The sequence below is a fragment of the Mobula birostris genome, chromosome 11 (genome assembly GCF_030028105.1).
Source record: "Mobula birostris isolate sMobBir1 chromosome 11, sMobBir1.hap1, whole genome shotgun sequence".
Taxonomy (NCBI): Eukaryota; Metazoa; Chordata; class Chondrichthyes; order Myliobatiformes; family Myliobatidae; genus Mobula; species Mobula birostris.
The window spans coordinates 62,342,412-62,630,769 of NC_092380.1; the positions used below are offsets into that span (position 1 = coordinate 62,342,412).

Sequence of the window (288,358 nt, forward strand, 5' to 3'; positions counted from 1 at the left end):
AGTAACTGTTCCTGAACCTGGTGGTGCGAGTCCTGAGGCTCTTGTACCTTCTACCTGATGGCAGCAGCAAAAAAAGAGCATGGTGTGGATGGTGAGGATCTTTGACGATGGACTCAACACCAGAAACAAAGAATACTTCTGCCCTGCCTTTGACACTTCTAGTCAGTGGATTGTTGGGTTACTTCAACAAGCCACTGGATCTCACTACCCCAACTCATACATGATGAACAGGCCTGCACCCTAGCTGAAATCAGTATCTTCACAACAGGAGGAAACAAAGTTTGCATTTGGCATATATAACAGCTCTTTTGAAATATATCGGTCTGTTTTAAACCTTGGGAAGTACTTTATACAAAGGCAGTGAATCTCAAACACATACCTAGTGTGTAAACTGAGCACTTAAGCATTTTAATTCAGAAACTTTGACAACTTTTCTCACCCCAGATTTTTAAAAAATGGGAATGTACTATTTGCAATTAGTTCAAGTAAACATGATATGGTATTACATCAGATTTCAGGATTTTGATCCCAGTAACAGACTATTTACTTCTCTGTCAATTTTCAAAGCAAAGTAAAAGGCACAATTTCAAAACAAGCACACACAATAAATCAAATGGCTCTTTCACAGCAGCAATGCAAGAGGGAAGGTAGGATCACTGCTCGTTGGAATCAGCACAGAGTAGTTTGGTGCTGATTTACTAGCTTCATTACGCCTGGTGAGACAACAGGAAACGATCACATCGTTCCAACATGACCTGGATGAGGGCTCTGTAACAGAAAAACAGGCAGAAATGATACAAAGCCAGTAATCACAATTTTCATTTTTAATTTATCTTTTCCCAGGGCTGCGTACTGATTGTATTGTATTGTCCATTTGCTGTGGAAGCCCAATCTTGTCCTTACCCAGCATCACAGACTCCCTCCTGCACCACTTCTTGAGGCACACAATTTCTGTGCTTGCTTGCATATGTTGAAGGGGGTAATCTGGAGTCGTTGCATGCTGTCAAAGGTCATTGTCAACTCACGGCGACCCTGTGGATAGTGTAGTTGTCCACAGGGTTTTCATGGCAAGGTATGGAAGTATCTTTCTTCTGTGAAGATACTGTTGCTGCCCAGGTTGGGACCCAGCCGGATTCAAACACAGGACCATCCATCTCGAAGTCACTACACCACTAGTTGCCCCAGATCTGGAGTTACTACCTTTTAAAGTCATGTTTTATTTCCTTTCATAACTCCATCTTCTAGTTGGAGTTGATTCTAATGTAGAAAAACACTGCCTATCACCTCAAAGTAGTAAAACAGGTACCATACTTTTCAGAGTTCGAAGTGACCAAAGGTTCAATCAAAGAAAGAGTTAAACGGAGAAGTTATGTGTGCCGTTGGCGCAGCGCTGAGCTCAGGCTATCAAAAGTAGAACAGAGGCAATGGAAGAAAATGGAAAGAGCAGATGAATACAATCTCAGAGGCGTGGTGGAAGCATGCAATGTATTGTTAAGACTGTTATTATGATGCATCATGATTAATACATATTAAGATTATGATGATTATAAAAGCTAGAAGTTAGGATTTTAGATTTAATTAAAAGCCAAAGAAATATGCTCTTGTGAAGTTTGGGATAATTTGCAAGGACAAAGAATGGAGGTCATCTTTAAAGGCAACAAGTATTTGGGACAAAGGCTTAAATACTGTTATCAGCAACAGCCAAGAAGGAAGGAAGCAATCGATGAGCTTTCACATATCTGTAATTCACGGAAGATGCATCCAAACCAAGGGGAAGAGAAAAAATCAGTGCTGTGAATGGAGATGCAGAGGGGCTGAAAATAATAATCCAATTTTCTTAGCGTTCATGAGTATGAAGTCTTATCTGGTTTCCAATGTTGTAATCTTGACAAGTGCAACATGTCAAAAAGGAAATAAAGCACGGTAGACATAATCCTAGGCAAGAAGTACAATGTGTCTGACAAATACAAATCCTGTCTCTTCAGATAACATCACCAATCAGCAGCATGTAGGTAATGAAGAGCAGCCTACCATGGATTCTTGGGCAGCCAGGAAACTTGTAGTATGTGTCTGGATTACTAACTGGCTATCTCCTATAGAAGCTCAACACGACTTCCTTCCATTCTATAATTCTTGGAGATGCATTGGGTGCACCGAGAGTCAAACTACTCAATAGCAATACAGCTGTGGATCACGCAGGAGAGGTGGTGACAGTACTGGTCAATGTAATCACCTTAAATGCCATAGTGAATTCAGGATGCAATAAAAAGATCTAAACTGACGGAGCCTGTGATTTGCAATTTGGAGATCGTTTGGGTGTTTCAGTGCTCTGCAGTCTCAGAGGGGATTCTGGGAGGCAGAGACAATGTGCAGGAACCTCGTGGCGAGAAGGCTGTGAGCTGATGTTAGACTCCATTTAGCTGACTTAAGCTTCCATTATTCTTGATTAAAGCAACGAGGGAGATTAAAACATCGGCTGCCTGCTTTTTTATCGCTGGGGAATCGCTCTACTGCTGGAGTGGTGTGACTGCCTTTTTATCACTAGTGAGATCGCTCTGCTTTGGCGAGGGGAGACTGCCTCTTTATCACTAGTGAGATCGCTCTGCTATGGCGAGAGGAGACTGCCTTATCATCCCTAGTGAGATTGCTCTGCTATGGCAAGGGGAGACTGCCTTTTTATTGTTGGTGCGATCACTCTGCTACGGCAAGGTAAAAAGTCGCCCAGGTTTTCTGCGTTTTGGATGTGGACTTCTTTTTCCAGTCATGGTTTTTTTGTATTGTGTTTTTTGCCCAACCTTTCTCATTTTTTTTTGTGTGCAAAGGAGGAGGATTTAGGTGTCGCTCTGCCTGTTCCAATTTTGTTCATTTTTTTTGTGTGGGTAGAATGGATTTGGGGGTTGATAATTTGTGCTGCAGTTCTATTCTTTCTTAGTTTCCTGGCTATCTGAAGAAGAATTTCGGAGTTGTATACTTTGATAATAAATGAACCGTTGAAACTTTAAAATGTCCTCAAGTGTTCAATAATAAAATCTTTTTGAAGAACAATAGAAATTATTGAATAAAAACAACAGGTATTATACTATAGGCCAAATAGCAGGAAGGATATTGAGCAGCAAATCTAGAAGGAGATATGCAGAAGTAATGGGAAACTTATTCAAATATATAATGAAATAAGCAACATCAAAGAGCAAACAGAGTTTTTGAAGTGTGTTTGGCAGACGTTTCTTGATCTGTACATTTTTAGGTCAATGAGGAAAATGACATTCCTTGAGTGGTTCTGGTAAATGAGCTGAACTAAGTGATGTAATTCTAGTGGAACATTGTGATTATAATATTATAAGGATTAGAATATAGCAAAGGTCAATACAGTAAAGGGCACCCAGAACTGGGATCAATATCTCATTGTGGCCAGGCTTGTGTTTTATAAATATTTCGTTCAAGAGTTTTATGTGCACAGTTTGTAAAAAGTGAGAATGGTGGCTGACACAGTAATTAAAAACCAAACCAGTGTTTAAAAGTGGAGGCATGCAGTGCAAATACAAGGAAATCATGATGAATATTTATGAAACATAAGCTTGGCCACAACATGTTATTAGGGTACTTTAGTTATGTGGATAAAGTGGAAGAGCTGGGATTGATAAGAGGATAAAAATTACATAATGTTAACCAAATTAATTTTTGTTCAAACCAAATGGGGAAAAGGATTCTGGCCAGTGATGTGTTTGTTCACTTGGTGAGCAAGAAATGTGTAATCTTCTGCTCTGTGTGGTTTAGTACCATGGTAAGTGCCTTAATCCATCAGAATAAGATAGATAATACTTTATAAACAAGTTCATGTACACTTTCTCTCACCTCTGTCTTTTCTCTGCAATCTTTAAAATGTCACAAATCCTGAAAAATCTCTGGGACATATTTCCATGGAGACCACTGTCTTGTAGCACAGCGAGTGCCTGGTCTGGACCAAGCTCCTTCGCAAGGAGAAGGGCCACGTTCTCCAGAGTCATGCAGTTTGACCAATCACAATCATCACTGGTGACAGCATCTCCATTCTGCAAAGCAGCACAGGTAGCATCATGGTGATTCCGAGCCAGCTCCAGAACAAATTTCCACTCCTCTAGGGTCTGAGGCATCATACCTAAACAAAAGAGCCATGATGATTACGTTTTCCCCGAACCAGTTCAGTTGGATAAAAGTGTAAGAAATACGTACATTCATTTTGTCCATCCTATGTCAAACATAACAATACAATGAGGACTGCATTAGCTGATTCACAGAGAGTGAAGTCTGTACAATAGGAACACATTTTTTCAAAACAATATAACAGGGATAGACTTGATCATATTGGGTTACTCCGGGCAAGGCACTGAGAACAGACTCAGGCACAAAGTCATAAACACAAGAAATTCTGCAGATGCTGGAAATCCAAAGCAACACACACAAAGTTCTGGAGGAGCTCAGCAGGTCAGGCAGCATTTATGGAACAAACAGTCAATGCCTCGGGCTGAGAGCCTTCCTCAGGACTGGAAAGGAAGGGGGGAGACGCCGTAATAAAAAGATGGATGAGGGGAAGGAGGTGTCCCGAAGAGACTAACAGAACAGGACAACATGGAAATATTTTGCAACACACACAAAATGCTGGAGGGACTCAGCAGGCCAGGCAGCATCTAGGGAAAGAGTAAAAGTCGATGTTTCGGGCTGAAGCCCTTTGGCAGGACTCTTGTTTGTGAATGGAAATATTTACCCTTGCCTGTGATACTCAGAAGGGAACTACACTAATAGTCTTAGCAAGATGGAGTAGCCACATTTTAATTGTTCACATTTAGCTCCTCTCTACCCTAATCATTTGAATAGAGCTCCAAAATGAAATCTGAGAATATTACTTAAATAACAAAAGAGGAAGTTATGTGCAAGTTGAATTGCCTCAGGAAAAGTCTGCTTGGATGTACCAAACTTCAAAAGAAATGTCAACTTAATTGACAGACAATGAAATACAAACCATTCTGTGCATCAAGTAGGCTTATATCATCTAGGTGAACGATGACAGTGAAAGCTTCAGTTCTGCGCTCCAGCTGTAGGCACAGTGACAGATAACCAGGCCAGAACCTGAGAGCACAAAGAAGTAGCATGTTAAAGCACAAGTCACTACTCTAGCCAAAAAATACACCACCAAGTTCATAAGTGGCTTACAGATCCCATTCTCCCTCCATTAACTCTCATACTTGAGTTTCCTAACTTTGCCACTTCACTGAGCCTTCCTTCTCCACCTTTCTCAATAAGTGGGCTCATTACCATAGTTGTCATGTGACCGCACCTCTTTGGTCCTCCCAGCACTGGCATGCTCCTATAGTCACTGTAAGATTTGCTAAAAGCTTCTTCATTCTTCGGGAACTGCAAATCATTTAAAATGATTATACAAATTCCACATTCAATCTCTCACTATCAGTTTTGGTGACATCTCAATCATCTCTTTTCACAGGAAGTAGATTTATTTTCCAGATTGTTTGCTGCTGCTAATGGCGCTGATCCTTTTGGTGGTCCAATTTCACAGGCGCAAACCCCTTTTCAGTCCTTCAGTTGCCCTTCATGGGTGAAGGAACAATGGTGGGAGGCGCTTCAAAAGTTGGAATATCTTATCTAATTCTTACCCAAGTGTACTCCCAAAGGATGATACCAAAAGCTTACTAAAATAAAAAAGTGAATCATATTTATGTCTTCCTCTCTAATTCAGGGCATTCAGATCAATTCTAGCCCTCAAAATGCTGAGATAGAACAACCCAGCCACTGTAACAGGAGTGTTCTGATCTTTATCAATGGTACTCACTACACAACTGTCAGAACTGCCACCATTGTTTCTTCTAAGCTGCTCAGTTGTGCAGCCATGCAGTTAACTGAAACGCTCCCAGCACATAGCCTTTGTTGCCATGCATATTCCTTTATATAAAGTTAATATAATTTTGAAATTATGCCAATATAATTTTGAGATCATGCCAATATAATTTTTAAATCTAATAATACTAATAATTACTCTCTGCACCCTGTGGCACATCGGGTGGTAACCTTTGCGTTTCTTTAGCATTTGTCTGTTATTTACAAGGCTGAGGTGCTAGCTCGACGCTCAACCCAGCATGGATGGAAAGCGTGCAAGGAGCCAGCCCGATTCAAACTGGGACCATTCGTCTCAAAGTCTGGTGCGGGTGCAGATGCCTCTGCGCCACCTGCTGGCTAAGCTTGAGATCTATGTTAATATAACTGAAATACACAGTAACTAATGTGTTAATGAACATAATCCATAAATTTTCTAAATAATAAATATATCACAATTTTTACTTTGAAACATCTTATAGCTTCAACACATTTATATTGTCAGTGCTTCAAGTTACAACAGTTTCAAATTGTAACAATAAACACAGAATGGAGGTTGCTAGCTCATTGTTAATAAACTGACAACCTGTTGAGTGCTCACACCATCTAAGTTTAAAAGTTTACGAAACTTGAAAGATTTTCTTTGTTGTACTGCATTTCATTATACCCTTTAATTAATAAATAAAATCAAAAGTATGTAAGTTTTCAATTTTCATTCTAAATATTCATAGTATGCATATTACAACAAAAACATTTAAAACGCCGTGCAGTTTTCAGACCGTGTAAAAATTTCCTACTCAGAGCAATGGTCGGTCCGCGCAGCTGTTAAAAAGAAAAAAAGAGGGAATGCTGATGTTAAGCAAATTTTTGAACCATTGAGAACAGAGACATAGCAGTTAAGTACAAGAGGAAGGACTCTGGTTGACTTACCCGTGAGATCTACAAACATTCAACATGTTTTCCTTTGTGGTAAGATCTCCTGGCAGCTGAATAAAGTAGTTGATCAGTTGAGCATAGCCCCAGGTGAATCGATGACAGTGAGGCCTGAGAGGCACAACAAAGGCATGTACTTAAGTGAAAGCCCTTCTGTTGGATTTGCCTTCCTGTTCTACAGCCCTTAAAAACCGTGAGCACAGTCCCAAGTCCAGGGGTTTGAGAACACTAATATTAAGGGACATTGAGCACAGTTGGGTTTGCCGTTATTTAGATGAGACAATAAAATAACACTCAAAAAAAATTTTTTTTTTTTTACAAAGCCCCTGAGCACAGGTTCAAAGATGGGCTATACACAAAATACTGGAGGAACTCTGAAGTTGAGGCAACATCTACATAGGGAAATAAACAATCAATGTTTCGTGTCAAAACCCATTTGTCCAGATTCAAGCATCTGTCATTTCATACAACTCCAAAGATGAGCAACATTCTAACCAAACATCTCAAAAAGCAACACGCACAAAATGCTGTTGGAACGCAGCGGGCCAGGCAGCATCTATGGAAAAGAGTAAACAGTCGGAGTTTCAGCCCGAGATCTTTCTTTGGCACGTCCTGCAGAAAAGACTCGGCCCAAAACATCGACTGTTTTGTTTTTTCCCATTAATGCTGCCTGGTCTGCTGAGTTCCTCCAGCATTTTGAGTGTGTGTGTTGCTAGGAGCATTTCTATTCCATCAAAATAAAAAACAAATCACTTCATACTTCCATTGGATCTAGATTTCTGAACACAACCACAGATTTCGGAAAACATTGCATATGGTCAGATATTTTCAGATGCTAAGTAGATGCCACACTTTGTAAGACAATTAACTCCCTTTGTAACCTGCGCACACTGTACTGTAGGGAACCATAAGTCACTTGCTGTTAGAGAAGGCAAAGAGAGCTTGAAAAATATGTCTCCTTACCTGGGATTTTCATCAGCATCTGTGGTGTCAGATATCTGAGGTGCATCATGAGACACTGCAAGTTGCAGCCAATCCATTTTTCTACATTTTGGCTGAAGAATAGTCTCTAACAGACCCAGTCTGTTCACAGAAACAGAAAAATCTGAAAATAGGAATAGAACTAGGCCAAACAACCCCTCAACTTGCTCTGTAATTCAACATGATCAGGATCTGTCCCAGGATTCCTCTCCTCTTCTATCCTCTCCAATTTCCCACAGCTCTCAACTCCATGACCTTTCAAAGATTATTACCTTCCTCTTAAAATATCCCCAATGATCCATCCGCCATAAAGATAGAGAATTCCAGATATTCCATAGAAACAGAATGCAAAAGCTTGAGATCAAGGTGGTCTAATTCTTTGAAAAGATCCTTCCATTCACAAGACTTCTGTAATGGATGAAATGCCAGCCTTGCAATATTTCTCTGAAAAATTTTCTAACCCATAGGTGTAGCAATCAAGTTTGACATTCCTGTCACCTTTTAAGTACTTATCCATTTCCAATTTGAATGCCACGTCTGAAAATGCCTTGACCACCTACCCTTATAAAAGTAATAACGAGGTGTTGTGTTCATGTCCTTTAATTCTTCACCTTTTGAGAATGGGAGCAGTTTCTCTGTATAAACTGTTTGTGGGGTTTAAGATCCTCTAAAAGGTTTTCTCTCAAGCTTTAATGCTCAAAGAATAACTCCAGCTTTTCCGGTCTATCCATATTGGTCAGCCCAGTAGAGCCTTTATCTACAGTTCCATAATCCTGACCTCTGATTCTCTCTGTATGGAAGCGTTATGCTCTCCCCGTGACTGCATAGGTTCTCCTGCGTGTTCTTGTTTACTCCCACTTCCCAATGACACATGGGTTTTGGTCTCCATACAATGTCTGTAGAAATGTGGTGAGAATAAAATTGAATAGAATTACTGAAAATGGGCGCATGATGGTCAGCATTGACTCAATGGACTGAACGACTCTATAACCAGGTCAGTCATCTCAGGAGTAATTCTAATCTATCTGGCACCCTCCCTAAGGTCTTCCCATCTTTCCTAATGTGTGTGTCCAGGACTGTACACAATATTCCAGTTATTTAGTATTATCTAAAGAAATCAGAAGCTACAGGAAATACATCCAAGTACTTGCCTACATTGCATATGTAGATGTTTCTCCATTTAACTAACAAGGTGGCTACAGCTAAAATGGAATATCAATTCCTTGGACCAGGCTATATAAAGAATGTATCTATTTGGATCATAGATAATGATCTTTGCCAATCTTTAACAGTGACATTTTGCACACCATATTTTTGTAAATGTTCTTTGTATGTTATGCTGAGCTTTATATGCAAATAATCAATAGAACAATTAAAGACTTTTATTATATCTAAAATATAGGAGATCTGAGAGCACACAAAAAAAATGAGCAGAGGCCTCGGAAAGCTGATGATTGACTTTAGCAGGAATCCTGAATCTGAGCACTTTGATCTTAGATGCAGATATCAGATTAGTAATCTTCCAATGTACATACTAAGGCTAACATTGATCAAACACCAACCTTTGGTCCTCTGGCTTGGATTTAACCAGGTTGTCAATGTATGCCAAGAAGTGACATGGTTGATCATAACACAACTCCTTTATATCAGATGGAAGAATGTAGGGGTGGAACTGGACAAGAGACCTCAGTGCAAGTTCACCAAATTTCTCGGACATCCTGAAGAAGTAACAAACATGAATAATGAGGAAGGGCAACCATCAATTATATTTTAAAGATTGGCTTTCACTGAGGTCTACATGTTCTGGACCTCTATGCTACTATAACAGAAGTAAGGATTTCACAAAAAGGTCAAACCAAATCCAGGAGCAGTCCAAATCGTGCAAAGCTGGAGGGCAGAAAATATTTTGTATTTGACTCCCTCAGCTTTAAACCTGCTGTAGGTTGTGCAGCTAGCATAACTTATTCGATTAGTTTTAAATAATTTTAAATGTGTCTTATCATCAGACATTTCGAAAACAGCAAGAAAAACCTTATATAGATAAGCCTGTTGCTCATCTAATCTTAAAACTAGTCGCTTCTTGTGGCCAGTCAGCCTCAAGGAAAGGTTGCCACAGCGAGATCTGCAGGACAGGGCAACCATGAGTAACCGGCAAGAGGAAATTGTAAGGCCATGTATTTCAGCCATTACATCACAAAACATCACAACAAACGCACCAACAGCAAACTCATTTTCCAGTTGTAAAATATCAATCGTACTAAATCTTTTCCTTTTAACAGCTTCCCTTCCTATAAGGAAACCAGTTCTGAATAGGACTGATTTGCATTCATGCCTTGAAAAACAAAATGAATGAAGGCACAAATCACTCTTAATTAATATTCCATTGGTCTGAACAGTCAAAAATTCAACAGAATAGGAAGCCTAATAAAAACAAAGATTACAAACAATGGAACAATTGGGAATTGTAATGTAGGGACACCTTAATGCAGGCCAATCTAAGCTAATGCTTGCACAATATAAGATGAGTTAAACTAGAAAAATGTTCTCAAATTGCACCAAAAATTATTAAATGCAAATGTGGACAGACTTACCTTGCTGCATGTGCCAGCAGTAAAGAACTTCTTAATACCTTTTCATCATTGAGTAACCTCAGTACTTTTCGCAGGTCTCCATCATTAATGGCACTTGTGATTGGGTCTGACTGTGTTATTTCTGAAATATTAATAAAACAAAACTTTATCACAGCTCCAGTTAAATAGCATTTGTCTCTACTTCACAGTTAGAGCTGGTTCCTTTGTCAGCATCCAATACCAGGTTCAAACCCGTTCCCTGCATTACCTACAAGTAATACTGAGCCAACCCCAGTATGAACAATTTCAGTTCCAGCCCTCATCACGGATCACTCTGATTATGAATGCCATGGAGTTTCACATTGCTTTCACCAGGTCTCACTTCAAGGCCTCCTTCTGCCAACACTACAGTTGCAATGCCAGTACACTACCTACCACATTATAGCCTTGTCTGCCTGCACTGCACTTTGTAACTGTAACACTATCCTGCATTCTGTTATTGTTTTCCCATGTCCTACCTCAATGCACTGTTGGAATGAAATTGTATGTATGAATGGCATGCAAAACAAAGCTTTTCACTGTACCTCAGTACATGTGACATAATAAACTAATTTACCAATTTCCCCAGCCTACATAATAATGTTAACAGTAATTTAATACTCCAAGCTCCAAAACTGAACAACTCACAAACATACTTCCAGCAACGTTTGAATCAGGATCTTATAAGCCTGTGGAATTCAACTGCTTGTTGGATAAGCTTGTTCAGATTGACCCTGATATCTTCAGCTAAAAATACTTTTTCAGTGAAATTAATGTAGAGATTTAAGGCAGCAAGATCTTAGATTGTCACTAAATTCAGAATGAACCAGTTCAGTAGTCTGCAAGTGAAGGATCAATGCTTTACGTTTTAGCAATAATGAGAAGAGTTAAATGTGAAATCAGAATAAATTATTGATTTAATCTCTTCTCTTACAGTTCGTGACTGAGGAAGGATGAAACTGGATGGCAGGCAAACAGGGAGAAACATCTACAGAACAGAGAGGTCAAAGTGTGTACAAAGTAAATGAATGCAATTACCTTTCAGCCCCAGGATGAAAGTTTGCCACACCAGTGGAGTGGCCCAGTTACAAACTGTAATGCAGTGCTTCACTCGCACCAGGTCTAGCAGGAAGAAGTAATTGCGCAGGTACAGGCAGGCTTGAGTTTCAGTCTCATCTCCAGGTAATTCTGTTTCAGTGTTGATGTCCTCAGTCACAGTTTGAAATATTCTCAGCTCAAAGCACAAGGTAGCCAGTTCCATCATGTCCTTGAAAAGATCTGCTGGTATGCTGCAGAAAGGCACCGTCACAAAAGGCACAGCAGACAAGTCCGCTGAAGCCTGCATTTCGTCGTTCACCAAGTCTTCCGAGGATCGCTGTTCCACCATTTCTTCTTCATAGTTTCGGACTGACTCTTCCTCCAGCTCTTGAAGGATAGAAGATGATAAATCCTTCTGTTCATGGTGTTCAGTTGAGTCCACTTCTTGCTCTCCAAGGCAAGGAAGAGAAGTTGACTGTTCTACCTCGTTAGGACAGAGTACTGAAGATCCCTTCTCTTCTTCCTCTTGATCTGGTGTCTCAGGTTTTTTTTCACCCTCTGCCTGGCTGAATGTTTCTAACCTCTCCTTATTCTCCTGATGGACGAGTGCTTCTGGCATCTCCATCTCTCGATGGCTACATGCATCATATTTCTCTTGATGATTAACTGATGGAGCTTCATTCAGCTCATCGTCTTGATCACCGTATGCTATTGACTCTTCCGAGGTGGGAGTGTCATTCACAGTTTGAGTTATCACCTTGAATTGAAATATTTTTTGCAAATGAGGAAGCCAGCATCGCACTGTTTTCTTCAGAAGTGTCGTCTCAAACAAAATAAGGGGATCTTGTAATTTAATTCTGAAATTTAAAAAATCATAAACTAGTCCGAAGTTATCTATAGTAGCTCCAATCATGGGTAGAGATATCACTCAATCAAGTAGATATACATAAATTCAATCATATTTTAAACATTTACTAGATTCAGATTAAAATATATTCAAACAGTTTAGTGCTAATCAATTTATGATAAAAAGAACTAAGTGGTTTATGGTAATTTAACTGATTCTTAGATGGAACTGTGATATGATGTGTTACTCGCACAATATCTTTGAGTTCGAGTTCAGAAAAGAGAATTAACAAATTGACAATTTCAGTAATATGAGAGATAAAACAAAATCAAAATTTGGAAGATAAAATTAGAATTGAACAACAAAGACATGTGTGGACAATACAAAGACAGAAATGTTGCCTTTGGTAGGGCAGGTTAATAATTAAGGGGTGTAGAATGAAGATGGCTAGCAGAAGAAACAAAATTAACACAAGGAAAATGTTTCGTAGACAGCAAGAGGTTGAGTTCTAAATTGAATTGTCAGCAGTGGTCATAAAGGAAAATTAAATTGTAACATTCAGTGGAAGCTATATAAGTATCTGAAAATAAGTAGTTTTTAGTGCAATGGGAAATGGGGGTGAGGTGCATGGCGAATAGATGGATTGTTCTTTTTTAGAGCTGATACAGACCCAAAAGATGACTGACTGCTCCTCTAAAGGCAACCATTCTGTAATACTATGAACAGACAAAATGAAAGCAGTAGTAGTTCCCATACCAGAACACTATCTTTACTTCCCTTGGTCCCTCCAATGAGCAAGTGTGCTAAGCACAAAGCTGAGCTTACTTGAACAAGTTATCAACCATAGACTATTTTCCGGTAGATCAGGACTTTCTGAGATGGTGACCTTGGTATTTTACATCTAGCATTGTGCCATGAGATGGATTTTAGTAATAATATGTATAACATTTGGGGAAGGGTGATCATAAAGTGACAGAATTTCACACTATATTTGAAAGCAATGTGGTTTTCATTCTGAAACAAAGGGCTAAAATTAAACAGCATGCTGCAGTTATGTCAGGTAAGTTATCTATGAGATTGAGAAATTAGGAGGAAATAACAACAGATGACAAGAATAAAAAGATCACAGTCATCAACTAATATAAATTTCCATGATACATGTAAGAACCACTGGAAGGACTGTATTAGTTTAAATGCTCACATTTCTGCCAAAAGAGAAGTCAGTGTGATAGCTGGGAAGATCTTCAAAATTAGCAAGGATGAGCAAGAAATTGAAAAGGAAAAGCACTTTCCTCTAGTTTTCCGTGAAGAAAAACAAATATAAACTATGAATGCAAAATCTTTTCCAGGTATGTTAGTAGATTAACAAAAGTAAATGCGAATCTCTTAGCAACACAAGAGATAGGATGTATTTTGTTTGTTTTCACAATAAAAAATAACAACTACTGGAAATGACAAAGAATCAAACATCTAATAGGAGTGATCTTTTATAATATTTCATCTCAAGGTATTCTTGAATACAGACTAAAACAATATAATAACCTCAGTGTAATAACCTTTATATGATTGCAGCAAGATTCCCTTGTCTTGTTTTTTTTAAACCTCATGAAAAAAGGGATTACCATACCATTTACCTTCCTAACTTTTGGCTTTGGCTGCAGTTTGTGATTCATGTCCAACCCAATGCCATCATTGACTAGCATCATCCATTTCAATGTTCTGATTTTCATTCACCCTATCAGTATGTGTAACTTCATATTTGCCTACAACATACTGAAAATCTTTTTTTTTTATCATGTGATCAGGTATTCTTTGATGTCATTTTAAGTTCTGCACATGGTTTACTTCTATACTGAGCATTGCATTGTTAACCTCTAATTAAACCATTGATGTGGATTTTAAGCAGCCAAGATCCAAGCATACATTTCTGTAGTATTCCAGTAATTACATGATGTCGTTCTAAAATCACACATTTATTCCTACTCTTCAATTCGTATTAGTTCTGCCAGAACTTGAGTAACAACGTCTCATGTTTTTGAAAACTAAAATATACCACACCACCTGTAGCCATATATTCTCTGTGAATACTTCATAGGATTTGTTAAACATTAAACTATTCTTACAATAGTAATGACAGTGACAAATTACATTGTGATTTTTGAAGCAACACACATAAAAGTTGCTGGTGAACGCAGCAGGCCAGGCAGCATCTCTAGGAAGAGGTGCAGTCGATGTTTCAGGCCGAAACCCTTCGTCAGGGTCTTGGCCTGAAACGTTGACTGCACCTCTTCCTAGAGATGCTGCCTGGCCTGCTGCATTCACCAGCAACTTTTATGTGTGTTGCTTGAATTTCCAGCATCTGCAGAATTCCTGTCGTTCGTGATTTTTCAAGTTCTTTTCAACTTTTTTCTCCTTTTTCTTGGATAGCCAGGTTAAATTCCAAGCAACCGGAACAACTATATAATCAATTCATAGAAACCAATGCAGCAAACTCTTTTAAAACTATAGATCTGTGGGCCATTCAGTCTGGGCTATTTTTCACACCCTAGTCCCATTAATTTTCCCATTAGTCAGCTGATTTTAGCAATGCAAAATCCATATCAAAGATGATTTATAGAGAAATGGGGAGTGAGATGTATATGCCCATTAATCTGTCTTTAACGTGTAGTACTGTGCCCAGATGACAAGTAACCCATTCGTCATTTCTCCTTATACTAATAGTGATTATGGCATATTGAGAGGAAAGCATCCTTGTTCACACTCACAGAGCTTCTGCTGTTGCCTGTTGTAGATCCTTCAGTTTGTCCTCCTCCTGCGAAATGTTATCAATGTTCATTCTGTGCAAATTGGACAGCAAGTCTTGATATAATAACAACACAGCACCATTTTAAGAGAGATTTAACTTTTGTACCTTTGGTCTTGCTCTGATCTTCCACCTCTATTTATTTTTAGCTTCCTTCAACACTTATTATTCAGCTGAATCCCTTTTGCCCCAAGTACTTTTATAATAAACCTTTGTCTTCTATACTTTTGCTAAGAGCTAGGGCTCTGGGATACAGGGGATCAAGGATGTCACTAGAGAAGATTTGATTGATACAGTAGATGACAAGGCCTCGTATCTGACTGGGAAGACAGCAAGGTTACTACTTGCTACAATGCATACCTGCAGAGATCAAACATCTGCAGCTTTGACATGCAGTCTGGGTTACATTGGCTGATTAGAATTAATGCATGATATGGAGAGGGATAAAGGAAATCATTCATAGTTCCTGATAGGCGCTATGGTCACGAAACAGGGTTCTGTGAAGAAATGGCCCGAAATATTCTCCAACAAGGGATCAGCATCTTCAGAGGAGCAAAAATAAAATGAAAGGGGGAAGGATAAAAATCCTGAGATACCAGTATTGGTATCCCATGCTTACAAGATCAAGACTCAGTAATAATAACACCTTTGCTACCAAATTACCAAATGATCAGAGGAGGAAAAGGCAACTTTTTTGTAATCAACAGAAGCAAAAACACATTGGGAACACTCAACAAATTAAGCAACATTCGTGGAGAGAAAGTCAACATTTCAGGACATCAGAAAAGATGCAGACTAAAACTCCCAAAGTTACAATTACTTAAAAATTAACTCTTGCCATTCATGTTCTTTTCTCTTCATTACAAAGTAGAATATACTAGTTCTTAAAAAATTTTTCCAGGTTCTAAATCTGAAACACCTATACTGACACTTTTTTTTCTTCTCCCAATAAATGCTGTTTGACCTTCTGGTTATTTCCAAGGCTTCCTGTTTAAGTTTTGGATTTCGAACATTAGCAATTTTTTGCTTCAATTACATGAGGAGATATGATGAATCGTTCATGAAAAAATTATATTTTCTTACTTGTGCTCAAGGTAAGGTGAATTAGCTACTGTAGTAAGCTGATTCTCACACTGTGGATCGATAGTTTTCATTTCTGGTTTGAATCGGTAGTCAGAATTGGGATGAAGTGTGCCAATTGTTTCTTTTGTTTTTCTGACAAAACTGGTCACACTGTAAAACAAATCAGAGTTTGAGATGCAAACATAAAAGGCACCGTTTCTGTAGGGATGTAGATGATTTCATAAGATTTGAGGCATTTACTCCCCAGCCCGTCAACAAAGAATGCTCCTCAATAGGCATATAAGGTGAGCATCCAATGAAAATGGTTGCCTACACTAATGACCTATTCCAACAGGAAAACGTTCACATTCCCTGCAGACACAAAGTCTCACGTTCCAATATTTAATAACGCACAGAGCAGCCTATCGGAAAAGTAGAAGAGCTTGTACTTTGACAGGAAGCACAATGTGGGAGCTTTCATAAATAAAATCAGTATATGGATTCAAGTGAAGAAAGAACTAGTCTCAACCTGATCCAACATCAAATATTTCCTTTCTATGACCCACAACCCTTTTTGGAAAACTGTTATCACACTTGCAGTAAAGAAACAACCCCTACCATTTGAGTTACAATTTATGGTTCTCAACCTTGACTGTTTTTAGAAATTATTTTTCAATTCGCAGGCATTGTGTGCGTGTGCATGTGTGTCACTGATGATGTCTTTTTCGTGGCTTTTTACGAGAGAGAGAGAGAGAGACTGTGTGGCGCGCCACTCCTCACACAGATATTTTCACAGTATTTTCCCTTTTTTTATTTTACGAGTTGAGTTGTGATCTTGACACTCAACCCAGCACGGATGGAAAGCGTACTCGGGAGCGGACCCGACTGGTTTCGAACCTGGGAACCTCTGCTCCCGGGTCTGGCACCGAGGTCATTGTGCCACCAGCCGGCCCAGCAAGCATTGTTGATGTTCACTGCCCCATCCCCAATAACCAACAAGGTTATGGTGAACTACCTTCTCGAGTGGCTGCAGCACTTCTAGTGAAGGAACTCTCACCAGACCATTGGGTAGGGAGTTCCAGGAGTTAAGTCCAGTGATGACGAAGGAACAGTGATGTATCTCTGAGTCAGGATGCCATGTGGCTTGCAGGGCAACCACCAATGTTTATGTTCTGTTATGTCAGCACCCTTGATATTAAAGTAAGAGTTCATATGTCTTCCATCTTGCACGATGGAAGGACTGTTTCAAATTGAAAGGCTTTGTCAAAGTAGATTTGGTGAGCCATTGCATTGAACTCCACAGATGGTATATCCAAAGTATGGAGGGAATGAATGCTTAAAGTTTAAAATTCAAAGTTCAAGGTAAATGTATTATTAAAGTATGTATATGTCACCATATACAACCCTGAGATTCATTTTGTTGTGGATGGCGGATGGAATGTCAAACAAGTAGGCTGGTTTGTTCTGGATGGCTCTGTGCTTCTTGAATGCTGTTAGGGCTGTGTTCATCAAAGCCTCTGGAGAAAGTTCCATAACACTCCTGGTTTCTACCTTGTAGATTCTCCAGACTTTGCGATGTCATACAGCTCAACAGCTAGCCTCATTTGATATTCTTGTCATTGTGTCTCTCTGAAAGTTGATGGTAGGGGATTTGGTGATGGCAATTCCACTGAATGTTAAGGGTAGATAACTACATTCTCTTGTTGGAACAGGTCATTCCCCAGAACTTTATGGTGCAAATATCACTTGCTAATTATCAGCATGTGCACGAGTATTGATTGTCTTTCCTGCATACAGGCTTAGGCTGCTATATTTGCCGAAGCATCGTTAATGGAATCTAATATTCTGCAATCATCAGTGACTTGATGAAGAAATTATCCCTAAGGAACTCCTGCACTGATTTCCTGGGGCTAGCATGATTGCATTTCAATAACCATAGCTATCTTCCTCTGTGCAATGTATGCTACAACCATTTAAGTGTTTCCTCTTTGATTGATTTGAGTTTTAGCAGGATACTACCTACTGACTACAGTCAAACGCTACTTTGATGTCAAGAGCAATTACTCTTATCTCAACTTTGCTCTGAAACTGTATTTGGACCGAAGCGGTGATGAAGTCTTAAAGCCAAGTGGTCCAGGTGAAACCCAAACTTATCCTTGATAAAATTATTAGCAAAGAAATGGAGGGAAAGTACTGTCAATGGCACCTTTCAACACGTTGATAATGATTTGAAGAAGACAAATTAAACTGTAATCAGCTGGTTTAATTTGTTCTGTTTGTGAACAAATCAATTTTACAGAGATCAGACCATTCATTTGTCACTAATACAGACTGAGTACCTTTATCCACAATTCCAAACTCTGAAAAGCTCTAAAATCCAAAAATTTTTTTAAGCGCTGACATGACATCACAAATGGAAAATTCCTCGAGGCATCGGTAAGATTGGCAGGTGATGCCCAAGTCTCTGCACGTAACAGACAGTGCTGAGAAGCCACCGCACATATGTAATCAACAGAAGTTAATGAAAAATAGAAAATTGCTGCACAAGAGAGAAATGAAGATCTCAATCATATAGTGAAAGAATGCATTTATCAGTGTCGGATTGAACATATGCCGCTTAACAGTATGCTGATCATGAAATAAGCAAAGATCTATCACAACGAACTGAAAATTGAAGGTAATTGTGAATATTCAGCAGATTGGTTGCAGAAATTTAAGTAAAAGTATGGTATTATTTTTTAAAAAGAGTCTAAAAATTTTAAAGATAAAAAGTCTATTGATCATGAAGCATCGATAAGTTTACAAAGATCGTTACTGATGAAAATCTAGCACCAGAGCAAGTCTCCAAAGCTGATTGTTTTTATACCTTATATAAAAACTTAAAAAAGGTAAAATACAAATACAGTGTACTGTAACCTTTTGATCAAAACACAGTATCGCAGGTGGAGACTGAAAACCTGCTGTTGATTTTTGTGATGTAGCTGACAATTCAGAGCACCTTGTGGATGCCCAGGTTTGAGCTGGCAAATCTCAGTTGAACATCACTCTTCACAACTTCCGCCACCTTCAACTGGATCCTGTCATCAAAACATCTTTAACTAACCCCTACTCTCTGCTTTCCACAGGGATTGCACACTCCATGATTCCCTTGTCCATTACACCCTCCCTTGATCTCCCTCACCTACATTCTGGGCCCCAAACAGTTCTTCCAGGTGAAGCAATACTTCACCTGTGAGCTGGTTGGGGTCATCTTCTGTATCTAATGCTCCTGGTGTGGCCTCCTCTGCATCGGTGTGATCTGACATAAATTGTGCTCTGTTGAGCAGTTTTGCACAATCTGCAACAAGCAGAATTTCCCAGTGACCAACCATTTTAATTCCAATCCTCTTTCCCATTCTGTCAGTCCATGGCCTCCCCTGCTACCAAGATGAGGCCATTCATCTTGAAGGAGCTCCACATCATATTCCAGCTGGGTAGCCTCCAACCTGATGGCACGAATATTGATCTCTCTATCTTCTGCAAATGAGGCAGCTTTAGCTCTCATGTCACAGAGCCAGTGTGCCAGCAATATCCTTCCAGATTCAAACAGTGGTGCTGCTACCAAATTATTCTTGGAGATGGACACTGAAGACCTCCAATCACAATACATTGCATGCCTTTGCTACTTTCTGCACTTCTTCCAAGTATAATTCGTTGGATTAGGGAAGATGGTAAGCAATAACCATAAGGAGTTTGCTTGCCAATTTTTAACTCAATGCCATACAACCCCCAGGGCTCCTTTCTCCTGCCTGAGCATCACACTGATGAGCCTGATTCACTGGACCATACTCTTTGGCCGGCCGGTGGTGTAATGGCATCTGCACCAGACTTCAAGGCAAGTGGTCCCGGGTTCGAGTCCAGGTGGCTCCTTGCTTGCTTTCCATCTGTGCTGGGTTGAGCATCAAGCTAGCAACTCGGCCTCATAAAAGATAGACAAATGCCAAAGAAATGGCAAGTTTTCCACCCGATGCGCCACAAGGAGCGGAAAGGAACAACAAGCAGATCATACTCAGGAGGAAGAGTATAACATGCTTGTTAGACCACCTGCCTCTGAGACGTTTGTCCCAACTTAGACACTAGCTCTCAAATCTTCATGAAGAAGACTGCACAATCAACTGGTTGGGAGCAACTTTGTGCCTAGGGTGATGCCACATATTCTAGCTGGCATCATACTCTTCTTATTTTTTTTGAAATAATGTGGTTGTAATATAATCTAGAGGCTTGCCAGGTCATTTCAGAGGGCGGTTAACAGTTTGTGGATCTGGTGTTACATGCAAGACACACCTGGTAAAGATGGCAGGTCTTTTCAGTTACATTAACATGTAGTAGTTGCCTGGTTATGTGGCAGTTATATTATCCAGTTCTAAATTTAACTGAATTTAAATTCAGCAGCTGCCCTGATGGAATAAGAATGCACATCAGCTAAATTAACTATTGTGCAATTACTGTGTTCAAGAAGCACCCTCAACCTTCTGTCAGCATGACTAAAGATATTGTTCTGGGTTTACGTCTCCAGTCAATTAACATGTCCATCTCTCAAAGTCTCTCCAAGTATTTTTCATCCAATGGAAGACACAAAGTATTACATGCAGAAATCATTTGGTTTCAGCATGGGAATATGGTGGAAATAAAGGAAGAAAAAACAGGTTCAGGAGTGAGTCATTTGGCCCTTTGAGATGCTCAACTACTCAGTACAATTGTGGCTGATTGACTATATTAATATTATGTTCCCATCAACTCCCCACCTCCTGTGATGCCTTTTGATTCTAGAAATACATCTTCTAAAGATAAAATTCTTTGATTTGGCCTCCATCTCCTTTAGTAGATACAGAATTTTACAAGTTCACCATCTCTGGGAGAAGAAACTTCTTTTCTCAGACCTAAATATATTATCCAATATCCTGAGACTACGAACCCTCATTCAAGACCCCACCTCAACAAGGAAAATATCACCTCTTGCATCAGTCACCTAGCTCTGTCAGAATTTTGCACAGTTCAATGAGATCCACTCATTCTTCCCAACCCTAGAAAGTACAGGCTAGTCAACACAATCTCTCCTCACACAAGTGTCCTGCCATGCCTCACATTAATCTGACAAACCTTCATTATGCTCCCTCAATATCCTTTCTTGTGTAGGGAGATCAAAGTAGCACACAATACTCCAGATCTGGTCTTATCAAACCTATGTATAAATGTAGCAAGACTTAGTTCATCACGTCACCAAACCTTTTGCAACATAAGTCAACGTACTAGGCCTTTCAAAATTCCTGATACACCTCATTCACTTACCTACTCTCCCTTGTCTATCTCCTGTCAGGCACTGACCAAACAGAAGATCAAAGGACAACAATTGCACAGAGAATGAACAACATCTATCTGGTCAATTTGCAGGATTTTGTAACTATGATCTTGTGGATTAAAATAGGCAGTGTCCCAGTATACCCTACCCTTGGCCCAAACCAAGAAGATTATGAGAACCCAACAAAAAGTGTCATATCTACAAAATAAAAGGAACAAACAGTTATATTCTCTAAAGGGAAGCATGCAACCTAATAGAATCTGGTCCATGGAATATTTAAAAAATATAAATAATTTAAAATGTAAAGTAATAAATATGAAATACAAATGAAATGCTGTGAATACAAATTATGACATTGTTTCCCCCTCTTCTTCTGGAGAAAAGTTCCACAGGCACCAATGAACTTTATTTATTCTTCTGACGTGAAACGAGGCAGTGAATGCAATTGGACCATCTGACCAGGAGAATTTACTGTACAGGGCAATGTTGTAATTAAACAAAATCACATCCTTCACAGTGGTAGTCACTAGCTTAAGTTTTCTCTTGCTAGTTCAGTCACACTAAAACAAAATACCCTAAACTGCAAACCACCCACCTCAATGGGAACAAATTCAGATTCAATCCCAAGAAACCATGGTCCCATGATTTTTATATATATATAAGACTTTTGCACTTTTGCACAGTACTTACTGTATTGGTCAATGTGGAGCAGAGAGCAAGTCTGTAAGTCTGGCAAAAGCAAAGGATGTTGGGAATGACGAGATTGGAGCACCATGGAAAGGGTGTGGGACAGATGGCAGAGGAGTGCCAGGAGTTTGGGCGGGGGGGGGGGTATTGGTGTGGGTGCAGACACATCTAGCATTGAGACCAGGCAAGGTCATATGATTCCAAATAATTGATTTATTGTTCATTACAGAATGCTTCTCTGGAGCTTCTGGCTCCTTCCCCTCGTTCCCAACTATGATTCCCCTCTCCATGTCCCCTTCCTACTCTCAGTCCACAATAGAGACCCATATCAGAATCAGGTTTTTCATCACTCACATACCATTATTTTTTTTGCGGCAGCAGTACAGTGCAATACATGAAATTACTACAGTATTGTGCAAAAGTCTTAGGCACCATAACTATATATGTGTGCCTAAGACCTTTGCATGTTTGCATATATATATATTTGTCTCAAGTTAACATCTGCACTGCTATGGATTCCATAATAATCACTGAGGTTACCTTTCCTTCACAGCCTGTAAAGTGACTCGTGATGCTGTGGAACGGAATGACAATGGAAGATGAAATGGAATCAGTGTCTCGCTCCGATCACCGTCAATGTTCAGGAAAGAATGGGACACATTGTCTGACAAATGGAAACAAAAAGAACATCAATGGGCAACAGAACAGAGAATGAACACCTTCTACCAGGGCAGTCTGCAGAAATTTATTTTGCTATCTTTTGAAAGGGCACCTTTGTGCATCCTTTGTGTTGCTTTATGCAGGTCTATAACCTAAATGAATTAATGTGAGGACAGTTCCCCACCAAGAACCCACCTTTAGTAGAGAATCCAACACAAAACATAACATATTCTGTCCTAAATATGTACTGTATTGTTAAGATGGAATTGGTGTCAATAATTCATTGCAGTGTACTCTTCTGCTGAAATGACCAAGTATCTGACAGTCTGTGGAAAATTTCTCAATTACACTGATGGCACTGAAGCAAATTGAGCAGAAATCCTGCAAGGCACAGATTTAGTTGCATTTTAATCCCCCTTCCTGGTGCAACATCCATCCTTACCCTGCTCTCCTTGCTCCTCCTCCTGTCCCAAAGCAAATTCCTTCAGCCTCTCCTCTTCAGACAGGTGGCTGTGCAATGAACTGGAGTCTTCATCAGACTGACTGCCTCGACGACTAATCACACGATAAATACCAGAATCCAAGACATTAAAACTTTCCTGAGAGAAAGAGGAAATCAAAACTAAAAATCTGAGAAGTTAATGGTGAAGCTCTGGGGCAAAGCCTTTGCTGGAGAAAGTAGCCCACAAGTGATGATGATGTTGCATCAAAAAGCTCACATCAACATTTGGAGAACATGTTCTCTTTCTGCACCAAACGCCCTGCAACATTATACAGGGAGAGGCAACTGACAAATTCATGGCATCCAGCAGCAAGCAGAAATAGTGGACAGTGGCAGGAAGACAGAGATCTGTCGGAGGGGTACGGTGAAGCTGACAGAGAGAAAAACATTTGCACCCTGCTGTAGATGGGTGGGTTAATAAATTTACAGATGATATCATGATTGGTAGAGTTGAGGATAGTGCAGAAGACTGGCAAACAATACAGCATGATAGAGAACAGTTGCAGATATCAGCTGAGAAATGGCAGGTGGAGCTTAACCCAGCTAAGTGTGAGGTATTGCACCTTGGTAGGGCAGATGCAAGGAGACAGTACACTGTTAAGGGCAAGACCCCTAACAGTGCTGGTTAGCAGAGAGCCCTTGGGGTCCAAGTTCATAGCTCCATGAAACTGGCTACACAGGTTGATAAGGTGGTTAAGAAGGCTCACAGAATGCTTGCCTTTATTAGCTGAGGCACTGAGTTCAAAAGTCAGGAGGTTATGTTGCAACTTTATAAAACTCTGTTTAGGCCACATCTGGAGTATTACATACAGTTCTGGTCACCCCACTACAGGAAGGATGTTGAGGCTTTGGAGAGGGTGCAGAAGAGGTTTACCAGGATGCTTGTTTCGAGGGCACGTGCTATCATGAGAAACTGGATAAACTTGGGTTGTTTTCTCTGGAGTGGCGGAGGCTGAGGGGAGATCAGATAGAAGTGTACAAGAGTATGAGAGGCACAGATAGAGTGGACAGAGAGTATCTGTTTCCCAGGGTTGAAATGTCTAATATCAGAGGGCATGCATTGAAGGTGAGAGGGGGTAGGTTCAAGGGGGATTTTTTAAAACTCAGAGTGTGGATGCCTGGAATGTATTGCCTGGTCAGGTGGTAGAGGCAAATACATTAGAAGTGTTTTAAGAAATGTTTGAATAGGCTCATGGATTTAAGGAATATGGAGGAATATAGACACGGTGTAGGTAGGAGGAATTAGTGTTTGGGTGCTTTTGATTTGCTTTTTAGCTGATTCAGCACAACACTGTGGGCCAAGTGGCCTCTTCTTGTGCTGTACCTTTGGTGCACGCGAATTCCTTGGGCACTAATGCATCATTCCATCAATCATTCTGCATGGCAAACACAGACAATGAGTTTAGTGCTAACATCTCTTGGAAAGGCTACTTTCCAATGCCAGCAGGCAGCTAAGTTATTAACATCAATTGTTCTGGAGAGAGGACAATCTCTCAAAAAAATTATTAACCTAGTAACAAGTTGGGTGTTCATTTACCTGTTAAGCCAATTCTAAAAATGAAATTTTGTTAAAAAGAGCATCAAGATTAACATGGTCCATTCCTTTCTGTGTGGAGCCACACCACTGTCACTCCAGCTCATGGAACCTAGCGCCCACAACCTCAACAGACAACCTGCACGAACATTTTGCTCGTATGCAAGATCATGATCATCACAAAGAACATACGTGAGAAGAAAAGCTGCTCCTACGACTGCTACAGGCTGAGTCAAAGGGCTCCAGCTTTAGCAAGATCTCCTCTAAGCGGGCAATAATGTGGCTCTGGGTGGCTGAATCCAGCTGTGTCTTCAGATGTTCTAATCTATCCACGGGCAACAGTTTACGGGTCTGAGGAAACAAACACCAACAATAAGGTCAATTGGCACAAGGTGAAATGGCTCGTACTTAAAACAGGATCTCCACTTTTTATTCACTTTCCCTGCTGGGTCTATTTCTTGTTTAACTTTCAAAGTAATTCTATCCACGTAACTGCGAGCACATGCTCACTTTACATACATTACACGTTCCTTCCTGCTTTGGATTCTGGATTCTGAGTGAGCTTTGTAAAATAGATGCCATGAGGATATCTCGTCTCATGGGTGAAATTTAGAACTTGATTTATAATTTCACATCAAGATGTCACCCACTTGAAACTTGGAAGAGATTAAATGCCTTTTCTTATCAAGTCATAAGTCTAAGGAATTCTCATGAATACTTCCAGAATTGGAATACACTGATGGGAAATGCTGATGTATGAAATGAAGCCAGTGTTAAATGGCAAGGCAGAGTGTGGGAGTTTGGGTGAGGAATTGCAGGATGAAGCATCGGATGTGGATGGGGAGTGGTGATGTAATTACAAGGGCTACTATTTTAACAGTTCTCTGGGAGGTAAGGTAACTCCAAAATGGAGTAAAGTGGAGGGACCTGCAATGTTCACACAGGAAGCGGCTAATACAAAACTCCCACATTAGAACAGAAATCACTGGAGCTCCGAAAAACAAATCTTGTATATGGTAAGTAATCCTCAACAACACATCAATCTGGCAATATTTCAAAGACTTTTACATTTCTCATTGATAAAACTCTCACTTAAATCAGAAAGTTGTGGATTTGATCTCAATTCAGAGACTGCAACGTCGCTGCAGTTTAGTAAAACAAATAAACCGATGGATGCTGGAATCTGGAACAAAATGCTGGAAAATTCAGACGGTCAGGCAGGATCTATGGAAAGGGGAACAGGTTAACATTTCAGATCCAAGACCGTTTAACTGTACAGTACTGAGAAAGAGAGAAAACAACAGTCTCAGTAATAAATGTGAAAGAAAGCAACCGGTGGACATTGTGTTTGCTCATCTATAACTACTGATGAGACTCAAAGCCAGGAGACAGAACTAAGCCGAAACGTGAAATCAAGCTTTATTCAGTAAAACCATGCAACTACAAAAATCACAAAGCACAACTATTTCAATGGATTACTCAAGAACATTCAAGACATTGATGGGAACAACGGCCAATTAGTGAAATTCAGCCTGGGATTGGTTGTCAGCTGACCATCAGGTGTTGGTTATTTTGGCTCACCATAATAGTGGAACAAAGGGGATGTCAGCAGTCAGATGCACTGATGGACAGCCACTGAACAGACAGGTAAGATCCTACGCTTGTGTAGTGTGTTGCAGATTTGGTGACGTCTGGGTGATGTGGTGGCTTGTTGGTGATGTTGAGAGGTCTGGGTAACGTCAAGAGCTCTGTCCGACTGGAGTACATCAAACACACAAATGAAAACGGGGAGAGTAATGGCATGTACAAATGACAAGTCCAGATGTAAACAGAAAGATTAAGTTTTATCTGGAGAATGCAATATTGAGCACTACAGGCTACATGTGCCAGACTCTTTTTTAAAAAGATGAAAGAAAATTTGAGCTTACATTTTTGTAATAGTGCAGGATGCCACTGAGAGGTTAGAGTGGAAGTGAGCGCAAAGGTGGTCAGCTTGCCTTCAGCATTCCAGGATCTTGTGGCTCTGGAGACGGGTGGACCAAAGGCCAGTGTTTCTGCAGGAAATTGGTGTGTCATGGGAGACGGAAGAACTCTGGCTGTGTGCCCAGGGACCCGAGTTCTTTAGGCACAGAGCTCGTAAAAAGCGACGCAATGGACTTTTAACATCGTTGATCAGCGAGTTGTTTGTTATGTCTCCCCTCTCGCTGTGAAACAGAGACACTTCTTTCTCCCTTACTAGGGAGAGAGAGAGAGAGAGCCTGTGGTATGTTGAATATTGGGTGAACGAGTAGTCTTTGGGGTACTGCAAGTCTGTGTCTTTGCTGATGCTTTGCTGCACACGAGTACTTGGCGGTGGGCGCCGATGCTTTTTTTTTGCTGGTGGGGGAGGGTGGATTGTTGCTTTGCTGCTGCTTATGTGTGGGTGGGGGGAGCTGGGGGAGGCTTTGGGGTTTTAACATTTAACTGTCGTTCATTGTTTGGGGGCACTCCTCTGTTTTCGCAGATGGTTTCAAAGAAAAAGCATTTCAGGATGTATATTGTATACATTTCTCTGACATTAAATGTACCTATTGAAAGCTTTGAATCTCCCCAATCTACATTTGGTTTCTCCAATGTAGAGGAAATCAAACTGCAAACACTGAACACAGCAGACAAAATTGAAAAGGTAAGTGAATTGCTACTTCACCTGGAATGACTATTTGGGTCCCTGGAATGGAGGAAGGGAAGAGAAGGGGTGAATGGACAGATGTTCCATCTGCTCTAACTGCAAGGGAAGATCCCATGAATGGGGGTGGAAGAGCTATGACGCAAGGAATCCACAGAACACGCAGAAAGCAAAGGGAAGAGGAGGGTGATACTGGTGTTGGGATCATGTTGGAGCTGGCGGAAATAGTGAAGGATTATAGACTCAGTGGCCACTTTATTAGATACACCTGTTCGTTAATGCTAATATTTAATCAGCCAATCATGTGGCAGCAACACAATGCATTAAAGCATGCAGACATGGTCAAGTAGTTTAGTTGTTATTCAGAACAAATATCAGAATGAGGAAGAAATGTGATCTAAATGATTTTGACCATTGAATGATTTCTGGTGCCAGACAGGGTGGTTTGAGTACGTCAGAAACTTTTGATCTCCTGTGATTTCCATGCCAGGAGATTTACAGATAACGGTGCAATAAACAAAAAATATTCAGTGAATAGCAGCTCTGTGGGCAAAAACACCTTGATGATAAGAGGTCAGACTAGCTCAAGCTGACAGGAAGGTGACATTAACTCAAATAACCATGCTTTACAATACTGGTGTGCAGAGGAGCATCTCTGAACACACAGCACATCAAACATCGATGTGAAGTGTACATTGAATGAGAAAGCAAGTACTAGGGAACTCTTTATTCTGGCTGGGGTAAGGGTTGAGAACAATCATTTTGAAATAGAGGAAATGTGGGTGATTATTCACAATGGCAGGGGGAAGCCATATTTCTAGAAGAAGGATGATGTTCTTCTGGCTAAGATCTTCCAATATTTCTGGTTTTGTTGCTACAGTGTAATATTGTGGAGTGTGTTACTGTCAAAATTGCCATTTTTCAATTGACGTTAAACTTGGCGTCCAGTCAAGTCAGTGTCCAAGCAATATATTGTATATCTCCCAATAAACGTAAAAATAACTCATCATATTATGATGGCTGAGAGTTATATGCTTCATGCAACAATAAACAAACTTTGGAATCACTTCATTCGTTGGAGGGACCATTGGGATGTCCTGATACTGATGTGAAAGTCTCTGTACACCTTTAAGAGGCCAAGATTGGTGATCTGACAGCGTACACTCACCCTGCTCAGGATAATGGAATGCTGGAAGAGGCAGCAGACTTGTGCAGCCAGGGTCCAGATGTCCAGCCGAAGGAGACGCTCAATACACCTCTCCGCTGACAGTAGGCATAGGTGAGTTATCCGCCCGTCACCGTGGAGACACAACAGTTTGTTTTTGAAGATGGTCACATTCTGAACATCTTAAGAGTGAAGACAAATCACAGATGAAAGGGAGACTGTAGCTCAGGAAACTGTTGAGCCTTCCAAAATAATGTTTTTAGGAGTAGTGATTACACCCTGCCTGCTAACTTGTACACTTGTGTTTCCTGAGAATATGACAATGTGCCCACAACCTTCATATAGTGTAGTGCCAAAACATGCTTGATTTTCCCATAGCTCTCACTATGCCCAAAATAATCTAGCAGGCATGCATGGGTCCCGTTAGCTGAAGCTCCCAGTCGTCAATAGTACTTAAATCTTACCCAGAATTTCCAGGGACCTTACACTGGCAATCCTCTAACAGTACTTAAAAGAAGGAAAGCTGGGACCAGTGCTTTACCTTCCATCAATGCAGTCAATTAAAACCTGAACTCATGTCTCAAGAATCCTCAGAGCTAGTAGTTGTCTCCCTGTACAAGTGAATGGTACCTCTCAAGACACAAGGAGAGGATAAGATGCATGCTAACAATTCATTAAAGGGCTGCAAAAAGAAAGCACCAGAACACTAAATGAAAGCGCCAGGTAACCAAACACAATATCGTACCTTTTAGCTCGCTCCAGATAAGCACCTGAACACACTGTGGAATAAAAACGTAAATCCCCCGGTCTGTCCAGCTTACAACATAATTCTCACTGTTGGAGGGGAAAAAAGAAACTCCAGTTGTTGAGGTTTGTCTAATAACTATTGACAGGTCTTGGCTACATTGGGGTGACACAGTAACGTAGTTGTGAGCACAACGCTCTACAGTACAGGTTCATTTCCCTCCGCTGCCTGTAAGGACCTTGTATGTTCTCCCCGTGATTATGTAGGTTTCCTCCAGGTGCCCCGGTTTCCTCCACCGTCCAAAGACATACCGGCTAGTAGGTTAATTAGTCATGGTAACTTGTCCTGTAATTAGGCTAACATTAATTTGGGCAGCGTGGCTTAAGGGCCGAAAAGGCCTATTCTGTACTGTATCACAATACACAAATAAATAAATAATATTCTATTCTCTAATACTCACCTCAAGCACAAGAGTCTGGGAAAAGAGATAGATTGCGGAGAACAGGATGTCTGTTTGTATTGTAGCTCAGATCTGAAAAGGAAAGGAATACCTTTTTGAATGTACCAAACTGCAAAGAAAAAAATAACAAGGACAGAAAACATAAAAAGCACCAAACAACAACACAAACAACAGGAATTCTGCAGATGCTGGAAATTCAAGCAACACACATCAAAGTGCAGCATCTCTAGGAAGAGGTACAGTCGACGTTTCAGGCCAAGACCAAGTCCCACGTACTTTGATATAGAGAGCATCCCCTCTAGGGATTCACCAAAATTGTTTTTGAAGCACCTCCAATGCTTGGGTTGGGTCAGCCATTTTTGGTTGGCCATATTCAGGAATCTACGTTGATCACAGCTAAACTGACTATTGTCATCCGTGCACACACTTCACATTGTCCATTACTGTTGAATCTATTTCAAATATGTATTTCAGGGCAGGTGGAAAACTGAAAGAAGCAGACTGTATAAATCACTTTCAACACAAACATAAGCAATATACTCTGTGTCTGTGGCTAGGAAGAGCCCATTGTTGTTCAGTCGTTAAGTCAAGTCTGACTCTTTGTGACCTCATGGCAAGGTATGGAAGTAGGTTGCCAGGCCTATCTTCATGCAAATACTGCTGCTGCCCAGGTTGGGGCCCGGCTGGGTTTGAACTCAAGTCTGAAGTCCAGTGCTGATGTCACTACATCAGCAGCCGGCCCAAGAAATGCTCAGCAAATGTTAAATGTTTAGATTTCATTCAGCACCTGATGCCACATTACACAGAAAAATTACCCACGAAGTGAGAGTCAACCTTGAGAGTGTAACTGAAATTACCGTGAAGAATGCATATAAAGATATCACAGACCCACTAAGGCCCTTGAGGTCAGTTTTGAATTCATCATTGCAATAATAATTAAATGATTAGAAGTGGGAACAGATAGAAAAACAGTGTGAAATATTTTATATTACAAGACCAGCACCATCCTGAGGTAAACAGCTGAGTGAAACCAAACAATACTTGGTTTTATTCAACTGTTGGGATTTGTGAGATCGGGAGCCAGGAATGTCAGGATAAAAGTAATCAGCAAATTTGATTTTGTTTTATATTAAGACCTCCAGCTTGCATTTTCATTCTGTACAAAAGCAACTCAAATTTATCCACAATACAATAAATAAAATCCCAAGGAACCGTCTGAGTTAGGGGCTGGACCAGTAAGTGCCATAAATCTTGTAACAGAAACAAAGGCAAGATGGCTAGACAGTACAAGAGTAATGAACGCCTGGTAAACAAGTCAGACAGGATCTATAGGGAAAAGCAGAGCAACACACACAAAATGCTGTAGGAACTCAGCAGATCAGGCAGGATCTATGGAAATGAATAAACAGTTGACATTTCGTGCCAAGACTCCTTCATTAGGGACTGGAAAGGCAGGGAGAAGATGGCAGAATAAAAGGGTGGGGAACAGGGAGGAGGATAGCTGGAAGGAGATAGGTGAAGCCAAGTAGGTAGGAAAGGTAAAGGGCTGGAGAGGAAGGAATCTGATAGGAGAGGAGAGTCGACCATGGGAGAAAGAGAAGAAGGAGGGGCATGGTGGGGGTGGGGGGAAGAAGAGGTGACAGGCAGGTTAGGAGAAGAGGTAAGATAGAAGAGGAGGGGAGAGGAAGGGAATTTTTTTTCCACCAGAAGGAATAATTGACATTCATGCCATCAGGTTGGAAGCTATCCAGATGAAATATGAGGTGTTACTCCTCCACCCTGAGGGTTGCCTCATCTTGGCACAAGAGGAGGCCATGGACCGACATGTTGGAACTGGGAATCGTAATTAAGATGTTTGGTCAGTGGGAAGTTCGGCTTTTGACAGATGGAGTGGAGGTGCTCAACAAAGAGGTCCCCCAGTTGATGACAGGTCTCACCAATGTGGAGGAGGTCACATTGGGAGCACCAGATACAATAGATGACCCCATCAGATTCACAGGTGAAGTGTTGCCTCACCTGGAAGGACTGTTTGTGGCTCCAAATGGAGGTGAATGGATAGGTGTAGGTCTTTGGCTGCTTGTAGGAATAAGTGCCAGAAGGGCTCTATCACTGCTAAGAGGGCAGGAGGATGGGATGAGTGTGAATATTCAGGAAATGGAGGAGATGCAAGTGAGGGCTACATCAATGGTGGAGGAAGAGAAACCCCGTTCTTTGAAGGAGGAGGACATCTCTTATGTCCTGAAGAGGAAAACCTCATCCTGGGCACAGATGCAATGGAGGCAAAGGAACTGAGAAAAGGGAATACTATTTTTACAGGAGTCAGGGTAGGAAGAGATATCGTCAAGATAACAGAATCAGTTGATTTATAAAAGGTGTCAGTCAACAGTTTGTCTCAGAGATGGAGACAGAGAGATCAAGAAAGGGGAAGGTGGTGTCAGAAATGGACTAAATAAATTTAAGGTCAGGGTGGAAATTAGAGGCAAAGTTGATGAAATTGACAAGCTCAGTATGGGCGTATGAAACAGCACCAATGCAGTCATCAACAAAAGGGTTGGGGACCATTACCAGGGAAGGCTTGGAACAAGGACTGTTCTACATAGCCAGCAAAGAGGCAGGCTTAGCCGTGGCCCATGCAGGAGCCTGTTATTACCCTTCAAGTCTGGAGAAAGTGGAAAGAACCGAAGGAAAAATTGTTGAGGGTGAGGACCAGTTCTGCCAGACAGAGGAGGGTGGTGGTAGAGAAGAAAGAAAAACAGGGATAGCTTTTCAAGGTGATGGTAGCTTCATCAGTCTGATGCAAGAAAATCAATTTGAAACACTAATTATGTTTTTCTCTGCAGTGATGCTGCATGGCCAGCTGAGTACTCACAGTATTTTCAGCTTCCAGTATTTGCAGCAATTTGATTTTGGAAATGACGAATAGTAAAAGGTTACAGGACAGACAGCTGAGAAAGCTGGCAGATAGTTCAAAAGACATTTGGGGCAACAAATCAGAATTATAAAACACACATTATAAAAATTGACTGGTAAGAAGCATTTGCTTGGTCTCAATAGTTGTGATTTGTGCACCATTTTGCTGTGGTTTTACAAAGGATACTGAGATAGGTGACCAAAGGATGTGAAAACTTCAAACTAATTTGACAAAGCCCTTTCTTTTGTTACCTGACTTTTGTTTTGGAAAATTTAATGCTATTAATGAAAGAGGGAGAAAATTGGTAACTATGCTTATGAATCTGTTCAGTTTAATGTTAATTTTAGAGGAGTGACTGAAATCTCTCAACCATCAGACTATGAGTGAATGGCCACATGGACGGATATCAGCTGGAATGAATGATGCAGCATGGATTTGCAAAATGTGTTACCAATAACTTAAGTTGAATTTTAAAGGCAATTACTATCATGGTGGAACAACTAGGGGCGGCTCTAATGGAACTCTTTAAGGCATTTGATAAGGGTTTGCACAAGATATATGCAAATCAAAAAATTAGAGCTAATCTTGCAATAGTTGGTATTGGATTGGGAGATAAGAGATTGAGTAGAAAAAGAAGAGATTCACTGATTAGCAAAATGAGACAAACTGCTCTCCCCCAGGACTAGAATTACAAATTTTCACAACAAAAAAATTGATGTGGGTGAAGGAACAGAGTTTTATGTAAACATTACACCGTCCAAAGAAAAATATGGCTTGGATCAACGTAGTGACTTAAAGTAATACAGGCAGACTAACTAAAAGGATAAAATACTGGTGGAAGTAGAAAAATTAAGGATAATCTTCTTGAGATTCGGCACAGACAAATTGGAATGGAAAAGGCCAAGAGAAGGTTTAGTAAGTGAATTAGAATTCAAAAATATGAAAAGGCAACGCTTCTATTAAACTTCTGTTTGATTGTACTGTATCAGTATTCAATTCTGGACACCAATGATCAGAAAACATATTTGCTATGAAATCGAGAATAAAAGTTCACAAATTTAATACCACACTTATATCAAAATGGATGCGTTACTTCCCCACTGGGCAAGCAGTAGTGAAAATCTGAACCTCACTTCTCCAAAAATCTAGGGATTCTGAATTAAGATCTTCACAACTGCGAACCGCAGCTTTTGTAAGACACATCCATCAAAGAGCAATAAGCAAGTAGTGGTAAATAAAGTTGGGGGGGGGGGGGGAATCATCAGCTTTAGAGTGCCACCATTTGGTGGTGCTGCCTCACATCCGATCCTGATCTCCTCTGCTGTTTGTGTGGAGGTTGCAAGTTCTCCTTCTGAACATACGGGTTTCTGCAGGTGACCTGTTTTTTTTTCAAAATCAAAATACAGACTAATCGTTGGATTATTTAACCACTGTAAATTGACTCTCGTGGGGGTGAACTATAGGAGGGAAATTAATGGGGATATGAGAGAGAACGGGTTACAAGAAAATAAGCAGGGATTGTTCTGAGAGATGGCATAGCCTGAATAGTCTCCTTTTAGGTTTATGAAAATATTGGGCTGAGAAACGACAGCGAAGGAAGAGGCATGTCAGACAAATACCTAACAGAGACGATGGGAAGTGGAGGTGTACCCAACAGCTGTTTGAACTGGTGCGTGCTCAGCACCTCCCCTTCGAAGTTCACTTCCCACATCCGTGAACCAGGACGTGCACAGAAGATGAGTGGGGTTCCAATAGTCTTTGCGCCTGGCAAGAAACAGGCTCCAAATTCTCCATCTCGCTCCTTGTTTCCAATTTTCCAGAACTTCTCTCTGTTATCCAAAAAGTATTTGTGGATTAAATTCAATTACATCCAACTCTTCATTGCTCATGCCTTCAACACTGATTGTAATTATAACCTGTTACAACCACTCAACTTAAATTTTTAATGTACTGATACACTATCACTCATACTCCTGTCTATTCAGAACTATTTTTGGTGCCTTGTTTTCCTTAACTTTATTTCTATTAGAGTAACAGTTGTTCCATTTTAAGTCTTTTTACTTTACAGCTTTTCCACTTGAAGGCCAGCTTCCATGAAAGAATACTGGAATTATCAGCATGCTGCACCCAGAAGTTAGATACTGACTCTGAATAGAAATGTGAAGTTCTGATCTTCACATTCTGATTCACAATACAAGAAAGCTGACCAGTTCAGTGGTTTATCTGACAACACAAATTGTCCAAAATAGTAAGTAACTCCACAATGCAGAATACCCAAAGTTCAATGAAACTATATAAAACATTAGTTAAATACATAAACAGGTTTGGTTAGAAATTATGCACATAAGGGAGGCTCCAGATTCAATCCTGGTCAATGATCTCAACCTCTAAAGGTAACACAACCTTGTCATGGTTTGGATCAATGACCCGGAGAGCAGTGTTGGCTTTATGCTTTGGCTCTCAGTAGGGTCACCCCTGCCAAAAAGGTCAAAGGGTAGAGGCCAGACTAAGAGTGGTCCACCAAGGGTTCAGCTCAGGGCTAACAACACTGACTGGCAAAACAAAACTGAACACTACCTCACTTTTTTCATATATATTATTTCTGTTTTTTGCCCGATTTTTAATCTATTCAATATACATATACTGTAATTTATTTATTCTTTTCTTCCATATTATGCATTGCATTGAACTGCTGCTGCTAAGTTAGCAAATTTCATGACACATGCCAGCGACAATAAACCTGATTCTGATTCAGAAACAGCAATGAAGAATCCTTCTACATCTGAGTGTGACGGTATTCCTGAGTCTCCATCTGGGACTTGCGTGACTGACAGTAGTGAAAACCCAGAGGAAGGGTACTGACGTGATGAAGGAAACCCTGAACACCGCCAGAGATGGAAGACCTTCATTGCTGCCCTAAATGCCAGCGGTGTAACGGGCAGTAACACACACACTATGACTTTGCCAAGGTTAGTTACTGGGAAAGCCACAAATACCATCACTTTCTATACCATCAGCCACGTATTTGGGATAACTCTTAAAGAACATAACTAATTGAGAAAATAGCAGGATTCATTTGGACACTATGCTGCTTAATTGGGGCAGAATACTGCTACAGAACAGTTTCTAATGAGTGTCAGTTGCATGCACTTGCCCAGCCATTAGACACCACATCATGCTTGGCGCGAACAGTTTTTAAATAGTTTCATTTGCATGCGTGTGCTCAAAACACGGTCATATTTGTCACTGGTAGTTGACAAAGTTTAAGCAGTAAGACAATTCAGAGTAACAGACACAAACTGCTGCAGGAACTCAGCAGGCTAGGCAGCATCTGTGGAAAAGAGTAAGTTAATGTTGACACGAGGAAATCTGCAGATGCTGGAAATTCAAGCAACACACACACACACACACACACAAAATGCTGGTGGAATGCAGCAGGCCAGGCAGCATCTATAGGAAGAGGTACAGTTGATATTTTGGGCTGGGACCCTTCGTCAGGACTAACTGAAAGAAGAGATAGTAAGAGATTTGAAAGTAGGAGGAGGAGGGGAAGATCCAAAATGATAGGAGAAGACAGGAGGGGGAAGGATGGATCTAAGAGCTGGAAAGTTGACTGGCAAAAGATATACCAGACTGGAAAAGGGAGAGGTTCATGGGATGGGAAGCCTGGGGAGAAAGAGAAGCGGGGAGGGGAGCCCACAGAGTGGAGACCAGGCAAGAAGTTATAGTGAGAAGGGGGGGGGGGGAGGGGAGGGGAGAGAGGGAGAGAGGGATTAAATAAATAAATAAGGGCTGGGGTGTGAAGGGGAGGAGGGGCATTAACAGAAGTTAGGGAAGTCAATATAACAGTCAGTGTTTCAGACCGAGACCCTTCATCAGGACCGGAAAGGAAGGGAAGAAGTCAGAGTAAGAGGGTGTTATCGCCAGCTACCTTGTAGTTCTTCCTCCCCTCCTCCACCTTCTCACTCTGACTTCTGCCCTTCAGAAAGGACCTGACTCACAGTACAAACATGACTAAAATCACAAAGGCCAATAATCAAGGTCCCATTGTAAGTGGAATTCTAGCAAATACCTCTCTGTGTCGCATAGATAGCAACGAGTGAGGGAGGAGATCAGCAACCTGCCCTCCAGGTAGTCAAGCTGCACCACTCGCGAGTCCACTGTTGTGATCACCTGAACTGGAAACATCACAAATGCCGCAGCCTAATTTAGAATAAGACAGCAATTGTTGAAGTGGATTTGAATGGTCCCAGCAGCAGCAATCTGTCCAATCCAACACTTCCCACCCTCAGACATGAGAAAACATGCAGATGCTGGAAATCCAAGCAACACACACAAATTGCTGGAGGAACTCAGCAGGCCAGGCAGCATCTACGGATAAGAGTATAGTTGATATTTCGGGCTGAGACCCTTCATTAGGACTCACTGTGTCATATCTCAAAACTCCTTTTTGCTGACTTTTGCCAGTTCTAATGAAATTATCAACCTGAAACACTGACACTATGCTATCTAATCTCCTGTGTATTTCCTGCACTTTCTATTTGATTTCAAATTCCCTGTTTCTGAAGTATTTTCCTTTCAGAGTCCATACTTTAGACAAGTACATTCTCACACCTCTGAAGTATAACTCCATTTACTACAAATAACATTCTAAATATAACTTAAATTACCAAAGAAATTCCTTATCACATCTATAGTCGCTCTGAATCATAAAACTATATTATTAGGAGATAGCAAGAGGAAGGTTTGGCCCATTCAAGGACAACAGTAGCATTTACATATGGAGCCAGTAGAGGTAGGCAAAGTCCTTAAGGAGAATTTTGCACCAGCATTCACCAAAAAGAAGAGAATCACATGGACAATGATGAGTTTAGGAGGACTGTTGATACTTTAGGCCATCTTGACATGATACTTTAGGCCATCTTGACATTAAGTGTTGTGTGAATTGTGAAAAATTAAGATGGATTAGTTCTCAGGACCCAATAGGAGCTCATCTCCAAGGTATCGAGCAAAATAAGGGAAGATAACGCTGGGGCTTTGACAGAGATATTTGTATCCTATTTTCCACAGAGGAGGTCTCAGAAGACTGGGATATAGCCGAAAAGCATCCTTTTCTTTAAGGAGGACAACAGTGACAAACCAGGTAATCATGGGAGAGTGAGGATCACATCAGCATAGGGAAATTGTTGGACAATATTCTTCAGGTCAAGATTGACACACATTTGGAACTTATTAGGGTAGATTATGTCTCGCAGATTTGAGTTTTTTGAGGAAATAATGAAAAATGCCGATCAAGGTTGGCCCATGGATATTGTCTGCATGGCCTTCGGAAAAGCCTCGTTATAGGAAGCCCCAGATTGAGACATAAAGTAAACTGAATACAAAAACAGTGGAACGGTGTTTCCCTGGAAATTTGGGAATAATGGTGTTCTGCAAGAATCAGTGCTGAGAATTCTTGTTTGTGATAATATATAAATTATCTGGGTATAAATGTACGTAGTCAGAATAGAATGTTTGGAGGCAACATGAGAATTGTTGGAGTTATGGATAGTGAAGACGTTTATCAACTTATACAAGAGGAAACTGATCAGTTGGAAATTTGGGTGAAGAAATGACGAATGGACAACTGTGAGGTGTACATTGGGAAGTCAAATGCAAGCAGAAAGTATACACTAAATAGTAGGACCCTCTGGAGCATTGGCGTAGAGAGAGATATTGAAGTACAAGTCCATAGCCTCCCAGAAGTGCCAACACAAGGGAGCAGGATGGCAATGAAGCTGTATGGCATGTTTGCTATCATCAATTGTGGCACTCAGTATAAAAGTTGGCAAGCCATATTACAGCTGTTTAAAACTTTGATTAGGGCACATTTGGATATTGTGTCACTATTCTATAGGAAAGATAAAGGATGAAGCTTTGAAGAAGGTGCAGAAGATGTTGCCTGGATTGGAGTGCATAAGCTACAAGGAAAGGTTGGACAAACTGATTGTTTTCACTGTGGCATCAAAAGCTGAGGGGCAATCTGATAGTTTATAAAGTGATGAGAGGCGTAGATGGGATCTTTTTCCCAGAATGGAAATAGAGGTCAAATACCAGAGGGCGTAAGCTTAAAGGGGATATGTGATGCAAGTGTTTTATTTTTTGCAGAGAATCGTTAAGTGTTTACAGTGTCAGAGATGTTATCATCAGATACTGTATGAGAGCATTGTTTAAGAAGTATTTAGACAGACAGGGAGTAGAGGGAGACAGAGCAAATGGAGGCAGTTATGATTTCTTGGATTGGTATCATGACCAGAGCATGCACAGTGGGCTGGAACACCTGTTCCCCGTGCTGTACCCTTCTATGTTCTATAATAACTTCTACATGACAGCTTATACTTTAACTCATTTTTTCCAGGTTTTCTTACCCTCTTAATGATACAACTTAAACCTGCCACTCCTACATCCTTGTTTACCTGCCATTTTTTCCATTTATGTTTATATCCTTCACTAAGTGCAATAGCTCTTTAAGGAGGAGGTTTTCAAAGTAAAAGTGGGACATAACATGAGTGGAAGATAGCAGCAGTGAAAGTTTGCTTAACATTTTTTTTAAAGCCCTTGCAAATTCAATGGCCACAGTCCTTTTCAAACACATAAATAAACTTGTTTATTTGTTAAGCAACATCCCATTTTATGACTCAATCCAGCTTGACCCTTATGATTATTCCAACCCAATAAAACACTAACCTTGCCCCTTCAAGATTGCACGTTCCCACTGCTGTCAAATTGCAGACCAACAATTTTTTATTTCCCTTTTTCTCCCTAAAGCACCAATTCCTTGCTTCTTACTCTTCTATATGCAATAACATACTTAAATGGCCATAATTCAGCAAATCATAATAATAACTCATGATGTGTTCTTCAAAATATGGGTATTACACAGCAACTTCTTACACATGCAGTTATCAATAGAAAACTTTAAAAATAATCAGAACAGAGATCTAAGCTGACCTCACCTCCCTAAATCTCCTGCTCGTTTTCCATATTTTATAAAACATAAAAAGCCCTTTGGCCCATCAATGCTATGTTGTCTCACAGAGCAATTCCATTCCTCCACTGCTTTCCTGGTAACCAAATCTCTCACAGATATTCACTGAAATCCGTGCCACCCACCAATTCCACCATCAGCCACCTGTACTAAGTGTAATCTCCCAGAAGCAATTACCATAGCAACTAGCATGTTTTTGGAACTTTGGAGAAAATTACAGAATACCCAGAGAAAAATCCACGTGACTACAGACAGCATCAGAAATCAGGATAGACCAAGGGTTACTGCACTGTACTGCCACTGCTCTGAAGCTCACTGAGGCGAGCTAACAGCACGCCAGAAACGAACTCAGTCATCAACTAGCTTGTGTTAGAGTGAGTTTTTGGGTAGATAATTCATTTACACTTAAATGACTTTGGTCACCAGTATTCTGTTTGACAAAGTACTGTGGATTGAGTTCACAACAATGCATTTCCTAAAAGCTGTGAATACAGAAATACTAGCCCAGACATTGCGCATGGAAGTGTGAAGTTTACAGGTAGTTTCGAAGACAGCCTTATCTATACTTTATAAACGTAAAATGTCCTCTATGTTAGCATGTAAAATACCAAATAAATGTATTGTGAATTTGACTTGCACTCCCAAAGGCTGTGAGTACCAACCCAGACATGCGGGTGTCAGGAGGAAAGGACGAAGTCAGAAGGTGCAATGTTTTGTATATAGCTTCAAAAGAAAATATTGTCTATACTTTGTAAATAGGAATTGTCCTTTATGTTTAGCAAATAAATATTGAGCCCACATTGGGCCAGCAGCCCTTTCCACCTAAAGCGTCTCCATCCATATGATACCTGCTGTACCTTGTTGTGTCAAATAAAGAAGCTGCTTTGTATCTCCCAGTGGCTCTGTCTCTCCGGTGATTTCATCCACGCCACAACAGCTTGTACACTGAATCAAATCATGAGTTTACCATCAAGAGTGGTTTAGAAACTTTTCACTGTGGGATTGGAGCAGGGGGCAGGGATTCAAGTTTTTGGATCATTGGGACCTCTTTTGGCACAGGCGTGACCTGTACAAAAAGGACGGGTTACACTTGAATCCTAGGGGGACCAATATCCTGGCAGGGAAATTAGCGAGGGCTACTGAGGTGACTTTAAACTAGAATGGTTGGGGGGTGGGAATCAAATTAAAGAGGCTAGGCGTGAGGAGGTTAGTTCACAACAGGGGGATGGGAACCAGTGCAGAGAGACAGAGGGGTGTAAAGTGAGGGTAGAAGCAAAAAGTACTAAGGAGAAAAGTAAAAGTAGCAGGCCGACAAATCCAGGGCAAGCATTAAAAAGGGCCACTTTTCAACATAATTGTATAAGGGCTAAGAGAGTTGTAAAAGAGCGCCTGAAGGCTTTGTGTGTCAATGCAAGGAGCATTCGTAATAAGGTGGATGAATTGAAAGTGCAGATTGTTATTAATGATTATGATATAATTGGGATCACAGAGACATGGCTCCAGGGTGACCAAGGATGGGAGCTCAACGTTCAGGGATATTCAATATTCAGGAGGGATAGACATGAAGGAAGAGGAGGTGGGGTGGTGTTGCTGGTTAAAGAAGAGATTAACGCAATAGAAAGGAAGGACATAAGCCGGGAAGATGTGGAATCGATATGGGTAGAGCTGCGTAACACTAAGGGGCAGAAGACGCTGGTGGGAGTTGTGTACAGGCCACCTAACAGTAGTAGTGAGGTTGGAGATGGTATTAAACAGGAAATTAGAAATGTGTGCAGTAAAGGAACAGCAGTTATAATGGGTGACTTCAATCTACATGTAGATTGGGTGAACCAAATTGGCAAAGGTGCTGAGGAAGAGAATTTCTTGGAATGTATGCGGGATGGTTTTTTGAACCAACATGTCGAGGAACCAACTAGAGAGCAGGCTATTCTGGACTGGGTTTTGAGCAATGAGGAAGGGTTAATTAGCGATCTTGTCGTGAGAGGCCCCTTGGGTAAGAGTGACCATAATATGGTGGAATTCTTCATTAAGATGGAGAGTGACATAGTTAATTCAGAAACAAAGGTTCTGAACTTAAAGAGGGGTAACTTTGAAGGTATGAGATGTGAATTAGCTAAGATAGACTGGCAAATGAGACTTAAAGGATTGACGGTGGATATGCAATGGCAAGCATTTAAAGGTTGCATGGATGAACTACAACAATTGTTCATCCCAGTTTGGTAAAAGAATAAATCAAGGAAGGTAGTGCACCAGTGGCTGACAAGAGAAATTAGGGATAGTATCAATTCCAAAGAAGAAGCATACAAATTAGCCAGAGAAAGTGGCTCACCTGAGGACTGGGAGAAATTCAGAGTTCAGCAGAGGAGGACAAAGGGCTTAATTAGGAAGGGGAAAACAGATTATGAGAGAAAACTGGCAGGGAACATAAAAACTGACTGTAAAAGCTTTTATAGATATGTAAAAAGGAAAAGACTGGTAAAGACAAATGTAGGTCCCCTACAGACAGAAACAGGTGAATTGATTATGGGGAGCAAGGACATGGCAGACCAATTGAATAATTACTTTGGTTCTGTCTTCACTAAGGAAGACATAAATAATCTTCCAGAAATAGTAGGGGACAAGGGTCCAGTGAGATGGAGGAACTGAGCGAAATACATGTTAGTAGGGAAGTGGTGTTAGGTAAATTGAAGGGATTGAAGGCAGATAAATCCCCAGGGCCAGATGGTCTGCATCCTAGAGTGCTTAAGGAAGTAGCCCAAGAAACAGTGGATGCATTAGTGATAATTTTTCAAAACTCGTTAGATTCTGGACTAGTTCCTGAGGATTGGAGGGTGGCTAATGTAACCCCACTTTTTAAAAAAGGAGGGAGAGAGAAACCGGGGAATTATAGACCGGTTAGCCTAACGTCGGTCGTGGGGAAACTACTGGAGTCAGTTATCAAAGATGTGATAACAGCACATTTGGAAAGCGGTGAAATCATCGGACAAAGTCAGCATGGATTTGTGAAAGGAAAATCATGTCTGACGAATCTCATAGAATTTTTTGAGGATGTAACTAGTAGAGTGGATAGGGGAGAACCAGTGGATGTGGTATATTTGGATTTTCAAAAGGCTTTTGACAAGGTCCCACACAGGAGATTAGTGTGCAAACTTAAACCACCCGGTATTGGGGGTAAGGTATTGATGTGGATGGAGAATTGGTTGGCAGACAGGAAGCAAAGAGTGGGAATAAACAGGACCTTTTCAGAATGGCAGGCGGCGACTAATGGGGTACCGCAAGGCTCAGTGCTGGGACCCCAGTTGTTTACAATATGTATTAATGACTTGGATGAGGGAATTAAATGCAGCATCTCTAAGTTTGCGGATGACACGAAGCTGGGTGGCAGTGTTAGCTGTGAGGAGGATGCTAGGAGGATGCAGAGTGACTTGGATAGGTTGGGTGAGTGGGCAAATTCATGGCAGATGCAATTTAATGTGGATAAATGTGAAGTTATCCACTTTGGTGGCAAAAATAGGAAAACAGATTATTATCTGAATGGTGGCCGATTAGGAAAAGGGGAGGTGCAACGAGACCTGGGTGTCATTATACACCAGTCATTGAAAGTGGGCATGCAGGTACAGCAGGCGGTGAAAAAGGCAAATGGTATGCTGGCATTTATAGCGAGAGGATTCGAGTACAGGAGCAGGGAGGTACTACTGCAGTTGTACAAGGCCTTGGTGAGACCACACCTGGAGTATTGTGTGCAGTTTTGGTCCCCTAATCTGAGGAAAGACATCCTTGCCATAGAGGGAGTACAAAGAAGGTTCACCAGATTGATTCCTGGGATGGCAGGACTTTCATATGAAGAAAGACTGGATGAACTGGGCTTGTACTCGTTGGAATTTAGAAGATTGAGGGGGGATCTGATTGAAATGTATAAAATCCTAAAGGGATTGGACAGGCTAGATGCAGGAAGATTGTTCCCGATGTTGGGGAAGTCCAGAACGAGGGGTCACAGTTTGAGGATAAAGGGGAAGCCTTTTAGGACCGAGATTAGGAAAAACTTCTTCACACAGAGAGTGGTGAATCTGTGGAATTCTCTGCCACAGGAAACAGTTGAGGCCAGTTCATTGGCTATATTTAAGAGGGAGTTAGATATGGCCCTTGTGGCTACGGGGATCAGGGGGTATGGAGGGAAGGCTGGGGCGGGGTTCTGAGTTGGATAATCAGCCATGATCATAATAAATGGCGGTGCAGGCTCGAAGGGCCGAATGGCCTACTCCTGCACCTATTTTCTATGTTTCTATGTTTTCTATGTTGTGTGAGATGTACACAGTGGATGCCATTACACATTAATTGGTTCATTGCTGGGAAAAAATAAAAGAATGCAAACCTTTCCCTGTTTTGAGGAATTAACCTTCAGGACAGAAACTTTTCCCAGATTGTCTCCTACAAAGATCCTGAGAGCAGTTGTATCCCAGCAGAGGGCAGTAACCTGTCTTCCTTTGTGCTCCGATGACATGCAAATTCTTTCAGGTTTTCCACGCCGTTCCTGGTGCAGCTCCCATACAATCACATGACCTTGGCTGAAAGAGAAAACAAACCAACAATTGGAAGACTGTGTCATCTATGGGGTTATTTCGTAGCGACCTACAACAAATCACCCTTTATCCAGATAACCTGTTTCTGAAGTAGGTTTGTAATAACAGAACAATTCAGCCATGATGTTGTGCGGACCATTTAACCTAATCTAAGATCAATCTAACCCTTCCTGCCTAATAATCCTCCATTTTTTCTTTCATCCATGTGTCTATCTAAGTTTCTTAAATGCCCGTACCACCAAATCTGGTAAGGCGTTCCATCCACCCACCACTCTCCGTGTAAAGAAGTTACCTACGACATCCCTCCGATTCTTTCCTCCAATCACCTTAAAACTATGCCTCCTTATATTAGCCATTTCTGCCCTCAGATAAAGTCTCTGGCTATCCTCTCGATCTATGCCTCTGATCATCTTGTACACCTCTATCAAGCCACCTCTCATCCTCCTTCAATCCAAAGAGGAAAGCCCTAGTTCACCCAACCCATCTTCATAAGGCATGCCCTCCAGTTCAGGCAGCTTCTTGGTAAATTCCCTCTGTACCCTCTCTAAAGACTCCACATCTTTCCTATAGAGGTGGCCAGAACTGAACACAGTAGTTCTAGTGTCGTCTAAGCCAGGGTTTTACAAAGATACAATATTAACTTGCAGCTCTTGAACTCTATTCCCTGTCTAATGAAGTCCAATACATCTCATGCCTTCTTAGCAAACTTATCAACTTGCGCAGCAACTTTGAGGGATCAATGGACATGGACCCCAAGAGGTCCCTGTTCCTCCACACTGATAAGAATCCTACCATTAACCCTGCATCTTATCTTCAAATTTGACCTTCTAAAGTGATTCACTTCACACTTTTCCGGGTTGGACTCCATCTGCCACTTCTAAGCCCAGATCTGCATCCTATCAATGTCCTGTTGTAACCTATGATAATTCTCTTCACTATCCACAAAACCACTAATCTGCAAACTTAATAACTCATCTTTCCACTTCCTCATCCGAGTCATTTATATATATATAAAAAAAAATCACAAAGAGCAGGGGTCTCAGAACAGCACTGGTCACCGATCTCCAGCCAGAGTACTCTCCATCTGCTACCACCCACTACCTTCAACAGGCAAGCTAACTTGGTACCCACATAACCAAGTTTCACTGGATCCAATGCCTCCTGACTTTCTGAATGAGCCTATCATAAGGAAATTATCAAATGTCTTATTAAAGTTCATTTACACCATATCTACTGCTCCAGGCTCATCACTATGCTTTGTCACATCCTCAATCAGGCTGGTGAGGCATGACCCGTCCCTCACTAAGTCTTGAACACCATTCCTAATCAGTCTATGCTTCTCCAAATACTCATAAATCCTGTCTCAAAGAATCCTCTCCAATAATTTGCTGAGTGCTGAAGTTAAGACTTACCGGTCTATAATCCCAGGGTTATCCCTACTCCTTTTCTTGAACAAAGGAATAACATTTGACCCCCTCCAATCACCTGGCATTAATCTTGTAGCCAGTGAGGACACAGAGATCATTGCCAAGGGCATAGCAATCTGTTCCCTTGCTTCCCAGAGTAACCTGGGATATATGCTGTCTGGCCCCGGGGTCTTATCTATCCTATTGCTTTTCAAAAGTAGTAGCACATCCTCTTCTCAATACCATGCAACAATTACAAATGCATTGTGCAGCCCTTTAAGACTTGGCTCTTCACTCACTGTGTAGTGTGGATCGTTGAGTACATGCATTCTGTTTGCTGGGCCCTGCCTTACTCTCTCTGCTATGAGAGGCACATTACCTAATTACAAACGTTTGTATAAGGACTCTGATTTTCAAAGATGTTTTCTGCTGGTCTCTTTTGAGACAGACAAATCTCAATAAAGCAGATGTGTACTCGCTGCTTGAAAATCAAACAAAACTGCAGAGGCTGGAAAGCTAAGTTTATATTACAATTGAATAAGCTCACAGCCAAACAGTCGAGTTATGACACAGGGAAAGCAAGTTGCTTGAAATTATTGAATTTGCCACAAGTCCTGAAGGCTGTAAGTTTCCAGAAGAAAGATGAGCTGCCTAGCAGTAAAATACCTACTCCTTGCCTAGTTTCTTCTCAATGTTGTTCAGTAAATAGGGGTGACACCAAGCTTTGAGCTGCCTCTTACTTCAATTCTTCATCATGTTCCCCAGTCTGACTAACTTCTTTAAGGCCTCTTGATGTGTCAATGAGTCCCAATGCAGCTTGAAGAACAGTGCTTCCTCTTTTGTACCATCACGTTGTAACCAATGGAACTCAATAGCAAATAATTTCAGATAACTTGCTTTCTGTATGTCAGATTTGACAAGTTTTCTTGTAAGGTAATCCATTTCTTTCCATCTCAAGTCTTGTACAAATTGCTGCCCATTTCCAACATTTTCATTTTGATTTTATTTCTCTGTAATATCTTTCCATGACCCTTTGACATGGCTGCATCTTGGAGTACTATGAACAGTTTTGGATTCTTCAGTCAAGGGAAGATACTATATGTACTGTAGTTCAAAGAAGGTTCACCTGGATGACCCTAAGAGATTATCTTACGAGGAAAGATTGAACAGATTTTGCCTATGCTCAATGGAGATTAGAAGACTGGGTGGTGCTCTTATTGAAACATACAAGATTAAATACTGGGAAGACATTTCCCCACGGGGAAGAAATTAGAACTGAATGACATATTCTTAGCCCATTTAAGACATTTAAGAATACCCATTTATGACTGAGCAAAGAAAAATATCTTCCTTCAAGGGGTTATTAGACTCTGAAATTCCATGATATGGAGGTTGAATCCTTAAATATATTCAAGGCTAAGATGCATAGATTTTTAATCAATAAAAGAATCAAGGGCAGTGGGGAGAGCAGAGAAAGTGAACATAGGAAAGCCTGGAACTGCTACAATTGTACTCAATGGCAGAGCAGGCTCCTATGACTGAACAGCCTATTCCTGTTTCTATTTCTTTTTGCATACAATATTACGCACATACACTAGTTTAAATAGCAAATAAAGACTTTGCATGACCATGGGAGACAGTAATGGTGAAAAAGCAGCAGTGCTGAACTGACTAACTTTATCAGAGCTGAATGAAATATTGTACAGTACAGGAAAAGGCTCTTTGACCTATAATGTCTGTGCCGACCAGGATTCCAAACTAACCACATATGCTTGCACACGGCCTATATCCCCTTGTTCCCTGTCTATTCACGTGCCTGTCTGAATCATTGCTATCATTTCTGCTTTCCTCACTTCCCCTGACAGCGCATTCAAGGTACCTACTACTCTATGTGTAAATCGAAACTAGCCTTATAAATCTCCTTTGAACCCCGCCCCCCCCACCCCATCTTAAGGCTATAGCCGCAGCATTTGACACTGGGAAAATGACTCCGATTATCTACCCTATCTACACCTCATACTATAATTTTGTATACTGTATTTCTATAAGGTCACTACTTCAGCCTCTGACACTCCAGAGAAACAACCCAAGTTTGTCCCTTTCCCTATAACGAAACATTTCAATCCACAATTTATTGTGGTACGAGTTTCTTTAACTATCATAAGAGATAAGCAGTTAAAATTTAGCTTTGTGCTGAAGTAAAAAAAAATCTTACTTGGTACATCATTGAATGATGGATTAAAAAAATCAACATTTTTCAATCCATCTCGCATGCATTTGTTATTTAAATGCTACACTCTTATTCAAGAAATCAGATAGGGAGGAGCCTAACATCAGTTGTAGGAAAACTGAAAAAAATCATGAAGAAGAAAATTAATTCCCACGTTAAGAGTTGGGCAGCCAGTGTGTCACGGTCATATCGCACAGAACAGGCACTTCAGCTCCCTCACCAATTCCATTTACTCAGCGTACTAGTACGAATGCCGTAAGACCATCTGCCTCCAACTTCTCTTCATGCAGTATGTTCCAGACTTCAATTGCCCTCTGTGTGAACCCCTTCAAACCTTCATCATCACACCTCAAACCCAAGCCCTCTTGTTTTAGACCTCTCACCATGGGAAAACAACTTTTACTATCCACCCAACCTCAAAATCTTATAAAGTAAGTTAACCCTTCATAGTCTCCTCCATTCCGGGGAGAACAAATCCGAACTATTCAGTGTTTCCTTAAGCTCATAAATCTGTGGGAAGTGCACCCAGCTTCTGCTCATCTGACAAGATCAAGGAGCTGGAGCTGGAGCTGGAGATACTCAGAGCCGGCCAGGAGGGTACAAACTTCACAGATGAGACTTTTACTGAAGTGGTCACACCCAGAGAGCAGGCGTCAGATAACATATAGGTGACCACCAGGAGAAGTAAGGGGAGTAAACAGTCAGCGCAGGGTTCCCCTCAGCAACAGAAATACCTTTTTGGAGTGGGGAGGAAATGACAGGATACAGCAGCAGCAGCCAGACCAGTAGCACTGTGGCTGGTTTTGAGGCTCGGCAAGGAAAGGTAAAGTCAGGCAGAGTGATAATGATACTACTACTACGTCGACTCAGGCCTAGAGGGCTGGCGTCGGGCAAAATGATAGACAATGATGATAAGGTGATATGATAGAGGAGACTCAATGGAAACAGGAGATTCTGCACCATAAAAGAGATGCCAGGATTGTGCGTTGTCTCCCAGGTGCTAGGGTCCAGGATCTGTCAGAGCGGTTGCAGAAGGTTCTCAAGAGGGAAGGTGAGCAGTGGTGCACATTACCAGTAACGGGAGGTAGAAAAGGAGAAGAGGTCCTACGCAGTGAGTATCGGGAAGAGGCTGAACAGCAGAGCCTGCACGGTAGTAATTTCTGGATTACTCCCAGTACCATGTGCTGGTCACGACAGGAAAAGGACAATACCACACAACAGTAAGTGGCGAAGGAACAAGGGCAGGGGGCACGATTTCAGATTTCTACATTATTGGGATCTCTTCTAGGGAAGGTATGACTTGCACAAAAAGGACGGATTACACCTGAACCCGACGGGAGAACCAATATCTTTACAGGCAGGTTTGCTAAAGCCGAGTCAAGTCGCTTTTATTGTCATTTCAACCATAACTGCTGGTACAGTACACAGTAAAAACAAAACAACTTTCCTCCAGAACCATGGTGCTACATGAAACAACACAAAACTACACTAGACTAGGTGAAACAACACAAAACTACATTAGACTTCAGACCTACACGGGACTACATAAAGTGCACAAAACAGTGCAAGACAGTACAATAATTAATAAACAAGACAATAGGCACAGTAAAGGACAAATTACAATATAATAATTAATGATGTAAATGTAAACAATGTTTTAGCAGGAATTGAGAAAGAAATGAGCAAAAATTTGCAAAGGGAATGGAGTGATGTAAAGATGTTGGGGAGAGTTTAAGATAATTTGGCAGAAGGATTAGAGTTGGAATGATAGGGCCGAGGACGGGGCAGTTGGTATACAAGTAGATGCAGTGTGTAGTGATTCTGCGAGGAAGAACAGGCAGGTGATAATGCAGTCGGTGGGATGAGTTGAAGTGTAAAGGAGGATAAATACAGGACTGAAAGTGTTATAGTTGAATGCACACAGTATGCAGAATAAGGTAGATGATCTTGTAGCACAGTTAGATAGGCAGATACAACGTTGTGGGCATCACTGAGTCATGGTTGAAAGAAGGTCATACTTGGGAACTAGGATACACATTTTATCAAAAGAACAGGCAAACAGCGGAGGGGATGGGGTGGCTCTGTTGATAAAAAAAAATGATTTCAAATCCTTAGAAAGAGGTGACATAGGATCGGAAGATGTAGAATCCTTGGGGTAGAGTTAAGAAACTGCACGGAGGACAAGATTCTGGTGGGAACTGTATACAGACCGCCAAACAGTAGCCAGGATATGGCATATAAATTACAATGGAAGAATGAAAAGGCATGAAAAAAGGGCAATGTCATGATAGTCATGGGGGATTTCAATATGGTGGTGGATTGGGAAAATTAAGAGAGGGAATTTGTAGAATGCCTACAAGATTGGTTTTTAGAGCAGCTTGTGATTGAGCCCACTAGGGGAAAGCCAATTCTGGATTGGGTGATGTGGAATGAATCAGACTTGATTTGGCAGCTTAAGGTAAAGGAACCCTCAGGATAGAGTGGTCATAAGATTATAGAATTCATCATGCAGTTTGAGAAGAAGATAAAGTCAGATGTATCAGTTTAAAGTGGAGAGCAGAGATAGGGGGCACTAGCAGGGATGATGACAGAACAGCAGTGGCTGGAGTCTCTGGGTATAATCTGGAACACACAGGATAGATATATCTCAAGGGTGAAAAGGTATTCTAAAGGGAGGATGAGGGAACCATGACTGACAAGGGAGGTCAAAACTGGCATAAAAAGAAAACAAAAAGAGGGCATATAATATTGGAAAAAATAGTGGGAAGTTGGAGGATTGGAAAGTGTTTAAAAAGCAATAGAAAGCAACTAAAAAGCCGTAAGGAGAGAAAAGATGAAATGTTAAGGTAAGCTGGACAATAATATAGAAGAGTATACTGAAAGTTAATTCGGATGTATAAAGAGCAAAAGAGAGGCAACAGTGGATATCAGACTACTAGAAAATGACACTGAAGAAATAATAATGGGAACTTAAGTATTTTGCATCAGTCTTCACTGTGGAAGATGCTAGTAGTATACCAGAAATTCAAGTGTCAGGGGGCAGAAGTGAGGGCAGTTGCTATTATTGAGGAGAAGGTGCTTGGGAAGCTGAAAGGTCTGAAGGTAGATAAGTCACCTGGACCAGATGGACAACATCTCAGCATTCTGAATGAGGTAGCTGAAGAGATTGTAGAGGCATTACTTGTGATCTTTCAGGAAGCACTGAATTCTGGAATGGTTCTGGGGAACTGGAAAATTACAAATGTCACTCCTCTATTTAAGAAGGGAGGGAGCTAAAAACAGGAAACTATAGGCCAGTAAACTGCATCCGTAAAGCAAACAGCATTATGAAGGACCCCACGCACCCCTCATACAAACTCTTCTCCCTCCTGCCATCTGGCAAAAGGCACCGAAGCATTCCGGCTCTATGTAACAGTTTCTTCCCCCAAGCCATCAGACTCCTCAATACCCAGAGCCTGGACTGACAGCAACCTACTGCCCTCTACTGTGCCTATTGTCTTGTTTATTATTTATTGTAATGCCTGCATTGTTTTGTGCACTTTATGCAGTTCAGGGTAGGTCTGTAGTCTAGTGTAGTTTTTGTGTTGTTTTAAGTAGTTCAGTGTAGATTTTGTATTGCTCATGTAGCACCATGGTCCTGAAAAACGTTGTCTCGTTTTTACTGTGTACTGTACCAGCAGTTATGGTCAAAATGACAATAAAAAGTGACTTGACTTATCCAGTGGTTGGTAAGATGTTGGAGTCCATTATTAAGGATAAGGTTTCAGAGTACTAGAAGGATGAGAGGGGATCTGATTGAAACATACAAGATTATTAAGGGATTGGACACACTAGAGGCAGTAAACATGTTCCCGATGTTGGGGGAGTCCAGATCCAGAGGCCACAGTTTAAGAATAAGGGATAGGCCATTTAGAACGGAGTTGAGGAAAAACTTTTTCACCCAGAGAGTCGTGGATCTGTGGAATGCTCTGCCTCAGAAGGCAGTGGAGGCCAATTCTCTGGATGCTTTCAAGAAAGAGTTAGATAGAGCTCTTAAAGATAGTGCAGTCAAGGGATATGGGGAGAAGGCAAGAACGGGGTACTGATTGTGGATGATCAGCCATGATCACAGTGAATGGTGGTGCTGGCTCAAAGGGCCGAATGGCCTACTCCTGCACCTATTGTCTATTGACATGATAAAATAGGCTGAAGTCAGCATGGCCTCCTTAAGGGGAAATCTTGCCTAACAAATCTGTTGGAATTCTTTGAGGAAATAACAGGCAAGATAGACAAAGCAGAGTTACTGCATGCTGTTTACTTGGATTTTCAGAAGACCTTTGATAAGGTGCTACATATGAGATTGCTTAACAAAATAAGAGCCCATGGTATTACAGGAAAGATACTAGCATGGATAGACAATTGGCTGACTGGCAGGAGGCAAGTGTGGGAATAAAAGAGCTTCTTTTCATGTTATATTTGTCAATGATGGTTGGTTGTTCGTCCATCGTTGACGTCGATGAGGACCTCGACACCATTATGATTTAAGTGAGGGAGAGTTGCGCGTCAGCCTCACTCTCTCTTCCCAATATCATTTGTCAATGATATTGATGATGGAATTGATGGCTTTGTGACCAAGTTTGCAAAGTATAAAGATAGGCAGATGGACAAGTAGTGTTGAGTGCTTGCAGGGAGTCTGCAAAAGGGCTTAGATTGGGAAAATGGGCAAAGAAATGGCAGATGGAATATAGTGTAGGGAAGTGTATGGTCATGCACTTTGGTGCAAAGGGTGAAGGCGTAGACTAGTTTCTAAATGGGGAGAAAATTCAAAAATCAGAGGTGCAAAGGGACTTGGGAGTCCTTTTGCAGGATTCTCTGAAGGTTACCTTGCCAGTTGAGTCAGTGGTAAGGAAAGCAAATGCAATGTTAGCACTCATTTCAAGAGGGCTAGAATATAAGACCAAGGATATAACACTGAGGCTTTATAAGGCTTTGGTCAGATGGCACTTGGGGTATTTGAACCTCTTATCTAAAAGGTGTGATGGAATGGTAGAGGGTCCAGAGGGGGTTTCACGAATATGGTTCTAGGAATGAAAGGGTTAATGTAGGAGGATTGTTTGATGGCTCTGGGCCTGTACTCACTGGAATTTGGAAGAGTGAGGGGGAATCTTATTGAAACCTATCGAATATTGAAAGGCCTAGTGGATGTGGAGAGGGTGTTTCCCTCAGGGGTGAGTCTGCCACCCAGAGGGCACAACCTCAGAATAGAGGGGTGTCCACTGACAAGAGCGATAAGTAGGAACTTCTTTACCCAGGGGGTAATGAATCTATGGAGTTCATTGCCACGGATGGTTGTGGAGGCCAAGTCACTGAGCATACTTAAAGCAAAGGTTGACAGGTTCTTGATTAGTCAGGGTGTGAAAGGTTACGGAGAGAAGGCAGGAGAATAGAGTTGAGAGGGAAAGTAAATCAGCCATAATGGAATAGTGAAGCAGACTGGAAGGGCTGAATGGCCTCACTCTGCTCCAATGTCTTATGGTATGTAATTCCATCTAAGGCAACGTCCTGGGCAATCACCTCAGTATGAGAATATTATTTTTCTTGTAAATAACATGAACTTGTTACAGAGAACAAAATTTTGTGAATGTTACAAATTTTGCTGAGATATACAAGAGGTAATTCATGGAGTTGTGTGTCAAAGTAATGAACTCTCAGAGAAAGAACCATGACAAGATCAAATTATCTGAACAGAAAAAAGCAAATAGCACATTTGCTAAAAATCTGCAAGCCAGGAAGCATTTGTTGGGGAGGGGAGGGAAAGAAGAGGGTGGGTAGCAGGGTTGGTGCTTGATCTTTCATCAAGTAAACAGAGTTTAGTGACATCGCCCTGATGATGTTATTTGAGTGAATGAGCACTTCAGAAGATTTGTTTTCACATTTTTGAGATAGTTAGGGGCCATATTTACAATTCCTGAAGGTGACAGCAAAACTTGACAAGGTAACTCGTAACAAAAAAAGTGCATGGATATTTCATTTTGACAGCAGGCACAATGAGTACATTGGTTAGATTTCAGCTGAATATGATGCACCAGTCCAATTGCTGCACCTCGAGAAGAACATCAAGATTTGGGACAGGGTGCATAAGTAGTTTAGCAAATAATATTAAGGATGAGAACCTTCAAATTTGAGTTCGGGCATTGCCCTCCTTGTAACTGAGAAAGTAGAGTTGGCCCAATAGGACAATACAGAGACAATGGAAAATACAGTTACAATGGAAAAATTTGCTTGCAACAGCATGAATGTCACGTAGCTACAGGCAACACACAGTACAGTATATAAATTCCATAGGTCCGTGAAAAGAGAAATAAAGGCTGTACAAAAACAAGACTTAATTGTAACAAAAAGACACAATCAGAGATGGTAGTATGTGTCACGTCAGTTGTCGTGTCATGCCGCTGAGATAGGATTAGGGTTAGTTCGGGTCAAATAACTGACACAATCTATATTTCCAATGACTGACACATAATCTACACTGAAAATAAGACTGCATGCCTCCCCTCCACCTTCACCGCACCACTATGCCTGAGAGAGAGAAAAATCACATCTCATAGTAACTTGCAAAAGCTGACTGAACATGGCATTTTAAAGGAATTTAATTGCACTGTAAAGAGAAAAGGCTGGGCTTATCAGCTAACTTGGACAGTGCTTTCTAAGAGCTTGAACAGGCCGTAACAGACCAAATGGCTTCTATTACAAAGTAAGATTCTGCAATTGGACTACGGTAGTTGTATTCTGCTAACTTAAGCAATTTAAATTCTAAAGCAAATGAATTGTGTAATTTGTTCAAATGTGTTTCTGATTGGCAAGTCCCTTTGAATCAATAGACATTAAGCTATGCTTTCAAGGTTTTAATCAATTATTTCTCACTGTAAGTGCTACAAGCTTAATCAAACAGGTGAACTTTAACAGGAGCAGTTGATTCAGGAAATAGCAAATCCATACAAGAACATTTATCTCTATTTAACATGAATTTCAAATTACAGATCTATTAAGCTTAATATCTTAAAGAAAAAACTGTTTCCATTACGCTTAGTTATTCTAGCTGTGTAACACATGTGTCAGTTGCAGCCTGAGAAAGATCTGTCGATTGCTTTCTGAACAATACAAGCAGTCAATGAAGGTACATGCCAGTTCTCACAACTAAATTAATCCCTAACAAAGGTTAAGGTTGATTGCTATACATTTGAACTGGATATCCAAGTAACTGAAAATATTAAAGGAAAAATGCATGAAATGAAAAAGATGAAACAAAAGAAATTACTCATGCAACATCTCTTAAAATGTGCTAAAAAGCTATTGAAGGGTACAGAAAGAATGCAAAAATGGAAGATAATAGAGCACTCTTACTTAGTTGATACAGCAACAAAGTCCTCATCATGCTGACAGCAAGCAACATGTGTGAGAGCTCCTTCCTAAAGGACAAAGAAAATTATTAGAAATTCACATTATCATGACATGGTGCATAATGTCTGCATAGCTTCAAATAAATTTTATAAACACAAAAATTTTGCAGATGCTGGAATTTTATATGCTGTTTTCCCACTTTTCTTGTTCAAAAGAAGACAGAGATCTTTACAATTATCTTAGAATCTCAGATCAAATCTTTATGGAGTTTCAGACTGAACTATTTGTGTATCAAGCCTTACAAACAAAAACGGAAATAAATAACCAGTAAGATATGGCAAAGATATTGTTCACGACACTAGAATAACTTTGAATGAAGACACCAGTCATTTACTACAATGCAAACAACAGGAATTCTGCAGATGCTGGAAATTCAAGCAACACACATAAAAGTTGCTGGTGAACGCAGCAGGCCAGGCAGCATCTCTAGGAAGAGGTGCAGTCGACGTTTCAGGCTGAGACCCTTCGTCAGGACGAAGGGTCTTGGCCTGAAACATCGACTGCCCCTCTATTTACTACAATGGCCTTTTTTCCCATCTATACCAACTCCTTTTACTCACATTAAGATAATATCATTCTTTGTCTTTTGCCTATTGAAGTGCTTTTCTTAATGCTTCTTAAATATTGTAATTGTATCTGATTCCACCAACTTCTATGGCAGTGCATTCCAGACACTAGATTAGATTAGATTAAATTCAACTTTATTGTCATTGTGCTGAGTACAGATACAAAGCCAATGGAATGCATTTAACATTGAACCAGAAATGCAAAGAATAATGTTATTTACAAAATAACTGTGAATTTAAAAAATGCTACAGCACACAAATATAAAAGTACTGAGACAGTACAATACGGATGCAATACTGCTTAGTGCTGTGATGAGAGGTTCAGCAGTGTCACAGCCTCAGGGAAGAAGCTCTTCCTGGGCCTGCTGGTGCGGGAGCAGAGGCTCCTGTATCACCTACCGGATGGGAGGAGAGTAAAAAGTCCATGGTTAGGGTGAGATGCATCCCTGATAATGCTTTTCGCCCTGCCCAGGCAGCGCTTATGGTAGATGTTCTCAATGGTGGGCAATTGGGTGCCGATAATCTGCTGGATTATCAACGATTCCCTGTGTAAAAACCTACCCCTAATATCCCATTAAAAACACCTACCTCTCATTATAAATCTACGTCCATTTACTTTTTGATAACCCTGCCATGGGAAAAGATTTTGACTAGATATCCTCCCTGTGCCTCTCAGAATCTTAGATATTTTTATCAGGACATTCTCAGCCTTACTAGCTCCAAGGAAAACAATTCAGCCTATCCAAACTTCCCCATAAAGTCTTCCATTCGAGGCAACATCCTAGTAAGTCCTCTCTGAATAGTATTAAGGGCCTTATTAAAATATTCCATTAAAATCTGCAGTGCAACAATACAGCACTGTAATAACTTAACAATCCAGAGCAGTGAGCATCACGTCAGTGGTAGGGATGCTAGTGGGGAAGATTCCAAGAGATAAGATTTGTGAGCAATTGGAATAGCATGGCTTAATTAATAACAGTCAGCATGGTTTGTGTAGGACAGGTCATCTCTTACTAACTTAAATGAAAATTCTGCGGAGATGACGAAGGTGGAGCAGTGGATGTTGTCTACAATGATCTTGGACATTTAACGTCTGCCAGGGGAGGCTCCTCCAGAAGATTAAGATGTACAGGATTCCCCACGAGATTTTTCAGATATATGAAGAGTAAACGAGAGGCAAAAGTGGATATTGGACTGCTGGAAAATGATGCTGGAGAGATAGCAATGGGGAACAAAGAACAGGCTGACAAACTTAATAAGTATTTTGTGTCAGTCTTCACTATGGATGACATCAGTGTTATGCCAGAAATTCGAGAGTATCAGGAGGCAGAAGTGAGTACAGTTGCTATTACTAAGGAGAAGGTGCTTGGGAAGCTGCAAGGTCTGAAGCTAGATAAGTCACCTGGACCAAATGGACTACACCCTAGGGTTCTGAAAGAGGTAGCCAAGGAGATTGTAGAAGGCATCATTAGTGATCTTTCAAGAATCACTAGATTCTGGAATGGTTCTGGAGAACTGGAAAATTGCAAACGTCAATCTACTTTTTAAGAAGGGAGGGAGTCAAAAAACAGGAAATTATGGGCCAGTTAGCTTGACTTCACTGGTTGAGAAGATGTTGGAGTCCATTAAGGATGAGCTTTCAGAGTACATGGAAGCAACACGATGATATGGGCCAAAGTCGGCATGGCCTGACAAATCTACTGGAATTCTTTGAGGAATAACAGACAGGATTGACAAAGGAGTGTCACTCAATTTTTTTTTAAATTTGAATTTTAAGAGGGTCTTGACAAGGTGCCACATATGAGGTTGCTAAACAGGGTAACAGCCCATTCCATTACATGAAAGATACTAGTATGGACTGGCAGAATGCAAAGAGTGAGAATAATGGGGGCCTTTTCTGGGTGGCTGCCAGTGACTAGTGGTGTTCTGTATGGGTCAGTCTTGACATGTTATATGTCAATGATTTGAACAACAGCAATGATTGCTTTGTGGCCAAGTTTCCAGACAATACGAAGATAGGTAGAAGGGCAAGTAGTATTGAGAAGGCAGGGTGTCTGCAGGACTCAAATTAGGAGACTAGGCAAAGAAATAGCAGATGGAATACAGTGTAGGGAAGTGTATGGTCATGCACTTTGGTAGAAGGAATAAAGGCATAGACTTTGCTGTTGTGTGCTGGGGCAGCAGGCTGAGGGTAACAGACACCAACAGAATCAACAAACTCATTCGTAAGGCCAGTGATGTTGTGGGGATGGAACTGGACTCTCTGATGGTGGTGTCTGAAAAGAGGATGCTGTCCAAGTTGCATGCCATCTTGGACAATGTCCCCCATCCACTACATAATGTACTGGTTGGGCACAAAAGTACATTCAGCCAGAGACTCATTCCACCGAGATGCAACACAGAGCGTCATAGGAAGTCATTCCTGCCTGTGGCCACCAAACTTTACAACTCCTCCCTGGGAGGGTCAGACACCCTGAGCCAATAGGCTGGTCCTGGACTTATTTCCTGGCATAATTTACATATTACTATTTAACTATTTATGGTTTTATTACTATTTAATTATTTATGGTGCAACTGTAACGAAAACCAATTTCCCCCAGGATCAATAAAGTATGACTATGACTATAACTATTTTCTAAACAGGGAGTAAATTCAGAAATCAGAGGTGCAAAGGGTCATGCACAATTCCCTAAAGGTTAACTTACAGGTTGATTCAATGGTGAGGAAGGCAAATGCAGTATCAGCATTCATTCTGAGAGGACTAGAATATAAAAGCAAGGATATAATGATGAGGCTTTATAAGAAATTGGTTAAACTGAACTTGGAGTATTTGTGAGCAGTTTTGGGCCCCTTATCTAAGAAATGATGTGGTGGCATTGGAGAAAGTCCAGAAAGGTTCACAAGGATGATCCTGGGAATGTAAGGGTTAATATATAAGGAGCATTTGACCGCTCTGGGCCTGTACTCACTGGAATTTAGAAGAATGGAGATCTCATTGAAAACGAACCAATATTGAAAAGCCTTGATAGAGTGTATGTGGAGAGTACGGCAGGAGAATGGGGTTGAGAGAGATAATAAATTAGCCACGATGAGCTGAATGGTCTAATTCTGCTCCTATGTCTTCTGGTCTTAGCTGGCCGTTTGTTTTCAGAATTGGCTTGCCCACAAAAGACAGAGAGTAGTGATCGATGAATCTTTTACTGGCTGGAGTTCTTTGACCAGTGGTGTTCCACAGCTATCTGTACTCCAAACTCTGATGACTTGGTTAAAAATATAGGTGGTTGGATGAGTAAGTTTGCAGATGACACAAAGATTGGTGGTGTTGTGGACAGTGTAGTCATAGTCATACTTTATTGATCCTGGGGGAAATTAGTTTTCGTTACAGTTGCACCATAAATAATAAGTAGTAATAGAACCATAAATAGTTAAATAGTAAGATGTAAGTTATACCAGTAAATTATGAAATAAGTCCAGGACCAGCCTATTGGCTCAGGGTGTCTGACCCTCCAAGGGAGGAGTTGTAAAGTTTGATGGCCACAGGCAGGAATGACTTCCTGTGATGCTCTGTGCTGCATCTCGGTGGAATGAGTCTCTGGCTGAATGCACTCCTGTGCCCAACCAGTACATTATGTAGTGGATGGGAGACATTGTCCAAGATGGCATGCAACTTGGACAGCATCCTCTTTTCAGACACCACCATCAGAGAGTCCAGTTCCATCCCCACAACATCACTGGCCTTACGAATGAGTTTGTTGATTCTGTTGGTGTCTGCTACCTTCAGCCTGCTGCCCCAGCACACAACAGCAAACATGATAGCACTGGCCACCACAGACACGTAGAACATCCTCAGCATCGTCCGGCAAGATTGCAAAAGGATACGGTGAGTGTAGATCAGTCACAGGTGGTAAAGGTGGTGTATGACATTTTTGCCTTTATTAGCTGAGGCAAGAATTATGTTGCAGATTTATAAAACTCTGATTAGGCCATATCAGGAGTATTGCATTCAATTCTGGCTTTTTATTATAGGAGGGGTGCCGAGGCCTTGAAAAGTTGAAGTAGGCAGTATTTTTTTAAAATCAAAATTCAATATACTACCTTGAGATTCATTTCTATCGGGCATCTACAGGAAAGTAAAGAAACACAATAGAAGTTATGAAAAAGTATATGTAAACAAAGACCAACAAACAAGCAATGGGAAAAGAGGAGAAATTGTGTAAATAAAAATATACCAGAATGCTGACTGAATTAGAGGACAAACATTACAAGGAGAGATTGTACAAACAAGGGTTGCTTTTGCTGGAGTAGTGAAGGTTGAGGCAAGATCCAATGAAAGTTTGTAAAACTATGGCAGGCACAGAGTTGATTCTTTCTCCCAAAGTTGAAATGTACACTTAAAGTGGGAAAGTTCAAATGAGATAGGCAGGACAGGTTTCTCTTTTACTGGAGAATAGTACAGTGTATGGCTGAAAAGAGCTGAGAGGCATATAATATGCAGAGAATGGAGGGATATGGACCATGACCTGGCAGAGGGATTAGTTTAGTTAAGCATCATAACTTTAATTAATTCAGTACAACACCATGTGCTGAAGGGCCTGTTTCTGTGCTGCACTTGTTCTATGTTCTAAAACCAAACATGCTACCAAGTGCAAGCTAACAGAAAGGTGGCATTATCACACAGAACTAACACTTTCTCCGTGATTGAATCATGAGGCTGAGCTCCATAGTGGTTTCATGCAACGTCCGCAAGGAAATGTGCCCTTGCACAAGTCTCATGAAAATGAATAACAGGAACCCTAGTTGATTTATCATTAAGGTAGGGCTGCCAATTCCTGCAGCCCTACCATGGTCTACGTAAAATGAGCGGACCACAATGAGAAGAGTTTGTGGCAGATATCCGTATGGTCCTCGCATGAACAAACTTTATAAAATAAACTATCAAGAAAAAAAAGTTCTGTACCTACATTCCCAGATGTAGGTCTAACACTGTAAAGCCTTGCCTGAATTTCATGAGATTAAACAGACATTTAATTTGTATTTCTCAGATACCTCAGGTATAAAATACATAGGAACCTCAAAACAAAATCAAGCCTCAGCTTCACATTTTAAAAAAATCTGAACCTTCTCCAGCCTCCACATTTTCCATTACTCTTTTTTTGTTACTCACTTTATGAGTTAACATGATTCTCTGCTTCCAGCCTTCCTTCTGAATGAGATGAAGTCCACCAGCTGATGTGCCCAGCACCAGCCATTTCCGTGATACTGACAAACACGTACACTAAGAAAAGACAAAAGCATTCAAACCAATGGCTTAATACCACTTTGGCCACAATTTCATTATTAGATCCTATTCACCCACTCCCCCCTACATTGGAAAGATGAATCAGCTCAACTGAGCCTCTTAGTCTAGTCCTGCTATATATTAACTGTATCATGTAGTTCTGCGTCAAATTGCTCCAGTGCAGTCATAACACTGGCACCTGCCCGATAATATGCAAAATTACTTGGGTGTGTCTGATCCACCAAAAGCTAAATTTAACCATTTTGTAACAAAAGATAGAAGAGATACTCATTCAAACCTAAAATGCATCAGGCAGCTAAACAGTAGACAAAAACCACTGCCTATCAATGTGCATTCATTTTGCCTGCCACATTGCCCTTCAACTGCTCGGAGGTACAGAATCATGTTTACCTAAAACAGGATTTAGGTGCAACATTCCCACCATTTTTTCAGCACACTCTCCAGACAAGTTAGCTTACAGTCCCTTTAAAGACTTAAAAGCAAATTAGCTGCAAATAATCATACCACTGGAACCAACTGAAACGTAGCAAAATGATTTTCAAAAAGTTCTTCGATTTCAACTGCTTCTAAAAACCTCCAGTGAGATCTCCGCATGATCCAATAATCTAAAGGCGTCAAGATTTTCCTTGGATCAGTGTACACAAAGATCCCTACTATAAAAATACAAAACATAAATCCTCTAATTTAGTTCGAGCAAGTGCATGGGAGTGACCTTCTCTTACTCACCTTGAGTCTGTTTGAATCTAGCCTTAGAGCAGATAGTAGGGGATCCAGAGATTCCAGCTCAACTAGGATATGGCTGCATGTTTCTGGGACCGTTGGCAATGACATTGTGGAAGAGTCACAACAGCACTAAGAAAACTGGTAAAAGATATAATTTGCCGTCTCCATTATCATGCTTAGTCTTCATTAGAGACGTGTTTTATTCATGCTGCAGAAATCAGATAAAATAAACTTGCAATGAAAGTCTAAACTTACACAAAAGCAGTATAATTTACATTTTGCCAACTTAAAAAAAACTTGTTCCCTTCCTAATCTCAGGCACAATTAAGCAAAATGTAAAAGCAGATCTTCTAACCACTAACATATAGAATTAGGCATTGAATTGCAATGTCACGTCCCTGTGTACCTGTATTCTAAAAGCAGACTTAAACATCATTGAGCACAAGTCCCCAGAGTGTGAGATATAATCAGTGGTATGAGACTATCACAATGTAGGGGTATTAGGATGCTCAAGTTACAGAAGTGTTGGAAAACCAGTGGATGTACTTCAGATGTAATCCTTTTCATTGATGTCCACTTACATTTGAAACAAACTGCTAGTTAGCACAATAAACTTGAGTTTGCCATAATACTTGGCTGAGGACTCAGAAAACAAATTCCAGACTATTTTCAAACAAGAGAAAACCTGCAGATTCTGGAAATCCAAGTAACATATTCAAAATGCTAGAGGAGCTCAGCAGGCCAAGCAGCATCTTTATGGAAAAGAGTACAGTCGACGTTTTTGGCCACAACCCTTCAGCAGACTATTTTATTCTAAATTAGTGCAGGACATTTAAAAAAAACTGTACCAAATCAAAGTCACTTTGACTCTCCCTGAAGATTCTTAACTGCTAGCCAGTGAGACAGTAGATTGAAATCATGACGCATAGTTTCCCAGTTACTGCACAAGATATTCTCAATGGGCCAACTTATCTTTTTCTTTCCATTACTTTCATATGACTTAAGGGTCTCAGCACTAGGGTCTTATGATTTCAGTTTCAGAAGAATAATTGGTAGATGTGTACTACCCTTTTAATTTTTCTAATCTTGGCTCTTACAGTAGCTGTATGTTATAGCGATTTTTATTTCATTAAAGTTACAGAGCTTGATCATCACAGCTTTGTAATGCCTTGGCAGGCATTTTAAAACTCACTAGAAAAATCACAAAAAGTAAACACAGACCCCAAAATCTGGGCTATTGGATATTATTATATTAATGAACAAGTACATTTTTATACTATTTTTACAAAATTTATATAGTGGAATAAATTTCCCAGAGAACATAGAGCAATGGAGATGCAGGAAATGGGACGCTTGTCAGTTTGAAGAGGGTGTGATAGGGCCTGGTGAGATGAATGGGAGTGGAGGAAAATTGATCCCAGCAGGGGAAACGGGATGCCTACGGGTGGAAAGAGGGTCCAGGAACCAAGGCCCTCATAAGTGGAAAGAGTACAGGAAATAAAGCCGCATGAATGGAAAGGGAGCATGGGAACTAGTGGAAAGGATGTGCAGGAAGGGGGGAGGGCCTTGCCAGTGGAAATGGAGCTTGAGTATCAGGGCCTCTGCAATAGGTAGGCAGTGCAGCAAATGTTATCTGGTGAAGCAGATGCCAGTCATTTGGATTTCTAAATATTGAAGCTTTATTGTCCTAGTCAATAAAAGCATTAGCAGCTGCCCTAACTTTAATCAAATCTAACAGCACATCAACTAAATATGCTACAGCAATACATCTCCCTTCTGCTTCCTCCGTAAGGAGTCTGTATGTCCTCCCCGTGAAATGTATGGTTTGTTCCCAGGGTTCTCCAGTTTCCTCCCACTGTCCACAGACATACCAGGTAGATGAGTTGGTTGTTTTAAATTGTCCAGTAATTAGTTTTGGGTTAAATCGGGGTTGTCAGAGGTTGCTGGGATGGCATTGCTTGAAGGGATTACTGCGCCCTGTATCGCTAAATAAAAATAATATAAATTATAAACAGCATCTAGATACCATGAGTGAAGATCTGATGTCTGACACAACCGAAGGTCCTGCACAGCATCACAATTAGTGGCTGCAGGCAGAAAGTATGTCAGGAAATCAATGCAGAGAGCAATTAAGGGCAGTTGGGGTACATTCTGGACAGAAGACAATGCAGGGAATTAGATATCACTGACAGGAAGACTAAATGTGCAGACAGCAAGGGATAACCCACATTCAGGTGACGGATGACCTAACACCTCACAAGAAGCAATGCAAGGAGTTGAACACATTTAATAATATCAGTAGCATTAGTCTTATCTTCAACAGAGAGTGCAAGAATATTTTAATTACACAAAAGGATGAGGGTGGGACATAACGGAGGGACAACACCTGACAGATATGCACAGTACTGAAGACTGACAGAATGAATACAGTAACATAATTCACACACAGGTAATGGAGTGGGCTGAGACAACATTAACTTCTTTGAAAAGTTCTTCTTAGGTCATCATCGGGATCAAGGTTGACCAGCTTCCACACCACATCTGCACAGTGGAAGATGTCTGTGTGTGATCTCTTTTAATAGATAGCTATTGCACACCAGCTGGTAGGCAATCTTGAAAGAGCAAGATCTTGCTCCAATGGCCTGGAAATCCAAGATGTTGGAAAACCAGGATGTTTACCCCATTCCACTTCCTTACTCCGACTTATCTCTCCTTCATCTTAGTCCCTCCTGCCACTGTCCACAGTAACCCCACTTCCACATGTTCCATTTCACAGCACTTGGAAGAAGCCAACTTTCCCACTCCTTCATAAAGTGGGTCATTCAATGGGAAAAGGGAGAGGAGACAGAAACTTGGCTCTGTTGTCCACTTTATGCAGGATTGAGGGATCAATTTGGAGAAGTCTGTCCATTTGTCAGGATAAGAAGCTGATGTGTAACTCACCACGAGTTGGGGGTCAACAGTTTTCACTATCTGCTACACATGGAGGGCAGAGGGTGGGACAATCAGGAAGTCCCACTGCACTAGGCACTGGGCTGAGTTAGCTCATTCAATTGTCCTGTTTGAGGAGCTAACAGGAGGGGCAAGCTGACAGTAGATGGTCAACAAATCTCACTATCTACCACATATATCGGGAGAGGGACGGGACAGTCATAATGTCCCACTGTTGGGTACTAAGTTAGTCAATCCGGCTGTCGGGAGTGGGGCGGGGGGTAGGGATAGCAGGAGGGAAGCGCTGGCGGCGGGTGGGAAGAGGTCAACAGATTTGGGTGATGGATCATCACACATATTGGACAGTCAGACTGTCTCGCTGGTGGGTACTGAGACTAATGTCCTCATTCACCGTCACCTTTGGGGAGCTGGCGCCGGATTTGGAGGGGGGGGTGTGGAGGTATCAGTCGGTCCAGGATTGGGGGGTGGCCGTTCCCGGAGAGGTTGTGGAGCGGCGTGGTCGGTTCCGAGCCCTGCGCTTCATGCTATCAGTGACTTTTTTTCTGCAGACGGGCCGCGGGGGGGAACCTTCGCCACCGGTTTCATCGCCTGACCAGTCGTCGGGATTCAGTCGTTTTCCGCAGCACCGCACAGTCCCACCGGAACCACCGTGGCTCGGACCCCCAAACCCACACCTACCTACCCACCTGCTGCCGCAGCTCCAGCCCAGGACCACCACCGCCTTCTCCTTCAATCATCCCCGTCCCCGTCACGGACTTCCCCAGCCAGGGCCCGCCCCGCCCCCAGGAAGCTGACCAGCTCAGGCCCCTCCCCATCCCGCCGGCCTGCCTGCTCCTTGTAAGAGGTTCTCGGCAGGGTGGGAGGGAAAGTTCCGTGCGCCAGCTGTGGAGAGCGGGCCCAGTCCAGGCGATGCATTATTTACCGGACTCCTGGTCTAAAATTCAGAACTTTAAGCAACTTCCCTCCGATGTGCAACTAAAATCAAGCATTTTATTCTGCCGCAGGGTCTCGGCCCGAAAAGTCGATTGTGCTCCTCCCCCCCCCAATAGATACCTACCCGGCTGTTCCTCCAGCATCTTGCGTGTGTTACTTGTGTCACGTACCCCGTGACCGGTTTAAAGAACCAGCAGAAATGGAAAACACTTTAGAGTCCAGTATTGCTATTAACTAATGGTATTTATTAGTAACTACGCAATACAGTAATATAAATGCAGATAAATCAAACAGATTAGCAATGAATATGTATAAGTAAGTATTTCAGTAACTCTGGAGATATATGAAAACCAAGCTTCTCCAAGTCTAGAGGTAAATAGATACAGTCTTACGATGATGAGTAAGGTTCAGTTCAGTTCGTGGTATTGAGTAGTGATGGAGAGAGCGGGGGGGAGAGATTTGAGTGTTCAGGTGAGTTATCGCCGTCTATCTTCCCGTTGTCCTCTGAAATCCTTTATAAGTCACCGACCGTGACCACAACAAAGGGGACCGTTCTTCTGTGGTGAAGCTATCAACCCAGGCGAGGGTTGACACACAAATAACTTCCCACCGGTCACGTCCTTTTCACACTGCGAGAGGCTACTGATCGATCCTCCAAAAACCCACCTTTTCTGTGGGCACAACAAAGCTCATTCAGTGTCCAAAACCATGTGTCTCAGGTCTATCATCTGACCATCTATTTATCTCCCCGTACTGAGTACCAACTATCTCTCAAATAACAGCTCCTCCCTTCACTTTCTGTAAGAACGTACAAGCAGGCGATGTCCTTATAGAAAATATGAACAAACTGTGAGCAGGCTTGTCTCTCTGTCCCTTAAAAACAAGATGTAGGTGTTAAATAACTCGCTCTCTTTTCAAAAGCACAGTTCATAGGGGTAATTCAGGACCCCGTCATACTTGGATTTCCAGCATCTGCAGAATTTCTCTTGTTTATGATTTTATCTGAAAGGTGTGTTCGCGATTGTTTTCTTCACTAAACCATGCATGTTGATGAGTGAGGATTTTGCGTCGATTCTTCTGCTAATATTCATACCTGAATTTGGAAAGAGTGGGGCGAGTAAATATTAATATAATTTAATAGAAGGTAGAAAGTTAGAACTAGAAATACCGGTTTCTTCCGGCATTCATAGTAATTATAGGCATCCCTTAGTCTCATGAGATCATGGATTTGCGCCTTGGAAGGTTTCCAGGGCGCAGGCCTGGGCAAGATTGTATGGAAGACCAGCAGCTGTCAACGCTGCAAGTCTCCCCTCTCCATGCCACTTCCAAGGGAAGGGCACTCGGACCCATACAGCTTGGCACTGGTGTCATCACAGAGCAATGTGTGGTTAAGTGCCTTGCTCAAGGACACACACGCTGCCTCAGCCAAGGCTCGAACTAGCAACCTTCAAATCACTAGATGAACGCCTTACAACAGGAATTCTGCAGATGCTGGAAATTCAAGCAACACACATAAAAGTTGCTGGTGAACGCAGCAGGCCAGGCAGCATCTCTAGGAAGAGGTGCAGTCGACGTTTCAGGCCGAGACCCTTCGTCAGGACTAACTGAAGGAAGAGTGAGTAAGGGATTTGAAAGTGGGAGGGGGAGGGGGAGATCCAAAATGATAGGAGAAGACAGGAGGGGGAGGGATGGAGCCAAGAGCTGGACAGGTGACAGGCAAAAGGGACACGAGAGGATCATGGGACAGGAGGTCCGGGAAGAAAGACAAGGGGGGGGGACCCAGAGGATGGGCAAGAGGTACATTCAGAGGGACAGAGGGAGAAAAAGGAGAGTGAGAGAAAGAATGTGTGTATAAAAATAAGTAACTTCCGCTAATGCCCCACCTCCCCCTCGTACCCCATCTGTTACTTATTTTGGGGACAGGGAAGTACGTTCCCATTGAGGGGTAGATAGGGCAACTTGTATGGAGACATGAGAAATTCTGCAGATGCTGGAAATCCAAAACAACACTCACAATGCTGGAGGAACTCAGCAGGTCAGGCAGCATCTATGGAAATGAAAAAACAGGGCATGTTTTGGGCCGAGACCCTTCATCAGGACTGGAAGGGAAGATACCGGGTAAAAATGTGGGGAGGAAGGGAAGGAGGATAGCTAAAAGATGTTAGGTGAAGCCAGGTGGTTAGGGAAGGTAAAGGGATGGAGAGGAAGGAATCTGATAGGCAAGTGGACCATAGGAGAAGGGGAAGGAGGTGGATACCCAGGGGGAACTGACAGGCAGGTGAGGCCAGAGTGGGGAGAGAAAAAGAGGGGAGGGGAATTTTTTTTTTACCAGAAGGAGAAATTGATATTCATGCCATCAGGTTGGAGGTTACCCAAATGGAATGTAAGGTGCTGTTTTTCCATCCTGAGGGTGGCCTCATCATGCCACAAGAGGAGGCCATGGACCAAATGCCGGAACGGGAACAGGAATGGGAATTAAAATATTTAACCACCGAGAAGTTCCACATTTGGCTGATGGAGCAGTGGTGCTCAATGCCCCTCATTTTCTAATGGGTCTCGCCAATATAGAGCAGGCCGTATTGGGAGCACTGGGATATGGTAGACAGCCCCAGCAGACTCACAGGTGAAGTGTTCCCTCACCTGGAAGGACCGTTTGGGACCCTGAATGGAGATGAGAGAGAAGATGAATGGGCAGTTGTAGCACTTCAACCGCTTGCAAGGTTAAGTGTCAGGATGGAGGTTAGTGGGGAGGGACAAATAGACAAGGGAATCAGAGGGAGTGATCCCTGTGGAAAACAGAGAGAGAGTGGGAGGTAGAGATATGTTTGGTGGTAGGATCCTGTTGGAGATGGTGGAAGTTGTGAGAATGACTCGAGGTGGCAGGTAAGGACGAGGAACTCCATCACTGTTAAGGCAGTGGGAAGGTGGGGTGAGTGAAATGTTCAGAGAAAGGAGATGTGGATGAGGGCTGCATCAATGGTGGAGGAAGGGAAACCCTATTCTTTGAAAGAGGAGGACATCCCCAATGTCTTGGAAGGGAAAACCATATCCTGGGAACAGATGTGGCAGAGATGAAGGAACTGAGAAAAGGGAAAAGCATTTTTACAGGATTAGGGTGGGAAGATGTATAGTCAAGAAGATAACTGGGATTCGGTTAAAAGATAGTAATTGATAGTTTGTCTCCAGAGATAGAGACAGAGAGACCGTGAAAAGGGAGGAAGGTGTCAGAAATGGACCGAGTGAATTTAGGGCAGTGTAGAAGCTGGGGGCAAATTTATGAAGTTGATGCGCTCAGCTTGGGTGCATGAAGTAGTGCCAATGCAGTCGTCAATGTAGCATAGGAAGAGTTGGGGAGTCTTAACAGGGATTGCTTGAAACATGGATTGTTCTACATAGCCAGTGAGAAGGTGGGCATAGCTGGGGTCCATGCATGTGCCCATGGCTACCCCTTGAATCTGAAGAAAGTGGGAGAGAACCAAAGAAAAAATTGTTGAGGGCGACGACCAGTTCTGCCAGACGGAGGAGAATGGTGGTGGAGGTGGAGAAACTGGTTGGCTTTATTATTAAGAAAGAAGCGGAGAGCTTTAAGGCTTCCTTGGTAGAGGATAGAAGCGTAGAGGAACTGGACATCTATGGTGAAATTGAGGCTGTCCGGGCCAGGGAATTGAAAGATAGGAGACTGAGAGCATGAGAAGTGCCGTGGATGTAGGTGGGAAGGGACTGAACCAAGGGGAATAGAATAGAGTCAAAGAATGAGGACACGATTTCAGTGGGGCAGGAGCAGGCAAAAACATTGGGCACGCAGTGTAGGGTAAGGGAACTATGAGTTTGGTGGCAGTGAATGGGAGTTCTCCAGAGTTGATGAGGTCTCTGAGACAGTTTTGTGATTGCCCAGAGTGGGTTCCTCGTCAAGGGTGAAGTAAGGGGAGGTATCTGAGAGTTGCTGCCTGGCCTCAGCAAGGTAGAGGTCAGTCCACCACTCTAGAAAAGCACCTCCTTTGTCCGTGGGTTTAATTTGAGATGAAAAGATATGGAGCAGGCAGAGAAGCAGAATGGGGTGTCCAAGAACAGGAGGAGGGTTGGAGGTGGGATTAGGGAATCATCAGTGCGGGGCTGTGGACTCCTTTACTTCAAGAGTTGAAAAGGGAATGTTCAAAAGTTCAAGGGTCCAATTTAATATCAGAGAAATTATACAATATACATCCTGAAATGCTTTTTCTTTGCAAACATCTGTGAAAACAGTACCCCAAAGAATGAACAACGGTTAAATGTGAGAACCCCAAAGTCCCCCCCAGCTCCCCACTCCTGCACGTAAGCGGCAGCAACGAATGTGTGACATTTAACACAAGTGAGAATGAAATTGAACGTAACATTAAAGAAAAATCAAAAAATGAATGAGGAAGAATATGCAAATATACAAAAAAGGAATCAAATTGTCTTCTGATAATACACAAGTAGTACAAAAAGTGTAAGGTCAATAGAGGGAACAAAAGAAATCTACGCAGGAAGCAGAATACTTTGGTTTGGTTACTACTAGCTGAGTACTTTGGTTTCTTTGTAATGACAGATGCAAACATTATAATGGATATGGTATTAAGCAAATAGAAAAAACTAACATTAAAAAAGGGGTGCACTACATTAAATCTAGAAATATGCATCCTAAAGTGCTGAGAGTTGAAATTGTAAAGGTAATGACCATTAAATTCCAGTCCTCCTTATCTAGTGATTTCAGAGCTTTGGAGGTTTAGAAACGTTAGACTAATGTTCAAAAGAGGGTGGAATTACAGGGAAAAAAATACAACACAGGAGGTATTTTGGTCCACTTAAACGATGCTAACTTTATGCAGGAACAATCCAACTAACTCTACATCCACAACCCAAAGTCTTACATATTTTCCACTTCTAAGAACTAAACCTTATAGAATTTGTCTCCAGCACCTTCTATGACATTGCGTTCCAAATCTTAACCACTTGCTACATATCACTTTTGGTTCTTCTGCTAACCATCTCCATTATATTTCTCTAGTCTTGACCCATCTGCCATTTGAAATAACTGCACTACTAACTCCATCTAGACCCTTGGTTATTTCATTTACTTTTATCAGATACCCTTTCAAATTCTGTTGCAAGAACCACACCAACTTCACCAATCTGTTTTTTATCCTGGGATCATTTTGGTAAAGCTGTTTTGCATTACCTGCATAATTTTACCAAGGCTTACAACTTGGTTCCTAAAGTGTGATGCCCAGACTAGACTTGGCCCTCCAGTTTTGGTTGAACCATTGCTTTACAAGGTAGCCCAAAGGCATGAAGTCCAGTACTGGAAATCTGAAATGAGAACAGCTGTGTACATACATCTATTGATGCTTCTGGACACATCTTCAGTGATGTTCCTGGAATCAACATCATACAACCTCCTCCAGGTGACCCAGCCAGGGCTGGTCAGACCCCAGCTTGTGTCCAGATGGCTAGCTACTTATGACTCCATGGCTCCCCTCTTTTGAGCCACAGCCATCTTGAGGCCCTCTCTGCTGCATCGGTGGTACTGCGGATGGCTCTCCTCTTCCTCGCTCCCTCGATGCCCAAAATGCTGAAGGCTCTAACTAAAGAATGGGCTACGAATCTCCTACAACCGACCTCCACTGGGAGACACCTCGCTCTCCATCCAGCCTGCTAACAGTTGCTGACCAGTCCTGCATACTTGGAGAGCTTCCTTTCAAAGGCCTCTTCCAAGCTATCTTCCCATGGGACTGTCAGCTCCAGCAGCACCACTTGCTTAGTCGACTCAGACACTAGGACAATGTCTGGTCGCAGGGTGGTGGCTGCGATATGGTTGGGGAACTTCAGTTGCCCTTTGAGGTCCACCAACAGTTGCCAGTCCCTTGCAGAGGTCAGAATGCCTGCAGATGTTCTTTTGGCAGGGATTGGCTGCTCCCCAGCTCTGACAAAGGCAATGGTCTGCTTGGAGGGTCGGGACCGCTTCGCCCACTCAACTCCTGCGCTGACAGCTTCAGCGATGGTCTTCAGGACCTGATCATGCCTCCACCTGTACTGTCCCTCACCAAGTGCCCTTGCACAGCCACTGAGGATGTGCTCCAGGGTTCCTTGCTTGGAGCACAGTGGGCACACAGATGACTCTGCCTTGCCCCACGTGTGCAGGTTTGATGGACTTGGAAGCACATCGTACACTGCCTAGATGAGAAATTGGATGTGGTGTGGTTCGGCTTTCCAAAGATCAGCCCAGGTCACTTTCCTCTCAACTGCATTCTCCCATCTTGTCCAAGCTCCCTGTTGCTTCATTCCCACCGCCTTGCAGGCTCTCATCTCCTCCACTACTGCCCTCACCTCCTCCTGAACTAGACGACGCCTTTCCTTCCCTCTGGTGTCCATTTGGGGAGTTGGAAAGGATCCGAGCCCAGCTTGGCCTCGTGTGACCACTCCCACCAGCCTCCTGTGACGCAGCCTTGCCTCTGCCTCCTGAACAGCTTCCTCTGCCCTCCACTTCCTGCCAGTACTTACTTGGATCCCTGCTCTAGCCACCTTCGGGTCACTTGAGTCCCTATACTGTAGCACTTCTCTGGCTCTTGTTACCTTGAATTCTTCCTCCAAGGATTTGAAGGGCAGTTGCAGTTTGTTGTGGTGTCCATAGAGTGCGATGCTGCTCAGGTTCTTTGGCAGCCCCAGCCATCTCCTGAGGTGGTTGCTAACCCTCCTCTCTAAGGTTTCGACTGTCGAGATCGGAACTGCATAGACGAGGAGGGGCCACAGGATTCTGGGAAGAATGCCATGCTGATACTTTAAACTTCCCAGGTAGGCCAGACTTGTCCACAGATTTCAGCCAGCCATCCAACTTGGTGCAGGTTGCCTGAATGGATGTTGTGTCCCTTAAACAGCTGTCAAGAAAATATACAAGGGAAGGAAACAGAGCTAATGTTTCAGGTTGATTACTTTTCAGTAGGATCAGGAACAGCTATAAAAATAAGTTTTAAGTTACAGAGAAAGGGAGAGAATTAAATGGATACGATAGAGATCAATAATATGGATGAAAAAGAGTGGTGTAAGAGGTAAAAATTCACCCTGTCAGTTCCATGTTTATTGGATCATCCTTTAACTTACCATTCATGATGCAACCGCGAAACACATCTTCCCCTCCCCTTTTCCATACTCCAAGTGGATCATTTTCCCTGTAATGCTCAGGTTCTCGTTTCCCAACATTCAGGACACTACAATGAATTTAATAATTCCACATAATCAGCCATCCCAGCCTTATATCTCACATCTCCAGCATTATATATATTTTATACTTTCCCGTAAGTTTTTCATCCAGCTCAACCAATTTACATTTTACTCATACACAGTTTTGTCACCCACTTCCAACTTGGATCCTACGCTATTAAGGAATCTGCTCTTTTGTTCTCTCCTCCCCTTCCCACTCATCAATTTAAAACTTGCTTAATATTTCTTACTTGTCCCAGTTCTGATGAAGGATCATTAACTCTAAAGAACAATTGTTTATCTCTACCCAGGCGCTGGTGCTCAACGTATTTTTATTTCAATGTTTATTAGGATACATTTTGACTTTCCTGATTCTTGTATTATGTGCCTCTACTTACAAACTCTAGGTTCCTAATTTTTTCTTTAAAACTTTCTCAACCTGCCCTGCTACTTTCAATAATGTGTACAAATAACCCTAGAATTTCAGACCCTGTTTCCGTTTTAGAATCATGCCCTCTATACATATTGCCACTGTTTTTACCCCTTGCTGAAATCTAACACATCACATTTTTGTGGTATATTTTTCTGTGGCCAGTCCAGCAGATTGTGTACAATAGTATCCTCTTGAAGTTGATTTTTATACTCCTCAAAGCTCACCATCCTTCCAAGCCATGTGTCATTCACTCAAGTTCAATTCCAAAGCCCAAAGAAACAAATTGTTATTTCTCCAGTGAACAATTATTTGCTATTCACCAAAGACATCTGCATCAAGTTAAACACTATTTGCCCTGAATCAATTTATATATATTCAAGTGAACATACTTAAATTGATCCATTATGTACATTCATGTGGACATTATCAACCATAATACATCACCGTCCAGCATGGAGGTGTCGCTGCACAGGACTGGGAAAAAAAAACGGCAGAGGATTGTAAACTTAGCCGGCTCCATTATGGGCACTAGCCTCCCCGCTACTGAGGACATCTTCAAAGGGGTCCATCATCAAGGACCCTACCACACAGGATATGCCCTCTTCTCGTTGCTACCTTCAGCGAGATGGTACAGGAACTTGAAGACACACACTCAATGCTTTAGGAGAAGCTTCTTCCCTTCTGCCATCAGATTTCTTAAAAGACAATGAATCATAAACACTACCTCACTATTTTTTGCACTGCTTATTTATTTTCTACAAGTATAATTATATTGTATACATAATAATTTATAGAATATCTCTGCATTGCACTGTACTGTTCCCACAAAACATTCACATCATATGTCAGTGGTAATAAACCCAATCCCAATAATCCTGTTCCTGATTATGGTTTCTAAAAGTTCTTCTATGATGTGTTGAACAGACTTGTACATAGTTATGGAGTTTACCCTCAGCTTTCTGTTTTGAACAATGGTGTAATACAGCAGTTCCCCATCTTCAATGACATCAGCTTTGTTTGAAATGGCTCAGATTTTTATCATTACTTCTCAGATGTATCTTCCAAATTCAAAGATCACTGATATGCAAAACGTGGAACAAATTTATATGTATGACATAGGAGTGAAAGGTTAAATGGGGCATAGAATCATTCAAAGACTGCATCATTCCAGGGGGGCTACACCAGCAAATATAAAACTTCTATAATTTGCATTTCTCTTAATATTTAACAAATGAGAATGGTCAAAATAATTTCACATTAATTCTTTATTTAAAATATCCACATCTTCCATTCCCTCAGTTACAAACAGGATCCAAAAACAGAGGGCTACAGTTCTGAAAAAAGTTGCACATTTACATTGTGCCATTCATGTTTAAAACTTTACACAAAAATGAAAAAATGTTTAGGCTAGAAAGAGTTTCTAAATATACTCAGTTATCATTTGACAGATTCTTTGTGCAGAGAAGCAGCGCTGCCTTCCCAAGCTGTCTCACACAGTATTTGTCCTGTAGCTCCCTCCAGTTTTGGTCAGTTGGTGAGAGTCACCCTGAGTGGTCCACCTTATTGCATTTCTTTCTCCCAGTGTGCAGCTCTGAAAATTACATTGAGTCTCTGCAATTTTGTAGGGCTCCCAGCTCCTGTCCAGCACAGCAGGTTAGAGAACAGGTAGCAACTTCTGCTGGGACTTTGCAGGTAACAATAGCTCTTAATCTCAAACATCTTGATACAATTATCATCACGTCTTCTTCTGCATTCGTTTTGATTGCCAGGCATGGAACTTATTGAAGGCTCCCTGTAACATATCTTCTAAATGACCAGTGAACTGTTAGGACACAAAAAGTATGAAACATAAGCAAACTTCAAAATGTATGATAGGCATACCATCTCCAACACTGGACAAATCAAGAAGAGAGAATTTCAATGTGAAATATCCAAATGCCCATTGAAGGCTCCTGCTGCAAGAAAACTAAACAACAAAACTGTTTAATATGCTAATAATTTAAAGTCATTTTTATGAAAGTTTCCTCTACTCTTTCAGGAAGCGCCCTTCCCTCCCCCAGTCACAGAAACTTATCTTAAATTCAAGCAACATACATCAAAGTTGCTGGTGAATGCAGCAGGCCAGGCAGCATCTCTAGGAAGAGGTACAGTCGACGTTTCGGGCTGAGACCCTTCGTCAGGACTAACTGAAAGAAGAGCTAGTAAGAGATTTGAAAGTGGGAGGGGGAGGGGGAGATCCAAAATGATCGGAGAAGACAGGAGGGGGAGGGATGGAGCCAAGAGCTGGACAGGTGATTGGCAAAAGGGATACGAGAGGATCATGGGACAGGAGATCCAGGGAGAAGGAAAGTGGGGGGGGGGGGGAAATCCAGAGGATGGGCAAGGAGTATAGTGAGAGGGACAGAGGGAGAAAAAGGAGAGAGAGAAAAAAAAAAGAATGTGTGTATATAAATAAATAACAGATGGGGTACGAGGGGGAGGTGGGGCATTAGCGGAAGTTTGAGAAGTCAATGTTCATGCCATCAGGTTGGAGGCTACCCAGATGGAATATAAGGTGTTGTTCCTCCAACCTGAGTGTGGCTTCATCTTTACAGTAGAGGAGGCCGTGGACAGATATATCAGACTGTACCTCATCCTAGAGATGCTGCCTGGCCTGCTGCGTTCACCAGCAACTTTTATGTGTGTTGCTTGAATTTCCAGCATCTGCAGATTTCCTCATGTTTGCGATCTTAAATTTATGTTCACTGGTTGCACAGTCTCCTGTTAATGGAAACAGTTTCTTTCTTTTCACCTCTCATGTGATAAACTACCCAATTTCCTATTCAAACTTCTCTGCTATGACTACCTATGTTTCCTAACACTACTGAGATCTTTCATCTTTGACATCATAATTGAAAACCTCTTCTGTATCCTCTAACAACTGTGTCCTTCCTAATCTGGACATAGTCATGAAATTAACAACTTCAGGTTCGAAAGGCCAGCAAACATTGGTGTTCAGATGTCCATTTCCTCAGAACTGTTTCCTTTCACTTCCCCTAATGATCCTTAAAAGCTTGTTGATGAAGCTTTTGGTCTCGGCGTGCAGCTTTACCAAATATTGTATCAGAAAAGCACCTTGAGAAATTTTACATAACTGACCAACAAAAATGAGAAAGTCCTGTATAATAGCCATAGTATAGAGAATAACTCCATCTCAAATCTACAGACTGCATGCTGCATAAATTTCAAACTTACATTCAATGATGAAAAAAATCTTAACCTCAGCAATATATTAAAGCATGAATTTAAGCCATTCAAGCATGAATAGACTACATTCACATTTTGAATCCTTGATGTGTATTTAGCCAAAATAAGTTTCCAGATGTGTTCTGAAAGCTAGCCCACACTGATATGAAAGGGAGAAGTTTGGTCGAAAGGCCAGCAAACATTGGTGTTCAGATGTCCTAGGCCAGTGAGTGGATACCCTAATCAAATTTAGTTCTGTATTAGGCTTTCATTTGTGAATAAGATTGGCGATAATCCAATTGTGAAAATGTGTACCGTTTCCAAAAACATTCTTTAGTCACTCAAACCAGATGCTGGACAACATCAGTGAACTAAAATCTCTGAGCAGCACAGTGGTCCAGTATTTTATAAATGCAGCAACCTGGATTCTATCCTGATATCAGGTGCTATCTGCATAAATCTGCACGTTTTCCCAGTGAATGTGTAGGTTTTCTCCTGATGCTCTGGTTTCCACCTGCATTCTAAAAACATCAAGTTAAGTAAGTTATTTCTTAATTATACTGCCTCTAGTGTGTGGGTGAGTTGTAGAATGAGGGAGGAGTTGATAGAAATACAAGGAAAATAAAATGGGATTAATATGATTTGTGGCTGGCAAGGATTCGGTGGGCCAAGGGGACTGCTTCCATGCTTGACGACACAACACGACAATGATTTTGAACAGTCCTTTTTGACTCATTGTCTACATAGCTATGTAATAAAGCATGGAACTAAATTTAGAAAGCTATGCTGAACTAGATGCAGCTATAAAAGACCATCTATGCCCATGATGCAGTTGATTTCACAACGAAGACATCAGCATATTCACCACCTTCTTAAGACCAATAAAGTACTGAAGAGATACAAGAATCAGTAATTACTGTAAAGACAGCTACTTCTAACACAAAAGCAGCCAAACATTGGCAAACACATGAAATAAGACATAGTGCTTTAGAAATAGTTATTGTTGTGCCACCATGTCATTATAACATAATGACAAATAATGTAGCAGAACGCCAGTGGATGAAACTACTCCAATAAGGTCACTTTTAAAAGCTGACTCACTAAGTTATCACAACGTTATTGCACTGTTTTGCAAGACATTGATTGGAAACAAGATCATACATCACATGGGGCAGAGCTGTTTCTAGTTTAATTGTACACCTGACAATTTGCACTTTGGGGGGACTTCCGGTAGCGCTCATGGAGTGAAGTCGCGTTCTTGACTCGCTCCATTACCTCTGAGTTTTTCTTCTTATGATCAGCTATATTTTAATTAACCATTAAGGCATCGACTTTTACAATACTTTGAAACAAATTGGGCTCTTTGATAATCGGATGCGTTCAAGGTCTGCTATGTCTAAGAATGGAAAAAATGGGAAGGACGGCAAACCTCTGGGTAGACCGAAAGGTACCGATTTCCCTCCGACTGAACCACCGGTGACTTTGAAAGCTATATCGGAGCTAATTCAAAGGGAAATTTCAACCTCTATTACGGAGCTGATTCGTGAGGAAATTTCAATTAGTTTCCAGAAAATTGCCGATTCAATCGAGAAGATACAAATATCTATTACGGAACATCAGTCGGCTATATCTGATCTTCAAAAATCCACGCAACAAAGTGAGCTCAAGATGGAGAAAATCGAAGAAACAATTAATGTAATGAAGAAGAAACTCGACTTTCTGACCTTTAAAAACTCTGACTTAGAATCCAGAATGTGACGGCAGAATCTTCGAATGATTGGGGTGCGTGAAGCTGTTGAATCTGATAACCTTATGAAGTATTTTTCTCAACTTTTAAAAGATGCATTTCCTACTGTATTTCCTGACCAACCACCATTATTGGATCGTGTTCACATTGTTCCATCATACTCGTTTAGCTCAGATAAACCTCGACATGTCATTTTACGTTTTCATTACTTTCAAGACAAGGAGAAACTGTTTCGTTTTGTTCGATCTAAAGGTTACATTGATTTTCTGGATCTTAAGTTCCGATTTGTGGAGGATTTCAGTAAACCAATCCGGGATCAACGGGTTCGTTACAGATCTGAGATGTCAGAACTCTACAAGATGGATTTAAAACCAGCGCTGCTTTACCCTGCACGTCTAAGGATTCGTACGTCGGATGGAGCCCTCCGTTTTTTTGAATCTCTATCGGATGCCCAGAGTTATCTGGATCAATTTTCACCTTCAACATCTTAATCGTAATTTTTAACTATCTCCGTTGATCGGAGGTTGTGAATTTGTCATTCTTAATTTTTTTTTGTCCTATATGGGCAGAAAAGTTTATTTTTGATTATTTAATATGGTTGCTAAACTTTCTTTTTAACTGCGTCACTCCTTTCTTTTTCCCAGGGGATTCTGGGTGGTTATTTCCTCACCGTCATTTTACGTATTTCCTTTGTGGCCTTAAATTTTGTAGATTTTAAATCTACTTTGTTTTGTAGGTTTTCATAACTAGTTTATGTTAATAATCTCATTTTTTTTTTGTTTTGTTTACTTATAGGGTCTGGGGTTTGTTGCGGTTTTTTTATATTTTCTGGCTTTTACTCTGTTACATTATGTGTTTGTTTTAATTGAGTTACCTTTTTTTATTTTCTTACTGTTTTATAATTAGCTGATCTTTTTTATATTTACACTTTTTTTAGGGAGCATATACCGGAAGTCATGGGGGTAGTTTTAGTGCTTGCTTCTTTCGGGCTGGTCTGCGTTAGATTTAGCCTTGGCGTCATGGGGTGGGGGGTGGTGGGAGGGGCTTCACGTTTTAGTTTCTTTCTTCTTGGGCTATGTACATTATTGAAGTATTGGTTGCGTTCTTCTTCCCGGTATCTCTTATTTGTTCTGTTCCCTTTCCGGGTTCGTGGGTCAAGCCTATCGTCAATCCTCCTTGTTGCGGGTTGACTTTAGGGTTTATGGAGTCTATTATTAATTTTGTCTCCTGGAGTACTAATGGTCTTAATCATCCTATTAAAAGGAAAAAAGTTTTTAAAGTGTTCCGGAGACTTAAAGCATAAATTTTATTTTTACAAGAGACCCATGTGCGGAGGGGGGACAGACTACGTTTTTTTAAATTCTGGAAGGAACAACGGTTCCATTCGAACTCTAACGCTAAGATTCGAGGCGTCTCTATTTTTATAGACTCCTCAGTTACTTTTATACAACATATTATTTCTGATCCGAATGGTAGATTTCTATTGGTTAGTGGTCTACTATTTAATAAAAAGGTAGTTTTGGTTAATGTTTATGCTCCTAATATGGACTGTCCGGAATTTTATAAATCATTATTCAATCAGTTCCCGAATTTGAATGAGTTTACATTGATCTGGGGCGGAGATCTTAATACCTGTTTATCTCCAGCTTTGGACCATTCGGCTCCTCTACGGACCTTACCTAATAAATCTGCAACTTTGATTAATTCATTCCTCTCTGATTCTAGGTCGACGGACATTTGGCGTTTTTTGCATCCTCAGGAAAAAGATTTTTCTTTTTTTTCCACATGTTCACCATTCCTATTCAAGAATTGATTATTTCTTTATTGATTCTCGTCTTATTTCTTCAGTGATTAAATGTGATTATGACTCTATAACCATTTCGGATCATGCTGCACTTAAGCTTTCTATTAAAATTCAGGCCAATACACAAAATAATAGACAATGGCGTTTTAATTCGCTGTTGCTTCAGGACTCGGACTTTGTTAACTTTATGAATGAACAGATTGATCTTTTTTTTACAATTAACTATACAGGGGATATTTCTGTGAACATTCTTTGGCATACTTTTAAAGCTTATATTTGTGGTCAGATTATCTCGTATTCTGCTGCCTTGAGGAAGAAGCTGAAGCAGAAGGAGTTGGTAATTGTGGACAAGATTAAGGAAATTGATAAGAAATATGTTATAGCTCCTTCTGAGGAGTTATATAAACAAAGAACTGAACTTCAAATGGAACAGAGTTTATTACTTTCGTCCTCGATTGTAAACCAATTAAAAAAAAACAAGAAGTGAATTTTATGTATACAGTGACAAAATTGGCAAACTGTTGGCTAATCAACTGAAGTCTAATTATGCTAAATCTCAAATTAATCAGATTTATAACCAAAATGACCGACTGATACTTGATCATGTGGGGATTAATCAAACCTTCTGTGATTTTTATTCTTCCTTATATCAATCAGAGTCTCCTCGAGGTTCTAAATATATGAATGATTTTTTAGATAATCTAGACTTCCCTGAGATTTCACAGGATATGTCTTCTATGTTAGATACTCCCATTACCATGGATGAGATTAAGAATGTTATTTTCTCTATAATTTGGGGAAAGCTCCTGGCCCTGATGGGCACCTTCATTAATCCCTTGGCTCTGTAGGGTTTTTGAAGCTTCATTAAAACTTGGTAAACTTCCTGAATCTTTTAATAGAGCGTCAATCTCTCTAATATTAAAGAAGGATAAAGATCCTGCTCAATGTGCATCTTATAGACCAATATCTTTATTAAATGTTGATTCTAAAGTTTTTTCTAAGTTATTAGCAAATAGATTAGAAAAAGTACTTCCTTTTATTATTTCGGAAGACCAAACGGGTTTTATTAAAGGTCGTTACTCTTTTTATAATATTCGCACACTGTTAAATATTGTTTATACTCCCTCACAAAATGTTCCTGAGTGTGTTATCTCTTTAGATGCTGAGAAAGCTTTTGATAGAGTAGAATGGCCTTATTTATTTAAGGTGCTTGAAATGTTTAATTTTAGCTCGAAATTTATATCCTGGATTAAACTGTTATATCATTCTGTGGCCCCGGTCCGTACTAACTCTCTAAACTCACCTTTTTTCCCTCTTTTTCGAGGTACTCGACAACGTTAGTCCTTTATTATTTGATATTGCATTAGAACCTCTTGCAATTGCCATTCAAGGATCTCCAACTATTACTGGGATAACTCGGGGCTTAAAGTCCCATAAAATATCACTCTATGCTGATGATTTACTTTTATATATTTCTAATCCCCAAAAATCCATCCCTGCTGTTTTAGAGCTATTAGCACAATTTGGTCTTTTTTCAGGTTATAAATTAAATCTTAGTAAGAGTGAACTTTTCCCGATTAATAAACAACTTCCCTTATATCATAACTTTCCATTTAAATTGATTAATAATTATTTTTCATATCTTGGGATTAAAATTACTTGTAAATACAAAGATTTATTTAAGATTAACTTTTTACCCTTAATTGACCATATTATTCAACTTTCATCTAAATGGTTTCCTTTATATTTAACTTTCATTGGTCATATTAATGCAGTTAAGATGTTTTTTTTGCCAAAATTTTTATATATATTTCAGGCATTACCAATTTTTGTTCCAAAATCTTTTTTTGATAAAGTTGACTCCAAAATTTCTTCATTTATTTGGCAAAATAAAAACCCGAGACTGGGTAAAATACATTTACAGAAAGCTAAGAGAGATGGAGGTTTAGCATTACCTAACTTTAGATTTTATTATTGGGCAATTAATATTCGACAGAGGAAATTTTGGTTACTTGACCAGGATATACTATCCATTCCTAAATGGGTAGGTAGCATTGGAGTTACAATCTGTTCAGGGCTATACACTTGGCTCTATTTTAGGTTCCTCTCTTCCTTTTGATTTGAAACGCCTTAAACAGGTGTCTAACCCGATAGTTAAATATACTTTACGTATTTGGTTTCAATTCAGAAAATTTTTTGATCTTAACCAATTTGGGCTAGCGATTCCTATTTTAGGTAACATATTTTTTCCTCCCTCTTTTACGGATCGTGCTTTTCAAATTTGGAAGACTAAGGGTATTTCACGGTTTTTGGATTTATTTTTAGATGGTTCCCTTATGTCTTTTGAACAATTATCTAATAAATATAATTTACCAAGAATACATTTTTTTAGATATCTACAAGTTAGAAATTTCCTAAGTACTATACTTTCTTCCTTTCCAATGCTTCCTCCTACATACATTTTAGATACTATAATTAACCTTAATCCATGTCAGAAAGGTGCATCAGCTATTATTTATAATATTATTATGAAACTTAGGAAAGCTCCATTCGATAAGATTAGGTCAGATTGGGAACAAGAATTGGGTTCTATTATTTCCGTGGATGACTGGGGGCAGATTTTACAATTAGTCAATACTTCCTCTATCTGTGCTAAACATTCCCTAATTCAATTTAAAGTTGTTCATAGAGCACATATGTCCAAAGATAAATTAGCTCGCTTTTATTCTCATATTAATCCTTTTTGTGATAGATGTCCGGGGCAGATAGCCTCTTTAACTCATATGTTTTGGTCTTGTCCTACTCTGGAAACTTTTTGGAGAGACATTTTTAATATTATCTCCAAGGTATTGAATATAGATATCTCTCCTCACCCTATTACTGCTATCTTTGGACTACCTAAAATTTCCAGTAATCTTTCTCCTTCAGCCCATAGAATGATTGCATTTCTTACTTTAATGGCGAAAAGATGTATCTTACAACATTGGAAAGAGCTTAATGCTCCAACTACCTTTTTTTGGTTTTCTCAGACGATATTATGCTTGAATTTGGAGAAAATTAGAAGCAATCTTTATGACTCCTCATTTAAATTTGAACAGACCTGAAGATCTTTTATTCAATATTTTCATTTAATGTAATATATACCCTCCTTGTTTTTTTTTACTGTTTTTAATGGAGGTTGGGATTTAGGACGTGATTTTAAGTTTTTTAACTCTGTTTGGTTTCAAGTTAGCCCATTGCTTTGCTTTGCTTTTAGTTAGTTGCACGGTGGGTTTTTTTTGGGGTTTTTTTTTTCCTTTTCTCTATTGATATATATATAAAAATTAGTATACTATTATGTTAACTTGGTACGTTATGTTTAAATTACATTGTTTGTATCATTTTTTTTGTATTAATATCTCCTGTAATTTTATTATATTCTAACAGTGTATTAGTGCCTATTTGGCTTACCTTTTTGTATACTTATTCAATAAAAAGATTTAAAAAGAAAGACAATTTGCACTTTGGTAGAGGTAGGGATATCATGTTGAAGCTTACAGTCTGGGAAAAAAAATTAACAGCATACAAGTAAAACCATGATCAGGAATGAAGGGATGGGCAGTGGAAAGACTTAGATAGAGTGGATGTGGAGAGGATATTTCCTATAGTGGGTGAGTCTAGGACCAGAGGGCACGGCCTCAGGATAGTGGGTCATCCATTTAGAATAGAGCTAAGAAGGAAGCTCCTTAGCTAGAGGGAGTGGTGAATCTGTGGAATTTTTTGCCACTGATGGCTGTGGAGGCCATGTCATTGGGTATATTTAAAGCAGAGGTTGATAGGTTCTTGGCTAGTCAGGGTGTCAAAAATGATGGGAAGAGGCAGGAGAATAGGGTTGAGAGGGGTAATAAGTCAACCAATAAATCGCGGAGCCTGTTTTTACTCCCATGCCTCATGGTCTTACAGAATGTTTAATAGTGAAAATGGTTACAATAGTGACTGCAGTATTTATTATGTGATTAGGTAATTGAGGGTTCAAAATCAGGATCTATTTGGTTAAAGTCAAAAAATAAAAGGAACTTCCTGTATATTACTTTGGAATATATTATTGATTCTACTTCCTCAAGCGACTAAAGAAATTTGGCAAGACCCTGTTGACTCCTATTAATTTTAATTGATGCACCGTAGAAACCAACCTATTTGGATGCGTAATGGCTTAGTATGCCAACTGCTTTGCACATGACCCTAAGAAACTGCAGAGAGCTGTGGATAGGGCTCAGCATATCACGGAAACTAGCCTCCCCTTCCTCCATACACTCTTGTCTATGCCTCAGTCAGGGCAACCAGCGAAATCAAAGACCCCACCTACCCAGATATTCTTTCTTCTCCTCTCACCCATTAGGCAGAAGGTACAAAATTCTGAAAGCACATATAACTGTTATATTATTTGTACGATACGTTGGACTCCTGACCTTACAATAATCTATCACATTATGATCTTTCACCTTATTTTACTGCACTGCACTTTCTCGACATTTGTCACCCTTTACTTTGCATTCCGTTATTGTTTTATATTGTTTTATCTCAATGATTTGATCTGTATGAACAATATGCAAGACAAGCTATTCACTGCATCTCAGTACATGTGACAATAATAAACTAATTACCCTTACCAGTAGTAAGGAAGAGAGAGGACTACTGAAATTATTGAAAGTGAAGGGCTTTAAATAATAGAATAAAATAGCAAATGCGCTAAAATTTTGTTGAATTTCTCAAAGATACACAAGAAATTAACTTCATTAGGCTCTCAGCCCAACTAGGTGGTAGTACTATGGAAAGTGAAATGAAGAACCCCATGTGCATCATGTTTCAGGGAGAGAGCATGAGGGAAGTGGGGATCACAGTGTAATTAGGTTTGGAATGGTGTTAGCTCTTCTCACTTGAGAGTCACAAAGCTGTTCAGTTTCAAGGTATTTTTAGTTAAGCAGGCAGGGAAGTGATCAAAACGGTACAATACTAGTAATCTAATGAATGCATTTCCCTCTTTATAATCACAAGAACAAAAGCCTGCATTTCAGAATGCCTCAATAGTGCTGAAGATCCAAGAAATAAAGGAAGATAATGCTTTTTGATAAAACTATGAAATATGGGTAGTTTTGCTGTACTCCTATGTGAGAAGGTTTACGATCATAGAAAAAGCTCTGTGTCATTATTTTCTGTAATGTACAGCCACACCATCCATGCATACGTCAAGAAACACAAGTTCAAAAAATATATATTTATTTCGTTCCCCACCTACATAAATTTGGAGAACAAATTTTATTCCTCATCTCATTTTTGGGTTGTGATTTGTAGATTCTATAAGAGTGAATTTCCATTACCATAAAACAGAAGCTGTCTGCACTAGTTATCAGTGATGGAATTGGTGCATTTGCTGCTACATTATTATAAAATCATTTTCTAACAATTGACATGACAACAGATTAATATCCAAATAACAGAAGAAGATCATACATTTTGTGCAGACCTCAAAGTAGTCAAGAACATTAAAAAATGTTTGGGACCGAAATATTCCTTTTCACTGATTTTAGCGACAACTTAAACCTTTGATAGTGCTACTTCAACTTCCTTCCTGCAAGAAACATCATGGCTATATTATAGATCTAACAATGCAGAAGGTTAGTCCAATAATCTGGGCACATGAAAATTCTACAGCAATGACTACTAATTTTAACTTCAGTTAATTAATTTGGATTAAAAAGCTAGAACCAGAAATGTTGATCCTGAAACAGACTGTTGCAAAAATCCACCTGCTTCATGAATATTCTTTTGAAAAGGAAATCTGTCATCAATATCCATTCCGCAAACCAAAGTGGTTGACTCTTTAAAAAAAAACATATCTGAGATCAAAAAGTCTTCATAACATTTAAAGATAATGGAAATTTGGAAAAGCATACCATTATCCATTTTCATACTTAAAGTGGACAAAGGAGTGTTTTGGTTATTGAATGCCAACCTCCTTCAGATTTCTCATAGTATGATCCTCATTTCAATGAATTGTCACAAATGAGGATATTTGCACAATGCTCAATTCCATTCTCAACATCCCAGATAATGAGCAGCTACAATAAGTCCTCTTAGTTCAACATGGGCAAAAATCAATGCCTTTATTTTCTATTAGTAATATTCTCATTACCCAACTATTGGGCAATGATCAACTCCAAAGAGTTAATTACATACCATTGATATTAAGTATCAATGAAAATGGCACCCAATCCATTAATGAATAAAATAATTCAATTCCTTGTACCAGGATAGTCATCATAGTATATGCAATTGCTCAGACTCACATTTGTACTGATGTACAGCTTCTGTAGTTTCTCCCGAAATGGCCTTAGTTTTGTCATCTGGAATCTCTCCAGGTTATTCATCATCTTCCCAACCTACCATACCAAACAAAAAAATAACTATAGGCCTCATCAAAAAACAATTCTTGTGGAATAACCAACAAGTATTACCGAAGATGTTATGCTCAAAGGTTTCCAAGAACATCACAACTTTTTGTTTTAAGTCAATATACTTATATAGAACTTATATACAGTACTTATTATCAATTAGTTTCCAAATTTGGTCCACGAGATCACAGCATTAATTTGTCCAGGCTGATAGGCAAGGCATGAAGAACTAGAAATAGACTTGCAGAAGGAAGACATCACAAAAGAACATGCTCCAGATCACCATCTGGTAGCATTCAGTACTATCATCCCCTCAAAACTAATCAATAAGTTTCAAGAACTGGGCATCAGTACCTCCTTGAGCAACTGAATCCTCTACTTCCTCAATTGCAGACCCCAGTCAGTTCGGATTGGCACAACATCTCCACAATCTCCATCAGTACAGGAGCACACAAGGCTGTGTGCTTAGCCACCCGTTCCACTCGGTTTTCACTTCTGACTGTGTGGCTAAGCATAGATCCAATGCCATTTTCAAATTTGCTGACACCACCACTGTCATAGGCCAAATCAAAGGTGGTGATGAATCAGCATGTAGGAAGGAGATTGAAAATCTTGCTGAGTGGTGCCACAAAGACCTTAGCAAGACCAAGGAGCAGATTATTCTGTTCAGGAGTAGAAAACCAGAGGTCCATGAGCCAGTCCTCAGAGGTGGAGAGGGTCAGCAACTTTAAATTCCTCTGAGGATTTGTCATGGGCCCAGTATGTAAGTGCAATTATGAAGAAAGAATGGTAGCATGTTTTCTTAGCAATTTGCAAAGATTTGGCATAACATCTAAAACTCTGACAACCTTCTGTGTCATAGCCTGGTACAGAAACACCAATGTCCTTGAACGGAAAATCCTGCAAAAGTAGTGGATGTGGCTCAGTCCATCACCCTCCCCACCATTGAGCATGTGAACATGGAAGGTTGCTGCAGGAAAGCAGCATCCATGACTAGACTACCGCACACACCAGATCACGTTCTCTTCTTGCTGTTGCCATCAGGAAGGTGGTACAGGAGCCTCAGGACTCACATTATTAGGTTCAGGAACAGTTATTACCCCTAAACCATCAGGCTTTTGTCCAAAAGCTATAACTTCACTTGCCCTATTAATGAAATGTTCCCACAATCTATGGACTCGCTTTCAAGGACTCTTCATCTCAAGTTCTTGATATTTATTACTTATTTATTATTATTTCTTTCTTTTTGTATTTGCACAGTTTGTTGTTTTTTGCACTCTGGTTGAAAGCCCAGTTGGTGCGGTCTTCCATTGATTCTATTATGGTCATTATTCCATAAATAAATTAGATTTATTGAGTACGCCCGTAAGAACATGAATCTCAGGGTTGTATATGGTGGCATATATGTACTTCGATAACAAATTCAATTTGAACTTAAGGAAATTTATTGTGCAATTACAGGATTGAACTCGGATGGCAATTACTCTGTTGTCAAATATTGTCATTCATTATTAATTGGTAAGGCTCACAGGTCATCAGCATCACAAATAATATCTGTAACACTTACAGAACATAGAACATTACAGCATTGCGCAGGCTCTACAGACCACAACATTATGCCGAACTTTTAATCTATTCTAGGATCAATCTACCAGGGGTACCCAACCCTTCATATGCCATTTGTGTTGGTCACGTGGCCAAGTGGTTAAGGTATTCGTCTAGTGATCTGAAGGTCGCTAGTTCGAGCCTCAGCTGTGGCAGCGTGTTTGTATCCTTGAGCAAGGCACTTAACCACACATTGCTCTAGTGTCTGTGCAAGGAGTGGCGCCCCACACAGACTTCCAATCTGCGCTTTGTAAGGCATGAAAATGCCTGACGCAGGCCTCTCATGGTCTGAGTCGACATCCCCCCATATGCCATGAACCAATACCATTGAGCAAGGGTGGACCCTTCTCTCCTATGTAGAGCTCCAATTTTCTATCTTCCATGTGCCTATCTCAGATTCTTGTAAGTGTTCCTATTATATCTGCCTCTACCACCACCCCTGGCTCACACCCACCACTCTCTGATATCCCCCTGTACTTTCCTCTAGTCACCTTAAAGTTATGCTCCCCCATATTAGCCACTCAATCTATGCACTTTATTATCTTTTTCTCATCTATCAAGTCACCTCTCATCCTCCTCCTCTCCAAAGAGAAAAGCACTAGCTCGCTCAACCTGTCCTCTTAAGACATGCTCATTAATCCCGGTAGCATCATGGTGAAGCTCCTCTGTGTGCTCTCCAAAGCTTCGATATCCATCCAAAAAATGAGGTGACCAGAACTGATAACAATACTCCTAAGTGTGGTCTAAACAGGGTTTTATAGAGCTGCGACATTACCTCACGTTTCTTTAACTCAATCTTCCAACTAAAGGCGGCCAATACAGCATACACCTTCTTTAACAACCCTATCAACTTGTGTGGCAACTTTGAGGAATGTGGATCCTTGGATTTCTCTGTTTCGCCACACTGCTAAGAATCCTGCCATTAATCCTGTATTTTGCCTTCAAATTTGACCTTCTGAAATGAATCACTTCAGACTTTTCTATTCAGACTTCATCTGTCACTTCTCAGTCCAGCCCTACATCCTATCAATGTCCTGCTAAAATCTACAACAATCTTCTACACTAGCCACAAAACCACCAACCTTTTGTGTCACCTGCTAACTTACTAACCCATCCTTCCACTTCTTCATTGAAGTTATTTATAAAAATCACAAAGAGCAGGGGTCCCAGAACAGATCCCCGTGGAACACCACTGGTCACTAACCTCCAGGCACAATATGCCATGTCTACAACCACCCTCTCCCTTCTATGGGCTAGCCAATTCTCAATCCACACAGCCAAGTTTCCCTGGATCCCATACCCCCCGACTTTCTGAAAAGGCTATACCTTATCAATTGCCTTTCTAAAATCAATATGCACCATAACCACTTCTCTACATTCGATGTATTTTGCCACATCTTCAATGAATTCAATCAGACTCGTGAGACATGACCTGCCCCTCGAATAGTCATGCTGACTATTAGGCTATGTTTTTCTAAATGCTGGTATATCTGGTCTTTAAGAACCTTCTCCAATAATGTTACCCACCACTGTAGTAAGATTCACTGGTCTATAATTCACTCAACCATTTCTCTTTTGACTCGTCTCATTTACTCCAAACTCAAGATGCAGCCCTGGTCACCTTCCTGGGTCCCAGCTATGCCTGCTATGTGTTCCCTAGTAATGCTTCCCAACCCCTTCTGTGCTACATTGACAACTGCATTGGTGCTGCTTCATACACCCATGCCAACGTTTTCAATTTCATCAACCTTGCCTCAATCTTCCACCCTGTCCTTAAATTCACATGGTCTATTTCTGACACTCTCTCCCCATCCTTGACCTCTCTGGCTCCATCTCTAGAGACAAACTGCCTATCAATATCTTTTACAAACCAACCAACTCCCACGGCTATTTTGGACTGTACGACTGTACCTCTTTCCAGTCCTGTAAAATGTCATTCCTTAACCTCCGCCACGTCTATTCTCAGGATAAGGCTTTCATTTCTAGGACGTTACAGATGTTGTCCTCCTTCAAACAACAGTGTTTCCCTTCCTCCACCACTGATGATGCCCTCACCTACACCTCCTCCATTTCCTGGACATCAGCCCTCAACCCATCTTCCTACCACCTTGACAGGGATAGAGTTCCTCTTGTTCTCACCTACCAGCCCATGAGCTTCTGCATCCAACATATCATTCTCCGCAACTTCCACCATCTTCGACGGGACCCTATTACCAAGCACATCTTCATCTTCTCACTCTCTCAGGGATTGTTCCTTCTATGATTCCCTTGTCCATTTGTCCCTCCCCACTAATCCCCTGTCTGCACTTATCCGTGCAAGCAGAAGTGCTCCACCTGCCTATTCATCTCTTCCCTCACCTCCATTCAGGACCCCCAAACAGTTCTTCCACGTGAGGCAACACTTTACCTGCAAATCTGTTGGGGTCGTCTATTGCATCCGGTGCTCCCGATGCAGCCTCCTCTACAATGGTGAGACCCAAAGTAGATTGGGAGATCACTTCATCAAGCACCTTCAGTCCATCTGCAAAAAGCAGGATTTCCCAGTGGCCATCCATTTTAATTCCAATTCCCATATGTCGATCCATAGTCCCCTCTACTGCCACTCTCAGGCTGGAGGAGCAACACCTCATATTCCAACTGGGTAGCCACCAACCTGATGGCAAGAACATTGATTTCTCCAATTTCTGGTCATTTTCCCACTATTCTTCAATTTCCTACTCTGGCCTTTTGTGTGTTTTGCTCCGGTGTCTAATTCCCAGGGTTATTGCTACTCCTTTTCTTGAACAAAGGAAGGCCATTTGCCATCCTCTGGAATCATCCAGAACTACTCCTGTGGCCAGTGAAGAACCAAAGATTATCACCAAAGGCACAGCCATGTCTCCCCTCATTTCCTATAATAACTGGGGTATATCCTGTTCGGCCCTGGGGACGCACAGTATCTATCCTATTATTTTTCAAAAGTTCCACTATATTCCCCTTCTTAGTGCCAACTTGTTCTAGTATATCAACCTGTTTAATGCTGTCCTCACAAATCCCCTCTCAATGGTGAATACTGAAGCAAAGTATTCTTTAAGGACCTCACCTACCTTCTCCAATTCCAGGCACATATTTCCTCTTCTATGCTTCATTAGCCCTACTCTCACTCTAGTCCTCCTCCCGTTTCTAACATAGGCGTTGACTGTTTTGGGGTTTTCCTTAATCCTACTTACCATGGCCTTCTCATGCCCCCTTCTAGCTCTGTCCATTCTTAAGTTCCTTCCAGATTACCTGCAAACTCTCTGGGGCTCTGTCTAATCCTTACTTCCTAAACACTAAGTAAGCTTTTTCTTCTTCTTTACTAATGTTCCACATCTCTTACCCATCATGATTCCTCACCTTACCATCCATTCTCTGCCTCAATAGGACAAACCTATCCAGAACCCCATACAAGTACAATAGATTCCAGTTAATTTGAACCATTGGTTAATCAGGGCAGCAGCTTATTTGGGACAACTCTTAAAGAACAAAAACTAATTGAGGAAATAGCCAAGATTCCCTTTGTTTATTTGTGATACTATGCCAGTTAATTAGGACAGGAGACTGTTGCCAAACAGTTTTTAAATAGCATCATTTGCTTGTGTTGTGTTCAATAATCAGCATTTTTTGCCACTGATAGCTGGTGAGAAATGAGCAGTAAGACAATTCAAAACTGTTTTTGAATTGTCTGCTGAAAATGGCCAGGAGTGAAAATGAAACTATTTCACTATTTCAAGTTAGGAGCTACAAAGAATTTGAAGGTGTCCAAAATCATCTTGAATATTACAATGAAAATGAAGATTTAGAGGATGCAATTGTTGAAAACGCTCTGTGAAGAGAGTCCATTACCTGCACAAAATGCCTGCACTCATTTTGTTCATTTACAGTCGATTAAAAGAACATGGCAGCATACTCCAGATGAATTCTTGCTTGATAATTATTAGGAACTAATACAGTTGTATAGTACTATATTGGAAGTGTTCTAATTTGTTTTTTTTTACTTCATTTAAATACATTGTCACTCAGTTAAACAGTAGATGGGCTTTTTTATACCTTTTCAGCTATTTCCATGAAACCTCCACTAATTGGGGCAGCCACTTAATTGGGCCAAAATGTACTGGTTCAGATGTGTCCAAATTAACCAAATCCACTGTGTTCCCTCAACAATCTCCACATTTCCGTTGTGCATTGCCCTGAGTACATCTGCTCCCATTTTACATACCCAAGTTCCTGCCTAACAACATCATAAAGTAAAAGTCAGAAAGATGAGGCTGCTGTCTCTGAAAGGGTCAACCACAGAGAGATCCGAGACCTGACCAGGTTTATTTCCTAATCCCAGATCCAGAATGGCCTTACCTCTCATTGGCCTGACTACGGATTGTGTCAGAAGTGATTCCACTACATATCTAACACATTCCGCCCCATCTAAACCTTTTGTAATAAGGAGGTGCCAATCAATATTAGCAAAGTTGAAATCACCCACAACAAAAACAACCATGTTATTTTTGTACATTTCCAAAATCTACATCCTGATCTGCTCCTTAGTATCTCTGCTCCAATTCTTTCTTATTGTATTTTATTTGTCCTTTTTTATTGTATTTTTACAGTAGATAGAATACAAAGAATAAATAATTTTGAAATCTAGATTATCACCCAAAAGTAAACTGGCTTTACACTGCCCATACAAAAAGTGCTGGAAATGTACAGCAACTCAAAGGAAGAAATCTCAATCCCTGACATTAGTTAAAGATAAATTAAAATTTCTTACATAGAAGCAAGTTTCAAGATCGACGTACCAACACAGAACAGAACACAAAAGTGCAGTGGATTCCAGTTAATAGGGACATATATGGCCCAATTTAGCAACTGCTCCAATTAGCCAAAGTTTCATGGAAATAGTTAAAAAGGTATAAAAAAAAGACAAACTGAGCAACAAATTATGCTTTTAAATGAAATACAATACAAATTAGAAAATTACCAACACTAATGCAGCACTGTAAAACTGTGTATTAGTTCCTAATACTTATCAACAAAGGAATTTATCCACATTGCATTCTTTTGACTGTAAATGAACAAAATCAGCGCACACACCTTGTGCAGAAATGGACTACCTTTATACACTGCTGTTGACAATTGCATTCTCCAAATTTTCATTTTTATTGTAACATTCAAGATGATTGTTGATACCTTTAAATTGTTCATAGTTTCTAACTTGAAGTAGTGAAATTGTTTCATTTTTACTCAATGGCTGTTTCTGACATCTCCAAGCCTGATTGCTTGAAACCATGGTGAGAAAAACAATTATGAATTGTCTTACTGTTTATTTCCACCAAGTATCAATGACAAAAATCACTGCTTTTTGAACACAAGTGCACGCAATTAATGCTAATTAAAAACAGTTCGCTTGAAGCATGATGTTGTGTCCAATGGCCACAACAAGGGCACAGAACTAATGCTAGTTAGAACCTGTTGGGCAAAAGTTTCCTTCCCCAATTAAATGGCATAGTCTGCAAAATAAACAATTGGAATCCTGACTTATTTTCTCGATTAGTGTTTTGTTAAGAGTTGTCCCAGTAGTGGCTGCACCGATTATCCAACAGCCCACTTAACCAGAACCCACTGTATATGTAGAGTTCAGTATCTGAAAAAGTGCAATAAAAGAAAGTGGAATACAAAAATAATAAGGTTCTCCTTTGAATCATGAAGTATTTTGTCATAATAAAACTGAAATCACAGTCTTAAGTATTACATTCTAAATTAATCTTGAGAGCCTGTATAAAATTTGAGATTGATTTTGTCATTCTTGGTTTAGAAAGATGCTCCAATGATGTTAAATACTCCAGATGATGTATAGATAAAGCATGACGGGCTTTAGCTCTTCTAACGACGGGAGACTCTGAGCAGGCGCCAATTCCTTACCTTCTCCTCAAGGAATGGTGTATTGACAGGAAAACAAGACCAGAAGTGCCTCAGTAACTCAGCTACAGCCACATACAAGTGTTTGAGTTCCATCTGGATATCACTTGGCACCATCTCTGCAAAAAAAAAAAAGAAACATAAGAAAGCAGAAATTAAAGGCCACAAACATAGTTTGAAATACGACAAGTAGTATTGTAGGAGAGGGGCTCAATTTCCCAAGGGAAAAAACATTAAGGTGCAGACTTTAACCTTTTTGTACCTCAGCTCTGTTCTGGAAATCCAATTCTTATGATTCAACCTTGTTTTGCAGTCATTCTAGAATTTTCTAGTGGCTACAGTAATCTAATAATGGAACCAACCAAAAATGCAGCTCACCGACCATAAAAAAAATTCCTGTCTACTTTCAGGATGCTTATTCTTTCTGTTAGAAGCCTGTGACTGATAAATAAAATTACAGCAAATTATACCGAGACACTTGGGAATGTTTCTCATTATTATTATTATACATTATTGATGCTTAAACTCTTATGCATAACAGAACTCACACGTTTTAAAATAAATACAACTTTTAATCAAGTTAATCTAGTGAGGGAGTAGGAAGGCTAGTTTCAAAGCCGACTTTATGATTTAAGCTCTTTTAACTGTATTTCTCTCACAATCAGCAATGAATACAGATTACTATAACTGATATAAAATGTAGTTATCTTGATATAATGAACATACACAGGATTATATTCATTCTAGATTTGATCAATTTTAGAGGAAATTTTCAGATAGTAAGGGTTGAATTACTAAGGCAGGCAATTGTGATATTTTACTCAACAAAATAATACAGCATTACTACAACTTAACCAGCAATTAATGAAGATTAATCACTCAGGCATTCCTGACTTTGTGAGACAAAGTAATTTGCATTTGGGATTTATAATAATCTATCCCAAAATGGCCCATTCCAACCCTTATACTTGGTTCTGTGACTCGCAGTATTCTGCAATTGCAGCTGCTTTCTTTATTATCAAACTCGCCTTTATCCTGGTACTTCCTTATGTGCTGCTTCAAGAATGAAGTTCCTTGCTACCTAATAAGATCTTCCAATCTTAACTACAATTATTTTTAAAAAATATATAAAACTACAAATGTCACAAATTCTAAATATAAACCGAAGATTAATAAAAACACTTGATCAAGCAATGTGCATAAAGAAAGGGAATACGGAAACTATGAAATAATTGATTTGTGAATGTCTAATAATTTATAATGATTGTACAAGATAAATAAAACATATACAAAATCCAAAGAATGTGCATTCATAAACCAAATAAGCTGAAAATATTACAAAAGCTGCCTGCTGATAAAGGGTCTAGGCCTGAAAAGTCGACTGTTTATTCATTTCCACAGATGCTGCCTGACCTGCTGAGTTCCTCCAGCATTTTGTGTGTGTAACGCCTTTTCCAGTGGTTCGGTTGTGCCTTTTTTTCTAGTACTTTAGATCTCCACTCCAGTCCTATCTCTACATCCTATACTTTCTCAGTGAGGTTAACAAGCCAATTGTCAAAGTCAAAGTAAATTCATTTTCAAAATACATATACGTTACCATATACAATCCTGAGATTCAAAGTCAAAGTAAATTTATTGTCAAAGTACATATATGTTACCGTATACAACCCTGAAATTTGTTTTCTTGTAGGCAGACATAGCAAATACAAGAAACACAATAGAATCAATGAAAGACTGCACCCAACAGGACAGACAAAAAAAACATGCAAAAGACAACAACTGTGCCATTACAAAAGAGAAAAAAATTACAATAAATAAGCAATAAATATCAAGAACATGAGATGAAGAGTCGTTGATTTTTCAAATTATGTTCTTGATATTTAATGTTTATTTATTTCTTTTCCCCAAGGAAAATCGCCTTATCTTCTGTTTAGGCAATTGTCAACAGACTACAACACAATTCAACAATTTCATGTAGTAGCAATTAATAATGCGAATGCAGCTTCCACTTGCACTTCCCTGGACTAATATTCCATTTTTCTGTTGTCTCTACAGGGGCACAATTGAGAGCATCCTGACTGGCTGCATCACTGCCTGGTATGGGAACTGTACTTCCCTCAATCGCAGGACTCTGCAGAGAGTAGTGCGGACAACCGAGCACAACTTCCCACTGTTCAGGACATTTACAAAGGCAGGTGTGTAAAAGGGCCCGAAGTCACCCCAACCATAAACTGTTCCAGCTGCTACCATCCGGGAAACAGTACCGCAACATAAAAGCCAGGACCAACAGGCTCCGGGAGGACAGCTTCTTCCACCAGGCTTTCAGACTGATTAATTCATGCTGATACAATTGTATTTCTATGTTATACTGACTGTCCTGTTGTACATGCTATTTATTATAAATTATTATAAATTGCAAATTTAGATGGAGACAGAACATAAAGATTTTTACTCCTCATGTATATGAAGGATGTAAGTAATAAAGTCAATTCAATTACTTCACACATTTGCCTTGGACTATCATGCCTTTATTCCTAATCATTTTTATCTTCTGTCCAATCATAAACCTGTTGTTTTCACCCACAGCCCACCAATTTTCCTTGGTTCTGCAATTGTTTACAAACTATTAAAATTCAAACTACATCAAGTTCTAATGATTTAACATCAGTCACCAAAGCCAACTGTGTTCCTTTCTCCACGTATTCATACTGGGTTTCTTGCAATTAATTTTATTGTCAATTTCTTCCACCAGACTTCTGAACCACTTGAACATGCTAGATTTTTATGGTGGCCAAGCCCAGATTTGTCCACTGTACATCAATAATCATACGCAGTAGAGAGCATCCTAACATGCTGTATCACTGCATGGCAAGGAAACTGCACTGCAGCAGATGGAAAGGCTGTACAATGAGTAATCAAAACTACCCAATGCATCGCTGGTACCAGCCTGTCTGCCATCAAGGACATAGAGTGCCAATAAAAAGTATTCAACCCCCCCTCCCCCAGAAGTTTTCATGTTTTATTGTTTTATAACATTAAATCACAGTGGATTTAATTTGGCTTTTTTGACAATGATCAATAGAAATGACTCTTTGGGTGTCAAAGTGAAAACAAATTTCTACAAATTGGTCTAAATGCATTACAATTGTTAAACACAAAGTAATTAATTGTATAATTCGCAAACACGAGGAATTCTGCAGATGCTGGAAATTCAAGCAACACATATCAAAGTTGCTGGTGAACGCAGCAGGCCAGGCAGCATCTCTAGGAAGAGGTACAGTCGACGTTTCAGGCCGAAACCCTTCGTCAGAACTAACTGAAGAAAGAGCTAGTAAGAGATTTAAAAGTGGGAGGGGGAGGGGGAGATCCAAAACGATAGGAGAAGACAGGAGGGGGAGGGATGGCGCCAAGAGCTGGCCAGATGATTGGCAAAAGGGATATAAGAGGATCATGGGACAGGAGACCCAGGTAGAAGGAAAAAGGGGGGGGAGGGACCCAGAGGATGGGCAAGGGGTATAGTCAGAGGGACAGAGGGAGAAAAAGAAGAGTGAGAGAAAGAATGTGTGTATATAAATAAAGGATGGGGTACGAGGGGGAGGTGGGGCATTAGCGGAAGTTAGAGAAGTCAATGTTCATGCCATCAGGTTGGAGGCTACCCAGACGGAATATAAGGTGTTGTTCCTCTAACCTGAGTGTGGCTTCATCTTTACAGTAGAGGAGGCCGTGGATAGACATGTCAGAATGGGAATGGGATGTGGAATTAAAATGTGTGGCCACGGGAGATCCTGCTTTCTCTGGCGGACAGAGCATAGGTGTTCAGCAAAACAATGTCCCAGTCTGCGTCAGGTCTCGCCAATATATAGAAGGCCACATCAGGAGCACCAGACGCAGTATATCACCCCAGCCGACTCACAGGTGAAGTGTCTCCTCACCCGGAAGGACTGTCTGGGGCCCTGAATGGTGGTAAGGGAGGAAATGTAAGGGCATGTGTAGCACTTGTTCCACTTACAAGGATAAGTGCCAGGAGGGAGATCAGTGGGGAGGGATAGGGGGGGACGCATGGACAAGGGAGTCACGTAGGGAGTGATCCTTGTGGAAAGCAGAGAGAGGGGGGGAAGAGAAAGATGTGCTTAGTGGTGGGATCCCGTTGGAGGTGGCAGAAGTTACAGAGAATTATATGTTGGACCCGGAGGCTGGTGGGGTGGTAGGTGAGGACCAGGGGAACCCTATTCCTAGTGGGGTGGCGGAAGGATGGAGTGAGAGCAGATGTGCATGAAATGGGGGAGATGCGTTTGAGAGCAGAGTTGATGGTGGAGGAAGGGAAGCCCCTTTCTTTAAAAAAGGAGGACATCTCCCTTGTCCTGGAATGAAAAGCCTCGTCCTGAGAGCAGATGTGGCAGAGACGGAGGAATTGCGAGAAGGGGAGGCATTTTTGCAAGAGACAGGGTGAGAAGAGGAATAGTCCAGATAGCTGTAAGAGTCAGTAGGCTTATAGTAGACATCAGTAGATAAGCTGTCTCCAGAGATAGAGACAGAAAGATCTAGAAAGGGGAGGGAGGTGTTGGAAATGGACCAAGTAAACTTGAGGGCAGGGTGAAAGTTGGAGGCAAAGTTAATAAAGTCAACAGCTCAGCATGAGTGCAGGAAGCAGCGCCTGAGAAAGCAGCATCTCCCAGTGGCCACACATTTTAATTCCACTCTCATTCTGACATGTCTGTCCAAGGCCTCCTCTACTGTAAAGATGAAGCCACACTCAAGTTGGAGGAACAACATCTTATATTCCGTCTGGGTAGCCTCCAACCTGATGGCATGAACATTGACTTCTCTCACTTCCGCTAATGCCCCACCTCATCCTCGTACCCCATCCGTTATTTATATACACACATTCTTTCTCTCACTCTTCTTTTTCTCCCTCTGTCCCTCTGACTATACCCCTTGCCCATTCTCTGGGTCCCCCACCCCATCTTTTCCTTCTCCCTGGGCCCCCTGTCCCATGATCCTCTCATATCCCTTTTGCCAATCATCTGGCCAGCTCTTGGCTCCATCCCTCCCCCTCCTGTCTTCTCCGATCATTTTGGATCTCCCCCTCCCCCTCCCACTTTTAAATCTCTTACTAGCTCTTTCTTCAGTTAGTCCTGACGAAGGGTCTCGGCCTGTAACGTCAACAGTTCCTCTTCCTAGAGATGCTGCCTGGCCTGCTGCATTCACCAGCAACTTTGATGTGTGTTAATTGTATAATTACTCACTCCCTTCAAGTCAGTATTTAGTAGATGCCCCTTTGGCAGCAATTACAGCCTTGAGTCTGTGTGGATAGGTCTCTGTCAGCTTGCATACCTGGACACTGCAATTTTTCCCTATTCTTCTTTACAAAACTGCTCTAGCTCTGTGAGATTACATGGGGATTGTGAATGAACAGTCCTTTTCAAGTCCAGACACATATTCTCAATTGGATTGAGGTCTGGACTTTGACTTGGCCACTCCAGGACATTAACTTTGTTGTTTTTAAACCATTCCTGTGTAGCTTTGGCTTTATGCTTGGGGTCATTGTCTTGCTGGCAAACAAATCTTCTCCCAAGTCACAGTTCTCTTGCAGACTGCCATCAACTTATCAAACACTGAAGTAAGACTCACTGGTCTATGATTTCCTGGGTTATCTCTACTCCCTTTCTTGAATAATGGAACAACATCCACAACCCTCCATCCTCTGGAACCTCTCCCATTCCCCATTGATGATGCAAAGATCATCGCCAGAGGCTCAGCAATCTCCTCCCTTACCTCCCACAGTAGCCTGGGGTACATCTTGTCCGGTCCTGGTGACTTATCCAACTTGATGCTTTCCAAAAGCTCCAGCACATCCTCTTTCTTAATATCGACATGCTCACGCTTTTTAGTCCGCTGTAAGTCATCCCTACAATCGCCAAGATCCTTTTCCGTAGTGAATACCGAAGCAAAGTACTCATTAAGTACCTCTGCTACCTCCTCTGGTTCCATACACACATTTCCACTGTCACACTTGATTGGTCCTATTCGCATCTTACCCTCTTGCTTTTCACATATTTGTAGAATGCTTGGGGTTTTCCTTTATCCTGTCCACCAAGGCCTTCTCATGGCCCCTTCTGGCTCTCCTAATTTCTTTCTTAAGCTCCTTCCTGCTAACCTTATAATTTTCTAGATCTCGATCATTACCTAGTTTTTTGAACTTTTCATCAGCTTTTCTTTTCTTCTTGACTAGATTTATAGCAGCCTTTGTACACCACCGTTCCTGTACCCTACCATCCTTTCCCTGTCTCATTGGAACTTACCTATGCAGAACTCCACACAAATATCCCCTGAACATTTGCCACATTTCTTCCGTATATTTCCGTGAGAACATCTGTTCCCAATTTATGCTTCCAACTTACGCTTTCAACATTTCCCTTCACAACTATTACACCTCCCTACTCATGGTTAATCAAATAAGGATCAGCTTAGAAGAAAGTTGTATCCTGGGACTTTCCTATTTTATCCAATGCATGACTGCATATCTCTGTTCAGAACTTTAGAGGACTGTTTCTCAGCAGCCCCCATAAGATGTGAACAGTTGATAGGCATTCACTATGTTTTATAAGCACTGTGGGAACAGAGATGAATTATACCATAGTGATACAATTAGTGACAGTTGCTTAAACATTTAACTAATGTGTATGTGGACAAACACTTACGGTTTATAGCTTGTGATGTTCCTCCCTGCATAAGCACTCCACCAGGTGAGAGGTCAGTTATTGCACTGCTGGCCACACTGCTGGACAGAACCTATCACATACAATATGGATGTCAGTGATTGAACTTCCACTTTAAAGTCTGTTTCATCTTTTGGTGAGATGAAAATAAAGTCAGTCCCCTCTAGTTTTTGCTCATACTATCATCCAGAACACCAAGTGCAAAAGCAGTAATGTGAAGTTTCTAAACAAACTCCAAGTGAATTAAAGAAAAAAAATCTTCATGGAGTTAGAATAGCAGCCTTATCATGTTAAGGAAATATACATAGGCTAGGACGGAATAAAAGCTTCCTATTCTTGAGTGCTGAAGGACACTGAAAAAGCATGACAAAACACAAGGCTTCAGCATGATAGGTAGTTTGCAGACATTCACCTTCAAGTCTTACATACACATAACCAAATAGCGAAATACCAGCTGGAAACTAACTTGCTGAATGTTATTGAAAAACAGTAAGTTAAACTTTTATAATGGAAGGGTTATTCAAGAGTAGAAAGAAAAAAATCTTGTCAGCAGCAATTTTTATGAAGCAAGTCAAGCATGAACAGTTATGCAAGCAAGAGTTACTGGTCCAGGGCACAGGGCAATTATAGAGTAGAAAACAGCTGCTGGTGAAAGGAAGAGGTACATGGGACTGAAGGTGAGGAAATCCTAGAACTTGTAGTTTAAGTGGAAACCAGTACCTAGGATGCAAAAGAGCAGATGGCTTTCAGATTTTGAGTAAAAATGCAGAGCAAGAATTGAAAGGGCAGCAATCATAAATTACTCTAAAGCAAGAGTTCCCAACCTAGGGTCCATGGACCTCTGGTTAATGGTAGGGGTCCATTGCATAGAAAAGGTTGTGAATCCCTGCTCTAAAGCCACAAATGATGTACAGCAGAACAAGACAGATTAACACATGTTGAGAAGTGATGTAGGAAAAGAGTAGTTATTAGTTCCTACAGCACTGCTATCAATAACCAGAACTGAGTTGCTCATTTTGGGTGGATTATATTTCAAAACAGCTGCGCCAACAATCAACATGGCAGGTTCACCAGTAATGTAGGGTAAGATTTCAAGTAAATTGCAGCAGTGGAAAACAAACATTCTAGAGTGGGAAAAGGTTACACTGAGCATCAAAATAGGCGAATTGCACAACAAAACTCGACAAAAAAAACATATGCCTAAAGCAACAATAGTTAATATTGGGTTAGAATTGTAGAATAATGGTCTCATGCTAAGCCATTAAGAATGAAAGATTTAAATGCTTTAAATAAAAAAGCATTAGGTAAAAAGCAAAAAACAGCAAGTTCTGATGTGATATTAAGAACTTTCAATTTTTTGGTCAATAGATGTTGGCAGTTCAGGAATTAGTTCAGTTTCAGTGGAAGAGTACATCAGGAAAAACAGTATTAGGTTTAGAAGAATTATGAAAAAAGGAGCACTTGAGTGCAAAAACTTTTAACTGGCAAATGGATAACAAATGAGGAAATGTCTTCTGATCGAAATTATAAACAGTTGCGCTAACAGGAACTGAAAAGTATCGGGTATTTAAAAAACAAATTTAAGTTGGGAAATAAGAAAGAAGTTCAAAGCCAGAGTTACATGAAAAATATAACTCAATGGATTTAATAAAATTAAAGTACACAGGCTTAAAATATGCAATAACAGGACGTGAAATAATCTAAAAGACAAAAAGCTGGGCTGGTGCTCAATTAAGGATGAATGACGTGTCCTTAAATTTTGTACAACAAACATTTTGCTACATAGAGATGTGGGTTGTAGAGTATAATAGTTAAGTTTGCAAAAGACTCAAAAATCAAATCAGTAAGAACCATAAAACTTCAGAAAGCCATGTTAGACTAATATAATGGCCAGCTATCTGGCAGATGGAACATAACATGTGAACAAATGCATTATGGAGAAGCAATACTATGTAAATGGTAAAATTGGAAAGGATTTACGTGCAGGCCTTATGACTAATATACCGGAAACTGGTAGGACAAATTGAGAAGCTGTTTATTAAATGTATGTAGGATTATTGGCCTTGTCAATAGTGCCATCCATTACAAAAGGATGTACGTTTGTTTGTACATCTGTTTGCTTGTCTGGCATTCAAAAATAAGCAGAAATTCCCTCAAACTTAATACTGAGAAGTCTGAAATAATTTCTTTGGTCTCCATCACAAACTTCATGTTATTGGTACTGACTCTATCACTCTTCCTGGAAATTGTCCATGACTGAATTAGACTTTGTATGCCACACCTGATGTAGATTCAGACTGTAAGCTTCAGACTACATATCTGACCTCCAAAAAGTATTATTCTACCTACATAAAATTGCTCAATCATCAGTTCTCAGCTTATCTGCTGCTGATAAGCATGTCAATGCCTTTATTACCTTTAATCTTGTCTATATAAAAGTACTCCTGATTGTTCTCCAATCACAAACCATAGATAAAAATTCATCTGAATAAAAACTTAGGCTGCCCTTGTCCTATTAGTCCCTTTTTCTGATGTGAACTAACCTACAATATCAGTTAAGCACTTCGAATTTTAAAATCCTAATTTAATCAGGAGTTAACCTTAATCAAAACGAATAATTAGAATAGCAAGTCAAAACTTTAGATGCTAGAAATTTGAGCATTACAAGCTTTTTCCAATGTCAATCAAATTAAAGATTATCGTAGTCTGCCTATTGCAAGAGATCTTCATCCTCACAACCTTCATATACAAAGGTTGTTTCTACTGCTCTATCTGACCTTTTGAAAGTATGCATATGTAATCATGATAGGATCAGACATACAACATTTCCGCTTTTTATACTCACACCATACCTGAGTAAGTCTGGGGCTATAGTTAGCCATTTCTTGTCGAATACAGTGGACTGAGTTAATAATATCCTGGCTGGATGCATAGTGCTGAGACTGAACAGGTGTAGGGCCATGAAAATACCTAAAATGGGAAAAAAACCATTGACATTTAGAACAAATGAGAATAAATCTTTTTTGTTAGCCAAGCTTTTTGTTTCATTGTATCTCACCTCGATCCAATAGATAAACATACATTCTTAAAGGCTCACAAATCATAGTGCTATAAACAATAACAGAATGCTCACAATGCCCAAATTATTCTTTCAAAAAACAATTTTAATCATAATACAGTACATAATAATGTAATCAGGACATATAATCTCCATTACCTCCACCAAGCAATTCAACTGATCACTTCAAAGTGTCAAGAGACTGACAGTTCATCTCCAAACATTCTAGTGAAACATTTGTAAGGCAATATGACTGTGTAACCAGGTAAGTATCTTTATTATAGCATACATATTATAGCAGCTAAGAAATAGACAACAACCTAGTATTACGTGGTTGCATACAGTATTGCTCAACAGAGATAGTAGTTACTATTTGAATGCCTGGATAACATCAGTTGAATAACTTTAAGAATAATAACAGATCCTCCTGTCGCTTAGTACACAGAGCAAGATCGGTTACCTTAAATTTATCAATAAAGTATTCATTTCCTACACAATTTCCAAAAGTGAAACCTACCATTTTCATTCTACAAACAATAATTAGTCTCATTACTCTAACCAGTAATCCTCACCTTTCTAAGAAAAAAAAGGGGGGAAATGAATGAATTCCAAGGCAGCGAAACAGAAAATAGGATTTAACTCTCAAAGCGAAAAAGGATCTAGTACTTTCCCGGTGTACGTGATGAATAGACTCTTCTTGGGCTTCCAGCCAGATACAGTTATCGATTATAACCAACATTTCGATGACAAACTCTGCCAGCTTCTTCAGGGATGATGTCTGAGTATGTTTAATCCAGTGGTATAAATAACTGCCTGGAAGCCCGAGAGGAATTTATTCTTCATAAATCTCCAAGGTTAAAAGATTTTGCAAAATTAGCCATATTATTCTATTGGATGAATTTGTGTACAAGGTCCATTATCTGCTGAAGCAGTGACATATGCAGATAACATAATGAATTGTACTATAACATGCTCTGGAAAGTAAACATAACCCATTCCTTGCTCAAAACTCAAAACTAGGCTCTCCAGTTCTCTTCAACTCATTTTTCTGTAGATCCACATTTCTGCAATTTCTCTTTCTCCAAATTCTTTGCCTTGTTCCTCACTTGCAATTGTAGCAGCTTGCATCAAAAGAATCGATCATTTGCACCTAGTCACCACAATCTATGTAGATTCCAGCTAGACTGAACAGACTATATTTAAAACAAAAGAACTAACTACATTAGAACTCATGAATTCTGATTTTAGTCCCCAGCAATTTTTTGGTTTGAAATGTTAGCTTCAAGTATTAGTATGTTACTAAGATACTCCCAGCCTTCAAACTACAATACAAGAATCTAAAAATTTGTGAATGAGCCAATCAACTGGAAGAATACGAGTAGGCTGAAATGATACAGAAGTTAAAAAGGCCCCCTGGTGACTGAAAAGAGCAGAAAACTGGGGAAAAATAAAAAGCAAAAAATCATTCTGAAGACCTCTGCAAGAAGACTGGATGACTGGAAAATGGCAAATGTTACTCCGCTATTTAAGAAGGGTGGGAGGCAGCAGAAAGGAAACTATAGACCTGTTAGCCTGACATCAGTGGTTGGGAAGATGTTGGAATCAATTGTTAGGGATGAGATTACGGAGTTCCTAGAGGCACATGACAAGATAGGCCAAAGCTAGCATGGTTTCCTGAAAGGCCATCAAACTTTACAACTCCTCCCTTGGAGGGTCAGACACCCTGAGCCAATAGGCTGGTCCTGGTCTTATTTCATAATTTACTGGCATAACTTACATATTACTATTTAACTATTTATGGTTCTATTACTATTTATTATTTATGGAGCAATTGTAATGAAAACTAATTTCCCCCGGGATTAATAAAGTATGACTATGACTAAGACTATACTAACATTGGAGAGGGTTCAGAGAAGATTCACAAGAATGATTTCAGGAATGAAAGGGTTACTGTATGAGGAACATCTAGCAGCTCTTGGGCTGTACTTCATGGAGTTCAAGAAAATGAGGAGGGATCTCATAGAAACATTCCAAAGGTTAAAAGGCCTGAACAGATTAGATATGGCAAAGTTATTTCCCATGGTAGGGGATTGTAGGACAAGAGAGCATGATTTCATGATTGAAGGACGTCCTCTTAGAACTGAGATGTGGAGGAATTACTTTAGTCAGAGGGTGGTAAATCTGTGGAATTTGTTGCCATGAGCAGCTGTGGAGGCCAAGTCACTGGGTGTATTTAAGGCAGAGATAGGTAGGTTCTTGATTAGCCAGGGCATCAAAGGGAAGCAGGGGAATGGGGATGACTGGAAGAATTGGATCAGCCCATGATTGAATGGCGGAGCAGACTAGATGGGCTGAATGGCCTACTTCTGCACCTATATCTTATGGTCCAAGAAAATAACAGCCATTTCCACTGGCCAATTATTTCTGAAAATTGCTAAACATGGTTTGAATGATTTTGTTGTTATTTCACTCATGCAGTAAGGGGGCACAGAAGTTGCTGTTTTATCCCCCACCCCAGCACACAAAAACCATAGCATTTATTTTACTGTATAAACATAATTCATTCTTCTAACAGTGCATGCAGAAGCTGAATCTTTCATTAATCAATAAATAAAATATGGTCTACATTCCCATAACTTTCAGTAGGCATTCCTTGAGTATTGTTCCAAGCAATTTCTTAATCTGGACACAGACTGCGTTCTTTGCTTCATAAATAAGCAGTCAAGTCCCAAGTAAAAGAAAGGCACTAGAAATACCATAATATAGTGCAAGGTTGAAAGGACCTCTAGACCAGAGATGAGGAGGAATTTCTTAGATAGAAAAGGACACATGAAAAAATTGAGGGCTATGTGGGAAAGGTTAGAATGATCTTGGCGCAGTTTAAAGGGCTGGCACAACTTCATGGGCCGAAGGGCCTGTCCTATGCTGTAGTGTTCTATATTCTAACAGAGACGAGGAGGAATTTCTTGAGACAGAGAGTGGTAATCATACTAAAGTTAAAAAAGTCCCCTGGTGACTGAAAAGAGCACAAAACATAGTGGAATTCATTGCCATAAACAGCCGTGGAGGTAAGTCATTGGGCATATTTAAATTAGAGACTGATAGATTCTTGATTAGCAAGGGCACCAAAGGTTATGGAAAGAAGGCAGGAGAATGCAAGGTTGTGACGGATAATAAATTAGCCACGATTGAACGGCAGAGCAGTCTCAGTGGGCTGAATAGTCTTATGGCTCTGTCTGCCCCTCCCAAAGAGTAAAACACATACATTACAAAAGTCAGTTTTAGTCTTGGTGCCATTTTTTTTGCATTGCCTATTTAATTTTAGGTCATACCATCCTATAATCATTATCAAAACCTTACCTGTCAGCCTTCTTCAAATTTAGTGCAACAGTCTTCTTTGAGTTCATTTCTCCCAGGTCTTCATATTCTATGGCTTCCTGTAACTTCACCTTTGGAAAAGAAAATCTCTAACAATCAAATTGTATTAAACTTGTCTATCCTCTTGCTGGGTTGTCTTACACTATTTTCCCCAATCTCACCTTATTGCTCTATCCTACTCCATCACTTTAATAGGCTCTGCACTTTTTTTTCTGTCAAACATTTGAAACTAAATTAAACTCCAATTTCAATTCAAATTTGAGTTGCAATTTGATTTGATATCTGATTTCAACTCAAATTTAATTCATTCGTATTTTGTGGAGTGTCCCCTCCCATACCAAATCCTATCATGTAATGAAACCCACTAAGCAGAGAAGGTACAGAATAATGGTTTCAACCTGGGAAAATTCAGAACTGAAACTAAACCACGTTTGGTGAAAACTTCCCTACTTCACCAAATAATATTTAATTTCAAAGTGCAAAAATGTAACTACGACCATGTTTTAAAAAAAATCAAAACAATGTTGTAGAGTATGACTTTTGCCAAAGAGAAATATGGAAAAGAATGGGAATAAGTAACAAACAATGACTAAATGAACAAAACTGAGACATTTCCTGAAAAGAAATTAAAAGATGAATCAGCAACAAAAAGGTTAACAGATCTGGACACGACCTTTCTCTGAAAAGGAGCAGTAAGGGGCACACAGTCAAAAATCACATCATGTTAAAAAAAATTAAAGTACCAGGAAATATTTTGTTCATTTTGGATAATGTAGAAGAGTAGAGTGATTTGGGAGTAAAAGCTCACAGCGATTTTTATTTAGTCATTGTATTTTACGATATAGGCATTATTGACAGGCCAATCTTTGTGTCCCCTCTGAGTGAAGATGCTGTAAGTCAGCTTCTTGAACCAATGCTGTCCTTGTCTTGAAGGTGATCCAACAATGCTGCTGGGTAAGGAGCATTTCAACTATAAAAGAATGGCAATACATTTCCAAGTAAGGATGGTGCATCTTGAAGCAGAACCTGCAAATGTCACTCCACTCTTCAAGGGAGGATCGCAAAAAAAAAAGGAATGATCAACTCTGTATACACTCAGTGGCCACTTTATTAGGTACACCCACTCATTAAAACAAATATCTAATCAACCAATCATAAGGCAGCAACTCAATGCATATAAACATGAAGACATGGTTCAGTTGTTGCTCAGAGCAAACATTAGAATGGTGAAGAAATGTGATCTAAGTGACTTTGACAGTGGAATGACTGTTGGTGCCACACAGGGTGGTTTGAGTATCTAACTGCTGAACTCCTGAGATTTTCATACATAACAGTCACGAGAGTTTACAGAAAATGGGGCAAAAAACAAAAAAAAACATCCAATGAGCAGCAGTTCTGTGGGTGAAAACGCCTTGTTAATGAAAGGTCACACTGATTCAAGCTGACAGGAAGGTGACAGTAACTCAAATAATCACGTGTTATAATAGTGATTTGCGGAAAAGCATCTCTGAATACTCAACACGTCAAAACTTGAAGCGGATGAGCTACAACAGCATAAGAACACACCTAGTTCCATTCCTGTACCTAACAAAGCCTACATGATTAGACGTTTACTATGGTGTGTTGGTCAGGGTCCAACATTCAACAAAAAAAATTAGCAATGATAAAAATAAAGTTAAGAGTTTAAAGTATGGGCATAAATATAGCATGTATTTACAAATGTCAACAGCACTGTAAAAAGTGGTTTAAAGTGTTTACAGTGCAGTGTCGGGGTTAACAGATAGAAGGGGGTGGGGAAGCCAACTAGAATGGCTGACCTGCCTGAGGGAAGAAACTTAAGCTGGTATGAATGTTTCATTTTAATAACCCTATAGTGTTTCCCAGAAGGGAACTTTTGGAAAAGGCAACTAGCATGGTGGGTGGTATCCACAATGATTTTTCCTGGCCACTTCATTGTCCTGGACACATACAAGTCCTGCAGTGATGGTGGATAGCAGCCAAAGGCCAATAACATTATAGACCAGTTAGACTGACTTCAGCGGTTTGCAAAATGTTAGAGTCCATTATTAAGAGTAAGGTCTTGAGATACTTGGAGGCACATAATAACATAGGCTGAAGTCAGCATGGTCTCCTTCAGGGAAAAAAAATTGCCAACATATCTGTTGGAATTCTATGAGGAAATAATAGATAGAATAGCCAAATGAGAGGCAGTTGGTGTTGTATAATTGAATTTTCAGAAATCCTTTGACAAGGAACTGCACATGAGGCTGCGAAACAAGGTTAGAGCCCATGATATTAACAGAAAGATAGTAGTATGTACAGAGATTGGCTGACTGACAGAGTGGGAATAAAGGGAGCCTTTTCTAGTTGGCTGTTGGTGTTCTGCAGAGTCTGTGCTGGGGTCACTTCTTTTCACTTTCTATGTCAATGATGTGGATGTCAGAATTGATGACCGCGTGGCCAAGTTTGCAGATGATACACATCTAAGCGGAGGGGCAGGCAGTGTTGAGAAAGCAGGGAGTCGACATAATGATTTGGACAGATTAGGAGAATAGGCAAAGAAGTAGCAGATGGAATACAGCGGAGGGAGATTTTGTCGTTGTGACAGAGACCCCAAGCTGGTCTTTTGCCTCCTAGGAGCCAGGCTAAAGAATGTCTCAGATCAGGTCCACGGCACTTTAGGGGGAAGACTGAGCAGCCAGATATCATGTTACATATTGGTACCAATAGCATAGGTAGGGAAAAGGATGACGTCCTGAAGAGAGAGTATAGGGAGCTAGGGAGGAAGCTGAAAAGTAGGACCTCAAGGACATTAACCTCTGGATTGTTGCCTGTGCTGTGCACCAGTAAGGGCAAGAATAGGATAATTTGGCAGATGAATGTGTGGCTAAAGATTTGGTCTGGAGACAGAGTTTCAGACTTGTGAATCATTGGGATCTCTTCTGTGGACACATCACACCTGAACTTCAGGTGGACTAATGTCCTGTGGGTAGGTTTGCTAGAGCTGTTGGGGAGGTTTTAAGCTAGTTTGGCAGGGTGATAGGAACCAGAGTGACAGGTCAGAGTTTGGGGCAGTTAGTGTAAAGATAATGGCAGCAGGTGGAAATACTGTGAGGAAGGACAGGCAGTGGAAAGGGCATACTTGCAGTCCGTTGTATTGGTTGAAATGACTATTTTAAAGCAAGAAGTATCAGGAAAAGGGCGATGAATTACAGCATAGGTCAGTATCCTAATCCTACGACATTGTAGCCATTACAGAGACTTGGCTGTCACAAGGGCAGGAACGGCTGCTGGACTTTCTGGGGTTTTGATGTTTCAAAAATGACAGGCAGGGAGGTAAAAGAGGTGGTGAAGTAGCATTGCCAGTCAAGAATAGAATCACAACTGCAGAAAGAGAGAACATCCTGGAGGGCTTGTCCTGAGTCAGAAAGTAGGAGAAACAGAAAGGAAGCAGTCACTTTATTGGGAGTATCCAACAGACCTCCACTCTCTGTTGCAATAGAGACACTGAGATGCAGATCAGGAGGAAGATAATGAAAAGATGCAAAACTAACAGGGTTGTTGTCATGGGTGACTTCAGCTCCCCTAACATTGATTGGCACCCCTTTAGAGTAAAAGGCTTGGATGAGCAGAATTTGTCTGGTGTGTCCAGGAAGAATTCCTAGCACATCTTGTAGACAGGCTGACTGGATCTGGTACAAGGCAATGAACCTGGTAAGGTGAAAGATCACTCAGTGGGTGTACATTTCACAGACAGTAACCACAACTTCCTGTCCTTTACCATAGCCTTTAGTTTAGTAGCAGATACATGGTCATTATTTAATTGGGGGAAGGCGAATTATGATACTATTAGGCAGGAACTTAGAGCAAAAAAGTACTCAGAGAAAAACACAATTGAAATAAGGAGGTGGTTTAGAGAGCACTTGCATGGAGTTCAGGATAGATCAGTCCCACAGAAGTAGGGAAATGAACCATGGTTGACAAGAGATAGGGAACATCTATTCATGATGAAGAATGAAGCAAGGAACAGACAGGGCTCTAGAGAATTACAAAGTAGCCAGAAAGGAATTTAAGAAGGTACAAACCCCATTTCCAGAAAAGTTGGGATATTTTCCAAAATGCAATAAAAACAAAAATCTGTGATATGTTAATTCACGTGAACCTTTATTTAACTGACAAAAGTGCAAAGAAAAGATTTTCAATAGTTTTACTGACCAACTTAATTGTATTTTGTAAATATACACAAATTTAGAATTTGCAACACACTCAACAAAAGTTGGGACAGAGTTAAAATATGATTGAAAAGTGCACAGAATATTCAAGTAACACCGGTTTGGAAGACTCCACATTAAGCAGGCTAATTGGTAGCAGGTGAGGTATCATGACTGGGTATAAAAGTAGCGTCCATCAAAGGCTCAGTCTTTGCAAGCAAGGACGGGTCGTGGCTCACCCCTTTGTGCCAAAATTCGTGAGAGAATTGTTAGTCAGTTCAAAAGGAACATGTCTCAACACAAGATCGGGAGTACTTCGGAAAACCATTGTCACTCAACACAGTCCGTCGCTGCATCCAGAAATGCAACTTGAAACTATATTATGCAAGGAGGAAGCCATACATCAACTCCATGCAGAAACGCCGGCGAGTTCTCTGGGCCCGAGCTCATCTCAGATGGACTGAAAGACTGTGGAACCGTGTGCTGTGGTCAGATGAGTCCACATTTCAGCTAGTTTTCGGAAAAAACGGGCGTCGAGTTCTCCACGCCAAAGATGAAAACGACCATCCAGCGAAAGGTGCAAGAGCCAGCATCTGTGATGGTATGGGGGTGCATCAGTGCCCATGGCATGCGTGAGTTGCATGTATGTGAAGGTACCATTGACTCTGAGGCGTATATTAGGATTTTAGAGAGACATATGTTGCCATCAAGGCGACGTCTCTTCCCGGGACGTCCATGCTTATTTCAGCAGGACAATGCCAGACCACATTCTGCACGGGCTACAACAGCGTGGCTTTGTAGACACAGAGTGCATGTGCTTAAATGGCCTGCTGCCAGTCCAGATCTACCTCCTATTGAAAATGTATGGCGCATCATGAAGAGGAGAATCAGACAACGGAGACCACGGACTGTTGAGCAGCTGAAGTCTTATATCAAGCAAGAATGGACAAAATTTCCAATTGCAAATCTACCACAATTAGTACCCTCAGTTCCAAATCGATTAAAAAGTGTTATTAAAAGGAAAGGTGATGTAACACAATGGTAAACATGCTTCTGTCCCAACTTTTGTTGAGTGTGTTGCAGCCATCAAATTCTAAATTTGTGTATGTTTTCAAAATACAATTAAGTTGGTCAGTAAAACTATTGAAAATCTTTTCTTTGTACCTTTGTCAGTTAAATAAAGGTTCACGTGAATTAACATATCACAGATTTTTGTTTTTATTGCATTTTGGAAAATATCCCAACTTTTCTGGAGATGGGGTTTGTAATTAGGAGACCTAATAGGGGATATGAGAAAGCCTTGGCAAAAGGGATTAAGTAAAACCCCAAGCCATTCTCCACATATGCGAAGAACAAGACTAGAGATAGTAGGACTATCAGGGATAAAAGAGGAAACGCGCTTGGATCAGAGGAGGTAGGGAAGGTCTTTAATAAATACTTTACTTCAGCATTTGCCAGAGAGAGAAGACTTGCTGAAAGTGAGGTCAAAGCAGAACAGGCTGATATGTTCAAAGTAATGTACATACACTAATACACCCATGAGATTTATCTCCTTACAGGCATCCACAAAACAAACAAACCCACTAGAACACATTAAAAAGACTGTCAAACACCCAATGTGAAAAAAAATCATGCAAACAATAAAAGCAAGCAAATAACATTCAGAACTGAAGTTCACAAAAGTGAGCCCACAGTCACAAAGCCAGTTATCACAGCAGTCGATCTAGAAGCCCATTCACACCACAATACAGATGGTCCAAAAGCTCAACTGCGAGAAGGAAGTTACAGGCTATTGATTGCAGTGGTTATACCTGAGAAAAAATGTGATTAATAAGTTCAGCAGTGCCATCTTAAACCAGATGTTAATAAAGATGATTTGCTGGATGTAGGAAATTCTGAAAGCAGAAGTCCCTGGGGCCAAACTGAATATACCCTAGGTTACTACGGAAAGTGAGGGAAAAGATTGTGGCATTTTCAGCAATGGCCTTTGTGTCCTCACTGGCCACAGGAGAAGAGCAGTGCAACAGGATTGGAGGGTGACAAATGTTATTCCTTTGTTTAAGAAAGGTAATAGGGATGACCCTGGGAATTATAAAGCAGTGAGTCTTATGTCAGTAACACAAGGGATTCTGCAGATGCTGGAAATTCAAGCAATACACATCAAAGTTGCTGGTGAACGCAGCAGGCCAGGCAGCATCTCTAGGTAGAGGTACAGTTGATGTTACAGTCGACTGGGTCTCGGCCCGAAACGTCCACTGTACCTCTACCTAGAGATGCTGCCTGGCCTGCTGCGTTCACCAGCAACTTTGATGTGTGTTGCTTGAGTCTTATGTCAATGGAGAGGATAGCATTGGCGAGAATTTTTAAAGACAGAATTTACGAGCTTTTGAAGCAGCAGAATCTGATTTGAGACTGTCAACATGGCTTTGTGAGGGGCAGCTTGAGTCTCATGAGTCTAACTGAATCTTTTGAGGATGTGACAAAATATTGATGAAGGTAGAGCAGTGGATGTGGTTTATCTGGATTTTAGTAAGTCATTTGATAGAGTTCCCCGTGCTATGCTCATTCATGTCAGGAGGCATGGGATCCGGGAAAACACGTCTGACTGGATTCGGAAGGCAGAGGGTGGTAGTAGATGGAGCATATTCTGCCTGGAGGCTGGTGACCAGTGGTTTCCACAGAATTCCGTTCTAGGACCTCAACTCTTTATAAATTTTATAAATGACTTAGATGAGGAGGTGGAAGGATGGGTTCATAAGTTTGCAGATGACATGAATATTGATGGGAGTTATGCCTAGTGTTAGAAACTTGTCATAGGTTACAGCATAACCTTGATAGGATATGGATGACATAAAGGTTGGTGGTGTTGTGGATAGAGTAGAAGCTTGACATGGCTTATAATGGGACACTGACAGAATGCAGAGCTGGGCTAAGAAGTAGCAGACTGAGTTCAATCCAGTAAAGGGTCAAGTGATGCACTTTGGCAGGTCGAACTTGACGGCAGAATACAAGGTTAGTGGCAGGACCTTAAACAACGTGGAGGCAGAGAGAAATTTTGAGATTCACATCCATAGATCCTACAGTTGTAGTGCAAGTTGATAGATGGTTTAGAATCCATATGGCATTTTGGCCTTTATTAGTTTGGGGGGTGGGGCTGAGTTCAAGAGCATCAAGGTAATGTTGCAACTCTGCAAAATTTTGGTTAGTCTACAGTTACAGTATTGTGTTCAGCTCTGATTGCCTCATTATAGCAAGGATGTGGAAGCTTTAGAGAGGGTGTAGAGGAGATCTGCCAGGACGCTTTAGAAAGCATGGCTAATGAAGATAAGCTGAGCAATCTAGGTCTTTTCTCTTTCGAGTGGAAGGTGCGAGATGACTTGATAAAGATAAGAGGAAAAGATAGAATGGACAGCCACAGACTTTTCCCTCAGGGCGGAAACAGCTAATACAAAGGAGCGTAACCTTAAGGCGACTGGATGAAATTATGGGGTGGGGTGGGGGGGTGGGGAAGAGATGTCAGGGGTAGTTTTTTTAAATTACACAGAGTAGCAGATTTGTGGAATGATGCCAGGGCAGTGGCAGAAGCAGGCACTTCTGATGGACATATGGACAAAAGAAAATTTGACTATTTGGGAGGAAAGGGCGAGATTGAACTTGGAGTAGTTTAAAAGACTGGCACAACATTGTGGGCTGAAGGGCCTGCACTGTGTTATACTGTTCTTTGTTCTAGAGAGGCGAGGATGAATTTCTTTAGCCTGAGGGTGGTGAGTCTATGGAATTCATTGCCACAAATGCGTAGAGGCAAGACATTGGGTATATTTAAAATAGAGGTTGATATGTTCTTGATTAGTAAGGGCATCAAAGGTTATGGGGTGAAGGCAGGAGAATGATGTTGAGGGGGAATATAAACAGCCATGATTAAATGGCAGGGCAAATCCAGTGGGCCAAATGGCATAATTTTGCTCTTATGTCTTATAGAACCTGTGGGTGACAGTATTCCCGTTGCTCTTGCTGCCTTGTCTTTGGACACAGAGGTTGCTGTTCCTTTTTGTCCCATTGCCATCTACTTTTGCTTTGCATGATCATAATCTGATCTCTCCTATACTCCACCCTATCTCCTTTTCACCTTTCCCTCCAATATTTGTTTCCATTTTAAGACTGATTTTCTCCCAGTTTTGGAAGGTTTTCAATGTGAAAGGACAGATGCTATCAGAACTGCAAAGTATTTCCAGCATTTTCTGTGTCATGTCCAGCAGTTCTTTGCAACAGGACACCACATTTTTCTCTCATAAGTGCCAGAATATAGAAGAGTTAACAATACAATTATATAAAACTTCAAAGTACTCTAATACATTCCATTGAAATACTGAATTTTCTATTATGGTAAAAACAAAAGATACTGATAAAAAAAAAACATCAATATGAAGGGAGATCTTTAAAAATGGATTTTTCCCCCCATAAAACATAGGCAATAAAAGACAATATGACAGAAGCACTTAGTCCTGAAAACAAGGCACAATGTGGATAGAAACAATCTTGGGTGAACCATGAGAATTAGATACAAGATTTCAAACAAAACCATGTGATATCTCCTGTGAAATTCACATAGGATAAACAATCACAATTCACAATACATTGTTATGTACAGTTGCAAGAAAAAGTTTGTGAACCCTTTGCAATTACCTGTTTTTCTGCATTAATTTTTCATAAAATGTGGTCTGATCTTCATCTAAGTCTCAATAATAGACAAACACAATCTGCATAAACAAACAATACACAAACATTGTACGTCTTCTTGTCAATACTGAGTACACCATTTAAACATTCACAGTCTAGGTTAAAAAAAAGTGAACTTATGGGGTAATGCCTTCTACAAAAGCTATTTGGAGTCCGGCGTTCCAATCAATGAGATGAGATTGGAGGTGTGGGTTGTAGAGGTGCCCTGCTATATATTAAAAAAATCCAAAGTCAGGTTACCGACAGAGCCTACACTTCTCAAGAAAGATCTGTTTATGTGCACCATGCCTCAATCAAAACAACTTTCAGAGGGCCTTAGAAGAATTGTAGAGATGCATGAAGCTGGAAAAAACTACAAAAGCATTTCTAAAAGATCGGAGTGTTCATCAGTCCACAGTAAGAGAAATTGTCTACAAATGGAGGAAACTCAGTACAGTTGCTACTCCCCCTAGGAGTGGGTGTCCTGCAAAGATCACACCAAGAGTACAACGTGCAGTGCTGAAGGAGGTGAAAAAGAACCCAAGGGTAACAGCAAAGGACCTGCAGAAATATCTAGAACTTGCTAAAGCGTCTGTTCAAATATCCACTATAAGAATAACACTGAACAAGAATGGTGTTCATGGAAGGACACCACGGAGGAAACCATCGCCCTCTAAAACAAAAACACTGCTACATGTCTCAAGTTTGCAAAAGATGACATGGATGTTCCATAATGCATCTGGGACAATATTCTGTGGGCAGATGAGACAAAAGTTAAATTTTTGGCAGAAATGCATACTGCTATGTTTAGAGGGAAAAGGGCACTGCACACCAATACCAAAATATCATTCTAATTCGCAAACACGAGGAAATCTGCAGATGCTGGAACTTCAAGCAACACACATCAAAGTTGCTGGTGAACGCAGCAGGCCAGGCAGCATCTCTAGGAAGAGGTACAGTTGACGTCTTGGCCCAAAACGTCAACTGTACCTCTTCCTAGAGATGCGGCCTGGCCTGCTGTGTTCACCAGCAACTTTGACATGTGTTGTTTGATATCATTCTAATTGTGAAGTATGGTGGAAGGAGCCTCATGGTTTGGGGCTGTTTTGCTGCCTCAGGGCCTGGACAGCTTGCAATTGTTGAGGGAACAATAAATTCAAAACTGTATCAAGACATTTCACAAAAGAATTTCAGTGTAGCAGTCCGTCACCTGAAGCTTAATAGAAGGTGGATGATGCAACAAGACAATGATCTGAAACACAAGAGTAAATCAACCACAGAATGGTTTAAAAAGAAGAAAATTTGTGTTTTGGAATGGTCAAGACAGAGTCCAGTCCTTAAACCAATTGAGATGCTGTGGCATGACCTGAAGAGGACTGTTCATGCAAGGTATCCCAGTAATATTGATGAACTGAATCAGGAATGGTCTAAAATTCCTCCTTGCCGTTGTGCAAATCTGATCAGCAGCTACAGGAAATATTTGGTGGAGGTTATTACTGCTAAAGGAGGTTCCACCAGCTATTAAATATAAGGGTTCACATACTTTTTCCAGTTTAGACTGTGATTGATTAAACATGGTGTTCAATAAAGACATGAAAAGTACAATTATTTGTATGTATTTAATTTAGGCAGAATGTGTTTGTCTATTATCGTGACTTAGATTTTGTGAGTAATTAATGCAGAAAACCAGGTAATTGGGTTTACAAACTTTTTCCTGCAACTGCAGATAAAGGAAAGAAATTTGATGGGGATATAGAAATAGGATATGCAAGTGTAATTGTAACTATTTGTTCATTTGGAACATTAAAGACTTGGACTAAATGACCATTTAAGAAAATGAACTACATTACCCCTCTAATAGAAATGAAGAAGTTGTGGTGCCCTTACCACTGCCACATCTGAAATCAATTGATTCAAAAGATTGAGAATCAAACTTTTACTATTTTTATCAGTGATGCTTTTCTTTCTCACTGATAGAAATTACCAAGCCACCAGTGAAGAGTTACAAGTTACAGACTGAATAGAGTAAACAGTTTCCAGATGAAACCCAAATAAAACTTATGGATGGTTCAATTCAATACTTAAGACATTATTCAATTAATCTTACTCTGCTGTTGTCGGTTGCCATCTTAATCACAGTCCCATATTCTGTCTAATCAGTATTTTGCATATATAAAAATACTGCAGTTCCCTACTTCTATATAACGCAGCATTTTTTTTAGGTTTTTGCTTAATTCTCACCTTTTTGACAGGTGGCTGAAAACAATCAGAATCTCGAGAATTACCATCAGTGCTGCTGTTCTCACCATTCTGATCATTGTGCATTTCTCTGCAAAGGGGAGACAAAAAGGAATATATTACATAGTCACTCTTTCTCTGTTCCCTTGTTCACCCTTCATCCAGCTTTCACAGTTGTTCAATCAGTAGGATTAATGCCAGCAGCCTGCCTTTCAAAATAAATTTTTCTTGGTTTCAAAGCAAATTTTATCAACATTTGCCCCATGTGGACATAACAGCATATAGTGATGTAAATTAGGTAGCTAACATGTAGGTAGCTAATTCTGACCACATTGCTATAAATCACTAAGATGAAATTCAGGCACAAATTATCTTTCATTAAGTGCATTTTTCTAGACAAATTTTCTCACTAGACAATTTTGGTGTGATTTTTTTGTATTGTCTTTGCTCTTTAAACACTGATTACTGAGTAAAATGACTGTAGCTGGGATCATACTTGCATGCAACAGACATATGGGAAAAGACACTGCCACCTGTATGCTCACCACAAAGTCTCATATCATCCAGAACTGCAAATATTATTTAATCATTAGAGATTCACCACTGGATCTATATCCTGGAATACCCTAGCAGCAGCTCTGTGGGAATATCTTCACCATTAGATTGCTGTAGTTAACGATAGCAACTCACACCAGCTTTCACATTGGCAATTAGAGATGGGCAATAATGTCAGACTTCACTGCAATGCCCAGATCCCAGAAGATGAATTTAAAGATTAATATTCAAACTATTAGATTAAGATTAAAGCTCAAACTATTCAGAATTGTCACTTCCGGGGTTGAATATGGCGTGAGTCGGTGCATGTGAGCGTGGCTCCCGATTTTTATTGAAAATCTACCTGTTTATCTTTGCCGTATGCTCGAGATAACTGAATATTTACCATTGTGAACAACACGGGACATAGCTGGACATTGAAATGGCAAGTAGAATGTACCTTCGAAGTAAAACTGGGGAAAAAGATAGCGAAGCCTCGAGCAAGAAGGCTGGTGTTACAGTAATGGCGCCGTTGCACGCTGCTGGGTCTGGACCCGGACCTGCGCTACCCGATGACTTGGAGAGGCTTCGTTTAGTACTTATTTCTGACATGACGCAAGCAGTGCATTCTGCCTTAAAAAGAGAACTTCAAGATGCTTTATCACCAGTGACTGCTACCATGGAACAAATTATGTCTTCTTACGAGTCACACAACGGACGCATTCGTGAGGTTGAAGACAGCCTGAATGATTAGTGACCGACTGGTGGGTGCCGAAGCCGCCATTGCAGCGTTGCAGAGCGAAAACGCGTTTCTGAAGGGAAAGCTAGATGACCTCAAAAATCGGTCGCAGAGATCCAATTTGAGAGTGGTCGGCATTCCTGAAAATTTGGAAGGTTCGGACCCTGTTAAATATATGACCGAGTTTTTTGACGAAGCGCTGGGGACAAATTTTTTCTCAAGTCCTCTCGTGCTTTCGCGTGCTCATCGAGTCAGACGTAAACTATCCGGTGTCTCTGGAGCCAAGCAAACGAGACCAAGAACGTTCCTGGTTTGCTTTTACTCCTTTCAAGATAAGCGACGCATCATCAATAGATGGAAGCAGGAGCTGTATTTCCGCAGACACTGCCTGTTTCTTTATGAAGATTTTAGTGCGGAGCTGGGTAAAAAACGAGCAGCTTTCAAGAAGGTGAAATCCCTGCTTTACGGGGAAAGGGGTCAGGTTTGGCCTCTTGTATCCTGCCCAGCTCCGGGTCATGCGTGAAGGTAAGAAGCATTATTTCCATACACCAGAGGCAGCCAAAGAGTTTTACCATTCGCGCTGGGGAGAAGAAGAACGAGAAGAGCAATGACTTTTTTTTAAGGTTATTCATGCAGCTTGGAAGGGGCCTCATGCCGAGGCAAACTGTTAATTTTCACAATCCACTTCTTTGTTCATTTTTTCCAGTTTAATTTGTGGAACGCGATCGAGTTGAACTGCTATGCTGCCGAAACTGATTAACAAAAACTTTCAACCAGCAAAATATAAATATTTGGGATTTGTATCTCGGGTGTTTAAGTTGCCCAGTGTCTTTTTTTTGTTTTTAATGCTTAGCTTGACCTGTGTCATCTTTAGCCTGTATGTTATATTAAAGGTAATATAAGTGATAGGATAAATGTTAAGGAGGGGAGCCACCCTAGATTAGATTGAAAGTTGGGTTGCATGGGGAACACCTTGAAAGTTTTTTGTTGGGTACTGCCTGCGATCATCCTCAATTGGGGAGGTAGATCTAGGTTTCGGGGGTTAATTGGGTTTTTTTGTTTGCGTAAGGGGGTAGGGGGAGTGTTTTGGGGGATTATTATAGCAGTTTATTCTTTTGTGTGTTACGGATTGATCAGACTTTCTTTTCATTGTGCGTTATTGTGTGCAACTTATGCCCTTGCACTGTTTTGGATTGTAGGCCCTGTGTGCCTTTTGATATGGTTAATCTGAGTGCTGCTGATGGAGGCCACCCTGTGAGGTTTATTTCTTGGAATGTAAAGGGGCTCAACGGTCCGGTTAAAAGAGCTAAAGTTTTCTCTCATCTGAAACAATTAAAAGCAGATATACTATTTCTACAAGAGACACATTTAAGAGTGAAGGACCATAATAGACTTCGTAAAGCATGAATTAGTCAGGTTTTCATTCCAGATTTAATAGTAGGTCCAGGGGGGTGGCAATATTAATCACCAAAAGAATGCAGTTCACACCATTTGATGTAATCAGTGACCCTAATGGTCGCTTTATTATAGTCTCCGGCTCTCTCTTTCAGATACCTGTTATTTTGGTAAATGTTTATGCTCCTAATTGGGACGATATCCAATTTGCAAATAAGGTTTTGTCATTAATACCTAACCTGAATACACATAAGCTAATCTTTTCCGGAGATTTGAACTGTGCTATTGACCCAATGCTTGATAGGTCTTGCCCTAGGGGAACATTTTCTGTATGGCAAAGGCCTTCTCGATGTTTATGCAACAAAATGGTTATATGGATCCTTGGAGATTTTTGAATCCATCAGTTAGACAATTCTCTTTCTTCTCTCATGTTCACCACCCCTATTCCAGGCTAGACTATTTCTTTATAGATAACTCCTTGATACCTATAATTAGACAAATTGAATACACTGCTATAGTTATATCTGATCACTTGCCCGTGAAACTGGACCTATGTTTTCCTTTAAACGTTAGAGAATGGCCTCTGTGGAGACTTAACCCCCCTTTGCTTTCTAATGAGAAATTTTGTAGTTATATATCGGCTAACATTGACACATTCTTCGAGACTAACAAAACTGAGTCGGTATCGTACTCTTTACTTTGGGAAACTTTAAAAGCTTACTTGAGGGGTCAAATAATATCTTATACTTCACATGCCAATAAAGAGCGTAGGAAGGAAATGCAAGTGTTATTGCAATCTATTTGGGACCTGGATAGAAAATACTCTGAGGCACCCACCGCGGAATTATATAAAAGCCGGGTTGATTTGCAAGCAAAGTTTAATCTTCTATCTACAAACCTATCAGAACAATTAATTCTTAAGACACATGGCCTCTATTATGAATATGGTGACAAGGCGAGCCGGCTTATGGCTCATCAGTTGAAACGTCAAGCTGCATCACGACTTATTCCCCACATAAGAGACATGCACCAGAACTTGACAAGCAATCCAAAAGAGATTAATAACACCTTTGCAACTTTTTATTCCTCTCTGTATGCCTCAGAGTTCCCCTCAGATAAAACAAATATGGAACGTTTTTTAGATAATTTGGAAATACCAACTCTTGAACCAGAGGAAGTGGAGAATCTAGATCGGGCTCTTGGGCAGGAAGAGATTAATAATGCCATTATGGATATGCAGAGTGGTAAGTCCCCAGGTCCTGATGGTTATCCAATAGAATCTTATAAGAAATTTAAGGATAAGCTCATACCGGTCCTTCTAGAAGTGTTTCAGGAGAACGGCTCTTTACCCCCTTCTCTTTCACTGGCAGCTATTTCACTACTTCTTAAAAAGGACAAGGACCCGACTCAATGTAGATCATATCGCCCCATCTCACTTTTGAATGTAGATGTGAAAATTTTGGCTAAAGTGCTTGCATGTCGTTTAGAACGTCCCCTTCCCAAGATAATTTCAGATGATCAAACAGGTTTTATTAAAAATCGCTATTCTTTTTTTAACATCCGTCGACTGGCTGATGTGGTTTATTCACCAGTGATTCTCCAAGTCCAGAGGTTGTTGTCGCCTTGGATGCGGAGAAGGCATTTGATAGAGTGGAATGGGTATACTTGTTTAGTGTTTTGGAGAAATTTGGATTTGGCAGAATATTTATAGCTTGGGTTAAGCTATTATAACTCTCGCCTTTAGCATGTATACAAATTATTTTCGATCTGACTATTTCCCACTAACACGTGGCACTCCCCAAGGCTGCCCATTGTCCCCTCCTCTTTTTGCAATTGCAATTGAGCCTCTTTCTATTGCACTTAAGTCAACTACATTATTTCAAGGTGTTAGAAGAGGGGACATGGAACACCGTGTTTCCTTATATGTTGATGACCTCTTACTTTATGTTAGCGACCCTATAGGTAGTAGTCCTGCTATTGTGTCATTATTCGGTCAATTTGGAACCTTCTCTGGCTATAAACTGAACTTTCAAAAAAGCAAATGCTTTCCCATTAATAACTTGGCCCTACAGATCCGACAGAAATCCTTGCCCTTTCCTTTATCTCAAGATGGTTTTGTATAGCTAGGAATACATATTACTCACTCTTTTACATCTCTGTTTGAAGCTAACTACAGGCCTCAGGTTAGCCAAATGAAGGCTGATTTCAGAGATGGCGCAGTTTACCCCTTACTATAGCTGGGCGAATTCAGTCAGTGAAAATGACTATACTTCCTAGATTTCTCTATTTGTTTCAGTGTTTGCCAGTTTTCTTATTAAAGTTATTTTTTAAATCAGTCGATCAAGCTATAACCTCCTTTATTTGGGAAAATAAGGTCCCAAGGGTTAATAAGCGCACTCTTGAAAGAGGTCATGACGTAGGTGGAATGGGTCTTCCCAGCTTTATTCATTATTACTGGGCATCGAACATTCAAAAAGTATTATTTTGGCTTCACCAGCCAGATATAATCTGGTGCCTGCTTGAGTCACGGTCTTGCCACTCCTCGTCTCTCCCAGCTTTGGTGTATTCTTCCTTACCATTGAAATCCTCTCAATTCACATCTAAACTGGTCGTGCTCTCCACCCTCAAAATTTTTAATCAATTTCGCTGCCACTATAAGTTCATATCAGCTTCAGTTTTGGGCCCCATTCATAACAACCATTTATTTCCTCCCTCCACATTCGATTCAGCTTTTAGACAATGGGGTTTGAACGGTCTTATGCGCATAAAGGATTTGTATACTGATTACATATTTGATAGTTTTGATAACCTGCGCGGTAAGTATGGCTTTCTGCATAATCATTTTTTTAAATACCTGCAGATTCGCCACTTTGTCAAGGAAAAATTTCCCTCTTTTCCTGTTCTACCACCTGCTATGTTATGGGAAAAATTCACTCTTAGCTTTAACAATAAAGGGCTGATCTCTGAACTATACTCTCAGCTGATGTCTTTGGGAGTTCAAGATCTAAACAAAACTAAGAGCAGGTGGGAGGATGACCTCGGTATGGAGCTTGCGGAGGAATATTGGGCAAAAGTATTGAATAGGGTTCACTTCTCATCATCATGTGCTAGACTGGGGCTCATACAATTAATTCAAAGTTTTACACAGGGTACATTAAAGTAAAGTCAGACTGGCAGACATATACCCTGGGACAGACACTGACTGTGACAGGTGTTCCTTCTCTCCGGCTGGTTTAGTACACGCATTTTGGTCATGCCCTCGGCTTGATGACTATTGGGCACTGGTTTTTAAAATTATCAGTGAGGTTTTGGGGGTGACACCGAGACCTTGCCCGCTTATAGCTGTATTTGGTGTGGCAGATGATGATTTGGGTTTAAATGCAAGTCAGTCGGATATCATTGCATTTACATCGCTATTGGCCTGTAGGAGAGTTTTGCTGGTTTGGAAATCTGCCACTCCCCCAACTGCTGCTGCTTGGTTAGGAGATGTAATGTTTTTTCTGAAATTAGAAAAGATTAAATTCACTTTGAGGGGGTCTGTGAAAAAGTTCTATTTGAAATGGGGACCTTTCTTATCATATTTTGGGAGTCTTAAGGAATTACCTACTAGTTGAGGGCATTTGATTGTACTTGGGAAGTTGTCTCCCATTTAGCACGCTTATAATTTACCTCACAGGGTGGTTGATGAATTGTAAATATGAGTGTATTTTGGATCATCTGACATGTTGCAGATGTGTATGAGCCGTCGTATTGAAGTAGTGTGGGGGTATGGTTGTGAAATGTCCGTAATGTATTTGTGAATTGTTGTGTTGTAAATATATTAGCTGCCATGATATGTTCGGGGAGGGCTGGTGGGGGGGGGGGGGGGGAGGTTTGCTTTGGGGGTACGATACTAAAGCAAAATGGAGGAAAATGTAATCTATTATATATTCTGTATTGTGTCATTCCTTCAATAAAAATAAAAAAAAACTATTCAGAGTTGTAAACAGAAGCAGAAACAACCACTTGACAATAATATTTTGAAAACCAAGGCCAGATACAGAAGAAAAATACTTGCCTCATGCATTAACCCTTCATGAAACTGCTAAAGAGCCTACATTCTGGCCTAATATATTAAAAATACCAGAGACAGTTGAAATACAATTTCAATTCTTGGAATCAAAGCTCCCAGAAAAAAAATCAAGTCAATCTTTTGCTATTTGATGAAACAGGAAGGTGGTATGGGAGCCTCAATGAGCCTTATCAAGACTCATGCCACCAAGTTCAGGAACAGTTACTACCCCTCAACCATCACGAAGTAATGGGGATAACTTCCCTCAACTTCGCTTGCCCCATCATTGAAATGTTCCCACAACCAACAGATTCACTTTCAAGGACTCTTAATCTCATGTTCTCAATATTTAATTCTTATTTATTTATTATTATTATTTCCTTCTTTTTGTATTTTCACATTTTGTTGTCTTCTGCACTCTGGCTGAATGTCCAAGTTGGGTGGTCTTTCGTTGATTTTGTTATGATTATTATTCTATAGATTTATTGAGTATGCCTGCAAGAAAATGAATCTCAGGGCTGTGTATGGTGACATATATGTATTTTGATAATTTTATTTTGAGCTTTGAAATAGAAGCTTTCAAATTAAGGTTAAAATGTGAATTTAACTGGATAAATTTAAATATCATAAAAGTGAAATTTAAAACTGATTCTATTTCGAATTTGATAAACTTGCTACTAAGAAAAATGTCAAAAGTGAGAGAATATTAAGTAGACATACAGAAAATGCAGTAGTATGTAAAAGACTCTCCTGAATCACTGATCAAATTCAGCTCAAAATTATGGTAATTATGGTGTGGTAATATTCCACTAAACTTGCATTAGACAGCCCAGAAATCTCAATGATTCATTAGTTTGGAGTGTGATCTATGGGACAAAAACGTAAGTATGATGTGTGGCCAAAAGTGGAGGCTAGAGTCAAGAACGTTTTTTAGGCTTGCAGCCAGAACCAGGGTCTGGAGTGCTTGTGTATTTCCCGCTCCTTTTAAACTGACCAAGTACCCTGGAAAATTCATTATATCACTGTGTGACATGTAAAAAACAGTGAAATGAAAGCATTAATGAGTAACATCCAATAGTCCAGACATAGGGTAATTTATTGCTAAAGCACTCCCCAATGCTTCGACAGCTAATAATTAAACATTAACAAATTCAGCTCCCATAGCATATCAATGTGTTGCTGTTGTATACATTAAACCAATGCTTAAATGAGCTGGATATCGACTAATGGAACAGCAAGGAAAGAAACAGTCCCATATTACATTCTCAATATCCAAATGTTCAATTGAGTGCAATGTAAATAGAAATAGAACTTTATATTTGGAAAGAAACATCGATGTATTGCGGGATCTTGGGGTGCACACAATAGTTTACAAGTGCGTAGGGTGGTAAAAACGACATTCGTATGCTTACCTTCATTAGTCTAGCTATTGAGTATAAAAAGTGGCAAGTCATGCTACAGCTGTATAAAATATTAATTAGACCTCATTTAGAGAACTACATACAGGTTACTGGTGAGGATTTTGAAGTTGTTCACCAGGATGCTCCTGGGTTGGAATCCACAAGGACAAGTTGGACAAACATGGATTGCTTTTGCTGAAGCATACGTTCCTGACGAATGATGTGATAGAAGTACAGTGGATTCCAGTTAATTGAGGCAGACACTCATTTGGGACAACTCTTAAAGAACAAAAACCAATCAAGAAAATAGCCAGGTTTCCCTTCATTTATTTAGGATACTGTACCACTTAATTGGGACAGGAGACTTGCCAAAAAGTTTCTAAATAGCATCAGTTGCACACACTTGTGGGCTGTTGGACACAACATCGTGCTTTGCGTAAGCAGTTTTTAAATAGAGTAAGTTGGGCATGTTTGCATTAAAAAACTGTGATTTTTGTCACTGATAGTTAGCAAGGAATAAATAGTAAGACAAGTTAGAACTGTTTTGCTCACTGAGTCAACGTAGTAGTAGTAGTGCTCACTGAGGTTTAAAGCATTCAGATTTGGAGATGCCAGCAATGACTGGGGATGAAAATGAAATGATTTCACTACATCAACAAGTTAGAAACGACAAAAAAGTTTGAGGGTATCGACAATATTACAATCCTGCATGTTACAATGAAAATGAAGATTTGAAGGATGCAATCATAAACAGCATTATAGGAAGGCAGTCTATTATCTGCACTAAAACAGCTTCGCTCATTTTGTTCATTTACAGTCAAAAGAACACAATGTAGATGGATTTCTTTGTTGATAAGTATTAGGAACTAATACAGTTTTGTAGTACTGTAGTAATATTGGTAGCGTTCTACTTTGTTCTTTATTTCATTTCGATACATTATTTGTTACTCAACTTTTTTATACAGGTGTCCCCCGCTTTTCAAATGTTCACTTTACAAAACCTCACTGTTATGAAAGACCTACATTAGTACCCTATTTTCGCTTTCAGAAGGTGTTTCGACTGTTACGAAAAAAAAATTCAGCGCGCGATAAAAGGCAGCGCGCCCCGAGCAGCGGCTCTCCCCCCGGATTCAGAACTGCTTTGCTTAAACACGAGCCTGTGAGCAGCCGTTTGCAAGATGAGTTCTATGGTATCGGAAAAGCCTGAAAGAGCTCGTAAGGGTGTTACACTTACGGTAAAACTAGACATAATTAAGCGTTTTGATCATGGTGAACGAAGTAAGGACAACGTGAGTTTGGCTTGTGGAAGTTGACGAAGATGATGTTGAAGAGGTTTTGGTATCCCATCGCCAAGAACTGACAGATGAAGAGTTGATGCAATTGGAAGAAAAAAGGATAACAATGGATAAAGTACAACTTTAACTTTGAAAGGGTACGTCGGTTTAGGGGATATTTGCAGGATGGTTTGAGTCCTTATTAAAGAACTGTGTGATAGAAAAATACGCGAGGCTCAGCAGTCAAGCAAGCCTTCCACATCAGCCACAGCAGACGACGAACCTCGATCTTCGACATCGAGGAGTCATAGGAGAAGATGAGCTGCCTGCTCTAATGGAAACAGGCGACGAGATGACACCCCAGTGTCCCACCACCCCAACTCCCAGGCCATTGACAGATACCGATTCGCGGAGAATGCAAAGGTAGCCGGGAGGCACACAGCACATCTTTAAGAAAAAAGCCGAAATAAACATGCTAATTAAATAGGTGCCACCGACATGTAATTGCCGGCCCAGATCAGAGACGACACAATTGGAAATCGGCACTGATCTGGGCCGGCAATTATGTGCCGGGTGGCACCTAATTAATTAGCATGTTTGTTTCGTCTTTTTTCTTAAAGATGGGCTGTGTACCTCCCAGCTACCGCTGGACCCCTGCGTTCTTCACGGCAATATATCGCTCAGCGGCCTGGAGGGTGGGGGGCCACTGCACCACCCAAACTCCGACAACTCAGTCTAACACACCATCATCAGTGTGCTCGGTGCTGTCCCAATTCCCGTAAGTGATACTACACTGTAAAACATTATTTCTACTTTATATAAGCTGTGTATTTTTACGTGTTATTTGGTATGATTTGGCAGCTTCATAGCTTAAAGGTTACTGAAGAGCGCTTGCGTGTGCTTTTGCCAACAGCGCTTGCGTGAGATTTTCGCTCCAGAGAACAGTTCAGTAATGATTGTGGAAAAGTATTTCTACTTTATATAGGCTGTGTATTTATCATATCATTCCTGCTTTTACTATACGTTACTGTTATTTTAGGTTTTATGTGTTATTTGGCATGATTTGGTAGGTTATTTTTGGGTCTGCGAATGCTCACAAAATTTTCCCATATAAATAAATGGTAATTGCTTCTTCGCTTTACGACATTTCGGCTTACGAACCGTTTCGTAGGAACGCTCTACCTTCGGATGGTGGGGGAAACCTGTACCTTCTTAACTATTTCCACATGAAACTTCCGCTAATTGGGCCAAAATGACCTAGTCTCAATGTGTCCCAAGTAATTAGAACATACTGTACATGAAATTATGAGAAGCAAAGTCATTTTCTCAGGTTGGAGATACAAGGAGGCACAAGTTGTAAGTAAGAGGAAAAGTTAAAAGATTTACAAGATTTTTTTTAGGAAAAAGTGTGAGGTATCTTGTAGAAGCAAAGATGATAACAACATTTAAGCGACACTACATCATTAGTTGGGGAACTGAGAGATACAAACCATGTGAAGGAAGATAGAGTTAGTTTAGATCGGCATTATGCTTGGTGCGGGTATAGTGGGCCAAAAGGCTGCACTGAAACTAGAAAATGCAGCTGTGGATGGTAGTTATTCATGCTTGGTGGCAAACAGATTTATTATCATTAACTTCTTGTCTTTTATTTTCATGTTTGTATTTTGAACTACATCGTTGGTATGAAGAGTGCTCGATAAAAAAGTTATTATTATATATTGTGATTTCATTTCAGCCCATCAAACTACAGCTAGGTTGGGGTGGGCCGAAATTATGTGGAAAAAAGGGACAGACATTTAAGGTCAGAGTTGGAATTAAAGAAATAATTTTGATACATACTGTTTACGGAGGACGGCTGCCAGCACCATGGCGCTATGATGATTGAAGCGACGGATTATTGCAGCGTTGCTGCTCTCCTTATTGGATTTAGAGGACAACTGTGCAGATGAAGATCCATAACCCTGTGAACAACAATTTTGGATGTATCGTCTTTTTTTGGTTTCTATCTAATTTAAACTTTGCAATGACTATACAATACCCAGATGAAATTCTCCCCCAACCCCACACAGAATGAACCACTCATGAGAAAACATATACATTACCCAAGCTAATCTTGCAAATACACAGGCATGATTCCTTCCCAGATAACATACTGCTGTAAACGTGCTCAAGGCCAAACATGCACACAACTGCCAATGGATTGCAAAATTTCTGACAAATTTCAGCACAGTGCAGCTTTGGCAGAAGTTAATTGAACTATTGTTCTAAGCTATTGTAAAACACTAAATCTATTTCATGTGGGGTCAAATTCCTAGAGCAACGATATGCTGAGGATAGGTGTTAGTGACAAATCAGTCTATAAAATGATCTCTCACATTCCAACATAAAATGGGAAGCTGTTTTGCAATCCCCACAGGTCAAACTCATCAAGCTAGGACAGCTTACTTAACAGAGGACTTGGACTGTGGACTTGATTTTCCCCCAGTCTTACGATTTTTTTTGTATTCTGTATTTTTCACCCAATCTTTCTCTTTTTTTGTGTGTGGGGGGGGTGAGACAATGTGCCCATTTTTGTTCATTTTTCTGCATGGGGAGGAGGGATTTAGAGGTTGATGATCGTGCTACCTTTCTTTTCTTTCTTGTTTTCAAGGCTATCTGGAGAAGAAGAATTTCGGAGTTGTATACTTTGATAATAAATTAACTTTTGAACTTTAAATTTCAATACTCTGTTGGCCAATTAGCTTTCCCTTTCCAGGGAAGGTTTGACCTATACAGAAGGGACAGGTTGCACCTGAACTGGAGGGGGATTAATTTTCTAATGGGAAGGTTTGCTAGTATTACATGGGGGAGGGTTAAACTAGAGTTGCAGGGAGATGGAAACCAGAGTGCCAGAACAGATAGTGTTGAGATTGTGGAGGCAGATATTGTTAAAACCTCAGACAAAGTTAGGAATCAAAAGGTTGAGCATGGTGTGACTAATGCTCTGAGCAAGAAATATTGTAGATAAGACAGATGAGCTCAGGGCTTGGATCAACACATGGAATTATGATATTGTAACCATTAGTGAGACTTGGTTGCAGGAGGGGTAGGACTGGCAGCTCTATATGCCAGGGTTCTGTTGTTGTAGATACAACAGAACGGGAGGGATTAAAGGAAGAGGAGTGGCATTACTAGTCAGGAAAATGTCATGGTAGTGCTTTTCTGGAGAACTCGTCCAGTGAGGTTTTATGGATTTAAGTGAGGAATAAGAAAGCTATGACCATGTGGGATTTAGCAAAATAAATACATAGAGAGATCGAAGACTGTTGCAAGAAACATAAGGTTATTAGCGTAGATGATTTAAGTTCCTACATGTTAAATGGGAATCCTGTACTGTGGGACAGAGTTTATCAAATATGTTCAGGAAAGTTTCCTTAATCAATTCATAGAAGTTCCAACAAATGGTTGTGCAATACCCGATCTCTTATCAGTGAATGAGACAGGGCAGGTGACCGAAGTTTGTGTAAGGGAATACTTTGCATCTAGTAATCATAATGACAATAGTTTCAAAGTAAATATGCAAAAAGATAGGTCTGGTCCACCAGCTGAGATTCTAAATTGTAGAAAGGCCAATTTTGATGGTATCAGAAAGGATCTGATTAGAGATAGTCAGCATGGCTTTGAGTGTCATAGGTTGTGTCTAACCAAACGTAGAGTATTTTGGGGAAGTTACCAGGAAGGCAATGTTATTTACATGGACTTAAGCAAGGCATTTGACAAGGTCCCACAGGTGAGGTAGATCAAGAAAGTTCAATCACTTGGCGTTCAAGATGAAGCAGAAAATTGGATTAGACACTGGCTTTGTGGGAAAAGTAGATGGTTGCCTCTCTGACTGGATGTGGCTAGTGAAGAGCTGCAAGGATCAGTGCTGGGTCCGTTGTTGTTTGTCATCTACAGCAATGATTTGGATGATAATGTGGTTAACTAGATCTGCAAATTTATGGATCAGACCAAGATTGGAGGTGCAGTGGGCAACGAGGAAGACTATCAGAGCTTGCAGTTGGATCTGGACCAGATGGAATTTAATGGAGACAAGAGGTGTTGCACCCTTTGTTAGGACCAACCAGGGTAGGTCTTATACAGTGCACAGAAGGGCACTGAGAAGTACAGTAGAACAAAGGGATCTGGAAATACAGGTCCATTAATTCATTGAAAGTGGTGGCACAGGTAGATCATGAAGAAAGCCTTTGGCACTTTGGCCTTCATAAATCAAAGTATTGACTGGAGATGGGATGTTATGTTGAAGTTGTACAAGATGCTGGTGAGGCTTAATTTGGAGTATTGTGAGCAGTTTTGGTCACCGACCTACAGGAAAGATATAAATAAAGTTGAAAGAGTACAGAGAAAATTTACATGGACTTTGCTGGGATTGGAGGACCTGAATTATAAGGAAAGATTGAATAGATTAGGGCTTTATTCCTTGGAAGTAGAAGATTGAGGGGAGATTTGATGGAGCTATACAAAGTTATGAGGGGTACAGATAGGGTAAAGGCAAGGAGACTTTTTCCACTGAGGTTGGGTGGAACTACAACTGGAGGTTATGGGTTAAGGGTGAAGGTGAAAAGTTTGAGAACAAGGGGAAACCTCTTCACTCACAGGGTCGTAAGCTGCCAGCACAACTGGTACATGTGACTTCAATGTTTAAGAAAAGTTTGGATAGGTACATGGATGGCAGGAGTGTGGAGGGCTGAGGTCCAGGTACAGGACGATGGGACAAGGCAGTTTAAATGGTTCAACATGGACTGGTTGGGCCAAAGGGACTGTTTCTGTGCTATACTTTTCTATGACTCTGGAAAACTCTGATCTCAACTTTATTTCCCTGGTCATGGAGGGGTAGGACAGGTTTATTGCCCTAAAATTCCTTGATGAGAAGGATGTAGACTTAAACCTACTTCAGAACTTGAGAACATATAGATTTTCCTACTTTCAAATTGAGTCCAAGACAGAGACCAAGGTGTAATGCCAGTACAGGACAACTCAACAATATAGACAATTGATAACCTCCAGAAGTAGATAAAACTAGCATAGTCTGATTAGAGATAGTCAGTGTGGCTTTGTGAGGGATAGGTCATACCTCATGAGACTGACTGAATTATTTGAGGATGTGACAAAGCACATTAATGAAGGCATAGCAAGGTATGTGGTGTATATGGATTTTGGTAAGTCACTTGTCGTATTTCCCATGATAATCTCATTCAAAACATCAGGAGGCATGGGATACAGGGAAACCTGGCTGTGTGAATTCAGAATTGGCTTGCCTACAGAACTGGGTAGTTGTAGATGGAGGGCTTTCTCCCTGGAGGAGAGTGACCACTGGTCTTCCACAAGGATCTGTTCAGGGCTGTATTTTTTATGAATGACTTGGATGAAGTGGAAGGATGGGTTAGCAAGTTTGCAGATGACATGAAAGTTGGTGGAGTTGCGCATAATATAGGAGGTTGCCATACGCTACAATGGGGCATTGACAGGCTGAAAGTTCAAACCAGAAAAGTGTGAAGTGATTCACTTTGGAATGTTGTATCTGAAGGAGAACACAAGGTTAATAGCAGGATTCTTAGCAGTGTAGAGGAACACAGGGATCTTAGGGTTATTAGATCCTTGATAGATCCTTCAAATTTGCCATGCAAGTTGATAGGGTGATCAAGATGTTTGTTGTATTGGCCTTTATTAGTTGGGTGCTGAGTTCAAGAGTTGCAAGGTAATGTTATAGCTCTATAAAACTCTGGTTAGACCACACTTGGCATATTGTGTACAGTTCTGGTCACCATATTACAGGAGGGATGTGGAAACTTTAGTGCGGGTGCAGAGGAGTTTTATCAGGACACTGTCTGGATTAGAAAGCATGTCTTATGAGGATAGTTTGAGTCAGTTAGAGCTTTTTTTCTTTGGAGCAAAGGAGAACGAGATATGGCTTCACAGGTGTACAAGATGACAAGAGGCATAGACCCAGGAGATAGCCAGAGACTTTTTCCCAGGGCAGAAATGGTTAATACTAGGGGCAAAAATTTGAAGTAATTGGAGGAAAGCATGTCAGAGGCATGTTTTTTAAAAAAAAAAGAGGGTGGTGGGCTCATAGAACACTCTGCCAAGGGTGGTGGCAGACATGAATACATAAGGGTAATTTAAGAAACTCATAGGTATGCACATGGAAGACAGAAAAAAGGTGGGTCACGTAGACAGGAAGAGTTAGATTGATCTTGGTGTAGCTTATAATGTTGGCACAACATTGTGGGCCAAAGGGCCTGTACTGTGCTGTAGTGTTCCATGTTCCATGTTAAAAGTAACTTGTGATTGCTGAACATAACAGAATACATTGTGAAGATTATACATTAATGATATTTCTCATCCAGTTTTATACGCACAGTACTAAACATGTATATATAAGCCATACCTTTGGCAGTCAGCTGCTTCTATCAGGCTAACGGATAAACTATTTTCCGTATCTATTTTACACCCTATCCTCGTTATATGCGTCTTCAGACAATGCGGATTCACAGTTATGTGAGGAACCTATTTCTACCAACGCCTCCTTATATGCGTCCAAAACTCTCAGTTATGCTAGGAGCACTGTTTTCCCACCTATACAAGTCAGGTGCGCGCGCCTCACAATCTCACTCCCGCCACTCTCGCATTGGTTTTGGCAAGGTGTGGATGAGTGATCTTAAACTTTTGTTGATTTTATCTACGGTGCAGTGATTTTGTACTTGAAACATTTAACTATGCCTCCTAAGCGTCTGATGTCATGTCCTGGGCCATCAGCCGAGCAGCAGAGAACTGCTTTAACTCTTGAAAAAAAAAGTTGGAAATTATAAACAGCGCAGCATCAGCTGAAGGTAAAACAGCTCTGGGACGCTACTGCCAGGAACAGGATCTTGCCTCTAAAGTTTTTTTGTTGCTTGACAATGCGCCAGCCCATCCTAAACATTTGGACAGCATTCATCCTAACATAACAGTGCATTTCCTGCCGCCTAACACAACATCGCTGATTCAACCACTCGACCAGTGTGTGATCCACATTCAAGGCATACGTATTTTTTTTAAACGGCAAACTATCTCTCAGATGCTGCAAGCAGCAGACGATTTTGAAAATCCCGGGAGTTTACCAATGGTGGAAGTCGGAACACTTGGCACAAATGGCGATAGACATGGACCCAAGTTTAGAACGGAGCCAGCATTTCAGTCATTCCCTGCCGTCAATCCTTCTTCCCTACAAGCAAATTTATGCTGAAAAACAAAATGCTGCCAAGCAAACAACCCTCACCACTTTCTTCAAATCGGTGTCATCTCCTGCTGCCGGCAGTTCTAAGAGTTCTGTGAGTCTTCCTTCACCCCTTGCAGTGCTTGATATGATCCTGACGACCACAACCATCCACCTTATCCACGTAAAGCTGCCCGACACCACAACAACCACTCATCTCCCGGAGCGAACACACCTGCCACTGTTGGTGAGTACTGTACACCAGAGGATGTTAACTTTCTATGACTTATTACATTGAATATTACCTTAAATTGATTGAATATAATACAAATGTTGTCTTGTGGTACTGCTTTTGTGTCATATTGGTATGAAAATGTGAATAAATTACAGATAAAATGTATTTAGGAAGCCCTCTTGACCGCATCCCTATTTTCTCCATTTAAATAATTATTCATATTATGCGATTTCACATTGTGCGCCGACTGTGAGGAACGTACCCCCTGCATATAACGAGGATAGGGTGTATTGAAATGGTATTTTATCCTACCTTGACACTTTTCTTGGTTCACATTTTGATTCTTCTGTTCACTTGGTTGTTTCATTAAGCTTTTGTGTGGTGAAATAGCCAATCTTAATCTGGGTGCTACAACTTTGCTTCCCTTTCCCACTGGGCCTTTGCTAATACCACATTCCACATACATCCACAACCCTAAAGTTTCATGTATGGAAGACAGGAATAAGGAAATACAGATGCGTCCTCTTAATCCTGAGATCACTCCTAAGTGACTGGCTCAAACTGCATCACATTTTGGTTCTGCGCATCAAGATGGGTCTCATCATTTTGTCAGCCGTCATTGTCAAGATAGATGTAATTAATTACATGGCTGCTTCTGAATTTCCCTCACCTTGCTTTTTAGTTTATTACCAACTTGGGGGCTTACACACCAGCCAGTGCACCTGTTGAAAGTGATGAGTGCTCTATAAAATGTATGGCTGTCAGCTTGATAAAATGTACTGTCTCCTCAATCCAGTGACAGGAAGTAATGCTCACCTCACCCAGTGATTTGTCCTCCAGCGATGTCAAGTCTACCAAAGGGTTGCTTACTCCCTGATTAACCAAAGTCTTCAAACCTGACCAAGGAAAAATATTACACCATCTCATCTTAGATATAACACAAAAGCAGACTAAAAACCATGCAACACAAAGAAAGCCTGGTCCTGTAAACGGGTAGCCACAAGAGCCAAGTACTTGCAGACTGATGAAAATTACTTTTTTTTTAATCAAACTGGAGACAAAAGAGACTGCAGATGCTGAAATCTGGAACAAAACACAAATTGTTGAAGCTCAGCAGCATCTACAGAAGTAAGTGCAAATGGACAGTGCAGATAAAGGGTCTCAACCCAAAATGCTAACTGCTCATTTTCCACTACGGATGCTGCCCGGCCCACTGAGTTATTCCAGCAATTAGATTTTATTACTCCTTTATTCAAACTCATGTGCATGAGAAAGCATTACCATCAATATTTCTGTTAAAAAGCAGCAGCTCAGGAACATGGGCATCTTTTCAAGCAAGACAATAGATCTGCTGTAAAAATTAGGTTTAACCAAACAAGAGTCAAATAATTGATTACAAGCAACTCAAGTAAGGATGATAACTGAATATAAAGAGATCGGAATCCAACATTTCATGGTAAAGAAATCATTAGGAGACTAGACCTTTATCTTTTAAACCTGTTAAAGAGACATATGCAAGAATTTAAATTTGGCATGTTTTATAAAAGTATATTTAACAGTCTGATGAAGGGTCTTATGACCCTTGGCAACATTCTGCATATAATTGTGGTAAGAATTTTTCCTCACTTTGACCAATTTTTCCCTACATACAGATATCCATATTCAGCCCTGTGTCATTATCTACTGGAATTTCTTTGAATTTGAGTTTAAGGCCTACCTTTCTCATCAATCCTGGCACATTCAGAGAAGAGATCCTTCGAGCCAGCATTGATCCTGTCTCTGTGGAAGTAGTGAGACTGAAAGAAGCGTGTCCAGAATTCCTTCTCTGTCATACAGTGAGGTACATTTTCCATGTATTTTTGTTTCACTGTCAAATGAAATAACATATCCTTTACTTAAACCCTGTGCATGCGGACGAAAGCATAACTATCAAAATTCCAGTCAGAATGGATAACATCAATTAGAAATTGATTGCTTTGCATCCTAGAGATAGATGTTATAAAAATGTTATCCAATAACCCCTCACTTCTATTAATATAACATTTACCTGCAGGATATGTCCTGAATACTGACTCGATGATATCAGAAGTCAGATTATACCGGAGACCATTACAGCCATCAGTCTGTGGTCGGATGTCCGCCTATGAAAATGGCAGAAAATAAGTACTTAATTTAATACTGCAGTAAACATTCTCAAATGGTTATTCCAATTTCGCCCTCCCAAAAAGAGGAACTACAAAAGTGAGAATTTGCATACTATAACACAATCAGCTCTCCAGCCTGATCACTCCCAAATACCCAGCTCATTCCAGCGCTCATTGCAATATGTCACATGCCCAGGCCTGGCCTAGCTATCTCTTTCAGAGACCAACCCTCAACAAACACTACTTCACATTTACTCTCCTCCGTAACAAATGCCTTCCCCAAGAATTCTCCTGTTCCCTCAATACCATGCACCTCAACAGAAATTTCCAAACCTATTCCTCCTTCCTCAGTACAAACAATACCTCTCCACTCCTTGCAAATACAGATATTCCCACCTTTTGCACATACATACCAATATTAACAGGGAAAGAAAACTGACCAATAGGGTGTCTAACACATAATAAATCCTCACCAGAAATGCAGCAGAAATTCCAATATCTTGCTTGTTGTTGGACAGAGAGTTATCTGTAGAATTCCCAGTCAGACGATTGGCCCAGAATTCTTCAGCACTGATCACCTGGCTCACAACTAAATCTTTATAGAGCTGAAAGAGAACTGGGTCTTCTTGGAGCATTCTAGAAGTGAAAGACATTATTAGTGAGGTTGGTTGCGGGGGATGCTAGAAAAGTGAGATGGTAATGTAGGAAACAATACAAAAAGCGAAGGTTATTATCATTAGACGAGATCCTGGAGCCAATGTACATTCTCTTTCTTGTAATGATCATGACAAAATCCTTTTCCATTTACCAGGGACACCGAAAACCAAAGTTAATGCTCCCGCAGAAATTAACTAATGTCTTACAGAAGGAGTTCATAACTGTAAGTTAACCAATGTCATTATTACATGATGTACCAGGAAAGCCCAAGGTGTTTCTTCACCTCGTGCAGAGAATGGCTAGGATTCTGGATACTTCAGTAAGATGAGTTTGCCTAAACATTCATCAAAACCAGTTCACAAGGATAGTTTCAAGAACACACTGGGAAAGAAAGCCATTAAGGAAGACTGGTTAGCCAAAACTGATAAACCCTAACTGCTCCATTGATTAACAATGTCTCGCAGAAAAACAAACTGAATATTAGGTGATCTATTTTAATGTAATTTGATTACACACTGTTTTATTAAACCAAGTCACCCCTTCCAAATATCAGTCAGAAATAGTGTCACACACACATTAAGAAAATTCTCCAACTCTCTTCAGAACCAGTAAGAGTTCAATTTTGATGAATTTAGTACTCCAGTTTTGATATAAAATGATAGCAGTGAATTATTCAAGATCACAATGATGTTCCAAGTGTAGCCCCCCCGGCCACCCTCAGGGTCGCTCAGCTTGCTGTTGTCTAGGGAAACAGCCTCGGCCCCGCCAAACTGGATAATTCAGTTGTGTGGATGCTGTGTGAGGTACCCCACCCCGCCCAAATAACAGACAATACACCAGATGCAATTAAATGATTTACAGTTTATAGATATTACTGGAACTATATAATTAAAAGAGAATAAAATATAAAAGGAAAATAAAAGGCGCCCCACTTATCAAAGTTCAATCTCTTCGTGCACAAAAACCGTTGGAGCTCAAGGACCTTCTTCTTCACCCTGCGACCCCCTCGGACCACCTCGACCAGCCGCCTGGGACCAACAACGGTGGTCGACCAGACGCTCCACACGAGTCCGTCTCAGTCTCCTCGCCGAACGTCCCGCTTGGGGTCCGACCCCGTTAGCGGACATCACAGCATCTGGTCCATCCTCTGTCTCGCTCTCCCGCCTTCTCCCCCAAAACCCCACGCATACAGTATCTTCAAATACACCAAAAACATAACAACTATCCCAATTGGTTAATAGCATGCTCTACCACACCCTAAAGCAAAAACAAACTGCTAGCGCAAACTTTCTCAGCGTTTAACACAACAAAGCCGCATTCCCCAGATTAACATAACAAAGACGCCATTTTAATTAGCCTCCGCAGTAACATAAAAGTCGAAACCCCCTTACACAAGAAATGCGTTACTTATCCATTCTTAACGTACTGGAACTTGCCAATTCTGATGTTAGGGCATCCATCTGTAACATCCACTCAATTTTTTTCTCTCTAAAAATGCAACCTGATCAGCTGAATATTTAGTATATTATTTCATTTTTTTTCTAGGAAGCTCTGTGTCTCACAGTTCTAGCTCCCCCCCCCCCAATTATTATACTTGTTCTATCTTCCTTTATATTCATCCAGGGAGATCAGCTATAATTAACAAATGTTGATTTCCCTCTCACAGCAAACCTCAAAGTAATTACGTCAACTGGACCACCTTGGCTCAGTCCTACCACAAACATTTCCTTCATCTTCTCCACCATTTACCCCCCTCTGCAACTTAAAACATGCTCATTTTCACACTTTTCCAGATCTGATGTTCATTGACCTGAAATATTGATTGTTTTCCTGTCTCTACCGATATACCTATGCTACCTGCTCTGCTGAGGATCATCAGCCATTTGTTTTTATTTGGTACTTGAGCCTTTTTCCCCCCTCCTGGTACCTGTTTTTTTCCTCTAGTTCCTTGTTTGCTTTTTTCTTGAACTTTGGGAGTAACTGTTGGAGCAAGTCTTTAGCAGCATCTCTGTCTTTGGCTGCTGCGTTAGCACTGTTTTCATTGGTGAAGTGGAAGATCGTTGTATCGCCTGTATGCAAGATCAACTGAAGCTGTACTTTAGCTTTACCTTCAGGGCTGATCTTCTGACCTGGAATTCAACCAACACAATATTCTCATTGCAGAAATTTTTATATCAATAGACTGAGCTGTTATAAAGCAGAGTGGAAGGAACATCTGTATGTTAAATGTGATATATTTCCACACTTTTAAAAAAAATGCATTTTTTCCGATGAAGGCGACTCAAAAGTTTTCCATCTAGCACATAAAGATATACTAGAATATCCTTGATACAGCAAGGTATCACATTCCTTTTAATGGTTTCCTCCATCTCTTCACATTGGGAATAATTTATTTGATCCCTCCCTTCACTCTCCTTCACCCAGAGGGATAAGGAGTGATTCCATCTGGCCTCTCTCACCTTCAGTATTCCAATCTCCTTTTGCCCTCAAATATATCTTAAGATGCCATCCTACCCCCCCCTTCCCTTCATCCTAAGGATTTCTGCTTCTTTACTGTAGTACTGACCACCTCACTCTTCTTCTCTCTCCCAAGGGCTCACCCCATCCTGCAATGGTAACTTATAGGAACATTGTTCCCTTCCTTTCACTACATTGACTCTCATCACTTCCTCCTTACCTTCAGCCTCACCACAAACCTCTCCCCATCCCCAGTCTATATACATCTCTCCTTCTACCCCACAAGCCATTGTCTCCCAAGGTGTCCTTCATTTCCCCACCATTCATCTTTGTCACACACCACTAAACAGGCGAATACATAAAATTAAAGTGCATGGGAATTGGGATTATTCTACCCCATAAACAGAAAACTGGTTAAGAGACTGGAAAAAGCAGGGGAGGGGGAGTGGGTGGGACTTTTACAGGTGGCAGTTAGCAAAGAGTATAGCATTACAGGGAAAAGTGCTTGAGATTCATCTATCAATGATTTGGATGAGGGAACTGCAAGAATACTTTCAAACAATAAACTATCTGCTGAAGGAATTCAGTGGATCAAACCACACCGATGAGAGGAAAGAAATTGTCAATGCCTCAGTTTGAACCCCTGCCTGAAACAGTGACAATTTATTTTGCCCCCACAGATATTGTTCAACTCACTGAGTTCCTCCAGCAGATAGTTTGCTGCTCCAGATGTGAGCATCTGCAGATTCCTGTGTCTCCCTAATACTTTCAAGTTTGCTGTCAACAGAGGTTTGGGTGGGATTGCAAGTTGTGAAGTGGATGCAAGTTGAAGACAATTAGGCAAATCGATCAAGTCATACTGTGTAGTTTTGATCACTCTATTATAAAAAAAGACAATTGTCAAACTGGAGAGTGCAGATGAGATTTACAAGGATTCTGCCTAGACTAGTTGAAGGAAGAGTTTGGCCACATTGGATCATTAATCCCTAGAGTGCAGGAGAACAAGGGATGACCTCATAGGAGTTTACAAAATCTTGAGGGGTATGAATAAGGTGAACATAGTCTTTTCCCCAGCATTAAGGAGTCCAAACCTAGAGCACACAGGTTACAAGGTAGGAGGGGAAAGATTTAAAAGCAACTGAGAGTTAACTTTGTTACCCGAGGGTAGTGATTACCTGGAATGGGCTGCTAGAGGAAGGGGTCAAGGCAGGTCAATTGTACTATTTAAGAGGCACTTGGATAGGCATGGAGTGGAAAGGCCAAACACCTGCAACTGGGATTAGCATGGACCAGTTGGGCAAAAGGTGCACAGTATTGAATTCATTACCCAACAAACAATATACTTCCCATAGAGGTAATGCAGAAGCAGTTCATCCATCAGATGTCTGGACATCAGAACTATTGTATGATGTCGGAATGGGGCCAGACAGACAACGTGAGGAAATCGTTTCCCCATGTTTGGAAAGACTAGAACAAGAACTCTCAATTTCAGTCCACATGGCAAAAAATTTAGAACTGCGATGAGAAAGAAGGGAAAAAAAAATCAGTCAGAGGATAGCAAATGTGGAATTCTCCAGGGAGGAGAGTGGAGGGAGGCCACATTGCTGAACATGTTTAAGGGCATTCCTGGACACAAAGAAGGAACTATTCCTATTTCCAATTTCCATTTCCACCACCCCCAGCTTCACGAGCTCCAAATGCTCTCCTTTGTCTAACTAATCCACTGCCACCTGTCTTCTCTCTCATTCCACATAATGGCAATGTATTCTTCCACTAAAAACTCTGCAATCCTTCTATTTTTCTCATTTTTGAGTGTTCCAAGTCAGATTTCCTCTTCCTCTTCTTCCAAGTCTCTACACAATATTCTCTGTTCTAATCCCAGGGGTTCAGCCTCCTACTCATACTGGGATTATGCAGTCTCCGTTCTTTATCTCCCACCCCCCCATCTGTGAAGTCAGCAACCCTTTTCCTCACGCCTTGTTCATCCTCAAAATTCAGAACTGATACTTCAGAACCAAGATTAGAACCACAAGCTGGGTCAAGGAAAAATATTCAAGGGAAATGGCATTTATGAAACAAAAATCTGATTCTTAAGAGGTTCTTGTTATGATCTAGAATCATGGAGATGCATATCCCTCCCCACCATTGGTAATATCTACACAAGATGCTGCCTCAAGAAAGTAATCAAAGATCTCTGCTATCCAGGCTGTTCCATCTTCTCTCAGCTACCTTTGGGCAGGAGTTACAGAAGCCTGAATTCTCATACCACAGTTCACAAGTAGCTACTCCTATTCAATCATTTCATTCTCAAACCAACCAGCTCCACACTAATCACTGTTAAGCTATAACGACTTTGATGAGTTTGCACTAAAATGTACTTTGTTCTAATTGTGTGTGTGCTTTTTTAAATGGATATAATTTAAGTTTCATTTATGTTTTTTTTCTTGTGAATGCTACTTACACAAGGCGCTTGCCTGTGATACTGCAGCAAAAAGGTTTTCATTGCACCTGTGCATACACATATTTATGCAACTTTGACATATTTAATGGAATGGGAAGACAAATTACCTTCCTCAATTGTTTAATAGAAAACTAATATTATTAATCCACAGGAAAAATTCTCTGGAATATAGTTAGTCCTATAAACTTTGTCTGATTTGTCTGAAGGATCAAGCTCATTCTATACTTTCTGGAGTATCTAGTCCTGATTGTCATTTCTTAGTGCAAGTTACAGTTTGATGCCAAACCCTGATGCCTCTAGGTTGTTTTTATGAAGGATCCTTATAACCACAAGTTTGCACTGTATCTGAACCCAGAAGGTGACAATCAGACAAATACTTACAGCGGATGTCTGCATACATATGACTAATGACAAACCGATCCTTTCCTTCTGGTGTCCAGGCTACACGCTCTGCCATCAAGTATAGCGCCCCATCCTGTTTTTTGTGCCGTACCTTCTTCACAATTAGCAGAACCTCTTCTGATGAAGTGGCCATGATGTATGGTGTGTAAGTAATTTCTGCAAAGATTATGAAAGAACTAGATCAAGCATTTAACGTCATGTGTTTCGTACAGAACCTCTGAATTCACAGATTTGAATGTGTCCCCATGAGCCAAGTCGCCAGTTCAGTACGATTAATACAGAATTATGGCCAATGTTTCATAACTATTCAAATCATCAAAAGAACTATTCAGATCATCAAAAGTACTTCAGGAGTGTCACTGATGAAAAAAAATGTTTTAACCATATATGAATAGACACACGTATATTGAGTCACATTTATTTAACACAAAATGGCATAGTCTGCCAAAGGATAATTTTCCAAAGTTTTAATCAATGAAACACAATTAATTTGTAATGACAACACAGATCTACCAGCAGATAATTCCTCAAAATAAAAGATAATACATCACATGACCAGTTAGGGAATATTTAGTGCCTTTTCTACAATTTCTGTAAGCAACCTGCTGAATATTCACAGTTACCCTCAATTTTCAGTTTGTTGTGATAGAAATTTGCTTGTTTCATGATCAGTGCAGCATTAAGTGGCGTATATTCATTCTCTGAATACACTATTGGAATCATCATTTTTTGCTTTACACGGTGTTTTTCTATTTTTCATTGACTACTGCTCATTACATATGCAAGGTCACTTTTCAAACTGTTTGTGATACGCAGAGATTTGCGCATTGCCCGGGTACCTTCCCAGAGCTTTGTGGAACTTTCCATTTCTGACGCCATGTCAGTGCTCAAAATAATTTTGGATTTCGAAGGTTTTCAGATTTTGGAATTTCGGATATAGGGTACTCAACCTGTACTGACAAAAAAGAGGCAATTAAATTTCATAGCCTACTGCCATTCTTTGGTAAACTGTTCCTGATCAATGCAATCATAAAAATTGAGCAAATTCCCTGACTGCAAACAAAGTCAAAGCATTTTGGCTCAATTAGTTCAAGTGGACCACTGTATTCCACAGTTTCTACTTGGCTGAAGATAGGCCATTAAATATCTTTAGCTATTCTTGCATCATTAAGAAAGTCTGAAAAGATGGTTTTGAATGAATACTTGAGGTTTCTTCTCAGCTTATGATTTTAATTTCTCCAATAAAATGTCACAGTTTGCCTGGCAAAGTCAGACACAATTTATACCTTTACCTAAAGATCACATTCATATTATTGAAAATGGACAGCAAGATCAGTTAAGAAAACAAGATCTCAGAGCCAGTAAGCTTTCTCCAGAATTCTAGAAATCATGATCAGAAAAGTTATCAATTTCAGCAGCAGAACCACAAACTTCACGACTTCACATTTGTTCAGTGGAACCATTTGTACCTGATAAATGACAAAGTATTCAGCATCAATTTTTTTTCAAAACAAATTTGTAAATGATAGAGGTAAATCAATTTCATGAAATTGACAGTGCAGGTAACATGATTCATGTGGACAATCAAAGTTGCTCCTAACCTTGCAAACTTGATTTGCAAATAGTGCCTGAGACGTGCAGTCTTCCCAATGTACAGAATCTATCCTCCCTATTGAAATCACAATTTTTGCCATTCCAAAGCAAGGAAAGATTTTATCTGTGAGATTGATTAAACAAGTCCACTCCTGTCAGTTGTCTTTGAAGTGATGCCAGTCCTAAACTTCATCACAAACCTGTCACTTGTCATGCCATAGAGGAAAATACCATCATTCGTTTTGACAGGCACGCAGAGTATTTTTGGCACATCTTTCAGCTGAAAGAAAATGCCAGTTCACAGACCTTATGCACACTGAAAATTCCATTTCAAAGCTCTGAGTTTAATAGTACACTTTGCACATATTATTAACCAGCATTAGGGTTAGGGTTAGGTTTTGATAATTCATAAGCAACTTTGCAGCTTAGCTTTATGTCGATTTCCAATGCTTTCTTCATGTTGTTGAAGTTGCTTTCGTGGATCGAGAAATGCTATTCCAGGAACACATTTTTTATAATAAGTTGTACAATTTTCCTGCTCACTGAAACTGTATATACTGAGTGTTATACCACTTTAATATGATTTTTTGAAACTATATTTTTCCCCTTCAAAAATACTAATTTAAATCAATTTTGCCATTAAATGCTTTTCCATTAGAGCTTTTTGCTATTTTCCACATCAACTATCATTTCCTCCTCTATTATTAAGCTTTCTCCATTTGAAAAATGTATTTATTATTGTCACCTATATCAAGGTAGTGTAAAAAAAATCTTTGTTTTGCATGCTATACATACAAATCATTTCACCACATCAGGACATCAATGTAGTGCAAGGGAAAAATAATAACAGAATGCAGAATATGCTGTTACCACTACAGAGAAAGTGCAGTGCAGTAGACAATAAGGTGCAAGGTCATGATAAGATAGATCGCAAGGCCAGAGTCCATTTTATTATACAAAAGGTCTACTTAGTGTTCCTACAACAGCCGAATAAAAGCTGGCCTTAAGGGTGGAGTTACGCAATATCTGGCTTTTATATATTCTGTCTGACAGGGCAGAAGAGAGCATATACAAGTGGGAGGAGTCTTTGAATATCTTGCTACTTCACCGAGGTAACTAGAGGTTCAAACTGAATTTTATTGCAAGTTCATCCAATATATTCTATGCTTTGTATAGTACGTCAGGGGGTACACAACATTCCATATGCGATCTTACAATTGAGCAAGGCATTTCTGCTCTGTTGAAAGAGGATGAAAGGATTCCATCTTTTCATAATTGCCTCCTGAACTTAAAGGTTAACTTTCAAAGTTTCATGCCTCACCAAACACCAACACCTTTTACTCACGCATCAGTTCATAAAAAGAAACTTTGTTTTATCTACCAAACCGGATGATCGCGCATTCCAACCGCCCCCCCCCCGTCATTTCCATAGATGCTGCTTGACCTGCTGAGTTTCTCCAGCATTTTGTGTGTTATTGAACTGTGCATTTTTACTGTATCAGTGTGCACATGTTAAGTTTGTGCAATAGAATCTCATCTCTGTGGTCATTGGTCAGACTGCACCTGGGAGTATTCAGAGCCGTTCCGGGCCCCTTATCGAAAGGACAGATGTGTTGGCATTGGAGAGGATCCAGTGAAGGTTCACAAGAATGATTGGGATGAAATATAGGAGCATTTGACAACTCTGAGCCTCTACTTGCTGGCATTTGGGGGGGTGGGCGGGTAGGGGAACTCACTGAGACCTATCGAATATTGAAAGGTCTAGATAAACGGGACATGGAGAGGATGTTTCTGTAGTGGGAACACAGTCTCAGAGTAGAAGGACATCCCTTTAGAACAGAGATGAGGAGGAACTTCTTTAACCAGAGGGTGATGTGTCTGTAGATTTATTGCTACAGATGGCTGTGGAGGCCAAGGCTTTGGGTATATCTAAAGAGGAGGTTCATGGGTTCTTGATCAGTATGAGTATCAAAGGTTACAGGGAAAAGACAGGAGAATGGGGTTGAGAAGGATAATAGATCAGTCATGATGGAATGGGAGAACAGATTCAATGGGCTTAATGGTCTAATTCTGCTCCTATGTCTTATGGTCTCTGATCGACTTGAAGTTGGACCAAGGTTTATTTTGCTACAAATAGCTATCTCAAGTTAAAGGAATGATACACAGGCACCTTCCTCTCCTTAACATAGAAGGGTTGCCCATGTTAAGTTTTGTGAGCTATGAATTTTGTAGGTGGTACAATACCCAAACCACATGCGCTGATGGAAGGAGTTCTTAGGGTGTAGATGAGTGGTACCAATCAAGCAATCTGCTTTGTCTTGGATGGCATCAAGCTTCGAGTTCTACTGAGAAAACTTCATCACACCTCTGACTTGAGTCTTACAGGTGGAAAGGCCGTGTTGTGTCACTTGCCACAGGCTCTCCCCACACTCTTATCCTCACCAGTTCCACAGTTCATACTTTGTTTTGGCTTATAAACTACCTGCTCTAGGCGCAATATGGTAGATATTATTTCAGGAATTAGGTATCTCGGTAAATATTGGTGATGCCAATCTTACCTAGGGTACTGTTTATGCCCCGAGAATTATTAGCATGTTGCTTAACATGGAGTAGCAATGATTCACCAGTTGCTGGTGGACAGCTAATAGTAATCAGAATGAGTTTCATTACCTGTGCCATGAAACTTCACAGTCTAATGCCAAAACGGGACTCACTGGGCTTCCGAGAGCACAATACATGTTTGATAAGGGAATTTTGCAAGATTGACTAGACAAGGAGCAATTTTGCAGTGTCATTGTTGAGTGGCCCATCTGGTTTTATTCTTTCCCTATTTCCACTTCATTTATGGAGTCAATTACAGTGCCAGTATAAATAAAGATGGTTCACTTTCTCCCCGAAGGACATTGGTGAACCAGCTAAGCTTTTAGTGACAACCTGATGAATCAGGAAGTTTGCAGTATACCAAGATCTGTGGTGTTCAAGACCAGCAATCAATCCAGAACCTTATAAGACATCTATATACGACATATGGAAGGCTATTATAAGAGTGAAAAGGCAGTTCTGCATGAAGCTAGACATACAATAGGAGACAACAGCTTTGGCAGAGCTTGCATGCCTTTACTTCCTACAATGCAAAATGGAACAGCATAAATTGCAATCTATTACATCACTCCCTGATGAGCTCAACACCTTTTATGCAAATTTTGAAAGGGAGAATAAATCTATACCCATGTTAATCTCCACAGCATCAAGTGACCCTTTGATCTCTTTCTCTGAAACTGAATCATATTGGTGCCCAAGAAAAGCAGGGCGAGTTGCCTCACTGACTATCGCCCCATAGCACTCACATCTGCTGTGACGAGGTGCTTTGAGAGGTTGGTCTTGGCCAGAATAAACTCCCGTATGAACAAAGACCTAGAACTGCTGCAATTTGCCTACCAGCACAACAATTCTACAGCAGATGAAATCTCACTGGCTCTCCACTCGACCTTGGAAAGCCTGGAAAGTAGCAATGCACATGTCAAGCTATGTTTATCGATTACAGCTCAGCATTAAACACTATCACCCCCTCAGTACTAATCAACAAGCTGCAAAACCTGGGCCTCTGTACCTCCCTCTGCAACTGGACCCTCTACTTCTTCATGGTCAGTGCAGATTAGTAATAACACCTCCTCCTCACCAACAGTCAACACACGTACACTTCAAGAATGTGTGCTTAGCCAGCTGCTCTACTCCCTCTACACACGACTGTGTGGCTAGGCACATATCAAAATCCATCCATAAATTTGCCACTAACATTACTGCTGTTGGCAGAATCTCAGATGCAATGAGGAGACATACAGGAATGAGACAGTTCAGCCTGTCACAACAATAAACTCACACTTAAATTACCAGCAAAACCAAGGAATTGACTGTGAACTTCAGGAAGGGGAAGTCAAGAGAACACAACAGTTCTCATTGAGGGGTCAGCAGCAGAAAGGGTAAGCAGCTTCAAGTTCCTGGGAGTCAATGGCTCTGAGGAGCTATCCAGGGCCTAACACACTGATGCAAACTATGAAATCAAATCTCAGAACAGTTTCTGAACCCCGCTATTCCTCCAAGTAAATAACTTAGAGTAATTTTTTGTCTTGCACTGCAATGCTGCCACAAAGAACAAATTTCACAACATAGGTCAGATAATAAATCTGATTCTGAAATTAGGAACGATATTTTTAAGTCCAAGTTATTAGCACTATTTAAATTACACAGCTGCATGGGATTTGAACTGGTCATGCAATCAGGTTAAATGGTGTACTTCTCAATATGCCATGAAATAATTCACATTTTTCACAAATTGGGTAAAATATGTAGCTTTAAATTGTAAAAGAACTCAAATTAAAATAGTCGAATGAATCAGTACAAACATTGTTTAAGCAACATATTTACCACCATCATAAGTGATAGAGAGATAAGTGATCCCTCTTTTACATAACCTGCAATGTATTTGCACAGTTCTAAGTTTCCTCATTCCTTCACTTTGGTCATTACTCTAATTCTCTTATTATTCAACATAGCTGCAAACATACTCTCCCATTTCCCTGCTCTGAAATTGAGATTCATTGCTTGATCATATCGACTGATTCACTAAAGGTTACAAAGTACAGAACTATGTTTTCTTTCGCTCCCCTAACAACCACTTCCTGTTCAAGCACATTTATATTTTATGATTTTATTGATTTCCTGCTTGAGACCAAAGCAGTGCAATGGAGCATGTGGAACTACCAGAACCAAGTGCAATATAGAGATAGCTTAATTGGCCACAATACACTCCCAGATCTGAGACTAAAAGGACAAATTAAGCAGAAGTCTGCCATCTTGGTACCATTTCTGGAAAACATGGATGTATAAAAGGTTCCACTGAATAAATTTTCTGAAAAATGCAAATAATTTGCACTTACCAGCCAACCTTTAACTTTCAGCATGAGCAATGATGGTAGAAGCAGAGAGGAGGCGGCTGAGGAGAGGGGGAAAATATCCTTGTTAAGTTTTACACACTTCTCCTTAGGCCAACATAAATAGAAATACCAGATGTGAAAGTCAGTAAAGCAGCAAGATAAAGAATAATAGAATGTTGGATTTTAGTTATTTCATATGGAATATTGTCAAATTTTGTTTCATTATGCTCAATGAAACACCTTGGAACATTTATTGTATTAAAGATTAATATCAATGTAAATTCAGTGTTGACAGACTTCCAACTCTTCATTTTGCTAGTCCACAGTTCCAAGTTCACAAATTGCATCTCCAGCAATAAAGCAGCTCCATCCATCAGAATACCAATTTTGTCATTACAGAAATTATTTCACCCTTCCGTAAGAGCCATTTCAATGCCTCACCTGCAGAGACATGAGCAAACAGAGAAATGGGTCAACAGGGAGCAGTCTTCAAAACAAGATGATTACAAAAAGATAAGAATTTCTTGAAGAACAATGAATTAAGACAACAGTTAATGAAAATCTGAAAGAAGATTGTGGAATAAGGAGACTGGTGAAGCTAGGAAAATACAGATAAGAATAAAAATAATTATTGACTTTTGCACATTAATTAAACATAAAAGAACTGTGACATAAGGGGTAAGCCTGATTAGGAAAGAAGAGAATCCATGGCAACTAGAGATATGAAATCAAATAATAAATATTTGCACTTCTTTTTCACTTATGTGTGAAAGTAGAATTCAGAGTACAGTGTGCTGCAAGTATAGATTAAGTGAAAAAGCTAATGAACCTGTATTTGTAAATATCACAAACAATGTCACTGGATCCCGAGGGCTCGCTCTTCAGATTAATAAGCGAAATTTAAAAACAAAAGGCATATCACCAGTTCTAACCATAATTTTTCTTAGAAAATTCACATTTTGTGATTTGGACATCATTGGCAAGAATAGTATTTTTTATCCATCTTATGATAGATAATTAGGGAAAGTGATAAACCTCTTTCTGATAACTAGGGAAAGGAATAAACCTCCTTCTGTCGCAGTGTTTCTGATAAACATAGTCACATTAACACTGTTGGGTAGAGATTGCCAGGATTTATACCAAGTGAAAAAGCTATGTATATGGTCAGTATGGTCTGCAACTTGACAGGAACATCTTGAGAAATGAAATATAGCTAATGTAATAACTGTTCAATGTGAGACAAGGCTTAATCAGCTGATCATAAGTTGGTAAAAAAATTAATAATCCATAATTTGAGACTGTGTTAATGAATAAACAACCAGGATCTATATATAGTCATAAAATTATTCTTCGAAGTGGCTGATAAATAAAATAAATAGCAGATTAATTTGCAGAAGGCATTTAGTAAGCTGCTTGAAGGATAAGTCAATCATAAACATAAGAAATTCTGCAGATGCTGGAAATCCAAAGCAAAACACACAAGATGCTGGAGGAACTCAGCAGGCATTCTGACATCTTTCCCCTTCCTTTCCAATCCCAAAAGGCCTCGGTCTGAAACATCATTTCCATGGATGCTGTCTGACCAGCTAAGTTCCTCCAGCATTTTGTAAGTGTTGCTTTAAAGGACAAGCCTATCCAAATAATCTGAAAATTTCTAATCCGGTCGATGAGTGAAGATGCATTTACAAGGGAAAGGAGCAAAAATAAGTTTTGAAAACACTTCCAACATAAAAATCAGAAACACAACTTGATCAGATTTTGTTCTCAAATATCACAAGAACACCTAATCACTTCCTTGCAAACCATCATCACTCCTGCGCCACAGGAACAGTGAAAAGGGAATTTTTAGTTAGAAAGCTAGAATACTTCTGATTTGGATTTATTTTGGGTGTGCCTTGATATACAAGACAACAATCTTCAAGGTGATAAGTAGTGCAGTAATTTTCTTCGTATCTTGATTGAATAGGTAAATACGTGTAGAATAGCACAGATAAATGTGAAATTATACAATTTATTTGAAAACAAAGATAATATTATTTGAATGGTGGCAAATTAGAAAATGTTAATATATGTGGGAGTTCTTGCACACCTATCATTCAAAGTAAACACACAGGTCTATCAAGTACTTAAGCAGACTGATATTTTGGCCTTCAAAATCAGAGGATTTGAAAACGAGAACAAGGATGTCACACAATGATTATTTTTAATGAGACCACATTTTCAATATCTGGACTCCCTTACCCAAAGTAAAATATACTTGTCCAAATACAACAAGGACTGATCAAATACAATCAGCAGACTGATTGTTGGAATGCCAAGATGTCATATGGAGAACAATGAAGTGAACTTAGCTTATATTCACCAGAGTTTAGAAGAATGAAAAATGATCTCATTGAAACATTCAAAAATCTCTCAGGATGAAAATGGCTGGGTGCAGGGAGGATGTTTCTCTTGCCTGGGGGATCTAGAATCGGGGAACACAGGATATGGGTGAGACACTTAGGATGAAGAAGTAGAGGAATTTCTTCACCTGGGAGAGGTGTGGAATTTTTTACTTTAGAAGACCACGGAGACTGTCAGTGAATATATTTAAAAAGGAGAATTAGAGACACAAATGACTTCAAGGATATTGTAAGATGGAGGTGGAAGTAGAAAGTAAAAGTAAATGAAAAAGTAAAAACATGGTAATATGATAGAGGATCAGACATGATTATATTCAAGAGCAAAGCAAACACGAAGAGTCAAATGGCCCCTCTTCTGCGCTATTTGCATTTGAGCGTACATACCTGTGCGTCTGTCGGGTGGGATGGGAAGAGTTCACTTGCAACATCATGGAAATTATTGCATACAAAGTGGAAACAAGCCAACAGATTGACCCTGAACACAAACATACTTCTGGCTCTGACTAACTGTGATGCCCTCGTACATTACGTCAAAAATCACAGCTAAAGTTAACACATGGAGGATTCACTTTGAATGGAAGCTTACAGCAGGAGAAAAAAAAACTACGTGAAAACCACAATAACTTTAGAAAAAATATCTACCTTCATAATTCCACTATTTAAACACCATCTAGACTGAACTCCCACCAGTAACACCTGCCCTATCCAAATTCATATCAGATTGAGAAGATGGATTTGATCACCTTTCAGTCTCTGGAAGTTCAGAAGACTATTTTTGGATTTGTAAAATAAAAATAATATCATTCTGGCTTGATTTCCCTAAATGCTCTGACAGTTACTCTATTTTCTTAACTATATTAATTGGTCCAACCCCACCACTCTCAAGTAATCAAAAAGATGACTACCCTTTCAGATAAATGCAAGCTAGCCCAGGTTACAAAAGCCTGATTTATGGACGTCCCTACATATAATGAGATCTACTAATATTATAAAATTCAAAAGTATGGCATTTGTACAAATTCCCCTTTTATGAAATGGACAGTAGTATTCTGTCCCTCGACTCTTAGCAATTGTTCTTTCTTATTATTAGTGATTTTGATGTCCTTCATTACAAGTATATGGTTGCATTTTATTTTAGATATTTAATCTCCCACTTTGGCAGTTTGATGTACCCCACCCACTTCAAGCAGCCTTTAATTATACCGGTCCCTAAGAAGAACGTAGTAATGACTATCGTTCTGTACCACTTACATCCACAGCAATGAAGTACTTTTAAGAAGTTGGTGATGAAACATATCATTTCTTGCCTGAGAAGCTCCAATTTGCTTACTGGGGCAACAGGTCCACAGGACGTAATTTCATTTACTCTTCACTCGACCCTGGAACATCTGGACAGCAAAGACCCATACATCAAGATGTTCTAACAGCTACAGCTCAGCATGCAATGCCATCATCCCCTCAAAGCTCATCAATAAGCTTCAAGAACTTGGTCTCAATACCTCCTTGTGCAATTGGATCCTCAATTTCCTCACTTGCAGGCCTCGGTCAGTTCGGATTGGCAACAGCATCACCACAATCTCCACCAGTTCAAGAGCATCACAAGGCTATGTTCTTAGTGCCTGTTTTACTTGCTTTACACTTTTGACTGTGTGGCTAAGCACAGCTCCAATGCCGCGTTCAAATTTGCTGTCGTAGGCCGAATCAAAGGTGGTGATGACACAGCATATAGGAGGGAGACTGAAAGTCTGGCTAAGTGGTGCCATAACAACAACCTCCTACTCAATGCCAGCAAAACCAAGGTGCTGGTTATTGACTTCAGGAGGAAGACACCAGAGGTCCATGAGCCGGTCATTATTGGAGGATCAGCAATGTTAAGCTCCTCGGTGTAATTATTTCACGAAATCTGTCCTGGGTCCAGCATTTATGTGCAAATATGAAGAAAGCACGGTAGCACCTCTACCTCCTTAGAAGTTTGTGTAGATTCAGCATGACATCTAAAACTTTAACAAACTTTTGTAGATGTGTCGTGGAGAACATATTAATTGGCTGCATCATACCCTGGTACTGAAACACCAATGTCCTTGAACGGAAAATCTGACAAAAACTAGTGGATACGGCCCAGTCCATCATGAGGAAAGCCTTCCCCACCACTGAGGACATCTACATGAAGCACTGTCATAGGAAAGCAGCATCCATCATCAGGTACCCCCACTACCCAGGCCATGCTCTCCTCTCGCTGCTGCTGTCAGGAAGGTACAGAAGCCTCAGGACTCATTACACCAGGTTTAGAAACATTTATTACCCCTCAACCATCAGGCTTTTGAATTAGAGGGGATAACTTCACTGACCCCATCACAAAAATGTTCCCACAACCTGTAGGCTCACTTTCAGGGACTGTCTCATGTTCTTGATATTTATTGGTTATTCACTTTGTATTATTTCTTTCTCTTGGTGTTTGCACAGATTGCTGCTTTTCGCTCACTGGCTGAACACCCAAGTTGATGTCGTCTTTCGTCGATTCCATTATGGTTATTATTCTATTATGGATTTATTAAGTATGCCCACAAGAAAATTAATCTCAGGCCTGCACCGCACAATAATAGCTACGTGACCAATTAGCCTATTAACCCATACGTTACTAGGATGTGGGCGAAGCCTAGAGCATCAGGAGGAAATCCACGTGGTCATGGGGAGATCATACAAACTCCTTAAAGCCAGCAGCGGGCACTGAGCACAGGCCACTGGTGCTGTAAAGCAATATGCTAACCCCGACACCAGCATGCGATTAACACGCTGAGTGATCTTTGAGTCTGTTCTGACTTCTGGACAAAAGTCAACTCACGAGCGTCTGTAAAAACAGAACCTGTCGATCGTCTCTACTCAGATTTGCTTTGCTTTCACCATAATACAGATTTGCTCTTTTGCTGGAATTGTTTCTCCTTCATTCACTGCCCGCCTACTTTACCTGGTGTTCCTCCACTCCATGTAGTCCAGTCCTGCTGCTGCTGCTACTGCAAGTCCTCAACGTGTTGTTTCTTTACTACCCTTCAGCTATCCTCTTACTCATTGAGGTATCACTTTTCAGTTTCGTTCCACCTAAACTGCATTGTTTTCAGACAGACCCTTGTCATTCCTGTCTGCTTTCTTCATCCAGAGGGTACTGAATCTTCACGATGAACGACATATACAGTGAAGGCAATAAAGGGAAGGATGGAAAGGTTAGCCTTGTTTTCCTTAGTGCAAGAATTGTATGCCAAGAAAAAAAGATCAGAGACTCTATTGAATGGGGAAGCAAGCATATTGGGTCAAATAGTCTATTTCTGCTTTCATTTCTTATGGTTATGTTACTTTGAGCTTGTATATCATTAATATCTTTGATTTTTTTTTGTTTTTATTCTCAGTGTTCTATCTTCACCTTAACATAATTCCACTGACAACTCTTTTTGAATGCCCATGTCTTGTCACTGAAAGTTCCACTATGTATATGGTTATTATTGTGAATCACTGGAAAATAGACACAAAAGTTTGAAATCTCTAATTTCTTACCTTATTTCCCCTTTTAAAATATGACTTTGCAATCAGAAATATTCATTACAATCCCATCGATTAAACCCTAAGAGTCTTCAACTATTAAAAGCTTTGACAATCAAGACTGTCACAGCTATTGGTTTCATTAAAAGAATCCAGAGTTCAGCTCTAAAACTGTTTACTTCACATCTTTTACTGAAATTCTCATCTATGGTTTACCTCCTGACATAATGACTCTAGTGTTGCTCTGCCCAACCTTCCATCTATCTTCAGACATAACTCCGTCTGAACCCTTAATTTCTAGCTCAGTAGGAACCATTGATTGCCATATCCTAAACCACCTTATTCCCCTGGCTTAGTGACTGTCAGAACTGCAAACTTAAAAATTCTCACTTCATGTTTAAATAATTTTCCAGCTTCATCTACCCAAATTCTAAGTCCCTATGAATCTATCACTTTCTACTTTTGATAGCAAGGATTAAGTGCCACTCAAACACAATTTCTAGCCCTCCCACCAACATTTATAGCCAACAGGGCTCTAAATGGGTATGTCCAGAAAAGAACAGCAGATTTTATGTATTAATAAATTTGTCTTTTACCAAGTTTATTTTTTATTTTAAAGCATATTGATTCATCCTCCTAATCAACATCTAAAATCATTCTCTTCAGCTGCTACCTACGTTCCTCAAGATCATTAATGAGTTAACTCATCTTAGATGGTAAGCAAGATCCTTGAATTATTAATTCATTCAGAAGTTATGCTCCTCACATCTATTCTGCAAACACTTTCACCTTCAAAATAGAAAATGACTCCAAACTTACTCTAAAGTTCTAGTATATTCCTAGGCTCAATCTTTCCTAATTTTTTGCTAGCTGGCTTCCTCTCTTTTCCTCCCAATTACTTGCTTTAATATTTTTCATACCAGTCAACGTGTAGCCTCAAAGGCAGTTAGCGTGGATACCAGTCAGTGTGGATGTTTTTAGGCTCCTGTTCTCGTTGATGATAGTAACGAGAAATGGGCATGCCATATAAAGCTAGATAAGACGAATTTGACAAACCGCTTCTCTCAAAAGATAATCTTCCCTTCTTCTCCCCTACCAGTGTTCTGAAGAGATCCCCTCATCCATGCCATGAACCTTGAGGATTCTATGGTTTATGTTTCCATATTCACTTACTGAGCAGCCGCAAACCATACTGTGCTTTATCTTCTCCCTTCCCAATGTTCAGGGCTCAAATCAATCTTTCACTTGGAAAGCATGAGACACAAGCTTCTTCTAATTAACATGCTACATTCTCCACTCATATTGTAAGTACTGAAGAAAATGAACACGGCCTTTGCCAGTCCACAAATGTGACTGAACACATTCTCCCTTTCACTTCTTCTCCCATTATACCTTCAAGATACTCATGTGCCAATGAAACCTGGGGAACAATATTGCAGCTAAATGATAGGTACTTGATGTTGAAGCCAGAGGCTACAATTTCAGAACATTGATTTTTAGTCTAGCAATTTCAGACAATTATTTTGTGTCACCCTTTTACAGCCATTCCAGATCAGAATTTTCATATTTTTAAATCCCTATTTCAGTTTTCATTATCATTCCTTTTGTCATTTTCTTAGTCCTACTTTTCATCCTATTACAGGCATTCCCAATAAGTTCAACTCACCTTTCAACTGCACTTTAAAATCTGCTTTATCAACTTTTCCTGGTTCTGCCAGTATGTTAACTCCTTTTCTTTTGCCATTTCATGAGAACATTCCTACATTTTCTATTTCAGATTTCTAACATTTAAAACACTTTGCTTCTCTACATCAAGTCAGAGAAAATGTCATTAAAATTTCACTAGTACATGGCATACCATGCAACTGCTACCCTTTGAATATTGGTACACTTACACGTTTTCTTGGTAAACTAGCAAACAAATGTGCCTCCTATTTCTTTAGTTTGCATTATTGCTTGATCTTTATACTCTCCAAACATCCTGCCATCATTTGATCCACACTCTATGATACACTAACCCAAGAATACTACCATTCTTTTATATATACCAATATTTGGAAGCAATCAATTGCACACAATGAGATAGAGCAGATGCGAGAAGTTTTATACAAAATAGAAAATACTAGAAAAATGAATGGACGCAGAGAAAACATGCAATATTTCACATCAAAGAACAGTTCTCGCCCCCGAAACGTTAGCCCTGTTTCCCTTTCACAGATGCTTCGTGTTTCCAGCATTTTCTGTATATAGTTTAGATACCTACAATCCGGGTATAGTCACTATTAAGTGCAGACACCATCTTGGACATACTGGAATGAAATTGTGTGTGTATATAATCTATCCCACATATAGTGACACGCTCCTGAATGTACATTCCACCCTGACATACTGCTGGATGGAGTGTGTACCGAAAGCACTGGCACACTACTGCACGTACACTCTTCACAAGATCAACCATCCCCGTATGTGTCCCTCGTTCTATTCTTAGATACCTGCTAAGGCTTCTTTCCTTCAGGCTCTGGTTCCAAACTCGACTCCAACTTCTCTAACACCCACCATGCACATCACCTTTGCGCCTCTCCGGACCCCCCGGAACTGCACACCCACACAATTGGGCCGCGCACATAGGTTCCTAGCGGCGGCAGCCGCTGTGTACACGTGACCGGCAGTGACGCATGAGGGTCAAAGCAGCATGGCCGATTCAGACAGAGCAGAGGGCGGCTTGCGCTTCTGAGGTTGAACTTCACGCCTGGTACTCGATTTGCGATTTGGTGCTGCAGCATGGCGCTGTTTACTTAGCTGCTTCTTAATCGTTAAGCAGAGAATGTCTTCATGTAAAATAATGAATAATTTAAAAAGACACCAGATCTACGGTGAAAAACAACACCGAAATCCGAAAGACACGGAAATTGGTGATCAAACAAGAGAAGCAACTGTCGCTTCTGTTCATTAGTACCAAATTTGAAGTGCGGATTGCATTTTAACCAGACCATCCAAATTCTAAAAGGTCATACTGTAGCTACAAAAACGTATTGTTCTGAGAACATAAAATAAATGGGATTTTGCAAGGAATTTATGAATTACTTGTTAAGGCCCTAACTTTTATGTATAAAATTTTCTAAACTACTCATGAGAAAAGAAAGTAAGCTTTACTTTACAAAAATATATTTATTTATGAGGTACATACCAAGGATCAGTGATTGAAATCATTTGAGTTATTCACCATGGAATGATGAGTTACGAAGTGAACTAGGATTAACTTTCAAGATGAGAGTATTTCCAACTAAGAAAAAAGATCTAGAATGCAGACAGAGAGAGCATGTTCCCCTTGTGTGCTGGGATCTTGGAATATCCTAAATTGAATGGCGGTTAAAGATTGCCATAATTTTAATGGACAGATATTCGAGGATGAAGAGCAGAGTCATGAACAAAACAACAGGAAGGAGGATGTACTCTTGCAGAGAGCTAGCACAGCAACAAAAAGCCAAATGGCTTCCTTCATGCTGTAAGTCTCTGGTTGTGGAACATCAAAACATATTTTGGAATATGTATCAAAAACCATGATTCAACTGTTTTTCTTAAAATAGACATAAAAGATAATAACCTAATAGTTTATGGGAGGAATTTCTGACTGCGGTATAGCCTGCTGATGAAAAGGCTGGATCTGTAAAGTACTGGAGTCAATGGAATTTGGAGTACAAGGATATAATGTTAAGACTGGATAAATTGGTCAAATGAGCATTGTAATAGTCAGTTGCTGGGATTCTAAAAGCGATGGCCATGAGAATTTTCATAATCATCAAGCTAAGGGAAGGATGGAAATGGGGAATGCCATGGAAAGTTACAAGAAAACAGTAATTAAAATGGAAGCTCCAACTCCCTGGGAGCTGACACTGCAATAAGCCAAAGGACCTCCAGCAGTATAAGAACATTCAATGAAGCTTGTACTGGAGAATGGAAACATCAACTGGTCAAACTGGTTGAATGGCCAATGATCCGGTTAACTGGAATCCACCTTATTGCACCACAACATTCAAACTCTTTAAAGCACACTTAGCCCAAACATTCAATATAACGCCAAAATCTACTACACGGTTATCATGTTCGAAATCTAATGATTTGATAAACATATTCAGATGTTTCACGCAACTCACACAAAATGCTGAAGGAACTCAGCAGGCCAAGCAAATCTATGGAAAAGAGTAGCCAACGCGTTGGGCTGAGACCCTTCATCAGGACTGGGCAAAAAAAGCTGAGGAGTCAAGAGTTAGAAGGTGGGAGGAAGAAACACAAGGTGATAGGTGAAACCGGGGGGGGGGGGGGGGAGGTGGGGGAGAACTTCAATGGCTTACATAGAGTAGGAAAACTGAAGAAGGCAGTGAGTGAGCAACATATTGAATAAGTGTGGGATAAAGTTTGCAAACAACAAGATCTCATTATAAATTAATGACCAGTAAACTTGTTGCACAGGTCATGGAAAAATTTTAGTCAGTGTATTGGAAAGCTCCCTTTTTTTGTGAAACCAAATGTCCCAGCTGAGCTGATAGAGGTCTTACTGAATTTATTATTGTAAACATAAAATCTCTAATTATGTGGTTCTCTACTTATAGTGAATCCAGGTTATGATCTTAGGTTATGCAATTTTATGAGAACCTCACCCAAGTTTTAGCTTTTATCTCCTTATTTTAGTTCTGTGTCTCCTAACAATAATTTGAGTCTATGACCCTTTATTCTAGGCTCCTTAGTGCAAAAACACAATTTCCCCACATTTACACTGTCAAGACTTCTAAGCATTGTGTACATTTCAATGAAGGAATTTCTCATTCTTCTAAATCATGTAAAGTGGTCCAAACTATCAACTTCTCTTTATATGACAGATCTGCTATCCCAGGAACTAGTCTGGTGAATCTTCACTGTATTCCTTCTATAGCAAGTTTATCTTTTTCCCCTTGGGTAAGATAACCATAATCGTGTGCATTTGATGCGTCCACCAAGCCACCTGGTTTTGATCAAGCTTTTAGTCCTCTGTTGCAGTATCTCCTTTTGTGCATTAACTTTCATTTAATGATGCTTCTGTGATGATCCTGGAAGTGTTTGTGGCATTGAATAAGCTGCGTAAATGCAATTTATTGTTGCTCCATACTGATGATCCCTATGTGCAACGCAGCAGTCGTGGAAACAAAGCTTTTGTACAATAATTACCGTCTGAACTGTGAGCTAAAACTTGGCCCTTCAATGCAGTGAAAAAGTGCCACAAATCAGGAACAAGTCGCAATGAATGAAAAAAAAAATGGAGGGCTCCGTGGGAGGAAAGGGTTACTCTTGGAACAGGTTAAAAGACGATCATGGGCTGAAGGGCCTGTAACATGCTGTCTTAAACAGTGAGAGGTTTTGGGCATCGTGTCTAAGAAAAAGAAGTGCTGGTGAAGAAGTGGGTCTGGAGGAGGTTATGAGAATTATCTCAGCGATGAAAGGGTTAACATATGAGGAGCTTTTGCTGGCTGTTGAATTGTACTCGAAACCTCATTGATACCTGCCAAATTTATTCACTGGTCTGGATAGAATGAACGTAAGGAAGGTGCTTACAGTAATGGTAGAGTCATGGACCGGAGGGCACGTTTATACCGGAAGATAGAAGGATGTCCCTTCAGAGAAGAGCAGAAATTTCTTAAGCTAGAGGGTGGTAAATCTGTGGAATTCTCTGCCACAGGCGTGTGTGGAGAGCCAAGTCATTCGCTATACAGTATTTAAAACGGAGGTTGATAGGTTCTTGATTAGTAAGGGCGCCAAAGGCTACAGAGAAAAGGCAGGTGGGGAAAAAATAAAACAGTCACGATGGAATGGCCGAGCAGACTCAATGGGCAGTCTTGGTGGTACTTTAACCTCCTTCAGCACATCTTCTCTTGGAACGTGCGCCCTATTTTTAATCTCTTCAATGCGACTCTATGCTTGATAATACTTTTAAAATGTGGCAAGGAAAATTTTGTAGACTTAAGTGCTCTATGCAAAGCAACTCGTTAAGAGGAAATGGCTCTGTTAAAAGCTTTATACGTTCCAAATAAATACATGTAATTCATTTTAAAGTGCATCATCAAAAGTATCCGGAAATTAAAACAGTTCATAAGGCACTTCACAAAGTCCGCTACAAATTGGTTAAGTTTGAATTGGAAATTCTACTTGGCACGTAATAAGTTGCATTGGGATGAAAATGTTAGTCTATGGATGTTCACGTAAATTGTATTGTGATATTTGTTTAATAGGATACCTGTGCCAAACCTTTCATTCATAATTGAGGATTCTGTGTCGAGCAGTTCATTAAAATTAGACATACCCACTAAGGGTGCATTATTGGATATTTCTACGTAGAATTGCCCTGAATGTTTAGTAATGTGCATTACACATAATACACGATGTATTCAGTTTCCTGAGCAGTTATTCACCCCCAAGTTATACATCTCCCCAAACCACCTCCTCACAGAGACTTATTTCTACTGTACGTGACTTCAGACACGACCACTTGCCCGGGTCCCTTCAATCCCATTCTAGCGTAATCGCGCATCTTCGTTGCGTGATATGTAGAATATGTACGTGATGCATTATGACTCTCAGTTTAAATAGAGCGTCATCGAAGCGTGCAGTTCACTGCAGCATTTGCTCAGAGGAAGAAGGTAAGGTGTGGCGTGGCAGGGATGGATGGATGGATGGCTAACTTATCAAACTATATAGCTTCAGCATGTCCAAACGTATTGCATGAATTTTGTGGTAGCGATTACGAAATATTACATGTTATAAATTGCAATTCATTTTTGTTAAGTAGTATTTGTATGTGATTATTTTGCATCGCCGGTTTAAAAATACTGCCGATCCTTTTATAGATTAGTACAATAATATAGAGTAAGTATAGTTTCACATTTGTTGTGTTTAATATGGTTTTATTAAAATGGTGGATTCCTGTTTATGATACTTGGTTCCTGATGTGATACTTGGTTCCTGATGTGATGGCGTAAGGCTTGTCTTACTGTGTATATAAACACCAACGGATACGAGTGACCTGTCTGAAGGATCCTCGGTATGCGAATTTACAATAAATTAACCCGCAACAAGACCATAAATCGCCCTAATCTGGATTTCCAGATCGGCTCCGATATGGGGCTCAATTCAGGTTGAATCTTGGCGTAAATGATTTGTTCTTTGATCCAGCAACGTCGATGCACTGCATACGATGCCCTCTGGTTGCAGTAAAGTAATTCGGCCATTGCCCTCAGTCGTTTTCTAGAGTGGTTTGCATGCTCAGTACGCGTGGTTGACTATAGTCCACTTGTTATGGTGGAGTTGGATATAGAGAGTATGCGAAGTGACTGGTGATCATTTTGAGGGCTTAGAAGTTGAAATAAGTAAATACAATTTTCACTTAAATAGAATCGAGGCTTCTTGTCCACTTTGGCTATGGGAATAAACTTAAATGCTCGTAGCCCCGCTGGGGCGAATGCGACGCGCCTAATGGCACGTCTTATTCTGAATAGTTCCTGTAAAATGATTTCGAAAATGCCTGTGACAAATTCATTTGCAAAATGCTGCCTCTAGAGGGAAACGAGTTGGGAGTGCGTGGCTCTTACAGCTCCGTCGTCGTGTGTAAGGCGTTGGTTGTTCCTCATTGTTTCTTCGCAGTGCCTCGGTTTTCTCCCTGAGTGGGTGGTCATTGTAAATTGTCCTGTGATTCGGCTGGTGTTAAACGGGTGGGTTGCGGGCCTGTCCAGCTCGTAGGGCCAAACGGCCTGTGTCCCTAAGTAAGACTAAAAGGAGCACGTGACAATGCATCCGGTTTCAAAGCCGGGATGCAGATGTAGAGATTCTCAGATTTTGGAGGTGTGATTGACTAAGGTATAGTGGAGTAATTAAATTCAGAGTTTAAGAGAACAAAATTTTTTGGAAAGTCGAATCTTAACTCTGGGGCAGAAGACAGGAGTTGATCAGGGTTAGTGGGAACGGCAGGTGAATTGAATTGACTTTTATTTCTTCACATATGTGAGGAGTAAAAATCACTACGTTACATCTCTGAATGTGCAATGTACAAATTAGAGTAATTTGTAATAGTATGTGCAGTAAAATGTACAACAGAACAGTCAATATAGCTTAGAAATACAAATGTGTCAACATGAATTAATCAGTCCGTTGGCCTGGTGGAAGAAGCTATTCCGGAGCCTGTTGGTCCTGGCTTTAATGCATACATATCCCATATGGTTCCCCTGAGTGAAAATGATGAAAATTATACCCCTGAAGCTGGTATAGTTCAGTAAGTACTGTTAATGGGTCAGAGGAATAATGTCTCCTCCATTGTCACGATGAGGCCACACGGGTTGGAGGAGCAACACCTTGTATTCCATTTGGGTAGCCTCCAACCTGATGGCATGAACTTCAATATCTCAAATCTCAAACCCCCAACCCCCCCTTCACCATTTCCCATTCCCTTTTCCCTCTCTCACTCTTATCTCCTTGCCTGCCCATCGCCTCCCTCTGATGCTTCCCCCCCTTTTTTTTCTTCCATGGCCTCTGTCTCTTTCACCAATCAACTTCCCAATTTGTTATTTCATCCCTTGCCCTTCAGGTTTCACTGATCACCTTGTGTTTCTCTCCCATTTCCCCCCCCCCCGCCCCACTCTTTCAAATCTACTCAGCTTTTTTTTCTCCAGTCCTGAAGGGTTTCTGCTCGAAACGTCGACTGCACTTTTTCCGTAGGTGCTGCCTAGCCTGCTGAGTTCCTCCAGCATACTGTGTGTGTTGCTTGGATTTCCAGCATTTCTATATTTTCTCTTGTTTGTAATGCAAGTTCAGATAGGGGAAGCAGTGTTCTGAGTGACTTCTATTTTCAGAAAGGTGGATATGAGGCCAGCCAAGAGCACCTTAGTAGGATAGTCAAATCTATAAATAACAAAATGCATAAAATACTTAAGGAGGCAATGAGGTGAGGCAGACCTCAGCTGAGATTATAGGTGTAGAAAAATATTTTTATTTTATTTATTTAGAGATCGTGTGGAATAGGCCCTTCCTGCCCAGCAACCCATCTATTTAACACAAGCCTAATCACAAAACAATTTCCAATGATTGATAAACTTACTAACTGGTTTATCATTAGACTGGGAGGAAACTGCAGTTTGTTGATGCTATGAATTATGCTTGGAGGTTAATCATGATCTAAAGTTCACCAAACCTTGTACATCAAAACACATTTGAACTGTCTGCTGTACTTGTTCTGACTTAAAATGGCAATAGGTATACAAGGTAACTAACTAGCAAATTTAAAGTTTGCTTTTCAGAATTTTTTGCTGATATTTAATAAACTGTCAGTTGACAGAAACAAACCTAATCATACATTCTTTCCTCTATACAGTTCTGGCACAATTTTAATATCGTGCATTTCAAATCTTTACTTTAGATATGCTAGCACACTATAGATTTTGAACAAAAGATTGTGTGCTATTGTCAGCTTTCAAAATGGATTCTGTTAGTGCATCATTCTCTTTGTGGGGAAAAGTATTACAGTTTTCATGGGCGTTGACAAGTTTGTTGGACAAACGATTAAAAACTTGATAATATCCTCCTCAGTAAATGTTCTATGCTACTTCCTCTCTCAGAATATTTACTAAGGAGAATATTGCCAAATCATCAACCTCTTACTTGCACTTAATCATTTGGCCAACAATAGCGAGTGCAAGTTGGCTATTGCATAATTTTTCAGTTCTTGAAGTATAATGTTTATTTATAAGATAGTTCAATTCTATTAGGTTTATCTCCCTCTACTCAACCAGTTCTTTGCAGGAGCAGAATTGATACATTAGAAGTTCTGTATAAAGCAGATGTAGATGTTCTTTACTTTAGCCACTGTGTAGCTTTGAATTACTGGGAGTGGTTGAAATAGGTAAGTTATTGAAAGGAGTACTTTTTTTATATTAAAAAAAACTACAGGATTATCATTGTACTTATTTATTCCTTAACTATTATTTTAAGTTCCTCAAAGTGCCATGGAATCTTTATGTAGTAAGGAGTTGCACCCTGCATAACTATCTCCTAAAATTTTATTCTTTTAGTCACTGGACTAATAGTAATCGGCACCAGTGAAGGGTTGCCTTTTGTGTAGTTGCTAGGAATCAATTATGATTTGTTTCCACTCTGATTTTTGCGGATTGGGGTGGCTGATGAGGCCAGTGAGGGTATGACAGGCTTCTACAGATTGGGCAGCAGGTGGCTTGTGGGGCAAGCAGGCTTGGGAAGTGGTGTGTTCTTTTGCCACAGTTTTTAGTATCATAAGGTCTTTCTCCATTTTGAGCAGAATTAAGCCATTCAGCCCATTAAGTCTGCTCCACCATTCCATCATGGCTGACTTCTGGTAAGATGGTGACACACAGGGACATTTAAGAGACTCTTGGGTATGTGAATGAAAGAGTGCAATGTAGGAGGGAAGGGTTAGTTTGATCTTTGAGTAGTTAAAAGGTCAGCACAATGTCATGAACCAGAGGGCCTGTATTGGTTTGTGATCTTCGGGGGTCTGATAGAGGTAGTGTTTTTTTAAAAATGGTGGTGGGTGAATGGAACTTGTGGCAGGGACGGTGGTGGAGGCAGATACATTAGGGACACTTAACAGACTCATAGGCAGTTGTTTGAAGAGCTGAAGAAGATTGGGCTTTGTAAGATTGGCTGTAGGAGGAAAGGGAGGTTGAAAGATGAGGTGCAAAGTTTTGTAGACTTGGAAAATGTGATATTTTAACACCCTGGTAATAACAGATGGAAGGAGGGAAGATCATGGCAATTTTTATTTGCCATCCACATTGGAGTAGATGAACTTACTAATGTTTGAATAAATAAGTGGGAACTCAAATGCATAAATCAGCGTAGTACCAAAAAGATGTGTAGTATTTTGTTGGTTTATAACTTAGGATAGAATTCTCCCACCCAGCTATTCTGATATTACTATAAATGTGGACACTACTCAGAATCCAATGTATAGTCATTGATATGTTATGAAATAACAGAATCTTTTCCCCCTTGAATACAGGTTGCTGTTAGTGACATGGAAAAAGATTTAGGTCAATTGTATAATCAGATTAGTGGTGTTTGAAATGTAATACTGACAGATGGATCTTTGGGGGCAGGGGGCAAATGTAGCAAACTGAGTACCAGGAATTAATATAATGCAAAAGGCATTTAAAAAAATGAGTCAGTAAAAATTAATAGTAATATGAGACTATGGAGAAACAGCTGCAAAGAAAAATTATCAAATTTTGGAGAGCGATGCTTGTACAACACGTCTATAATACACCCAGTCAATTTATTTTTTTGTAAACAAAGCATGCTTATTGAAGTGTGATCAGAGGACAGCAATGCCAGTCTCTGGTCTATTTTGAAATTTGACTTGTCTAAATTAATTACATATTATGTCAAAATTTAATGTGCTTATTTCCTCTAATACAAAATAGTTTAAAATTTTCTATCTACTTCCCAGATGGTCCAATCTAGGTAGTTCCTAAAGTGGTTGTGTCTAAACTACTTTCCATTTCTAAGCTTGGCCAATTTCTGGAATATGTTGCAATAGATGATGTTTATTTTATCAATTGAGGAACTTGGATGGTATCCACCCTCAACTTCCTTTCCCGATGTATTGGTCCTCAGTGCCTTATTCTATACGATCTAAGGTTGCAAAGCTCAAAGCAATCCGAATTGCATGCAATGCTTTCAGTTGTTTTGTTTGTGCCTGCCTGCTCTCATTAAATTAAATTTGCTCCTATTTGATGTTGCCAGTCATAAGCCTTTACTGCTGGCTTAATTCCATTTGATTTCTTATTTTGAGAGATTCCATGCATCTTGCTTCCAAAATTTATCTAATACATAGTGTTTTCTGTCTGTTATAAATGTACTGCAAACAGCAGGGATTCTGAAACTGGTGTCAATTATTACTCCTTGTCAGAAGCAACCAGACTTTGACAGAGCTTATCTCTTTTTCATGTGAATTCCTCCAATGGGAACTTGCATCATAAGAAGTGAGCACTTGCACAAGTTAAATTTAACTTTGCAGCCTGGCAAGGGAATTGGGCTACATATGATTGAATTCAGCTAGTATGTTGCTTTATGCAGCAAGGTAATCACAGACCACATAATCTTTGGAAGATATGTCCTTAAAATTTGAACTCCTGGGTGGTATCATGATTAGATTCTGGGAAAGTGATTAAAAAGACCATCGATGCCTATTGTTTCTTTTCGGCAGCAAAAATGGCAAGCCTGAAGGAAAAGCTAATTGGCCACTTGGCAACCTCCGGGGAGAAGCACTCCAACAACAAGGTTACCATTGTTGGTGTGGGCGCAGTAGGAATGGCATGTGCCATCAGTGTCTTAATGAAGGTAAGACAACATTCAAGTGACAAAGCTGTAGTTCCCACCAGGACTAGACTTGGGGAGTTACTATTATTCAACACTTTTAGAAGCTGAAAATGTTAGTATGCCCTAGTTTGCATGTATGACACTTGAATAGCAAACCAATACCATTTTTCCATTTCTACCCCCTACTCAACATGACCATTAACTCTCGAATGACAGCTATCATCTTACCTTTGTACATTTGGCCTGCATGGAAAAGTTTACTTGGCTGTTGTTGAACTGCAGGTAATGTGGTTCCAAGAGCAATCAGGAATAGGGATTTTGTATAAATTTTCTCTCTCCCCCCCCCCCCCCCCCTTTTTCCAGGGCTAGTGATACATTTTCTCATACTTGGCTATCTGGGCTACAAGGGAGTAACTTTGAAAAGAGTGGAAATCAAATTGAAACACTATTGGACTCTATGGTATTAGGCCTTTAGTCTTGCTAGGTTGACTCTTACTGTGGTTGCATGGTTCCATGTTTCAGGATCTGGTAGATGAGTTGGCTCTGGTGGATGTAATGGAGGATAAATTGAAGGGAGAGATGATGGACTTGCAACATGGGAGCCTTTTCCTGCACACTTCCAAAATAGTGTCCGGCAAAGGTGAGTGTGATGTTACAGGTAGGGAAATGGGAGGAGTTGGGGTTTTGAGCATATAAGGCTGGGGACTAGGTGAGGTGGAAGTGGGATGGTGGATTGACATTAACTTAGGTGCCTTCTCAGCATCTCCCTGATTAATTCTTGAGCTAGTAGTTTAAATGATTAAGAAGTTATTCTGGGTTAAATATTATACATTGCTGGCAAGGAATGCTTTTATAGAACAGTACAGCACAGCACAGAATAGGTTCTTGTGCCTATGACATTGTGCTAAATGATCCTGCCTTTTTCCTGAACAGAATTCCCCTGGAACTTGCCGTCCTGAGCACCAGTCCTCACCAGTTAGTCACGTGATCTGTCTTTTAAACAATATTGTCTGTGGAAGTGTGTGGACTTTTTTTTTATCAGGACCAATACCTCTAAGATAGGGGACAAGTATCTCAGATGATTTCTGGTTTAGAAGATTGAGAAAAGGATTAAATGAAGGAACACTGTAGGAGGCTCATGAACAGTATTATCACAAGCAGAGGATTGTTAGGCCAAATAGTGTACAAAGGTTACAAAGAATGTTACTGATTTTAAACCATAAATGTGGTGAACTAGGTAGATCAAATTTACAGATCTCGAATAAGAAACAACAACTGCAGGTCGGGAACTAGAACTGCAGTTCTATGCAAGGGATTGTTCAGCCTTCTCTTGAATGTTGAGATTTTAGTGTATGGGCCTATAGGTTGGGCTAGAATGTCGATTCTTGTACAGTGTGTGCTAGTGGAGAAAGTAATGTGGTACAGTTCTTTCAGATCAGATATCAGTTCTATGGAGTAAGAATTGAGATGTGCGATGGGGCTAACAATTTTCTTCCTATGATAGATTATTCTGTTAGTGCCGGCTCCAAGTTGGTTGTGGTCACAGCTGGTGCTCGGCAGCAGGAGGGAGAGAGCCGCCTGAACCTGGTTCAACGCAACGTAAATATCTTCAAACATATTATTCCGGATATTGTCAAGTACAGTCCAAACTGTGTCTTGCTTATTGTGTCCAACCCAGGTGAGTAGTATCCACTTTGCAATGGGGCGGGTTCTGGGGCTTGGATATATTATGGGTTTAGAACTACAGATATGAAATTTTGTGGTCAAACTCTTAAAAGATACTGTCTTCAGCATGGAAGCATTATTACAGAAAGGGTAGTTGTTTTCACATGTTTACTGGGAGCAGAAAATTTGTATTTATTTTGCTATTGACAGTCTTCTGAAGTAGCTCAAAGAATTAAGAAGTCTAGTTCCATTAGATTTTAATTAAGTAGTAATTTCTTAAATATGCCGGCTGGTGGCACAGTGACATCAGCACCGGACTCTGGAGCGAAAGTTCTGGAGTTCAAATCCATTTGGGCCGCTGCCGGGCACGCCTTCCATCTGTGCCAGGTTGAGTTTGGAGCTCGCAACTCAGCCTCATTTTTTAAAAAAAAAGAGACAATACTGCACTGTGAGAGGGACATGAGGGGCCACCTACAGAATCTTTCCTCCAAGACGACTACTTGAAAAAGTGGTCGCCAAGGCTCTGGCAGAGTATGGCACACAAAAAAAAAATACTTAAAGGTACTACTGCAATGGATCCCATCCTCCTTTCCTCACTGGTCCAAGTTCACTCTATCTACTCTACTGTTCTAGCTCCATGGAGCCTTTCATCGAAAATTTGTAAATCTGACTTGCCTAGTTACTCATAAGTCTTGTAATAAAATACTGGCATCCCTTGACTCCTATATCTCTTTTCCTTCATGGCAACGTTTGTCATTGTTGAAAAGTCTCTACAGATTATGTATTGATTTCTTTCAATCCGCTTCTGGTATTGCATTGTGTAGATGCAGTCCTTTGTTTCAGTTACTCAAAAAATCACTCGCAATGTCACTTCCAAGTTCCATCCTTGGAGTGGCCTCTATTCCAAACCATAAAGTCTCTCCTCTCCCAATCCTGGTTGACATGTTTTTCAAGCCATATCCATTGTCCCAAATATCACTGCAAATGTGTAACTAGCAGTTTGTTATCTGATATAAAATTGTAAAGAAAAACCCTATAAGTTCAAGGTTAGTATTTTGTAAAGCAAAGTTTTCCCACTCGGCTCCATCAAGCACATGATTGTCTGGTAGAGCTGAGGAGAGCCCCAGCTTTACCCTCCTTTGGAACAGAATAAAGATATTGCAAGGGTAAAAAGAACCTCCTTGTTGGTATATACAAGCCTTTAAACAGTAACCAGGATGTGGGGTACAAATTGCAATGGGAAATAGAAAAGGCATGTAAAAAGGACATTATTATGATGGTCATAGGGGATTTCAATGTGCAAGTAGATTGGGAAAGCAAGATTCCTCCTGGATCCCAAGGGGGGAAAAGTTGTGGAATGTCTATGAGATAGCTTGTTGGACCAGCTTGTGGTTGAGCCCGCTAGGGAAAAGGCCATTCTGGATTGGGTGTTGTGTCATGAACCAGGTTTGTTAGGAAACCTAAGGTAAAGAAACTATTAGGAGAAAGTGGTCTTAATACAGTTAACGCTGCAATTTGAGAGAGAAGCTAAAATTGGATGAATCATTATTACAGTTGACTAAAGGGAACTACAAAGACACGAGAGAGGAGTTGGCCATAGTAGATTGGAAGGGGGCACTAGCAAGAATGATCATAGAGTTGCAATGGCTGGAATTTCCGTAAGTAATTCAGAAGGCACAGGATCGGTTAATCTCAAAGAAGCAGCAGCATTTTAAAGGAAGGATGGGCCAACCAGGCTGAAAAGGGAAGTCAAAGCATAAAAGCAAAAGAACGGTGGGGGGGTGGGGGGGATGGAATTTTGCAATATAGCAAACATTAGTGGGAAGCATTTAAAAACAGACAAATGTGAACATCTGACCACTGGAAAATGATGCTGGAGAGGAAATAATGGGAAACAAAGAAAATGAATGAGTATTTTCAGTCTGTCTTCACTGTGGAAGCAGTAGCAGTTATACAAAAATCCAAGATCGTCAGGGAGCAAAACTGAATATGACCGCTACTAAGAAGGTACTTGGGAAGCTGGAAGTCTGAAGGTACATAAATCTCCTGAACCAGATGGACTGCACCTCAGTGTTCTGAAGGAGGTACCTTAAGAGATTGTGGAAGTGTTAGTAGCCATCTTTCAAGAATCACTAGATTCTGGAATGGTTCCGGAGGACAAGAAAATTGCAAACATCATTCTACTCTTTAAGAAGGAAGGGAGGTAAAAGACGGGACATTATCATTAACTTAACTGGAGTAGTTGACAAGATGTTAGAATTGATTATTAAGGATAAGGTTTCAGGGCACCTGGAGGCACAAGAGTAAATAGGCCGAAGTCAGCATGGTCACCTTGAGGAAATCTTGACTTCCAAATATATTGGAATTCTTTGAGGAAATAACAGGCAGAAAAGACAAATGAGCTAGTCGATGATTTTACTTGGATTTCAGAAGGCCTTTGACAAGGTGCCACACAGGCTTCTGATTGGATGCTGGAAACTTGTGTTCCACAGGGTCAGTATTGGGTCCACTACTTTTTACATTTTATGTTAATGATTTGGGCGATGGAATTGTTAGCTTTGTGTCCAAGTTTATGGATGATACGAAGTTAGGTAGAGGGGTAGGTAGTGTTGAGGAAGCAGTGAGTCTGCAGTAGGATTTGGACAGATTAAGAGAATGAGCAAAGAGGTGACAGATGGAATAGTGTAGGGAGTTGTATGGTCATGCAGTCTGGTAGAATGAATAAAGGCACTGACTGTTTTGCAAATGGAGTGAATTTTGAAATTGGAGGTACAAAGGGACTTAGTGCTAGTGCAAGATTCCCTAAAGGTCAACTTGCAGGATGTCAGTAGTAAGGAAGGCATTCATTACAAAAGGACTAGAATAAAAAAAGCATGTAATGCTGTGGCTTTGTATGTTAATCCCAAGCAGTATCTTAGGACCATTTGATGGCCCTGAGCCTGTACTTGCTGAAGTTTAGAAGAGTGAAAGCAGATCTCATTAAACTTACTGAATTTTGAAAGGCTTGGATAGAGTTGACATGGAGAGAATGTTTCTAATAGTGGGAGATTCCAGGACCAAAGGGCACAGCCTCATAATAGAAGGATATCCCTTTAGAAAAGAGATGAGGAATTTTAGCCAGAGGGTGGTGAATATGAAATTCAAAGCCACAGATGGATATACTTGATGCAGAAGTTGATATGTTCTTGATTAGTAGTGGCATCAAAAGTTACAAGTAGAAGTCAGTGGAGTTGAGAGGGAAAATAAAAAAAAAGCCATGATCAATTGGATGAATGGCCAAATTCTGCTCCCATGCCTTTCTGTTCATTGAGACAAATTTAAATTTAAGCTTCAAACACCAATTCAAAAATTACCTAAAATCCCAGATGGTTTCCTTTCCAGATATATTTTAGTGTTCTTATCTGTAATGACCCATACTGTGCACCACGCTCAGTCCTACTTAATGCATAGTTTCCCTATTTGCTCTTGTTTTCATTTAATTTTGTTGGCAGAGCTTTTAGCCTACAGTGGGTGGTGTGGCTCAGAGCCAGTGAGAAGCCAGGCTTGTAACATGTAAAAAGCTGTTCAGTCTACATGTTTGGAGCTTTCTTGCAGATCTAGACTGGCTGAGAGAATGGAATGCAGGCAACTGCAAATGAAATGACGCAAATGTGAAAATGGACGGGTTGGGGTTTGGTGGCACAGGGAGAAAGGGTAATTACGCTGAAAAGATGACTAATAGGACCTACTGAGAAAGCTGTAGGAATTTTGTCTGGGAACTATCTTGTGCTCAGAACAAAGCATCATTACCATGGAAATAAATCTGCTACAGAGACAACCTTGTCTTGGAGTTCACCATTTTGGCATGTATTCAAACAAAAAATGTGAGATATCCACAGCATCAGGCTAAATATGCATTCTCAAATCCTATTGAGTCATAGTGCACCGACAGTTATAAGTACTGGAATTAAAACGTAAAGGAAATAACCCTCTTAAACAACAACTATAGTTGACTGAATAAACTGGTTTTAATGTGCCCTGTTTGTGTACTACCACAGTTCTGTGATAGTTTATACTTAATTACTGAAATGGAGCAAATTCCTTTTGTCCTTGAAGAGAAGGAGAAGGAATGAACAGATCAGTTGTGTTGGGAGTTAATCTGCATATGTTTTTTCTTTTTTCCCATCAGTTGACATCCTGACCTATGTGGCGTGGAAGCTGAGTGGTTTTCCTATGCACCGTGTTATTGGAAGTGGCTGCAACTTGGACTCTGCACGCTTCAGATACCTAATGGGGGAGAGACTAGGAATCCACAGCTCCAGCTGTCATGGCTGGGTGATTGGCGAGCACGGAGACTCCAGTGGTATGTCTGAAAGAGCTGTGCTGAGGTTATAGTTGAAATTGAAGTAGGTCAAATGTCATGTTGGACTGGTTAGGCAGAGCTGTCAAATATCTTTAACAGCTGTTTACAATAATGGTGTGAGACTTGGAAATGGTATGCATAAAGTTATTAGATAAAGTAGAAAGAGAAGACCTGGGGCAGATGAGCTGCAATCATTAAATGAGGAAGGCTTGAGAAGCCAAGTGCCTACTCCTATGTTCTTGATATTTGTGGTATTGAACTGGATGGCACAGAGCTAGTGAATAGTTGCCTCCTTCCCATCGGAGAGTCCTTGGGTTCAGCATAATCCAGTGTGTTACAGGTAGATTATGGATCTTGTGGGGAATAGAAAGCCTTAGGGGTGTGGGATGGACTAACAGTTTAAAAATGCAATACCAATTTCAGAATGGAGTCAGAAATTCACTTTCAATTTATTTGTATGATGAATCACAGTAGTTTCAAATGTTCAGTGATTTTTAAATATAATTAAAACAAATCAATGATGATTTGACTGGTTGAGGAATGTGGTTTGTAGTGAGTAGTTCTTGCTGTATTCTACATATTTGAAGAAATCAAGTCTGTGTCATCCATGTTGTAATTAAGCATCATGAATGCAAGTTCTTCCCTCCACCACTAGCAATCAAAATTTCTTAGCACAAATGGAAAAATATAATTTCCCAGGAAGTGACAGAATTATAATTTGCCTGTAAACAGTAACTTATCTCATAGTCAGAACTATCTTAAAAAGACTGGATAGTATTTTAAGTTGTACGACATCTGTGACAAATGCTGGGTCATTTTTAGGTGCTGCTTTTGATGTATTTTTCTTGGATTTTTTTACATTAGTGCCTGTGTGGAGTGGCATGAATGTTGCGGGTGTGAGCCTGAAGGAACTTCACCCTGAGATAGGAACTGACAAGGACAAGGAAAACTGGAAGAAGGTCCACAAGGATGTGGTTGACAGGTGATAACTGCAGTGACCAAACACAGTTCTATTGTTTTGTCATAACTTGTATTATTAGGACACATTAGTTTCATCTTGTCTATTATGGCCCTTTGAACAGAATTTGGAGAAAATTAAGTTTATCTTTTATTCTGCTTTTCAAAATGTCACCAAACTTCCACAGAGGATTAATATTAGTTTGCAAATTCTATTAACATTAGACACCAAACCATGGCAATTAACAACAAAATTGGAAATTCAGTGATTTAGATGTTTGGATATAATGAAAGATTACTGAATGGTATTGAAATGAAGAATACAAGTTATCAGTGGAGCAAACTTCCAGAGTCTTGTCCGGATCAAACAAATTTAAATAACAAACAGAAGAAAAACAAAAATGAAGAAATCTGCAGATGCTGGAATTTCAAGCCACACACACAAAAAAATGCTGGTGAACGCAGCAGGCCAGGCAGCATCTCTAGGAAGAGGTACAGTCGACATTTTGGGCCGGGACCCTGCGTCAGGACTAACTGAAAGAAGAGATAGTAAGAGATTTGAAAGTGGGAGGGGGCAACCCTCGCAACCCTAACCCCTCCCACTTTCAAATCTCTTACTATTTCTTCTTTCAGTTAGTCCTGACGCAGGGTCCCGGCCCGAAACGTCGACTGTACCTCTTCCTAGAGATGCTGCCTGGCCTGCTGCGTTCACCAGCATTTTTTGTGTGTGTTAGAAGGAAAAACAAGATTCCTATGTATTCTGAAAATAGAAGCTACATGGAGTAATGGATAGATCAGCATGTTTTCAAAAATGTTTATGCTGGTAGATTTTTCTATTCCTCCTTTGCACAACTTAATTATTTTCAGTCATTGTACCCACTCCAGTATAATTTCATTTCATAATTTGGCGTGACTTTGTCCACCATAAATTTAAGTGACTCACATGAATGTTTATGGGAGGAGTCAAGCCATTAAAATTCAGTGTATGCTTGTAGTAATCCATGAAACATGACTGCTGTACTGCAGACAAATATAGCAACAGAAAATGAAGGTTACTGGTAAAATCTATTGTAAAGTCATAACTATCTCATTATGGGAGTAAATGTAATGCCTTACCAAAGTGACTGACCCGTAGTTTGCTTATTCCACAGTGCTTATGAGGTGATAAAATTGAAAGGATACACATCCTGGGCTATTGGAATGTCTGTGGCAGATCTGGCAGAAACTATAATGAAAAACCTGCGTAGGGTTCATCCAATATCTACAATGGTTAAGGTAAGAGGAACAATGCTAAGTGCTTGAGCATGGTAAACAAATGGAGTGAAAGGAAGAAGCAGAACTGGTATATAAAATGGAAGCATAACTTTTCATTTTTTTTCCTGCATAATCATCCCAGTGAGGACAGGAGATAATTAATGATGGGAGGGCAGAGTTGAAAAATAGTTGTGGCACACACTGACTATCCTGTTCTTCCTCCAGAATTTCTATGGTATCACCAATGAAGTTTTCCTGAGTCTTCCTAGTGTTTTGGATAATAATGGAATTTCTAACATTGTCAAGATGACACTGAAGCCCGATGAAGAAGGGAAGCTGCAGCACAGTGCTACCACCTTGTGGGACATTCAGAAGGAGCTGAAGTTCTGAACCTCCACTCTGTCTTCCTAGGAATCTAGTTATGTGTACGCCCCTGTTCTATGAGAGGGATTGCTTTGAGTAAATTGTGACTTATTTTTCTATCTCTGGTCAGAAGACTATTGTCATGTTTGATCATGTTGTCCTACTTATCCCAGTCCCTCACTATTGTCAGTTAAGTATTTATGTAGAGTAGGCAGCTTGGTATGATATGAATAAAATAGTCACTTTAAACCATCCAAGTTCATTTTCTTATTCACTATTAACTCTACAGTTTAAGTTGGTTTAATGAGTAATCCTCTGGTCATCAACACTATCTTAAATACTTTTGTCAGCACTAAAAGGATTTTACTTCTGAAAAGAGGACCAAACCCTTTTTGCATAATAAATTATTTGTAGAAATTTATGAATGTGCAGGAGTGACTAAACCTTTAAAGATGACCTTGTGTCTAACATGGCTTGATTCTCCCCCCCCCGCCCCATAATAATAATATACAGTTGATGACTTTTCTCTAAATGTTTTAGGCATTTCAAAGAAAGCTGGCAAAATTAGGAAGTTTCATGACATTGACACTTTAGCTTAAAATTGATAGTATCTTTATTCTAATGTCTACTTCTGCAGGTTACAGGTAAATACAAAGTGCTGTCACAAAGATGTTTCAAAGAAAACAATCAGAGTCAACATAATTTACAGCTAGAACATCCAATAACTTATCTTTTGAAGTTGGTTAATTGCAGGCAAAAAAAAGAGACCGTTCTCTGCAAATCGGACAATTATTCAGTACAAGTCACTAAGGCCTGCTGTTTTTCTTGCTTTCTGCATCAATGCTCGAAGCTGGAACTGTTTGCGAGATAGGAGGCGTACATGCTGTAGGAAGAAGAGAGTAACATTAATGTCAAAATTCATTACTCCTGAAAGACATCTGGCTAAAAGCTGTTCTGTAATCAAATTATTAAGATCCAACATAAGTGTCAGATCAGTTGTCTATAATTTTTTTTCCTCTGGTCACCATGGAGAAATAAGGCATGAGCAATGGATCATAGCTTTAAAGTTGGATACAGAATATTTCTGGATCATTAATGGGTTTAAATACAAAAACACATTGTCAGCAACACCAAAGTGGAAGCAGCAGTACAGGAAATTGTTAAATTCAAAGCAAACTGTGCCGTTTAAAAGAATAGGAAAGTCAGTTATTGAAGATACAAGTCCAGGCGGTCTTCAGAAACAAAGGGAGCTCGATGCATGAAAGCCTTCACTGAAAATCATTAAAGGTCAAAGGAAAAACTAGGCAATATTCATTAAATCTCAGAACATTCAGTACAGTGCAAAATTCTAGTAACATGATAGAGAGTTGGAGATTCTTAAGGATAAAATCATAACATGGAAATAGGCCCTTTGGCTCAACTGCTCCAGAGTGACCAAGGTGCCTATTTGGTCAGTACCACTCTAAATCTTTTCTATTCATGTACCTGCCTCCGCCTACTGTCAGAAAAAGTGGGGTTTAAAGATTTACTAATAATATCTTTAAACTGGTAAGTCTTGCAGTGAGTATACATGGAGAATGGGAGGAAGACCAAGACTAAGGATCATGAGGAAATTCACCCAAAAAATAGGAAGACTAGGGAACTAGCTCCAGGAATGAAAAACAAATACTATATATTCTCTTATTAGTGCATTGCTCATTGCCTCAAAGTGCCTGATGCCTCTTGATGGTAGACTGATTTAAGCTATGACCTGTCAGTTAATGATAATTTACATTCACAGATAATAAAGAACTGATGGCTAACCCTCCTGTTAAAAATATTGTAGCTAACTATAGAAAGCCCAAACTTAAAATAATCAATTCCATTTGGTATTAAACTCAGAGCTACTCACAAAAACTCACATTAAACTGAATCTCTAGGCTATGCTCAGTCACAGCAGGTATTTACTACACTGGACTCTTAACCTAGTAAAACTGCAAAGGGCTTTGCAGAAATCTGAACTACATCTGACAGTAAACTCTGGAAGGTAACAATGGAACAGCTCAATAAAAGTTTTTGGCATCATCTTCAACACAAAACTAATGAACAGGGTGCTGGGGATGAAATTTCAGATCTTGTTAAGCAGAACTTGCTGCTCTGGATTAGGTTCATACAGCAAAGAGATTTTAATAAAGTTGAAAATTTTAGAAATAAGGATTTCATGGACAAGAAGGTGAGATGGGTAAGTAACCAGTTAGAGATACAATCCTCACAACTGGGCTCACACCATATTGATTAGAGATCTGGGAAATACTCAACTGCCCACATTACTGTTAAGGGTTGCTAACAGATGCTGGGGCTGTTCTCAGGAAAGTAATGTGGACAATTAGGAAGTCATTACCAGAGCCAATAAGCAGGGAATGGAATACTACCCAAGGTGCATCTATTAACACATCAATTCAAGCAATCACCTTTAAGAAGACTTCCAAATCAATGACATCTCGTCTCAGAGCTTCACCCAGGTAGAAAATGGTGTCCTCAATGGCATTCTCCTCTGCATAAAGATTTAGGATTTGTTTGTACAGTGGTGCTGTTGGCACAACAACTTCATCAATGTCATTATTTTCACACTGGTTCTCCATTTTCTCCAGTGCAACACTCAGCTCTTCATCTTTCTTCTTCAGAGCTTCAATATTCTTGTCTACATCAGACTGGGAAAAGTGACAGGTTTTGAGTCATTAAAACTTCATACAGCTGGAGGAACAGTTTTTATTAAAGAAATCTACAGGGTGGATACGCTATTTTGAAGGAATACAATTTACAAAGTACAGAGGCAGACTCCTGAGGCAATACTCAAAAAAAAAAAAAATTCAAGCATGATTGTGCTACGTTATGCCTATATTAGTCCTCTATTCAGAAATTATTTCTGAGGATGTTTAAAATAAAGTACTCCAATACAGTGATACATGAGGGTGAAGGATAAGTAGAAAGATTAGGAGAGGACGCAAGACTGATAGGCCAGGTTGCCTTGACGCACCTGTGCCTGGCGGTTTTCCCATGCTAACTCTGCAATTCAATATGCACACGATGGCATATACAGCAGCTTGAAGGCTCACATAGTTTCTGAAAAAACTCCAATCTGAAAATTTGAAACTAATTATAAACATAACTATCCCTGAACTAAAGATGGAATCTTACCTTTAAATGTAGGTCAGCAAATGCACCATTCAAATGAGGCTGGAGTGAAGCAGAGGTGTTTGATGCACAGCTCAACCAGCCTCTGCTCAGCAATTTAGGAAATGCCCCCAGACTCCATTACAATTTCACAAGGCTCAGAGACGTGTCAGATCCACATGTGTCTGCCTGTTATTGAAGGTGGTGTAGGCATTACAGCTACCCAGCATTTCACCACAGAAACCTCTGGAAAGCATTTAGGCTTTTTCAAGTCAGAGTGAACATCCCCACAATTAACTTACAAATTTCTATTAAAACAAATGAGTCATTCCATAATGATGAATAAATTTACAATAAAACAGGAGGTCAGAGGTCATTCACAAAACAAAGATGAAACCAAGTAAGCTTGGTTAAAATCTGGAATTCGGTCAGTTTGGTGGAGCTGTCATCAGCAGATCCATACTGAGAATCAACTTTACCAAACTCTGTCATTTCCAGAAACACACTGCCTACCCACAATTCCAACTACTTCTACTACTTCACTAGGATTACTGAGGAAGTGGTATTGATCTTTAGAACATGTATGGTTAAAAGCTGATACAAAACAGGTTTAAATAAAAAGGATTAGGTTAATATTTATCTTGCTGGCAAATTTAAGGTGATACAAAATAATGAGCTCCATTATCATTCTGTTATAAGAGCAATCCTTTCAGGCAACTCAGTCTTACCATTTCTTGATCCAGCTGACTGACCATCATTTCTAGTTTCTGGTGCCCTTTCTTCAGGTCCTCCTCTGTTCGTTTGAGGGCATCAAGTTCAGCTTGGGCACGGTCCATTTCTTCTTTCATCCGCCAGCGCAGTTTATCGCTAACCGCAGAGATCAACGAAGCGCGGATTGTGTCCTCACCAATGGTGTTGTCTCTGCCAGGACCTGCAAGACAAACAGTATGAGATAATGAGATAGCTTGAGAACGGCATCATTTCCAACTCTGAATTTATTACTACCAGTTAGCAGTCTTCATTACACATATGTACTTAACGGCAAAAAATATTGCATACCATTAACAAAATACAATGTGTGCAGGGTAACAAAAGCAGCACAGCAACATCGGAAGAATACCTGAATCAGCTGTTGAAAAACAACAAACAACAGCAGGCTTTCAGTCTTCACCTACGATGCTGTGTTTTGATTAAAAGGTTACACTACACTGTATTTGTATTTTACTTTCCATTTAAGGTTTTATATAAGGTATAAAAACAATCAGCATTGTAGACCTGTTCTGGTGTTAGATTTTCATCAGCAAAAATCTTCGCAAACTTATCAATAGTTCGTAATCAGCAGACTCTAAAAATTTAATACTGTGCCTTTTCTTAAATTTATCTAACCAGCCTGTTGAATATTCATAGTAACCTTCAATTTTCAGTTCGTCGTGATAGAGCTTTGCTTGTTTCATGATCAGCGTACGTTCATTCCAACGCAGACATCCACACGCTTTACACGATCAAGATCTTCATTTTTCACTTTATGCAGTTTTTCTATTTTTCATTTACTTCTGTTCTTTACATATGTGAGGTTACTTCTCAGAACTGTGGTGTGCAAAGACCTGTGCATCGTCTGGGAACCTTTCCTGTGCCTTGTGGAATTTTCCATTTGTAACTTCATGTAAGGACTCAAAACTTTTGGATTTCGGAGGTTTTCGGATAAGGGATACCCAACCTCTCCCTCTCTTAGAATAAAATTTACAAACTGTCCAGAATAAAATATGTACATTGTCCCTGAGACTTGGAGCAGCTTTGATTCAACCACTTTGATCCTTCTCCTTTGATCCTTTTTTGATCTTTTCAAGATTCAGGGAAGATGCATAGACTAAGCCAATCTTTTTTCCTGTTGCAGTTACATCCCCCAAAACACTTCAAAGGTCTCAGTGGAAATTTGTAATCTTTATCTTTACTCTTTTACAAACGGCAATGAAGTTATCCTGAATACATGAAGTTTGTTGGAAGTGGCAGATGTGAGAAATGGAAAAATACAAGTCGTGACACAGCCATTAACAGAAGTGTTTTAGTTATAAGATGGTGAATTAAACTAAAGTGGTTAAAATACTCTACCATAAGGCCAATGGGAGAAAGCAGAACATTATCAATAAAATTAAAAGCATTGAAAAAATGTATTCTAAATGGTATTGGTTAAATTTCAGATTTTGTAAAAAAAATATCAGTGGACTCAAAGAATGATTGTTTCCCAAACTGAAATAATGAGAGAAATTGAATTGCCTCAGCTCCACAGTTTTATATTTTAATAATTTCTAAGAAATACTTTAAAATGATTTAAAATGCCAATCAGAAGTTCAGGGGAATTTAATTTGGGATTCTAATATAGCATTTTGTATCATACAAGAATGAGAGGTAAATTTTCCACTGCTGGGCAGTTGCTAGTAGCTGTCTGCAAACTTTAAAGAGTCAGCAAAATGTAGAAGATTCCTTTCTGTTGAACTTAATAGGTCTCTAATGCATGGTCTATTAGAAACTAGAGGTCAGCTAGGATTCCTGATCCTGATATAGCCCAGTGACATTAAGAAGCTGAGTTGAATGATCTTAGTTAAGCACCAATCAGAATATTAAATAGGACTCTATGCTCCTGGACTAAGAGAGGGTGGTGTGAGAGATGGGTTGGGGGGGGGGGGAGTGCAGGGGAGGAGGGAGCACTAAGGCTTCTTACTTTTGATTACTGTAATGATTTTTGCAAGCAGTGTGAATTTAGTGGTGGACAGGAACAGGTTTCATCAAATAGTGAGTCAACACTTATTCATAAGCTCACATATGAGTATTGCACATTTGCCAAGATACTGGAGTGATGCTAAATCGATGGAACAGAAGCCTGTGCCGTCTGAACTTCTCTGCCATGCCCAGCAGACAAGAATAGAGCAAGTGCACTGTCCTGAAGTCACCTGATATAAAATATTACATTCCAGCTTTTACAGGACAATATTTCCAAATTCCCACAAGCAAAAAGAAAATTAAGTGTATGTTCTCACCAACACCTGCAGCAGAAGATTGGCTGGAATATGGATGCTGTTGCGTAGTCCCTGTGGTCGTAGGATATGAACCTTGAGGAGGATAGGGAAATCCTGGAAATCCACTGGAAGCATGAAAGAAAGAAAACCAAGCATCAATGCACAATGACGTACCGTACTTGTAAGAAAAGTCCAACACTGGCAGCAAACCGAGGCTGTTACCAGCTGCCAGAGGCACATCGATACAAGGAAACAGCAAGGCATCTGGTCACATGGGCTTCTGCATCACGATTTTTTATCCATAATAAAAATTACAAACATTGAGTAATTGGAAAAGACCTTTTAGAAAGAAATATGTTCAACAGTATGACTGACAATTAGTTTCTTCAAACGTAATGTTTAGTTGTAGCTTGTAGAATCTCCCTTAGCAGATGCTAGATCAGATATAAAATACGAATTGCAAGTAGCATCTATAGATTTACAACATTTTTTATTGTAAATAGGAAGCAGACTTTCCTGACAAGGCTAGTAGTTATTGTGACTCCTAATTATTCTAGTGAAAGTGGTGGTAGACTTTATACTTGAAGTACTGCAGTCCTGCTAGAGGTGCTCTTACAGGTGGTTCAAAGTTCAAATTACTTCATTATCAAAGTATGTATACTATATACAACCTTGAGATATGTCTCCTTACAGACAGCCACAAAACAAAGAAAGCTAATAGAACCCATTAAAAAACAAGACCGTCAAACCCCCGATGTGCAGAAAACAATAAATCATGCAAACAATAAAAGGAAAGCAAATAATATTCAGAACTGAAGTTCATGGAAGTGAGTTCATAGCCATGAAGCAGGTCATCACTGCAGCCGGTCTAGGAGCCTGTAGGCTGCAGGTCACAGCCTCAGTTCAGCGCAGAGCCGAGTAAACCTCGCAGGCAGCGAGCTAAACACTGGCCCGTTCCTCACCTCCAGCCCCAACACCCTGACCTTTCCAAACTGGCCTGGCACATAAACAGTCCAAGCAGCGGGTCACTCCTCACTCTCGGACCCAAACCCTGTTGCCTTGATTTGGCCCATACCCAACCTTTCCAATCTGGCCCTGCACTTAAATCGGTCAAAAATCAGTCAACAGACAGCAACTTAGGCAATGCATCAGTGCAAACAGAGGTCACAAAGTGACGTTAGTCTTCTGTCTTTTTAACTTGTGGAGACAATACCGACATCTTGACTAAAACTTTTATTGTGTGTCATAGGTGGTCAGTAAATAGATTTATTTCATGGTTAAGAATAAGAAACTATGCACTTATCATCTATGCATACCACACATTATTCCTCAGACTTCTTTAGACCAAAGCAGAAGTGAGCAGATGGGAGGCTGCAAGTTGATACAGAATTCAATGACAATAGGTTCAGTGCAGAAGACAGGCAGCAGCATAGTACGGAGTAAGTAAAGACTTTTGGATTAAATTGTATTTATTTAAATATATAAGGACTGACAGGTAAGGTGGATGAATCAGAGGGTGGAAAGTTATGTGAGATTAACAGAAGAGGAGGACTGGCAGCTAAATGTTCCAGGTATAAGCGGAGGAAAGAGACGAGGGGGGAGTTGCATTTATGATTAAGGAGAATCTCACAGGAATAGTCCGAGATGAAATTATTGAGGGGATTACTAGTGAGACTTTATGGCTGGAGCTGAGAAATAAGAGGCTGATCAACATGCTGATAGTGTACTAACAGTCACTGGGAATTAGAGGAACAAATATCCAGGGAGATTTCAGAAAGTTGCAAGTATAGTAGGGGCTTGTAACTTTCCTAATATAGACTGGGACTGGCATAATGCTAAGGGCTTAGATGGGTGGAATTTATTAAGTGTGCTCAGGAAGCTTCCTCAGGCAATATACAGAAGGTCCTTTTGACAGTATTAAGCAGGAACTAGTAAAAGTTGGAGTAGGTTGTTTGCGAGCAAATAGATGTCTGGCAAATGTCAGGCTTTTAAGTGAAATGTGAGTTCCAGGTATGCATATCCCAGTTATAGTGAAGGACAAAGCTGGCAGGAGTAGGGAACCCTGGATGATGGATATCGAAACTCTGGTCAGGAGAAAGGAAATACAAGTCAGATTCAGGCAACTGGGATCAAGTAAGTCTCTAGAGGAGTACTGAGGAAGCAGGAGTAATACTTAAGAAATAAATCAGAAGAGCAAAAAGGGACACGAGATAGCTTTGAAAAAGAAATGAAGAAGAATTTGAAATTATTTATCGGCAGTGCAGATGGTATTCAAGAATTACAAACGGGATCTTGATCAAGTAAGTAAGAAGCCCAAATAAAATATAATTCAGCTAGGGATTAGGTTTGTATTTTGGGAAGACTTCAGTGAATGGGTCTTGGCGAGTGTTGTGGAACAGAGGGACCTACAAGTATATGGTTCCCTGGAAGGGTCACAAGCAGACAGGGTGGTGAAGGCAGCTTTTGATTTGGAATTTATCAGTCAGGGGTTGGGACGTTACACTGCAGCCATACAAGATGTTTGTAAGACTGCATCTGCAATATTGTGTTCAATTTCGGTCACACTATGAGAGTAAGGATGCTATTAAGCTGGAAATAGTGCAAAAAAATTACAAAGATGTTGCAAGGACTGAGTTAGAGAGGTTGAACAGGCTAGGACATTACTCATTGCAGGGTAGGAGAATAAGGGGTGAACACACAGGTGTATAACATAATGATCGTGTGAATGCACGCCGTCTCTTCTATTCCCCCAGCGTTTGGGGAATCAAGAACTAGACTATAGAAGTTTAAGGCAAGAAGGGAGAGATGTAAAAGGAACTTGAAAAGCAACCTTTTCATCCAAAGGATGAAATAAGGGAGTTGCCAGAGGAAGTGGATGAGACAGGTACACTAATAATATTTCAGAGATACTTGGACAGATACATGGATAGGAAAGGTTTAGGAAGACATGGGCCAGACACAAGTAATTGGGACTAGCTAAGATGGGCATCTCAGTTGGCATAGACCATGGACATGTTTCCACAATGTATCGCTCTGACTCTATGAAAGCAATTTTCATACTTCAACTCAACAGTGCTGTGGGAGCACCACCCTTTCTCCCTGTGACACTACTTCCAGGGGGCAATGTACTTGTACTTTAGCAGTTCAAAGAGGTAACTTACCTTCTTGAGGGATAACAGGGACAGTGACGAATACCACCCTTGAATTGATGCCCGCACAACAAGATGTATTTTTAAGGGAAAGGCAATGTGGCCATAAAAATTATACAGAGCCAATGAAGAGGAATTGCTTAGATTAAAGAATCAGAATTACTACAGCAGAGAGTGTCTGAGTGTTCCTATTCTGAAAGCTGATTGTTGTGATTTGCCCTCACTTTCACTGCAAACAACGCCACAAAGATTGCAGAATATCAGGCACATGCAATCTTAGCAGTAAGTATGCACCTCCTTTGGGGTTTCTGTCGATCTGTGCTCGGCTTTGTATGTTTTCTCTCTGCTTGGTTCTGGAATGCTAACTTCAGGCTCAGATTAACATATAGCAAGACAATTATTTCCAGCAATTCATTAACTAATGCGAGCCCAGCCTCAGCTAGAGGATCATCACACTGTTTCGGTCCTGTTCAAGTACCACGGAACTTTTACATCCATCTACATGGATAGAAGGAACTTTAATACCTAACAGTAGCAAAGAATATCAACCAAGCTAACACGCCAAAATGAAGCAATTAAACGAACACATAAAGAATGTGCATGTTATTTATACCATTCAGTGTGAGTGTTCTGGTAAATACAAACCGTACCCAGTGTTGCTATGGCCCGACGGGTATGGTGCTACTCCAGCTGTCATTCCAGGCATGTAGGAAGCTGAAATGAGAAAGCAAAGCACACAAAGATTAATGGTGTGTTAAAATGGCTCAGTTAATCACGTGCATCCTTACAATATCATAAATACTGCTAAAGTTACTCAGAGAAATTCTAGGGGTTATGTATTAGACAATTATGCAGTATTCATAGTTGAAAGTCCCTTTCTTTCCTTGTTGATATCATAGCTAATTTATCACATATAAATATTACCAATCTAAGCAGAACTATTCGGCACAATTTATTTTAATACTGCTTGATAACCCTTCTGGAAATTTTGTCAGTTCCTGCTGGAGTCCATTCATAAACCTCTCAGCACAAGACCAATGCAATGGGCTGGATCGTCTGGCCAACACTGCACTAACTCTCTATACATATGGCAGCTTCTACTCAGAAAGTGGGGGTGTATCAGAGTCCCTCAATGAGCGATGAACCACTGACTTTCTGACCACTCACTTGCCAGCCAGCCAGCCGAGTTAGATCTCCTGACACTTCCACTGATGGAGTGGCTGCCTCCTTTTCCAGCACTTTATCATGCTTCTCTTGACCTGACTGCTGTAAGTTAGAAGGCCTCAGATAATCGATGCCTCGCAGAAGGAATGAGACAGTTACATCGGATCACTATACTATATTCTGAAAGATGCTCATGGATTTGGAACTGCCCCTGCAGAATCAAAAAGACACTGCATCAATGTAGTGTTTAGGTAGGTCTACTGACACAGGAAATCAGGGAGATGGCAATGGTGATGGGGGTTGGTGGACATTTAATTACAGAAAGGTGATCGGGGAATAACTGCAGTAAAATCTGATGAAAGCATCATACCTTGTGAATTAATGTTTCCATCTTAGACTGAGATTGATTGAGACTGCTTACTCATCTATTTAAAACTACAACACTCTCTATATATTCATCTAACTAATATAAAACAAGGTTTCTGGGTTGTATTACTGATCATTATAATAAGAAATGTGTAATGAAAACCACTGGCTGAGATAATATGTTCTATAATCTTTCCCTATCCATTTATTTATTCAGTCATTACAACTGATAATTTATCCATTATAATACGGCTTAGAATTTCAATTATGCAGTTAGACATAGTTGAACATAGATACATTTGTTGCAATCCTCAAACTGCAAATTATTTTGCAAAATTTGCTGAGCATTACATGTTCTCTCCCTTACGATGAAGGTGAATATTGGTATCACTGTTGATGGATGGTCATACAATTTTGTTAAATGATCCTAAATCTGATGCTAAGAGCAACAAAATTTGCCTGAAATAATTGTTTAATTTGATTTTGTTTAATTTGTTTTTTTTTCTCTTTATCTTGAGGTACCAAGGAGTATATCTCTTATGTAGCTCAAAACAACACTGCTTCTCAGCTTTCCGATCTTAATTTTACCAAATATTATGGAGTTTGACATTTCGGAATTACAGACTTAAACATGGACACAAATCTTTATGTGATCAGATTGAAAAACAGCAGTTAGTTTCATCTAATTTATTTAATGTCATTGGAACAAAACACTAATACTATATCACCCAGTTAGTTTAGCAGTGTCGATGTGTCAATGCCAACCAATCTGCTTAATTCAGTTGGGAGTTCAGCACGATTAAACTATAGCAAGCGGCACAAACTGTGGGCACAGCTAGTCAGTTACTCCAAATCAAAACCTGTAGATACCGAAAATCTGAAAACACTCAGGTCAGTCAGCATCTGTGTGACAGAGAGTTTAACTTCAAGGACGCATTGTTAAAAGAGCCATGGCATTTCTATCTTCTCACCATGGCATTTCTAGCATTACTTCATTACAGATATTTCCACTGACCTTTCTTTCCTTCCCCTGCAATCTCTACAATTTAATAACTTGTTTTTTCTTTAAATTTTGTCTAGTTCTGACAAAGAATCTTTGACCTGAAAGTTTAACTCTACATTTCTTTCCCTTAGTCAATGAATAGTGGAGCAGATGTAAATCATGTGATTTGAAGGAATGAACAGTACTTGGATAGTTAATGCCTAATCAAGAAGTAAATACTGTTTTGTGCATGGCAAGTCATGTCTGATGAAAGTTCTTAGAGGTTTTCAAAGAGGTAACTGAGAGGTAAGGCAGTGAATGTAGTCTACATGGACTTTAATAAGGCCTTTGCCAAGGTCTCACATGGCAAGCTGATTCAGAAGGTTAGGGCACATGAGATTCAGGGGAGCTAGCAAGGGGGGGGGGGCGGGATTCAGAATAGGCTTGATGATAGGAAGCAGAAGGTGATGGTTGAAGGTGATTCTCCAATTTGAGGCCTGTAACAAGCAGGGTGCCCCAGGACCTATGTTAATCATTATCTATGTAAATTACTTGCATATGAAAGTATTTGGCATAATTAGTAAGTTCTCTTACTAGTTACAATAAATTGCAGCAATCTTGATCAGTTAGGGAGATAGGCGAAGAATAGCAGATAGATTTCAACTTAGGATAATATAGAAGCACAATGCCCTTGAACGGAAAAGTCTACAAAATGTATTGGATATGGCCCAGTCCTTCACGGTTAATGTCCTCTCCATCAATGAGCACATCTACACAAAGCGCTATCACAGGAAAGCAGCATCCATCATCAAGGACTCCCACACTGCACCACCCAGGTCATGCTCTCTTCTCGCTGCTACCATCAGGAAAAAAGTACAGGAGTCCTAGGACTCATACCACCACATTCAGGAAGTTATTATCCCTCAATCATCAGGCTCTTGAACCAGAGGTGATAACTTCACTTGCCCCATCATTGAAATGTTCCCACAAACTACAGACTCACTTTCAAGGACTCTTCATCTCATTTTCTCAATGTCCATTGCTTATTTAAGTATTATTATTTCTTTTTTCTTTTGTATTTGCCCAGTTTGTTGTCTTCTGCACACTGGTTGTTTGTCTGTCCTGTTGGGTGTGGCATTTCATTACGTTAACTATTATGGTTCACACATTTACTGAGTATGCCCACAAGAAAACAAATCTCAGGGTTGCATATGGTGACATATATGACCATAAATTTACTTTGAACTTTGAGTGAGGTGATTCATTTTGGACATTAAACCAGGGTAGGACCTATACAGTGAATTACAGGGCACTGAGAGGGACCTGGAAGTACAAGTGCATAGTTCGTTGAAAGCAACCATGTAAGTAGACAGGGTGGTGCAGACGACTTTTAGCTTGCTGGCCTCATCAGTCACGGCCAAGTTAAGGAGTGGGGATGTTATGTCCACTTATATAAGCCATTGGTAATGCCACACTTGGAGTATCATATACAGTTTTGGTCACTGTGTTACAGAAAAGACATTGCCATGCTGGAGGGGGTGCAGAAGAGAGTTACAAGGAAGCTGCCTGGACAGGAAGACCTGGGTTATAGGAAGGTTACAAAGTGCCAAAATAATCTCATGTCTAGTCACATTAGGGCTTCATTTGCACATGCAGGTACTGAATGGTGAACCCTATATAGTTCCTTGATACAAAGCCTAAGCTTAAGGGGTCATCTGCAGCCCTTGATGACTGACCTTGTTAGAATATGGAGTATACATTTCTTGCATTATCTTTCATGGCCTCATTTTCTTACAATGTGGGACGAGTTTCAAAAACTACATAAATTTATGCTTTAGTGGTGAATGAACTTTAGTGAGGGTACTCTCAGTTAACTTCCAAATGTAAAAACAAAAGATACATATTCGCGGGTTTAAATGGATCAGATTTAACAATTGAAAAAGTTACTTACTGTTTGGTGGCCCTGCGGCTTGGTACTGAGGGTAAGTTGGAGGTGCAGCTGGCCTCGAAAAGACTGGAGGCTCCTCCCCAAACATGACAATCATCACCTGGATCAGCCCATATAGATCAGAATGTGGCTGGATGAGAAAAATACAGCATTAAATCTCCACTGAAGCAACACCCTGATGCTCTCGATTCTTGATTCCACACGGAAATATGAACAGAATGCCATTGAATCAATCTGCAAATGTGACTGGTGCAATTTTCTTCCAAATTCCCCATTTGATTTCTTGTCCTGAAAGCAGCTCTGAACAGTCTTTCAAATCTCCTAACTTAAAAACCTTTCGAGCAGGCCCTCAGCATTCTCAAAGGAAATACCCACACTACTGATTATTCTGGGCCTCACGTCACGAAGATGTGCTAATGGGCGTAAGAGCAATGAAGCCTTGATGAACAACATTTCCACCATGTTTCGCTGCTCTTTTTGGTCTGTTTTATATTTAGTGATTTTGGTTGCTGCAGAACACTTACCCAGTCTTCCCATTTAAGGACTGTCACTTCTTTTTACCCTTGTTACCAGGACACTATTCCTGTTCCAGTTCAAGTGGAATGCAGCCCCTTCTGGCTCAGAACTGGCGACAGTGCCTCAACAAAAATAAAACAATTCTTTCTAATGCATTAAAGAAAAATTGCACCCTTAATCCCTTAATCCTCACTGGTACTACTGTCATTTTGTAAACTGGCCCTGAAATGTGTGATTACCATTGAATCTATGCCCAAGAAGACTCAGGTCCCATTTTGGGCACGAGATTTTGGTTTAAGAGGTAATTGATCTGACTCGGGAGGCAGAGAGGGACCTATTCCCCATGTCCTTCACTGAGCCAGCTCTGTGCTCAGTCATTTCACCAGGTACAGTTGCTCCAGCACACTCCTGGAGGTCTTAGTCTCAATGATCTAAATGCCCTCTTCCACTGGAGAATGGTAACCCAAGTTCACTCACTACACGCTGGAGTAACTAATTCTTTAGGATTCTTGAAATTCTGGCTTTACATGTATTCACAATGTAGTTAAACAGTGACTGGGTTAGAGTTGCGCTGGGACTCACTTTAGTGGCTGAACCGGTCCGCTTTCTCATTCCCTGTCGACTAAAGCACTCAGATTTCCACAAAATGATCAGTACTTTCCTGGCAGCCCCTCTATACTCATCACCAACAATAATGACATGGTCTACAGAAAGGAGGTGCAAGGCAAATAACCTCTTCCTCAATGTCAGTAAGATAAAGATGATTAGCGACTTCAGGAGAGCTCGCACCACTCACACCCCTCTTTAGGTCTGCGGCACAGCAGTGGAAACTGTGTGCGGTTTCCAACTCCTGGCAGTGTACATCTCACACAACCTGTCATGGTCCCAGAACACATTCCGTACAATCAGAAAAGCTCACCTGAGTTGGACCGCGCACATCTATTCTCACATTGTTCTGCTGATGCAGTAGAGAGCATCCCAACAAGCTGCATCACCGTACGGTAAAGAAACTGCACTGCGGCGGACTGAAAAGCTCTACAAAAGGTACTCAAAACAGCCCGACATCACTGGCACCTGCCTACCTGCCATCAAGGACATATATACAAAAAGGTGCCGGAAAAGGGCCAGTAACATCATGATGGATCCCACCCACGCTGCTCGTGATCTATTTGTCTCACTCCCATCAGCGAGGAGGCCGCGTAGCATCCATGCCAGATTCAAAATCAGTTACTTTACCCAAGCAATATGGCTGATTAACACCTCAACCCACTAACCCACTCCTCTATACCCCCAAGCACCACTATTTTATCATTTTCTATCAGGCACCTTATGTACAGACACTCCTGTGCCTAGCGTCACTTTATGGACATACAATCAATCTACAAGCTACCTTACGTATTTATATTTATAGCAGAGTCCAGTTAATTGGGCCGCCAGTTAATTGGGGCAGCTACTTATTTGACACAACTCTTAAAGAACAAAAACTGAATCGAGAAAATAGTCAGGTTTCTCTTCGTTTTATTGGGACACTAAACTGCTTAATTTTGGCAAGAGACTGCTGGGAACAGTTTCTAACTAGTGTCAGTCATGTGCACTTGTGTGCCCATTAGACACAACACCATACCTTGATTGAACAGGTTTTAAATAGCGTCAGATGCTTGCATTTGTGTTCAAAAAACAGCAATTTCTCATGATAGTTGGTGAGAAATAAGACAACTCCAACTCAGAACTATTTTGCTCACTGTGGTTTCAAGCATTCAGGATTGGAGATAGCAGAAACAGCCAGGAGTGGAAAGGAAACAATTTCACTACTTCAACAAGTCAAAAACTATGAAGAGTTTGAAGGTATTGACACACTCATCTTATACATACCAATTAAAATGAAGATTTGGAGGATGCAATCATTGAAAGCATTGTATGAAGGCAGTCTATTATCTGCACTGATTTTGCTCATTTACAGTCAAAAGAATGTGACACAGATGAATTCCTCCATCAACTGGTACTAGGAACTAATACATAGTTTATAGTAGTGTAGTAGCATTGGTAGTGTTCTAACTTATTTTGTATTTTATTTAGATACATCATTTGTCATAATTTGTTACTCAATTTGTCTTTTTTATACATTTTTAGCCATTTCCATTAAATTTTAGTTAATTGGGGCAGCAGTTTAATTGGGCCAAAATGTACTGGTCCTGGTGTGTTCCAATTAAATAGAATCTATATGGTTGTGTTTATTATTATTATGATATTCTTTATCTTATTGCGGGTTTTTTTTGTGCTGCATCTGATCTGGAGTAACAATTAATTCATTCTCCTTTACACGTGTTCCAGAAATGTCATTTAAAATCTTGAATCCTTGTATCCAAGAATCCTCAATCTAACATCTTCCATCTTTAACCAAGCCGGCTGTCAGCCTGACACTCTCTGGAGGCAATCCACTAACATCTACTTTTCCAGAGATCTTGGCTGCTAATATTTTCCTCTTCTGTGGAAGATAATTGCCTTATTTAAAATCTGTGATACTCACGTGTTTCCACTCGTGCAGATAAGGGAGGTAGATTTTCCCATTGGCATCAACATGTTTTCCTGTTTTGATCATCATGGTGCTAGTGGGTTTTACAAAGCAGATTGGTGGGTTGTAAGGGTAGGAGTCCAGCAACCAGAGACAGACGGGGATATTGTACATATTGCCTGCAAAGATAAAGTAGTCAAACGGCTTTATTGCTTCTAAAATAAACTGACAGCTCATTTAAAGGGGTGAATACAGTAGGTCAAGATTGGCTTCAACAATAAATTAAAAATAAATATGACTAATTAATATTCCAATGCTGGTCCATGAATGAAACACATTGGGCTCAATGTTCTTAGACCAGAATGACATCTCCAAAGATCTGTGAAGTCTTCTCTATTTCTAATTCCAGCACTTCCTCTCAACGATGCACCCAGAAAAGAAATAACAGGAAAGCCCCTGCAGACAGATCATGATCCAAATCCACCCAGTAACACATGCTGGCAAGTCAAGTTAACTCTCAGGTCCGCTCAGCCTCATGGTGCACAGAATTCATTCTCCCTTCCTTGATACGGTTAGAACTTCCTACTAACCACCTCCAAACTATAGTTTTCAAAGAGCATGAATTGAATACAGAGTTGATTATTGTTCCAAAGTTTAACCTCCAACTTAGCTGACATCCAGATGTGCCACCTATTACATATACAAACACGCTTGATATTCCTGGCACATCAGAGGAAGGCACGTTATGCTGGTGAACCCACAACCAGATCATAACCGAGAGTCCAGCGGGGTTTCTAGAACATAGGTCCAAGAGGCAAAGCTTACTTATACTTTTGATTACAATTTAAAATTTTCTAGTTTTTAAAAAAATAATTATTTTTGATTTATAAATGTCTTTAGAGATATTTAAAGCTGTGACAAGTCAGCAGCAGCTTTGACAGAAAACAAAGTCCCACTTCCACAATTGCTCATAATTCCTTTCTTACCTTTGTAGCTAACTGGGATCGTCCCGGTGAGACTCATTAGCTCCTGTGAATTACCATTGTTGAATACTAAAACCAGAAAGGGAAAACAAAGTCAACATCTCACTCAATCACAAGTGTTTATGGAAAAGACACTCAGCTTCATCAGTATGTAATGAAACCATGCCACCTGGTGCAGCAAAGAACATCAGCACAAGCAGTGGTAACACCGAGTGTCAGAGCAGCTCATGGTGAGAAGCTGAAAAAGCTTCCACATTTGTGACCCAGTTTAACTCACATTTAAGAGCAAATCAAGTGAATACTACAACAGAACATTGCTTTTCAATTTATACATTTCACATTTGATAAATGGCCATAAACGAGACCCACTGAACTATTCCAAATGGAATAGATCTGTATGACGGAAGTTCAAGTACACACAGGAAACACTGAAAGTTATTACACACAAGTACAAACAATAATAATTCATGTATATAAATGCAGGAAAGAAACAACTAAAGATATTGAACTCAGTAAGGTAATCCAGTAAAATGGGGAAGATGACAGCCTATGAATTATACCAGCACTTTGAAACCAATGTCAGTACATTTCAATTGCCTTTATTCCTGTTTTTTTTTAAATCACAACTCAGTTTCACACAATATGAATATCCCTAATTGTTCCTTAACTGGAATTGCCAAATAAGGCAATTAGTTCAAGAGAAAATCAGATTTGTGTAATAAATCACACAGTAGATGGTACAGATGAGCCAAGGACGGCGGATTTTCATGCCCGAAAGGAAGTGAGTACACCTGGCAGATTTTACCACCCAACGGATTCATGCTAATCAAAATTTGTTAACGAATTTAAATTGCACAGATGCTGTGTCGGAATGCAAGCTCAAATTAGGATTTGAAGAATAATGCCAATTTAGCAGGAAAAATCACAGAGAAACGTAAAGGAAATAATTCTGAAGGGGATGCCCACACACTACATGCATGTCGCACTCCCCCCACCACAGAGTATCCACGAGGCACCGCCTCAGGAAGTGTTGAGGAAAATAGTATCCGTAAAGATTTTGATAGACAAAGGGTTAATATTGGCTTTTTGAGTATGGAAACCAGTTTGCAGCTTGGTTTGTTATAGATCTGGCCTTGGCTTTTAGCAGACACGACTCTTCAAATAAATACTTGCAGTTGATTATCTTGTAAGAATTAGACTCAAGGACGAGACAAACTGTTAATACAAAGTTGTACACAGGACTTAATTTTTGAATTTTGACTGCTGCTATGGGTATGGTTTATCACAAGAGAACTGCATGTGAATCTTGCTTATCTTTTCCAATTCACAAGGTTAATTGAACAGCCTTTGCTTTTGCAATGGATTTGTACATGCATAAAAGGAGCTGTGCTCTCTATTATTTGGAGTTCGAAACACACTGTTAGAGGCTCCACTCTAATTTACTTGCATCAACCTTGATCGAATTTCCTTAGGAAATTAACTTCCCTAACGGGAAGGCAGCAGCCCCCATCACAGATCCGGACCACTCGGCCATCCCCTCATCTCACAGCTACCACCAAGCAGGAGGTACAGAAGCTTGAAGGCCCACACCACCAGGTTCAAGATCAGCTGCTTCCCTTTTCCCAAATCAACCTGAGTACAGCAACACTATCATCACTTTGCATCACAAGAGACTGTTCTACATAGAACATAGAAACATAGAATAGTACAGCACCGTACAGGCCCTTCGGCCCACAATGTTGTGCTGACCCTCAAATCCTGCCTCCCATATAAGCCCCCACCTTAAGTTCCTCCATATACCTGTCCAGTAGTCTCTTAAATTTCACTAGTGTATCTGCCTCCACCATTGACTCAGGCAGTCATTCCACACACCAGCCACTCTCTGAGTAAAAAACCTTCCTCTAATATCCCCCTTGAACTTCCCACCCCTTACCTTAAAGCCATGTCCTCTTGTATTGAGCAGTGGTGCCCTGGGGAAGAGGCGCTGGCTATCCACTCTATCTATTCCTCTTATTATCTTGTATAATTTATGTTTTGTTTTCCTTGTGAATGCTGCACAGCTGACAAGCAAGCTTTTCACGGCACATTCTGCATACTTGTACTTGTGCAATTGACAGGAAGGTCAACTTGGCAGCAAAGTTTGCGCAAAATCTTTATAAAACATTCACTAGGCTGCAGACAAGATCACGTGGCCAATTCTGAGCACAAAGCATTAGAAAATATTGAAGGGGTGGGATACATAATGCCCTACAAGACATCTTTAAATGTATATATGACCATATATTTTGGGTATATATCTCAAGAATGGTTGAAAAGAGATAAATATTTAATGAATGTTTGCTGGTGGCTGGTAAAAACCCTTACTAGGAAATGGTTATCACAGGTGAGTCCAACTTTAAATGTATGGATGGAAATTACAATGGACATTTACAAAATGGAGAAGATAACAGCATCTGTTAATCATAAGTTGGAACAATTTTATTCACACTGGAAAAAATGGTTTAACTACATAGGCCTGATTTTATTCTCACAGGTCCATGAATATGTTGTAAAAAAAAAGATCACTCCCTACTCTGCATATAATTTTCTTCTTTCGATTGTTCTTTCCTTCCTCTCCTTTCTATAAGTGTATACCTCAGATAAATATTATGTGGAGATTTGTGACAAATATGATTACATGATATATATGTACAGTATCTAAAACACATCTTATGGAAAGTTTGATGATTAAATTCAATAAAAAAAATTACAAAAAAAAATATTTAAGGCTCAGAAACAATGCAGAGGAATGGCTTAATTATATGAAGGGATTGATATCACTCCTTACAGCAGTAACAGGAGCTGATCTGTTCACAATTACACTGACAGAACAAATTAATTGTCATTGCATGGGGAAAGAGCCAAGCAGTAGACTTAACTGGGCCATTCTTCAAAAGCAGGCTGCCACAAATCACTGATGGTGCAAGTGGTCTCTCTTGCTGTGTGATTTTAATCTGCCATTTTATAACTGATTTTGAAATTGTGAAAATAATTCAGAAGACAAGGGTCAACATATCCAAGATGTGAGTGCTCTTGAACTGCCTCTAGTTAAGTTAAACCTAATTCTCAATGCTTGAAATTCCACGCTTGCATTAAGTGAAAATTATTTTTAAAGTGCTTTCAAAACATTTCTTCAAGTTTGTTACTTTACAAAACTTGTTTTTTTTTTACAATTAAGATACAAGTAATATACAATCCCACTTGGATAGGAATTAACTACAATGGTTCACACATTAAGGAGATGGGATTTCCATTTGAGTGATCAAACTTGTAGTGAGGAAAAAATGCTTTCCTTGCTGATCTACAGGATGTGACTCGTTCACGTGGTACTAATGGTAATTTCTACATCCTGTGCACAAATTGTTTAAAAGATCAAACATATCTTGCCAAAACTCATTAAGAGTGGTGGCTCCCACTTCATCAATAACCACAGATATTGTTAAATTAGTTAAAAAGAAAAATGAGACATATACTAAAATTGGATCAGGCCCTTGAGGAACAGAAGGGAAGCAGGACAGAATCAAGAAATGCTAATGTCTAAAAAGTGCCATGAAACTTCTTATGGCAATTAGGATTTGGGAGAATCCCAAGGTATTCCATACATATATTAAGAATAAGAGGGAAGATAGGAAAAGAGAAGGGCCACTCAAGACAAAGAATTTATGTGTGGAGCCAGACGAAGTTGGTAGGGGCTTTACTGAGCACTCTGCATTAATATTCATAAAGAAGAAGAACATAGATAGTGGTGATATCAGGGTGGGGTATGTTAATATTCTAGGGCATATTGATGCTAAAAGACTAGTGTTAGGTGTCCCGAAAAACATTAAAATGGACAAGACCCCATGCCTTGATGGAGTCTGCCACAAGATACAGGAGTGAGACGAGGGAGGAGAATGTTGGAGCTTTGAGAGAAATCTTTGTATTCTCTTTAGCCACTGGCAAAGTCCCAGAAGACTGGAAAATAGTCAATATTGTTCCTCTGTTTAAGAAGGGCAACAGGGATAATTGCAGGGAAATTACTGGAAAAGATTTGCAGGGACAGGACTCTAACTTGGAAAAGAATGTAGTTATTAGGGATAGTCAGTGTGAGGTCCTGTTCACAAGTTAGATCTGAGCTTTTTAAGGAAGTGACAAAGACGATTGAAGGTGGGGCAGCGGATGTTGTATACATGGATTTTTGTAAAGCACTTCACAAGGACACTCTTGATAGGCAGGTCCAGAAAGTTAAGTCACATGGGATCTAGTGAGCTGGTAAACTAGATACAAAATTAGTTACAGAAGATAGAGGATAATGGTGGAGGAGAGTTTGTTCTGACCAGTGACATTCTGGAAGGATCAGTGCTAGGACTTCTGATGTTTGTAATATTGGACAAAAATGCAGGAAGTCTAATTAGTAAGTGGAGGTGAGGATGGTTAAAGGACACAGAACATATGGACCAGCTGGAAATTTGGGCAAAATGTGGAAGATGGAATTTAATCTGCACTTTTGCGAGGTGATACATTGTGAAAGGTCAAATACAAGAGGCAAGTATATAGTAAATGGCAGGACTCTTGGTTACATTGACATCCAGACTGATCTAAGGGTCCATGTCCACAACTCCCTGAAAGTGGCAACAAAAAGCAGCTATGGTGGTAAGGAACCCGTAACAATTGTCGCCTTTGTTGGTCAGGCCATCAAACATAAAAGCTGGCAAGGCAGGTTGCTGCTGTATAAAATTTTGGCCAGACTGCATTTATAGTCTATGTCCAGTTCTGGGACTTCTGGTCTGTATTTTACCTACAGAAGCAAAAGGTCTACAGCGGCAGCGGTCTCTCCGGCTCTCCATTCGACATTGAACCACCCAGACAACAGCAATAGTAACATCCGTCAGCTGTTTATTGATTACAGTTCACTGTTCAACACCATCATCCTCTCAGTACTAATCAATAAGCTTCAAAATCTGGGCCTCCTGTCCCTCCCTCTGCAACTGGAGCCTTGACTTCCTCCTCGGGAGGCCACAGTCAGTGCGGATCATCCTCCTCACTGACAATCAGCACTGGCTCGCATCAAGAATGTGTGCTTATCCCACTGCTCAACCCTCTCTCTCCGAGTGTGTAGCCAGACAGCACTCAAACGCCATCTCTTCATTCGCCAGTGACACAACTATTGTTTGCAGAATCTCCGATGGTGATGTACATCAACCGTGCACTCAACAGCAATAAGACCAGGGAATTGACTGTGGACTTCAGGATGGGGGGGAGCCAGGACATAACACCTGTCCTCTCTGAGGGTGTAACAGTGGAAAGGGTGAACAGCATCAAGCTCCTGTGTGTCAATATCGCTAAAGATCTACTCCGAGTGCAATTATGAAGAAGGGCTGCCAGCAGGTATACTTCATTAGGAGTCTGAAGAGATTTGGTGTATCACCAAAGACCGAACAAATTTCTACAGGTTTACAGTGGAGGGTGAGCATTCTGACTGATTACACCACTGTCCAGTATGGAGACACCAATGCACAGGATTGGAAAAAGCAGCAGAAGGTTGTAAACTCAGGATTCTAGCTTCCCCACCATCAAAAACATCTTCAAAAGGCAATGACTGGAGATGGTGGCATCCATCATTACGGACTCTCACCACCAAAAGCTGGCTGGTCATCGGCGAGTCAAATACTTTCTCAGGCTGGAAATATCAAAATACTAGAGTGCAGAGGTCTAAGATGAGATTTAAAAAAATAAAGATTTGTGAGGCAAAAGTGTTTTTGTAACACAGAGACTGGTAAGTACGTGGATTGCATTGCCAGAGAAGGTGCTAGAAGCTCATAGGAAGACAATGTTTAAGAAGCATTAGATATATACATGAATAGGCAGGGATTAAAAGGATATAGTTGTCAAGCTTCATTGTGAGGGGTTTTGCGTGAGTTTTGATAAAGATTTTGAAATTGTGTCAATTTGCAAGACGCTAACAATGTAATCCAGAAGAAGATTCTAAAGGTCCACAATTACAAGATGCATTGATATTCAATGATTTACACAGCTCCTGGGTCACTTCAATTCATTGGCTTAAAGATAACGCATAATCGTCATGGCACAAGAAAAGTCAGAATTACCATGACTGAAAATCAGAGATTGATTTTGATTTCTCCCCAATTACTCACCGTATGAATCGTTCACGGGCTTGAGGTCTTTATAGGTGGAGGTAACATTTAGGATTTCTCGCACGGTGAGATCCCTGTATTTATACTTCAAAAGAAAGAAAAAAAGTCACAATAGTTCTCTCCTTGCTCCTGCTCCCTCCTTCCGCCACCGTCCCTACCGCTCACTCCAGTCCAGCCTCACACTCTGCCCCCACCCCTCCGTGCCTTTACTCCTACCGCACTTTTCTCAAGCCGCCTATCCACATCGCCCTCTCCTTACTTTCGACACCATTTTCTTCAGCACTCCCTCGGCTACCGCCATCGTCCCAACTCCCTTCGCTTTGTTTACTCTTTCTGCCCCTTCTGTTTGCGTTTCCTTTTGCTTCCGCTTCCGATCAGGCAGATCCCAACCGGAAGCACTCAGCTGGTCATGCGCGGTTCGGGTATTCTGGAGGGGGGCCCGGGAATGGGAGGGGCCCCAGGAAAGGGCGGGACCCTAAGAACGGACAGGATTCGTCAATTGGACACACTGATGGATGGCGCCGCCAATGGGAAAGGAGCTCTGGCTGCGGCCGGGTCCCCAATTGGGTTAGTCATGGTTGGTATTACTTGGTAATACACTACAGGAACGTTTGCAGGTGATTTGGCCTTTCGCTATCTGTTGGGCTATTTTAACTGCTTGTCTCAGAAGTGCTGTCCACTGCCGCTCTCCAACTGACCTGGCACACTTCGAGCACTTTTGAAAGGGTGAATAGGCAAATCTTGCTCCATTCACGTTGTGCAAAGCCATTATACTTTATACTTCAATTGATTCCAAAGAAAATTTGTGTCACAGTAGTAGCATCACAAGTGCACATATATAAATATTAGAAGTGAAGTAGAACGAATTTTTAAAAAAGTTACTTCAAACAGTCTAATATGAAGGGGTTATCACTTCCCCGGCTATAGGTTGACTCATAATAGAGCATAATGGCCGAGAGGTAAGAATGACCCTCATACAGCAGATTTAATCAGAAAGATAATAGCTGCGAGAGGTGATTCAACCAAGTACTGAGCAAGGGGGGGGGGGGGAAGCATACGTTTGAACTGCTGACATTTTAGTTTTTGAATGTTTACTTTCTCATGCTTTAATTTTCCCTGTTTGGGGGGCTTGACTGAAAAAATGAGCATGTGATTCACAAATAAGATTTCTCAGTTATGTTGATCAAAATCCCTGGTTCTAATATTTATATGAACAATGGATTGGGGACGCTGTAATAACTTGTCCTCTTAACTCTGCGGCACTTGCATACTTGTTTTCACGGAGTAATGCGCACGAACACCGTGATTTCTTTCAATGTCAACACATTCTGTCACTATTAAATTAATATTTTCTCCACCAAAGGATATAATGCACATTTATCCACATAATACTGCATCTGCCAAGTATTTGTTCACCAATTAAATTTATCTAAATTGTCTTGAGGCATCTTTCTCACAACCGCACAAGTCTTGCGCTGTGGGCAAATTGAGAATTTACATTGCATTTTCTCATCTAGCTGTACATTATGAACCGCTGGAGCTCAAGTACCAGTTCCTGCAGTACCCCATGAGTTACATATGCCTGCACGATGATGTCACTCTGCAGGAGCAACTTCAGCGAGGAGAGCAGCAAGTTCCTAGCTCGGCAAACTAGCAGAGCAAACCCGACCAGCAATCACGAGTCAATGAGTCAGTCTGTTCCAAAACTTTACGCTGGGCAATTACACCATCTTCTGATCGCTTAGTATCAAAAATGAACTTCTTCCAAAGGAAAGCCATGTTGTGTTTCACCATTTTTTTTGCATTATAAAATTTATTTAATAATATAAACAGGGAAAGATCATGTACGTTCAATTTTCATTTGGAAAGAAGAATTTTATCGTAATATGGTCAGTCTCTCAGAGGAGCCTGCACAAGTTTATTAACTAACCTCTTATTGTGGCACAGTACCAAATCCAGGAGAGCTAGTTCCTTAGTTGACTCCTCAATGTATTAATCTAACAAAAAAAAACTGTAAACTTCAGGAGTTCATCCTGTGCAGTGTTACTGCTAAGCTGGTTTGACCAGATTTCAGTAAATTGAAGTCAACCATGATTCCATGCATCACCAGCTTTCTATTTGATACTGTTACCTATATTAAAACTTAGGGTTGAAAGTCTTGTGGAAACGCCTACCAATATTTTCTGCCCTTCGGTATTCCTTGGTTCCACCCAAACTGATTCGAGGTCTTGATTTTCTGAGCCAATACCCTTCCTCGACATTTCTCTCATTTCATCGTTCACTAACACCATCCCACCTTCCTCTTTAATAGACTTCCCAGCTATCGTTACCATGCCTCTATAAAGTAATTATAGGCAATACAGCTACAATTATTAAATTGCCCACTTTATTATGAATACTTCACTTATTTAGATACAGCATCTTTATAGTTATATTTTTAAACATTTTAGAGACCTTTGCAATTTTTGTCCTATGGTCTTATTTCTCTTATTACAATTTTTCTTACCTGGAACCGGTTTATTACTGCACTCCAGTAATTTGTGTTCTTCTCAGAAACAATTTTATGATATTATCCCACGTGTTCCTCATATAGTCCTTCCTTGTTTCTCTTTAGCACTCTCCATTTCTCTGTCTCACACACCCACCCATCCCAAAAGATCTCTCTCCTCTCAGTGGCAATACCAGGGCCCCACAAACCCTTCCACACCAATCACTGAGCCACACAGTTATCTCTCAGATTCAATTAAATTTGTCTTTGGATGATTATATAAGTTTCTGCTTTTCAGTTTTGTCTGCACATACTCAAATTCCCTCAGCAGAAGCTTTCTCCTTGTCCTACGAGCACTGATACCTAAATGGACTAAGACAACCGTATCCTCCCCTTCCAAGCACTTCTCCAGCTTCAGGAATTTTCACAATAATTGCCCGTCACCCTCAGCGCAGAAGTTCTGATTATGGCACAAGTACCTTCTTAACAATAATCATCATTAATGCCTATCAATCTCTGTCCTGGAAAGGATATATGATTCATTTAAACTCATTCCAGTACAGTCATCTATTATTATTTTCAACTGTCATTTTATGTCTTTTTTTCTTCTGATAATTTGTTCTTTAATTATCTATATTTGTTTTATGTTTTATTTTCTCCTTCTATATATCTATCCTTAAAAATCTGGTGTTATTGGTTTTGACAGTTACCAAAATCCCATCAGTTCTGATATTAGCATTTGAGCTGGAGAGAGAGGGCAAAGGAAATTTTGGTAACTACCGACATAAACCATGAGATACTCTTTTTATTTCAGTACGATCTAGTTGATGCTGCACGGTCTTGCAGGGCACAAAAGCCTGAAATTTTAAACACTTCTGACATTAGCTCTCATTTATTATCTCTTCAGTAATATAAAGAACATTGGAGTCCATTCCATAAATGAATTTGAGACATTGACAATTACATTGGATTGGCCTTCATGATGGTTATTTGTTATATTTTGCAGGTTTAGTGCTTTAGGTATTTGCCCAATCAATTTGATTCCCGTCTGATCATACTGGGACAAAAGGCTTAACAAAATAGTCTGCCGAATCACTTCAAACATTTCTATTTAGGTGCAGTTTGTTGCTTGTCCATCTTCCAGCAATATACTTACATCGTTCCTATTGTTTCAAGTCTCTGTATGCATGTCACTTGAGTCTATCATGTAGGGATATCAAGCATTTAGGAAGGTAAATGGTATGTTGACTTCTATTTTGAAAGAGTTTGACTACGGAAGTAAGGAAGTCTAATTATACATCTGTATAGCGCTTTGGTGGACTGTACTTTGAATGTTGTGCACAACTTGTTCTTGTTACTTATAAAATGAACTTATCATGGAAATAAATTCAGTGAAAGTTCCCAGGAATGGCTAATGTGCCATATACAGAGAGATTAAGTATACTGGGACTGCATTCTTTAGCCATTAGAAGAATAAGAGGAGATGAAATAGAAACTGACAATATTTTTAAAGTGCATAATAGATTAAACGCAGAGAGAAGAGTTCCCTTGGTTAAGGAGTTCAGAACAGAAGGTGCAGTTTGAGAATAATGGGTAGGTTACTTAGAAATGAAATCAGGAGAAATGTCTTCACTCAGAGGAAGGTGAACCTTTGGAATTTTCCATGCACTCTCAGTAGACAGAGACTAAGATTTGACAACATGCTCAAAAGTTGCTTGAAATACAACATCCCTCCATTTCCTGGGACATTCTGGCCCATGACTGTCTAAGGTGGTGAAAGAGAACTGGGGAGGCTATTGAGAATCTCAGTACCATCCATTTAAAGCCTACAGAGGTCCCTGCATAAGCAGCTGGAGCTTATCATCTCCCCAAACTACCCACCTGCTTGCCCCATATGGCACCTCATGACACATCTGCAGTTCTTTAGAGCCCGCAAAACTGACATGGAAGAAATTGCCATCAATCTCAAGCGCCTCCCCAAGAATGAGTTAAAGGGACAAGTTTTGAACAGTCTACAGAACATGTAAGAAAGACAATAATGAGATAACTAGAGAGTCAGTCCTGGGACAATGAGGAGATCCAAAGTAAATCCAAATTAGAAAGCACGCTGAATGAGAGTCAGAAGATAGGTAGGAAGAGGCAGTACAGCAGAACTTTACTCCAACAACTTAGCATGCACCCCAGCACTGTCATTGTGTGGAAATAAGGTAGATGTCCTTTTTTTGTTAAGGATTATGTGCATGACAGGTACAGATAGGTGAGTTCAATAAACACTAGTGTTATGAACATGGGAAGAGTAGGTCAGTGGTGGAAGAGGTGTGAAGAGTACTAGTTTTGGTTGATCTTAATACGGGCAAAATATTAAAATCTGCTGGTCAAACCAAAAGGTATAAAACAGCAAAGGTTGAACATACATCATCTTCACTTCACAATACTTCTGTAGCAGCATGTGGCAAAGTCTTTGTTTCAAATTGGTGTTATGGAGTTTGCCATCTCCCCCAGTTCCAGATTCAGCCTAGTGGATACCAAGGCTGTTTCAGTTGTTGTCCAGGATGAATGTTTGTTTGAAATGCCACTAGACTGAGGCATTACTTGAATACTGCTGTGCTAGGCAGATACATGCAGGGCAAATGTGATCTAGCAGCATCACAGGCATATAGCTGTACACCAGGGTCAGGAGAATGAGGGTGGGGGCATGGGATGGGGAATTAATTTATATATTATTTCTAGAATAAAAGCAATAAAATAACTTTGAAAGCTGATTGCTGACATGTAGGCACATGTGGTGGACATTTTCAACTTGCAAAGTTCAAAATGAAGAAAGTGAGTTGGAGTCTAAGTTAAAGTTAATCTATGCTCCTCAATGACGTTCAGTTAAGGAATGTGGGCCAAGACTTCGGAAGAACTTCATTTTCTGGGACTGTGTAACATGTATCCAACCAGAAAATGCTAATACAGAGCCAAACCATGACTCTTGAGCTTAGCAAGGCTACATGGCAATGATTATATAAAGTGCACTTGGCTGTTGGTAAGTTAAGGATACAGAGTTTCCAGTCGCAGAGTGTATGCTTCCTGGAAACAGTGGAAGAAGATGCAATTTCTTTAGTTATTTACATTTGTCCAAACAGCAGTTCAAATCTTTAGTTGCTGAAGAAAGTTTTGGAGGGTTGCTGCACTGTTCTGTAACTTCTCTTGATCTTCCTCCAATAGATTTGGTGCAGTTACATTGACCACTCCGGCCCTGGTTAGTGTACATGGCAGGCTGAGAAATACTTCCCCACTGATTCCATACCAGCCCTGTGGGAAGAATGCATGTGGAGTTAATCGTCAAAGAGTGATGAAGAAAGCCAATTGCCAAAGTGGGCCAAACTAAGCACTAAGACCTTTCCTTTCTATCTACTCCTGCATGTACGAATATTATCAGAGGATTCCCAACCCGCTGAAAAATAGCTGAAAACTCTCTGGAAGAGTCACTTGGTTATGACAACTACAAACACATGTTATTTCTAATCCCACAAGACATGCTAGTTAATATTAATTATTCGAAACAGAAGAATTCAAAGGACATTCAGACAACAAACATATTGATTTTATCTTCTTTCTACATTTTACTGCCCTTTTATATTTGTAATTCCACCACGCCATTGTAAGCAGTTATCATGGATTTTAAAAACGAATGTGAACCAAGGACCAAAGGCAGCGTCATTTGGAGCCCGTTCCATTGCTCCATTAGATCAACATGGGTCCCCTCACAGTCTGTACATATTGCTCCCAAATTTTTAAATTTTTCATTCAATCAGAGTGAATCCCAAGGGTTTCTACAGGCATATTACGAGCAAAAGAGTAGCAAGTGACAAAATTAGTTCTCGTTGAAATCAGAATCGTCATCTATTCAAGGAGCCGAATGAGATGGGGGAACTTATTTTATCATCTATATTTACCCAGGAGATGGAGGCAGAGTCTATACAAGTGTGGCAAACCAGCAGTGAGATCATGGGCATATAAGGATTACAGAGGAAGAGATGCTTGTTGTCTTGAGGCAAATTAGGGTGGAAAAATCCCCAGGGCCTGACAAGGTCTTCCTTCGGACCTAGTGAGATTCCAGTGCAGAAATTGCAGGGCCCCTGGCAGAGGTATGTGTTTAAAATGTCCTTTGCCACAGGTGAGGCACTGAAGGATTAGAAGATAGCTAATATTGTTCCATTGTTTAATTAAGGCCCTAAGAAGGAGTCGGGAAACTATAGGCCCTTGAGCCTGACATCAATACTGGGTAAATTATTGGAAGGTATTCTAAGGGGCCGGATATATAAGTACTGGGATAGACAGTGACTGATTAAGGATAGACAACAAGATATTTCAGATTTCTAATATCTTTGTGTGCAGGAGAGTTTCCTGATATTTTCATAAATAGCCAAGTTTAGGATAATGAGATAATGACCTCTCACCTCAGTGAAAATAGCCTCAATAATTCCCTTAATTATCTCAATAGATTATATTTAATCCATTAAAATCATCAGAATATAATCCTATGAAATACTATACAGACTCATGCAGTATTCATAATTTTAAAACTCTGAGCACATTCTGACAAATAGGTGTTGCATTCTGTTTGAAGCTTGAGAATTCTTCCTACTTGTGATGTCTATAATTAAACAATGTTCACTTTTCCCTAACTTTCATTGACATCTTATCTTAAAGTCTGACCTGCAAGCAACAATTCAAGGAGAAAAGACCAACTAGCAAAGGAACTACAAGAACCCCCTTGTCATTGCCAGGATTCAAAGGTCCTCATATTCAGAAACAGTTTAAAAATACTAAACATATTTAATTAAATTTCACTTCAAATACATATTTTTAAAAAACATGATCTACTTAAACAAATTCAAACAATTGAAGCAGTCTAAATTTCTTTGGACAACGGCAGCCATTCTCACAGCTGTTCTTATCCAAAGGTATGAGTACAAAAATTGCTACTGCATCTTCCCCTTTGCTTTTCAGCCCCGATGAAGGGTCTCGGCCCAAAGTGTCGACTGTTTATTCATTTCCATAGATGCTGTCTGACCTGCAGAGTTCCTCCCGCATTTTGTGTGCATTGCTGCCTGCATCATTTCCGAGCAACAGATTCTGAACCCTCAGTGATGGGGAACTGTCACGACTTCAGACTCCATGAGGCAAAGCCACGTTAGTCAAAGCCACCATGAATGCCTGCATTCAATCTGTGTCACCTCCAGACACATGGAAATGCTGAAGTATGACATTTAACTGTGGAAATACGAACATCTCACTGCAAGCTGCAAGTTTTCGTTCTGGTTAGCCTCATCCGTATTATCTAGCCGTTTACTCACCTTGGTGTAATCCTCCTTTCTCAAGGTCTTTCTAAACTACACAAACTTGCAAAGCTCTAATCACTCCTTACAGTTCACACTTTCTGCACTGGATCATCTGTGCTTCTCTAATCACTTTCCAATACATCCACCTTCTTCTACTTTTACAACTGTTGTGGAAAAATTTGCTGACGATACTACACATAATCCAGCATAAACCATTGGTATATTCATAAGATCGGCACTATTCTCTTCATGATGAACCTTCATATTTGTTTAACTCGAAGGCTCCCAACCTTTTTAATGCCATGGACCAATACCAGTAAGCAGGGGGTCTGTGCAACTCCTGATTGAATTAAATCACCACATTTAGTCTGCTCAATGAAAACTGTGAACCATTGTTACCTGAGTATACCTTCAGCTGTCTAGACCTGTTTCCACATGTAATACTTTACATCTCCAAATGCTAGAAACAAAAATGGTTGGCGCTAATTATCCATTAAATGCTGCAGGAAACTGCAGATGGATGGTGGTTGAGGGAAAGATTGGGCTTTATTGCTACGCCATCTGAGGCCGAATCAGCAGTTTGTCAAGTGCTTAGAAGCGGTCACCTGGAATCCATAAATCAGCATGACCAGAGGTACTTTCAAGCTGAAGGGTGGGAAGGACACCCAAAAATGCACTGAAGATGAACAGTCAGAGAGGTGAAGGTGTTCACTGAGGGTAAACAGTCAGAGGTGAAGGTGTTCACTGAGGGTGAACAGTCAGAGAAGTGAAGGTGTTCACTGAGGGTGAACACTCAGAGGTGAAGGTGTTCACTGAAGGACAACAGTCAGAGGTGAAGGTGTTCACTGAGGGAGAACAGTCAGAGAAGTGAAGGTGTTCACTGAGGGAGAACAGTCGGTAGTGAAAGCGTTCACTGAAGGTGAACAGTCAGAGAAGTGAAGGTGTTCACAGAGGGAGAACAGTTAGAGAAGTGAAGGTGTTCACCAAGGGAGAACAGTCAGAGGTGAAGGTGTTCACTGAGGGTCAACAGTCAGAGGTGAAGGTGTTCACTGAAGAACAACAGTCAGAGGTGAAGATGTTCACTGAGGGTGAACAGTCAGAGGTGAAGGTGTTCACTGAAGGTGAACAGAGAATTGAAGGTGTTCACTGAGGGTGAACAGTCGGAGGTGAAGGTGTTCACTGAGGGTGAACAGTCAGAGAAGTGAAGGTGTTCACTGAGGGAGAACAGTCGGAAGTGAAAGCGTTCACTGAAGGTGAACAGTCAGAGAAGTGAAGGTGTTCACAGAGGGAGAACAGTTAGAGAAGTGAAGGTGTTCACCAAGGGAGAACAGTCAGAGGTGAAGGTGTTCACTGAGGGTCAACAGTCAGAGGTGAAGGTGTTCACTGAAGAACAACAGTCAGAGGTGAAGATATTCACTGAGGGTGAACAGTCAGAGGTGAAGGTGTTCACTGAAGGTGAACAGAGAATTGAAGGTGTTCACTGAGGGTGAACAGTCGGAGGTGAAGGTGTTCACTGAGGGTGAACAGTCAGAGGTGAAGGTGTTCACTGAAGGTGAACAGAGAAGTGAAGGTGTTCACTGAAGGTGAACAGTCAGATAAGTGAAGGTGTTCTCTGAGGGAGAACAGTCAGAGAAGTGAAGGTGTTCACTGAAGGTGAACAGAGAAGTGAAGGTGTTCACTGAGGGTGAACAGAGAAGTGAAGGTGTTCATTGAGGGAGAACAGTCAGAGAAGTGAAGGTGTTCACTGAGGGTAAACAGTCAGAGGTGAAGGTGTTCACTGAGGGTAAACAGTCAAAGGTGAAGGTGTTCACTGAAGGTGAACTGTCAGAGAAGTGAAGGTGTTCACTGAGGGTGAACAGTCAGAGAAGTGAAGGTGTTCATTTGAGGGAGAACAGTCAGAGAAGTGAAGGTGTTCACTACGGGAGAACAGTCAGAGAAGTGAAGGTGTTCACTGAGGGTGAACAGTCAGAGAAGTGAAGGTGTTCACTGAAGGAGAACAGTCAGAGATGTGAAGGTGTTCACTGAAGGTGAACAGTCAGAGGTGAAGGAGTTCATTGAAGGTGAACAGTCAGAGAAGTGAAGGTGTTCACTGAAGGAGAACAGTCAGAGAAGTGAAGGTGTTCACTGAAGGTGAACAGAGAAGTGAAGGTGTTCACTGAAGGTGAACAAACAGAGAAGTGAAGGTGTTCACTGAGGGAGAACAGTCAGAGAAGTGAAGGTGTTCACTGAGGGAGAACAGTCAGAGAAGTGAAGGTGTTCACTGAGGGAGAACAGTCAGAGAAGTGAAGGTGTTCACTGAGGGAGAACTGTCAAAGAAGTGACGGTGTTCACTGAGGGAGAACAGTCAGAGAAGTGAAGGTGTTCACTGAGGGAGAACAGTCGGAGGTGAAAGCGTTCACTGAAGGTGAACAGAGAAGTGAAGGTGTTCACTGAGGGAGAACAGTCAGAGAAGTGAAGGTGTTCACTGAGGGAGAACAGTCAGAGAAGTGAAGGTGTTCATCGAGGGAGAACAGTCAGAGAAGTGAAGGTGTTCACTGAGGGTAAACAGTCAGAGGTGAAGGTGTTCACTGAGGGTAAACAGTCAGAGGTGAAGGTGTTCACTGAAGGTGAACTGTCAGAGAAGTGAAGGTGTTCACTGAGGGTGAACAGTCAGAGAAGTGAAGGTGTTCATTGAGGGAGAACAGTCAGAGAAGTGAAGGTGTTCACTACGGGAGAACAGTCAGAGAAGTGAAGGTGTTCACTGAGGGTGAACAGTCAGAGAAGTGAAGGTGTTCACTGAAGGAGAACAGTCAGAGATGTGAAGGTGTTCACTGAAGGTGAACAGTCAGAGGTGAAGGAGTTCATTGAAGGTGAACAGTCAGAGAAGTGAAGGTGTTCACTGAAGGAGAACAGTCAGAGAAGTGAAGGTGTTCACTGAAGGTGAACAGAGAAGTGAAGGTGTTCACTGAAGGTGAACAAACAGAGAAGTGAAGGTGTTCACTGAGGGAGAACAGTCAGAGAAGTGAAGGTGTTCACTGAGGGAGAACAGACAGAGAAGTGAAGGTGTTCACTGAGGGAGAACAGTCAGAGAAGTGAAGGTGTTCACTGAGGGAGAACTGTCAAAGAAGTGACGGTGTTCACTGAGGGAGAACAGTCAGAGAAGTGAAGGTGTTCACTGAGGGAGAACAGTCGGAGGTGAAAGCGTTCACTGAAGGTGAACAGAGAAGTGAAGGTGTTCACTGAGGGAGAACAGTCAGAGAAGTGAAGGTGTTCACTGAGGGAGAACAGTCAGAGAAGTGAAGGTGTTCACTGAGGGTGAACACTCAGAGGTGAAGGTGTTCACTGAAGGACAACAGTCAGAGGTGAAGGTGTTCACTGAGGGAGAACAGTCGGAGGTGAAAGCGTTCACTGAAGGTGAACAGTCAGAGAAGTGAAGGTGTTCACTGAGGGAGAACTGTCAGAGAACTGAGGTGTTCATTGAGGGAGAACAGTCAGAGAACTGAAGGTGTTCACTGAGGGAGAACAGTCAGAGAAGTGAAGGTGTTCACTGAGGGTGAACACTCAGAGGTGAAGGTGTTCACTGAAGGACAACAGTCAGAGGTGAAGGTGTTCACTGAGGGAGAACAGTCAGAGAAGTGAAGGTGTTCACTGAGGGAGAACAGTCGGAGGTGAAAGCGTTCACTGAAGGTGAACAGTCAGAGGTGAAGGTGTTCACTGAGGGAGAACTGTCAGAGAAGTGAAGGTGTTCACTGAGGGTGAACGGTCAGAGAAGTGCTCTTCTAATCACCATCACCGGAAGAAAAATTCATTATGGGGTTAACCCAACTCACCTTCACCAGTGTGGAGATGGAATGTGAACGTCCCAGATTTCCCAAGATAGTCTCACTTAAATCAGCCACTGACAATCCAACAGACCAGGATCTGTTACTTTTATCTTTTAATCCTTTAAAAGCCCTAGAATACAAACAAAATATTCAAATCCATCACTGAAATAAAACTGTTGACATGTTTTATACTGGGATGAGGGGATGGATTGCAAATGCTTTTCACACTGGACTGAAAGCTATTGGTGTTTTCAGATGGCCTGTGTGCGTGCTGTAATTGTTATATGTACTGTGGAGAGCATTCTGACAGGTTGCATCACTGTCTGGTATGGGCTGGGGGGCTACTGCACAAGACTGAAGGAAGCCACAGAGGGTTGTAAATTTAGTCGGCTCCATCTTGGGTACTAGTCTACAAAGTACCCAGGACAACTTAAAGGAGTGGTGTCTTAGAAAGGCAGTGTCCATTATTAAGGACATCCAGCACCCAGGGAATGCCCTTTTCTCATTGTTACCATCAGGTAGGAGATACAGAAGCCTGAAAGCACACACTCAGCAACTCAGGAACAGTTTCTTCCCCTCTGCCATCCGATTCCTAAATGGACATTGAACCCGGGAACACTAACTCACTTTTTTAATGTATATTATTTCTGTTTTTTGCATGATTTTTAATCTATTCAATATATGTATGTGTACTGTACTGTAATTGATTTACTTATTTATTATTATTGTTGTTTTATTTTTATGTATTTATTTTTTCTTCTTCTACATTATGTATTGCATTGAACTGCTGCTAAGTTAACAAATTTCACGCCACACGCCAGTGATAATAAAGCTGAGCCCGATCCTTGTGCAACATGACTGATCTTCATCAACCTAATTTCTGAGTTTTGTCTAAACCTTTTTTGCACAAAGAGCTGAGGTTTTATTTCTTCCATTAGTTGTGGGAACATTAATTGAACTTGCTTTCTGCGGAGAGAGGCAAGGGAAAATGTTACCAGGATTCTCACCCCCAATCACAACTTAAAATGCTGCAGGGTTTACGTACAGGCTTAGCTGTGAATCCTCAAGTACAATTCCACAGTGAGTGACCACCTGGCCTGTGAAAATATTGACCTTTGAAGACACAGACAAGTACACTGCAGAAGAATGTCAGAGGATACCAAAATATTTTGGTGTGATTGTCATAGTCATTATTGATCCTGGAGGAAATTGGTTTTCCTTACAGTTGCACCATAAATAATAAATAGTAATAGAAATAGTAATAGTAATACTACTGTTATTAAATAGTAATAGTCATGGAAATAATAACTAGTAATAGAATAGTAATAGCAAAATAGTAATAAATAGTTAAATAGTAATATGTAAATTTTGAAATAAGTGCAGGACCAGCCTATTGGCTCAGGGTGTCTGACTCTCCAAGGGAGGAGTTGTAAAGTTTGATGGCCACAGGCAGGAATGACTTCCTATGACGCTCTGTGCTATATCTCGGAGGAATGAGTCTCTGGCTGAATGTACTCCTGTGCCCCCCCAGATTGCTAGAATTAGCAACGAGCTGGGATTCCTACCTGTTTTCCAGCTGCTTGTATTTGTCATGGTCTGTAAGTACAGCTGGACTGATATGCTGCCCATCATCCCTTTCTGAGCCCTTCCACACCGACACTGAAAATTAAAGGAAAAATCAGACATTTCCAAGAATGATTGAATTCAAATATTTTATTACTCTCCATGTCAAATCAAATATCTCAAAGAGTAATAAATAGTTTATCTTTGAAATGAGTATGCCACACTCCCAAGCAAGCAGAAGAATCCAGAAGAATTCCTAACTCTTTAAATTCCTCAGATAGATGGTCTTCAGTCAACGTCTGAAACAAAGCTCTAATAGGGACCTTTGGATGAGTTTATCAGGATAATCTGTATGGCAAGTCCCTAATTTTTCTAAACTGACGTTGGCCTCTTTTGTTACATGTCCAACTGGGGAAGCAGATCTCATTCCTTCAGTCAGAATTAATATGAATCCAAATTTCAATTGCAAATAAATCCTAAATCAATGTAACAGTCCTATGGTTCACAGCAATCCCATTACAGAATCCAAAATGTAATCAAAAATGTAATCAACCCCATTGATTGAAGTCCAGACCATATTAGCCATGAGCTTGACTGTTGCATTTTACCATTATTAAAGACTACACTAATTCTTAGACATATGGGCAAGGTAATTAGCAGAGCTTCGTCCTGATATCCATTTCACACCAGTTCAACATTACACACTATCGGACATTACATTTGCCTGCATTATTCAATCCATCGATCCTACAACAAATGAAACAGCCTGTCATTTTCATCAAGTCTGGGTCAGACATAACCACTATTTTGTTGTACACAAGGGAAGGCAACTCATGGGCCAATGAGGGAGAAAGGATAGGGCAAAACAGCCTCCAGGATTGTGTTCTGTGACACCAGAACAAGAACAGACAAAGTGACAACAATGACAGAGACATAAGGAACAAAGTATCATTTTACTCCAACTACTTATCATCAACCAGTATGACAACCACACTGCGACACACTGAACAGGTACCTTCATTGTCGCCGTGCTCTCCGATAATCCAGGCCTCCATTCCAGCTGGTGGCATTTTCAAAGATTTACCCAGGATGAACTGGAACCGTCGAGTACCCAGGTTACAGCCAGTCCCAATCACGCGGTGTGGAGAAAAGCCACTCAGCTTCCAGCTCACATACGTCATCACATCAACTGACAATCCAGAAAGGAAATGTTAAGGACCAAAGCAAATGAGACATGTCAATCCAGCTTGTGAACTGTGGATGGTCAGATGGAAAATGCAGTGTGCACCACCAGTCCTGTGAGGTCTCCCATACAACCCCTTATCTCCGACAATAAGATGGACTTTAACCACACCCATCCTTTTCCTAGACAATCCACAATACAAGCTATAACTAACATGAGTCACCTGCACCAACTAATAAACACCAAATAATAAACTATTAGGTGTACTATTATGTGGACTATTCTGTATATGGGGAGAAGATTCAAAAATCAGAGGTGCAAAGGGACGTGGGTGTCCTTGTGCACGGTTGTCTAGAGGTTAACTCGCAGGTTGAGTGGATGGTGAGAAAGGCAAATGCCTTGCTAACATTCACTTTGAGAGGACTAGAATACAAAAGCAGGGATGTAATGCCGAGGCTTTATACGGCATTGGTAGACCCCACAAGACTATTGTGAGCAGTTTTGTCCCTCTTATCTAAGAAAGGATGTGCTGGCACTGGAGAGGGTCCAGAGGAGGTTCATGAGAATGATTACAGGAATAAAAGGGTTAACATATGAGGAGCATCTGATGGCTCTGGGTCTGTGCTCACTGGAGTTTAGACGAATGAGGAAGGATATCATTGAAACCTATCCAGTATTGAAAGGCAACAAGAGAAATTCTGCAGATGCTGGAAATCTAAGCAACACACATGAAATGCTGGAGGAACTCAGCAGGCCAGGCAGCATCTATGGGAAAAAAGCATCCCGCTGAAGGATCTCGGCCCAAAATGTCGATTGTACCTTTTTCCATAGCTGCTGCCTGGCCTGCTGAGCTCCTCCAGCATTTTGTGTGAATATTGAAAGGTCTGGCTAGAGTGGATGTGGAGTGGATGTTTTCTATAGAGGAGGAGTCTAGGACCAGAGGCCACAGCCTCAGACTAGAGAGATGCCCATTTAGAACAAAGATGAGAAGGAATTTCTTTAGCTAGAAGGTAGTGAGTCTATGGAATTCATCGCCACAGGCAGTTCTGGAGTCTAAGTTATTGGGTATATTTAAAGTGGAGGTTGATTGGTCAGGGTGTCAACCATTATGGGACGGAGGCAGGAGAACGGGTTGAAAGGGATAATATATCAGCCATGATAGAATGGCAGATCACTCGATGGGCCAAATAGCCTAATTCTGTTCCTAGGTCTTATGGTGTTATAATGTCCTCTAGTCCAACCACTTTTGCCTTAATGAGCCCTTCTACTGCCTTATAAATCGCCATCCTATCTCCTAATAAAACCAAAGGGCTGCGTACCTGGCTGGGAGGCAATAATGAGAATACAGTTGGGACTGTGTTGTACAATGTTGGGAATTATACTTCTGAACAAATCCACGTTGCTTTGCAATGCTTCCAGGTACGAGTCCTCACCGCCCCAGGTGTTGGCAGTGATTATCACTATGTCTGAGCCTGCTGAATTTGAGTAATCTGGAGGAAGGGGGAGAAAAACAGTCAGTTCAGAGAATGGTTTGGATGGCGCATAGCAGCGTAGCACTATTACAGTGTCATCGATGCTGGTTCAATTCCAGCCACTGTCTCTACATTCTTCCCATAACCGCGTGACTTTCCTCCAGGTGCTCCGGTTTCCTCCCACATTCCAAAGGCGTGCAGGTTAGGAGGTTTACTGCACACATGCGTGGAATTGGGAGGTGTGTGCTTATTGGGCAGAATGGCCTGTTACCGTGCGGAAAAAAAATCACTAGGAAAAAAATCATGAACAGGTGTGTTTCTGCTGGGTCCAAAGGAGCAAACTGAGGTATTACTGTAGAGGTTGCAGAAGGGCAAAAGTTCAAGTTATGTGCAGACATTGTACAATCACTACTGAGAACCTAGCCTCTCTTTACACAGCCTCGTCCTTTACGTCTGCAACCCAAGGTACAAATTATGAGGCACATGCTAGCTATTGGACAGTTATTTTACTAAATCTAAAGTATTATTGGCATTAATGCATAAATTTTATTGGTTATTAACATCTGAAAAATGTATTTTAATTGGTATTTATATATGCAATTGATGGAATTAGAAAGCGTACATGGAATTAGACAATTGCTGCCCAAGAGCGATGGGGATCCTGGAGAGGATTCACTCGCCTCTGCACTGAATGGGCTCTACAGCTATGTACTCACTTTTGGAGACTCTGCAGTTCATGTCCCATGTGTTTTTGTTTACTTTCTTTTTTACTATTTGTGTGATTTGTCCTCTTTTATTGCATGAATTGACTTTATTACTTACATCCTTCATACAAGAGGAGTAAAAATCTTTACGTCTCCGTCTAAATGTGCAATGTGATATGTGGCAGTCTTGGGTGTGCATTTTAGTGAATTCTATTGTGTTCCTTTGTTTCGTAGGTGCCTGCATGAAGGCGAATCTCAACGTTCTATATGATACACATACTTTTGATATATAAATCTGACCTTTAGTGAAAGTTTCAATGGATCAGTATCTGTATAAAAATTGACAAATGTGAGCTGAAGCTTCACAATAGTTTGGTGACAGGGCTGATCTGTTCTTGTCCACAAGTAAAAAAAGTGTGTCTGGGAAACGGGCACAAGCTGTCCAACTCCAGTTAATTAGCAACAACATGACTATAGCCAATGAATTGTCGATGGGAAGCAAATCTCAATAGACCACTACTATAAATTATTAGATTCCAAACGCAATCTTTGCTAGTTTTGAACAATTATGATGGCATTTTGTGAAAAGGAAAATACTCAGGGATTTTGAGACAGAGATTTCAAAGTAAAGAAAAGTATCATTCTGTTAATGTAAACTTGGGATTACATCGTTGCTCCCAAGCTCGTTTGATCAACTAAAAAACAGTCACGTTTTTTCTTCTGGATTTTCCAGTCAGATGACACAAACCTTTGCTGATTTCAACTTTAGGCAGATGAAAGATTTCCATGTCCAATGTTCCACTCTTTACTGTGTTTTCTGTGGTGGGAATAAATACTAATTTTTCCACAATATGCTAAAAAGGAAAAAAAAAACAGATGTGCATGATTTAATTTTTCCGATTTTCAGCCTTCCAATTCTTCACTGGACACAATCACCAGTGTTGGAAATTGTTTAATATTTCATCCATTCTGTATGTTGAAGCCTAGATTGCAAGTTTTAGTTGGCCAATAAACTGAACTGCACTGATCTTGATGTAGTCCTGAGCTGAAATTCACGCGTACATTTTCCAGTCAGAATGACTGGACGGCGTTCCATTTGAGAACCCAACTGATGAGCTTTCAACTTCCTATACACAGATCAAAATCTAACTCCTACAGCTTGAGGCCTTTGCCAGTCTCGGCCACTCATTTTGACCAGTTTCTGGTCTCACTTGTTACCTGTGGCATTACTCCGGCTACCCCATGAACATTTTCAATGTAGTTCAGCAGTTTGAAATTCTTACCAAAACCCTGCAAATGTTGACAAGCTTAGGGAAATCTACCTCACTTCCTAACTTCCAAAATATAACAGAAGAAAATGTTACTGGTACAATTATTTTAATGTGTTGCATGTGTGAGAACTGGCAAGAAGATAATAATCCTTTGCTAATTTTAACTAAATCCAATTATAAGAGCTTAACAACAATTAATCCTCCCTATTCTTGAATCAAAAGTTACAATTTCCAGATTCTTCAAATGAGAAACAAGATACATTAGATTTGTGATCTTTCCCAAACAATACATTCAAACCATACCATACAGAATTTTCTTTTATGTTATGTTTCACCATCTGTGATTGCTTAGTCCCAACATCAATATATCAATAAATAAGGTTTGCCAACACAACTCACAATAAAACTCAGTTAAATTTGGGTACATGACCAAAATTAGTTTGTTCTGAACTATTGTTTTGATCTATGAGTCTACCACAGCATGTTTTTGCATCATCCTTTGATATATGTTCTATCTGTTGTGATTAATAAACTACCAGTCAGGATTGAAGTTTTATCTTCACGGCTGTAATTACTCACAATCTCCTCTGCCTTACTGAAAAAATAAAGAAGGCACATTTGAAAATTATCTAAACTCATCTCTGGCACTACAATAGTAAGAGTAAAATAGCAGGGATTGAGATTATAAACAGAGGAGGGAACCCAAAGGTTAACACAGACCAAGAGTGAATAAGTACTAACAAATTATTGATTAATTGGTAGCTAGTTGCATTATCAATCTCAATACAGAGTCACCATTTAGTCCAGTTCTACCAATTACAAACATGCTCACTATAGCCTGCCACTACCGTTTAATACTGTCAGACTTCAAAGGACATTAAGCTTCGGTTCAGGATATCACTAAGGCTGAGACCAAACCATTATTCAGTGAACAAAAATGATCAAGTAAGTCAGATGATGAGAAATTGGAGTCCAAAATTAAGCTTTAGACACTCAAAGATTGTAGGATGATGGGAAGAGCAAAAGAATTGACAGACTACTGGTAGGGTGGGACTATATTCAGAGGTCATGGGTTAAGGGTGAAAGGTGAAAAGTTTAAGGGAAACATGAGGTGAAACTTCTTCACTCAGAGGGTCGTGAGAGTATGGAATGAGCTGCCAGTACAAGTGACACATGCGAGCTCAATTTCAACATTTAAGAGAAGTTTGGACAGGTACACGGATGGTAGGAGTGTGGAGGACTATGGTCCCAGTGTTGGTTGATGGGAGTAGGCAGTTAAATAGTTTGCATAGACTAGATGAGCCATATGGCCAGTTGCTATGACTCTACTGATGTAATGAGGCAAAATAACAAACCTTGGCTTCAATACTGGGAAGTAAAAAGAAGAAAATTCAGAAGTCATGACCAATTTTCAGTAGATCAGTAAAAGACAGCAATAAAGAAAAGCAAGGGGATAACAAAACATCATCTTGTATAGTCTTTACAGCATTGAGATAGGTCATTCAGCCAATTAGGTCAGGCAGGTGCTCATGCTCCAAAAAAATTTCCACCCATCATTCTTTACCTATCCCATATCTACCCCTCTTTCAAATGTGTGTGCTCATAGAGTTTCTTCTTTCATGTTGCTCTGTGAAATTCACATGGTAGCAATTTTCACATTGTGACCACTCTCTGCCTAATGAAGCTTCTCCAACTCTAAATAAAAAGTATCAGCACAAACGATGTGTTCCAGAACTGGAACTGGATTATACCTGAGAGCAGATATATTAGTTGCTTTACCTTTGCTAGAATGCTCATGGTGCACGCCATTCCCAAGTCACCAGCTCCTAGTACTGTAACTTTGCTGGAGTGCCAGTCAGCAGCTTGCATTTTTGGCTGAGGGCTGACATCAGAAAGACCTGTTTGAGATCAATAAAATTATATCACACAGGCTTACTCTTACATATTAAACTGTTTATTAAAAATGACAATCAACTTCCTTTCCCTATTTTCTTCTCATCTTTCAACAAGGCACTGACAACTATCGAGTGATGAATCCCAAAACACTGACTGATTATTCCCCTCCATAGATGCTGCTCGACCTGCTGAGTTTTTCTAGCATTTGTATGTGTTGCACAAAATATTCCATATCTTCAGAATCTCTTGTTACTGACCAATATCTTTCTTTTTAATTTGTGCAGGTCTTTTGGAATTCTGGAACGTATTGTTCAACCCTAATTGCTTCAAACTGATGAGAGAGTTAGGAATCAACTATTTTAGTGGGTCTGGAGTCACAAACCAGCCGGGCCAGCTAAGGATGGCAGATTTCTTTCTTGGAAGAACAACAGTCAATCAGTTTAGTAATTTTCTTTGTCTTACCAATGCCTATTCTTCATATAGAATTTTGAAAAGAAAGATATATTTTAAAATGTCCCATTTTAACCTGCTTTCTACTTTAGCATCCTCTTGTACAGAACCTTTTTTCTGTTCAACTTTCATATTGTCTGCTGACCTTTCAAAATCTTTATTACCTGCAATGGCAGGTGACCTTCTTGCAGATCTCACTTAACATCTGTACTCAGATTCCTTATTCTTAGTTACTTTAATCAGAATTCAAACTCCCCTTGGTCTCCATTCCATGTTATGCATGAAAACTTCATTGCATCACCTAGATTATCATTTCTGAAGCTTCTGTAAACTAACGCATACATTGAATTCTAAAATAGTCGTAAGTCCTGTTGCCATGACATGAAGCCAGAGACCAAGGTGGTGTAACAGGAACCAAACGGAGTTTGCTCCCATGATCATTTATATCGACTAGGCAGCTCCAGACCTAAGTTTTGCCTACATTCATTGCGAAAGTAAAACCCTTTCTAAAACGTATGTAGTAAAAAACAAGAGATTTACTGTTCATAAACAAATTAGGTCACACTTTTTAAGACAGCAGATCAAAATGCCTAGAGCTGGGTCCCTGCATAAAGTTGACTTGACTATTCAAATCCAGGATCCAGTCAGGAAAAATTGGTCATTCATAATTCTTTGTCAAGGGGCAATGAATAATTAGAATCTTTAATATTCTTTGTTCACCGTCCAAGCAATGTTATGCCCATTAGCAGAAATATCAGCTCTTAGAATGTTAATGGGAGCATTTAGGCATTTGTTGATGGCATTGAGGAACATAACTAAAGTGATATTACAAATTGAATATCTAAGGCTTTTAAGAAGAATATGGAAAGATATTACCATGGAAAATCTTAAGCTTTCAATATTCCAAGTGATGTGCACAATGAAAATTTCAATTACTGGTATTATTGGCTGAGCTAAAAATGGCACCAGAGGGCGACTTCTGCCAGCCCATCACTGAAACAGTTAAATTCTTGCTCCTCAGGATGGCTGGAGTCTTGTCAGGGTCTTTGATCTACAGCAGTCCTCAAACTGTGGTCTGCACAGCACGTGTTCCCATTCAGCCGCATTTTCCATATGTCCAGGTTCAGCCTGCAGTCGGGCGACTTTGGCGTGCAGCCTTGCGTCGCCTCATCGACATGAATTCTCGCTGGTGTTGTGAACTTAAGCAGAGTGGGAGCCGGAACATCAAGACAGCAAGACCAGCTATCGGAGGCCTCTGCACCCAGTGATCAATCGTTCTCTCTCTCTCTCTGTCGATGGTAAGTGAGAGTTTGCAGCAGATTCTTGAGTCAGGGAACTCGAAATAAAAGCTTCGGACTGTGACTGTAACATCAAAACAACGACTAGCTTCCCTCTCGGTGGGAAAGGGTGATACCTGTCTCTCCCTCATTAGTGACCGTGTGAACAGTTAGTTTTTATGTACTATAGATCATGGTCTCTCTTTGGAGGCTTTGCTGTTACTTACAAGGCAGGTGGTGGGAATGCTGATGCTTTATGCTAGAATGGGGAGTGTGGGGGGGGGAAAGGGTTGATGCTACTTGTGTGTTGGAAGAAGCGGGGGCTTCGGGTTTTTACTTTTTTGTCTGTCATTCATTCCTTGGGGTTTTTCTTCTGTTTTGAGGATGTCTGTGAAGAGTAAGAATTTCAAGTTGTATATTGTATACATTCTCTGATATTAAATGGAACCATTGAACCATTGAAATGGCTTGCCAAAACATGGATATCACGGGCTTAAACTAAGAGCAGCAGGATGAGAATTTAACTTTCTCATGCAGAGGTCAGTAAGCATACACAATCCATTGCCCAATAGCTAAGACAGGGGTTCCCAAGCAAGGGTCCATTACCCTTTGGTTAATGGTAAGGCTCCATGGCATGAAAAATATTGAGCTAAGAGGACCTAGATGTTGTAGATAAATTTTAGGATATGGATAAGCATTGTTGAGAAAGAAGTGAAACAATTATAAAAGTCTTGTGATGCATATAGACTAATGAATTCCAATTTCCATATGTTTATACCCAAATGGAAGTTAAAAGAATTGACAAACCTGAAGAAATACTGGAAATAATGGTGTTGGCTTCTGTCAAGGACAGTCCTTCAGCAGAGGACTTCATGTACAAAGGCGTTACTTCCTCAAACTTAGCGATCATTTCATTAAGCAAACCAATGATATTCGTCTTGGGCTAGAATTTGAGAATTCAACGAGTACACATTAAAAAAATACGAAGTAGTTACTTTTCTTTCCTACTGCTCCTTTCTGGATCAGATTACATATTAAGTGTTAGTTAAATAGTAATCAGCAAATCTGTCATAAGGAAAACGGGCAAATTCGTCTGTGCCTGTTAGCCGTCAGTCAATAGATATGAATACTTGGCACAATTCACTATTGGGTAATCAATTTTCTGGACAAACATCAGTTTGCACCCTACCCTATCTAAGGAGCAGCTCAGGTTTTTTCCTGTAGTATAGGTCTTCAGAATGATCGATATGCATAATTGCTGCCAAACCTTAAGTATCAAAATGAACTCTTTGACCACTCAATCTACCTCAGTGTGACTCTTGAACTTTATTTGTCTACCTGCATGGCATTCTTTCTGTAACTGTAACTCTACATTCTGCATTTTGATACTCCTTTTCCTTTCGTTTTACCTCGATGTGCGAATGTTTGGAATATTCTGTAGGGTTGGCATGCAAAACCAAGCTGTTCACTGCTTCTCAGTACATGAGACAAAAATAAGCCAGTTACCAATTACTTGTACACATCCTTAGAGCCTACAGATCAACTGCAATTGCAACCTCCCCTCCAAACCAAACACATTCCCAAACTGCAAGTGGAAATCCCGCACTCTGCCACTAGCACTGAACTCTGACACCTAACTGCATACAGTACACCTGCCTCGCTGGTTTTCATTGACAGGCTCAACTTGAACCTATGTTTCCTGGTTTTACTGCTCCTTCTGGTGATGAACCCAGAATGACACTGGGGATTTTGAGTTCTTACGTGACTCCAGTGCTGCAGGTATGGTAAATAGATGCGTCCTTGCATGTCCACGTGCTTTCCCACACGTATAACCATCTTTGATGTTGGTCTCAGGAAACATAAAGGCGGACCAAATGGATAAGAGTCAAGAATCCATATTCGAATGGGAATATTGTAGGAAGATCCTAGATAATCAAGGAAAGAAAATCACATTTATATCTCCTTAAGGAATTTACACCTCCGCAAAAAAAACTCGCAACCTAAAAATTTTCATAATTATCAAACTAACAATGATACCTGAAATCCAGAATAACAAAGGTGATTCAAATGGAACAAAACTGTAATAATTTCTCATATTAACAATAGTATAATGAAAAAAAAACCTCAGGATAAATAAACTCTTTCAATCCCAAAAATCTATAAAGTCAGAGTCAAGTAATGCTTGGTCTCGGCCATGCAACCAAATGTCCACTGAATTTTGGAATGAGCAGGGACAAATTTTATACAGTACAAAGCTCAGAAATGACTACTAGAGAATTTTTTATTTGTTTCCTATTGACTGTGAGAGACCTGTGGCAACTATTACTTTCATTCAGTTTGCTCTTTTTGTTAATTTCATAGCATTCAGATGGAGAATGGAAATGTTCTTTCAGAGTATCTTTTCTTGATTTGGATACCTTCCTTATAGTTTCACCAATAGTGCACTGTCTGAAGGTTTAGGAGATTGTGTCCGTTATGTCTGTGGCACCTAAAGGTAGCAAGTTGAACCAATCACTATGTTTACATCTTCAAAGAATGTAACAAAGTTTACTATTCATTATTTCAGGTCTTGTGAATCAATAAAAATTATTCACAGTGACAATTATGTTTTACTGAAATGCAATGGAAATGCTGCAGATTTGTTATATTCAAGAGAACATTTAGAGCAAGATAGAATAAGTTGAAATGAAATTGTTTATCATAATCAAGCAACGCAAATTTCAGGAGAATTTTCATCTGATTGAAAATGGATTTTCCACAATAGTATTTCTGGAGGAACTTTATCTCAATCATAAGTTAACTACCAAAATTATGAGGGATATAGGTAAAGTAAATGCAAGGAGACGCTTTTGACTGAGGTTGGGTGAGACTAGAACTAGAGGTCATAGGTTAAGAGTGAAAGGGAACCCCCAAGGATAAATTTGGTACAAGCTGCCTGCAGAAGTAGCCGATGCAGGGTTGACTGGTACATTTAAGAAAAGTTTGGGTAAGTACATGGATGAGAGGGGTATAGAAGGCTGCACATCAATGGCACTTGGCAGAGTAATAGTTAGGCATGGATTAGATGCTGAAGGGCTGTTTCTGTGCTGTAGTGTTATATGACTGCCTTGGGTTTTGGTAGGTAATCAACATTACAAAAACTAAAAGGATGAAGTTGTAATAGCAGCTTAAAAAACACCATCTTGCACTTGAATGATTGATTTGCATTGAAATTATATTAGGCAAAATTAGAGGCTTATCTCATTTCATCTTAACCAGTGTTTTTGAATGTGCTAAATATTATTCAACAGTTCACCTTTTACCAAACAAGAATTTAGGATTTCAATAAAACAGGATGGCCTTTCAGGTTTTTGTATTATAAGCACAAAATACAACAAAAACCTTGAGAGTAGAAAACTAGAAAAAGTAAGAGTTGATACAGATATCTTGCTCTCGATAGGAGAAACAAGAGAGGATGTATTAAGCGAATGGCACACAACTGGTAATACCCATCTTAACGAATACTTTTCCTTTAGCATAATCTACTACACACTTAGTACCAATATCAGATTGTGAAGCTCTAACAATTTTCAGCTGATAGACAAAGGCTCACCTTAGTATTGGGCTTGTGGTTCTGGCAGGGAGGAGAACCTCTATAACTAGCAAGAATAGAGGCAGCATAGTAGTGCAGTGATTAGCACAACGCTTTACAGTACCTGCAGCCCAGGTTCAATTCCCACCACTGCCTGTAAGGAGTTTGTACATTCTCCCCGTGACAGAGTGCGTTTCCTCCGGGTGCTTCAGTTTCCTCCCCAGTCCAAAGACATACCAGTTGGTAGGTTGATTGGTCATTGTAAATTGTCCCGTGATTCGGCCAGGGTTAAATCAGGGGCTGCTGGGCAGCATGGCTCAAAGGACCGGAAGGGCCTATTCCGTGCTGAATAAATAAATAAATAAAATTTCTTTCTCTAATATGGGGAGGGGCTTACCTTGATATCGGATAGGGATGGTTCCAATTATGTTCAACAAATCTTTCTGGGATCCATCAGTGAAAGCTGTAATTTAAACACAAGTCTTTTTTCAATCTGCAAGAAGCTCACAGTTTCCAGAGGAAAAACATTCAGCTGAGAGTGCAGTAACTCATTCTACGCTTTCACCACAAAGCAATGCTTCTTTTTCACAAACACAATGCTCATCTTCTTTCTGAATCTACACCATCTGACTGGCCATAACCATTTACTGCCAAAAATGCAGAGATTATACATGTTGATTATTGTTATCTTGCCTGATGAAACAGTCCTGAGATGTCACATAAGCACTGCTTTCTGTTTTTTTCACATTATCCATAATTGGACAGTCAAGCCAGTTGCTGTAGCACTGTTTAGCAAGGAGGTAAGCCGTGGGATATTGAACCCACCCACCCAGTAACAGCCACTCAACAAAGCTTGTCAAACTGAAAATGGCATATTCATTCTGACTGATTTGTCCATTAACTAATCCTTAGTAACATTTTACCCTGCAGCCTATACATTCCAATTTTGTTTACCAATCTCTTGTCACACCACATTGAAGATCTTCAGTTCAAAGTCACTAATTTGTCCTTTACTAGTCTAGCAGAATCAATAACCCCTTGTGTCACTTTACTGATGAAAAGGCTGGTGGGCCAGTAGTCAGCCACAATGCTTTTCATGCAATGTCATCAGTAGTTGCCATGTAACATTTTTTAAGGCAGAAGCAGGAAATCTGAAATGAAATACAGGAAATGCATTATCTGCAAAATACTTAACATTTCAGGTCTGGAAAACTAGCACACCTTCAGAATGCCGGATTTTCATGGCTCTGAGGACGGGCTGATTCAAGGCCAGTGCTTCTGACTGAAGCACCGTGGGAGCAGCGGCCTTTTTTGGGGCCAACTCTCTGCGCACAGAACTTGGAAAAAGCGACACAACAGACTTTTAACATCATATATCAGCGAGTTGTTTGTTATGTCTCCCCTCTTGCTGTGAAACGGGAACACCTCTTTTTCCCTTATTAGGGAGAGGGAGAACCTGTGGTATGTCAAATTACTGGATGAACGAGTTGTCTTTGGTTCTGCAAGTCTGTGTCTTTATTAATACTTTGCTGCACGCTTGAGTGCTCAGTGGGGCGCCTATGCTTTTTTTTTGCTGGTGGGGGGAGTGGTGTTATTGCCTTGCTGCTGCTTTTGCGTGGGCGGGGGGAGCTGGTGGGGGCTTTGAGGTTCTAACGTTTAACAGTCATTAATTCCTTGGGGCACTCCTCTGTTTTTGTGCATGTTTGCAAAGAAAAAGAATTCCAGGATGTATATTATATATATTTCTCTGATATTAAATGTACCTATTGAAACCTATTGAAACAAGAAACACGCTTCACCAAAACTAGGATATTGTTAACACCCATTCTGATGAAGGGTCTAAAACCTAAAACATTAATGGCATCTTTATATACTGTTTGACTACTGAGTGTTTGCAGAATTTTCAGTTTCTATTGCAAGCCCACAGCCTTTGCTGTGTGTTCTGACATTTCTCGTTATGCAAGGTGAATCCAGTTGGCTGAGGGAAGCCTTCTGCGATGTATCCAATGAGGAAAGAAAGGTGGATCGAGACCCACCTGGCATTTCCAGTTGAAAGTGGTTGCAAGTACTTTAGTCTTGCCTCCTATCTTCCCTTCAACTGAACAAATCATTTATTCAGTATGCTAATCAAAACATTTTAGAATTATAAAGATATGAATATGGCATTAGCTTGAATGGCAAACAGTAATGAGGGAGCTTGAATACTATTTCAATTTTGTAGCCTTTCAATCATCAACAAATATAGTCAATATATATGGGGAAGACAAATGAGCAGTCCTCTTACAGGAACAACCTTGCAGGAAGATGCTATAGGTGACCTTACTAAAATGATACTCATGTCTGGGATGAGGCACAAATTACATTGCAACTGAACAGTCTCTAAATTAGACATTAGTAACTTTTGCAAATGAAGCTGGTATCTGCCATCCAGCATCCCATTGGCACCTAATTAAGGGACATCAGGATCAATCTCCTGGAATTAATATTTGTTGGTTTTGAAACTTTGTTTTCTAATATGTTGAGAAGGTCAAAACTCAGGTAGAGAAGTTGTGTACGTAAGACACAGCAGCCAGAATTACCTGCACATGCCAGAAAACAATTTAATCATAAACATCAGTTGGGTAAGAACGGTGCGTTGTGTTTAGAATTGCACTGCTTAGCATACTAAACGTCTTTATTCTTGTATCAATTCTTCACATCCTTTTCCACCCTAGACAATTAGGTAAAGAACAAAATTTTTCCCTAGTTATCCAAATCTAGAAACTACCGATTAGATTATTCTTGATGGCCATGAACATATTTTTCAAGAAATGACCTATAATAAGACCCCTCCCCTTAGTTAGTTTTTCGTTCCCTCAGCCTGAATGCAGTGGGTGTTAATATCACAAACTTACATAGAACAGAGAATACAATCAGAGGAATGAAACAATTGTAGAGCTTACTGTATGTGTCCAGTGATGACTTAAGATCAGGGAATTTTTGGTGCATATGTTTCAGTTCCTTGATAGTCAGATCCCGGAATTTATACTGAAAAAAGAAATAAGATTCAAGTCGGTGACTGTCGCGCTCTCTCTCTCTCGCTCCCTCCCACTGCCACACAACCAAACACCAGACGCACAAATCACTGTCCGATGTCGGTCGGCCCCAGTGTTTGTCTCTCCCCTGCTTCCTGTACTCTCGGTCGCGCTGGCTCTCCCTGTGGGTCTCTCTCACCTTGCCTAACTGGCTCTTCAGTATCTCTTCATTAAACTCCATGACCTTAACAAGATTTCAAACTATTTTCTATTGCTCTTGCCACTTCCGGCTCCCACTTTTCGTCACGATTAGGTCAACGGAGAGACAAGCTGCGGGCCGGATTGGCGAGGCGGAGCTTGTTCCTGGGACACGCCGAGCCAATCCGTCCATGATACTGTCATCAGAACATGGGCGGGTCTGCCGGCTGTCCGTAAATCATAATACCGGCCAGCCTCCCGCAGATCCACATCCAAGAATCTTCATTGAGCTTCATCTTCAACCAGGAGCCCCGACGGCATGTTTGTCAATAGTTATCTCTTTCTTTGGTGCGGCATTTGAAATATAGCAAACTGAACTGGTTACGAGAGAATGATAATTAGTGCGTTTACTAGATAGAGTTATGTAACCCTCAGGTTACGTTGGCTGCGTAAATCTACGGAAGACAATCTCTGGCCCCACCAAATGTATGAGATTGAGGTGCAAAATCTCCTGTTTGGGTGGATGCTGAGTGATGTGTTACCCAGTACCACGAAATAACAAACATATGCAATTAAACGATTTAGCTTTATAATTCTTAGTTTGACTAAAGTAAAAAGTAAAGTAAAACAAAAAGAAAAGGGCCATTTTAAGGATATAGTCTAATGTGCACAAGTAGGGGCTACACTCTGTTGATAACAACCAGGACATCTCAGTTCTCAACTCTGCCACAATCTCCTCTACCATTCCCTGGGGCAGGCTATCTGTGGTTACTTCACCGCAGGGGACCACTACTGAGGACTGTACCCTGCCGACAGAGGCCTCCCGCATCTCCAACGCATTCTTCTCCTCATACTTCTCTGATTAGCTCAACAAACGGGGGGGGGCGCATACTAAGAGACAGGCGGAGACGCCAAGCGATCAGGTTCTGGGACTGGGCACCTTTCGCTATTTGGGACAATCCTTAACTCAGCTATCTGGATGGCCCCTCTGCGCCGCAAGCAATTTAGCTGCCTCTCTAGCTGAAAGGTGCAGGCAGAAAGCTGCTTCCCCATCTCCTGACACATGTTCTGAAACCCTGTCATGAGCTCCATGGGGCTTCCTGTCGCACCTGTCTAGCGCTTTCATTTAGGCTGCAGAAGTGGCAAGGGGGTTTTGTGCCATTACAGCTCTCACTACGTCACTCGTTCACTCAAACTTTCAACCAATCGCTGTCGTTTTACATCATCAGAGCACTGCCACTCGTCTAACAACGGCGAGGTCTGCTCCGCCTAAGTATCATACTCCTCTTCCCCTTTAGGGGTGGGCTTTGTTCCTGAGAACAGGTGGAGTCTATGATAGCTGAGACTTTGACCCTGGGCATTTTTCCATTTATTTGCCAGAGAGGTAAGGGCGGATACTAACTCAGAATTCTCACTCTTCACTGAGGGACAGGGACTCAATAGACATTCCAAATCAGACCACTCCATCCCTTGCTAAGCAGAAATGAGAAAACCCTGTCTTTGAAGTCTCACCCCCAGCTATGGGAGATTCGACTTGTGACTCGGCCTGCTCCCCTACATTCTCCTCTTCCAGGAAAGTATGTACAGTCCATGGTCCCCCCTCTCCTGGGGCTCCAATAGTACCAGGCAGTTCCACTGCCTTTACATCAGCGCTAGTCTGAACTAAAACAAAGTATGTGTCTGCCATCTTATCAAATCTCTGCCCCACAATTGTAACTTTGCCTACGGCTTTAACAGCACTCCAAAGTTGAATTAATAATTCACCAGGAGGATGAATATCTACCCCACTCAATGCCTGCATATTCATTACTGGTAACCACTGCTCAATCCTGGCAGCAGCCATACCCACATATCATAAACGCTTTACCAGACAATAGTTTAGCGCAGACTTAAACGCACAACCCACTGATTCAATGCTCAGGGCAATCACACAGCATCAAACGGAATCAATCCCGGATGAGCCCCCATAATTGTAACCCTCAGGTTCTGTCGACTGCATAAGTCTAGGGAAGACAATCTCTGGCCCCACCAAACGTATGAGGTTGAGGTGCAAACCTCCTGTTTGTGTGGATGCTGTGCGATGTGTTACTCTGTTACAAATCAGTACCACGAAATAACAGACAATGCACTACGTGCAATTAAACGATTCGGCTTTATAATTCTTAATTTGACTAAAGGGTTAGTAAAGTAAAGCAAAAAGAAAAGGGCCATTTTATTGAAACAGTCTAATGTGCACAAGTTGGAGCTCATGGTTTCCTTTCCCCTGGTCCTCCATCGATTTCCCCCGGCTTCATTGACTCCCAGTCCCACTCCAAGTCCACTCCTTTCTGGTGTCTACAACCTCTCCTTTCTGGCATCTTCTCTCATCAACTTCTGCCGAACAAAAGACCCAGATCACATCGGTCGCAGGCACACAAGCAGAAAAAACACTCCCTTCATTGGACGGCGCACATTCCAAAGCCCCTGTTATCTCTAGCCATAACCCAAACACTGCTGCTACAGAAAAACATTAGCAGTGAAACCTTTCCCAGGGTGTTATCTACCTCTTTGGTGTGACATTTGAAATACAACAAACACAACTTTTGCAAGAGAGAGATACTAAGTCCATTTACTGGATAGATAGCATTAACCACCAGTTCAATGAGTGTGTAATTTCTGAATAGTTTTAGGCTCATGATTGTACTTGAGCATTTCTAATAGCCTACTTTCAGATGGAAGGAAATTAATTTCAATCTCTTTAATTAGCAACAATAGGGATGTAATTTAGGATGAGCAATTAATTCAATATGAGATATATTTGCTGGTAGTGTATGGAATGACCCAGCGGTAACAAGTTCAGAGTGAAAGCATCAGATACACATCACTCCTGACTCAAAATGTCAGCCCGCGTGTGTACTTATTTTTAAAGAAGTTCAGAGAAAGGAGCATGGCTGCTGAATTAACTGTTGGTCTGAACCCTTGTGTACTGTTCTTTCAGGTTCCTTCCCTTCCCTTCGCTCTTCACTCTGGATACCTAGTGTAGAGATGGCTAATTGATACCAAGACCCACTTGTGATTCACCCTGTGTCATAACATTTCTCTTAACATTTCTCAGGGAAGCTTCCAACTGAACACAATAATTGATGATCAACTTGCATGCTCTAGGTATTCCCTGAAAAAAAATTTGACACTCATGGAAGTTACCAGAACAACTTCAAGTAATGGAACCATCAAAATTAGTTACTGATATAAATCTATGTTTGATTATGTGCACAAATTCAATAGTATGGCACATCTTAAACATATGACCACACGACTAAATTTCTGGATCAGCCTTTTCAATATTGTCATGCCTCTGCTACCATATTAGAGTATTTGCCTGAATTTCTTGCTTAACTCTGTGGTGGAATTAAACCCACAACCATGTTTCAGGAGTATTAGACAGTGCTACCAGTCAGCAAAAACTTACTTTTTTTTAATGTAAAATATATTTAAGGAATGTAAATTCACCTGCCACAGTTTTACACAGTTTATGCACTGTTCACATACTTATTATGTAGAAATGTAAGATTAATTTAATTTGAGTTAATTAAGATTTATAACCCTTTGTCTCAAATTGGTCACAAAGAACATTTGCCAGAGGGGAACCTTGAGACAGTTCTATCTGTTGACTAAAGTCTTGTTTTACATATATAATCACAGCATATGGGAGGTAATGGCAAGAACTAGGATTTATTCTAAATTTCTTTATACCTGTGAGAAGGTGGTAAATTGCCTTTTTTGAAACAGTACAGTCCAGACAATGACAAGCAGTTCTGGCTTTTAATCGAGTGATAAAGAAATGGTGAAATATTTTCCTGTCAGAATGGTGTATGATATGAAAGGGGAACATTCAGCTGGTGACTGTTTATAAGACAAAAATGTTTTTATTTTTCATTTTTTCATTATCTAGAGTGAATAGGGAAATCACTTAGCATAATGCATTTAGTTATTTATAAACAGTACAGGTGACCCCCTCCCCATTATGGAGGAAATGCATTCCAAAACAAAAATCCATATTGTACCTCTCTGTAACATTAAACCTCTTTTCCCATTGAATCCCATGAAACAAATGGAAAAACATTATTTATTTAGAGATACAGCCCCTTCCAGACCCATGAGCTGCGCCACCCAGCAACTCACTATTTAACCCTAGCCTAACCACAGGATGATTTACAATGACCAATTAACCTACTAACCAGTACATCTTTGGACTGTGGGAGGAAACTGGAGCACATGGAAGAAACCCACATGCACACGGGAAGAACATACAAGTTTCTTACAGAAGACACCAGAATTGAACTCTGAACTCCAGTGCCCTGAGCTGCAATAGCGTCATGTTAACCACCATGCTTCTGTGTTGTCCCATTCCTACAGGATGTACCTTATATTAAACCATTTTAATGGCAATGACAAAGTGACTCACCACTGTTATTTAATGCCATTAGACTCATGACTGGACAAGCATTATATGGAAGAAACAATAAATTTTGCAAATTTTTTTTTAGTCACTCAACACTGTGTCAAATGGGCTGGCAGTCACAACCGAGTCCTTCCCTGGCCACACCCTCTCCAGTCTGGGGCCATGTGAAGACATCCCAGAGTGCAGAGCTGCTGCACTATTTATCACAAGGCATTCTTTCTGACGTAAGAAGCTCATGAATTAGTGAGGAATTTAGATAATGAGATCTCAGGGAAGGGGATGCCATTTGAGGATCAGGGTTCATGCGGAGAAAGATGGTGAAAGAGGAGTGTGGGGGCAGTTAATGGGTCGATGTACAGTGACAGTAGAAGTGGAGTAAAGACAGTGATTACTTTAATAAGATGACCACGGCTATTGCTACACCCCATAATGGAGTGGGTCAGAGAAAATAACCTGTAGATAAACAGTGCGTCAGTACTGCACTGTGAGACTCTGCCCACGAGTCCCTGATCTGGAGAGGGCATGGCAGAGGAGGGGCTCAGCTGTGACTGAAAATCCAGTCAACGCAGTGACGTCATGTCCAAATCTTATTGCCCCACAGTTTTAAATGCTAAAAAGTGACATTTGTTATTCCTTTCACTATTTGTGTTTATTTCTCACAGCTAAATTCCATTACAAAGAATTTTATTCTGTACCTCAACATTTTGGGCAATGATTTGTGAATTCTATAATGGCAAATTTCTTTAAACCAAATAACTGTAACATGGAGAAAGGGGGGAGGGAGTCAGCTGTATTATCCATGCATCAGCTTCAGCCAAATAAATAACACACACTTAAATACATGATTCCACCAAATCTACTATGAAGGTAAAATGGACAAAGACTTGGCTCAATAAAGAAATTGTTTTAAAAAAATTATATACTGTAATAAACTTTTTATTACTGAAATATTTACTTATAAGAACATAGTATGATAATATGAAATGACATATTACTTAAATGCAATATCCGAATGTTAAAAGCTTTCTACAATCAATATATCTTCTTTACATTTGCAATTGATGTGGCAGCTTGGAGACGGCCTCCCTCCAATCGAGAAGTTAGCGTGCGAAACATCATTGATGCTTGTGCTGTCAGTTTGTTCGGTGAGGGATCCTAATGGGATTTTAAAAATATTTTAGCACTCTGTTATATGCTCCTGTCTTTGCATTTTTCTTGTGAAACAAAAATATAGTTCATAAACTTGTTCCTTTAATATGAGGAAGGTCAGTGAGTATGTAACATTGTCATCCTTTGGACCAGATGTTAAGACTTCGTGCAAGTGTTCAGATGCAGGAGCTGGAAGTAGCTTCGCTCCCAGGACTGAGAGGGAGATGGTAATCAGAAGTCAGCATTTGGAAGGTGGGTGGGGGGGGGGGGTCCACGGGGGAACAGCAGAAGATCAGAAGTTCTGCAGTGAGTCTTAGTAATCAGAAACTGATTTCTAGCTCAGAAATTGGATATGGGGAAAACACTTATTTTGGATGTAAGGAAGGAAACTGACATTAAATGACCAGTAATTTGAATCAAAAACTGGCAATCAGTGGGGAGTAAATTGACAATCAGATAGGGGTAAATCTGTATTTTGCAGCAAAGGAGACCAAGATTGAAAATGGAAAAGACCAAAAGTTTCTTTTAAAAGAGTACCAGTTGTGCTACTGCTTTCTGACCACAGGAATAGCAGATAACTTCACATTTAGTTTCCAAATGCACAGTATCCTTCTAATTTTAATACTTTATTATATATGACATTTCTTCTGATACCATTTCTTGTATGCCCCAAAATCCACCATTGTGTCTCCATATAATAATGATTTTATACAAAAGATTGCAGATGCTTGCACCAAGCCAAACCGCTGGAAAACTCAGTGGGTCAGATCACAGCAATGGAGGCAAAGGAATAGTCAATGTTTTGGGTCAAGGACTGGTATTATAAATTATATGAATTAGTTACAGTTGTAGTTGCATATTTTATATTTTGATTTCTTCCAAGGTCATCCCCCTACGCTCACCTCTGGAGCATCTGGACAGTAAATACACTTACATCAGGCTAATGTTTATTGACTACAGCTCTGCCTTCAATGCTATCATTCCACACAAACTCATCACAAACCTCCAGACCCCGGAGTCAACACCTCCCTCTGCCACTGGATCCTTGATTTTCAGACCAGCAGACTGCAATCAATAAGGATAGGCAGCAACACCTCCACCACAATTATTCAAAGTAAATTTATTATCAAAATACATATATGTTACCATATACTATCTTGAGATACATCTTCTTGCAAATATTTACAGAAAAAATAAAGAAATACAATAGAATTTATGAAAACTATACACAACGATAATTGACAAACCACCAATCTGCAAAAGAAGTCAAAACATGAAAATAATGAAATAAGTAAATAATACAGAGCACATGAGTTGCAGAGTCCTTGATAGTGACTCTATATGTTGAGGAGTCAGTTCAGTGTTTAGGTTCAGGAGCCTATGGTTGTGTAATACCTGTTCTGAAACAGGGTAATACCTGCTTCTCTACCTTCTGCCCAATGGTAGTAGCGAGAAGAGAGCATGGCCTGGATGATGGAGGTCCTTGGTTATAGATGCTGTTTCGTGTGACACTACTCTGGGTATTGTGTATACAGTGGCAGCTTAACTGAAAAGCTAAGATGAATTTGCCAAAAACATGGTGTCCAGTTAATAGCAAAAAGTGAGGACACAATAAGGAAAAGGTTAAGCAAAGTGACACCTAAAGAACTATGTCAGGGAGTTGTGTATTCCATCCCTCTACCACCATGCCAAAACATTTATATTGGTGAGACTGAAAGGCACTGAAGACCAGGGTAGCAGAACATAAGAGTGCCTTAAAAAACTTGAGAGCTAAATGAAGTGGGATCGCTGAACACTGCCGATCATGCTCATGTAGGCCAAGGTCCGATGAGGCCAATATCCTTGGCAAGGAAGAGAATGCCTATGAGAGAAAAATTAGGGAATCACTAGAGGTGGAGCATGTGGGGAACCTATATGTAGGTTCTAAGGGTGTAGCGATATCTCCAATGTGAGACCACGCATTCCTAAAGAAGATTGGGCCTAAAAAAATTGACCAATCAGAACAAGGCCAATTCAACCTAACCAATCAGCAATAGGCAATTCAAATCCAGTAAATAAGGGTTGAGCATTAAGCCCCACCCATGCTGCTCACTCAAGAGCGTATATAAGGATGTGTCTCATGTGACAGGGTCCTGAATTACCCCTACGAACTGTGCTCGATTACCCCGATGAACTGTGCTTTTGAAAAGAGAGAGAGAGAGAGAGAGAGAGGTATTTAACACCAGACACCTTGTTAAGAGAGAGAGAGAGAGAGACTGCTCACAGTTTGTTTATACTTTCCCAAGGACATCGCCTGCTTGTACGTTCTTACAGACAGAGAAGGGAGGAGCTGTTATTTGAGAGACAGTTGGTACTCAGTACGGGGAGATAAATAGAAGGTCAGATGATAGACCTGAGACACATGATTTTGGACACTGAATGAGCTTTGTTGTGCCCACAGAAAAAGTGTGTTTTGGAGGATCGATCAGGCAGATCGATCAGTGGCTCTCGCAGTGTGGAGAAGGTGTGACCGATGGGGAGTTACTTGTGTGGCCAACCCTCTCCTGGGTTGATAGCTCCACCACAGAAGAACGGTCCCCTTTGTTGTGGTCACAGTCGGTGACTTCTAAAGGATTTCAGAGGACAACGGGAAGATCGACGGCTTCAGCTCACCTGAAGACTCAAATCTCTCCCTCTCTCTCTCTCCATCACTACTCAACTCAATACCACTAACTGAACTGAACTTTACTCATTATCGTAAGACTATTTATCCCTAGACTTGAAGAAGCTTGGTTTTCATATATTTCCACACTTACTGATATACTTACTTATACATAATCATTGCTAATCTGTTTGATTTATCTGCATTTATATTACTGTATTGCGTAGTTACTAATAAATATTATTAGTTAATAGCAATACTGGACTCCAAAGTGTTTTCTATTTCTGCTGGTTCTTTAACTCGTCCCAGGTCTCTATCAAAATTGGGGCCTGCATTGTGATATGAATAAATTGTGTGGGGGGCTTGTTTGAATTGATTGGGGAAAGTCCCTGTTGATTTGCTTGTGTGGAAATACAGCAGAAATGGATGTTAGTGTTGAGAAGTTTCTGTTGGAACCAACCCCTGAGGCGTTGGATGATGCTAAAAGGGATGTGCTGTTGGCAATTGCTCAAAAGTTAAGACTAAAGGTGACCACTAAAATGAGGAAAGCTCAAATGCAGATGGTAATAACCCAGCATTATATAACTAAGTGGAAGTTTGCTGAGGAGGTGTTACAGTTATTCGTTGAAGGTAAGGTACTTACTGAGGCTGAGGTTCAGTTGCAATTGAAATTGAAATTAAAACAGCTTGAGGCTGATGAAGCAGAAAAACAGAGGGTTCATGAGGCTAGAGAGGCAGACAAACAGAATAGAGAGAAGAGGCAGAAAAATAGAGACAGTTTGAGAGGGAGATGTGGCAGCTGAGAGGTTTAGTGTCGTACCCTGATGATTTTTACAGCTCAGAAGGGCTTGTTTTGTTTGACGAATTCAAAAGTTGTGTCCCCTATGATGTAAAGGCATACCTAGATGAAGAGGATGCCGACACCCTGCGTGGGTCTGCTAAGAAAGCAGACGAAGTTCTTTTAACCCTTGAGGTTGAGTTTACTCCAGATGAGAGTTACCCAGAGAGTAGCTGGAAGGTTTGGGGTGACCTTGAATTTGAAATTGGGACAAGTGATGACAGTCCAGAAGAGGCAGCTGTCCCGATTGCCAGTGTTCAGGTTGTTGAAGTACCTGTGGATTCACAGGGTACTGAATCTTGTGTTGAAATTCAGTTAAGGTCTGAGGTGTCTGACTTGGTTGGAAAGGGATGCAGTTTTTTTTGTCAGATGGTTTTGGTTCAGTGAATGGGGGTTAACCTTGGCACCAGTGGAAATTGAGAATTCTTGGTCATTTGTATTAGACAGTGTTTTAAAAGTTAGTGATGGGTTGAAAATTGGTGAGGTAGGTGTTACTGAAAATAATGGGAGAAATGTTGTTCCTGAACTTTTGAATAAAGTACTGGGAAAGGTTGGATTGGTTGCATGAGCTTTGACCCTGCTTGCAGGACAAAGGCCTGCTGAGGAAGTATGTTCCCTCTGTTGAATTTTGTTTGGACACTTGGAGGTAAACAAGGTTTTGATGTTATTCATGATGATGTTGTCCAAGTTTGGGGTGTGGAGAGACAAAACTTGAAGTGTTGTTGTGACCAGGAGGGATCACTGGTGGAAGTTGCTGTGGAGACAAGTTGGAGTGAAGGTCGTAGCAATAGGATAAATGGATTGTTTGGCCTCTTCCACAATGTACACATGATAGTTATAAGTCTGGCGATGGCGCTAAGTTTAGTAAACAATGTTGGGAGGTTGACACCTCTCCAAGGTAAGGGTGAATTAACAATTCAACTAATGAGCAAAGATGTTGCTAATGAACCACACAGAAAGACTGATGTTTATCCCACATGCGCAATTACTCGAAGCATGTTTAGGAAGTCTGTTGAGGCCCAGAACAGCAAAACCAGAGGTTTAAACTATGATGATGTGTCACAGACTTCTCTACCTTTCATGTTACAACAGGATTTGGAGAGCAAGGTGTATGAGAAAGGTTTGTCCTTATCGAGGAAGGAATTTATAGAGGAACAGAATAAAGATTCTGAAATTATGGCTTTAAAGGAGACAGCTCTCACAGAAGATGAGGTTCAGAGAGAGTCAGTAGGATAATCTGCATTTATTTTACTGTATTGCGTAGTTACTAATAAATACCATTAGTTAATAGCAATACTGGACTCCAAAGTGTTTTCCATTTCTGCTGGTTCCTTAACCAGTCACGGGGTACATGACACTAGGTAAAAATAACAATAATAAACCAATTCCAATTTCCTGCCAATAAGACCATAAAACATAGGAGCAGAATTAGGCCATCTGGCCCATTAATTCTGCTCTGCCATTCAATTATGCCTGATCCTTTTTTTCTATCTCCTCCCCAACCCCAGTTCCTGGCCTTCTCCCTGTAACCTTTGATGCCATGTCCAATCAAGAACCTATCAATCTTTGCCTTAAATACGTCCAACAACCTGGCCTCTACATCTTCATGTGGCAACAAATTCCACAAATTCACCAACCTTTAGCTAAAGAATTTTCTCCGCATCTGTTTTGAAAGGGCAGCCCTATATCCTGAGGCTATATACCCTCTTGTCCTAGACTCTCCCTGCATGGGAAACATCCTTTAAAGATCTACTCTGTCTAGGCCTTCTAACATTTCAAAGGTTTCGATGAGATTCCCCCCTCATCCTTCTGAATTCCAGCGAGTACAGACCCAGAGCTATCAAACATTCCCTGTGTGATAACCCTTTCATTCCTGGAATAATCCTTATGAACCTCCTCTGGACCCTTTCCAATGTCAGCACATCTTTTCTAAGATGAGGGGCCCTAAACTGTTCACAATACTCACGGTGAGGCCTCACCAGTGTCTTATAAAGCCTCAGCATCACATCCTTGCTCTTATATTCTAGACATTTTGAAACGAATACTAACATGGCATTTGCCTTCCACACCACCAAGTCAACCTGGAAATTAACCTTCAGGGTGTCCTGCACAAGGACTCCCAAGTCCCTCTGCATCGCAGATTCCTGGATTTGCTCCCCGTTTAGAAAATAGTCTGCACGTTTATTTCCTCTTCCGAAGTGCACGACCATGCATTTTTCAACATTGTATTTAATTTGCCACTTTCTTGCCCATTCCCCTAATCTGTCTAAGTTCTTCTGCATCCTACCTGTTTCCTCAACACTACCTACCCCTCCACCAATCTTCGTATCATCAAAGCCATCTATTCCATCATCTAAATCATTAATATACAACATAAAAAGTGGTCCCAATAACCAGCACTTCTATGTCTAGCTTTAATTCCACAGTCATTTTTCAGTGAAATGTGTTAATTTCTGAGATTAATAGCTGTCAACTTGGAGGGTGGAGTGCACAAAAGGTTAAAAGTACTTCTAAGATTACATGTCAAGTAAAGGGAAGCAAAATTTAATTTGATATACAAAACTATACCATGTTGTAGAGCTCCATCTGGCTGCCACTAAAGGTATCTCCAAAATAGGTTCCTATTGATCATGAAAGAGAATTACAGAACAAAATTAAAATTACCTTCACCTTCTTGAAACTTCTTGCTTTCTTACTGATATACACAGCTACAAGAATTTAACTGAAAACTTGCACTAAACTATTACTTCATATTTGCAATTTTTTGCATGATAATGCTATTTTTAAGTTCAAAGTTGCAATTAAATTTATCATCAAGGTACGTATATGCCACAATATACAACCCTTAGGGATTCATCTATAATAGAATAATAACCGTAATAGAATTAATGAAAGACCGCACCATCTTGGGTGTTCAACCAGTGAGCAAAAACAAACGGTGCAGATACTAAATCAGCTATCAATATAGAGGAGCCTAGGAGAGACAATGGCACCTAACGGCGACTCCTTTGCTTGCATCTTCGGAAACAGCCCTGTTTTTATCCTTAATATCTCTATTTTTCCCTTTCATGGTTCTTTTGAAGACCCTGATCTGGAGTTACACACTGACTACAGTTCTTTGCGGGAATGGAACCCGCTCTCGGGGTTTCACGACTGACCATTATTCGGCGTGACAAGGGCGCGGCCTAAGAGCTTTGCTAGTCTTCAAAAGTCCGAGATTTCGTGGCTCTGGAGGCAGGGGGAATCAGAGGTTGGGGTCGGGCAGGAGATCGGTGTGTCGTGGGAGTTGTAAGATCTAAGGCTGTGTGCCCGGAGACCTGAGATCTTTGGGCACAGAGCTCAGAAAAAGTGACTCAATGGACTTTTAACATTGTAAACCAGTGAGTTGTTTGTGATGTCTTTCCTCTTGCTGTGAAAGGGAGACACCTCTTTCTTCCTTATTAGGGAGAAAGAGAGCCCGTGGTATGTCAAATACCGGGTGAATGAGTAGTCTTTGGAGTATTGCAAGTCTCTGTCTTTGTTGTTGCTTTACTGCGTGCTTGAGTGCTCGGTGGTGGGTGCTGATGGTTTTTTTTGCTGGTGGGGGGATGGGGGAGCATCGCTTGCTGCCGCTTACACATGGGAGGGAGAATAGCTGGGGGGACTTTGGGGTTCTAACATTTAGCTGTTATTCATTCTGTGGGGGTATTCCTCTGTTTTTTTGTGGATGGTTATGAAGAAAAAGCATCTCAGGATGTATATTATATACATTTCTCTGACATTAAATGTACATTTGAAACCTTTGATAATAATACAAAGTCAAAGGTGGAGATGAATCAGTATTTAGGAGAGAGATTAAAATTCTGGCTGATGGTGCCATAACAACAACCTCTTACTCAATGTTTCCAAGATTGGACTCATAAGCCATTTGAGAGCCCCTAAGTAGATCAACAGAACGAAAACCATCATCCTTGACCTTGAGGGATAGCCATGATGATGACTCAATGTTAGCAAGGCCAAGGAGCTGATTATTAACTTCAGCAGGAGAAAACCAGGGGTCCATGAGCTAAAAACGCAAACACCAGGAAATCTGCAAATGCTGGAAATTCAAGCACCACACACAAAAAATGCTGGTGAATGCAGCAGGCCAGGCAGCATCTATAGGAAGAGGTACAGTCGATGTTTCAGGCTGAGACCCTTCGTCAGGACTAACTTCATTATAGATGCTGCCTGGCCTGCTGCGTTCACCAGCATTTTTTGTGTGTGGTCCATGAGCTAATCCTCATTGGAGGATCAGAGGCGGAGAGGGTCAGCAACTTTAAACTCCTTGGATTTCACAGAACCTGTCCTGGGCCCAGCATACAAGTACAAATATAAAGAAAGCATAGCAGGGCCTCTACCTCCTCAGGAGTTTGTGTAGAATCAGCATGACATCTAAAACTTTGACAAACTTCTATAGAAGTGTCGTGGAGAGTATATTGACTGGCTGCATCACGGCCTGGTATGGGAACATCAATGCCCTTGAATGAAAAATCTGACAAAAAGTAGTGGGATACGGCCCAGTCTATCACGGGTGAAGCCCTCCCCATCATTGAGCACATCTACATGAGCCTCAGGACTAACACCACCAGGTTCAGGAACAGTTATTACCCCTCAACCATCAGGCTCTTGAACCAGAGGGGATAACTTCACTCAACTTCACTTGCCCCAATGGACTCACTTTCAAGGACTATTCATCTCATGTTCTCAATATTTATTGTTTACTTATTATTATTTTATTTTTCCTTTTGTATTTGCACAGTTCGTTGTCTTCTGCACTCTGATTGAACGCCCAAGTTGGGCGGTCTTTCACTGATTCTGTTATGATTATTATTCTGTAGTTCTATTGAGTATACCCACAAGAAAAGGAGGTTCAGGGTATATGGGGACATATATGAACTTTGATAATTAATTTATTTTGAATTTTAAACTTTAATAATGGAAAAGAGTTCTAGGGATGAAAACATTTTGATGGCTAAGTCTTCAGCTAGCAGTATCATAGTAACTGAATGAAGTTTGTCAAAGTTTGAGATGACATTTGATTTCATATCTCAAGGTGGAATAAGTCAAAGAAATCAATGGAACTTGAGTTAAATACCTCCAGGAAAATATGGTTTCTACATCAAAGACCTGAAGTAGAGATGGATAGATGCAAAGCCCACAGCATCATGGATATGTCAATTGACGAACTAGGCTTTGCAGTCTTGTTCTTCTGAGTGAAGATGAGCAGGAAACTAAAGTATTATGATAGCAATGAGCCAATATTATGGTTTATTCATTTTGCCAGCTTTCTAATGGACTTGGAATATATATGTTCATACAGTTTTGCTTACCAGATGTATGTGGCTGTATATGTTTCAAGCAAGGACCAGAGTTACATTCTTCCAAATGCTTCGCGCCTGCACTGACAACCAGTACTTTATTGATATTAGCTAATCCCAGCACCTAAGATATATGCACAAAGTAAATCCATGCTAATCAATGCCAAGGAAAGTTTCAGCAGTGTAAGTTCTAAAGTCAAACCACATCTCACAAATTAGGAAATCTAACCACACTGCACATTACCTCCGCAAAAATTTGAGTACATTTGTCAAATAAGAGTTCCCTTTCATAAAACCATGTAAACACTGTTTGATTATATTATGATTTCCCCAATGTTTTGCTACTATTTCCTTAATGATGGATCCAAATATTTTCTCAATGATAGGCATTAGACTAACTGGCTTACTTTCGTTTTCCCTTCTTTTTTGAATAGGGCGTTAAATATACAGTTTTCTAACTTGACAGAAAATAGGGAATTTTGAAAGATCACAACCAAAGTATAAATATTTTTGTTGCCATTCCACTTAACATCTGCTGCCGTCTAGAGAACCTGTTAACTTTAGCCTCATTAGTTTTCATACCATCAAGCTGGAGGCTACCCAAATGGAATACAAGGTATTGCTCCTCCAACCTGAGAGTGGCCTCATCCTGGCAGTAGAGGAGGCATGTACTGACACGTTGGAATGGGAATGGGAAGTAGAATTGAAATGGGTGGCCACTGGGAAATCCCGCTTTTTGTGGCGGACAGAGCAAAGATGCTCGGTGAAGTGAGCACTAACTGTCCACTCTCTCTGTGCCTCTTTATCATCTTCTACACCTCTATCAAATCACCTCTCATCCTCCTTCTCTCCTAAGAGAAAAACCCTAGCTTGCACAACTAGCTTAATAAATCATGCTTTCCAATGTAAACAGCATCCTGGTAAATTTTCTCTGCACCCTCACTAAAGCTTCCTCACCTCTCCTATATTGAGGCAAACAGAACTGAACACAATACTCCAAGTGTGGTCTAACCAAAGTTTTATAGGGCTGCAACATTACCTCACAGCTCTTGAACTCAATGCCCCGATTAATGATGGCCAACATACCATACACCTTCTTAACCACCCCATCTCTTATGCTGCAACCTTGAGGGATCTATGGATGTGAACCCCAAGAGTTCTCTGTTCCTTCATGCTACTAAAAATCATGCCGTTAACCCTGTGATCTGCCTTCAAGTTCATCCTTCCAAAATGAATCACTTCACCTTTTTCAGGGTTGAACTCCATCTGCCACTTCTCAGAACAGCTCTGCATCCTATCAATGTTCCATTGTAACCTACGACAACCTTCTACACTATCCATCACCACAAACATTTGTGTCATCTGCAAAATTACTAATCCACCCTTCCATTTCCTCATACAAGCCATTTATAAAAATCAGAAAAAGCAGGGGTCCCAGAACAGAACCCTGTGGAACACCACTGGTCACCAATATCTAGGCAGAATACATTCCATCTGCCACCATCCTCTGTTTTCTAAGGGCAAGCTAATTTTGAATCCACACAGCCAAGTTTCTCCGGATCTCATGCCTCCTGATTTTCTGAATGAGCCTACCACTGGGAAACTTGTCAAATGCCTTACTAAAATCCATAAGCACCACATCCACTACTCTGCCTTCATCAATATGTTTTATCACTTCGTCAAAGAACTCAATCAGACTCATCAGGCACAACCTGCACCTCACAAAGCCACGTCAACTATCTCTAATCAGACTGTGCTTCTTCAAATCACTAATCCTGGATCTAAGAATGTTCTTCAAGTTTGCCAACCACCGAAGTAAGACTCACTAGTCTGTAATTCCCAGGATTTTCCCTATTATCTTGCTTAAACAAAGGAATAACATTTGCCACCCTCCAATCATCTGGTATTACTTCTGTGGCCAGTGAGGATGCAAGGATAATTGGCAAAGGCGCAACAATCTCTTCCCTCGCTTCCTATAGTAATTTGGGTTATATCCAGTCCAGCCCTGGGAACACATCTATCCTAATGTTCTTCAAAGGTTCCAGAACATCCTCTTTCTTAATGTTGACAAGTTCCATGGTCTCCGTCACCTTGACCATGGGTTATAAGGAAGTTTATGGCAAAAATGAATTATTCTTCACTTTTTTGGAGGGGTTGCTATAAGTGTGTTTCTAAAAGACAGCAGGTATCAAAATCTACCTTCAATAAATAACAGTTTTAATCTAGTAAATGTGGAATATGTGTTACTCAACATTACAGAGATACTAATTTCAAAACAGCTATGGATCACTTAAGATCTAAGAAACACCTATATTTCTGTAAAGCTACTGATTTCTACAAATACAGTACAATCTTTTACCTTCTGTAAAGCTTATCAGTATCTAAAAAAAACTTCATACCTGGTGAGTGGTTTTGGAAATAAAACAAGGAGCATCATATTGTTTCTGTGACTGCAAATCCTCAGCACTTCCATAAACAAGAAAGGTATCCTCTACTGTCCCATCATAAAGATCAAATTTGTTATTTTTTTCTATATCCACTATATAAGAACGAACCAGGTAAGCACAGACACTGCTATATGTCCAATCCTAGAATAAAATTAGTAAGTGAATTCAGACTTCATAGCTTTTTAAAATTTTTATATTAAAAGCTACTCTCCCCTTTGAATCACAACCTGCTAGTGATCAAATACAGCACATTCATGAATTTGCAAATGATCGGAAAACATTTCCCACCACACAAATGTTCCTGACCTTTGAAGCTCAGAAGCCTCTTCACCCTCCACTACTGGGCACCTACTCACCCTACTCAGCTTTTCCAGCTACCCCACAACTCTGTAATAAGTGAGATGCAGAAATGAAGACAAGATTGCAGCATGCAAATAATGACACTCAGTTCCAGCTTGTTTTCTGTTTGATTTGGTGAGCAGATAGAGAGAGACAGAAAAAGAGGAAAAGGAGGGAGAGTTGCACTGAAAAAAATAGAAGAGTGAGTAGGGATAGAAGAAAAAGTGCGGAGAGGGACAGTAGAGAAAAATGAATAATTGAGCATGGGAAAGAAAAGAAATGATGTTGGAGAGAAAAAGAGAGGGGGCGAGTGGGAAGGAACAAGAGATCTGTGGAGGGGAGAAAGTGAAGAAAGGAAGAGAGACAATGGGAGAGAATGAAAGAGAGGGGGAGCAATGAGCAAGTGGGGAGAAGTATGCGTCTGGGTGAACGTGAGTGGGAAAGAGGTAAGAGGGTGTGCAAAAAGGTGGTTCACTTTATCCAAATGAGTGTCACGCAGTAAGTAAAATTATATCGCATAGATTCTATGTGCCAAATATCAAACATTCATTATTATTTGGATTTCATGGACTGTACAAGTCATCAACATTGTTTCTATAAACCTTTCTTAAAAACATATAATGTCTAGCTCATTTCACTCCAACATTTTGTATTTACTAATTAATTACTTTCCCCGTTACTTTTTATTCTTTGTCCGAATAGTTTTATTTGACTATTTCTTCAACAGGTTTAAGAATTGACACCAGTGTTGTTGCTTCTAACACTGTTCTGCATGAAGGCAATTCTCTGCTTAGTGTAGGCTTGGGTGAATTTACCTTCATTTGCTCAAGGAGCATATCAATAGTTGCCTGTTAGGTGAACTTTCTCTATGATTTTAAGGACAAAAATCATAGTTACCTGATATGTAATATCCTCCATCATGATACCTACAGCAATACGAATACCCGATGCCAACCAGATTTTATATTCAAGAGAAGGAAATTCAGAGAAGACATCAAAAGCCTCAAAGAGGTCATCAATGGAGATATAACAGGTCTAAAAAGAAATAAGAGTAGCAACATGTATGAAAAATGTTAGCATGAATAAAATTTACTAAAAACTAAATCTACAGATACTTTACATTAACTTTATATATATAATATATATGTGATTTCTAAATTTCTTGTGGAAAGTTAAATCAAAATGAGAAGGAATGTCAAAGGTTCACTTAGTCACTAGATTACAATTTTATATATAGTAATCTATAAAAAGTTTGCTTCTACCTATTTATTTTACTCTATTTGAAAGCTTGTCTAATAAGACCATGAAAATTTAAATTTATGCTGATCATTAGGTGCAGCAAAATGCCTTTTTTGCTTTTTGATATAAGTGTTTAATTTTTGTATAATATGTGTGTACTCACTCAACTTAGAACTTATACTAAAAATTCATTCATGATGGTATCATTACAAGTGAATGGACAAGACATTGAACAGGTGCGAAAGTTTGAATATCTTGGTAGTTGTCTGACAGGTGACGGGAGATGTGAAGTTGAGATCAGAAGGAGAATAGGTATGGCTAAGACCCAGTTCATGAAGCTAAAAGATCTGCTATGCAATCAGAAGGTAGACATCCAAAGTAGAATCCGCTTCCTCGAGTGTTACATGTGGTCAGTGCTGAGGTATGGATCAGAAACATGGACCCTGAAGAAGGATAACACGAAATGAATTAATACTTTTGAAATGTGGTGCTATCGACGAATGTTGAAGATCAGCTGGGTAAAAGAAGTTTCAAATGAGAGGGATTTGTCCGAAGTTGATAGACCACGGATACTGCTGGATAAAATTATGAAATTAAAAGTTGCTTATTGTGGACACATTACATGGAGAGATAACACCTTGTCAGACTTGCTATATGGAAAGGTGGAGGGAAAGAAAGGACGAGGAAGGCAAAGAACAACGTGGCTGGATAACATCAAGGATTGGACCGAGCTGGACAAGACCAGGGATGTTGTGGACAAGTGTCGGGACAGAGCGGCATGGAGAGAAATCGTCAGCCAACTGGAAATTCCAGATACAATCTAATGACGACGAGGATAACTTAAATGACACTGAAAAGACAGAATTGCAATTATAATTTTCAGAGTTGCTTGCTAGATTAATGTGTTCTATTAAATTAAATTTTATTTAATTTTCTTTGATATGTTGAAAGAATAACAATTATTTAAGGTAGACAGTAAGCCCTGAAATTGAAAAGCAATGCTCATGTTTTTTGCTTTATCTTTGATAATCACACATGAGCCATCCTATACATCTTATAATACAGTAGTGCCGATTTCCAGAGAAGTACAACCCACCAGAAATAGATGGAACATCTCCAGGCACTATTCACTTTAGCGCATTTGATATCTTCCACCTTCAGTCACATGTTATGTGAAATCTATAATGTTCCTAGTTTAAAAAGGTGCAAAGTCTACACTTCGGAGACGTGAGTTTTGGAGACTACCAACCATTTTGTCATTGCCTGTATGTGACTCATGAGTTTTTAATGCTGCACATATTTATTTCATAATTACTGGAGCTCACAGTGCTTGTTACTTTCAAATTTACCCATGGCACAATATTATGATATCTGCCTGAATAATGCACTCATGCCTCATAGTAGAAGAACATCATTCATAACATGGGGCTCAAAATGATTGGGAGGGGACACACACACACAATGAAGACACTTGTCTACTCTCCTCCCATGTTGTTCATGACTTCCTTAGCAGCTTTTTATGGTTATCGTTACCAAGCAGAAGATTCCTTACTCATTTCCAAATAACTGCATAGGTCACATTCTAACAGTAAAATCAGGATGAGAACCATCCTAATGATTTTAGAAGATAACATTTTCCAGTTTTGTGATTGTTTTACGGTGGAGGGCGAGGATTCCCTATTTGGTATTAGCACAAAGCACATAATCAGTTTTTTACACAAAGTGTGAAATACAATTTCTTGACAGGTGTGTTCAATGCTTACGTGAATATTAAATCTAAAGCCATCTAAATAGATCAGAATGATAATAAGGTCTGACTCTGACGTGCTTGTGACCTTACAATCACGCTATTTGCTTTAGATTCAGTATAGATCAAAACTAAGTATCCATGTGCACCATTAGGCAACTAACCCTGGATCACTGAGCAGTGTAGAAGAGCATAAGAAATGAAGGAATAGATGCACATCAGAATCAGAAACTGCAAATCGTGTTAGCCATTAGTGTAGCACATTGTACAAGGCAATGAGATACTCCACAGTGCTGCCATGGTATTCTCAAGCAATACATGCTAAGCAATGATCTATTCCTCAATTCTCGTTTTGGCTTTCATAATGATTGTTCAACTCTAGACATCATTACAGCTTTGTTACAAAACACGGACAAAAGAGATGGGCATGTGTGACTAGCAAACATTCAAGAAGCCCTAGCACAATGAAGTATTTGTAATGTGCTGATCTAACAACAGTGACTAAGTCTGATGGCACTCAGGACAAATCATCCTGCTTCGATCTGCACTCTATTAAAATTCCACCTTGAATATGCACTTCCTCCACTAAAAATCTACTGTGGCTGCAATATGTGGCATCAATATTCTGTATATCCTAGTAACTTGCCTAGATCTTGATAGAAACATAGAAACATAGAAAATAGGTGCAGGAGTAGGCCATTCGGCCCTTCAAGCCTGCACCGCCATTCAGTATGATCAGGGCTGATCATCCAACTCGGAACCCTGTACCAGCGTTCCCTCCATACCCCCTGATCCCTTTAGCCACAAGGGCCATATCTAACTCCCTCTTAAATATAGCCAATGAATTGGCCTCAACTGTTTCCTGTGGCAGAGAATTCCACAGATTCACCACTCTCTGTGTGAAAAAGTTTTTCCTAATCTCGGTCCTGAAAGGTTTCCCCTTTATCCTCAAACTGTGACCCCTCGTTCTCGACTTCCCCAACATCGGGAACAATCTTCCTGCATCTAACCTGTCCAATCCCTTTAGGATTTTATACGTTTCAATAAGATCCCCGCTCAATCTTCTAAATTCCAGAGAGTATAAGCCTAGTCGATACAATCTTTCATCATATAAAAGTCCTGCCATCCCAGGAATCAATCTGGTGAACCTTCTTTGTACTCCCTCTATGGCAAGCATGTCTTTCCTCAGATTAGGGGACCAAAACTGCACACAATACTCCAGGTGTGGTCTCATCAAGGCCTTGTACAACTGCAGTAGTACCTCCCTGCTCCTGTACTTGAATCCTCTTGCTATGAATGCCAGCATACCGTTCGCCTTTTTCACTGCCTGCTGTACCTGCATGCCCACTTTCAATGACTGGTGTACAATGACACCCAGGTCTCGTTGCACCTCCCCTTTTCCTAATCGGCCACCATTCAGATAATAATCTGTTTTCCTGTTTTTGCCACCAAAGTGGATAACCTCACATTTATCCACATTAAATTTCATCTGCCATGAATTTGCCCACTCACCTAACCTACGTAACTTTCCTTTGGAATTGAACTTCTGAACCAGCTGTACGACCTAGCATTTATGTGGTAGGAACTGAAGGCTCGAAGGTGCAGGACAGTTGTGGCATGGTATGTACAGGCCATATCTGGGAATGGCCATTGCTGGACTGGACTTCAAAGCAGCAATACCAAGGCGCCAGGACCCAGGCTTGAGAGTGAGGAACAAGCCAACATTTGACTGATTTAAGTGCCAGGCCAGATTGGAAAAGTCGTGTATGGGCCGAATCGAGGTGGTGAGACCCAGGCCCAAGAGCATATCAAAGCGGTAGGGCCTGGATCTGAGAGCAAAGAATGACTCACTGTTTGTCCAATTTAAGTGCTAGGCCAGATTGAAAAGATCAGGGTTTTAGGGCTGGGGCTGAGCTCACTGCTCACGAGATTTACTTGTCTCTGCGCTGAACCTTTGCAACTAATAGGCTCCTGAATTGGCTGTGACTGTCCTCGTGGCTGAGGACTCCATGTGAAAAACAAAATATATTATCAACTCCATAAGTCAGGAGTGGCATACATCCCCAAAAATGCAAATGCAAAAAGTTTGTTTTCATATTGCATGCAGCACCGCTCTTCGATTCTTTAAAATCCACCATGATAAGAAGACACATGATTACCCTTATGCCATATGAAGCTATTAATTTTTTTTTGCAATACATGATGATGGAAGATACATTTTGAAATAATCAAGACCTAGTGTACACTTAAGTATTTAGATAGTAAACAGATTAAATAACAATAATCTTAAAATGTTATTTTCCGATTGTCTTTGTAAAATTTTATTAATAATTTTAAACAGGTTTTCTAAAATTATTCATATATTTCAATCTGTCTCTGTTATATTTTTATTCACTGTAAAATAAAGAATACACATAAATAAGCAACAGGACTCATCCCTTTTCATTAAAAATAGTCCACAATTATCATTACTAATTCAACAATCAATGATAATATCTACTCAAAATTTCCATGACAATGCAAAAGAATTTTTTAGAAGACTATTATCAATTTGGTGACATGCTCTCAAAAAGGTTCACCACCCCACCCCAGAATTTATAGGAACAGTTTCCTAATATTAGTGATGGGGAACAACGGTTCCCATTTCCACACTGATTAAGTACACAATTTTGTAGCTACAGTATACTAATGGATATAACATAATTAACATCGTTCAAAGTAAATCTTAAGACCTTGTATTCCTTATAACCAAATATGAATTTTGCCAAGAAAAAACTAAACTTTGCTGCTTTTAAAAGTGTAATTAAGGACTAGAGGAAAGTCTGCACTGACCCTTTTTACAGTACCAGACTCTAACTTGTTTATTATTTTTCATGACCCTGTAAAATATTTATGGTAAATTTCACATTCATTGTAAACTTTATTTTATGTTAACATCTCAATTCCTTTGCTCAAAGGAGCAGCAGAAAAAATGTACAAATACAGGGATCGCTCCCACCGTAATTCCCTTGTCCATTCATCCCTCCACACTAATCTCCCTCCCGCCACTTATTCCTGCAAGCAGCCCAAGTGTTACACCTATCTATTCAATTCCTCCTTCATCTCCTTTCAGGGCCCCAAACAGTTCTTCTACGTGAGGCAACACTTCACCTGTGAATCTCCTGAAGTTGCCTATTGTGTTTGGTGTCCTCAGTGCAGCCTCCTTTACATTGGTGAGACCCGTCATAAATTGGGGGACCGTTTTGTCAAACACCTCCACTCCATCTGCCAAAAGCAGAACTTCCTGCTGGCCAAACATTTTAATTCCGATTCCCATTCCCATTCCAACATGACAGCCTCCTCTTGTGCCACAGTGAGGCTACCCTCAAGGTAGAGGAGCAGCACCTCATTTTCTGTCTGTGATGGCATGAATATCAATTTCTACTTCTAGTAAAAAAAATTCCCCCTCCCTCCCCCTCCTTCTTGTATTCTCCACTCTGGCCTTTTACCTCTTCTCACCAGCCTATCACTTTCCCCGGGTCCCTTCCTCCTTCTCTTTCTCCTATGGTCCACTCTCCTTTCCCATCAGATTCTTTTTTCTCCAGCCCTTTACCTGTCCCACCCATGTGACTTCACCTAACACATTCTAGCTAGCCTCCTTCCCCTACCACCACCTTTTTATTCTGTCATCTAACCCCTTTCATTCCAGTCCTGAAGAAGGGTCTCCCCTGGAACATCGACTGTTCATTCATTTCCATAGATGCTGTCTGACCTGCTGAGTTCTTCCAGCTCTTTGTGTGTGTTGCTTTGGATTTCCAGTATCTGTAGACTTTCTCATGTTGATAATGATTTATGTCTATCTTCCCTTCAATAAATCTCATGTATTAATTTATATTTAAAATATTATGGTTAAGTAATAATTAGTAATACCAGTGAAAGATTGGTTCCATACCTGTGCTACAGTTTCACAAGTAACGGTCACTTCCATCTTTTGCTGAGTTAAACAGTTCAGCTCTCCAATTATGGCTCCACTGCTCCTGTAATCCGTGAAGGTGGGCTTGGCTTTGTCTGGCAGATAATCATCTTCATCTTCATCATCGTCTATATCTAGGCCTTTACTGCTGGTTCCAAGTGAGGGTTTGACACCATGAAGCTATTAAACATGGGGCAAACAGGTTAATTAGCAATCTTTCCACAAAGTGACAAATGTAAACTAAGTATTAATTGAAGGACCAAAATACTTGGATATTAAGATGGTTGGTTCAGGATTATTTGTAGCAAACTCCAGTCTCAGTTATGTCCTCTACCATCGTATTAACAGAAGCATGATAATTCCATAGGCTCTGGGGAAAAATGTAAGTTAGCCATATCACTACATTCTTCATCTTAGTGAAGAAAACTTTAAGGTGGTAAGAACAAGTGAAGTCAGTGCAATAATCTCAACAAAAATTGATGAACTATTTTGAACCTAATAACAATGCTTAAGATCCCATAAGCATTTCACTTGCATGAAATAGTCTGAAATAAAAAATAGATATTGTTGGCATTAATGGTGACAAAACTGATTGAACATTTTAGACTATTTTTTATTTAAAAATTGGACAGAAAGCCAATGATAGTGACATTACTGGAGATGAGCAACCATCTGCCTCACAATTAACTGTCAGAGGATTTTTTTTCATTGTGTTTGTGCTAACGGAGACAGCTAAGTATGTGCGGATATTGCAAATGATTATAAGCAACAAGTTGCACCAGATCCTAGTGTCTGCATATGATTATAATTTGGTTCTGCAAATAAAATTTAAATGAACCTTGCATTAGTAGTTTATTCCAACATCTGGGCTGCTAACTCAGTTGCAATGTTATTACCAGCTTTCCTTTCTTTGTTTTTCCTTCTCCCTCAGCCTTCTTCCCCATTATGTGGCATGAGGACTTAAGTCTTCAGAGACACAGTTAAGGAAACTTAGTCCCTGCCTATAGATTCAGCTTTGTTAGATGCAATACATGGAAATTGTCCATCTGTGTTGAATGCCATGTCTGCTATTTCCTCACTATCTTTTTGCATGTGGCCAGCAGAGCGATGACCCTGTCTATTGTTGTCTATCTAAATGTCACTTAAATGTAATGACTTGATATGACTCATCCACCTTTTCTGACAGGAATATGTGTAGTCCGTGAATCCACTGTTAAAGTCAAAAGACTGTATAATTGAATAATCAATATATGTTAGTGGACAGCTCAGTTCTCTCAAAGCGCTTACATGCATTCAACTTAAATCAGTGGAGCAAACTGAAAAACGTGGTATGCCAGATCCAGTTTGAAAAGCTACTTAGATTTTAATTCCATCTGATTTCAAATTCACTTGCTTCTCCATGTTAAAATTACATTGCATAGGCACTGCCATTATCATATTTCTATTCTGATTTTTCTCTCCTCTATCTTCCAATATCCCGAATGCCTTCTCTCTTTGTCTCTTCCTTTTTTTCTCTACTTCAAACATGATCATTCAAGCTTCTCATACTTGGTAATCACTAGATTTAGTCCACTTGAATTTCTGATTGAAAGTAACCCCCTACCCCAGATTGTTGAGAGGCAAGATGCTGAATATTTTGTCAGGAATAAATTGCTATATTTCTTGTTGTATGTGGTCTTTGTCAGCATCTGTATGACTTGAGCATTACTTACCAGTTCTCAGTCTATGGCAGAACATTAGTATCAACTGCTACGTTCTTTGAGGAGTTGTAAACAGAATTGAACTTTAGGCACATCATCAGTAAAAATCCCCAATTCTGATCTTACCACAAAGAGAACGCAATTAGTATAGCAGCTAAAAATAGTCAGGTCTAGGATTCAGTCATTAAGAAATTCCTCAATAATAATGTCTTGGTATGAAATAATTAATATCTAACTATCAGAGCCGTCTTATTGTGAGTAAAAGGTTTAACTCCAGTCAATCAAAGATAGACTTAGTAATCACTTTTTTTTTGGTACACCTGCTCGTTCATGCAAATATCTAATCAGCCAATCATGTGGCAGCAACTCAATGCATTAAAGCATGTAGATATAGCCAAGCAGTTCAATTGTTCAGACCAAACATCAGAATGAGTAAGAGAGGTGACTTTGACTGTGGAATGATTGTTGGCTTGTGTACCTCAGAAACTGCTGATCTTCTGAGATTTTCTATACACAGCCTCTAGAATTTACAGAGATTGGTGTGAAAACCAAAAAAAAAAACATCCAGTGAGTGGCAGTTCAGCGGGCAAAAAAGCTTTGTTAATGAGAGGTCAGAGGAGAATGGTCGGACTGGTTCAAGCAGACAGGAAGTAGTATAGTAACTCAAATAATCAAGCGTTCCAACAGTGGTGTGCAGAAGAGCACCTCTGAATGCACAACACGTCGAAACTTGAAATGGATGGGCTGTACAGTGGCATGTTACCATAAACATACACTCAGTGGCCACTTTATTAGGTACAGGAGTGTATATTTTCATTTTGTTCTTCAATTTTAGCAGCACCCTTTGATGCCACATTTAGTCAACTGATATGAACTGGAATTCACTGGACCTTTTGAAACTCATATCTTGTCTTGTCAACAGTTTGTAAGCGAGCACAAAGAGAAATGATGGAAGAACTAAGCCAGTCCGATAGCATCCATGAAAAGAGAAAAGAATTAATACTTCAGGTTGAAGATTTTTCATCAGAACTGAATCATTGAACTGGAGGAGAGCAAGGGTAGCATGATTACAGCATCCTTCATCAACCCACTGATGATTGAGAAAAGATAGATCAATACCAGATAATTAGTTAGATTGGATTTGTTCTGCGTGTGGTGAAAAATTATTTTTTGATTTTACTCATGAGATGTTTAGCTATAATTTTAAAATGATGCCCTTGTTTGTGTATGTCCCTCAAGTAAAGATTTGTCATTATCTACCCCATCTAATCTTTCAATTTATTGTTGTTAATTAATATAGTTAATAAAATTGCATTTCAAACTGAGTCCTGATGAAGGGTCTCTGTCCAAAAGGTCAACTGTACTCTTTTCCATTGATGCTGCCTGGCCTGCAGAGTTCCTCCAGTATTTTGTGTGTGTTGCTTGGATTTCCAGTATCTGATGCTTCCTACCACTTTCATATTTTACAGTTACTTGATACTAACCAGCTCATTATCCCTAAGGAGATTATATCCCTCTAAAGTTTCACCTCTTGATTTAGTCAGTTATACAGTGAAAAAACAGATGCTTCATCCCAACTCATCCAAGCCTACATATGTACCTTCCTCAGCTAGTCCCCCATTTGCCTGCATTTGGCCCATATCCCCCTAAACCTTGTCTATCCATAAGCTTGTTCAAATGTGTTCTAAACATTGTAATCATACCTGCATCTGCATCATCCTCTGGCAGCTCATTCCATATATCCACCACCTTCTGTGTAAAAAAACTTCCCTCTCAAGTCCAATTTAAATCGTTCCCCTCTCACCTTAAACCTTTTCCCTCTGGTTTTAGACTCCCCTATCATGGAAAACTGACTAGGACTATCCACTTTATCTATGTCCCTCGTGATGTTATAAATATATACAAGGTCATCAACTTTGCTGCAGGAAAAACAATCCCAGCCTATCTTCCTATAGTATGGCAATGAAAACTGCAATATTCCAGATGCAGTCTCACCAATGTCCTATATAGCAGTAATATGGCATTCCAAGATGTTTCAGAACTGTACCATTATTCACTCTTCTTCCCAGGCATTGCTCAACTTACTGAATATACCTATTCTTTCCTTCTATTTCAGATTTTCGGTACCTGTTTTGTGTTTAAGATTTCCAGCATATTCTCCCTTTCCTATTTACATTTCTTGCAGATCCATCAGCTGGAAATTCACAAGACCTCATTGCCCGCCCTATATGGCCACAGAACCATTAGTTCTTTCCACCTTGCCTATCTTGACAATTTAAAATACATATTTTGAAATTTTCCTACTTCATCAAACCAAACTATTAACTTAGATTCCTTCTAACAAATGCTTTTTGATCTACTAAGTTTCTCCAACCTTTTCTAATTTTATTATTGAAATTTTTGTCTATGCTGTAGATGACACCAGGCTTCCATTATTTGTCAGAATGCAATTAAGTGGTGAAATCAAAGGCAAAATGTCAGAAGTCCTGTCCAGCCATCTAATAAAAAGAGAGAGAGAGAGCACAATAAATGAGGAAAGAAAAATGATAAGGGGAACATATCAGTACAGATCATCAGGGAACCTGACAGAATTTTAAGGGATAGTGTTTGTATGTTTGTGGTGACATGAAATATAACATAGGCTTGAAATCACTCCTTATAGAAACTGCTCACACTGATCACTGAATCATATATTAAGTTAGATTCAAGCTTTAATAAAACCTTAATAGAAAGCACTTTCAATGGCTGCTTGCTTAATGCTCTCACACTAGTTTGCCAAGACTTTGAAATGAACAACTATTGGCTAAACTGATTTTCCTGGAGTAAAGGCTGAGGACGGGTTTTTCCACACAGAGGGTCATGGGTAGACAGAACAAGCTGCCAGAAGTAGTGGTAGAGGCAAGTACAATTCATCATCATCATCAGGTGCCATGCCCAGTTTGAGCTTTGACTGCCATGGCCCACACACTCCTGTTTCGGGTCAAGTGGATCAATTCATTGGTATTCATTTCCAGTTCTCTGGCTGCTGTCTCCATCATCATTTGTCTTTGTCTTCCTCTTGCTTTCTTCCTTTCAATCTTTCCCACAATTACTGTGCATTCTAACTCCTCTTTCCTAATCACATGTCCAATGAAGTTATGTTGCCTTTTCATGATCTCATACATTATTTCTCTTTTTGTGTTTACTCTGTTCATGACATCCTTGCTAGATATTCGTTTCGTCCATGATATAATCTTTGCATCCTCCTCAAAAAACACATCTCTGCTGCTACAATTCATTTCCTCATGTTACTAGATACTGTCCAACTTTCTGAGCCATATAACATAATTGGATAAACGTAACATTTCAGTACTCTGAGGTGGGTTGTCATGCCTAGTTTAGTATTGGTCAGTATACTCTTCATTCTCGTAAAGGTGTCTTTTGCCATCCCTATTCTTCTTTTGATGTCCAAGTTGCACCTGCCATCTGATGTTAGGAAAGAAAACACGCCCTTGTCTAACACCTCTCTTGATTTTCGTAAACTGACTCACTTCTCCATCTATTCTTACAGTGGCGGTTTGTTCCCAGTACAGATTTCTGATTAGGCGGAGGTCTTTCGAATCTAGATCTAGAGTTTCCTGTAATATTTCAAACAACTTATTGTGCTTCCCTTTAGCAAATGCTTTTGTGTAGTTGATAAAACAAACAGACAAATCTTTTTGCACTTGAATAGCTCGTTCTGATAATATCCTTAACATCAATATTGCGTTTCTTGTACCTTTGTCTTTCACAAAGCCACATTGTTCTTTGCCAATTTCAGTTTGTATCTTACTTTTAGCTCTTGTCATCAAAATTCTTAGAAGTATCTTGGGGATATGACTCATTAAACTTATGGTCCTACGTGATTCACATTTTATTGCTCCAGCTTTCTTAGGAGCAGTGATAAATACTGATTTTTTAAAATCTTTTCTGGTATTATTCCAGTCTCATAAATTTCATTGATTAAATCGGTAATTTTTTCAATTCCATAATCTTCAAGGGTGATAATCTGTTCTATTACTAATTCATCAGGACCTGCTGCCTTTCCTTTCTTCATCTTATTTATTACATTATAAACTTCAGATTTTAAAATACTTGGACCTTCAATGTTTTTCTTAATTTCTGGTTTTTCGCCTCGATCGTCTTCAAACAATTCCTGAATATACTCAGCCCATCTGTTCATAAACTCATCTTTTTCCATGATAATGGTACCGTCCTTTGCTTTCAAACATTCACCTGAAGGACAGAGGAGCTTTTTACCAGTGATATTCTTGATTTGTTGATGTAGCCTTTTTGGATCAGTAATAGGAATTCTTTCTATTTGCTCGCATTCTTGGTTTAACCATTCTTCTTTAGCTTTTTGACATAAGCTTTTAATTTTTTTTAATCTAAGGACTTATATTCTATAGGATTTGCTTTCTTCCGTCTCCTTTCTTCCATTAGATTTCTGATTTCGTCTGTCATCCATTTATTCTTTGTGCTTTTTTTCTTTTTTAGGAATCACTGACTTTGCTGATTCTACCAAGGCATCCTTTAGAGAGTTAAATTTCATTTCTACATGATTGCTATAATCTTCAAGAGATTCTATTTCTAGACTTTGAAATCTATTCCTTATTTCAATTGTAAATTTTTGTCTTAAGTTTTCTTCTTTAATTAATTTCAAGTAGTCAAGGGATTGTTCAGGCTTTTGCTTCCTTAGTTTTTTAAGTTTTACTTTTACATGATATACTACTGGGTTATGGTCACTATTACAGTCTGCACCTGGAAATGTTTTGCATTGAGTCACTGAGTTTCTAAATCTTTGGTTTATAGTAATAAAGTCAATTTGATTCCTAGTGTTATCACCTGGACTTCTCCAGGTCCACAAGCATCTTGGATGGTTTTTAAATTAGGTATTCATAATGACCTGATTATTCATCTTGCACCATTCTACCCATTTCTCACTGCTTTCATTTCTTTCCCCTAGTCCAAATTTTCCCATGGTATTTCCACCAGCACCTTGTCCTACTTTAGCATTTAGATCTCCCATGACAATAACAATATCTTGAGATTTGCATCCACTCTTTGCTTGTTCAAGTTCTTCATAGAATTTATCTATATCTTCATTTGTTCCATCTGCTGTTGGTGCATATACCTGTATAATTGCTAAATCAAATGTTTGTCCTCTGAATCTAACAAGGAGCACTCTTTCCGATATTGCCCAATGTCCTAAAACACTTTTTGCCATGTTTTCATCTATTAGAATTCCTACTCCATTAGTATGGGATGTTCCACAAGAATAAAATAGTGGTTTACTTCTAATCTGACATGCTCCAGTACCTATCCAATGAACATCGCTAATTCCCATGATGTCAATCTTCAGTCTTTCCATTTCATTTATCACATTGTCCAATCTTCCTGCTTGATATAGGGTTCTTACATTCCAAGTGGCAATAATTTTCTTTTGTGTTACCTGAATTTTATGACCAGTAGCTTCATGCTGGCCAGAATCAACCCTACCGAGCGAAGCATCTTTAGACACAAAATAATCTGCAGATGCTGTGACCAAAGCAACACCTTCAGTACACTGGATGAACTCAGCAGGTTGGGCAGCATCAGTTAGAAATGATGAGTTGACGTTTCAGGCCGGAACCCTTCAAAGGGTTCTGACGAAGGGTTCCGGCCCAAAACGCCGACTCATCGTTTCTAACTGATGCTGCCCGTGTCATGATGCAGATCGGGGTCCCTTTAAATTTACTTTGTTTATGTTACGATCTGGACCATTGATTCCCTGTTTTCCCGTGTCCCTCGGCCTTGGTGATTGGAGGCAATTTACTCTCGGTTGAACTGGTAGTTTATAGTCTCCGCTTGCAGCCGTTCGGCGCGGGAGCATCTGCAAAGTCACTAAAGGTACGGCATGCCAATGTCATCTGGCCGGAGCAAGCCTAGTCTCCGTCTGAAACGAGTGCCGGTAATTCGCCTTTCCTCACCAGAGCACTCCTGTCAGGTTACCTTGCCAAAGTGAGCCTGCAAAGTTTCCTCACCGAGCTGGGTCCGTCAGTTAACCCGCCGGAGGGAATCAAGAACCGCTGTTTACTGTTCCTGGGTCGAGTCGAGAGCTCGCCACTACCCGGAGGCTCCAAGTCATGTCCTGGCTCCGGGGACACCCAAGTACCAAACCAAGTCCTGGCCCCGGCGGCATCCAAGCTCCGAGTCAAGTCCTGGCCCTGTGGCATCCAAGCTCCGAGTCAAGTCCTGGCCCTGGCGGCATCCAAGTTCTGAGTCAAGTCCTGGCCCTGGTGGCTTCCAAGTTCCGAGTCAAGTCCTGGCCCTGGCGGTCTGTGATTCCTGTCCTACCCCCCTGTCTGAATCCCTTCTCTGCCCCTCTCGCCTCTAGCCCTCATCTGCAGCCCTCACCTGCACTTCAGTGTAGTTCTATCGCCGGAGCTAGATAGGTACTGTCTGGTGTTCTTTCGTGCTGGTCTTGTCTTGTCCTCGCTTCCGTGGGGTAAGTCTGGCCATCTTGCCGTTGCCCCACGGAGGGTCATGTCTTGTCTTGTCTTGTCCTCACCTCCATGGGGTAAGTCTGGCCGACTTGCCGTTGCCCCGCGGGGGGTCATGTCTTGTCTTATCTTGTCCTCGCCTCTGTGGGGTAAGTCAGGCCAACTTGCTGTTGCCCCGTGGGGGGTCATGAGTCCCGGCCCTATGTCCTGTACCCAAGGAGGGGTCTCAGCTCTCTGTTCTGTGTGTGAGTCCTGGCCCTATGTCCTGTATCCAAGGAGGGGTCCCGACTCTGTGTTCTGTGTATGTGTTCATGGTTCCATGTACCTGCTCTCCCGAGACCGAGGCTCTGTTTTTCCATGTTCCTCCTCTCCCTAGCCCATGTCATGTCCATGCCTGGTTCTGGGGTCTGAGCCCGAGGCAAGACCCAGGTACTGGGTCCTTGCCCAGTCCCTGGCTCGGAGTCCATACCCTAGCCTCTTCATGTGGCCTCTAGTTCTGGGATCCTATTCCGAGTCCTAGCCCAGACCCTTGTCCCAGCCTAGTCGTAGTCCTGAGTCCTTGTCCAGTTCGCTATTTCCTGCTCCTGCCTTGCTCTCCTGGTTTCGAACAATAAACTAAATATTATTAACCTCACAAGATGTGTCTTGCATTTGGGTCCACCCTTGCTCCCAATGCCCCACCATTGTGACAGCCCGACCTGTTGAGTTCATCCAGCGTACTGAAAGTGAAGCATCTTTAGAGTTGCCTTGAAGATCCTCCTGATGCTGTTATTGTGTGATACATTTTGTGGGTTTGACCATGGTTTTCTTAGCAAATAGCAATGGTGATTTGCTATTGCCTACCATTGGGCGAACTAAAGAAATCGCCATTTCTCTTCCCAAATGTTCATCCACTGTACTATAGTCGTTGACACTTGAGGTCGTAGCTCATCCGCCTTCTCCATCATAAGTTCAGTTACTAAACCTGCTGGATCTGCTGTTAGCCTTCATTCGTATCCCCAATCAGAGCCTCATCACTGGTTGTAGTTTAGGGTCATACCCAGGACTCAAGTACAATTACAGCATTTAGGTCTTTCAGCTTTTTAAACACCTTCTCCTTTGTAATAGTAACTGCATTCATTTCTCTTCCGTCACACCCTTCAGCATTTGACACACTGCTAGCGTCTTCCACAGTGGAGACTGATGCAAAATACTCATTTAGTTCATCAGCCAGCTCTTTGTCCCCATTAATACTTCTCCGGCCTCATTTTTGATATACTACATCAACTCTCAACTCTCTTATTTTTTTACATACTTGAAAAAGCTTTTATTGTTTGTGAGCCTGCTTTCATATTTCATCTTTTCCCTCCCAATGACTCTTTTAGTTGCTCTCTGTAGATTTTTAGAAAGTTTCCCAATCCTCTACTTTCCCACTAATTTTTGCTTGTTGTATATGCTTTCTTTTCCTTTACATTATCTTTGACTTCCCTTGTCAGCCACGGTTGTATTATTTTGCTATTTGAGTATTTCTTTATTTTTGGAATACATCTGTCCTGCAATTGCTCCATTTCCCCCAGAAACTACCACTATTGCTGCTCTGTTGTCATCCCTGCCAGTATCTCCTTTCGTTTACTTTGGCCAACTCCTCTCTCATACCACTGTAATTTCCTTTACTCCACTGAAACACTGCTAAGTCAGACTTTACTTTCTCCCTTTCAAATTTCAAGTTGAACTCAATCATACTGTGATCACTGTCTCCTAAAGGTTCTTTTACCTTAAGCTCCTGAATCACCTGCAATTCATTACATAACACCCACTCCAGTATAGCTGATTCCCTAGTATGCTCAACAACAAACTGCTCTAAAAAGCCATCTCGTAGGCATTCAACAAACTTACTCTCTTGAGATCAATCCATTACCAACCTGATATTTCCCAACCAAGCTGCATGTTGAAAACTCCCATAACTAACATGACATTGCCCTTTTGACAAACCTTTTCTATTTCCTGTTGTAATCTTTGAGTACCGTATTTGCTACCCTTTTTGATTCTGCATCCCTAATGCACTGATACTCATCATCTGCCTGCCCTTCCCTGACAGTCTGACTGCTTTTTTACCATCTGTCCTATCCTAAGTCCCTTAACTCCAGTTCCCGACCCCTGCCAAATTAGTTTAAACCCTCCCCAACAGCTCTAACAAACTTGTCCACAAAAATATTGGTCCTCCTTGGGTTCAGGTGCAACCTGTCACTTTTGCACAGGTTATACCTCCGCCAGAAGAGATCCCAGTGATCTAAGAACCTGAAGCTGTGCCCCCTGCATCAGCTTCTCAGCCACTCCAGTGAGTACAGGGCCAGATCATCCTGTTTCTACCCTCACTGGTGCCTGGCACAGGCAGCAATTCAGAAATTACTACTCTGGAGGTCCTGCTTCTCAGCTTTTTGCCTACCTCTCTAACATGTGGCTCATGATGGAATCCCCTTTGGATGGTGGAAATTAAAGGATGATCCGTTCAATATAGAAGCTGGCAAATACAAGGTCAGAAAAGGAGACCCAATATACTGTTTCTGGCTGGGCAGAGCAAGGATGCAAGGAAAAGTGCAAGAAATACAGATATTGTTTTAGATTACTGTTTATTATGTACAGAGAAATCCATGGTTAAAGAAAAAGGACAAACAGCTCAAAGACCCTGATTAAGTTCGACTAACTGATATTATCTAATCCTCTGAAGTTTATCATGTAAAAAGACTCACATGTTTTTTAATTTGTTTGGTTACAAATTTCCCAGATTTCACTAAATACAAATGGGACAGGTGTTAGAGAAAAACAAATATGTAAGAGCTACAAATATGGACCCCTCCAATAACATTGTCAAGAAGGTGAAAGCTTCTTGGTAGAATTGGAGTTTGGACAGTATTGTCAAAGAAATCACGCAGAACAACTGCAGTGCACCTGTAAATAATATATGCTGCACCAGCAAGTGAGATGCAGCCACAGTGCTCCTTTGGTGGAGAAACTAAACACTTAAGGTGCTCAATCAAGTGTCAATCAAGTTGGCCATTAAGAATGCAGATGAGTGTAGTTGGAAATGTTCTTAGCCTGCCATCAACCTCTTGACTTGTGTCTTGTAAATAGTGGAAAACTTTGGTCAGACTGGAAGTGAGTTATTCTTCCAAAGAGACAATGAATTATGGATCAGAGCAGTGGTAATATGCCAATTGGTAATTGGATTCATTATTGTCACCAAGATACAGTGAAAAGTTTTTGTTTGCCTGCCATCCACATAAGATCAGCCAATACATGAGTAAATCAAAGTAGTACGAAAGGCACAAAAAAAGCACAATGAAGAATATAGTGTTAAATTTACAGAGTAAGTGCAGATCGACAGATGCCACGATGAGGCATATTGAGGGTGCAAAGCGAGAATGACTGGGTGGGAGGACTCCTTGATTTTGTTGGTACTTTCCCAAGGAAGCAGGAATTGTAGACAGAATCTGTGGGAAGGGGGAGGGAAGAGTTTGTTTTTAGTGAGATACTGAGCTAGTTTTGCAACTCTCTGTAATTTTTGAGGTCTAGGACAGAACAAACTGTGTTGCATCCAGATTGGATGCTTTCAATAAAAGTTGGTGAGGGTCATCAGGGGCATGCCAAATTTTCTTCCTCTTAGAACACGATAAGACGTAGGAGCAGAATTGGGCCACTTGGCCCATCAAGTCTGCTCTGACATTTTATTGTGGCTGGTTTATTATCTTTCTCAACCTCACTCTCCTGCCTTCTCTCCGTAACATTTGATGCCCTGACTAATCAAGAAGATATCAACTTCTGCATTAAATATGCTCAATGACTTGGCCTCCACAGCCATCCGTGACAATGAATTCCACAGATTCGCCACCCTCTGGCTAAAGAAATTTCTCATCTTTGTTCTAAACAGATGTCCCTCTATCCTCCAGTCCTAGACTCACCCTCTAGGAAACACCCTCTCCACATCCACTCTAGGCTCTTCAATATTTGATAGGTATCAATGAGAGCCCCCCCCCCCCCGCCCCATTCTTCTAAATTCCAGTGAGTACAGGACCAGAGGTATTAAACACTCCTCATATGTTAACCCTTTCATGACTAGAATAACTCTTGCGAATCTCCTCTGGACCCTCTGCAATGCAAGCACATCGCACATCTTTTCTTAGATAAGGGGTCCAAAGCTGCTCGCATTACCCCAGATGTGGCCTCAGCATTACATCCTTGCTCTTATATTCTAGTTCACGTGAGATGAATGCTGTTCTGTGGAAATCGAGTCAATGGTGGGCTCTCTTGGCCATCACACCCATGTGGCTGGATAAGGACAAACTGGTGATATTTACAACTCAGAAATTTAAACTCTCAACCATCTCCAGCTCACTGCTACTGATACAAACAGGGGTGCGTACTCCAACGCACTTTCTGAAGTCAAAGATCAGCTCTTTCATTTTACTGACACTGTGGGAGAAGTTGTTGTTTTGATACCATGCCATTCAACTGTCTATTTCTTTCCTGTACTCCATCTCACCATTGTTTGAGATCAGGCCCGCTATGGTAGTTTCACCTGCAGACTTGTAAATGAAGCTAGGGCAGAATTTGGCCACAGAGAGTGTATACAGAGTAAAGTAAGAGACTGAGGGCACAGTTCAAATTGTCAGTAAGACTGACTTCCATGATAGTGGAGATACAAGCAGAGTAGGCCCCAGTCACTTCTGCACTTGCAGACTGGGCTCTACCAACTTTCAGTTGTGGCAATTATTTCTGACATGTATCTGTTACAGTATCTGTGAGGATTACATGTAGATTTTTTCCTCGTTAGTTCAAAATGACAACATGGCAATCAGGATTTGGCCACCTTGGTTGCTATTTTTGTTGATGGACATCAGCATTCTGAAACCAGAATACACTTTGCTTCTCTCATTGCTTCACCTAACTAGTGTTTGTGTCGCGAAACCCGTGACGGGAATAAAGAACCAGCAGTGATGGAAAATACTTTGGAGTCCAGTATTGCTATAAACTAATAATATTTATTAGTAACTACACAATACAGTAATATAAATGTAGATAAATCAAACAGGTTAGCAATGATTATATAAAAGTAAGTGTGGAATATATATGTATGAAAAACCAAGCCTCTTTGCATCTGGAGTAAAAAGATACAGCCTTACGATGATGAGTAAAGTTCAGTTCAGTTCGTGGTATTGAGTTGAGTAGTGATGGAGAGAGACAGAGGGAGAGATTTGAGTCTTCAGGTGAGCTGACGCCGTCAATCTTCCCGTTGTCCTCCGAAATCCTTTCAAAGTCATCGACTGTGACTCTAACAAAGGGGACCGATTTTCTGTGGTGGAGCTATCCCCCAGGTGAGGGTGGACACATGGACAACTCCCGACCAGTTAACCATTTTCCTCTTTCCACCGTTCGAGCGATGGATCGATCCACCTGATCGATCTTCCAAAACCCACTTTTCCTGTGGGGACAACAATGCTCAGTGTCCAAACATGTGTCTGAGGTCTGTTTCATCTGACCTCCTATTTTATCTTCCCGTACTGAGTATCAACTGTCATTCAAATAACTCTTCCTTCCTCTCTGTGAAGAAATGCACAAGCAGGCAAAAAAGTCCTTGAAAAAGTATCAACAACCTGCCTTCGGCCACCATAGCAACTTTCGAGCTGCTCGGTGCCATCTCTTTCCAACTCAGCAGACATCCAAAAGTTAAACAGCTCTTAAAGTGGCAGTCCAACAGTTAGTCTTCGTCTCTCTCTCTCTCTTTTACAAACAAACTATCGGTGGTAAATAACTCTCTCTCTCTCTTTTCAAAAGCACAGTTAATAGGGGTACTTCAGGATCCCATCACAGTTTGACATAAAGGATTGCTTTGGTGGCAATCAACACAGATGATTTTCTTGTCCACGACTGATGCCTCAATAATTATAGAATTAAGAATTAATGTTAGGAATATCTACTTTGCTCTAATATGATACTAATCTGGTGAGACTTCCTGGAGGTCTGCACTGCTAGTGGGACTAGATATACCAAGATCAGATTAGAAGAGTCTAGCTGTGTACATACATCTATTGATGCTTCTGGACACATCTTCAGTGATGTTCCTGGAATCATCGGGTGTTTCGGGTCTTTCAACATCATACAACCTCCTCCAGGTGACCCAGCCGGGGCTGATCAGACCCCAGCTTGTGTCCAGATGGCTAGCTACTTATGACTCCATGGCTCCCCTCTTTTGAGCCACAGCCATCTTGAGGCCCTCTCTGCCGCATTGGTGGTACTGCGGATGGCTCTCCTCTTCCTCTCTCCCTCAATGCCCAAAATGCTGAAGGCTCTAGCTAAAGAATGGGCTACGAATCCCCTACAACCAACCTCCACTGGGAGACACCTCACTCTCCATCCAGCCTGCTGACAGTTGCTGACCAGTCCTGCGTACTTGGAGAGCTTCCTTTCAAAGGACTCCTCCAAGCTATCCTCCCATGGGACTGTCAGCTCCAGCAGCACCACTTGCTTAGTAGACTCAGACACTAGGACAATGTCTGGTCGCAGGGTGGTGGCTGCGATATGGTTGGGGAACTTCAGCTGCCCTTCGAGGTCCACCAACAGCTGCCAGTCCCTTGCAGAGGTCAGAATGCCTGCCGATGTTCTTTTAGCAGGTATTGGCTGCTCCCCAGCTCTGACAAAGGCAATGGTCTGCTTGGAGGGTCAGGACCGCTTTGCCCACTCAACTCCTGCACTGACGGCTTCAGCGATGGTCTTCAGGACCTGATCATGCCTCCACCTGTACCGTCCCTCACCAAGTGCCCTAGCGCAGCCGCTGAGGATGTGCTCCAGGGTTCCTCACTTGGAGCACAGTGGGCACGCAGATGACTCTGCCTTGCCCCACGTGTGCAGGTTTGATGGGCTTGGAAGCACATCGTACACTGCCTGGATGAGAAATTGGATGCGGTGTGGTTCGGCTTTCCAAAGATCAGCCCAGGTCACTTTCCTCTCAACTGCATTCTCCCATTTTGTCCAAGCTCCCTGTTGCTTCATTCCCACCGCCTTGCAGGGTCTCATCTCCTCCACTACTGCTCTCACCTCCTCCTGAACTAGACGACGCCTTTCCTTCCCTCTGGTGTCCATTTGGGGAGTTGGAAAGGATCCTAGCCCAGCTCGGCCTTGTGTGACCACTCCCACCAGCATCCTCTGACGCAGCCTCGCCTCTGCCTCCTGAACAGCTTCCTTGCCCTCCACTTCCTGTCAGTACTTACTTGGATCCCTGCTCTAGCCACCTTCGGGTCACTTGAGTCCCTATATTGTAGCACTTCTTTGGCTCTTGTTACCTTGAATTCTTCCTCCAAGGATTTGAAGGGCAGTTGCAGTTTGTTGTGGTGTCCACAGAGTGTGATGCTGCTCAGGCTCTTTGGTAGCCCCAGCCATCTCCTGAGGTGGTTGCTAACCCTGCTCTCTAAGGTTTCGACTGTCGAGGTCGGAACTGCATAGACGAGGAGGGGCCACAGGATTCTGGGAAGAATGCCATGCTGATGCACCCAGGCTTTAAACTTCCCAGGTAGGCCAGACTTAACCATAGATTTCAGCCAGCCATCCAACTCGGTGCAGGTTGCCTGAATGGATGTTGTGTCCCTTAAAGAGCTGTCAAAAACTTTGCCTAAGCTCTTGACTGGCTTTTCTGTGATGGTTGGGATGGCTGTGTCTGCGATGCTGAACCGGAAATTGTTCTCCACCTTCCCTTTCCTCAGCACCATCGATCTTGATTTGGCAGGTTTGAAACGCATCCGGGCCCACTCCATCAGCTTTTTGAGCCCTTGCAGAATCTTCCGGCAGCCTGGGACTGATTCTGTGGTGACTGTGAGGTCATCCATGAATACCCTGATAGGTGGTTGCCGTTGAGCAGAATTCATTCTGAGCCCTCTGCACTCTGGTTCAGCAGATTTAGTGAGCATGTTCATGGCTAGGGAGAACAGTGTCACTGAGATAGTGCACCCTGTGATGATGCTGATCTCCATCTTGTGCCAGGTTGATGTAATTGCTCCTGAAGAGACCCTCATCCTGAAGTTGCTGTAAAAATCAGCGATAAGGCCTCTGATTCTGCTGGGGACGGGATATTTGGTCAGTGTGAACTGCACCAGCTTTTGCGGAATGGAGCCATATGCATTTGCCAGGTTGAGCCACAACACTGACAGGTTGCCCTTGTTCTCTCTGGCCTCCCTGATGAGCTGTGTCACCACACCGATGTGCTCCAGACAGCCCGGCATCCCTGAAATGCCACCCTTCTGGACTGATGTATCAATATAGGTGTTCTTTGCTAGGTAGGTGCACAACCCGTGGGAAACTGCACTGAAGAAGATCTTCGCCTCGACACACAGCAGGGAGATGATGCGAAACTGATCTATCTGGGTGGTATTTTCCTCCTTCGGGATCCACACCCCTTCAGCCACTCTCCACTGTTCTGGGATCTTCCCCCTTCTCCAGAAGATTCTCAGGATTTTCCATAGACACAGCAGGAGCTTGGGGCAGTTCTTGTACACTTTGTACGAGGTGTTGCTTGGTCCTGGAGCCAAGCTTGCCCTTGCTTTGCGGACGACCTCTCTGACTTCCTTTAGTTGCAGCTCCGACATGTCGAACTGCACATCCGGTTCAGGTGGGTCTATTAGGATGTCGCACTCTCCCAACTCCTGCTCTCTTTCAGGATCATTATATATCTTCTTCAGATGTTGGTCTATGTCTTCCTGCGAACAGGCCAGTTTCCCCATGCGCTTCTCCCCCAGCAACTCCTTGGTGAACTTGAAGGGGTTGGCGATAAAGGCAGCACGTTTTCGAGCCCTTTCACGACAACGCCTCCGATGCCACTCTGCCCGGCGGAAGACCCTGATCTTCTTTCGTAGTATGCACATCAGCTGGGCCAAGCCAATGCGCTTCTCTTCTCCTGCCTCCTTGTATTGGGACTTCAGCGCTTTCATCTCCTGCCTGATGTTGTGGATCCTCAATGCTCTTTGGTTCTTCGAGTAAGATGTTTTGGAGCCTTCCTTCTCCTCTTCTCCGAACCGTTCAGCTGCGATACTGACAATAATTGTTGTCATGGCTTGCAGCTTCCTATCAACCCCTCCCTTCGCTGTTGCCTCCAGAATTTGGTTAACATCTTCATCAAACTGCTTCCACAGTGAAGTCATGTTAGCTGCAGGCCACTTGATCCGCCTTCTGTTAGACTTCATGTTCGAGGGATTAGTTTGCAACACTTGGAGGTTCCGGGCACTATGGGGTGACTCCGGGCCTGGCCCCTCCTTCGTCTCACCAGGTTGGACACCTGCGCGGTGTGCTGCTCCTGCTCCCACCAAACACTTCATCCTCGCTTGGTGGATCCTCAAGCCGCGATTGTTCTTGCAGATTTTGCCACATGCACACTGCTTCCTCATCGTCGTTTGTTCATTGCCTGGGTCTGATGTCATTGTGTCCATCCGACTGGGGTGCTCATCCTCCCCCCCTCTCGGAAAGTTGAGAAGGAGACAAATGAAGCTCATTAATTTGCAAGAAGACATACCCAAAAGAACAGGCTGGGCATGTCCTCCAGTCATAAAGAGGGGAAAAGGAAGAAGAGATCAAAATAAAACCAACTGAGCCAATTCCACAGATGGATGACTAAAAAAGAGTACATCAATTTAATTGAAGTTGTAGAATTCAATATAAAGTACAGAAGGTTGATACATGTCCAGATGAAAGATGTGCTGCTGACCCTCAAGCTTGTGTTGGGCTCTTTGAACGGTACAGGAGACCATAGATCAATACAATGGCAACAAGATAGAAGATTAAAGTAGCAGGCAAAGGCAATTCCCTAATCTGTATTTCGTTTCTCCATGTGTTATTATTTTATGGTTTTGGAAGTTACTGTTTGACTAGTCTGTAGAATATGATAGTTAAAAAAAGAGGAATGTGCATTATTGTCTGGTATAGAACTAATTTTGACATGGCTGATGCCCAAGTCATTTTCAGGTAGTCCAAGCAACACACTTAACTATAGTCCATCCACTTTTACTTTATCATTGTTCATTTTTGGCATTTGTTTTTACTCAGTAAATTGTATTTCTAAAGGAAGGTAAAACATATGCACGAGACCACGTAAGGATAGTGTATTTCCTCTACTAAATATTTCTTTCTCTAAATTACAGTAGCAAACTGGACAATATGTACAATTTATTGGCTTTACAGTCACAGGATTTTTATTCCAGATTCAGTTCATTTATTGAATCAAATACCCGAACTTCCACTGAGCTCTACATGAACCACAAGCCTGAATATTTCCTAAACATCCAACTTCTATGTGACCATTTGTCAGATCAGTATCAATGACCTGAGCACCTCTTTATGCCCCAGCCTATCTGTATAGAATGATGTATTACAGCCGCAGTGCTGTGTGGAAGATAAAGTCTCCTCCCTTAACTACTGATTCCTATTAGCCTTTGTTAGATTAGCAAACACTTTCACAATGAAAACATCAGGGATAAAACAAATACGATTAACCAAGTTAAATTACTGATTAATAATCAGAATAACTTTTGATAATCAGGATTAGTCACAGAAATGTTAATTAAAAGAAGAGCTTGAAGGCTGAGTGATTGAAGTTTGTCATTGAATTACCATTGTCAAATACATAAATCTCACAATTCCCATAATATAGCAAAGGAATCAGTTCGTATTCTTGATATGAATCATAAAGTTAGTTTTTTTATAAATATAATTTTATTTTTATTTTGTTCCAGCATGTTTAAGGCTTCTCATTTCTTCTGCCATACTTTATATTAAAATGTATTTCTTATAGACAAATATAGTTTATCAGATGATTATCTTAAATTCAGTTTTCATTAAACAGTGTCAAATAAGAATGCAATAATTATGCCTAGTGTAGATTATGAATAAAAATAAATCAAAAGTGAACCAACAAATTGCTCAAAATACTTGATATCATTAACAAAAATATTCTGATATAATAAAAATTGAAAACTATTTAACAAAAACATTAAAAGGTTCTGATAAAATTGTCTTTCAGATTCAAGAAGAAAAATTTGTCCAGCCTTTGCTCAGTTTGGAATAGGTAACATTTGAGAATCCTTTTGGTCAGTTAAAGCAGTTTATAATTGCACCCGTAGCTACAATTCACTGATAGTAGAGTGCAGATTCATCAGAATTATACCAGTGCTTAAGAGGACAAATTATATAAATCTAATTTGTATTGTAATAATGAATTTAATCAGATGTGAGGTGATCTTACCAACTGCCTGAAATAATAAAGGCATTTCATAAGGTAAAACAATAATCTACTGCCGACAAGAAAATATAATCCTAAAATTGGAAAAAGGCTATTTTATTTTCTCCACAAAATATAGTAAAAATTAGCAACTTCCGATAAAAGGTTTTATATATTAGATGTATTCAAAACCAGGGGAGACAACACACCGGACGTGTTTTATACCAACACACCACAGGCATACAAAGCAGCCCCCCGCCCCCATCTTGGCCACTCTGACCACATACCTGTCATGTTAATGCCAGCATATAAACCACTGCTTAAACATGTGAGAGCAGAGAAAAGAGAGATAAGGGTCTGGCCAAAAGGAGCAGCTTCAGCACTACAAGACTATTTTTTGCACACAGACTGGGACATATTTAAAACAGCAGCCTCCTATGATGACCATACAGACATTGAGGAGTATGCGGAGGCAGTAATCAGCTACATAGCCAAATGCACGGAGGATGTCACTGTGATGAAAACCTTCACCGCACGTGGTTATAAAAAGCCATGGATGACAACAGAGGTGCGTTCACTACTGAAGGCCCGTGACACAGCCTACAGATCGGGGGACAGGAGTGCGCTTCGCTCAGCCAGATCTGCACTTTCACTAGGGATCAGGAAAGCGAAAAGGGCCTACGTGGGCAAAATACATGGACACTTCTGTGACACAGGTGACACCAGACGGATGTGGCAGGGAATTAAAGCTCTGACAGACTACAAGATCAGGCAGAAAACTGATGACAACGATGCCTCTCTTCCAGACAGGCTTAACAATTTCTTTGCACGCTTCGAAGCATCAAACACTACAGCAAGGGGGAGAGCCAGTCCCTTTTTACCATCTGACCAGCCGGCTCCAATCATTAATCCAAAGCAAACACGGAGGAACCTTGCCAGGGCCATCCCACGAAAAGCGGGAGGTCCCGACAACATCCCTGGACGTGTGCTCAAGGAATATGCTGATGTATTAGCAGATGTACTGACAGACATTTTCAACATCTCCCATAGTCAAGCCATTGTCCCCAGATGCTTCAAAGCCTCCACAATCATCCCTGTAGCAAAGAAATCAGTTGTAGCCTGTTTGAATGATTACCATCCCATTGCCCTGACCCCCCTAGTGATGAAATGTTTTGAACGGCTTGTCAAGCCTCATATCACAGCCAGCCTCCCCTCATCACTGGATCCTCTACAGTTTGCTTATCGTCCAAATCGCTCTACGGAGCACGCAACTTCCCCACACTGCACACAGTTCTCTCTCACTTGGACAACAAAGACACTTATGCCAGAATCCTGTACATTGATTTCAGTTCAGCGTTCAATACCATCATCCCGCAGAGACTAGTGGAGAAACTGTCGCTGCTTGGCCTTAACATTGCCATGTGTCGCTGGATTCTGGATTTCTTGACAGAGAGACCACAGTCAATCCGTGTTGGCAGGAACATCTCTGACTCCATCACACTGAGCACTGGATCCCCACAAGGCTGTGTGCTTAGCCCATTACTGTTTACACTGCTAACACATAACTGTGCAGCCAGATTCAAGGAGAATCTGATCATTAAATTTGCTGATGATACGACAGTGGTGGGGCTCATCAGCAAAAATGATGAAACAATGTACAGGGAGGAGGTCAAACACCTAGAGAGCTGGTGCAGGGATAACAACTTGATGCTTAATGTCACCAAAACCAAGGAGATGATCGTTGATTTCAGACGGTCTCAGCCTGAGCACACAACCCTCAGCATCAGCGGCTCCACAGTGGAGAGAGTAGAAAACATCAAGTTCCTTGGGGTGCAGATCTTGGACAATCTCATCTGGTCCAGGAATACCACTGGGATTGTGAAACAGGCCCAGCAGAGATTGCACTTTCTGAGGAAGCTTAAACAAGCATCACTCCCCACTAACATCTTAAATACATTCTACAGAGGTGTGGTTGAGAGTGTGCTGACCTTTTGCATCACAACCTGGTACTCCAGCTGCAGTGCTCTCGATAAAAAAGCCTTGCAGAGGGTGGTTAGGGGAGCAGAGAAGGTTATTGGGGTCTCCCTACCTTCTGTCCAAGACCTCTTTCAGAGTCGATGCCTCCAGAAGACACAGTACATCATTAAAGACCCCTCACACCCTCTCCATGAACTGTTTGTTCTTCTGCCATCAGGCAAACGTTACAGGAGCATCAAAAGTAAAACCACAAGGCTACTAAACAGCTTCCTCCCACGGGCAGTCAGACTGCTAAATAGCTGCTCTACCTGACTCTGCTTTGGACACTTTTAACTTGCACTGGACACTTATAACTTGATTTTAACTGACATGTGGCTGTTGTGTTTTACTATTTATTGTTATGTTTATTATTTAATGTTGCATTTGTTATGTTATGATTGCACTGCTCCTGGGAAACACTGTCTCATTCTGCCCTGCAGAGCTGATGTACGGTTAGAATGACAATAAAGTTTTTTGAATCTTTTAAGAGTAAGACTGTGTGGAACTAATGCAATACTAAACACACCACTGATTTTGATTCTGACACATACTAAAGGAACAGTGATGGGTTATGCAAATTTACTGCATAATAACAGAAAAGGTAAATGATACTATTTGAATTGAGACTTACTCTAACCATTCCTGACACAATTAGATGAATCCCTCGTGGCTGTTCTCCTTGGTGCACAACAACATCGCCATAATCAAAGTAAAGCAGTTTTGCTCGGTACTGAAGAAAGGAAAACAGCTAAAATTAAATTTTAAATGTACAGTACTAAAAGCAATAAAGTTATATCCAGTACGTAGCATAAATCTAATGAACACTGAACTCACAACTATGATGCTAATGCAGTCAATGATGTATCAAACCAGACCATCTTCTTTATCTCACCCTGCCAAGGGTCCCACAGCCGCCCCACAGAGTCCTAGAGCACTGCAACACAGAAATAGGCCCTTCAGCCTATCTAGTCTGTGCCAGCCTAGTTCCCCTCAGATCCCCTTAAATATTTCATCTTTCACTCTAAATCTATGACCTCTAGTTCTAGTCTCACCCAACCTGAAGAGAAAAAGCCTATATGCATTCACCATATCATAATTTTGTATACTTCTATAAGATCTCCCCTCATTCTATTCAACCCATGCCTGTAACTCAGGTCCACAAGTCCTGATAACATCTGTATAAATTTTCTCTGTACTCTTTCAAACTGATTGATAGCTTTCCTGTAGGTAGGTGATCAGAACTGCACACAATATTTTAAATTAGTCCTCACCAATGCCTTATACAACTTCAACTTAACATCCCATCACATGTACTCAATACTTTGGTTTATGAAAGGCAGACATCCCACCCTGCAAAAACTCATTTCAGGGAGGTAGCATCATCAATTTGTGGGAGACTTGCAGAACTTCCGGGAGAGGAGGGATGTCTGCAATAGAGTAGCTCCTTAGCAGCTAGCCGGGTAGTTTAAATAACGTTAGTTATGCTAATGAACAAATGACACCTGTTAAACTCACCTCAACATGTCTTTTACAGTCTTTACCCACCATGGGCAATAGAAAAGTCACTGTTGCAACCAGTGCAGCGAGCAACACTGTCATTATTTTTGACCCCTATTAAGCAGGGGTACACTTTAGCGTAGTCTGGGGTGAAGTACATTTTATATTTTCTTTTTTTGGAACACTCTGCCATGGCGCGCTCTCTCTCTCTCGTGGTCGCTCTCTCACTCGCTCTCTCTCTTGCTCGCTTGCTCTCGCACGCTTTCTCTCTTGCTCTCTCTCTCTCTCTCGCTCGCTCTCTCTCACACTTTCTCGCTCTCTCGTGGTCGCTCTCACTCTCCCGCGCGCTCTCTCGCTCTCTCTCTCCTTCATGCTCTCTCTCTCGCTTTCTCTCACGCTCTCTCTCTCGCTGTCTCTCTCTCTCACTCTCTCGCTCTCTCGCTCACTCGCTCTCAAAAAATTGATTTCTGGGACATTGTATATAATTTGCAGGCATGAGGGAGCCACTATTAATATGCGGGAGACTCCCGGAACTTCCGGGAGAGGTGGGATGTCTGGAAAGCCAATGTTCCAAAAGCTATCTTTAAGATCCTCTGTACCTGTGATTCCACCTTCAATGAATTATGGATCTGTATTCCCAGATCTCTTTCTTCTACTGATCTCAGGAAATCAAAGTAGTACATCTTTGTTCTGCTACAACACATTCCTGAGGCTTTGGAATGGCCTTCAGAAGCAGCAGGAGCAATGACTATCTTCTATTCAGAGGAGGCAGTATTTCAGTCTAGTGATGATCATTCAAAAACCGTACCCCATGAATTCACACTGTTGCAAAGAAAATTGGCTTTGGCTCAATAATACATTCACAATAATGAGGAAGGACCACATATTTTGTGTAACCTGCATTGTGTTAAATTGGTGTACTTTAAGTGTGCATATTATTCAATTTCTCCCCTATGCTACCGACTTGTGATAACATGGGAAAATGTCAATCTATTAATGACTGTCTATTTCTACATAGTTGTAGAACATGCACAAGTTGGCTGTCCTAGTAGTCAGTGAAATGAGTAACTGGTAACTTCTGACTCTAATGGATGTTTATATCAAGCCTTGTTGGAAGATTGCGTCAATTCATACAACCAATGCTCATCAACTATGGGTGCCCTTGGGTGGCAACCGGCTTTGGTCAGAAGCTTTCAATGTGTGCATGTTGCTCCCACTGATGCACAATACAACTTGGTGTTCCTCAAGCCCTGAGCAAAGCTTATTATAAAAAGTTTTTATTCATCCCTAAAACATCATTGGATAACTAATGAAATGCTACTTTTAAATAATGCTTTACTGACCAGCCAGGAATTGTAGAAAGTTGTGGAACTTGAGGTACTTAGAGAGGGTAGTAAAATCTCTTCTTCAAAAAGAGAAAGCATAGAAGACTACCAGTGACTGAGCAATAATAAGTACCAACAATGTGTTGTCCTGCATTTTGAAACCTATCTCCTCTGCTGATGACAAGCACATCTTTAATAAACATCATTTTACCTCTATATGTAAAGAGGAATTTTTGGAGCTTCCTGTAACAGCACAGCCTATACAAACACGATCTCTATTACATGTCAAATTTTACAAATATACAGAACGTTAATTAAATAATAAATGTGACCCACATATTTATCATTATCCCATTCTTTCAAGACCTCCTTGCTATCCTATTACATATTTTATTGAAATGGACAGCCTGGAATCTATCAAAAATTCAAATAAGCATTTTAATGAGGGTAACATTTCAGTCAAATGAAACTACGCAAATCATACCGGTGAACACCCTTTGACTGGCTTTAAATTTAGGTTTACTGCATATTACCTCCATATGATGCCCCACCAGGTCTTGTAGGCATCTATATGCACCACCGTAATTGTTGAATCCTTTTATCTCCTCATGGCTCACTGAAGAGAGTCATGAGGAGATAAAAGGATTTCAAAGTAAAGATCTTCATGCAAGCAAAAGCCATTTCCATCTTCCATAAACCTCAACTTGTACTCTCTGCCTTGAAGGAAGTGGTTGAGAATAAACTGCATCAAAGTAAAGTGATATGGTATTACATCACATATTACGAGGCATGACTGGGCAGCTCCTATTTGTTGATACACCAAAGCAAAGCAGGGCAGTGGGGATTTGCGATGACTACAAGGTCATGGTAAATCACTGCACAAGAGATTAAACCAATGATGAAGGGTTTATTTGCTGCTTTGGCTAGTAGGAAGTTCTTTATTAAACTGGATTTGATCACAACCAATGTCTACCCGACAAATAACACCCACAAAGGGCTCCACATAGATTAGAACCTAAGTTTCAACAGCATCAGTGATTTTTCAAGCATACCATGAAATATATTTTGCTGAGGCTACACGTGTCATGATCATAGATACATCCCGAGTTCAACAGGATCTAAGGGTTAAAAACAACCATCGAAGAAGAACAGAATTTTCCCTGAATAAGCATTTGAAAACTGTCTCAAGGTCATATAATAGTCACAAAATTCTTCAAGGATGCTAAATATTTAGCAGCATTGAACTGAAAACAACTTAATCATGGGAAGAACCAATCTAGCATAAGACGAAGAAATTAGAATCAAGAGTTAGGTTTAATATCGATGGTATATGTTGTAAAATATGTTGTTTTGCAGCAGCAGTACATTGCAATGCATTAAAAAGTCCTATAAGTTACAATAATATACATATACATATAATACATATACATATATATAAAGAATGAAATAAGTAGTGCAAAAAGGAAAAAAAAGGTGAGGTAGTGTACATGGATTTATTGTCCATTCAGAAATCTGATGGCGATGGGGAAGAAGCTGTTACTAAAACATTCAGTGTGTGTCTTCAGGCTCCTGTACCTCCTCCTTGATGGAAGCAATGAGAAGAAGGCATGTCCTGGGTGTGGGTCCTTAATGATCTTTTTGGGGTGTCACCTTTTGAAGATGTCCTTGATGCTGGGGAGGCCAGTGAAAGTTTGTAACTTTCTACAACTCTTACCAATCCTGTGCCATAGCACTTTCATACCAGACTGACAACCAGAGGTCAGATGTGAAGTAAACAAAGACACTGGACATTTTCTGGAAGATGGTTGGCATCTCATTGGCCTCAATAGCAACTAGAAGAGCAAACCTGGACTGAAGTGTTAAAACTGAGCTGTTTGGACAAATCAAGCTTATGCTTTGGTGTACTTGATTGACTCAACAATAACAACTAAGATACTTCTTAACCGTTGAAGTGAAAGATGCTTATGACAGTGTAACATCCAATAATCCAATGGTGGGTTGGACCAGGACTGGACTGTAAATGTGGTATCGTCTCATTGGAGAACAGAATAAATAGGACATAGGTGTTAAAAAAATATATTAATTCCTTACCGAACCCTGGTGTGTGTAAGAACCTAGATGGAGGAGCCCTAAGTTCGTGACTCAGATAAAAGGTTAATTGCATGATGCTGTGTTTAAGTGCATGAAGTATTAATGCAGATGGAAGAGAAGCAAGGTGAATGCAAAGCTAGCCAAATAAACAGTAGTTTGAAGCATTAACACATTTAAAAAGAGGAGTTGTATTAAATGCAGATTAATACTAATTTTTTTGTCCATTGTGTCAGTTGGTACCCTATAAAAGACAATGGGATCAACAAACACCTATGGTAGTAGAGCACGTAACAATCCTGGAGAAGGTCATGTCCAAACTGTAACAGTGCAGAATCTAAGTAAAACTAGCAAAATTTCCATTCCTGCAAGGATCAGTGGAATCTTGAGGCTAATGAACTGATGCTAAGGGCCTAAACCTGACTCAACTCAAGGTATTAATGTGCTAGTACCAGCCAACATGGTACAGCTCAGCCTACTTTTGAGCTGTTGAATTATTATGGACTTCCTTGCCAACATGGCTACAGCAACTTTGTGTTATTGAAAGCTGAGGCCAGATGGCCCTGGTTTACATGGCATGAAGATGCATTTCATCAGTACAAACCTTTGAATTGTTAATGGCTAACACACAATTTAGATAAACCTTTGAGACCTGGATATTATGCATCCCCATATGGAGTTAAGTGCTTCATCTTACAAGTAATACCATTAGCTTTAAAATCATAGAGCAATGCAGCACAGATCAATGCCCTATGGTCCAACAAGTTTATGCCAACCATCCAGCTAGTCCCACTTTCTGTGTTCGGCCCAAATCCCTCTAAGCCCCACCCCTCCATGTGCCTATCCAAGTGCTTCTTAAATAATACTATTATTCCTGCTTCAACCACTTCTCCTTGCAACTTGTTCTATGCACTCAAACCCTCTGTGTGGAAAAATTATTCTGCAGGTCCCTTTTAAATCTTTTCTCCTCACCCTAAACCTATGCCCCCTAGTTTTAGACTCCACTATCCTGGGAAAAAAAGTTACTGCCCACTTTATCTATGCTTCTCATAATTTTAAAAAAGGAATAAAGATATAGCCTCACCAATCTCTCCCAGCAACTCAGACCCTCTAGTCCTGGCAGCATGCTTGTAAATCTTTACTGCACTTTTTCCAGTTTAATATCTTTCCTATAATAGGGTGACCAAAACTGTACACAGTACTCCAAATGTGGCTTCATTAACAACGTGTACAACTGCAACATAATGTCCCAACTCCTTTATGCAATGCCCTGACTGATGAAGGTCACTAATATTTGCATGGCTGAAAGTCCTTGCTGACATACTTCAAATCCTTTTGACCTTACATCAATCAATCAACACAATCAGCACATCAACGGCTCCAGCATTGAGAATGTTGAGGTGGACTTTAACCTTGTCTGCCTATATTGAGAAAAGACATTGTCACAACCATTCATTATCTTTCTTTCCGAAGGTGTCTCATTTCTAACTTGCATACCAAACATATCTCACACAGTGACCTAAAAGGCATCTGCTGAGTTGTTTTTAAAAAATCAACCTTGCACTCAACTGCCATTGTTCAAGACTGTTACAAATATCAACTCCAATTTATAACAGATTGAATAGGCTTCTCAAAACTATGGAAAAGATGTTGGGAGATGTTTCAGACATCCCAAGATTTCTGGAGAGATTGTCAACCATAAGGGATCTTTGACTTGTGAGGAATGTGAAAATAAACACAGACTACCTCTTACCTTCACTATTTTCAAAATTTCCAGCAGAGGCTCCTGCAGGTCAAGTCCATGAAAACTCAGATCCTCTTTATGAGATGGTAGCATAACCTATTATATACACTCATGATCATCTGTCTTCAACAGGATTTATTACTCTGACATGAAGATACCCCATACAGTAATAGAAGCTGCAAGGGAGACTTGACCATCTAAGTGAAAATATCTTGACTATTTTTGCTAACTGGATAAAAAAAAATTCTCTAAGTGGGTGGAATAATTCCTTGAACTTGAACAATTCACTTCAGTCCAGAAGTTAACAATTGCATGAAATGATTAGGTAGCTATAACCTGTATTCAATAATTCTTCCTTCTATTCGTCAATAAATGTGCTACAGTAATTCAGTGACTTGCACTGTAAAATTTTGAGAAAAATAGTTAAAGAAAACATCAATAAATAAATAAATACCTTAATGAACTCAATCTGCTTCTCTGCATTATGCAGCCAGGGCAAATTTTTTAGCAGTTCTTCAGCAGTTGGTGGTTGTATGGAAGAAGGAAATTTCAGAAGACGTTTCATCTTTTCTTCAATCATCTATTTCCCAAAAGCAGCCAAGAATAAAAACTTAGTCAAAATCTAATGTAGAATAGCAGCAATAAACATGTGCACTAAAACTTCACTATACTGCATGCACTGAGAACCTGGGTGTGGTGGGAAGTGGGTGGGACAAGGGTATTGCATGCTTGTTAATCAAATGTACCAGTTAGTTATGAGTTCAGTATATTTTCATTTAATTATTAACACTTAAAGGTTAGAGAATAAGGGAACTGTTACATAGCATTTACTAAGAGGTTGACAACCATTAGTAAGCAGGCAAAAAGACACAAGTGATGTGCAGTGCAGAGGATTCCTGGGTACTTCCATAGCAATGTCCTGATTTTGGCCAGGGAACTCCCTTGGCAGCACCCTGGTATCATTCTAAGTGCAGGTTGACGAGGAGTGCCACTTTGGGAAGTGCTGAATGTGTGGGTTTATACTGTATTACTATAAAAACTCAGCAATGTGTTACTCAGTCATAAAATTTAGTGCAATTGTTATACTTCTGTGGTGGCTAGTTGTTCAGTAATACAGTATCAAAATCACACTTTGCACTCTTACAGTAGTTTAGTGGTGTGGATCGGAAATAACATCTCCTCGCTGACAATCAACATTGGGGTAGCTCAAGGATGTGTGCTTAGATCAGAGCTCTACTCTCTCTACACCCGTGACTGTGTGGGTAGCCATAGTTCAAATTCCGTCTATAAATTTACCGATGACACTACTGTTGGCATAAGCATGAGAAATCCTGCAGATACTGGAAATCCAAAGCAACACACAAAATGCTGGAGGAACTCAGCAGGTCAGGCAGCATCTATGGAAATGAATAAAAAGTCAATGTTTTGGGCCGGGACCCTTATTCAGCACTAGAAAGAAAGGGGGAAGATGACAGAATAAAAAGAGGGAGGATAGCGAGAAGGTGTTATATGAAGCCAGGTAGGCAGGAAAGGCAAAGGTGAAGAAGGAGTCTAATAGGAGAGGAGAGTGGACCATAGGAGAAAGGAAAGGAGGAGGGAACCCAGGAGGAGGTGATAGGCAGGTGAGAAGAGGTAAAGGGCCAGAGTGGGGAATAGAAGAAGAGAGGAGGGGAGAGAATTTTTTTTTAACCAGAAAGAGAAATTGATATTTATGCCATCAGGCTGGAGGCTACCAAGACAGAATACAAGGTGTTGCTCCTCCTCCCTTACTGTTGGCACAATTTCAGATGGTGATGAAGTAAGGTATGTACAGAAGTGAGATAGATCAGCTTGTCAAGTGGTGTCACAACAACAACCTTGCACTTAATGTCAGTAAAACCAAGGAATTGATTGTGGACTTCAGGAAGGGTATATCACAGGAACACACTCCAGTCCTCATTGGGGGAATCAGCATTGGAAAGGGCGAGTAGTTTCAAGTTCCTGGGTGTCAACATCTCTGAAGATCTATCTTGGGCCCAACATATTGATGCAATCACAAAGATGACAAAATTCAGCGATTCATCTTCGATTCTGAATGAATATGCTGCAATTATCACCGACTTCATCAAAACCTGTGTGACGAGAGTGTGCTTTTGAGGACATACCAGACATACCTAAATCAAAAGTCATGGATGAGCCAGGAGATTTGTAGACTTATGAGGGCTAGATCTGTGGCATTCAAGACCAGTGACCCAGAACTATACTATAAGTCCAGGTACGACCTACAGAAGGCTATCTTAAGAGTGAAAAAAGATTCCAGTTGAGGTTAGAGATGAAATCAGATGAACGTCAGCTCTGGTAGGGTTTATAGGCCATTAATTCATACAAAGCAAAACCTAACATCACGAATGGCAGTGATACTTCACTCCAAATGAGCTCAATGCCTTTTCCACACTCTCTAAAAATGGAGAATAAAACTACACCTGTGTGAATCCCTGGAACATCCCAAGAGCAGGGTGAGGTGCCTCAATGACTATTGCCCAGTGACACTCATATCTACTGTTTGAGATGTTGGTCTTGGCTGCAATCAACTCCTAGATAAACAAGGACCTGGACCTGCTGTAATTTGCCTACAGCAGATGCAATCACACTGCTCTACCAGACACTTTGTAAGTCTGATCACCTGGATGTACTTCTACTCCCAGCATATAAGCAGAGTGTACAGACTGTAGCACCATTGGTGAGGACCAAGGTCAAGGGAGGTGGAAGAGCACTTACAGGTATACTTTGGGTTGGTGGATTGGACCATCAACTATACTACTTCAATGGAACTCAGTGCCTCACAAAGTTACCAGGAAGGCAATGATTCCTTTGCTGGATGTTGATTTGAAGGGTTGCGACCTCTGGGTAATTGAAAAAGTAGTCTGTAACAACAAAATGACTCTTCCCATTACAGTCAAACAAACCCAATCCAACTTTGAAATATAGCCTGTCTGGTACAGGGTGTGGTGTAAGCAGTTCTGCTTGCTACTTTGATCTGTAGGTAAGCCATATTTCACATGAAGCAATGGTTTGGCTGATGTTTTGGTTCATTCTCGGCCAGTACACCACTTCACAAACTCTCTGTTTACATTTTTCCTCACTGAGATGCCCCTCGTGTATCTTCTGGAGCATTTCCTTGCATAGCGACAGTAGAATCACAAACCTGTTCCCTTTAGACCGTATCTTTCACTACAGACAGTTCAGCTCTACATGCCCAATAATCGCGAATACACATTGGACAGTCATTCTTAGATGCTGGCCAACCTTTCTGTATTATATCTTACGAGTTATTTTGTTGTTTCATCTGACTCTGCTGCTTTCTTAATCTGCTCTGTTCTATCAGGAGAGACTGAAAGGGAGGTGATAATCATGCTAACATAGGCCTGTATATCTGCATTAACACCTTGGTCACTTTTCTCTTTCCTTTTGATTGCTTGAGACAGCTCATCATCAGCAAACATATTTTTCCAGTGTGTAGATCATCTTCACATCATATTTCTATAGTCTTATCAACATGCACTCTATCCTCATGGACAGTAATTCAGTCGTTTGGACATAATTGAGACCAATGGTTTAAGGTCTGTCTCCACTTCAAAAGCTTATCCATAGATGTACTGATGGACCCTTTCACATGCATATGTGCTGGTGAGAAGCTCTCTCTCCATCTGCATAGTTGGCTTCTCCCCTTGATGTATAAGCTACAGGTTGTCATGTGTCATTATGCTGCTGCAGTAGTACTGCTCCAAGAATGTGGCAGGATGCATCACTTAAGATCCTAGTAGACCTTTCTGTATCATAAAACTGCAACACAGTCTCTTCAGTTATGACTCTTTTGAGCGTCTGGGAATACTCTTCATGTTTGCACTCATTTTGCTGCTCAAAGAGGGACTGCAATTGGGATACTGGGCAGCCTGTGGCGTTCTTCGTGCAGAGAGGGAGAGAAGAAAATGTGAGATGTTAGTTTGATCAGAGCCCCACTTCTACGTTCCCTAGCACCATTAGACTTTTTGAGACTTACCAAATACTTCTTCAAGCAATGAATCAGAGAGAACTCTTCTGCAGGTCAGTGAGGTGCTAAATTACCAGACTAGGATATGTTTTCTTTTACTAGGTAGCTTTCAGAATGCCATTTTAAAGTAAGCCTGCTTACAGCTTCAGAAATCAATATGCTCAATTTTCATTTGCCGCTGATACAGAACTGCAGGAAGTGAGTGAGCTTTCTATGCAAGTAATTTCGATTTGAGAGATGTGTGGTATTAATATGTAGTGTTATGCCCCCTCTCTTTGGTTGCAATCCATTTCAATATCTTGACCATTTCCAAGGCCACATCCTTAGCAAACTTTAAATGGTGGATGGAGGACTACTTAGTTCTTCCTAAAAGACTACACTCTAGTCTTTGTTGAGAAGGAAAAGAAGCCAAAGAGCAAATGTTTGCAGATACAAGAGACAGTACGTGATGGAAATCTGGAGCAACACACTAAATGCTGAAGGAAATCAGCAACTATGGAGGGAAATGGACAATCAACCTTCCCGGTCAGAACATTTCCGGTCTGGAAAAAGAAAGAAAAAAAAAGAAGCCAGTATAAAAAGGTGCGGGGAAGAGATGAAGCAATCATGACATATAACAATTGAAAGTGGATGCAGGTGAGAAGGGGATGATAGGTAGGTGAGGGAGAGGGAGGCAGAGAATGGTGTAAGTGGAATGGGGATGAAGAAGATGGAATAGTGGGAAGGGAAATTGTGTTTTTCCAGATATCTCATTCACAGATCCAGCATTTATTGACAATGACTGAGAAAAAGACATGTCACCATAATATGGTAGAGTGACCATAATATGGTGGAATTCTTCATTAAGATGGAGAGTGACATAGTTAATTCAGGAACAAAGGTTCTGAACTTAAAGAGGGGTAACTTTGAAGGTATGAGACGTGAATTAGCTAAGATAGACTGGCAAATGACACTTAAAGGATTGACGGTGGATATGCAATGGCAAGCATTTAAAGGTTGCATGGATGAACTACAACAATTGTTCATCCCAGTTTGGCAAAAGAATAAATCAAGGAAGGTAGTGCACCCGTGGCTGACAAGAGAAATTAGAGATAGTATCAATTCCAAAGAAGCAGCATACAAATTAGCCAGAGAAAGTGGCTCACCTGAGGACTGGGAGAAATTCAGAGTTCAGCAGAGGAGGACAAAGGGCTTAATTAGGAAGGGGAAAAAAGATTATGAGAGAAAACTGGCAGGGAACATAAAAACTGACTGTAAAAGCTTTTATAGGTATGTAAAAAGGAAAAGACTGGTAAAGACAAATGTAGGTCCCCTACAGACAGAAACAGGTGAATTGATTATGGGGAGCAAGGACATGGCAGACCAATTGAATAATTACTTTGGTTCTGTCTTCACTAAGGAGGACATAAATAATCTTCCAGAAATAGTAGGGGGCAGAGGGTCCAGTGAGATGGAGGAACTGAGCAAAATACTTGTTAGTAGGAAAGTGGTGTTAGGTAAATTGAAGGGATTGAAGGCAGATAAATCCCCAGGGCCAGATGGTCTGCATCCTAGAGTGCTTAAGGAAGTAGCCCAAGGAATAGTGGATGCATTAGTGATAATTTTTCAAAACTCGTTAGATTCTGGACTAGTTCCTGAGGATTGGAGGGTGGCTAATGTAACCCCACTTTTTAAAAAAGGAGGGAGAGAGAAACCGGGGAATTATAGACCAGTTAGCCTAACGTCGGTGGTGGGGAAATTGCTGGAGTCAGTTATCAAAGATGTGATAACAGCACATTGGAAAGTGGTGAAATCATCAGACAAAGTCAACATGGATTTGTGAAGGGAAAATCATGTCTGACGAACCTCATTGAATTTTTTGAGGATGTAACTAGTAGAGTGGATAGGGGAGAACCAGTGGATGTGGTATATTTGGATTTTCAAAAGGGTTTTGACAAGGTCCCACACAGGAGATTAGTGTGCAAACTTAAAGCACATGGTATTGGGGGTAAGGTATTGATGTGGATGGAGAATTGGTTAGCAGACAGGAAGCAAAGAGTGGGAATAAACGGGACCTTTTCAGAATGGCAGGCGGTGACTAGTGGGGTACTGCAAGGCTCAGTGCTGGGACCCCAGTTGTTTACAATATATATTAATGACTTGGATGAGGGAATTAAATGCAGCATCTCCAAGTTTGCGGATGACACGAAGCCGGGTGGCAGTGTTAGCTGTGAGGAGGATGCTAAGAGGATGCAGAGTGACTTGGATAGGTTGGGTGAGTGGGCAAATTCATGGCAGATGCAATTTAATGTGGATAAATGTGAAGTTATCCACTTTGGTAGCAAAAATAGGAAAACAGATTATTATCTGAATGGTGGCCGATTAGGAAAAGGGGAGGTGCAACGAGACCTGGGTGTCATTATACACCAGTCATTGAAAGTGGGCATGCAGGTACAGCAGGCGGTGAAAAAGGCGAATGGTATGCTGGCATTTATAGCGAGAGGATTTGAGTACAGGAGCAGGGAGGTACTACTGCAGTTGTACAAGGCCTTGGTGAGACCACACCTGGAGTATTGTGTGCAGTTTTGGTCCCCTAATCTGAGGAAAGACATCCTTGCCATAGAGGGAGTACAAAGAAGGTTCACCAGATTGATTCCTGGGATGGCAGGACTTTCATATGAAGAAAGACTGGATGAACTGGGCTTGTACTCGTTGGAATTTAGAAGATTGAGGGGGGATCTGATTGAAACGTATAAAATCCTAAAGGGATTGGACAGGCTAGATGCAGGAAGATTGTTCCCGATGTTGGGGAAGTCCAGAACAAGGGGTCACAGTTTGAGGATAAAGGGGAAGCCTTTTAGGACCGAGA

The 288,358-nt window shown here is 40.5% G+C and overlaps 5 protein-coding genes and 1 long non-coding RNA gene across 13 annotated transcripts; 1 reads left to right on the plus strand and 5 right to left on the minus strand.

Annotated features, from left to right (window-relative positions):
- Positions 1 to 366: 366 nt before the first annotated feature.
- hps5 (HPS5 biogenesis of lysosomal organelles complex 2 subunit 2) lies at positions 367 to 65,796 on the minus strand. 5 transcript variants are annotated; one of them, XM_072272327.1, is made up of 23 exons: positions 65,712 to 65,796; positions 62,077 to 62,281; positions 61,216 to 61,326; positions 55,429 to 55,493; positions 44,202 to 44,394; positions 36,875 to 37,005; positions 34,422 to 34,631; positions 29,892 to 29,963; positions 29,432 to 29,520; positions 28,690 to 28,868; positions 25,049 to 25,207; positions 23,263 to 23,419; positions 22,701 to 22,824; positions 16,157 to 16,306; positions 15,036 to 15,107; positions 11,424 to 12,280; positions 10,368 to 10,488; positions 9,339 to 9,494; positions 7,759 to 7,878; positions 6,793 to 6,906; positions 4,997 to 5,103; positions 3,853 to 4,135; positions 367 to 768 (listed from the first exon to the last, which is right to left on the minus strand). In XM_072272327.1, the coding sequence occupies exons 2-23, from the start codon at positions 62,179 to 62,181 to the stop codon at positions 708 to 710; spliced, it is 3,636 nt and encodes a 1,211-aa protein (XP_072128428.1). In that variant the 5' UTR covers positions 62,182 to 62,281; positions 65,712 to 65,796; the 3' UTR covers positions 367 to 707. The 5 variants fall into 5 exon arrangements, with proteins under 5 accessions (XP_072128428.1, XP_072128430.1, XP_072128429.1 ...); XM_072272329.1 differs by having other exon boundaries at positions 62,077 to 62,211; positions 65,712 to 65,769; XM_072272328.1 differs by having other exon boundaries at positions 65,704 to 65,766.
- Positions 65,797 to 74,842: 9,046 nt separating this feature from the next.
- Positions 74,843 to 158,769, minus strand: gtf2h1 (general transcription factor IIH, polypeptide 1). Of its 4 annotated transcripts, XM_072272336.1 has the most exons (17): positions 158,608 to 158,769; positions 155,550 to 155,750; positions 150,186 to 150,241; positions 143,635 to 143,811; positions 140,263 to 140,464; positions 138,152 to 138,314; positions 137,582 to 137,675; positions 137,252 to 137,401; positions 136,351 to 136,430; positions 129,902 to 130,023; positions 118,673 to 118,760; positions 107,487 to 107,575; positions 103,921 to 104,038; positions 101,051 to 101,141; positions 94,353 to 94,468; positions 86,709 to 86,801; positions 74,843 to 75,428 (listed from the first exon to the last, which is right to left on the minus strand). In XM_072272336.1, exons 4-17 carry the CDS (start codon positions 143,786 to 143,788, stop codon positions 75,342 to 75,344), a joined length of 1,647 nt encoding a protein of 548 aa, XP_072128437.1. In that variant the 5' UTR covers positions 143,789 to 143,811; positions 150,186 to 150,241; positions 155,550 to 155,750; positions 158,608 to 158,769; the 3' UTR covers positions 74,843 to 75,341. The 4 variants fall into 4 exon arrangements, with proteins under 4 accessions (XP_072128437.1, XP_072128434.1, XP_072128438.1 ...); XM_072272333.1 differs by lacking the exon at positions 155,550 to 155,750; XM_072272337.1 differs by lacking the exon at positions 150,186 to 150,241.
- Positions 158,770 to 162,689: 3,920 nt separating this feature from the next.
- On the plus strand, positions 162,690 to 177,317 carry LOC140205124 (L-lactate dehydrogenase A chain). The gene is made up of 8 exons (XM_072272339.1): positions 162,690 to 162,783; positions 168,372 to 168,505; positions 169,007 to 169,124; positions 169,989 to 170,162; positions 174,318 to 174,491; positions 175,356 to 175,473; positions 176,600 to 176,723; positions 176,928 to 177,317. The coding sequence occupies exons 1-8, from the start codon at positions 162,714 to 162,716 to the stop codon at positions 177,090 to 177,092; spliced, it is 1,077 nt and encodes a 358-aa protein (XP_072128440.1). The 5' UTR covers positions 162,690 to 162,713; the 3' UTR covers positions 177,093 to 177,317.
- A 343-nt stretch (positions 177,318 to 177,660) lies between these two features.
- tsg101a (tumor susceptibility 101a) lies at positions 177,661 to 201,426 on the minus strand. The gene is made up of 10 exons (XM_072272338.1): positions 201,285 to 201,426; positions 201,026 to 201,110; positions 194,856 to 194,921; positions 193,885 to 194,048; positions 190,845 to 190,971; positions 187,032 to 187,095; positions 183,254 to 183,357; positions 180,947 to 181,149; positions 179,516 to 179,755; positions 177,661 to 177,948 (listed from the first exon to the last, which is right to left on the minus strand). The coding sequence occupies exons 1-10, from the start codon at positions 201,324 to 201,326 to the stop codon at positions 177,859 to 177,861; spliced, it is 1,185 nt and encodes a 394-aa protein (XP_072128439.1). The 5' UTR covers positions 201,327 to 201,426; the 3' UTR covers positions 177,661 to 177,858.
- A 2,960-nt stretch (positions 201,427 to 204,386) lies between these two features.
- Positions 204,387 to 229,431, minus strand: uevld (UEV and lactate/malate dehyrogenase domains). Its single transcript, XM_072272332.1, has 12 exons — positions 229,247 to 229,431; positions 228,976 to 229,060; positions 226,431 to 226,496; positions 224,224 to 224,387; positions 223,270 to 223,405; positions 220,619 to 220,737; positions 218,317 to 218,422; positions 216,712 to 216,882; positions 215,225 to 215,398; positions 214,212 to 214,305; positions 212,653 to 212,776; positions 204,387 to 206,810 (listed from the first exon to the last, which is right to left on the minus strand). Exons 1-12 carry the CDS (start codon positions 229,286 to 229,288, stop codon positions 206,646 to 206,648), a joined length of 1,446 nt encoding a protein of 481 aa, XP_072128433.1. The 5' UTR covers positions 229,289 to 229,431; the 3' UTR covers positions 204,387 to 206,645.
- Positions 229,432 to 234,791: 5,360 nt separating this feature from the next.
- Positions 234,792 to 243,731, minus strand: LOC140205515 (uncharacterized). The gene is made up of 3 exons (XR_011887862.1): positions 243,666 to 243,731; positions 240,883 to 240,935; positions 234,792 to 234,841 (listed from the first exon to the last, which is right to left on the minus strand). It is a non-coding gene; the product is annotated as an uncharacterized lncRNA (long non-coding RNA).
- Between the last annotated feature and the right edge of the window lie 44,627 nt (positions 243,732 to 288,358).

Bases quoted from the DNA above. Each gene is read 5' to 3' on its own strand.
- hps5 (XM_072272327.1), bottom strand. From the start codon at position 62,181: ATGTCATTGCCAACGGTCCCAGAAACATGCAGCCATATCCTAGTTGAG. The intron at 44,395-55,428 runs GTAAGAGTGCTC...TTTCTCTTTCAG, and splicing joins TTTGTTGCTGTATCAACTAA to CCAAGGTCATGTGATTGTAT. The intron at 769-3,852 runs GTGAGAGAAAGT...TTTCTGTTACAG, and splicing joins ATTGCAGAGAAAAGACAGAG to AGCCCTCATCCAGGTCATGT.
- LOC140205124 (XM_072272339.1), top strand. From the start codon at position 162,714: ATGACTCTCAGTTTAAATAGAGCGTCATCGAAGCGTGCAGTTCACTGC. The intron at 162,784-168,371 runs GTAAGGTGTGGC...TCTTTTCGGCAG, and splicing joins CATTTGCTCAGAGGAAGAAG to CAAAAATGGCAAGCCTGAAG. The intron at 174,492-175,355 runs GTATGTCTGAAA...TTTTTACATTAG, and splicing joins CGAGCACGGAGACTCCAGTG to TGCCTGTGTGGAGTGGCATG.
- gtf2h1 (XM_072272335.1), bottom strand. From the start codon at position 143,788: ATGGCCACTTCATCAGAAGAGGTTCTGCTAATTGTGAAGAAGGTACGG. The intron at 140,465-143,634 runs GTAAGTATTTGT...GTTGAATTCCAG, and splicing joins TATGTATGCAGACATCCGCT to GTCAGAAGATCAGCCCTGAA. The intron at 104,039-107,486 runs GTAAGGTTTTGA...TTCCCATTTTAG, and splicing joins AATTTGAAGAAGGCTGACAG to GTATTTTCATGGCCCTACAC.
- tsg101a (XM_072272338.1), bottom strand. From the start codon at position 201,326: ATGGCGGTAGCCGAGGGAGTGCTGAAGAAAATGGTGTCGAAA. The intron at 194,922-201,025 runs GTGAGTAATTGG...TTCTGGTTTTAG, and splicing joins GCCCGTGAACGATTCATACG to TATTCAACAATGGTAATTCA. The intron at 179,756-180,946 runs GTAAGACTGAGT...CACTTTTCCCAG, and splicing joins GTCAGCTGGATCAAGAAATG to TCTGATGTAGACAAGAATAT.
- uevld (XM_072272332.1), bottom strand. From the start codon at position 229,288: ATGGAGTTTAATGAAGAGATACTGAAGAGCCAGTTAGGCAAG. The intron at 229,061-229,246 runs GTGAGAGAGACC...TTCTTTTTTCAG, and splicing joins TGAAGAGCCAGTTAGGCAAG to TATAAATTCCGGGATCTGAC. The intron at 215,399-216,711 runs GTACGCAGCCCT...CTGGATTGTCAG, and splicing joins CATTATTGCCTCCCAGCCAG to TTGATGTGATGACGTATGTG.